Source organism: Uloborus diversus, chromosome 2 (genome assembly GCF_026930045.1).
Source record: "Uloborus diversus isolate 005 chromosome 2, Udiv.v.3.1, whole genome shotgun sequence".
In the NCBI taxonomy this organism is placed as follows: domain Eukaryota; kingdom Metazoa; phylum Arthropoda; class Arachnida; order Araneae; family Uloboridae; genus Uloborus; species Uloborus diversus.
In genome coordinates, this window is record NC_072732.1 from 183863870 (window position 1) to 184120319 (window position 256450).

The 256450-nt window shown below is 33.2% G+C and overlaps 2 protein-coding genes across 4 annotated transcripts; one reads left to right on the top strand and one right to left on the bottom strand.

Moving 5' to 3' along the window:
* The first annotated feature begins 6057 nt into the window (after positions 1-6057).
* On the top strand, positions 6058-189579 carry LOC129216704 (cell adhesion molecule Dscam2-like). The gene is given in 20 exon segments (XM_054850921.1): positions 6058-6073; positions 7867-7962; positions 10547-10837; positions 20878-21159; positions 28372-28566; positions 32906-33202; positions 84858-85139; positions 117707-117835; positions 121806-121964; positions 125168-125321; positions 130340-130488; positions 136037-136171; positions 138527-138691; positions 141340-141410; positions 141955-142186; positions 168180-168284; positions 172630-172815; positions 176332-176493; positions 177369-177562; positions 186450-189579. Coding segments are annotated over 20 exon segments (3393 nt in total). The 3' UTR covers positions 186543-189579.
* An 878-nt stretch (positions 189580-190457) lies between these two features.
* Positions 190458-210348, bottom strand: LOC129217548 (uncharacterized). 3 transcript variants are annotated; one of them, XM_054851872.1, is made up of 3 exons: positions 208861-210348; positions 199378-199450; positions 190458-190745 (listed from the first exon to the last, which is right to left on the bottom strand). In XM_054851872.1, exons 1-3 carry the CDS (start codon positions 210305-210307, stop codon positions 190727-190729), a joined length of 1539 nt encoding a protein of 512 aa, XP_054707847.1. In that variant the 5' UTR covers positions 210308-210348; the 3' UTR covers positions 190458-190726. The 3 variants fall into 3 exon arrangements, with proteins under 3 accessions (XP_054707847.1, XP_054707845.1, XP_054707844.1); XM_054851870.1 differs by having other exon boundaries at positions 199378-199465; XM_054851869.1 differs by having other exon boundaries at positions 199378-199468.
* Positions 210349-256450: the final 46102 nt, after the last annotated feature.

A 256450-nucleotide genomic window follows, 5' to 3' on the forward strand; every position in this document is an offset into this window, starting at 1 on the left:
TTTTTATATTTTTTACTTTTGACTTCTGTTAAAATAGTTTTGTGAAGTTGCAATGCAACTGCTTTTTTTTCCATAAGCTTTAGCTGGAAAATTAAAGTGTCACAAACTCACCACACGTTGCGGAATGACCTTTTGGCAATTATTATTTACTAGTGGTAACCGCACGGCTTTGCCCGTAGTAGAAGGTTATTGGGTTTGCTTGTACGTTTACAAGTAATGGACGATTAATTTCTCGCCAATTTGCTGTGTTAATTTTCTCGACCATGTTATGATAATTTGCTCGGTAAAATGTTCTTCAAATTGCAATAAAAAAGGACAAATCGAATTTTCTAAAAATCGCTTTGAGGTGCGCACCCCCATGCTACAAACTAATTTTGTGCCACATTTTATGAAAATCATACGAACGGTCAAGGCCCTATGTGTGCCACAGACATCCAGACTTTCAGCGTTATTATATTAGTAAAGATAAGCAGGTCATACTTTAATATTTATTTTAGGCTTGCATGTTATTATATAACTAGAGAGTGTAGCTACAAGTAGTAGTAGCTATATCTGACAATGAATCAAATTTACACGAGAAAAAAAAATCAAGTCCCAAAGTCAAACCCACTAACAGTATTCTGAAAGATTACTTCAATTGGAACTTCCTTGTTTACAGTTTAATTCGTACGGATTAAAGGTTTCGCAAATAAATATTTTAGAAATGAATCATTTTCCAGGTCAAAAGGAAACTCCAATTTTGCACCCGTTGTTGATCCCTCATGACCTGAACCTTGGAGATAGCCTGGACATCCAGTGCAGTCTCAAGAGAGGTCGACCTCCCGTATTTTTTGACTGGAAGGTCAACGGACAGGCTCCTCCCACGAGGGCAGGCCTTCAAATAAATACTTCTCAAAAAAGATCCGTCTATGTCATTGAGAGTATCTCCGCGGTAGACGTCGGCAATTACACCTGCACTGTCACCAACCAAGAAGGAACTGATCACGTTAGTGCTGTGCTTCACGTTGAAGGTAACCTTTCAAAAACTTAATTATTTGTGTATCTATAGATCATTTTATATTTGTGATCCTATCCAGCTCAGTTATACCCCGTTCTGATTTTTCCTACTCTGTAAAGATTTGGTAGTGAAGTCAAACTCATTTTTAACAGCGTAAAGGAACAGTGGTATTTTCTCGTTATAACAGAGTGCTCGTACAAAATGGGTTTGTAGAGAAAGCCGAAAGATTAGCACTTATACAGTAAAACCCCTCCTAACGGACACCCCTCTTATGCGGACAATTTTTAATTCCCCGATTCCAAGGCAAATAACATTATTGAAACCCTGTACTGCGGACACCTTTCTATTGTGGACAAAAAAAATTTGTCCCGCTAGTTGCCGGATTAGAGGGGTTTTACTGTACTTGTTTTATTCCTCCCCCCCTTCTGTCAAGATTCATTGAAGTTTGTTTATTTGAACTGTCTTTCAATACTTTATTTAGCACTTTTAACTTGAATTACTATAGCAATATCCTCCAGATTAGTAGACTTCACAAAAAAAAAAAAAAAAAAATTGTCGCCACCTTTTTTCAGTAGTAACTTTCGATTGAATTCAGAATACTAAAAAAAAATTTCTAAAGAAAGGTTAATTGTGCCGAAGAGGTGTAAGTCAATGGAAATTTGAGTAATCACAAATATATTGCTCGCTCTAAGGTTACTCATTTGATTCCCTTAACCAAAAAGTCAAAGCAACAGATAGGCATCCCATGATACTCTGCTCGTGGTGGGCAAAATTTGACGCTCATATTCTAGTAATTTTTTTAAATTATTAGTATTTATATAATGTTTCTTATTTCTATAATTTTAAATTGCTGTTGATTTCTGTAACTGATTGATTATATGTGTTTGCTTAAGCATGTTCTGAAATGCTGAAAATTGTAAACCCTGAAAAACTTTGAAGTAAGTTGCAATGTTATTATCTATTCAAATTAGAAATAAAAACCAGGCTTCGTTCAATAAAATATTAGAGCTTTAAAATAACTAGTTACAGAATGTAACTTTCTCGACAAAAAAGAATGAGCATTTTGTATTTTGTGGCATTTTGTAACTGTGCACCTTCGTTTCAGCAAATCAAAACAAAGAAATTATGGAATAACTGCTTCTCTTTAAAAAAAAATCCTGTGAAAGTCAAGTTTTTAAATTAACAGTTAGTACGTTTGTGGAAAAATAGAAAATACCGTTAACTTTTGTAAAAGAAAGTTATGACGTGCAAAAATACTTAATGCACGTCATAACTAAAAATATTCTACTTAGTTTATTCTACTTTGTAACAGCTAATTCAGATACCAGTTTAAAACTGTTATTTCTACAGGATATTTTTTGGGTGAAGGGGAAACCGCGAACCTCTTAAACTTCTGATTTGTACAGGTGTTTTTTGGTTTTACTTATTTCGAGAGTTGGTTGTCAAAAAACTGTAAATAGTATACAAAAGTAAACTCTTTCAGTTGAAGTTTAAATGTGATTTATAAAAAGATCTGTCGGAAAACATAGCACATTTGGAATTAAGAAAACACCTGAGTTATTGTTGTCGAAAATACTGTCTGTTCTCAAAACCCAAAACCAGCACTCGGTATCGATTCCATTTTAAAAAGAGGTGATAGGTTGACGATGGGCACTTTCCGCTCGCACTTATTTTATTTATTTATTTATTATTTTTTGGCGCTACTTTGGAAGAAATACTGAACACGTTATTTTTCAGTTCCAATTTGCATCCTTTTACTTTCGGGTTTCCATCCCTATTTTGATAAAATCAGAGCAGACCTGACGCATGCGCAAATTTGCTGGAGGTTCCGGTTAAGGAAAACGGCCAGTAGTTTCTGACCTAAGATAGTCTGTATTAATTTTCGAAGAATGCTTGTTCGTAAATGCGTTTGCTTGTCTGACTAAAGCTCTGAATCGTAGAAAAAATGGCGACACATCCACTGTCTTGGGGCTAAACGATGCTTTCTTCCTATGTCTACTATGGTGAAACTGCGTGCTTTGCTTCTTGATTGTGGTTTCTTATGAACTCCATGTTAATCCACGATCAAGATGCACCTCAATCAAACACGCTGCTTCCTTATAACAGACCATGACCCCACTAGATGGCGCTGAAGCTTAACGGGCCCTGACAATTTATGACTTTTTTGTGCTAAACCGATGCAGCTCATGCATTCATTCATCAATTAATGTCAACGTTTAAAAGTTTTTTTTATTTTTGATTGAACGTCGCCCATTTTGGCCGCAAGAGTCTTTGAGCGGAACCCCTGCATCCGCCAATCAATGGCAAGGTAATGGAAACAGGGGTTACCCGTAGCGCCCTCTTTGTTGCAATTAGTTCCAACGATTGTCACGGCCTATAAGAATCAAGTGGGGTCATGAACAAGCATAGGAAGAAATCGGCATTTAGCCCCAAAATGGCGGACGTGTCACTACTAATATCTAGGGCTTTATGTCAGACAACCCTTAATTTGTGTCCGATAATAGACGGCAGGTTGATATGTTAAATGACATACTTACTGAAGTTTGTGACAAGTGGATTACGTTATAAATCCCTATATTTTCAATACAGTCAGACAGAGAAATAACTTAAACTGCATTTTCCTGTTATTTCATTATCTTATGGCTGCTGTATTCTGGTTTTTCATGAGATCATCTAAAGCTTCACTAATGCCAACAACTTATAATGGGTTTTGTGTGAATCTAATGAACAAAATATCTAACTGGTCATAGCTTACAAGTGAAAATATGAAAGAAGGTACAGTCGGACCTCTACATATCGAAGTAGCAAATTGCCGGAAAAAAATTCGATACATAGAAATTTCGATATATGGAAATTATCTTATTTTATCATAAAAATCTCTTAAAACATTAAAATTAAAGCTAATGTTTGTGCATGAAACGCTATTTCTAATTTATACGAGCATCGGATTAAATGAAAATTAATATTTAAAAAATTAACAGAAATTACATTTTTGCGCTTTCATACATTTTCATTACTCGGCAATTTAACTTGATCCGCTACATAAGGGAGATTTTCATTTTGACAATGTAATCGAGAGAAAAGTAAAAAAATCATTTTACCTAACTTGAATGATTTTTACTGAAACTAGAAAGACTAGGAATGATAATCAACAGAGAAAAGGGATAACTTGAAACCGATATTACAGTGTTACTGGTTAAAACTAAGATTTGAAATAAACTTGAGGAAATTGAAGAACTCCAGAACGGAACAACGACCTATATACACACCCCTCAACCCCAGATTCCTTCTGAGTTTCGTAGCAACCTTTGAACATAATTTTCTCCCGTAACCTTCAGTTTTCATGAGACAAACAGTTAAAAGTAGAAAAAAAAATCTACGAATGTCTCGAAAAAAATTTCGATATATAGAGATTTTTTCGATATATAGAAACAATTTTTCTATGTAATGAACATAGAAATTTGCTGGGATTTCGATATATAGAAAATTTCGATATGTGGAAGTTCGATATATGGAGGTTCGACTGTATATTCATAGATTTCGATACCAACTCGCAATACACTACGCATTGCAATCATTTTTTTTTCTTTTTACCATTATGCTTCGAAACCGTTGGATGCTGGTCCAATAGACTCGACGTTAAATCTCGGTTATCACAAATTTGCCATTTCAACTGTGCTTGCGCTCGGACTTAGCTTTTTGGGCTTTCTGTTTTAAGATTGCGTGTTGCTTGTTTATACTGAGGCTGAGCGAGAGTTCCATCAAATTAATGAACGCGATTAGAATATTTTCACAGCGATTTCGTGATATGTTATATGAAACTACGGACATGAATAATTGATAATCTTAAGAGAAAAATGACACTTCAATATTTCTAAGTTTGGAAATATTTATTTAACATAAATGTAAAACACGTAGTGTACTTTAAAAATGATGGGAATATTAGTACAGAAATCCGTCTTTTTCGGATATTTTACATTAGGCGTAAACAACTTAGTATCATACATTTTTATTTAGGATGAATGCTCGGCTTTGTATTAGAAGAAATGCTGCAATTCTAGTACGCTCTTCTGAGGTTAAAAACTTGGTCCTGAAAAAGGACAGACAAATCAGACACCGAATCCATTAATAATTAAACGCAAAATTCAATCTTTACCGAGGCCTAAAAACTAAATCAGAGAAAACTTTGTGATTTCTAATTTTTATATGTTGCCATCTCATATTTATTACCAAATTTAAAATGTTTGTAATAAATTTTAGCAAGATGTTTGAAATCAGCAAAGTTCGTGCGCAAGCACGGTTGAAATGACAAATTTGTGATAACCGGGATTTAACGTCGAGTGTCCAATAGCAACAGTAGATGCGGATTGTAGAATAACTGCCTTGTTGCGCAAAGAAGCATTTTTCCATGCATGAAGCAAAGTGGAAATCAGTTTTTTTTTAAAATAATTTGAAACGCTTGACTGACAAATTTTGAACGCTTGATTAAACCATGAATATTTTAAACTAATCTTATAATGTTATCATTGCAATTGTAGGAAGTAAACATTAACATTGAACATATCAGAACTGTATGAACTGCCCCGAGTAAGCATTAAACTCGGCTCACATAATTTTCTGCCCTGCCATCCAAAGGAAGCTACTGCACATTACTGAAAATGTACACGCAGACCTCTATGAGGATAACTGCACTGAACCGAGGCTGTCTGGACCACCTTCGGTCCAATTTAGACGTTACATGGTCAAGCCAACAAGAACAACATACATTATACCATTGAGAAATTTTTGTTTCTTATCTCCTATGATGCTTTAAAAGATGTGTTTTAGGGACAGTACTGGCATTCTTATGTACTTCGTGCACTATTTATGTAAAAATACATTCAATGGACGTTTTTTAACGGTTTTCTTCTTGGTATTGATATTTTTATTTTTGATAAGTGGTAAAACAGATACTAATCTCATCTCTTGAATAAATGAAGTTATCTTACGTATGATTCTCACTCATTCAATTAAAAGTCTACATTTGAGGGACACTGTACGTAGCTTCTTTATGAGGAAAAATGTCTTGCGAACTGGGTAAGTTATTTGCAATACTGTATGTAACGATGTTGTTAAATGTTGGAGTTAGTTTTTAATGGCTTAACAGTTTGCAAGTTTTCTCTTTAAATGTGTCTATTATGATTGTGTAAATGTATTAAACGTTTAAGCCGTGCTACAGATAGTTTTGACTTGGCTCCGAAAATTAATAAAAGGGTGAATCGTACAGTAACTTCAACCGTATAGTTCAGCACCCAGCTTGTGGCGACACCGGGGGCCGCTTTCGACAACACAGAAACTAACTCTTTTTTTGTTGGATGCTAACGCTAAAGATACAGTTTAAAGGTAAGTTTGAAATCATTTCAGTATCATTTTCTTATTTGCTTAAATTTTGATGACTGTGATACATTGAGTTAAAATACATAGTTTCATTTGCAACTAGATGTAGGAAACGTATTTTAATATTTTTAGATGACTCCAATTATCAGATTTTTAGCGTCTTTTCTGTTTGGGTAAATTTTGACTTAATATTCAATAAAATAAACAATACAGTGTTGAAGCAAGAAGTGTGGCAAATATATCTTTTATATGGATTGTTGCTTAATTTTAAACCAGTGGCATTTACTCAAATTGCTGACATTGTCAGTCTTTGGAATAAAAGTGAGCTCGCATGCCCTCATTTTCATTTTTTTTAGCAGCGAAATACTTATATCTTAAAACTCATAACAGTTATTAAAAGAAAATTATAAATTTCAGCCGAAATTTAGAGCTTAATATTATTTGTGATTGTTGATAGTTTCACTAAACTTGAACATTAAGTTACTTAATGGAATGCAATAAGCATCTTCATAGCTATTGCATATCTCATTATTGTCTCACAAAATGATTTTAAGGAACGCGTGCGAACCACGGTCTACGTAATGAGCAGTAATATCATAAATAAAAATGTCTAGCTGTAGTTTTTAGTTTGCTGAGTTTATTTGCTTCAGTGTACTGAGTTTGTTTTATGATTTAATTTCACATACAAATTTTATTATTCCTTGCATTACTGATTTACCTTTCATGGAATTTTTTGCAACAGCTGCTAACACAGCAGTTGTCACATTAAGTAATAACGCATGTCATTTTTGTGAACTAGTTTAATAATTTAATTGTTGATAGCAATGTTCTAGCTCCAAATAGTCGTATAAACTCGACTCCTCAGGAATTTAGAAAATTTCACTTTTTTTTCAAAGAGTATAATAGTATATTGCAGCGCAAACGGTGTTAGTTTCAGCGATTGCCTGTATTATATATATATAAAAAATATATTAATGCACTACAGAAATTTAATTGTTTTACTTCGTTTTTGTTGTCCAACACTGTTTAAAGTTCTAATATACAGGTGTGATTTCTATTTATTGCTTAAAGCAAAGAAAGTTGAAGTTATTTTACTGAAATTATTTCATTGGATCCTGTTGTTTTGTTGAAAAAAAATCACTCTTCTGCAAAATTAATTGGTTAAAAATATTTGTAATGGTGTTAACTTAGCAGCTGTTTAAATTGTAGCTTTTCCTTCTGGGATGTTTACTTGGTATAAAAAATGAAATGAGTGTATTAGTTAAAGTGTAAAAAAAGAGAGAGATAGATAGAGAGAAAGGAAATAATGATTTCTTTAACCTTTTCAGCATTGTTTTTAAAGGATAGAATCATGCACATGTACATAATGAATATTTCTACATCTTAACTATCATAAAATTTGAGATTTATTATGAACGTAAAACAACCCGAGACTTGAAAACACTTGTTGTTTACCATTTTTCGTTTTCAACAGTTTTGAAAATATTTTACAGGTTACGGAAAAATGAAAAGAGAAGAAATGAAGTTTACTTTTTATGATATTCCACTTTTGAGCTTCTTGTTTTTCTTAGTTTTTACAATTGCTTATGGTAAGTAATTTTGTTTACAAAGTAGAATTCACATTATGAAATATCATTCATTCATTTAAATCCTTTACACCATTTATTTCTCTGATATTACTTTTTTCCTCGGATGCACAACTTAAGAGAGCCTTTTTTTTTTGTGTGTGTGTCTACCGCGTTTTTCCAAAAATAACATGTGATTAAAAAATAACCTCTAGCATAAGGGTTATTCCATACAAAAACGAACTATTTTAGAAAAATTGTTACTCCATATTAAGAGATTTCTTAAAAAAAAATACCACTAAAACTTGAGGTAGTGAAACTTTTATGTATCAATTTGTAAAGCGTTTTGCTCATTATTGACTGAGATATGGACAGTAGAAAAGCGACCAATTTTACCAAATCACTTACCTTACTTTTGGCACTACTGTTAAAAATTGCTATAATTTGAGAAATAATAGTTCAGATTGAGCAATTTTAATATCAATTTTATGCTACATATATGAAGAACATAAATGTAATGTTTAAAAATTGAGGTTAATTACGTTTTATTATATTTTTACGAGGAAAAGGAAAAATCATCTTCAAAATTTAGGCAAAATTAACTGATACGTAGCACAAAACACAAACATAGATTCATTACACTTCAAAAATATCAGAAAGAAAACTAAGATATGCGTCAAAGTATCGGTAATATAAAGCATTCAAAATTTAGCTCTAAATATCGTAATTACGCTTAACAACTTAATCTCTGATATTCTGGGAAAATCCTTGCTTCTTTTTCTCCTTTTTCTTTTACTCAAGAGAAAAAAGTTGCTGAAAATACAACAAATTGAATGATGAGTCAATTTTCATTTGAGATCTGCAGGAATTCCTTTGAGTTCCACATTCCCGATTGCAGTTTATGCGACAAATAACGAGCATTGAAACTTAAGAAATAGTAGACAAGAATAAACTTAGTGGCATTCGTGAGTTCCATTAAATAATTAAGAGGGCATATAACTAAAAACTACATTACACTAAATATTACTTTCAAAACACCTTTAGAAGAAACAACTTTTATATAAAGGTAAAAGTTTAAATTAACGAAATAGTAAAACAGCAAGGATGTAAGAAATCTTTATAAAAACGGCAGACAAATTCCAACCAAAAGCACTTCAAAATCTAATACTTTTAAAGTGATAACTCAAAGAAAATAATTCAGAATAATAGGAAAAAAAGAAATCAAGACCTCCGCCTGTATGTATTTTAAATGACCTTACCGCTTTTTTTGTTTTCAATTTTTTCTCCACAAGGAGGAGACACATCAGCATCTCTTGTGCAATCCACTGAATTTCTTACACTTGCTCTTCGTAGAAAATACGCATCTACTTGCGGGTAATTTATGTCGATTTCTTGTGTTCATTAAATTTTTATTGGAACTCTCAGTTTATTACCAAGATAATCATTTCATTAAGCATTTCTTAAAGGTGTTGTTTTTATGGGAACGCGGCATAATTTTTCAATCTTCCTAAATAAGGTATTTTAAAGGTTCTTCAGCCCGCTTTTGGCGAAAAATAAACAATTCACATTGTGATAGGTTTATCTAAAAAATCAATTTATTTTATTTATTTTTTTTTATTAGGCATTGCTTTAATATATAGCATTTCACGAGAAGGTTATCTCAGATAGTTAGAGTGTCATCATAGGTTCAATTCCCGAATATGTAAGATAATGTAGTTTTGAATGCTTATAAGTTAAGTAGTTTTTTTTTCCTTCATTGAACTCTGATCCAAATTTCAAAAAATCTTTACTCATAATAAAGCTGAAATCTCTCTGTTTGGATCTCTGTCTTTCAGGATCTCTCTCTGTCCGGATCTCTGTCTTTCAGGATCTCTGTGGCACGCATAGCGCCTAGACCGTTCGGCCTATTTTCATGAAATTTGGCACAAAGTTAGTTTGTAGCATGGGGTTATGCACCTCGAAGTGATTTTTCAAAAATTCGATGTGGCTCTTTTTATATTCCAATTTTAAGAACAAAATTATCATAAGATGGACAAGTAAATTACGAAATTATCATAACGTGGAACCGTAACATGGGCACAAGCCAATTGCTGAGATACAAAATTATTATAACGTGGAACCATAACATGGGTACAAGACAATTGGCGAGAAAATTCACCATTCATTATTTGTAACAGGCGAACCGAAAGACCTTTTAATTTTTCTATTACGGGCAAAGCCGTGCGGGTACCACTAGTATAATATAAATAAAGTCATTCCAGGATTCGATACAGCACTTGTGTTATTGCATTAAAATCAGAAAAGAAAATTCTAATTTTAATACGGTAAATTGTGGTATCATAAATAATATTAGTATATGCAAGTAGCTTTTTTTCGAGGCTTCCTTAATGCCTCATAAAACTACAAAAGTGAGAAATCATTTTCACCATCATTGGCGAAAAATAAACATACAATTCGCATTTAAATGTTTTAAAAAAGTTACCTTTAAAAACTCGGATTGTTTTTGTTTCTGCTGTCGAGCGCGAATGCTTCACATGGGTCATCTAGTCCTTTTATTAATACGACTTTAAATTTGTGTTCGTCTTGTGAAAGTTGTTTTTTCTAATAGGTCAGAAGGAAACACCCACTCTGCACCCATTATCAATCCCTCTTGATCTAAATCTTGGAGACAGCTTGGACATCCAGTGTAGTCTTAAGAGAGGACGCCTTCCTGTTTTCTTCGAGTGGAGAGTCAACGGACAGGCTCCTCCTAAGAGGACGGGTCTTCAAATAAACACTTCTCAAAGAAAATCTAATTACTTCATTGAAAACATCTCTGCAGCAGACGTTGGAAATTACACGTGCACGGCCTCTAACCAGGACGGTTTAGATCGTGCTGCGGCGGTGCTCGACGTTGAAGGTAATTTGTAACTAATTAGCACAGTTGATTAATCCACAACTAGCTAAGCGATGAATTTTGTTTCTTTGCAATGATTCTTTTAAGAATGTGTCAATCTCATGAGTCAATTCAAAATGAAAAAGGTACATCCAATAAAAGACACTAAAATGACATAAAAACTGTTTTCAAAAGTTTTTGAATCTTCGGTTTTTTTTGTCAGTTTAAAAATGCCTTTGAATTTACAAATTTGTTCCGGTTCATTTGAAAAACGCACGTTGGAAATCATTCATGTCGTTCTTACTCTCTTTGTCATTAAAAATATACTATAAAAGTTGTTTTTTATTCGATTTCTGTAAGTTTGAATTATTTAATGATGACTTTAAAGGAATAATATCTGAATTTGGCTGACACGCTGTCATGTGTCTTAATTCGTAGATTTTGAGCTTGAATACGCGAAATAGTGGTGATTTGTGAAATTAGCCAAAGAGATAAAATATTTCAGTTTAGTAGAAGACAAGACAGATGTCTGATTGGACAGATCGTATCCTACTTAAGTGGACCATTCTTGATTCAACCACTTTCTCCCGCCATCGCTCAGACTTCAACGCCTTCGATAGTTTTTTGAATTGCGAATCAATGAACTCTTTAGCATACAATTTTGCGTCTGATGCCGGCCCATATATGCTGTTTTTTGAAATGTATATGTTCAATGTTTAAAATAAAGCTCCGGGAGTCCTAAACTGGTTAAATCACTTAGTGATGGGTACAGTGGGCCCCCGGAGGGTGAAGTGAAGGTAATTCACAACAAATAGCAAATTTTACAGATCTGTTTCATGCTGAAAAATAGTTTACACATGTGTCATTCATGTTTATTCTCAGAAATGGCTTTTTAGTTACAAAACTGCTGTATCAATAAATCTTCTCGAACTCTTTCACCGAATTATGTCAGTGACGCAGTGAAGGGGGGTTTGGGGGTGAAAACACCCACCAGAACCATTGGTTTCAACATAAATGCAAATTCTAATACAGTAGTTTATGCATATGAAAAGGCTGTTTCGATACCCCCCCCCCTTTCAGAAGATACATTTGATCAAAAAATCCTCCTCAGAAAGTATATTTGATCAAAAAATCCCCTCCAGAAGTTATTTTTGATCCAAACCCCCCCCCCCCTCCAGAAGGTATTTCTGGCCGCGGTAGTGAATTATGCAATCCATTTTGCGTTAGAACGCGTATCTTGGTACAGATACATAAACATATTACAAGACAATGTAAAAATTACTGTATAATATTTAACAATACTCTGATTATTTTGAAAAGAAATCAAGGAGTTTCAAGAACTCCAGCGAAGTTACCACTAATGGTAGATCACTTACTGTGAAACATACTTCCGATCCACGTGTATATTGTTTATTTACTGCTATCAAAACTTACTACTTTTACTTCCGAGCAGTTCCGAGTGCAATTATTTAATGAACGAAATTTAGATATTTTGCTCCACCCCGTTATCGCATTCTGCCCCGATGTTCCATATCCGGTACGGAAACAAATTTTGGCTTTCGGGAATATTACCAGGAACGAGTAATTTAGAATGTAAAATTTTCTTCTCTGCTGTAAAGCTCTTATGGCGAAGAAAAAACATTTACAGATGAATGTCTCATTGTGCTATTTTCGCATGTACGTTCTTTTTCTTTGCTGCAACATCCCTACAATAAAGAAAACATATTTACAGAGACTTTCATTTTCTCGCAACTCTACGTGTAAGTTTTTCTCTGTTGTACATTCTTGTTTCATTCAGAATCTTGGCGATAAATTGCTACTTGGCGATTCCTCGGGTTATCTTTGATAGCGATTTTTCGATTCGTCGTTCTAAAAGAAAGGAATAGTTGGGATACTTTGTGTTCTGAATGTTCTTTTTCTCTCTACTGCGCTATTAAATACTACGCCTCCGATGAAAAAAAAAGAAGGAAACGAGGGCATATTTTGTACAATTTTTTTTGCCTAAGGGTTATCTTGTTTTTCAAATTATCTATCAAAATGAAATCTTTATTAATAAAGCAAAAAAAAAAAAGTAGCATTATAGAATAAACACATTTCCTTTTGCCTATTTAATAATTTATTTTTAGAGTATGAAATGAAATACATTTACGTTATGGGTTAAAAAAGTTGAGAAATAGTGTATTTGATTATTGGGTGTTATTGTGTAATTTGTTAAAACCACCAAAAGTATGTAAAAAATGGAGAAGACAAAAACCTATTTAACACAAATGGTATCAATGAGATCATTTCATACGGAGATTATTTTCGCAATCTAACTTGAGAGTATTTGGAGACACGTATGTGAAAAATGCAAAAGTTTATCGGACGCATCTTTTTCTTTTATTTGTACCTGAAGCAGACTGATGTAAAGAAAAAAAAAATCCTTAATCGCTTTTACGAAGACTATTAGAAAACACACATTAACTGTGACCGAACATTCCCAACTCCAGTCTGTGGCGCCACTCGTGGAGATTTTCGTCAACACAGAAGCTTACAGATTGTTTGAAAGTCACCACTGAGAGCACAACACACAAGTAAGTTGACGTTTTTGTTAAAATTAAACAATAATTTTTATTCTGTTTTTTTTAAAACAATATTTTAAAGCAAAGATGACAGTTTCTTTATGTAAATAGTTGACGGTTATACGCCACCTGGTTGATAAGCACTGGAAAGGGATCTAACTAAAACCATTAGTATGTGTTTCTCGAACACAATAATTTTATGGTAGTACATATCGGTAGTTATTACCATATCCCGTGAGTAACTAACGATTTTACGTGATACTTACATACCACGAAAACTATACATTCCGATTTTAAATGTCTACGCATTGCTTTTTTATTCTGTTTCTAACCATTATTGCGTAAAAATATAAAGTGAATATAATACGAGACAACGGAATGTATAATTCTGCTTTAATTTACACCACAATATCTAGCTGGGTTTTTAAGGTAATGACTTTTAAATGATTACATTATAAGCATGTAGTTTTTTTTTTGATGATGCTCCGTAATTAGTGAGAAATATTGACTTTTCAATAATAATTCATGAATGGAAAAATATAAAGAACTGAACTTTGTCTTGAATTCTTGTGAGCATAAATATGTTTTTAAGGATTTTTGCGCATAAGAAAAACGTCACCTGATTTGTGCAGAGACTTAGAGAAAATGTTAAAAGTACCAAAAGATATACATTAATACAAGGGTGTAGCGTAAGTTCTTAAATTTTTACAGTTAAAATGGATTACAAATTTATGCAGACCTTAAGTTGTTCGTATTAAATAATATGAGTGTGTATGTAATGAATTCGCGCTTGTGGCCCTTATAGCATGAAAAATCTATTTGAATATCCAATCGACTTCTGTTGCTTCCTTTTTGCTTGAAAAAGTAAAATGCTTATTGAACATTTTCAAATATGAGTCTATGCATTGAAAAATGATGTTATATATATTACTATTCTAAATTAATTATTTTTTTCTCTTAATATTTTATAGGTCTCAATAGACCGCGGACAGAAAGATGCATTCACTAACGCCTCAAAATATACATTTAAGCATTTTTCTTCTTCTAATTCGTACATTTGTATGTGGTAAGTAATTTTATATTTGAAAGTCAATGAACTTTCAGTCATTTAATTCTATTATTTAATTTGTGCCAAATCGTAAAAAATGAGTGAAAAAGGTAACAGACAATTGCTTTAACTATTAATTACCATGTTGAGCAATAGCAATTTTCTCCAACATATGAAAAAGCTAAACATTTATTAGAAAGAAGACTGTGCAAGAAAATATTCAAAGTTGAATAATTGTTTACTTGTCAGTATTTTTGGGAATAATTTAATTTTTGAAAAATGCTCGCTGAGAAGTAATTCTTCCAAAAAACGTGTGTACAGACGTAATATTATACACACGTCCTGCACCGTAACTTAATTAATTAATTACTTAGAAAGTTTAAAAATACATAGGAAAATAGTTGGGAAATGTTCGATGACTTCATCTTTGGGGTAGCCGAAATAATTTACATCAAGACGAGATGGGGCGAGTGTTTTTTTTCTTCTGGAGGTGGGGGGAGGGGGGGGGGCATTATTTTTTTTGTCGTAGCGAAATATTTTTTGGGGAAAACGATTGTTTACCTCAATTTATTTTTCAGGAATTTTGTGGCAAACGAAATGCTCTACATCAAGACGCATAGAGTAGATTAGCCCAGAAAATGATTAATGATACGCACACCAAATATTGGGAAAAAAAAGCAAAGTTTGTAATGTCTTCTAAAACAATTATTAGGGCGTATAACAACATGGAATAAAAAATACAGTCATGGTTAAATTCATAATTTGTAAAATTTGACACTAATTTTCTAAGATTATTCTTCTTAAAGATTGTCTTTTTTTTATATAACTCTTCTAAACATATTGATTATCTCATTTCTATGCTTACGTTAAAATTGAGAACATCAAAAGTCAGTCATCTTCCGTTTCAGGTCAAAAGGAACTGCCTACTTTGCATCCTTTGTTGATTCCTCTGGACCTAAATCTTGGAGATAGCTTGGACATTCAATGTAGTCTTAAGAGAGGCCGCCTTCCCGCCTTTTTTGAATGGAAGATCAACGGACAAGCTCCACCTTCAAGGAACGGACTCCAAATCAACAGCTCACAAAAAAGATCAAATTACGTCATTGAGAGCATATCTGCCATAGATGTTGGGAATTACACATGCATTGTTTCTAACCAAGATGGCACGGATCGAGCTAGCGCTGTTCTTGACGTTGAAGGTAACTTTTCGTATCCTATCGGATTTTCGTTTTAATACGTATCTGGTGTGCTGTTTTGTGTGTACCACTTTTTTAGGTCTCGATCTGTGTACCCGTAGACCCCGCAGTGCGGGGGGGGGCACGTCTTTAAGGGGTCTACGGCTAAAGAAATTGAAAAAAAAAAAAATTGAAAAGACTATCACTGAGACTCATTAACGTTGTAAATATATACTGCTGGCCTGTGGGGAGAGGCTTTACAGATTTTATTGTAGGGATCCTAAATCATACTTATAGATCCGAGTCTGCTTTTGTTAATTGTTTCCACACAAAAAAGGGGAGGGGGAGATTTTTTTCCCCTGCACACCTTCTAAATGAAAATCCTCTAGTTAACCGAAAACTGAATAACGGCATAAAAATAGTCAGTTGACTTTGACTGTACATAGTAAGCTTGAATTATATATTTTCCTGACATATGTGCTGGTTTATATATTTTTTCTGATCTTTACTCAATTTGTTTTTTCTTTTTGTGATTTGTATTTACGTAAATTCTATGAATGCAGCTAAAGCTCTTTTTTTTTAAGCGAAAGCCATCTGAGTAATAACTGTACATATATTTCTTAATCCTGATTATAGGAAACATATACATTGTATGGAACCGATGACACATTTTAAACTTATTTTACTTAGATGCAACTATAGCATCCTGCTCCGTAATACTGAATAAACACCGTATAACGGAACCGTACAATGTGAATAACTTACTAATATTGAACAAAATGAATAAACAAAGTTAATAACCGTAAAATGTTGCAATATTACAGCAAGGAACCTTACCAAGGCTACTGTAGAGTAGTATCGGCTAAAAGAAAGAGGGCCAAATACAGCTTAGAGTTGCATCACGAAGTTTTCCCACAGTACATAACCAAAATTTTACTTTCAGTTTTTCATTTTCTAAACTTTCGTTCAGTTTCATATTTTATGAGTTAGATACACGAGTGAGCTTTTTCTTCTTTGAACAACTTATTTATTGTTGGGAAAAGAAGATTACGGAAATACCACCCGCAAGAAAATTCTGACCAGATCCGTATCTAACAACAACGTAACATTTCAACTGAGATAAGTTTCGTTATTTGATGTAATTATTTCTTTGCCTACAGTTGTAGTAATATTTAGTGCGTATCGATGGAGAGTATTTTTCATAGGAATTGTGTTTGTTTAAAAATTGTTTAAGTAAACTGTATTGCAATTCATTTTTTTTTACTATGATTTTGTCAAAATGAAACAAAACAAGGTTCCGAAATAAAACAATCAAACTCTAATTCACTCGTCTTTTTTCGTTCTACTAAAGTACTAGATTTTATCCTTATTTAAAGAATCCTAACTTAATAGCCTCTATTTCATTATCAGACTGATGCTTTTACGTTTCTCAGCAACAATAATGGATCCAACAAAATATGTGCCGAAATAATATCTTACATCTTAAGCTATTTAATTATTTGTCTTGAGCATGCTAAACTGTTTAGCAGAAGGAAATAAACAACTCATCTCGGTATAACTAAAATCTGAGCAGATGTTAACTACGACCGAATATTACAAACTCCAGCATGTGGCGCCTCTTGTGGCAACTTTGGACAGTACCGAAGCCAACATCTAACAGCTCAGCTGAATGCTCTAAGCGGTAAGTCTTGTCTACAAATTAATTCTTTTTCGGTGTCTAAATATTGGTTACTGTAGCTCAATTAGAAAAAGAAAATCGATGATTTATTAAAAATTATGCTTAAAGCTGTTTTACAAAGGTACTTCAAGTTTTTGAAAGCTTTTCAACTTAGTTAAATATTTGTTTTGGCCTCGGAAATTTGAGTCTCTTGTTATTCTTCGTTAAAATTGTGAGAACAATAGTAGAATGGTAATTATGTTATCATTCATATTAATGGGCTAGAATATCATGAATTAATTGAAAAACATTTGGAAAATTTTTCAGTTAGTATGATCGAATACATTTCATGTTGATAATTTTAACAAATGCTGCTGTCATTGAAATACATAAATAGCTGGGAAGTACGCGTCTGCATCGAAGCTTATGATTTTCTTTAAACAATTTTTTGAAATTTTAAAACATTCATTTCATTTTGTTATCATTACTAATGGAGAGCACACTTTTTATTGTGACAAGATAGGTTATTCTTATATTTCAACATTAATTGTATTAGTTAAGGTTAGGTGGTGTAACCATTTCTTAAACTGATGTGAGAAGTTTTGATGCTTAGTTCATTTGTAATACTAATAAATGATAGCAAAAAAAAAAAAAATCATCTATTTTGTTTCTGTTTGAAGGAATCATGCTTTTCTATAAACTTTTTCTAGGATCTTTTTCTCTCTAAATTTTTACTTGAAATCTACCCAAAGTATTACTTTTTAAAAAAATAAGTTTTATTCTTATTCAGTTGCACACGGACTATTTGAAGATAAATGGCAATTAACCACGAAGAAACTAGATTTTAAAATTCAGCTTGAGGTTTTTTTGTTCACTTTTATAAGTTTATAATTCAGTTCACATTCAGAAATTTTCCTTTATATTTTCATTAGAAAAAGGCATGCTGATTTTATTGAATCAATTATAGCTGCAATTTATGTAAATATGTTGAAAGTGAAAAATCATTCTTTCTCTATGAAAGTTCTTGATGACACTGTTGTCACAATAAATTCAAAACACGTAAAAGGTTTGCAAACATGAAGAAAGCCGTTTCTAATGAAAATATAAAAGAACATTTCTAAATGTGAATTGAATTAATAACTTACAAAAGTGAAAAAAAAAAAAAAAAAAACACAAACTGAATTTTGAAATCTAGTTTCTTTATGGTAAATTGCCATTTATCTTCAAATAGTCCGTGCGCAACTGAATAAGAATAAAACTTATTTTTTAAAAAGTAATACTTTGGATAGATTTCAAGTTGAAATTTAGAGGGATAAGTAATTGCTAAATGCTGGAAATAGATAGTAACCAGTTTTCCTTCATTAAAAGAATAATAATTGAGACGAAATAAAATGTTCCATTGAAATTTCATGGATTGCAAACTGTCCCATCGCAGGAGCGAAGGAAAAATATATTCCATATCAAATGAATGTGAAATACAGAGCGCACAAATCCATATCACGGGGTGATTTCTACACGTAGGTAACTAAAATTTTATACTTCTTCGAGGAAAACTCAACAAATTTTTTCTCGATTTTTGAGGAGTGTAAAGACTTGCTTTAAATCTTATTAAACTATTATCTCTGAATTTTCTTTAATTTGAAATATTTGTCTTCTTTTGAAAGGAAATTTTCGATGAAAGTGCAATTCTTTTTTCCCCCCAAGTTTGCAGTTGCCAACTTGTAGTATTCAGCTAATGATATGTAGAAACATATACTCTTTTGTAAACTGTTAAATAGTAGATAACTTATTGATTAAATAGAATTAAAATATTCATTGAAAATATTTTTACTGTATGATTAATTTATAGAGAGTGTTTTTCTCTGTTTTGTAGATAACAAAAAATGGAAATTGACTGGAGGAAATCTGTTTTCTATCATAAGATCTTCTTACTTTGTTTTTTCTATGTAGCTGCTTATGGTATGATTATCTTTTACTTGAGTACTTGAATTTAATGTTATATGTTTTTTAGCTTTAATTATTTTGGATGTCACCCTTTAACACTTTCTCGCATTCGATAAGTTTTGGGATATAAGATAAACGTTTTCCAGAGTCTTGTTCCAATGCCAACGAAACTAGCAGCATGGAATAGTTTATATTGAACCACAGTATGTAGAGCCACAGTGTATGTATGGACATTGCAGACATAAAGGTGATATTTTTTAACGACGGGAATTTCTAGGTAATGTTAAGTGTGCAACGTAATAAAAGTTATGATGAAAGATATGTTTGAAAAATAAAAATCTCTTTTTGCGTAGCTTATTTATGTAAATTCCTGTAGTTGGTACCAAAATGTGCTGTGCATGCATCTAAAAAACTAGAATTTAAGTTTGGAATTCAATTTTGTCTACAATAGGTTTGTTTGCAATTTGTTTGAGCACGAAATTTGTTTTTAATCATTATCCTACCGTAAAGTTGTTATAAATATAAATTTTAGGGTGCTACAAACTATCAATATTTAAAAAATGTATGATTGTAATGTATCTTAAGTATTCATATCAGTGTGTCACTTATAACGAAAACATTTTGTTCTTATTTTAAACCGTAGTTTCAGAGCTAAAGCTTTAAGAAAGAAGAAAGAAATGTTTTAGCAGATACTTGTCTGTCTTTTCGTAAAATTTATTCTCACTCTTACTAATTAAAAAACAAATAATAATAAACTAGCTTACATAGTTTGGTAGGCCGTTTTGGAACAGAAAGTAGAATCAATTTATTCTTTAATAAAGAAAAAATATGTGTTGAAAATTATGTTTGGGGAGCATTTGATATAAATATTTACAAAAAAATGAAAAGAGGTTAAGAAAAAAACAATATGATTCTTTGCTACTTCTTTTTTTCCAGAGTATTAGCGCGAGAAACATAGCATTTTCTTGCTAATCGGAAAAAGTGTTATCTGACTACAATAAAGAGTTAGCATAAACGAATATCCCTGTTTTAAAAATTTATATTTCATAAAATCGTACACTTAGCACATTAAATGATACATAAAAATAAAGATAAAAAATTTCAAACTCTTTCCACCCACAGATATTCGATGTGTGAGCCTTTTGTAACACGACACACGTCTGACCTGTATTCTAGTTCGTTCCATACATTTTGAAATGTTTCACTGTCAATTTTTCGTAATGCCACACATACGCGATCTTTCAGTTCTTGCAATGTAGTAGGAAATGGTGGTGCATAAAAATTGTCTTTGACGAAAACCCATAAAAAAAATCACATGGGGTTAAGTCTGGATTCCTGACTGGCCAACGCATAAAGGGAAAGTCGTCATCACCTGCACGGCCAACAAAGCACTGCAGAAGGTGCACGTTTAAGTAATCACATACGTTCAAAAATACTTGGAATGTTTATCGTTATTGTTATGTATCATTTATAGTCATAAGTGTAACAGTTTATGAAATATAAATATTAAAACCGAAATGTTCTTTTATTACAACCCTGCATTACATAGAAAGTTTTTCCTTTCAACAAGTGAGTTCTGAAGTGAGGGTATAATTTCATAAATTGAGCATGTTGCATAGTTGCACTACTGTACTGCTAATGCTTTTATTTCAACGTTTTTTCTCTACTCTGTTTCACAGGTCAGAAAGAAGCTCCAATCCTTCATCCTTTATCTATTCCTAGAGATTTGAGCCTTGGAGACAACTTGGACATCTCATGCATTCTGAAGCGGGGTCGTGTGCCCGTCCACTTCGAGTGGACGTTGAATGGACGTCCACCTGCGCGTAGGCCCGTAAACCCCTCCCCCAAGCGTTCAGATTACGTCATCGATAGCCTGACGGCAGACGATGTCGGAAACTACTCTTGCACGGCCTCGAATGCTGATGGAATGGACAGAGTTAGTGACAACCTGCACGTGGAAGGTAAAAAAAGGCATTAATCTCAGGTGTGATATACGTGAAAAAGCTCTAACTTTAGCTGTGAGAATAAGATGGTATTAATCATATTGCTCGCTGCGTAATTATGTATTTTTTATTGTTTCCAATTTCACTGTGATTACTGTGTTTTCAGAAAGTCACATACAACTTAGAAAAAATGTTGATTCTGTTTTGTGTATTAAATTTTAAGTTCTTCCTGCTTAAAACTTCTGCTTGATCTTCAAACCAAATAATACGTAAGTTATTCTCGCAACAATATAATGAGAACAAAACAATGAGACCTGATGATGGAATATGATAAATAAATTTAGTTTCTTCTTTTCATCACTTTTACTTGAAATTATACTTTGGCATCACACCGTAGAGAAACTGACTTGGAAACTGTCCGATTTCATTTTCCTTTGTTTATTACTGTGACATCTATAGTGTTATACTTTAACATAAGTATTGTTTGATGTATTTCACGAACTTTAGAAATATAAAATAAGGGTGCAGTAATGTTTGAAACAAATCAACTTAAGGTCAACTTCTCTCAACTTAGAATATCGACAAATGAAAAAAACTTCGCATTCTAACTGAAAATATGCACAAAGGAAACCTTTCTATAAATCAGGGTTGATGCTGTTTCGTGTTTTGCCGCAAGTACGTGTGTAACAAAAATAATCAGATTATTAAAAAGAATTTTTTGTGTGTGTATTGTTTGTTTATGTGCAATTTGTTTACGATTTTGATCGGAACATTTTTGCTTAAGTAGTATACGATAGTACAATGAAAATGAGGATATTGAAACTTCATAGTATTTTCTCACTTGTACTAGCTTTGTTTTTTCCGCTTAATACAAGCATTAGTACTTTAAAAAAAAAAAAAAAACTATCGTTATAGGAAAAAGATTTGTTATAACAATCCGAAAGCACATTTATACGTACGGTTTCAGAAAGGGGGAGGGCAGTTTATAGAACTAACATTTCTATCCACCTTATTATAAAGCTTTATTATTGTTGTAGTACCTCTAAGTGATCCGTCCGGCGTTGAATATGCGCATACAAAAGTTACCTCTTTCAGAGATTTTGATCCTTCAGAAACACATTATATTTTATGATACTCCAGTTTCCACTGTCAAATGTTTGCTCAAAACATAACACAAGAGCGAAAAATATAATTTTAAAGCTGCTAAATATTTTCCATGAAGGAATTTTTTTTATCTTCCCTAAACAAATATTATTGCATTTATAAGTAATGCAAAGTCGACTATGATATGAAAAAGCATTTTTTTTACGCTCGTTTTCTAGAGGAAAATAAATATTTTACGTTCTTATTACAGTGACCACAGTGAAATTTGTATAATGATGAAAACATCATTTCGAATAAATCCTACAAAAAGAGGTGGTAATAAAATATTGACAAGGAAATTTTGTACATAATTTGCATGCAGCTAATCTTCCCAGTGATGTAAAATTCATTACTTTTATTTTTTAACCGACTTCAAAAAAGGAGGTTATGATTTCGGCTTGCGGCTTTTTATGTGTGTTTTCGTATTACTTCAAGAATACTGGACATATTTGAAATTTTTTTTTTTTTGTTTGGAAGGTTATGCTTCCCAGATGGTCCCATGTTAATTTTGTCTTGATCTGTTGAGGCGTCTCGGAGAAATCTGAGAAACTTTAAATTTCACACGTTGTGGCTACGTAGATCAGCTTTCGTTTATGCGCGATACGTCACAGGAGGTCACATGGTTTTGGCGTGAACGGTGCATTTTTTCGACGGAGGTATCTTGTGTTGAACAATACGTATATAATTCTCTCGCATCGGGGTTTGATTTTCACGGCGCCGCCTGCTAATTTTAATTTTGTCTTACTAATGTATTTCTTCCTCATGTAGCAAATCAGTAAATTAAATGCATTTTGCTACGAAAGTAGTTGAATTAATTAATTTATTATAAATTTTTTTGCCAATAAATAGCTTCATTTAGTCATCAAAGTTTTTTTTTAAATTTCAGTTTTGTAATATATTTAGTGTTAAATTCAAGGGGAATTTAAGACGAAAATCCCCCCGCCGCTTCCTCCAAAGATTAAATTTATGTTCCTTAATAAATATATCGTATCTGGCGTCCGATTTCTGACTAGCATTCTAGATTTAATATTTCATGACGCCATCAGTTTAATTTACAGTTAGGGTAATATTAATTTACAGACTTAGTTAGAATTTTTTACGTACTATGCTCCCCGATTACTAGAAGACTCCTGTACAGATTAGGAAAATTCTTTTTCTGTTTGAAACGGTATACTTCTCCCTGTCGTCTAATGGTCTTCAAGTCTGGATTTAAGGGATCATGGAGAAATCAAGGGAGAGGATGGATTTAAAGACTAATAATTTCGCGTTTAGTTAAATTAGTCTTCAACTCAAGTGGGTTGTCAGTTACGTTATGTAGTAGTTTATAGGAGGCCCCGACTTCAAAAGGTTATAAAAAATTAAGAGATCGTATGTAATTAGTTAGGTATTAAAATAATTCATCGTGAAGTAATTAAAATCAGTGTTTATTTTATAACTGGGTGTTTAGTTTAGTTGTTTTTTGTACTGGAATTATAAAATAAATTTCATACTCGAGTTTATTTGTTTGTAAACTCATAGCGTCTCACTTAAAGAAACGATTTTTATGGGGTTTTTTTTGTTTAATGCATAGAAGGGATCTAACTTAATACCCAAATCTTTGGTTCATCATATTTGTTCTTTAGAAAAAAGTTATGGGCAAAAAACAATAAACTTCATTCAATTTCAATATCAAACGATTAAATATAAAATCCATTGTTAAAGAAAGTGCCCACATAAAACAAAGGTACTTTTTAATTCAGTGTTAAAGAAAGAACCATAAAACATTAATATTAGTCAGGGGTGCCCCCTTATAGGCGAGGGAGGGTGTTTTGAGGGGTATTTTTCCTTTTTAGGGGGACTCTTCCTTTGGGGGAGTACCCTCCTCCCTAACTATTTCCTTTGCATTAACCATTCGTAGTCATATCGCAGTTTTTGAATAAAGACTCATTTGAAGCAAACAGGAAATTCATTTAGTATCATTGTTTCAGTAGTATTTTGATCTTCATATATACAACATCACAGTAGATACTCTTTTTCTAGTGTGGTATTGATCTATAACGGGGCCTAGTAAAGATAAATGTGATTTTTTTTACACGAGTTACGTGTCACGAATTATTGTGAAATATAAAATAGTTAAGAAAATCACTGACTCTTAAATGGCTCTAACTAGATTAACGCACAAATAAATCCTGTAGAGGAACAAAGATCAGTTTTCAGTGCCAATCGTATAAAACGCTACGCGCATTAAGAATTTTTCTTTTTTTAACCGACTTCAGAAAGGACGTTCTCATTTCGTCAGAATCTTTTTATGTATGTCCCCTTTAAACTCAAACACGCATAGATCAATTTGGAAAATTCTTTTTCTTTTCTCGTTTGAAAAGGTATATGCTTCCCAGGTGATCCCATGGTCATCAAATCAGTATCTGAAGCTGGAATCCTTGAAAAATCAAGAAAACTCTTCAAATTCTATGAGCAAAGTCAAAGCGATTAAGGTTGTTTTTTAGTGACTCGTGAATTGTTTTCGGAAAGCATACTTTAATTAAGTCAAACTGATGATGAAGACAATTTTCTTTGTAAATAATTGCGCATTTGAAAAAGCATTTCTTCACAGTCTTCGGAAGTCTCCGAGGCGCTGTGCTCTTTTTCTTTCTCTATTTTGTTCATCTTAGCTGTCTTCAGACTCCTGTACTTTCTCACTCGAGATGTACGTAAAGCGTGAACCACATACTCTACCCTACGTACTTATTTTATATTTACACCACTAAAATGCAAACAATAAATTATTTTCAAACAAAAAAAGAACCGACTTCAAAAAACAAAACGGAACTGAAAAGTAAAAAATAAAGGATCTACTTACATACGATTTTTTACCCAAACGTATAAATCAAATTTATTTTTCAATTCCTGTACAAAAATCAACTAAACTAAACACCCAATTATAAATTAAACACTGATTTTTATTACCGTACGATGAATTATTTTAATACCTAACTAATTATATACGATGTCTTAATTTTTAATAACCTTTTGAAGTCGAGGCCTCCTAACGTGACTGAGTAGGTTTAGGTTTAAAGACCAATTTCGCGTTTAGTTAAATTAGTGTTCAACTCACGTGGGTTGTCTGTTGCGTTAGGTAGTAGTTTATAGGAGGCCCCGACTTCAAAAGTTTATTAAAAATTAAGAGATCGTATATAATTAGTTCGGTATTAAAATAATTCATCGTACGGTAATAAAAATCAGTGTTTAATTTATAATTGGGTGTTTAGTCTAGTTGATTTTTGTACAGGAATTGAAAAATAAATTTGATTTATACGTTTGGGCAAAAAATCGTATGTAAGTATGATCCATTATTTTTTACTTTTCAGTTCCTTTTTGTTTTTTCAAGTCGGTTCTTTTTTTATTTGAAAATAATTTATTATGGAAGATAACATGTTGTTATAAGAAATGAAATTGCATTTGAATGCAATATATTTGTATTTTGACTTGAATATTCGTAGCAAACTTTCTCTACTGTCATTGCAATACAACGTTTAAACGTAGTGCTACAAATTTGTCTTTACAAGTGAATGCATCTCGAACAAATCAGAGGTAGTAAGCTACCTCCGAAATCATTTAATATTTGCAATATATAAAAAATAAAATTTTTTGATAATATAAGAAAATAAATTGAAATATTTTTCTGCGATTGCCTAAAATATATTTTTTTTTTTGACGTTTTAAGCAACAACGTATTTGAAAGCTCTTTTTTTCTTTTTTCAAGTATAACGTTTTGTTCTCCTTTCTTATATTTAAGTTAATGTAAGACTGTAACATAGCCTTACCTGAACGTTAATTTTCGCCCTATGAATCAAAATTTCCTATTAAATGTTCATATGTATAATTGCACTTGTAAAACTCATTTCGATTGCTTTCCAGACTTCAGTTCCCAGTGTCACGTGATTTTCTCCATTACCAGGTCCTCTACCTCCCTCGTTTCTTATTCGGCGTGCTTGAAATAGCATTGATTTTCTATGAAGCTGATAAGTATCTTTGAAATTGCTGGTAATCGATTAATTTCCTTACTGATTTCGATGAAGATCAGCAAAATAGTTTTACTTTCAGTAGAGAAATAACGAAACCAATTTTTTCGTACCTCAGTATAAACGATTGGTTTTTAAGGTTTGGTTTTTAAATCGTACACAAAGTGAAAAAAATATAAACAGCAGATTATGATTTTCATTCATCAATCTTCTGTTCAAATAATCTTTATTAAAAAAAAAGTTTTGGATAAGTTTTCAATTTTTAACCGTGTAAAGAGTAGAATGATGATATTAACTTGTTATGAGCTGTGAAGTAAGAAATTTTCCGTGTAAAATATTTTATAAATATTATGCAATATTTTCAATGCTACAATGGTTTCACATTTGCTTTTACCTTTACAGAAGAACGGTTCCCTAATAATGTAAAATTACAAAGAGATTGTTGAAAGCAGCAATAAACCGTATCTACCACGATGAGCTTCGACTTCTTTTAGAACTCAGTATTAATCTTGCATTTGATTACTAGAGGGCGCCCCTATCACATTGGGTGTCTTTGATTTTAACTGAATTGATTCATTTTTTTCTAAAACGTAGATATAATAGCTTTGGAAAACTTAAACGATGAAATAACTGCTATACATTTGAATAAATATACATAACGCCTTTTTTTTTTCAGGTTTGCACTATTTTATTTGCATTTTCATTTTCGGCGAAATTTTCACTTCAGCATACATGCGCCATCACTGCTATAATGTATTATAAATTACGTTTTAAATATTTTTTAATCAAAAGTCCTAATTCCTAGAATTTATGATATGATGTCAGGAGAGAACACCTGTTCATGAATTGCCGCTGTGTGGCGCTTTCACTGGCATTAGCTTACAACAGAGCGAAAGAACACTGAACTGGTGTCCACACAGTTCTGCTCCTGTTTGAGAAATGCGCTTCATGGACATGATATTAACTATCTGCCAATTTTTAGACAAATAAAGATGTTCGATTTTCTGAAAAGAAGACTTTTACTTGGTTTTGGAGGTCTTTCGCTGATTGTCTGCTTTTCTAAAGGTAATTCAGTGTTTATCTTTTTTATATGCATTTGTAGTTTATTGTAAAATTCGATTATTGTTGCTGTGATTGTTTTATGTGAAGTCGCTTTTACCTTTTCTGCCTGTGGCTTTTTCTTTTAAATAGATTGAAAGGAAAAATTTATTCGTGCTTTCTGACATAAGTCAGCAAGGGTGTTCTTTTCATGTTAAATACTTAGATTTTAACTTAGAACAATATGTGTTATGGCAGCAGAGACACAATGATTCCCTTATTATATTATCTACATCACAACCGTTTTTCAAGAGCGACAGTCAAGCCCTCTTAACTGGTTTTCAATCGTCATTTGTATTTGTTTCACAAATATATAGCAAACACGGTAAACTTTAAAAAAAAAAAAAGTTTAAAACTGATTTAAAACTTTTATGCAAGAGAGTTTTTATGCAAGAAATATTTTTTATACTTTCTCGCAAGTAACTAAAATGATGGCTTAAAAAGACTGTTTTTAGCTGTTCACCATTAGTTTTCATTTTTTTGTCTTGAAATATTAATTCATCTTAGAAAACATTATGATTTATAAAATCACATTTACCAGTTTTACTTAGTGTTATTTTAAATTTGTTTTAATTTACCTCGTCGATTTTTGTGGATAGAAACAGTTGCATTTTTTTGCTTTAATGAGAAAATGAACAATATCGAAACACAAATTTGTAATATAATGCACCCTCATGGTTCGCGGTTAGAATAAACTCATTTTGTAATCCAGCAAAAGGTTTTAGACTACTAAGACTAAACAACATTTTCTTTGTAATTTCAGTAAAAATTTCAATATATCAAGTTAAAGTTTGTAGTTAGAGGTCATTCATTTCAAAGTAAAACTTTATTCACAATTTTATGAATTGTAGATGTCTGTTCATTAATAACAGCACATTTTCTGTACTTCAACGTTTTCTCCTTGACATTACTTGTTGCTGCTTGATGATTACTGGAGAATCAAATCAGGGCAAATATTTCATTTCTGTAAGAGTTAAATTGCTTTCCACAGCTTCTTCGGACATTCCTGTCTTGCACCCTCTTCATATTCCATCTGATCTCGGTCTAGGAGATGGTCTGGATATTATCTGCAGTTTGAAGCGTGGAGATCCTCCGGTCACTTTCGAGTGGGCCCTGAATGGCCGTCCACTCAGAGACAGTACACAAGGCCAGATGAGGATCAACACCTCCGACCGGCGGTCCGTATGTATGATACCGAAGATTGGCCCTGATCACGTGGGGAACTACACTTGTACGGCCAGGAACAACCATGGGATGGCACGCGCGTATGCCTTGCTCAATGTGGAAGGTAAAACCATGCCTTATGGTCAAACGTTGGTGATTACTATTTCGTTTTTTGATGAAATTTAAATCAAATCCCGCTTTTAATCTTTGTTACAGTACGACTTATTAATTATTATTCTTAATCGAGGCAATCGTTTAAATATTTGGTACTACGATTGAAAACATATTTTTGATTTAGAAAACATTTCAAAAATTATTGCAGTGAATTCTACAATGTTTTTTATAGTAAAATAATGTAGCATTGTAATAGCTGACTGAATGAAATTACCGCGCGGACCTCTTAGGTCACGTTTCTAAACTGTAAAGATTAGAGGTGTTTTTTTTTTTTAATCCTGTAATTATTTTTCTCTACACAGCTTCGCACGTAGTAAAGGCTTTTGATAATCATTATTACTATTTATTTCAGTTCATCAGCATTATTGATGCCTATGTTGAGAAAGGTGTCAGTTCATGACAGATAAATAATTTTTTATCTGTGCATAGGTAAATTACTTTATTTGGCATGTCTTTTGGACTGTAGTTGAGGCAAGGATAACCTGACAGAATAGAAAATGGTGAGATCAGACTCTCTGTAGCATTCTCAATGCCACTAAGTTAGCTTTGCCCCAACTATAGTGTCAGTGATTTGTTTTTCAGTGAAAACTATAATTTATTTGAACGTCGCGTTTTAACTCGATTTGTGCGGTACTTCCTCTCTTTGCCTGAAAATGTACTTGTTTCTGTCATTATCAAGCTCCCTGATCTATTTCCTGAAAAAAGAGTGTCTCTTGAACTCATTATGTACAATGCGTGTATAAGGATGACTTTTTTGACTCCGTTTCAAGGAGATGGCTATCTGGAATATCTAAGTTTGAATAGTTCATATAGTGTTTAGATTTTCCCAACAATGCTAGGCAATGTTTCATGCTATTTAACATGGTATAATTTCAGATTGACAATAACGCCAATAAAGGTAACGTGTAGACTAATATAAAAATAGTATACTCCTGAAACAGTTCATTTTCTTGCACCTAGTGAAAATATGTGTTTTTATGCTTATGTAAAAAAATGTACATCCTTATAGTAATAACTTTACTGAACAATTCATTCGGAAAAGAAGATGTTCTTTCGAAAACATCGTGTACAGAAAGAATGCTGAACGGTGATAAAATTTCTCTAGGTACTTTACGGTAATTTCTTGTTCTTTTTTTTTTTTTTTTTGGCATTATTAAAGAGAAAATTAATTTGCAATTTGATGTACTACAGTTATCTCTTTTGATTACACAGTCGTTAAAGCATCGCTATACTGCCTTTATAGCAGCACTTTCAAAGATATTAATGTAATTTTGCGACAACAAATAAACTTCCCTTGTTGTCTTTCAAAATGTTTTTTAAAAGTGCAATGAAGAACAGTTTCTGTATTTTTACTCAATGAAGTATTATTTTCTGCATTGCAAAGACATTTCTCTATGCCCATTTTCAAAGAATATATACAGATATGAACGTTCATTCGCTTCCTAAACATAAAAATGTCTATAACACACTTTCTTATTGCATTTATATAAAGAACTTTTGTAAACCATTTTACATTATTTGGTATTCTTCAATTCTTGTTGACCTGTGAGTAACTTTATAACTAGAGCCTGTTTGAAATAGTTCGACTTTTTGGATACGAAGGACTGAACTTTAAACGGCTTTGATTCTCTATGAAACTGATCAATATCTTCGCAGGAAACGGATAAATCTGTTCATTGGTATCTGAAAAAATCGTAAACTTTTTTTTTTTTTGGATATAAGCATTAAATAACCAGAAAAGTTTTATGCTACACCACAATTTTTTTCTCTGTAACCAGGACAGAGGGTGGAAAAAACGTTAACAGTTGCATTTTGATCTTTGTACATAATTCATCTTCCTTATTTTGGAAGACTTTTTAACTTTCAAAAAATATCTTACTTAAAATCCCCTCCCCCTTTCTTTTTAAAATTCCTACTCTCTGACTATGCAGACAGCATAGTCGAAGGCTTTTATGTTTCTTTACAGCAACTTTACAACGGAGAAGGGTTTATGTGAAAGATTTTAAGAACATTGTGCGATATTTACAATGCAGCAAAAGTTTCACTTTGTTTTTATTTAGCTATCAATGAGGGATTTGTTTTTATGTACGCAAGATAACTGTTCACTGGAATTTTAAATAGCCCAGAAATTTCCTTATTTACAGCTGTAATAAAACGTGACTTATAGTCCTTTTATTTGACGTCAAACGTTGATTTAACCTTGCAATTGATTACTAGAGGGCGCAACTAACGCAATGAGAATATTTGATTCGCTCTAAATATTAGTCTAAGTTTTATATACTGCAAGCATAATGTTAGGATCCCTGATTTTTTTTAAATATAGAAACGTAAAATTCTCTATATGAGTAATATTTTATTCAGAATTTCATCGCAAGCTAAAACTAGGAGTTTTCGTCTGAAATCTTTGTTACAAAGTGCACTCGACATTACTACCGTAATTTTTTACCGTACTTTTCAGGTTGTTTTAGAATTAAAAATCATAACATACTGAATTTCGATTTTTAAATCTGAATTCATGATTCTGAGCGCTGATTAACAATGATGTCAGATGATATCACCCATTTAAGAGTTGCCACTGTGTGGCGCTCTCATTGGCATTTTCCTACGACAGAAAATGAACTATCCTTGACTGGTGTCCATACAGTGCCACTCTTGTTTTAGAAATACACTACATACGTGTGATGCTAACGAGTTTACAGACAAATAAAGATGTTCGGTGTTGTGAAAAGAAAACTTCTTATCTTCTTTGGAAGCCTTTTGCTGGTTGTCTGCTTTTCTAAAGGTAATTCAGTGTTTCTTTCATTTATGTGTTCTTGTAGAATATTGTGAAATTCGGTCATTAACACTGATGTTTTTACGTGAACAAGTCGCTCTTACATTTTTTGTCAGTGTGATTCTAACTTCAATTCACCTCGAGTGCGAATTATCTCAACGTATTACTACATTATGTATTTATTTATTTGTTCTTATTAACACGTTTTCATTAACATCATTAAACATAAAGGCCAAAAAAATTGAGGGAAGTTATTAAAACTGCAAAATGAACTTCAAGTTGGAGAAGTTGATTTTTTTATATGTAGCGTTCAAATCTTATTTTAGAAGATCGATTTGTGCATATTAACTCATGCATGTTATTTAAACTCAAAATTTCATTGGAAAATTCTTTCATAATGATACAAAGGCAAACCCGTCAATTAATAAGCCAAAAAACACAATAACCTGCTTCTCTTAGTTTGGAGGAAAATTATACTATTTATGCGTATATGTGTATGCATTTTGCTTTTTTTTTGTAACTTATTTTGCTTTTAATATGTACCCTTCCCCCCCTCAAAAATCAGATAAGTGGCCTTTACAAAGCGGTTTCTATTAACATCTCCGTTTTTTCTTTACCAAGGCTAAATGATAAAGAAAAAAAAAATCCAAAAAAATTGCTGATTTTAAATCGTTAATTACGTGTTTCATAAAGCAGTAGATAATACAAAAAATTTCTACAAGCAAAAAATTTCTTAAGCTCAAATTGGATAAAAACTTTTAATAACAAAAGCATAATGAATTTCTATGAGTTTATCCAACGAACGCAAACTGCTCGTAAAACCAACAGGTTAACAGTCAAATGACTTCCTCCCACCCCCACCTATTTAAAAACAAATTAATGTCGGTATTTGCATTGAAAAAATCATTGCTTGTAACGCCGAAACACGTGTCTGCAGTAATCTGCAATTTGTGATTTTTGACGTTGTTATTTCTTACTTTACTTTATCTTATCTTAATGTTTATTTGTTTGGCAAATATCATTGACATCTATTGATGGAATTGGTACCATTTAAAGAAATTAAATGAAAAAATGCAAACTGAAATCTAAAAATAAATTGCATACATATATCTCGAAGTTTTAAGAAGTCTCTTTTCCTTGAAGAAAAGTTTTAAATTTCCTCCATTAAGCAAAAGCTTTTTTTTTTTTTTTTTTTTTTTTGTGGCTGCTATAAAATATGTTTCAAAACAGTTTATGTTTGAAATTGAAACGTTAATCACAATTTTTGCATCTGTATTTATAATCATATGTTATGATACTTATAACTGTGCCGTAAAATATTTTCCCCGATATTTTTGATCATAGCTTTAGAATTATGGATGAATTATACCGAGACAGAGATTTTAATTTTTAAGATTTGCATCCTTTATTGCAGCTTCTTCGGGCGTACCTGTCTTGCACCCCCTTCACATTCCATCTGATCTAGGTCTTGGCGACGGCCTGGACATCACTTGCAGCTTAAAGCGGGGTGATTCCCCAGCCACCTTCGAGTGGACCCTGAATGGCCGGCCACTCAGGGATTCCACCCAAGGCCAGGTGAGGATCAACACCTCCGACCGGCGGTCCGTATGCATTATCGCAAAAATTGGACCCGATCACGTTGGGAACTACACTTGCACCGCCAGAAACAACCAGGGCATGGACCGCGTATACGCCATGCTCAATGTGGAAGGTAAAAATTTCCTGTATGCAAGATTTTTTTTCGTAGTTTTTATTACTTTTTAATGAAAGCTCTTGATCATCCAGATACTCATTAAGGATATAGCAAGATGTGTTTGAAAAATGGTACTCTTTTCTTAAATTAGAACCTGTTCCTAGTTATTTAGTGCTTTTAATGAACTCCAAATTTACGCAATCGTACCTTTTGTTGAAGTTGACTGAAAAAAAGCTGTAAATAGTTGTTTTTTATTTATTCTTCTCTATCATTTTATTTACCGTTGTCACTGTTGTTAAAGACGTTTTCATTCATCAAATTCGTTATCACCGTCTATCGCTATATTTGTCATGACTGTTCCTTATTATAAGTTTTCTGTGCCATAAATTAATACTCGTTTTTCTTAATTCTTACTAATCATATTTTAAAAAGTACATTGCATTTTATTTGCTTAAATTCTTAGGTTAATTTATGCAGTATACTAAGTACACCTGATTTCTTGACTTGTATACTTTAAAATCCTTCTTTTTTTCTGTGAAACAAACTGTCGGTATTCGTTACAGACAACTGATTTTCATTGCTTATTAGTTAGTAAATTCGTTACAAGTATGTCATTTCTTACTAGTGCGTCATTACTTTCTAGCACAAATTAAAGGGTTGACCTGAGTTTGCTTTAAAGTGACTTTTAATTTTTTCCACCTGTATATTGTATGCCACACGTATCTGTAAAACAACTAATGTTTTAGTTCTTAAAAAAAAAAAAATCGTACGATTTTGAGTAATCATTAAAATTTCATCTTCGCACCATACGACGCGACTATAACAAGTGAGCGAACGAGAGAAAACTTTGTTGTGAGCAATACGGTAATTATATCATTTGTAGAATACTATAATAGCGTTTCACAGGAAAGTCCTCTCATCTACGTTGTAAATAAAGGAAACTAGTACTTCCAGACTGTGTTGCAAGTTACCGTTATTAATTAAAAATTTCCATCTATCACTACTACAGTATGTTTCAGAGAAAGTTGTTTGTAAGAAGTGGAGTAAAAAACAACAACAAGATAATATTTTCAAAACCGTATCGTTTGTTGAAATTTAATAAAGCAAAGTTGCAAATAGTTGTCTATATTTATTCGTCATCAACATTTTATTTACCAGTATCAATGTCATTGAGGTCGTTATCAGTTATCAATCTCGATGATTTTTGTATTTTTAAGCTGATTTCCTCAAATTTACGTATTTGTCAGAAAATATATTCATACAATATTCTTCTCAACTATCATTACTTTCGTAAAGCAACAAATGTTCCCTATAGATCCCACTAGGATATTTGTGAATTTCAAGATGAAAAACATTATTACAGTATCTGTTTAACTTTTGTTATTGATGTTGTTTATTCGTATGTTGTCACAGTGAGACTAAATTGTCTTTTGAAAAATCATTACATTACATAAAGTGAGAACGAATAGTTTCCAAGCATGTCAACAGATGGCAGATCAATCTCAGCAATATTGGAGACTCTAAATATAAAGGATTTCTAAATAACTCATGTACAGCAGTGATCGTATACTAGAAAGAGAAATTAATAACTTTGAATGTGGCACCTGTTCTTGAAGAGTTTACAATTTCCACCAAAATTTCTTTCTAGTCATTGGTGTATATTTGACATGAATCACCGGCTTCAAAATGTTTTGAATGTATCAGAAAATTCCGATATAGTTTGAAATAATAAAAATAATACGAAAATGGTCTGTAAAAGAAGTGTTTGCCATTAATTTGATAGAGTTGTAAGCGATATTGTCACCAAGACTGTTTTTAAATTTCTGAATATAATAAATGAATCTAGGTGTACACACTGCTTTGTTTTTGGAGTTATGGGACTTCTGTTTTTTGAAAAGACTTTCATAAAACCAGATACATTAGTTCCACTAAATATACTGAAATTACATCTATAGTGGCTGCAATTGTTTCAAAATAAAGTTTTATCTATCTACCTCCTGATTAAGTTCCATCTACTTTTTCGAAAATCATTTTTATTGACGATGTTCTACTGATTAATTGACAAAATTTTGATTGATAAAGTTAAATGCTGCAATTATGCCGTTGGGAAAAGATATACAAAAAATTGTTTTTAATTTATTGCGAACGGGTTTTTCTCGCAGCGGATTTGCAATGATGATCTTGGTTTTGTAAGTTTATTAACTAGAAAATGAATCTTTCTTTTTCAATTTTTGCTATTATTTTCCTGGGTGAGTTTGTGATAAGAGTAAAACATTCAGAAAATTCATTCGTTCTCATGTTATTTGAAACACTCTTCTCATTTCATTTTGCTTCGAGAATACTTTTTTGTTTTTCTTTTGCTCTTTTACTTTTTTGTATTTTTTTTTCTTATTGAATTAACATTTGAATGCTACTACACGAGTAAGAAACTGGTAACAAGTTACTTTGCTACAGTGAAGGAAAACGCTACATGATACGAAAATATGTTGATTAACTGCAACCATGTCTATCTCAACGCAAACGTTAGAGGCAAACCACTGTCATTTTCGGCAACGACAAAGCTTCTCTCAGTAGTCGGGATAATTTCTTCTTTCTTCTTAACAGTAAGTACTTCTGAATTCTTAGTAAATTTTTGTTAAAATGTGTTTGTTTACTGTTCATTTTATCAATTTAAAAATTTTAAAAAACAAAACCATAAGCTTATTGTATTGATTGCAATTAAAATTAGGGAGACACTGTAAAAGCAGTTTTTATTAGTAAGACCACATTTTGAACGTTTATAATAGTCCTCGCAATTCAGCCTTTAAACCTTTGCTTTTTTATTTTACTTAGTATGAAATTTCGAGTACACGTTTTAAACTCCGTTGCAAATCTGTAATAGAATGAAACGCAGTGTTAACCAAATAAATTGTTTATTTACAGTTTGTTTCCTATTTTGTAGATTTTTTTGCCAAAGATCATCAGATATTTGCAGATTTATATTTATGAGCTTAATTTTTAATCTTACATCGTATCATTTTTTATACAGTAGTCTTTAAAAAATCCGGACTACGGCGTGAAGAACTGAATGTTAAACGACGTCGATTTCGTTGAAACATGGAGTGCCAAAGGAACAACTGCATGTCACTTATGCAATGTGGAGCAATCGAGTGGATTTTGTCGATTTTTTATTTATGAAAAATATGTTCTGGGTTATCGGTTTGGAGTTTTGAGAGTGTATTTTTCCGATCCGAATTTGTGAGATTGTCTACTGCACTCTTTGTCTAATGTATTACTAACATTTTAACTATATTTTTGTATTACTCTTTTCTGTTATGCAGAATACGCCAAAATAATATTAATATTGTATAATATTCTTCAGTGGTTTGTCATTGCTAAAGTTCCTACTGACAAAGTATTTCTCACCTTGCAAATTTTATTGTGATCTTGAAGTGCTGTTTCGAACAAATAAATTATAATGTACTTTTTTATGGTGTTTATTTTGTTTTTGATGAGTTAAGAAAAATAATAAATTAGAGTTTTTGTTAGCAAAACACACACGCTTTGCTTATACGTTTGTGATTATTCGTCTAAAACAGCATGTATGAAAACAAGAAGTACACAAATACTTTACCTGTTTTTTGTTGTAGAAACTGCGTCATATCCTCATAAAGGCACAATTTTGTACCTCAGAGCCAGACTGAAGTAAGTCAAAAATTGTGTTTTTTCGTTTTTAGTGCATTGTATGTAGAAGTCGAATCCGCATCGAGCCATGTGAACGTAATTCTTTAAAAAAATCCTTTAAATTTTTTACCAGGATTAAAAGCGCGCGTGTCCAATCCTTTTCATGCGCCAGAATACAAATTTCCTCTCTCTTGTAAAATTACCATAATGTGTCTAAGGTCTATCTGACTCTGAGGTACAGAATTTATTTCCATATGTGTTTGTTTATTTATTAACTAGTGGTACCCGCACGGCTTTGCCCGTAGTAGAAAAATGAAAATGTCATTTGGTTCGCCTCCACATTTACAAATATTGGATGATGATTTTCTCACCGATTTGCTATATTCATTCGCTTGCCCATGTTAGGGCTCCACGTTATGATAATTTCGTAATTTATCATAACATGGAACCGTATACCATGTTGTGATAATTTGCTCATTAAATTTTTTTTAAATTGGAATAGAAAAAGAATGAAATCGAATTTTCGTAAAATCTCTTCGAGATGCACTTTCCCATGCTACAAACTAACTTTGTGCCAAATTTCATGAAAATCGAACGGTTTAGACGCTATGCGCGTCACAGAAATCCAGACAGACTTTCAGCTTCATTATTAATAGAGAAGAGAAGAGGTTTTTGTACACATTCAAAGGAAACGAAATATATCTAGTTGTCATTTTCATTCCAATTTGTATTAATGAAACTTACAACTCCTTTCACTTTATGTATCCTTGATACACATAGAATAGTAGTTTTACTTTTTTTAATTGAACATTATTTGACGGAAAATAACTAAACATGTTTGCAAAATCAGTTTATAATGAGTTCTTTATAGAATATGGTATAAATAATTTATTTCAAACTGCGCAGTAAAAGTCAATTGTACGCGATATTGAGGGATATGTTGAGAAACGTGACTGACGCATCTTCACTAACGATAGTTCAATGTATATGCTTGAAATAAAGAATTTTGTTGCTGATCTTGCAATTATATGTACATATACTATTACCAACTATAAAAAAACTCGTAAGATTTCGGCTATTTCAAGTGTTTTCCACAATCTGAGCAAAATTATGTTTATTTTTCATTTTTTCTCTCACTTCTATTCCGGTCCTAGGATAATATTTAACTACATAAAATATTCTTTGTACAAGTTCAACGTTTGAGCTCACGGAGAAATTCATTAGCATTTGCGATCTGCAGTTCATTCATTTCACCAGCATTTAAATGATCAAATTTTTAAGGTGTATCAAAACTGTTTGAATTAACCGTTTTAACTTACTGATTTACTGGAATCATAAGTAGTGGTCGCTAATAACAAAAAATTTGGACGTCAAATGTGATAATATTAAATTGTTTGTTTAAGTCTGAAATATATGAGCTAAAGTCGATTAATATTTAATACTTTTATCTTTCTTAAATCTCACCATGATACATAATTCTGATAAACAAGAAGTAAAATAATTACTTGGGCGTGGATGTAAAAAAAAAAGTTATTCTTAAAAACGTACCGACCGATGACCGAGGTTCTTTGTTAGCCCTGAAAGTAATTTTGTTATAAGCTATGTGTTTGTAATTTAGATTTTCTTACTTCTATTAACATGGAGGAAAAAATGGTTACTTCCCAGCTTTATTGTTTGCAATGGATATTTAAAATGTTTTGTTACCTTTCCTGAACAGAAGAGGAAATCACTTTAACTAATCAATCACTGTCTCACGGTATTAATCATTAATTACGATCTCGAAAAGTTATATATAATGATTTTGCGAAATCTTTAACCGTATTATTGCGTAAGCAGACGATAAAATCCACCATTAAAGCAATCAATTAAATTTGAGTTAATGTCGGCATTCTTGACACGAATATTTGCAACCTCTTTTACGTTTTACTTAGTTTAATTCTGTGAAGTTTACATTTTGTTAAACCATACTTATCAGTTTTCAGAGGGTCTCAGAATTAAAAAAAATTCCATCTAAAGGACACAGAAGACACCAAAAATAATGAATTTGTATGGAGGACTCTTGTTGCACGGAGAAAGCATAATAATGTTCAACGGAGAACGTTTCGATAATTTCTTTATGAGGAACCAATTATAATACTTAATAGATAATAATATTTCATAATACTAATACTTTATACTAGTAATTTGATATAATACTTTATAGTAAAAAATATTGTTAAGTAATCGCTCTTTCTTCAAACATTTCTAAGTTTTCTAATTATGGTAAAAATAAATAAATAAAACTGCCGTTCTATTTTTTGGTGAAATCTTCTAACAAGTTTCACCTTTCGCAGTTTTCCCAATTTTGATGCACGTCTTGAAATCTTGACTGTTCCTTCTCCTTTTTTCTCTGTTTTTTTATTTTTATTTATTTATTTTTTTATTTTAATTGAAAACAAATAAAATCATCACTTGCAATATCACATGGAGCCGTACAAATATCTACTTTTTGGAGATGATAAGAACTCGTACCAAGTTTTACTCGATCCACTAAAGCCGATAAAGCCAAAAACCATACAAATTCAGATTTATCTATACGGGTGTACGCTGTATATTAAATACATTTATGCAAAATGACGCTAACAATTGCTGAGAATACTTCAAATCCTTTATGTTGCGCAACATTCGTATTAATGAATACCAAATATTTCTTGAAAAATGTGAGGTCCTGATATTATTCCTCTAGGTATCAAGATATGCTTAGAAAACATCACGCCATCATGCTGCTATTGGAGTTGATTCAGAACTTGGTGCTCTGTTCATTCATCATCACAGCTAAAGGTAAGAAGTTCTTGAGTATTGGTGTGACGACATTCGGGTGACGTATCTTGCTTTATGAGCTTAAAATTTAAGTGTGCTGCTGTTGCCTAATATGTTACAGTTATGACTATTGTCCCAATAGAGGCGGCCTCAATATTCCATCTTCGTTATTGCGCAAGCAAGACATTATTGTCGTCCCGATCCTGAACGTCATTTTTAAAACCAGGATAAATTTAGCTTATGTCAAGCGATCGGAAACATGACTATGCAGCTCAATCTCTTTGGTCAAGAGGGACAATTGCGTACGTATACAATTGGCTCTCTGTTTAACGACGCTCTATTTAAAGACGACTTTTCACGGCCTCGGATGCTCCACATTAGTTTTAGAAGCATTCTATTTAAGGACGCATGCTACTTAAGGACGTTTTTTTGTGGTCCCTTGAAAGTCGTTAAACAGAGGGTTGCCCTTTATTTCGGGGAATTTTAAGCCTTAGATTCTAATTTTTACATATTCGAATATAAGGAGAAATTATGTATCATTATATAAAGTGTCAACTTGATAATAAAATATTAAAAAAAAGCATGTATGTGTAGAAAGAGTGCCCATAGAGCCACACCCGCAACACGTACAGATCAATATTCTTCAAGTACAAAAAATCTTAAAAGAACTTAGAAACTGATAAAGTTGTTCCAGGTACTGTATACGAAAACGATTCACTGAGCAAACACTCGAGTCTTAATAGCTAACAGTGTACAGTTTTGTCACTGAAGTAATCAGTATTAAACCAACATTCCTCTTTATTGTACTATACAATGCACTTCACGGCATAATTCCAATTCATCGATGTGTCTTTCAGGTCAATCTGAATCTCCCATTTTACATGCACTCTCAATCCCACGCGACTTGAACCTCGGCGACAACGTTGACATCATATGCAGTCTGAAGCGGGGTCGTCTACCTGTGCACTTCGAATGGATATTGAACGGACGTCCACCAGCCCGGAGATCTGCTAGTCCCTCCCCGAAACGATCCGTCTACGTTATCGACAGTCTGACGGCAGAAGATGTTGGAAACTATACGTGCGTCGTCTCAAACGCTGATGGGACTGACAGAGTCAGCGATACCTTGCATGTGGAAGGTAAATCGTTTGAAAATGACACAATGAAATCGAACGTAAACCGTTTGGAAATTCAATTAAAATTAATATCCCACCATTGATGCAATCGGCTGATACCTTAAAAAAATTGAATAGATGTTAGATTATCAATCACCAATGGTAATTACATAACAACCTGGACTGACAGACGAGCAGTGATATGTTTAATGGTTAAACTATTGGTCAAATAATTTAACCATTATGAGAGTAACCAGTAATTCTTCTCGATAAATGGTAAAACTGACGTCTTGCCTGAAATAGTATTTGAAATGTTAATGTTTTTTTTCTGTGTTCTTGGTGTCATTTGAATTTTTTTCAGTAGAATTTTCCACTTTATCTATCTCGTGAATTTTTCATGTTACATTCTTCCTTCCGCTTGGTTATTCCGGGGGAAAAATCATTCACTTGATTTAATATACAGCGAAATTTTACTCTACCGTACTACCCCGAAATTCTGAAATGCAACAAAGATACATATGAAATCTTAGGAAAACATAAAAACGTCAGCAATCATTTTAACACATGAGTACAAGATTGTTTTTAATAAAGAACGACGAAACTTCTTTTTTTATATTTTGGTGATATTTGACACTGAAATAAATGTTCATTCTTGCTCTCAATGATATCTGTTTCACTAATTGTTCTTGTTAAGGAAAAACACCCTCAATACTCACTTTTCTTATTTTGATTTTAAAATTTCACTCATTAAAGCAATTGAGATAATTCGTAACAGTAGTATGGTAGTACCGAATTTAAAGCACATAATGTTCAAAAGGTTAAGGGAATTTTAAGTTCGTTTTATCACGTCACTCGTATTCTTATTTAATGAATTCAATTAACGATACAGAAACCTGATTTATCTTCAGATGAAATCATTCGTGAGTATCATTTTAAATTTTTGCGTACAGCATTGTACTTTTAACATGACATAAAACATGCTTCAGCCAAAGTAACATACAATTTTCAACGATGTGAAATAAAATGCAGTTGAAAAAAAAAATATTTTCTTAACGCGTTATTGGGTCAGTTCATTCGATTAGGTACTTTATACTTACACTCTAAAAACTAGATTGTAAAAATGAGTGGTTAAAGTTTTCCAGTTTTAGTTAATTGTGTAAGTGAAAAGTGAACTTAACTTAAGTGGAATGCAGAAAACTTTTGTCATTTTGTAGCTGAAAAAGAAGGTGTTGAATGTTAAATTACATTTCAATTTTTATTACTTTGCATATTCAACCAAGCAGTTAGCTTAAAGTTATTCATTTTACTGTTCATGTTTAGATTATATTTTACAATTATTTTAACCACAACATTATGCTTTTTTTCTTTTTCAATGACTTTTTCAATACGAAACTGATCTTTAATATTTTTTGCCAACGTGCTTTTTCTTATAGATGCTCTACTTATATATGTTTGTTAGTTCTTCAGAAATCACCATTATTGAGATTCAAGATTAGTTATTACTGGGAATTTGTCCCTATATCATCGTTTAATATGTAGTATTATAGTTTTTGGCTGAATGGTGTTCTATTAACCCTGTAATAATCACCCCTACGTTGTGGGTTTAGAAACCAGTTCTCATCGGCTCTGCATATTATCGTGGTTGTCTTTTCCTCAAAATACTTTGCTCCGGATGCAAATTGCAGAGCATTTATGGGATAAGAAATTCTTTTCAATATCTCATATACGTAGGACAGTTGCAACTGTGGGAGTCTCTTCCTTCCTCACTCTAAGTAATTTTAAATGTAAGAAAATACCGTTTTTAAAAATAACGCAAACTAACTGCAACCGAATGATCTCCTCTCTATCAAGTGGCGCCGCTCTCGTTCTTTTCCATCAACTACAAAGCTTGTACGAACTAGACTGCATTCATCTGAGTCAACGGTAAGTTAATATCTCTCCTAATGTTTTTGTTTTGCTTAAAAATTCCATTCTTTTATGTGAACGTTCCACGACAAATGTAGTTTTCTCTGTTCATGTAAATGAAACGATCCTTAGTTGCGTGATAGCTCAGCACATGAAGTGTACTGAGGAAATTATTAAAAAAAAATATTTGTTCCTGAATGGTGTGTTATAAGTTTTTGGTCTCATACTCTGACTACCACTTAAAATTAATTGATATGACAATCTCCCTCCCCCCTCGAATAACTTCTATTGAGATCAACAGCTATAAGCTTATCCTTGCAAAAACTACGATGAATGACTTTTGTGACTAGAATTATTTAGCTTATAATGCTGTCTAATTTCTTTCGTAATAATACGTAAGTGTGATGCTACAAAAATATTTTAATGTATCTTATTGTCATTTTTAGACTGAACACTGCTGATTTTGAAGACCTATATTTAGTTCTTTCTTTACCATAATGTTCCTATTCAATATCGTTGATTATCATATTGTCAACTATTTCAAGATTTATCAGCCAAAATCTTAAATTTGGCTGCTTTGGTTGAGAAAACTCATATAAACTGCAAAAGAATTAAAACAAAAAAAAAGAAAAATCTTTTGAAAACCCAAAAGAACTTTTACTTAGTTAAAACCTTTTTATTTCTGCAGTTTATGGTACTTTTTATGGTACTTTCTGTTTTTTTTTTTTTTTTTTTTTTGCAACTCATCCTTGAGCCAGCTCAAAGACCGTTAATTTTATGGGATATGTTTTGAAGTAATAAATACTTGAATATTTTCCGTAGAAATAATGTTTTTGGGATATGATAATTCCGAGAAAAAATATTTATTTCATCGCTTAGGAATCACAGTTGAGCGAGATCTAGTTTTATGTAATCTAGTGTTAAAAGTGGCATTACATTCGAAGAAATGTTTTGTAAAATTACTGATATTAAACTGACAGCACGGTTGTTGTAAAAAAAAAAAAAGCAGAAAGTACACTCTACTGCCATTGTACTACTACTACATACTACGGTTTTGAAGCATAAATGTGTACTAGGGGGCTAGTTGAAAACTGATATAACTATAGAAATGTACAGTATTGTTTCTACGATTTTCCTCTACAACCCCAGTTGCACCCCCACTAAGTTCAGGGGCTTTTTTTAAAGGTTAAATAAGTTTTACTTCGACTTTTTATATGATTTAATTCTTAGTAAATTTTTAACAGGATTAGTTTTTTTCTTTAAGTTCATATCATAATTAAATTTCTTTTGTACGAAAATTATTTCTTCATGCTATTAAAATAATTTCAATTATTTCATAGGTGTCGAAAAGAATCAAGAATGGAACTCATTGATTCGATATGCCTCCTGAGTGTACTGATGTTCTTCGAACTAAGCTTAATCTTCGGGTTAGGAAATGGTAAGAGCTGATAGAAGTCCTTTTACCAAATTTTCTGTCACGTTTGACTAATATGCACGTTTTGGCGCAGAAAAGATTTCCTATTTTACTTCGTAAATTTTCCAATGAGCTTAATGTGTGTGCGTGTGTTTAAATGCGTTTAAGGGGAAAAAAAGGCTTTTTCCATCACGTTTGACTAATACGCATTAACGTTTTGGCGCCAAAAAGATTTCCTTTCTTATTTTAACATTTTTTCCAGCTGAGCTTAATGTGTGTGAGAGTGTGATTAAATATGTTTAAGTTAAAACTAGAGTAAAATCTTAAAAATTATTTTTAATCGTTTCAATTTTTTTCCTCATTATTCGTTAAAAGAAAACGTTTTGAAAAAGATTTCTCACTGTTTTGCCTTCATAACCATGAATTTTAATAGATCTTTTGATATGATGCGAATTAAATCCAATAATATAAGAACTTTCTTACCTGAATATTGTTTTGTAAGACGATAGAAAAAGCAGGAAAATTTAATTTTTATTTAGCTACACAATAAAAATTCGAAGGATCGAGAATCAGGTTACTTAGTGTCGGGTTTCACATTCGGCCTATACCATGCCAGGTCCAAAAGCTAAAGAAACAAAGTTTGGCACGGTCTAATGTAGCACTTGATAGATTATTAACTTGCTCCATGTATTCAATATAATGCAACAAAATTTTACTTTGCACTCATACCCGGTGACTGCGAAAGTTTTAAAATCTTTGGAGCCAGTAAAAGTTTTAGGAACCAGACAAGTTATTTCTCAGAATTTAGAAGAAAATTTATTGTAACATGGCTTTTTAAAGATTCTTGTTATTAAAGAACTAATAACCAAGATGTTTTCTTTTAGTCGCCCGGAATTTTTTGGACCCTGTTTAGACCACTATTCCCTGCCGTTAATGAAACAGTACTGCAGAATATTTATTCAGAAACAAAAATATAAAAAAAAGTAAAATTTTATTTGAATCTTTGTTTGAAAGGTTTTAGGGGGGCCAAGAGCAGTTTTTGTTTTTTTGATAGAAAAGCTGTATTACCTAAAAAGTGTTATATATATATATATATATATATATATATATATATATATATATATAAACCAAATGCATTTCCTTAAATAAATAAATAAAATGAACCGGATTCAATAACAAACGCATAACATTTTTATACAAGGTTCAGGTCATGGTAAGAATGGTTGTTACATCGTACAGTTTTAATATTTGTGAAAAATCTCCATGTCGGGGAAAAAAGCGATTCTCGTTCATGTTTATTTTGTATAGGTCAAATGGAGGCTCCAATCTTGCACCCAATCCTCATTCCGGGAGATTTGGGTCTGGGCGATAGTCTGGACTTTGTCTGCAGTCTCAAGAGAGGGAGGCTTCCCGTCCGATTTGACTGGACACTTAATGGACGCCCGCCTCCCAGAATTTCCGCCAGTCCTTCCCCGAAAAGGTCTGTCTATGCCATTGACGTGCTCTCTGCAGACGATGTCGGCAACTATACCTGCGTTGCTTCCAATGCGGACGGGGTGGACAGAGTCAGTGTCAGCCTACATGTCGAAGGTAACTTATATTGAGCTAAATTCAAACTGCCAGCGACGTTGGAAAGATACCTTGTTGCTGTTGCTACTGTGTATTAGATTCTTGCTACTGTTTTCACAGTACTAACGACATCAATCGAGAACTCAAGCCGTGACTCTGGGGTCTAACAAAATGAATGAAATTATTGCTGAAAATGCAAACACCAGCAAATGAACTAGTGATCAGCAGCATGACGGTCTAATAATTTGTTTACATAACTACTAATAATTTTTTATAGATTTTCATTGGATGTAAGTTGGCGGTAGCGACAGAAGTTTGATTATTTTTAAACCGTAAAAACGTTTCCCAACGCCGACGAAGGTATCTAGCACCCGTGTAGAGTGAGACATTGTGATTTTGTCGCCTTTGATGCCGTTGTGAAGCCAGTGTTAACAACCTTGAGGTCTTCTACAACACCGCATGTTTGTTTTAGTTATTGAGTTTGCTGTTGTGCGTGCTTTTGTACTTGGATTCTCTGCGTGAGTTTAATTGCAAAACTAAATCTTTCAAAGCTGATGATTTTTTTTATCTCATTTCAAGAGAGTATTAGATGTTGTATGTTCCTTGTACGTTGGCAAACTGCAAATATAAACATAACTTTGTAACCGTAGGTGCAAGATCTTTCGTTTGAAGATAGTATCGTACTGAAGAAAATGTTTTTTTTTTCTAGAATTAAAAATTGAAAAGGAAAAGCAAGAACTGAGCTTGGTTAAACTATGTAAAGTAGCGATATTTGTCGTAAACTCTTATAAACCAGCATATAACGCAATCTGCCTACTTGAATACTGCTCTTGTACAACTTGATGAAATCTATGCGCCCTTACTCAACTCTTACCCCGAACCCCATGCGCTCAATCTACTCGCTTTACCTTAATGTTTAAGGTTTTGTGCTTCACCTGAGCGCGCGTGGTGTAAGAAGAAAGAGCTCAAAATATGTTCAATAGTTCGGTCTTACCTCACATTTTGCGTCCATGTTAGTAACTCAATATAAGACCAGATGCTTTACTCATAGGTTTAACCAATAACAACAGGGTTTTGCTTACGATTTTCATTTTCTGATTGTCTTTTTAGTTCTGCTGAAACATGAAATGAGGTACCATGTAATAGGTAAAAATTTTCTACGAAAACAAAAGTTTTTGAATACATTCAACTCTTGTTATCGTGTTTGTGCACAACTTCAGTTTAATCACTTTGCGATCTTGTAAGTTACACTCCATAAGAAACAACTGTTTTATGCGTTGAAAACAATGTGTAAAGTGTTATATTTCCTTAATTTCTGATCTTTATATAAGCTCCTTAATAACACTGGTACTGTGGTAGCTTAGAAAATCGGACTGTTTTCATAACACTTCCCGACTTGTTTGATCATAATTCTCATGCCGTTGTTTTTCAATGTGGGGCCCTCCTTAGTCACATATGATACAACTTAAGTGGTTTTGTGAAAGTTTTTTCGATACTTTTGCAGAAATGGGTTGAAACCATGGTGTAAACATAAGAGCTTCTTATTTATAAACTCTCAAACCATCTTGCAATTTTAAGAGAACTGTTTGCAATTCTAAAAGCATTGCAATGTCACAGTTCACTCGTAATTCCTCCAAGCTCACAAAGCCAATGACATAAGTTTTCAATCTCGTTTCGATGGATAGTTACATTAGAGCTATACTAGCGCATAGTGATGAGTTACTCTTCCTTTTTATGACCTTCATAACTTTTGATCTTGAGCTATATAATGAATAAGAAAAGCATCTTAATCAGAGTCTTTCTAATATTTTTAACCAATATCCTTTTTATAAATAGAATGGAGTGATCACCTCAGGGCTTTTCTTACTCAGTTGATGGTGCAATGGAATTCAGTCCACCTGTTTATTCAATGTGTATCGTGTGTAGACATGATAACGAAAAGCCCGCCTTATCAACCAAGCGTAAACAGCATAGTATAACTTCTTGGTATGTAGCTGATGCCGAAAGTTTCAGTCGTTTTATAATTCAAAATATAAAATTCAGAACAATCACGCACATTGACAGTTAAAATTGGCAGTGAAAAAATGCCGATTTCTCTGATTTAATTGCATTTAATAAATGTAAACATTTGATTTTGTTTTATGATTGTTTTACCAATGTGAATGAGATCCACATGAAAAGCTATATAGTACAGCCTATAATGGATCGCCAAAACACGGATCAAAATAACATTTCTGGAGACACTTTTTTGTAACTGCGACTGTGTGTTCTCTTCTCCAGCAAGTGGCGCCGCTACTGGCAGTTTTTGGAAAAACTGAAGCTGCTCTTAGTTCTGTTTGTGTTCGTCGTCTAATGAAACGGTAAGTCCATAGTGCATTAAACATTGTTTTTTCCTAACGCACTACTAAATTATTCGTTGCTTAAAATAATAAGATGTAAATTAATATTTTATTCGGCTTGGAATATTTGCTTAAAACATTTTTATTTCTGACCGTAGAATAAAAGTTTTTGTGAGCGATTATTTATTGGTTGAATTAGAAATACTGCTTAAGCTTCCGATACATTGATTCACGTGAACGGATACACTGTAGCAAGAGAAGAATAAACCCCTGTTAAATTGAGAAAGAAATGATACATTTTGCAACAAAACGCTAATATTTGCGCACTTTATCCTTCTTTGTTCGATGTTCATAACCACTTTATTACTAGAAGAGTATTTAGTATACTTCTTACAGAGTTGTATACCATAACTGTCATGGAATAATACTGAATAACGAAGCTTGCGGCGTGTCATATAAATTTGCATAACAAAATCGACTCTTCTCGACTTATGCAAAGTGTGACACAACTAACTTATATTCATGAATCAATGTTTAGTTATTCCTGTTTATAATTTCTCAAAACGTAAAAAATTTATTTTACGTTTAGCTTTTTAGAAAGCTTAATAATTTTTTTAGCATCTAAATTTAAACATGCATTGAACTGCAGTGCATTAAAAGCAAAGAACACATCCAATGTATGTGCACAAATGTTCTCAAAATAAGTTCATCTCGTGTGCATTTACTACTTAAATGATTCTAGATGGTTTATAATTATGATTCTAAAAGCCTTACAGATGTTTTAGAAATAGTTAGCAAAACATTAAAAAAAAAAAAAAAGGAAATGCCTTAAGAATCAGTGAATTAAAAAGAAAATAAATGCTAAAGAGAGCTTTCCGTTAAATAAAAATCAAGATTTAACTTTAATATTTACCAATTAAAATTTTCCGTAAATAAATAAATTTTCAGAAATAAAAATGTAAAAAAAAAATAATCTTGCGGTTGCATCACCGTCGCTGAAATAAAATTGCATGAACGTTTGTGTTATTAAAGAACATAAAAAATATATTGAATTTTTTTTTTTTTGTGATTTACTTAAATCTCGGTTAAAGAATGTTTCTTTTTCTCTATCGCTCGGTTAAAGAATGTTTCTTTTTCGATATGGAATAAAAGCTCCCAAATAAAAAAAATATTTTCTTAGACTTACAGTATATGTTATATTCTCTATTATTCTTTAAAACAGTACAATTTTCTCTAACATTTCTTTCTCTCTCTCTGTTTATATATTTTCCTTTCAATTACAAATGTAAATATCTCGTAGATAATCCTGCAATAGCTGCATACGCTTTATCCTGTAAAGTACAGAATGAAATGTCCTCTCATCAGATATTTTCTAGAAATATGTCTGGTTTTCTTCTTAACCCGAATCTTCATGGTAATAAAAGGTAAGAATATTTAAAGTATTTTTCTACATACAGCACAATGGGTGTTTTGCTCGAGAAATAGTACTTTTATAACAATTGTTCTTTCCACACTAGTTTTTTTTTCATGAAGCAAGCTAAATGATTAATACACTAGTATACTGTAAAAATAATTATTTTCGGAGGCTTTAATTGTCGCAATTTTCACGGGTCCGTCATAATCACGATATTTTTTCTCCCAACTTTCGACCCTGTTCATATAAAAATCGTGAAATTTTCAGATCGCAAAATCACCGGTATAATCCTATTTGCGAAAATTACGTCTCGCGAAAATATGTGCTTTTAGAGTAAAACAAATTTAATGTCATATTTGATGTGCGCTACTCAATGCACCGATTCCTGAGAAAAACTATCCGTATCTAAAAGTGAGACATTGATTTAATCGTTCCAAAACTTTCTCATGTTTGTATCAGTATTTTGTTTGACGTATAGTGTACAGAAAAGATTTTGGAAGCAAAAAGAAAATAAATTATTTTAATGGGTAAAAACCGATATACATAAGTTTGAATACATTTTCATACAGAAACTTTAAGTGCGAATTTTTTATCTTGCATTTCTTCTGAATATGACACACACGCACACACACACACATACACAAAGAAAGAAGGAAAGAAAGAAGGCAAGAAAGAAAGAAAGAAAAAAAATAGGTTTTCTAGAATTAAAAAATGTAACGGAAGACCGCCTATATTGGACCCCCGAAGAACAAGAGGCTCGTGTCACTTAATTTGAAGCAAAACAAAAACAAACGAGCTGATGTGTGCATCACATGACTTCCTTTTACTCCAATTTTAATGTCATTTTCCCATTATTGGCAATTTAAATGATATTCAATAGTTTACTCTCTAAATAACACCACCAGTGGCCAAATAGAACCATATTAAGAAAAAGAATCGCCAAATTTGTCGCCAACTTGGCGACCAAAAGCCTGGCGATATATCACCAAGTGTCCGCCAAATTATAACATCACTTGAGTATATATAGAAATTAACAATGATTTCCACCCAAAAAAGGGGCAAAAGGCCCTTTTAAAAACACCCGAATGGAGTCAAAAGGGTAGGTGCAAAACAAGACCCCACTAGTTGTCTACGTACCAAATTTCAATTATCTAGGACATACCGTTCTTGAGTTATGCGACGTACATAAGCACATATGTACATACGGACGTCACGAGAAAAGTCGTTGTAATTAACTCGGGGAATGTCAAAACGGATATTTCAGGTGTTTATACGTTCTTAGGCACTTTTCGGTTGAAAAAAAAACTCCACATTAATTCGGGGGTGAGCAAAATGGAAATTAAGGCCGAATTTTGAGTGAAATTTTTTTTCGCGAATACAATACTTCCTTTTAGTAAAAGGGAGTAAAAATAGGGCATCCGAAGCCAAATTTAATTAGGAACCGCCATAGGTACTTAGGGGAAGACCGCCTATATTGGACCACTGCTTGGACCGGGGGCTTAAAATCTAGCGCAGAGTTCTGTGCTACACTTTACCGGTGGAAATACAAAGATTTGTGTCTGAATCCTATGGGGATGAAGTTTCGTCACATTTTGATCTGCATAGCTTGAGTTACGATGTGATTTGTGTTGAAAACGTGTTCGATCTTATTTTGAGAACTTGTATCTAGTAGAATAATATTTAAATTTGTGAACGGAGAAAATTGCTTTTATAGTATCCTAAACAGTATTTAATGGAGATTACAGCAATGTATTTATATGCACTATTGGGAAACTTAGTGACAAGGTATAAATAAAAGAATAAAAAATGGTGTGTTTTTCTTTATTGGACCGAAAATATTTTCCTATATTGAACCGGTATTTATACTACAATTGCTAAGGAACAATTACGTTTTTTGGAGTAGTTAAGAATAGATAATTATTAAAGAAACAGAACGAAATATATAGTTAGTAGGGAGGATGTGCCTTTATTATAAGTACAAAATAATACAGAATACGCATAAATGAAGTAAAAACTTAAAAATAAAAAAATAATCCTACTTAGATGATTTTCATACAACAACAAAAAAATGATCTAGGTCAGAAAGTTAGAGACATGAGTACTTGAATATGATGTATGACTACCAGGGACACTGATGCACAATTTACATCTGTTTTCCATATTCCCCACTAATTATTGAGGAGTGCGTGGGGGGTGTTTTCTCACTCCTCTTTCAATGCGGATTTAAGTTCTTGTACTGTTCTGGGAAGGACGGTCTTTCGCGCATCACGTCTGCAAAGAGACTCCCAGGCAATTTCAATTGGATTTAAGTCGGAAAAGTAAGCAGGCCACTGCATGCGGAGAATGTTTTCACTTTGCAGTGTGCCTCACACTTCAATGCTCCAGTGTGGTCGTGTATCGTCGTCCGTAAGGAGAAAGTCTGGACCTATAGCCCCCCTAAAAAGACGAACATGGTCCAGCGTAACATCTCTGCAAAACATTTGCGACGTATCGCTTTCTTATTCTAAAATGTGAAGCGGTGTTCTGCCATTGTGCATGATGCCTACCCACACCATGACGCCTGGATCGTACCGATCACGTTCACAAACAAATTTTTGTGCATAAAGTGTTTCACGCTCTCTCCACAGTATTTGTTGACCAGAATCACTTGTCACACTGAAACGAGATTCATCAGAGAACATCACTCTAGATCAATTTTGATGATCCCACCAACATGTTCCTTACACCGGCGTAATCTCTCCCGACGATGGCGTGGTTGAACTTGGATGTAACGTACGGGCTTCCGTGCATACAAACCGACATTATTTACTCGCCGTGAGATGGTTCTTGCAGAAACATGCGTACCGGTAACGGTTGTTAGATTTGCTGCTATCTGTCCAAAAGTGAAATTTCTGTTCCTTTTTGACACGAGGACTACATAGCGATCCTCTGAAGGTGTGGTGCTCCTACCACGACCCCTGGCATGCTTTTTCAAAACATTTCCACCTTCAGCAGCCGTCTTTAATCGGGGAGATGGCACTTTTTATACACCCATTGCAGCAGCCACAGTGGTGACACTTTGACCTGCTTCCAGTCGTCCAACCACGATCGTAGATACTCAAATGATGTCTTGCTGACATTTTACTCTTAAGTATTTCAAGAACCAAACAGAATTTCAGAGAAAAACCATTTTTAACATCCAGCACTCTTTTTGTCAAAAACCAAACAGCGTGAATTTTCGTACGAATCTTGAGCGTGTATGTACTGTCTTTTATACAGATAACGAGTCTTGGTCTACCAAGCCACCTGAACTTGAATTTGTTTCCATTGGCCACGGGGTTGAGGTACAAATTTGCATAAATCAATTGTTCCTTAGCAATTGTCAAGCAGTGTAGTTATTCAATGTAAAATTTAGGCATATGTTTGCAAAGAAATCTAAAGACTAAATTACATTTCACAACTCTTTTACACTGTTAAAAATTTTCCTGAAATTTTACAGTAAAAAGTAATGCACACACACGCGCACGCAGTTAACTGTTTCAATTCGATAAATATTCCTCACAAAAAATCAATGGCATGGATAATATTCATTCACACTTGGTGTTAATTTTCGTGATTCTGAACTGCCGTTTTTCATTACCGTCATTTGCAGGTCAGATGGAACCTCCTATCTTACATCCAATTTTCATCCCGAGTGACTTGGGCCTAGGAGACAACCTGGACATCGTGTGCAATCTGAAACGTGGTCGTTCTCCCGTTCATTTCGAATGGACGTTGAATGGACGTCCACCCCCGCGCACATCAGCCAGTCCATTTCCGAAGCGTTCCATTTATGTCATCGAAAGTCTTACTGCAGACGACGTCGGCAATTACACGTGCACATCTTCCAACGCGGATGGGGTGGACCGAGTCAGTGCTACACTGCACGTGGAAGGTAACATTCCCAATTGCGGGATTATTATATCCTGTGCTTGAGAAATATCTAAGAATCCTTTATTTTATTTTATCTCTTTGTTCGTTTCAACAAAGAGACGAACGAAAGAAGCATAAAAATCACTCGTAATTCTATGCCGATTTGATCATTTTTTTAATATTTGTTTTGAAAAATGCTAAAAACTGAATACATTTTAGCGAAGCAGGATTAAATTATAAGCGTGTGAGAAACAAGCGCAAAGATATTAGCAATCCTTTTTTATTGTGCATTAAATAAATTATCATTATTTATAAATGTGATTTGTTGAAGAGTCTTAAGGGAAGTTGACATTTTAGCAATAAAAACAGTATTACTTTCTGTAGTTATGTCAGTTATTTTTGGGTCCTGCTGTGGGTTCAACACAGTATTTTTGAGATACACACCTCCCTAAGCAGTCCCGAAAACTCCTCAGACTGGTTTTCTGCAGAATAACTGGAATTGCACCGTAAAATACATGATTCTGCGAGTGGATCTTTTTAAAACTTTAAATAAGCTATCACTATTCAGGTAATAAGTTTAAATGTAATGATGGGTTGATGAGCCTTCACTAGGAGCGCAGAGCCCTCGCTCTCTCGCGTTTTGACTAATGCTCATCAAGAATTAAATAACCACTTTCAAGGAGAGCAGATATCTCCTCTCCACCAATTAACACAGACTTCTATGGTTACTTCAGTCGGAAAGCAACGGTGTCCGACATTCCGTTTCCCAGGTTCTGCAATTGCAGATTGTTTGTTCATCACAACCAATATGTCATTTTTTAAATGCTACAAAAATTTTATTGCTGCTGCTTCTAGTTTCTGAATCCAGCATTATATAAAAGAATGATAAGTTTTTTTCCCCCAATGTAAAAGCCTCGACGCAATTTTTCCCCATGTTGCAATCCTAATAATGCTGTTGGTGGAAAAGGAAGACTAAAGATATAATTTTTTACTCACCATATTCAGCCGAGGGGGAAAATTTCCTCACATTAGCTACGCGTAAATCAGCTATTCTCTTTGATTTTAAAGACGTAATGTAACTGAATGATGTTTTCATAATGCTTGTAACTTCATACAGATAAGTAAACGCAACTGAAACTGTGCATTTCAACCATTTATATTTTAATCCAACTAAAAAAAGAGGCTCACGCAATTTTTTGGGACGGATTTCAAGCATTTTGCAGTGGAACATCACATAATCGTAGTATTTTGTTGCATTGAAATAAGGCATATTTTTGACCACATGTAATTTAATATTGATTTAGCTTTACCATGAACTCATAATGATACAAATAAATGCTGAAGTCGTTAAAGGAAAAATTTCTTTCATCGTAATATTATGAGGCTAAAGGAGCTTCACGATTTACTAGTTTTACTCTTAATCTAATTTACCTATACATGCTTGAAAACCTTGCATTTGACCTGCATGAAATAACGATTAACAAAACATATATTTAGTTCAGGTTTTTACAAAATTTGTTACTTTTAAGCGTTTAAACTTTTAAAAGGGAAAATAACACTTGATCAGGCTTCATTTTCTTTTGCCTAATTCATTTCAGATAATCGCTTTTTAACGTTTGCCTCATATGTTTCTGACAGCGTGTTCTGTTGGAAAAAAATGGAATGCTTTCATGCATTTGATCTACCATTGAATTTTGTGACAGTTGTAAATAATTTTGTATTGAAGAATAAAAAGTAAAATTGATGACTGGAAAAACCTTTTATTTCCAAGTGTTCAAAGTATTTTCTACACTAGTTTGGAGTGCTATTTCTTTTTTGTTATAAAATGCTTCAAAAACCTCTGAAATTAATAGTTATATTTAACTCCTTTTTAACTAATAATGCCACTGTAAGATGTTAGCAATGGTTATTTAGCCCTGATATAAATGACATTTTCCGTGATGCTTGATTTCAACTGCAACCGCATACTCTTCTCTCCATCAAGTGGCGCCGCACTCGGCTGTTTTTGATAACAACTGCTCTGGACTCAGCTTGTGTTCGTTCTCTATTAAAACGGTAAGTCCGCTTCGCTTAGCTTACTGTTAATTTTTCAAACTTATTATGGCTTCCTTCATTTCCAACTATATAATTTAATCCAGAATTTTAATATTCTTCTCCATATTTTTGGTCAAATAAAAGATCTTGTTTCTTACAACTGAAAAAAGTAAATATACGTGTCTTATTACACATTTCTACTTTCATTCATATTATATGGTATGCTTTTTATGTTTTTCCACAGTATCAATGAATTCAGTCTAATCGCTTTTTCTCATTTTTATTGCTTTTTACACAAGCTTAACTTTAACTATATTAGGTTTTTTGAGGTATAACCAGTTTATGATTGTATCGAATTAACTCCAGGTAATTACTTAAGAAGGTAAGAAGGAATTCATGTCAAAAGAAACTTTTTATTGACTGTAAAATAATCACTAACAGCTCTCTCTTACGATGGATATATTTCTTTTTAAACTCAAATCTTTCACAAGAATGTTTCAGGCCACTTTCTTAAAAAATAAATTTATCTTACCTCACACTGATGAAAATATACATTGTTTTGATCAAAGTATCATTAGAGAAAAGATAAAATGCGGAAAATTAAAAATAAGATCTGAATTTTAAATAGAGAATAATACATTTTTTTTTACAAACTTTCAATTTTCGGAAAATTTTGTTATTCATAAAAAAATTTAATCTTTGACGCCTTAGAAATTTTTTTCCCTTTTCTATGTACAAAGTAATCGTTGTCTGCAAAGCCTTCACTCTGTCAAAGACAGGTTTATGGTGTTTTAAATTTTTATTTTATTATAGTAACAAATGGTAACTGTTTCATTTGTTCTCTTAGAGAGTGCTGACTAAAACGTTTCAAATTAAGATAGAATAGAGCGGAATGGGATGTCCTTTCCCAAGATATCTTAAAGAAACATGCTTCATTTTCTTCTTTACTTTGATCTTCCCAGCACAAAATGGTAAGAATGGTTTTTCTGTTTAGTGAGATATATTTACAATATGAGATGATGTTTATGTCTTCACAATCAAGATTTTTCGTTATTGGTTAAAAACAGTTTTTGAACGTGTCTAGAAAAAAAATTACATATCAATAAATATTTTTCATTGCAATAATTTTATATTCAATCCCTGTTTTCTTTTCCCACCCAAATGGCATGAAATACAAATACATAAAAAATTAATGTATTTGCTGTATATTTATTTCTTATTTCATTATATTCTACCCATAATTATGTTGAACTCCGGTTTTACAACTCAGTGACTGGACTAATGAAGCAAATTGATAACACATTCTTAATGAAATAAAATTTTTCTTTAAAGGCGTAATGACTGCTTAGTTTACGCACAATGTCGTACTTCTACAATGAAGTGTCTATTTTGAACTGATAAAGGCGTCAATCGTGTTTGTTTAAGTTTAATTAAAGTTAAAACTATTTTCACATTTTTCTTTAGTATTTTTTTTTTTTTTTTTTTTTTGGAGTAGTTCAAACTGAATATGAATAATTTAAATTGTTATTTCTGTTTCATATCAGCAGCTAGAATTAACGTTTTTTGTCTGAATAAATCTCACGTTAAAACATTATGTTTTCACAACTCTGCGAATTGCGCGAATTGTTTTCTAAAAATTAGAATCAATATCATAACCATAAAATTTGATAAAGAGCAGAACCTTTCAAAAAATTTAAAAAAACACTGCACATTAATTTGCCACAAAAATTTATAAATGTTAACAATATTGATTTTTAATACTTTCAGGACTATTTCGTTATTTTGATAATACTGTGTTAAGATTTTCACAACGGAGTTGCACATCACAAATGCTTCCTCATCACAAATAGTTAAAAAAATCAATTGCGGTTTTGAATTACGGCATTCTCCACAGTAATTAACAGGACAAATGTTGTTCATTCTCGATTAAACGGCCTTATTAGCTAGTTAAAAGAGAAATCAGTTTACGCCAGCCTTTACTTCAAGTAGACTCTATTAACAGCTCATAATTCCTTATTTTCCTAAATGTAATAGCATACGATTGGGCAATTCAGTTTAAATAGATTTATCATTTCTTGCATTAGACACCTTACAAAGAGTCCAAAAATGTTGGATTCCTTTTATTGTATGAACTTTATGAAGAGTATAGACTCTACTTCTGGAAAATACAACTACATTTTGAAGGTTTCCAGAAGCATTAACATAATATTTTGGTGACTCAGTAATAAACGTACAGTCTGGACCACGAAATGTATGGAATTGGGCAATCTGCCAAGATAAGACGATTCCATCTGAATAAATCTAGCAGGAGAAAAAGGAAAATAGAAATGGGATATTAATGCACGAGTTTTATAATGTCACTATATTGCCTTATTAATTTAATTATTAATTTTCTCCAAGTTGAAAATAAAAGGCAACAAAAAGAGAAAATAAAATGTTTTCATTTCGTCAGGAAATACAGAAGCAAAATAGTAAGCTCAAAATTATGTTGTAAATGATCGATTATTTAATTTTTATAGTGAGAGAATTCATCAAATATAGCTTAGATTTGAAAAATATTTCCGTAAACAAATTGTCATATGTACAAAACTGCGTCTAAAAATAAGAGGCAAAAGCGCATATCTGTAACGAACAAAACTACCAACCCTGTAAACTAAGCGAAGGCGAACCCATTTTCAGGGGAGTCAAAAGGGATAAATTGCACCCCTGGCTTTTGGAAATAAAACTTTTTATATATATATGGGGATGACTTTGGTAGTTTATCGGTACAATTTGCATTGAATATACACTCTTTGACCGCCCCTCCCCCCCCCCCGAAATATAAATGGCGAACTTAGTTCAAGGACTTATTTAATGGAAGAGAGGAGCCGCCCCTTTCCCCTTCGAAATAAATTAAACACTACGTATTCTGAATAAAATATTTCATGTTTTTAGACATCAGTTCGGAAATTTTCTAAGTGTGTGTGTGGGTGGGGGGGGGGGGGAATTCTATTTCGAAACCTTGTAGGAATCAAAATCTTAAAAACACGATGTAGTCCGTCTTGGGTACCGTTAGAAGATGGAATGAAGTTCATGAACTCTACACTGGAAATTTTTCGGATCGGAATCGTTGAAAACGCGATTTAAAGTGATCTTCGAGGACATTAAATGAAAAGGAGATCAGTAGTTCTCCCGATTTTTTTTTTTTTTTTTTTAAATTGAGAAGTTCTAAAAACGAAATTTTAGACAGTCGGTAGTTGGAACTCACAGTCGCATCCACGGAAGAACTTCCACAAAGAAGATCTGAAAGTAAATGATGTAGGTGATGTCGCTAAAGAAAAGGGTAGGGTTCGGCCCTCCATTAGGAAATTTTAGAACTGAAGTCCTAAAAAGGCAACTGTAAGCTAATTTTTTTTGATGAGATTAGAATAAGGAATGTGGTTCAGGACTCTCCGCAGGACATTTTTCGAAACTCAAGTCCTGAAAACGCAAATATTGACCATCTTGGAAGACTTAAGAGAAATAATGTCGTCCACTGGGCTGACGTGAGAACTTGTCCCTACCCTGGATTTTGTGTCTTCTTTTGACATTGAGGTTCCAAAATACAATTTAACCCTCTTTTTGATGATGTTAGAGAAAGAAATAGTTTTCTGGGCTTTCCCGCTTATCGAAATTGAAGTCCTGTGAAAAAAAAAGTAGCGTAGACCGGGGCACGTTAACGCAGTGCCCTTTTTTCAAAACGAATTCTAACTGGACAGCCAACAGTCATACCAGATTGATGCTGCTCCCTAGCAAATATCCTCACAAGTTTTTGAGAATCAGTCAAACTTCGGTCTAGAATACAGAAAGAATAATCTGTTTTCAACCAAGTCGAGTAAATTTTGAGTTGAACGTTTTGAAGCTTATCGTGAATAAATAATACTTTGTTAAAAAAGAAAAATTATATAAAAATTTGCAGAATTTTATCCTTTTTTGAGAATTGTATTTGTATGAACTGAAATGTTATTAAATATATTTGCACGTTAAAATAACATCCAAACTTCGAGACGGGGCAGGTTAACGCGTTGACGTCTGAACACCAGTGTTGGGCATCAACTAAAAAAATCAACTAAATTTGTAATTGATTGATTAGTTGACTAAAGTAATCTGACTCCCATTTAGTTCAGACTAATATTTTAAAAATTTAATTCAATTGCAGACGAAGATTAACGTTAGTTTAAACTAACTCGTTAGTTGATTAAAAAAACTAATTTAGTTCAGATTGATTTAGTTCAGATTAAATTAATCAAATTGAATTTAGTCAGATTAAAAGTAATCAGATTAAAAGTAATCAAATTGATTTGATTAAATTTTTAATTCAGATTAAATTCGTAACATATAAATGTCACATGAACAGAGGCACATTTGTATTTCTACGTGTATGTACATATTTATGTAAGCATACACGAGTTAATACGTGTATATACGACTATGTGCGTGACAATACGTATATAAACGTGTTATCCCGCGTATGTTCGTGTACGGAGGTATATATGAATTTTTAAGTGAATATACATATTTATGTGTGCATATACGAGTAAATACGTGTATATACGAGTATGTAGGTGTATACAAGAGAATATGCATATGGATACGTGTTACCCCGAGTATACTCGTGTAAAGAGGTACATTTGTATTTCGACGTGTATGTACATATTCTAACATGCATATACGAGAAAGTACGTATACATACAAGTATGTTCGTGTACACACGAGAATATGCGTATAGATATGTGTTATCCCGAGTATACTCGTGTAAAAAAGCTACATTTGTATTTGTACGTGTATATAGATATGTATGCGTGCATAAACGAGAAGGTACGTGTATATAAAAGTATGTTCATGTACACACGAGAATATATGTAAACATACGTGTTACCCCGAGTATACTCGTGCACAGAGGTAAATTTCTATTTAAACGTGTATATACACATTGATGCATGCATATACGAGAAAATACGTGTATATACGAGTAAGTACGTGTACACACGACAATAGGTATATAGATACTTGTTTAACCCGAGTATACTCGTGTACGATGGCACATTTGTATTTCTACGTGTATATGCATATTTATGCGTTCATAAACGAGTAAATACGTGTATATACGAGTATGTACGTGTACACATGAGAATATGCGTATAGATACGTGTTACCCCGAGTATACTCGTGTAAAGAGGTACATTTCTATTTCGACGTGTATATACATATTCAAGCATGCATATACGAGAAAGTACGTGTACATACAAGTTTGTTCGTGTACACACGAGAATATGCGTATAGATATGTGTTACCCGAGTATACTCGTATAAAAAGCTACATTTGTATTTGTACGTGTATATAGATATTTATGCGTGCATAAACGAGAAGGTACGTGTATATACAAGTATGTTCATGTACACACGAGAATATATGTAAACATACGTGTTACCCCGAGTATACTCGTGCGCAGAGGTAAATTTCTATTTAAACGTGTATGTACATACTGATGCATGCATATACGAGAAAATACGTGTATATACGAGTAAGTACGTGTACAAACGACAATAGGTATATAGATACTTGTTTAACCCGAGTATACTCGTGTACGATGGCACATTTGTATTTCTACGTGTATATGCATATTTATGCGTTTATAAACGAGTAAATACGTGTATATACGAGTATGTACGTGTACACATGAGAATATGCGTATAGATACGTGTTACCCCGAGTATACTCGTGTAAAGAGGTACATTTCTATTTCGACGTGTATATACATATTCAAGCATGCATATACGAGAAAGTACGTGTACATACAAGTATGTTCGTGTACACACGAGAATATGCGTATAGATATGTGTTACCCCGAGTATACTCGTATAAAAAGCTACATTTGTATTTGTACGTGTATATAGATATTTATGCGTGCATAAACGAGAAGGTACGTGTACATACAAGTATGTTCATGTACACACGAGAATATATGTAAACATACGTGTTACCACGAGTATACTCGTGCGCAGAGGTAAATGTCTATTTAAACGTGTATGTACATACTGATGCATGCATATACGAGAAAATACGTGTATATACGAGTAAGTACGTGTACAAACGACAATAGGTATATAGATACTTGTTTAACCCGAGTATACTCGTGTACGATGGCACATTTGTATTTATACGTGTATATGCATATTTATGCGTTTATAAACGAGTAAATACGTGTATATACGAGTATGTACGTGTACACATGAGAATATGCGTATAGATACGTGTTACCCCGAGTATACTCGTGTAAAGAGGTACATTTCTATTTCGACGTGTATATACATATTCAAGCATGCATATACGAGAAAGTACGTGTACATACAAGTATGTTCGTGTACACACGAGAATATGCGTATAGATATGTGTTACCCCGAGTATACTCGTATAAAAAACTACATTTGTATTTTTACGTGTATATCGATATTTATGCGTGCATAAACGAGAAGGTACGTGCATATACAAGTATGTTCCTGTACACACGAGAATATATGTAAACATACGTGTTACCACGAGTATACTCGTGCGCAGAGGTAAATTTCTTTTTAAACGTGTATGTACATACTGATGCATGCATATACGAGAAAATACGTGTATATACGAGTAAGTACGTGTACACACGACAACAGGTATATAGATACTTGTTTAGCCCGAGTATACTCGTGTACGATGGAACATTTGTATTTCTTAGTGTATATGCATATTTATGCGTTTATAAACGAGTAAATACGTGTATATACGAGTATGTACGTGTACACACGATAATATGCGTATAGATACGTGTTACCCCGAGTATACTCGTGCAGAGAGGAGAATTTGTATTTAAGATTGTACATACACTTTTATGCGAGCATATACGAGAAAAGACAAGTATGTACGAGTATGTTCGTGTACACAAGAGAATATGCGAATAGATACGTGTAACCCAGTATACTCGTGTACAGAGGTACATTTGTATTTGTACTTTAATACGTTAAAATACATATTTATGCTCGCATACACTCGTTTATACATGTTTTTACTCGTATATACGAGTAAAAACATGTATAAACGAGTAGTTTTGTGCATATCCGTATATATACGTGTTAACCCCGATATTCGTGTTTACTGGAAATTTTGTATTTCTACGTGTATATACCTATAAGTACGTGTAAACACTAGTAAATACGTGTATATACGAGTAGATAAGTGTAAACCCATTTTTTTTTTTTTTTTTGCATTTCTACCTGTTATCCCGAGTATATTCGTGGACGGAGGTATGTGTAATTTCTAAATGTATGTACAAATTTATTTGTGCATGCACGAGTAAATACGGGATTACACGGGAATGTACGTGTACACAAAAAATATGCGTATGGATACGTGTTAATCCGAGTATACTCATGCACAGAGGTAAATTTGTATTTAAACGTGTGTGTGTGTATATATATATATATATATATATATATATATATATATATATATATATATATATATATATATATATATATATATATATATATATATATATGCATGCATATACGAAAAAATACGTGTATATTCGAGTAAGTTCGTGTACACACGAGAATAGACGTATATATTCCTTTTTAGCCCGAGTATACTCATGTACAATGGTACATTTGAATTTCTATGTGTATATGCATATTTATGCGCTTATACATAGGTAAATGCATGCATATACGATTATATATGTGAACACACGAGAGAATATGCGTATAGATACTTGCTACGCCGAGTATACTTGTGCACAGAGAAATTTCCTTTTAAATGTGTATATACATATTTATGTGTGCATATAAGAGAATACGAGTATGTACGTGTTCACACGAGAATATGCGTGTAGATAAATGTTACACCGAGTATACTCGTGTGTAGAGGTACATTTGTATTTAAGATTGTACATACATTTTTATGCGTGCATACATGAGAAAATACAAGTACATACGGTGTAGATTTATTTCAATCTCTCTAGATTTAGTAGAAAGTTTAATCTGACGAAGTTTAATCTGCTTACTTTAGTTGACTAAATCAATCTGATTAAATTAGTTTGACTAAATCAATCTGATTAAATTAGTTTGACTAAATCAATCTGATTAAATTAGTCTGAACTAAATCAATGTGAACTAAATTAGTATTTTTTTCCTACAACTAACCAAGTTAGTTTAAACTAACGTTAATCGTCGTCTGCAATTGAAAAAATCAGATTAAATATAATCTGAACTAAATGTGAGTCAGATTACTTTAGTCGTTTGAGGATTTAGTTGATTAATGCACAACACTGGTTTAAAACGCATATTCTCGTGCGTACACGTACATACTCGTATATACTTGTCTTTTCTCTTACATGCACGCATAAAAGTGTATGTACAATCATAAATACAAATTTTCCTCTGTGCACGAGTATACTCGGGTTAACACGCATCTATACGCATATTCTCATGTGTACACGAACATACTTGTATATACACGTACTTTCTCGTATATGCACGCTTAAATACGTATATACACGTAGAAATACAAATGTAGCTCTTTACACGAGTATACTCGGGATAACACGTATGTTTACATATATTCTCGCGTGTTCATGAACATACTTGTATAAATACGTATCTTCTCTTTTATGCACGCATAAATATCTATATACACATACAAATACAAATGTAGCTCTTTACACGAGTATACTCGGGGTAATACATAGCTTTACGCATATTCTAGTGTGTACACGAACATACTTGCATGTACACATACTTTCTCGTATATACATTCTTGAATATGTTATGTACATACACGTCGAAATACAAATGTACCTCTTTACACGAGTATACTCGGGGTAACGCGTATCTATACGCATACTATCGTATGTACTCGTACATAATCGTATATATATATATATATATATATATATATATATATATGTATTTACTCGTTTATAAACGCATAGATATGCATACACACGTAGAAATACAAATGTGCCTTCGTACACGAGTATACTCGGGTTAAACATTTATTTGTCGTGTGTACACGTACTTACTCGTATATACACTTATTTTCTCTTATATGCGTGCATCTATATGTATATACACGTTTAAATAGAAATTTACCTCTGTACACGAGTATACTCGGGGTAACACGTATGATTACATATATTCTCGTGTGTACATGAACGTACTTGTATATACACGTACCTTCTCCTATATGCACGCTTAAATATGTATATTCACGTACAAATACAAATGTACCTCTTTACACGAGTATATTCGGGGTAGCAAATATCTATACGCATATTCTAGTGTGTACACGAACATACTTGTATGTACACGTACTTTCTCGTATATGCACGCTTAAATATGCATGAACACGTAGAAATTCAAATGTACCTCTTTACACGAGTATATTAGGGGTAAAACGTATCAATGCGCATATTCTCATGTGTACACGTACATACACGTATTTTCGCTTGCGTGCACGCATAAGTATGTGTTTTCACAATTAAAAGCAAATTTACCTCTGTACACGAATATACTCGGTGTAACACGTATCTATACGCATACTATCGTGTGTACTCGTACATAATCGTATATATGTATTTACTCGTTTATAAACTCATAAATATGCTTACACACGTGGAAATACAAATGTGCCTTCGTACACGAGTATACTCGGGTTAAACACTTATTTGTCATGTGTGCATGTACTTACTCGTATATACACGTATTTTCTCTTATATGCATGCATCTATATATTTATACACATTTAAATAGAAATTTTCCTCTGTACACGAGTATACTCGGGGTAACACGTATGTTTACATATATTCTCGTGTGTACATGAACGTACTTGTATATACACGTACCTTCTCCTATATGCACGCACAAATATGTATATACACGTACAAATACAAATGTACCTCTTTACACGAGTATACTCGGGGTAACAAATATCTATACGCATATTATCGTGTGTACACGAACATACTTGTATATACACGTACTTTCTCGTCTATGCTTGCATAAATATGTACATACACGAATAGAAATACAAATGTGCCTCTGTTCATGTGACATTTATATTTTACGAATTTAATCTGAATTAAAAATTTAATCAAATCAATTTGATTACTTTTAATCTGATTACTTTTAATCTGACTAAATTCAATTTGATTAATTTAATCTGAACTAAATCAATCTGAACTAAATTAGTTTTTTTTAATCAACTAACGAGTTAGTTTAAACTAACGTTAATCTTCGTCTGCAATTGAATTAAATTTTTAAAATATTAGTCTGAACTAAATGGGAGTCGGATTACTTTAGTCGATTGAGGATTTAGTTGATTAATGCCCAACACTGCTGAACACCTTTACTCACGTTCTTACTTTATCTTACTTCTAAACGTGCCCTGACGCTTTTTTGCTCCGAACATTCTCAAAACGTTTTAGTATTTTCAGGCTATTTAGTTTTGAAAATCACTGTTTAATTTCTAATTGAGTTACAAACTCGTATCTTATAGGTTACAATCATGTAGTGCAGTCTTCATGCCCGTTCAGCTTTTACTTTATAAAGTATTCAGTCTGTAATAAATTTGCTTTATTTTAACGATGGTTAGACAACAACCAAATATACCAATTTTGACTCCATTAACTGCTTCATAAAACCGCAATGTCTAAAATTTCCTAAGTTAGAACATAAAATTTAGAAAATTCATTGAAAACAAATAGTCGTAAATGTGCCCCGGTCTACCCTAAGCCATCCAGTCAAGATGAGGGACGCGATTTCCGGACTCGGAATTTTTCCAAAAAAAAAAGTGCTATAACAAAATTATTGGTCATCTCTGTTGGATGACGTTAAATTGGAGGTCGGGACTCTCTCCGTGAATTTTTTTGAAAGAAATCGTAAAGACGTAATAGTGATCCATCTTTGTTAACATTACATTTAGAAGAGAAAATGCGATTCGAGATTCTCTCCGAGGAACATTTCAGAATTGAAGTCCAACAAAAGGCAAATCCAAGTCATCTTTGACGTAAGGGAAAGATGACTTACTGACGATGATGACATAAGGGAAAGGGATGTGGTTCGCATTACCGACGTGATGCCACATCAGTTTAGTTTGAAAAGAACCCGGCTTGAAGTGGTATGAGTTTTGTGTTTTAAAGGGGGATGCCCGGCGACCAAGTTGACAACTTGATTGGGCGTTCTTGGTCGTTCGAGACTCTAACCGGGGATATGAAAACAATTTTCAAAATTATAGTTGAAGCCATTTTTTATGACATTAGAGAAAGGCCTCCCCTTTCCCCCCTTTTTCTAACGTCATCGAAAATGTGGATTAAGTCAGTTTTAAGGGGAAAATTCTTTAAATTTTCGAAATTAAAAGCCTAGAAAAGGCAATTGTAAACCATGTATGATGACGTTAAGGGAAAGGATGGAGTTTGCAGATCCTTCCCCAGAACTTTTGAAAGTTTGAGCTCTAAAAATACAACGATAAGCGCCATCTTTGAGAACAATCAGGAAAATGATGCAATTCAGGACTCTCCTCGGAAAAGTTTTCGGCTTTGAAGTTCTAAAACGCGATTCTAGGATATTTTTCCGGACATTAAGGAAAGGGAAGTGGGTCACGGAATTTTTTTTGAAAGTGATATCCTAAATACGAAATTGTAAGTCGTCTTTGATGACGTTAAAGTAAGTGGTGGGGTTCACTTACTATCATCCCAAAGAATTTTTCAGAAACTGAAAAGTGCATCAGCAGGATATTTTTGATAAAGTTGGAAAAATTAATGTGTTTCAGAACTCTCTCCCGGAAATCCTTAGATGTTGAAATCGTAGAAAGACAGCTGTAGCCGATTCTCCATGATGTTTAGAGAAGAGATGTGTTCACAGACTGCCCTAGACTTTCTCCGAAGTTGACATCCTAAAAACGCAATTTTATGCGAAATTTAATCCTCAATTCCTCCTATAAATTTTAAAGTTTTCATTTATTCTCGTGCTTATTTCTTTTATTTTTACTTGCTGATCTTTTTTTTTTTTCAATTATATTTTCATAAACGAATTTTATCGAAGGAAAATAGTTGTGGGATGTTTTGTGAAGCATTTGAATCTTCAGTTACTGTAAAATTTTCCGAGTACTATTTAACCATATGTAAGAATTCTATGTTTTATATGTTTCTGAATCGAAAATTTGAATAGCATTCAACTTATAATTGAAATTTTGTCGGAAACTTCGTTGTTTTTATTTAATTAAACAATCATGCTTCATCAATTTCTCTCTCTCTCTCTCTTTCTTTTTTCTTTTTGTAGGTCAGGTGGAACCTCCCATCTTACATCCAATCCTCATCCCGAATGACTTAGGTCTGGGTGACAACCTAGATATCGTGTGCATTCTGAAGCGGGGTCGTCCCCCAGTTCATTTTGAATGGACGTTGAATGGACGTCCGCCCCCACGCTCTTCAGCTAGTCCATCTCCGAAACGTTCCATTTACGTCATCGACAGTCTTTCTGCAGACGACGTGGGCAATTACACGTGCACTGTTTCCAACGCAGACGGGGTAGACAGAGTCAGTGCTACATTGCACGTAGAAGGTAACTCTTTTAATAGCTGAAGCTTTTCACTTGGCATTTGAAAAATATTTAAAGATCCTTTAATATATTTTTTTTCCGAACCAATGCATCGAGGAAGGAAATAAAGTATGGAAATTAGCTACGTTCTAAAGTTCCTTGTGTTGTTTTCTTTTCCCCTTAAATCGTGAGAGTAAATATATGGATATATTTTCAGTCTTAAAGGATTTTCTGTGGGGTTCTCAGTCGTTCGTAGCAGTGGAAACGAAAAGGTTTTAAATATTGTTATAGTTAAAAACTCTCGCATTGTTCAGAAATGTGTATTTGTTTATGCATGTGTTTTAAAAGAAACTGATACATTAACAACAACGATACTAATGATACTGTATCATTGAACACGTTCACCAGTTCTGAATTTTGTTGTAGGTCTAATGCGTTGCAGTGTTTTAAGGTTGCACCGAAGTCAAAGAAATGCTTAACAAGTCCCCCGGCTTGTTTTCTGCAAAAGAAGTTTCCAGATCAGCGATTCGCAAAGTACTTAATGTTTGAAAGGCGTGTTTTAACCTTGTAAAGACACTTTTAAAAAAGGTATCACTGGTAGAGAAATGCCTTTAAATGTAATTGGGGTCAGATCTTTCGACTTTCTCAAGTTTTCACTTAATACTCTTCATATAATAAATAACCAGTGGCTGGTAGCAGGGAACAGATAGGAAACCATTTGTTTGAGACTACCAGGTTCAGAAACTATTTACTCTACAACGTATACTGTAACAGAAGAGTTTAAGGGTTCCATCGTCCTTGGAACATTTTTTCGATGAGGAAAGTGTTCTTTTGCAAACACTTGATCTACCGTTGAAATATTTGCAAATTTAGAATTTGTTCAACCATAAAAATAAAAATTTTAACCGCTGGAAAAGCTTCGATTTTTAAGAGTGTATTTCGACGTAATTTTTCGGAGTATATAATGGAGTGGTGTAAAATTTGTGCAATAAATGCTTCCAAAATTAATGACTAATTTTACTTTTTTTTAAAACCAAATGATGGTTAAATAAACTGTAACAGTATTTAAGCAACAGTGGATTGCAGTGAACGGCACATATCAGAGTAACATCATCGAAGACACTTGATTCTAACTGCAACCGTATATTCTACCCTCCATCAAGTGGCGCCGCGCTCGGCTGCTTCGGATAGCACCGATGTTGCTCTGGAGTCGGTTGTGTTAGATTTCTGTTGAAAAGGTAAGTACATCACGATTAACAATTTATTCATATTTTTACTTATTATATTATTCTTTTATTTTAAATTCAAGGATTTAGACTGGAATTCAATCTTTTTGTCATATTGAGTTAAATAAAAAAGATATTGTTTCAAGGAACACAAAAAAAGTTCACACGACTTGTATTACATATCCCATTATTTGTAACTTCATTCATATAACATGGTATGGGTGAGATTACCGTAAAATATATTTCTTTCAAACTTCGAATATGCGAGTGCGTTTTTACTAATGCATTGTGTTAGGAAACTTGCTATTTCTTTTTCAATTTGTTAAAGAGTTTATAAACAATGCGAAGATGTTACTAGAATTTACGTAAAGTAGGAAATGCAATATTCACGCTAACATGATATAAACAAAGGGGTTATATCGTCAAATTCGGCGTTTTTCAAGATTGTATGGTTTAAGTGACTCAAAACGATAGCAAACTTCTTCTAAGACTCCAGTTTCTTTATTAACACACCAAACGATATGGTGGAGGATATGATCCTGTGCTGGCATGTGTTACACATATGTGCATGAACTGTACGCAGTAAATTAAAAAAATTTGGATAACGTTTATGAATTTATCAGATGTGATTTAATGTACATTGATATTGACAATAAAGAATTTTTCAATTCTTTTTAGTTCGAAAATACTTTTGGCCGTTTTTCAGAGATGGCCTTATTTTAAACCCGTGTTTTTGATAAAGTCAAATCGCCCTTCTTTGTCTAAACTGCTGAAGAACGTAATTAAAACTTAAGGTATCACATGAATATTTCTTTCGTCTTTTTGTGAGAGATGTGAGGATCGTACAAGTTTTAGAACCGATTGATTATTAAATAAACGAATTACTATACCATGAGCCGTAAGGTGGCCTAATTTACCCTAACTTCATTGAAGAAAATTACAACTAACACGTGGTTTAAGAAAATTTTTTCCACGATTTATTTATAACTTTCAAAAAATAGCCTAACAAGTGTTTTAGTGTCAAATTTTGAAAATTTTAAATTAAATATCTTTCATTTGAAACGCTACAAGCAAGCTTTAGAAGAGAAAATAAGAGCATGTAACAGTTTGATTTAGTCATCAAAGCTTAAGTTGTTTTGCGAACTAAACGTTTTAGATATGATTTGTCACAAGACATCCTTTGATTATCTGCAGCTGCTATGATAGCTTCATAAAAATTCAAATCAAGTCACAGGAAAATTTCAATGCATTTTATTAAAAGATATATTTTTGTTGTTTCACCCTACACACATTTTTGATGATTGACAGAAAAATACCATTAGTGAAGAGACAAAACGTAGACAATTGAAAAAAAAATCGAAATTTATAAAAATATTTATATTGAGTAATCAGAAAAATGTTCGAATCAAATGTTTTTCCTGGAGATTATACTTTAAAAAATGCTTAACAATTAATTTATTGCGAAATTTTTTACCTCCTGTTCTTCATAGAAAGTTGTCTTTGACTAAAAAACGTTTAATCTGTCTCAGAAAAAAATATAGTGTTAAAATTATATTTTACAGTTGTGAGGAATGCAAATATTTCATTTATTTTTTTTCTAGAAAATATTGCCTGAAACGACTGAAAGGGCAGTAAAAGAAGAATAATGCGATGTCCTTTCATCAAATATTTGTTGGAAATATGTTTGGTTTTCTACTTTACTCTGATTTTCACTGTAGAAAATGGTAAGAATGCTTAAAGTCTTTCTTTAGTATAAAAGATTTTAAACGTGAGACGGTATGTTGTAGTGTCACAATTAAACGCTTTAGTAGTTGGTTGGATACCAATTATTAAACGTGTTAGATTTTTTTTTAAAGTTACGTAAAAATCTTATGAATATTTTCCTAATATTATGTTAGATTCCTCGTATCCCTTTCTACTCATGCGATACCAAATGGCGCATGGGGAATGATTATGTGAAATTTTAGTTGCGGCTGCAAACATTTCTGATTTTCAAGGTTAAAACCCTGAAACTCGGAAATGTTCAAGAAATATGAAAGAAAGTGCTTGATTCGTAAAAAAAATCCGGTCTTGACTTTAGATGAACTTATGTTGTTTTAAGGGTACTAATTACATTTGACTGTTTTTAAAACTACCTCCGTGTGTGTATGTGTGTGAACGCGCAGGTGAACATTTTTTTTTTTTTTTGCACAACTCTTTCTAAAAATGTAATGCAAGAAATCGAAAATATTTCGGTGCACAAATATTTGCGATAAGAAATGCTAGTGCTTATTTTTTGGTGACTTTTTCATGAAGGGACTGGTGCAGTCGAACGTTTTCGCGTTTAACGTGACTGTTGCGTCTCAAAAAATATAGGAATTCAAAAAATTCTGGAATTGTTAGTTTTTTTTCGCAGGCAGTAGATAAAATGGGAGCAGTAATCGAATGTCACAACACCATGTGTGATTGCTATACAGGGTGAGTCTAAACTCTAGGGAAAAACTTTAAGGCGTGTTAAAGGGTGGATAAAGAAGAAAGAATCATCATGGAACATATAGGCGCAAACACAATGTTGACGTTCTACATGCCCACAAAGTCAGAAGCTGATGGATGCAAAATAGGTCACAAATTTCTCAAACACAGACGAATTTATACGACATTTTAGTTTTTAAGAAGTGTTTGGAGGAGTTGCAACTGTAATACATGCGTCGCAATGGCAAAGCACTCACTGTCGTAATTAGCTAGTCATTTTGACTAACTTTCTTTTGTCGCTGTGTTGCTTTTATTGCGAGGCGTGTATTAGATTGACTACAGGCCACAACTCCGCTCTAAACCTTTCTTAAAAACTAAAAAGTTGAACGAAATCATCTTTGTGTAATAAATTTGTGGCCATATGTTACAAGATGATTTTTGCTTTTTATCTGTCATATCTAATCCCCTTAAAGTTTTGCCCAAGAGTTTGGACTCACTCTGTATATGAGGAAATAATACAAAGAATGAAGCAGGAGTGAATTACCAACGTTTTAATTCACAAAAATTACAAATTACTTCAGACACGTGTTTCGAGGTTATAAGGCACCCGTTTTTCAATGCAATGAAGTGCGAGTTTTTGGATGAATGTTGGTATGCAGTTTGGTTCCAATAAAATCTGTTGATGTTGAAATAGTTGCTCCAGTCATTGAAAAGGAGCTGAACAATCAAAAGATTTTCTTGTTAATCACTATAACTTCAAAAGTAATGCAAAAAATATCCAATAAAAGTTCACGTACATACAAGTCGCTACAGGAGCTCGCTGTTTTAATCGAAAATTGTGCCAGCATTTTCAAATAAAATGAAAGTTTGAACTTGAAATTTTATTAAAATGTCGTTCTTAATTTACAGTCGAAGTGTCAAGTGCTATCATGCTTTAGTCATTTTCTTCCGATTTCTATTTTGTAGGTCAGGTGGAAGCGCCCATCTTACATCCAATTTTCATCCCTAGTGACCTGGGCCTAGGTGACAACCTGGAATTCATGTGCATTCTGAAGCGAGGTCGCCCTCCCGTCCATTTCGAATGGACGTTGAACGGACGTCCACCCCCGCGCACATCAGCCAGTCCAACCCCGAAGCGTTCCATTTATGTCATTGAAAGCCTTACTGCTGATGACGTAGGAAATTACACGTGCACCGCTTCTAACACGGACGGGGTGGACAGAGTCAGTGCTACCTTGCACGTAGAAGGTAACATTTCAAACCGCTGGATTATTCCACGCTGTACTTGAGAAATACTTTGTAAAGATCCTTTTGGGCCGTGGTAGCCCGAGTGTCGGATTCGGGGCCGGAGGGTCCTGGGTTCAAACCTCGATGGTCGAAGACCCACCGTCGTCATTAAAGGGGACTGGGCGACGTTAAATATGCTCGTGGTCTCAATGTCCTCCAAGTGAAACGATACCTCTGGGGGTGCTAGTACTAGGTAGCTATTAGCTCCTGGGCTAGTTCCAAATTCTCATTAACTGTTCGATCCGGTGATGGTGCTGCCATCTATCGGTATATAAAATAATGGAGGCAAGGCACTTAGTATGCTGTCCTCGACATAAATAGGGGAAACCCGGGTAACGCGAATACCTTAAGCTTTTCTTGATTATTGTCGTTTAGTTATAACTTAAGAAATTGAAACAAATGTTGATAATCAGTCTTCATTTAATGCACTTGCGTAATGCAATAACAGTCGTCCTTAATATTAATTACACTATTAGATATAAGGCCAGTTTTCAACAATGGCATGAATATCCACTTTGCCCAACACCCCGGGTAAAGTGGATTCGTTACTAGGGCAAAGCGAACAGCAATATTATTTGTCTTGAAACTAAACATTAAAAATAAAATATCCATCGAAAATTAAAGGAACATATCCAAAAAACATTTTTTTGCTACAATGCTAATTATTGTAGTTATTGCAAACATAGAAAATAAACTTAAAAATAAAATAAACTTAGAAAATAAAAGGAACATTTTTAAAAACATTTTTTTGTTGCAGTGCTAATTATTATTCTTATTACAAACAAAGAAACTGAACTTAAGAATAAAATAAGCATCGAAAATTAAAGGCTCATATTAAAAAGCATTTTTCTACAATACTAATTATTGCAGTAATTATTGTAACAAGCAAAGAAATTTTTTAAAAGTCAACATCCAAAATTTAGGAGCATATATATATATATATATAAAAAAAAAATCTGCTACAATACTAATCATTGAAGTTATCACAAACAAAATCATTACTATTTTCGAATGCTGAACGCTCTTTATGACACCACTCAGTACAAATATGACGCTGTATCCTGTTTTCCATTGGCTGATCAGCTTCTCCAATGAACATTTCATCGCAGAAAATGCACCTTACATCATCAAATTTCTTTACTTCCTTCTTCTTATCATACTCTTATGCAGTCCTATGTTTTCTCGTAGAGATTTTTGATTAATCTTTTTGGTACGTGGTCTTTTTAATAGTCTTCTGAGAAGCTTTAGTCGAAACATCATCTAATTACTTCATGACAGTCTTTTTTGATTTTTCAAATTTTTGTCTGATTGTCCTTTACTGGAGTACTTATCAGGAGTATAGATATCTGTAGTTTTTATTTACGTGTTGTTATTGGTTTTACAGGCTGAGGAATAGGTAGTAAAACGGAAGGACTGTAGTACTTCGTAGAACTTTCAGGTTTGGGTAAAGCGGCGGGAACATCATTATCTTGGACCTATTCTGTTGTTTCAGATCCCATGGGAGTATAAGGACGATCTTCAATGGTAGTATTGTCTTGAGATCTGAATATTGAAGGACTTCCAGGTTCGGATGAAGTGACGTGTCATGACCAGGCAAAGTGAATATGGTATTCACTTTGCCCAATCCGCTTTGCCCTTCAGGTACATTTTTGAGGTTACTAAAAATTACTATAAAACCAGAGCATCTAAACTCGTCGTCTATGGATAGTTGAAAGCTACATAATCGTACATGAAATCCTACTCATAACAAAGAACATGTCACAAATAGCATTAAAGTTATAAATGAAACACTAACATCTGTAAATTAATATTTTTTTCTCCAAAACATACTTTGTTCGCTCACTGGCGTCGCGTGAGGTGAACTTGTCCCGACGTGTTTGCCGCACATGGAGCGGCAACAGGCGACCGTGGCTATGACAACGCGGCTGCCGGCCAACTAATTATTTGGGGTTTATAGGCAAAATTCGCTTTGCCCAGGGTATCCACTTTAGCCGGGTTTCCCCTACAGTTGTAGTCAGTTGTGACTCTGAATAGGAATAGTAAAGATCCTTTAGTTTACTTTTCTCTTGGTTTATTTTTCATTCTTCTTTCATTCGTCAAATGCTGAAATAAACGTATTGACGATTGATAGAAGAATGAAAATAAGCTATATGAATGAAAGTAGAGAACATTTTTTTTCTTTAAAGCATTATAGTATAAGTGAATCAATGTTAAGCATAAATGAAAACAAGTATATATAAATTCACCGAAACTTTTGAAATTTGTGACTGAACCCTTTTCTTGTGATTGAAGTTTTTAGCATTCCCACGTCATTAAAGTGGACGAATTGTTCAGAAATATCTATTTATTTATATATGTATTAAAAACTCGCCAAATTTACAGTAATGATAGTGTTCCGAAATAGTGTGCATCATTGTGTAAATTCTGTTGCGGTCCAACGCATTGTTCATGGAGTGCACCATACGCTATAAAAAATAATAAACGAATTCACTGTATTATTTGTTGAATTAGAAGTCTCCCTATGAGCGTGAATTGATGAAATATATCGTTTCAAGTTTTTCTTAATCAATTAATTAATTTGTTTTGACTTTTTTCGCTTTTGCTATACCTAAGAAAGAAATATAATGTTGGGTTTTCGTTATGACAAATGGGAAACATTTGCTATATAAAGTAAACACACCAGTAGTGGCCAGTGCTTTGGTAGTGGTCACTTGAAGGTTTACATTTGAAAAAATGGGATTCCAGGTCCCCCAATGGATTCGAAAGTGCATCAAACGTGCTGGAATTCTATTTCTGAAACATTGTGATTTTAGTGTTGAATTTAGTTTTCCGCCATTATATCAAAGAAAGTACATGTTCTCTCATTAATTTTGTAGTTCACAAAGTTCAACTAGGTAGAAAAAGGCCTGGTTTTTATTTCACACATTTTGCACACATTTATGATATTGCGTCATTTGTATTGATTCGATTGTTGAAAATGATGTTTACGTTTTTGCTGCATTTGACTACATGATAATAAAAAAAAAAGATGAATGAAGTTGCACTGTAAAGACTAATTTTTTCTGAACATTTTAATAAATTTTCCTACTTAGTATCGTCAGTCACGGCATGAATCTTATCGACTTCTCTTTTTGTTGTCCGAGCTAAGCAGAAAGGACATGAAAACTTTTTCGCATAAAATAACTTTTAATTTTTAGTGAAATATTTTTACTTTTAAGCGCTAATCTTCCTAATTAACATTTTATGAATAAACAATTGTTCATATTGATCAATAATTTATAAGTTTGAAGGTTTTTGTGCGTTTGTTCATATTCTTCATCTTTTGGACGAGATAATGGCTTGAATTAAGCTGTTTATTGGGCTGACAATAAAACAAAACACAACAATGCATGAATACAGAGATACATTTGGTTTAGGCTTCAGAAAATGTAATGACAAAAATGTCGACATGTTCTTTTTCAGATCTTTATCACATTAAACTCGTTAAAAGAACATAACCTGGAATCAATTTTTTAGCTTTCTCTACTGTTTTCATGAAAAACAACTTCTAATGGTTACCATATGTTTCCACATGCTTGTGTTCTTCTGATCCATGGAAATATTTTGTACAAGTTTTTAAATGATTTTTCTTCTGAAATCGAAATTCATTAATGTCAGCAAATCTGAAATACTAGACGTGTATTTTAACAAACTCGGGCTATTTTGATTATTGTAATTAAATGCTCTGAAAATTGTAATTGCGTTTTTTTTCTGCATTGAATAATATCTCAATAATAAGGTAACAGAATTTAAGTAATAATAAACTGCAGTGAACGGCACACATCGAAGGAGCATTGTCGAATATTCTTGAATTTAACTGAACTGCAACCGCACATTTTTCTCTCCATCAAGTGGCGCCGCACTCGGTTGTTTGTGATAACACTGATGCTGCATTGTATTCAGCTAGTATTCGTTCTCTATTAAAACGGTAAGTTCATTCCTCTTAACTTATTTTTAACGCTTTTACGTATTGAGTTATTTGTACCATTTGAAGTCTAAGGTGTAAATCAGAATTTCAATCTTTTCACATTTGTTTAAAATGAAAGATCTTGCTGCGGACAGAAGTAAAAAATCCTTGTGAACATACATAACACATTGGTTGCCTCACTCGTATTGCTTGCTTCATTAAAAACTTTTTTTTTTTTCAAAACTGAAATGCATTTGTTAACCAATGCATTACATTCAAAAACTGGCTCAATCAATAACAATTTCACAAAAAAACCATCATTGAAAACATATTTCATGTTTGTAGTCCTGAAAAAAAAAAAAAAAAAGATAATTGCTAAAAATTATTTAGCTATAATGCATGCTACAAAAACAGCTTAAATTTAACCAACATTGATTAAAGGATTTTCTTTAAAACTATTAAAGCAACATTTTTGCATTCGCGTTCTTCAGAGTATTTTATTTAGAAATACATTTTTTTATTTTCACTAAAAATAGTAAATGCGATTCCGATAATCGTTGGAAAAATGGTTTTAAAATTGGGAAACATACTTGCGTAACAAGTAACGTCGGTGATCGAAAAAGGAAAAATTAAAACGTTTGAGAATTACTGCTGGCAGGAACCACTTAGATAATTTTGCAAATTCTCAAATCAATCAATAAAAAACTCAGGGAATCTTTGTTTCTTAAAAAACTAATTTCCTAATGATAATATTTACCTCCAATATTTTTCTACAAGTACTCTTTGATTGAGAAACGTTTGATTTGACATTAAAGATTCAGTGCTTTCATTTATTTATTTTAGCTTAAGCACATGTAATTATTTTACTTTTCCTTTTAGAAAAAATCACCTGAAATTTCATTAGCAGCAGTAAGAGAATAGAATGGGATGCCTTTCTATCAGCTTTTTTCTGGAAGCATGTTTGATTTTCTACTATAATCTGATTGTTCCTGTAGAGAATGGTAAGAACATCCAAAATTTCTTTCTTTGATGCTTTAGCTTTAGCGCTGAGCTAATGATGCAATTTTGACTGTGAAACTATGATTTACAACATCGCTGTCAAACGTTTGGTTGGAAAGCGACTTTAAAAACCAGAATAATTGTATCTTAAAAGTGTACAGAGAAAACAATGTTTGTAAATATACATGTATGCATTTCTAACTATTTTTCACAAAGGACAAATTTTATTCCTGTGATTCCCTTTTCCCATGTGAGAGAACAAATCCTTGAAACTTGATTTTCATGTAATTTTTAATCTTTTTGACTCATTGTTTTGAATTTAAGACTTACGTGCGCGTGTTTTTCAATTATTAACTAACTAGAAGCCCAATCCGACCTAGTTCAGGTTGAAAAAAAAAACGATCTATCTTAAATCAATGCTGTAAGCGTACTTTTAAAATTTATAGTAAGCAATATTTTTTGTTTCGCTTTTGTGAGGTTTGAAACAAATTGATTTACCTCATTTGCAGACCAAGAGAGACCAGCATATAACTCCCACTGAACACTACAGTCTTCCCGTTTAATAACGTTGCACAACGCATCGTGTAGTTGACGTTTAATGATGGTGATGGCTTAAGAAATTTTCATTAGATACTGTAATCATTTAAATTTTGGAAAGGGAAATATACAGGGACCATGGGGATGCATAGATTATGAGCCAACTGATCTGCTGCTGTTGCTGCAAGAATCATATTTTTCCACAGTGAATTTCACTGGGGTTGAACTCCATTGAATAGGTTAGACAAATTAAATTTGCGCAATAAAATTATTGGGATATTGCCTTTAATTTTAGAAGAGAAGTCCAGAGGAGTCCCTTATTCAAGAAATTCTCCCAATTGCCTGTTTTTCTTGTTAAACAAATGGAGGCTTTCTGGAGGAGATATTCAAAGTAGTTTAAATGTGGAATGGTCAGTTTTTATGATTCTAAGTAAAGACCCTGCAGTCCCGTAAAAAAAACATTGCAAAAGCCTGTTGATTGATTTTTGATAGTGTTGAATTTATTAATTTTTCCAGTTCCACCGGGTATGCAGATCAACATTAATTTACGTTCCTGGTTTTCATGTACCAATCATGTTGTTGAGTCCAATCCTTCAGGATCTAGCAACAGCTAGATCAAATCCATAATTCCATGCACCCTCGCAAAGTCGAGCACCAGGAGTGGGTTGTCGCGGACATCCTCAAGAGTGAGCCCCAAGCAATCCAGTAGGTGTTGCGGGGAGGCCGGCAGCAGATGGCACTTGGGACACGTTGGGAAGACTTTACGGCCGGATTCAAATGACATGCATTTCAGGTGCCCACTGAAGAGTCTTGAGATGGCCGTTTGGTCCTGTCTGTCGGCCTTGAAACGTAATGCACCCCTGGTTTTGGTCTACTGTACCAAGAATGAGCTGGAGGAGCTAGCCAGACATGCCGGTCTCTATTTTTCGCCGCAGAGAAAATTTCTTCAAAGGTTAGGTCGTAATCAGTCGTGGCCATCTCAGAGCAGCCTCTTTTTGCCAAAGCATCCGCGGTTTCATTTCCCGGAATGTTGACGTGGGAGGGGATCCACTGAAGGTGGACGTCTCTTCGCTTTGAAATAGTTTTAAGCATATTGATGATTTGAATGCTTACTAGGTCATTTACTTGGTTCCAGTCCTGTAGATGTTGAATTGAGCTACGGCTGTCTGTAAGAATCCAGATGTCACTACAGTCTGTGGAGTGGAGAATTTGATTTAAACCCTCCTTAATAGCTATTAATTCGCTTTTAAAGACCGAGCAGTGGTCTGGGTTGCGTCGAGAGAGACGTACTGAAGGATTCTCAATATATATACCACTCCCAGTATGATTTGACTCGTCTTTACTCCCGTCTGTATAAATAAGAGTAGCGTAACTCGGGATACTATTTATGACCTCCAGAGCCAGTTGAAGTAGATATTCAGGGACATCAGAGTTTTTGTTGGTTTGAGACGGTAGTTCAGAGTGGAAGTGAACTCCAAGGAGTCCCTCAGTCGGACTAACACAGGGTGTTAGAGATGAGTACTCCACTGAATGGGATATAATATCATCACCAATCATGTTTTAATAGAATTATTTCGCGGTTTCTCTGCGGTGGTGGCAAATAGAAGTCTCCTGTTGAGGGCCCGCTTCATTCACAAATTTTGCCTTAATTGTTATATCGCTTGACATTGAACGACCATCACAGTATTTCTGCTAACACTGCAATATGTCGTCAAATACACCTTTTTAAAATGCTTGCCATAAGGTAATAGGGTTTCAAAGTTGACATTAAATGTTCATCATAGTTTAGGAGCGGAGTCTGAAATTACATGTATAAACTGAGGTTAGTTTCCAAGATGTCGCCGTCTAGAAGACCGAGTTCTTTATATAATGCTTGATAGGTTGGCAGGATCTTTAACTGTTAATCAACTTTGTAAATATGTAGGACCATGAAAATGTTCCAAATGAATTCTTATTTGACCGAATTTAGATTAGCTATTAGACTGAATATTGTATTTTTTACTAAGACGTGAGTCTTTTTCAATCCCAGTATGCGTTTGGAAAATGTCTGTCTGTCTGTGTGTATGTGTGTGTGTGTATGTGTGTGTGTCACGTCTGTGTGTGACCAATTTTTTGTGGCCGCTCTACAGCAAAAATTACCGCATGAAATCGAGCGAAATTTGGTACACATATGTGCCGCTATGTGAACTTGTGCTCATCTCATTGGTTTTTGGCACGAATTAATCCAAGGGGGTGGAGCAATGGGACGTTTTTTGAGTTACGCGTGCTTGCTATTCCTCAGGAAGTAACTGGCGGAATCAAACAAAATTTGGTCCATATGTTGCCATTAACAGGAACAGGTGCCGATTCAATTTTGGTGTCAATAACTCAAACGGGGGTTGAACTATAGAACGTTTTTTGTCGTCAATTGTGACTGCTGTATCTCAAGAAATAATGACCGGAACGAAAGAAAAATTTATCGGCAAGTAGCCCTTAGTGGGTATAAGAGCTGATTTCATTTTGGTGTCAACAGCTAAAAAGGGGGTAGCGCAATCACCCGTTCTTTTTTTCCATTGTGAGTGCCCTATCTCAAGAAGTAATGCTACGTTCTGGTTGAAATTTGGAATATATGTGAATCCATATGTAAACAGGCTTCGGTTCAATTTTGACGCCAATCGCTCCAAGAGGTGGTGATTTTTTTTCTTTTTTTTTCTTTTTTTTGCGAATAAAAATAGCTTTATTAATGCAACAATAAGAAAGATAAATCGTAATAGATTGTCGTCTGCGTATTTCTCGTGATTTTAATTGTATGGAAATGATCGGAAATATTATCTCAATGATTTAAAATTTTTAACTGTTGCCATCTTATGTTTGTTAACAAATAAAATATTTGTAATTAATTCAAGCAAGGCTTTTAAAATAACTTTCAATTTTCGCTCTTTGCTTTGCTTTTGCAATAATTCAGACATTGGGATGGTCGTAAAGTTTTTGCATGTGTAATTTTGTTTTTGTTGGGAATATTGCTTCCTCATCAAGCATGGGGAGGGATCAGAAAAAAAATATAGAAGAAAGTTTCGTGATGGCCACAACATACTAGTTTTTTCCTAATTGTCAATTTTTTTTCTATCCACTGTTTTTTGTTCGTTGTAGTTTTAACTCTTAATTTTGAAAGTACGGCAGTTGTGTGCAATTACTATTTCAGTTAAGAATTTTCTAAACTAAAACTACTTAATTGAATGCATGCAAAATTACAACTTTCAGAAACACTGATTATTATCCTCTATATACACTACTTGAATTCAAAAACTAATTTTCACGAAGCGAATCGCAGATATATTTCATTTAGTTAAATTTTGAAGTGTACACATTATGTCATTCTATACGTTTTTCAGTGTCCTGGGCTACATACATAGGATGTGTGAAGATAGGGCGAGTGAAAATGCTACATACCCTATCTTCTGCAGCCTGAAACACATGAAAAAAATTTGTCGGTTCTTCTGCTGGCATTGTGATATTTTTACCTTTCACATGTGCCCGTCCCTCAACATTTAGTTCGAAGGAGAACCTTCAACCATTCTGTCATCGCGGATGGGGAGTACTCAGGATTCGTTTTTACGTATCTAAGAACAAAACAGTACGAAACATAAACTGGTAACGAAGAGAACTTATTAGTTTTAAAAAATAGTATAAAGACATATGTGCATAATTTATAGTCTATGTCACTCAATAAGAATGGACCTTTCTTATAGTGAAGGAATTTTTCGAATAAGTGCAGTGGTTCCGGCATTTGCCTCAAACATATAAACACACAAAAATCCGCCCTCTCTTTGTAATATTAGTATAGATTTATTTACTTTAACAATACTGATAGAGAAGTCTGGAAATGTATACAGGCAGAAAGAAATGCTGATACAGAGGCCTAATTAAGAATTAATTACGCATCTGAAGCTCACAGTTTTGCTTTGATAAAGAAATTCTTGAAGATGATGAAATGCATGCATATTACTCAATCTGCGTGCTTGCGCTTTGCAACATTCTTAAAAAACATATTATGTTTCTGTAAAGAGTAAGCATTTTATTTTAAATTAGAGGCTTCTTTTGGTACGTTTTTGAGGCTCAAAAGAGATTCTCCACAATGTTCGCAATCACAAGAAAACTTGCAATCACGGGGGAAAAATCGGGATCGCAAAAATGAAATTATTAGCATTAATTTGTACGAAAATAATCTGCTTATATGTTTAAAATATTTTATTACATCATATTTATTACTTAATTTTTTTCTGTACTTTTAATGTAGTATTTTTCATATTTGCCTTCATTCTGGGTTAATATGTCCTCTATACGCCTTGTGTTGTCTTAATTCATCACTAAAATTCTTGCAAAGAAATGATCAAAAAAATTTATAAATAAATCTTATTTTCAAATTAATAATAAAACATTTACAAAAAAAGAGACCCAGGTAAACATTCTAAAACAGACATCTGACGAGGCAGTTTACATTAAATACTCAAAGTAGATATTTTAGTTTCTAAATAATGAATATGTAATAGAAAACCTCTAAATACTGAACTGCAACTAACTTAGATTTGTTTTGAACATAGAGCGAGATCAGGATAGACCTCCTTTTTTACCTAATCTGGAAGTTGGCTTCTTTGTCACTATAGTATATTAGGAAAAGAAACTCATTTACGGAAAACGTAAAAGCATATTTTCAAGTGGTTCATGCTCACAGCGGAGTTTCTGTTTAGTAAAACAACTTAAGTTCCACGTGGTAAAATGTAATTACTTCTGAAAATTTACTAAAAACATTTATGAAAATTTTTTGTGGTACTATACTTATTTAAATTTCACTAATCTTAAATTAAATGCTTAACAAAAAAAAAATTAATTCCATGTATGGTACAGAAGCCTCTTTTGAAAACGAAGTTACACTATTGAGTTGACACAAGTTATCATCTTTTCGTTTCAATAAATATGACAATGACTAGTATTTAGTGTAATTAAGCAAAAATACTAGTATTTTTGTGTAAAGTAATTGCACTGACATTATATTATGATTTCTGAGGAAAATGTTTCTTATTTAAAATGTATCCATGGATGACTGATTGTTTTCACAAAATAAGTGGGGGAATGTTGGGCAAAGTGGAACGGTTAAACTTTTTGACAGTTTGAAGCACCACCGATCTAGCTATATTTTATCTACAGGTATGTTTTGAAACATATAGTTCACGATTCTAGTCAAAAAATAAATAGTTCTATTGGTAAAGATAGAGGTATATAATAATACAAGTCAAAACATGATACACATATTGTGAGATTTTTGGTTTGTCAAACGTAATTTTTATTGTTATTAAATGATACATTCTTTGTAACTAACGTTTTCAGTATTAACAGATATCTACTGGCGTCCAGTGCAGTACTCATTTAGGTTATATTGGTCATGTTTTGATTTTATATTTTCAACATAGTTTGCCTTGCACACGCAAAAGACGGCATGAAGTAATTCATTTTGTTCACTTATGCATTGTATTAGTAAATCAATTGTGTATTCATTCAATAATTAATTTCTTTGAATTCCTTCATTTATTAATTTCTTTACATTCCTTCATTTATGAATTCACTTATTTATTCACTCTTTTAATGACTCATTTAGTTATTTTCCTTTATTTATTTATCTCTTTAATGTTTCATTATTCACTCGTTCATTATTTCATTACATACTCATTCATTTAATCAAAGTTTTTTTAATAATCAAATAAAAAATATTTTGTGATAAAAACGGTTGATTTTTCACTTTGCTCCATGGAAAAACGAACTGAACGTTGCCCCCCCCCCCTTTTTTTCAGAAGGTACAAATCTATTGCCAAAAATGAAAACAAATGTTTCGATGTAAATTTTATCATAAAATGCAGTGTTTTTTTTTTTTTTTACCTACTGTAGTTTTCAAAAGAAATTTCCAATTCGTTCATATTGAAAAAAGTAATTCAGCTTAAGTATTTCACTTTGCTCCGACTCTACAGAAATGGAAGCTAATTTTAACAAAGTGTTTTCATACTTAGACTTTTAACCGCCTGCTGGAAAGGATTGCAAATAATTTGATTTTTTAATCTATTTTTTGGTTTGAGATATAGTCAGTTTAGTAATAAAGTGAGAAAATATTTAAAGTGCTTGATCAACTGCACAAGTAGCCAGTTCAATGCAAAATCGGTTTAAGCAAGATCACATTAAGTCACGTTTATTTAAAGCAAACTTGATAACAGCACTCGTACCCATATTTCTCTAAATTTTATGGAATGTGCATTTGATCATTTTTAAAACGTACATGAACACTTTCTGTTTGATTCTGATTTAACACTGAAAGTCTCAATTAAACTTACATCTTTAATTTCAATTTCATTAAAAGCCTGTCATTTATCAACTAATTTATGATCCCGTCAGAACGGTTCTGATCAGACCAAATTATGATCTTGTGCCTCATAAATCGAGCATTTTCTTTACTTTTTTTTCTTTTTCAGGTCAAATGGAAGCTCCCATCTTACATCCTATACTTATCCCAAACGACTTAGGTCTCGGTGACAATTTGGACATCTCATGCATTCTAAAGCGGGGTCGAGCGCCCATCCACTTCGAGTGGACGTTGAATGGACGTCCACCTGCGCGTAGGCCCGTAAATCCCTCCCCAAAACGATCAGATTACGTCATCGACAGCTTGACGGCAGACGATGTCGGAAATTACACTTGCACGGCCTCAAATGCTGATGGAGTGGACAGAGTCAGTGCCACCTTGCACGTTGAAGGTTTGAAAATTTGTCACCAAACTCTTTCTTCTCTCAAAAAGGGATAATTTTCGAATGATATGAGTTCAATTAATGCTCGAAAAGTTCCATAAGTTTATGTTGAATTTTTTGTGAGTCCTTTAATTATGAAAATATATGAAGAAATGTGTCCGTCTAAATTGTGTCTTAAGATCTATTTCCGCACTACAAAAAAAAAAAAAAAAAGATGGGAAAGGATGGAAATCTTTTTCGTTAATTCTTTATAGTTTTATCATTTTTCTTTTTACATAGTAAACTAAGTATTGTAATCACGAAATCTCTGTATGTGCGTGTGTATGTACGTATGTACGTATCTCACATAACTCAAAAACGATATGTTGTGGATAGTTGAAATTTGGTAATGATTCTCCTAGTGGATTCTAATCTGCACTTCCCCTTTTGATTGTATTCCGATGTTCCAAAAAGGGTCTTTTACACCTTTTTGGGGGGAAATCAGTATTAATATTAACGGAAACTCTAGTTCCATTATAATTTAGCGAGCACTTGCCAATTATATCGACAAGCTTTTGATCGCCAAGTTGGTGACAAATTTGGCGAAAAAAAAATTTTTTTTTTTCGAATTTGGATTTAATTGGTCGCCATTGGCGAGATATTTAGAGAGTTATTCATTGAATTACATTAAAATTGTCAAAATTGGGAAAATTAATCCCTGCGAAACTCTTTTTTGCATCGATTCGTGGCGAACTAGGGTAAAAATATTTAAAGTGTTTCCTTGCTTACTCCAAAGTACTGTTATCATTAAACTGGTGTAATAGAAAATCATGTGATGCACACATCAGTTCATTTAAATAATTACTTTCGCATATCCTTTTTGTTAAATCTATATATGCCTTGTTTAAACGTAAATATGTTGATTATCAATTACTAACGTGTGATTTATATTTGGATTTCAGATCAAAGCCTATTTACTACTTTTATCACGGCAAGTACTGTTTTACGGCAACAGGGCTACAGTAATTCAATATTGCATTTCGCCGGGTTTTTTAATTTGTGGCTACGTCTTTTTAAACATATTCTTTGAATTTTATGTAAATCAATTTTCGTCTTTGTAAAAGTTGAAATATACCAAAAATATTAGATCACACAAAAGCCATTTTTTGGAAGTACTGTATATTTTATGAAGCACAACTACATTTAATAAGCATATACTTTTAAAAACTTCATTTGTTTCACAATTATTAACTTTTTTTATTAGTAGCGCTAAACTTTTAGTTTCCAACAGCATCACCCAGCTGGGAGTTTCGGAGAACATTTTCAAATAAATGTCGTACTCCAAAAAAAAAAAAAAAAACTCATTGAAATAACGTTTTTAAGCTGCGTAGAGAAAATTACATTCAAGAATCAGTTTTTGACTGAGAACATATCGCATTTAAAGGGTTCAATGTTTATTTTTCTAAAATGGACTGATTTATAAATATCGATAATTAATAACTGCTCTTGCTATAATAATACGCTAACTTTGTTTTTTGAAAGGAAAACTTTTTGTTTAAAAAGGCTTGTTCAAAAATCCATTGCTTTTGAAACAAAGGAGGGAAAGTTTACTGTTCTCAACTAATGTTTCGATATCCCTCTGATGTTTTATGCACAGTTTTGAAACTGAAAGCATATTTTTTTTCTGCTGATAATTCAATAATGGTAAAGCTGCTGCAAACCCCTACATTGATGCGACAAATTATTACATATACCCAAGCGATCAAAACAAACACAATAAGATTTAATCATGAAATTTTGGGTATTGGATAACTAGTGAATGTCTCAGTTAATAAAAATTGAAATTAACGAACAATTTTATTTTCGTCTAATTAATATGCGGCTACTTGTCAATGCCGAAACGTTATTGTTAAAGGTTAGCGTTGAAATAATTGTTGCGTGAGGTATATGTCTTTTGTTCTTGAATGACGTTGCTTGCCCCTTTCCTCTGTCCTTTGAGCGGAATTAATTTACGAATCTTCTTCGCCTGAAACATCAAATTCCTTAAATTTTCTTAAGGTGTAAATGTTTTTCCTAACCATGGTTTTCAGGACCCAAGTTCTTTTATCTGCTTTGAATCTGTTTACCGTAGACTTTATTAAACAACGAATAATAAAGTCCCCCCAGACCCTCCGAATAACCCAGTTACAAATTGGAAAAACATTAAAGTTTATAATTTACAATCAGAGGAACTGCTTTTTTTTTTTTTTTTGCCGTTGCTGGAGAAATTTCTGCAATATTTCGTTCCACAACCGCTGAACTTTCATATAAGATAACAATACTGGTAGAAAACTAGCCAAGATAGGAAGATCAGTTTGTTCAACAAAAACCATTTAACATGAGCAAATAATGTTGACAGATTGAGAAAGAAAGTATTCATTGATTGTGCAATGTGTCCCAAACGGAGTCTAAGTTTTACTTTTCTTCAAATGGTTGCCGGTTATTCTGTTGATTGCACTTACAGATAAATTTCCTGACCTCTCATCCAATATTTCTCCTTTCTATTTCCGAAAATCGTCTTTCTTTACTGTTCTGGCAGTTTAGTTATCAAAATGCATCCATCCGTTTTGAGGTGTGGCTTACATAGTAATCCTACGGCATTGCTGGTTGGGTTGTTTACACAACTCGATGATTGTATCTTTAGTGTTTTTGACGATGTTTTTGTTAATTTTCTCGTAGGTATCTATAAAGTTTCGGGATTGATTTAACATTAATTGGTTTGAATTAAAGAAAAATAGTTTTCTTCACCGCCTTAAGCAGCCGTTTGAACTTTATACAGTTGTTCTACGAAACAACTGAGTGGAGTGACATAAATCTTCATTTGTTCTTATAATCCTAATCGTAAACCTCCCATTTTTTTATTTAGAGATAAACTTTTAAATATAATGTTCACTAAAGTGTTTTTCTACATTGATTTACGAATAATATGGTTTTCATGTTCAACCTTTCAGAGAATTAACGTACTAAGTTACATACTTATTTGAGTTAATGACGTGCATAGAAAACATACTCCTCGTAAAAATTAGAACGAAACGACCTAAGCACGTTTGCTTTATATTCAATAAATTTATGCAACATTTATTGAATAAAAAGTAAACGTGGTTTGGATCGTTTAGATTGTCTGAACATTTGTAGCATTAAAGGTTTATATTTACTGTTAAAGGTCGTTAACTCAAAAAATGATTTAATTTCTTTACTGCACTGAAAACCTCGTATTTTAAACATAGCAATTAACGGTTACTATTTTTAAATTTTTCTTGTTTTTAAAAGCATAAATATGCATACGAACATTTGTATAAACGATTAAGTGTTGATTGTTTGGAAAAATTTAATTGAAAAACATTTATAAATAAACAGCAACCGAATCTTGTGTTCTCCGGAAAGTGGCGCCACCATCGGTCGTTTCATCAGCAGCGAAGCTACTTTTGAAACTGCTTGAACTTTTACACTGTATAAATGGTAAGTTGATTCTTTTAACCTCTAATTTAATTGCTAACTTTACAGACTTTTTATTTGCTGTTTAACATTGCATAAGTTTTACTATTGCATAAATGTGTCATAGTTCAATGTATGATAACATGAATAATTGATGCAAAAACATTATTGTTAATGATTCGGTATGACAGTTCCTATGATCTGTGAATATATTTTGCGTCGTAATTTACACATGTTTTTATTTTCATTGTCATTGACAATTCAATTAATTGCTCCAAAAATAAGTTCATTTTAACTAAATAATTGTACTCTTAATTTGCAATTTAATATATTCCGACCTAATTTTTGTTTTATTTTGTTCAAAAAATATTTTCTTCATCGTTTTTCGAATGAATTGAGTAAGTAAGTTCTAAAGTTATTTTATTTAGCATCAGTATACTGTGATACAAGCATGAAATTCATTCCATGTATAGTGACCAGAAGTGATTTTTATCAAAAAATACAAACATCCATTTCGTGAAAAACTGCTCATGACAGAATTTATTTTTTATTTTTTTGAAAGTTGATCACTTATGAGCAATTACTAAGCAATCTCTTTTTTCTTGAAAATTAAGATGGAATTTCAAGTTATTAGTGATCAGGAATTTCGTCTGGATTGCGGCGTTTCTGATCACTTCCGAGGTAATCAATTATCACCTAGTTTTTTTTTTTTTTTTGAGATAATAAATCTTTAAAATGGTTGTACAGAAGTAACTTATCAAATAAATATCAGATGAAGTAAACTCGCAAGTCATAGTTAATCATATACAAGCTTGTTTTTTTCCGAAAAAAAAAGCTCAATGTTTTAAAATCTGAAAATGATTTAGAATCTTTAGTTTCTTTTTTCCATATTTCTTAGCATTCTTAATGTTTTTATTGTATATATATATATATATACCGTAGACAGCTAACTATCGAAACTCGTTTTTCCTAATTAATCGAGGCGAAACCCCCTGTTTATTGTTTATAGTTTAACATGTGGTGCGTTTAGCCTAGTGTTACTTTGTATTGCATATACTGGAGCTTAAACACTCTCTTTTAGTTTGTAGTTAAAATTTTTTGGTCTTTTGACCATTTTATTGAATCCTCCACGGCTGATGAGCTCTGGATTCAAACTTTGTCTTTTCCTTTTAAATTGCTGCTTGTATTTTCCTTTTTCTCATCATTATTTTTTTGTATAAATTGTTAAAAACTTGTTATTTGGCTCTTATACTTTTTATATTTACTTGACTTTTTAGTTTTTCTGCGTTGCGCATCTATGGGCTTTTGGTGTGGCCTTTTCAATATATATATATATATATATATATATATATATATATATATATATATATATATATATATATATATATATATATATATATATAATCTTTCTCTGATCATATTTACAACAAAAAATGAACATAATCGACAATTATCTCAGTGATCAATATTTGAACCACTTATAAGGAGCAAAAGCTGTTCTATTTCGCTGTTATTAATTTTTATTTACAATAGGTGTAACAGCACTAATCAAACTAAGAAAATAACACAAATAGTGAAATTTTAAGAGAAGGAAGAGGATCTCGGTAACTATATGGATAGTTAGAAACCCATCTTTGAAACAACAAGGTTGGAAAGCAATTTTAAAAATGCTTAATTGTTGTTTTTGGGGGGTCCGTAATAAACTACTATGGAAAGATTGGTGCCATTGCCTCGAAAGGTTGGATTTCTTGATTAATAGACAAGACAAAAAAGATTTACAGCACACAGAGAGGAAATAACACCCAGGGCACCGGCGGGAATCGAACCCGTAATCTCCGGCATATGAAGCGAAGCTTCTACCATAGCACCACGGAGGCCCCAAATGCCTAATGTTAGGGACTAAATAGCGCATTACAATTGAGTTCATGTAGCCATACTAAAAAAAAGTTATTTAGGCTGTTTAGGAAGTATTTTATATTTCATTAATTTCATTTTAAAAAATAAAAATTAGATGAGCAATTTTTACCCCAGAAATGCATTGATCGGGAACTGCCCAGGGTCACTCTAAACATGTTTCAGCAAACTACATCAATTTCAAATCACACATGAAAAAAGGGCAATAATCGGCAAACTTTTTTTTAATGCTGAGAGAAGAGATGCATTTTTTTCTATAGATCTGTTTTCGCAAACATCGCATAAAAGATCGTATGTGAGTTGTCAAGTTAACAAAATATTCAATATGTTGTTAATTGCAATTAAAAAAACTCATGACAGAAATCAGATATCTAGCTGGAAAAAAAATCAATATAGTTTTCTATCGTAAATATTATAGGGTAACAAGAATTTAGAGCATCCAAGAGTTATTTATGGATCGTAGCGGGGGTGCAACGAAAGCAAATAATTTTGAAGGAGTTCTTTGTCTTTTGCACTGTCTTCTTCAAGTACTGAAAATATTTTAATTTTATGATGCATTTTTATCACTTCTAGACATATGAATAAAACTCAGATAATAAGCGATATTGATTTTGTTTGTCTTTATAAAAAAACTATTCATTTTGTTTTTTTTTTAGGTCTCATGTTGATACGGAATGGCATATGCATCGATGAGGTTGATTGTTGTAGAAGTTTGTTTGTTCTTCGAGCTCAGTGTATTTTTCGTTTTCGTTAAAGGTGAGTTGCTTCAATCTCAATTTTCCTATTTGGAAGTGATGTGTTACCCCAAATTCACGTGCTGTTAAATGAATTTCCAAAAATGGTTTTAAGCATGCATTTTTCTATTCTATCTTTCCCAAATGGTTTAATAGCTTATCAGTGATGATAAAAGTCAACAGTGTAAATTGTGGTTGCATTTTTGAATATTTTTCACAAATTCAACCCCATGGCATCGTATTAATTGTAGCCGCGGATTTTCCCCCGTATATCTTTACATGTTCAAGAGATAGTTCTTATTTTTTAGAAATTTTAGACGAGAATTCAAACTCGTGCTAGCCAAAACCAATCCCTGAAACCTGATTTCTATCCGCTTCATTTTCTTTTGATATGTTGTACTGAATAAAAGGGTTATGTACACATCTTTTTCAATTATTCAATTACTATGAAATCGCCCGTCAAGGCATGACAGGTGAAAATTGCTTCTACATTTGATTCAAACGATTGCCTGTTCGGTGACATTTTGATTGTTGAAATTTTGACCTTAACTCCAGTGGATTAACCTTCAACCCCAGTAAATAGCGTTAATAGTTGACCACTTTTTGGTTTCTTCATTCTCCTAAAACTAGTGTTACCAGTAAAACAGTTAAGTTAACGGGTCAAATTCAGCGTTGTCAAAGTTAAGCATTTCCTTGCATGTCTAACATTGCCAAAAATATTATCAAATTACAAATAATTTACTGAATTTTTGGTGCTTCAACAATGACACAGTGCCGTCACGCATGCTATGGCGCGAGTTTCATTGTTGGTGACGTCAGAGCGTTACTCGATAAGTGATTTTGGCTATTGTATGTATGAGGATTTATTTATATTATTTATTGCAACAATAATAATAGAGAAGTCTGGAAAAAGATACAAGCAGAAAGAGATGCAGATAGAGGCCTGATTTAAAAATTAATTACGTATCTGAAACTCACATTTTTACTTTGATAAAGAAATTCTTTGAAACTACAAAAAACATGCATATAACTAAGTCTGTATGTATGTGATTTGCAACGTTTTTTCTACCATATTTTGTTTCTACAAAGAGCAAGCATTTATTTTAAATTAAAGTCTTCTTTTGGTACGTTTTTGAGCCTCAAAACAGATTCTTCACAATGTTCGGAATTACAAGAAAACGTACAACCGCGGAAAAAATCGGGATCGAAAAAATGAAATTTTGACAACATTATTGGCATTAATTTGCACGAAAATAATCTCCTTAGATATGTAAAATATTAAAATATTTTATTACATCATTTTTATTACTTAACTTGATTCTGGACTTTTAATGTGCTATTTTTATTATTTTTCTTCCTTCGTGATTAATATTTCCTCTATACGTCTTATGTTATCCTAATTCAGCGCTAAAATTCTTGCAAACGTTCAAATACAATTTATAAATTTATCTTATTTTCAAATTAATAATAAAATATCTATAAAAAAAAAGACCGACGCAAAAATTCTAAAACATACATCTGTCGAGACATTTTACAAAAAATATTCAAAATGGATATTTTAGTTTCTAAGTGATGAATATGCAATTAGAAAACCCCCAAATGTTATATTTCATTAGTAACCTAGATTTGATTTGAACATCGATGACGCGACGCGACGTTAGGAAATTCCTCCAATTTTCCTTGTCTGGAAATTGGCTTCTTTGTCGCTACAGTATATAGGGGAAAGAAACTCATTTACAGAGAACGTAAACATGTTTTCACGTGACTCAGGCCCACTAAGGAATTTCTGATTTTATTAAACTTAAGTTTCGCGCCGTTTTGCGAAAAACTTAATTACTTCCTAAAATTTACTGAAAACATTTTAATTTATGACTGAATTTTATTATATTTCCGAAATTCAAAAAGAATACATTTTTGACGTTAAAATTATGTTAATCTCAGTCTCCTGTGGTTAGTTGGAATTTACTCGTTAATGTAGTACTGGTTCGGTAGGTGTAAACTCATCTATTAAAATGTTCAGTAAAAACGGTAAATGTTTCGAAATCAATATTTTACCTTCCAAAATTTATCGTATTTTAGCAAAAATAATCTTAAATATGGGATCCGGGCAAGCATTTTTTGGCGAATCTCTGCCGTTGTTCTAAAAATTAAATCGAACAATATCACAGAATATGCCATATAAACACACCGAGCTACCTGTATTGGTATTTAACATGTTTTAAATTTGCTTCGCAAAGTTAATGTTTTAATCTAGCTTTTCGCAACCAGGGTTCTTCGAAACATTAATGGGGCTGTGCGAGAAATAAAAAGTGTTAGTTTGCTTTCTCTAAATTAAAAACTATTGGTGGATAACTGTAACTGAGATGGCAATGTTGTTTTTGTTAATACCAAATGCTATTTATCTTGAATGTTTAGACATTTCGTAGTTATTTACGCGCATTTAGGGAATTTTCTATGAAGTGATCCAATCATTCCGGAAGGAATAAAAGTCTACTTTCAGACAGCTTTAAAAAAATCATTTATTGTATTCATCATCGCTTATTGCACTCCGACAAGAAAAAATGTCACAACTAAAAAAAAAAAAGTTTTACGCGGAATACTACTTTTAAGTGGTTTATTCTCAAATACTACAATGCGAGCAGAGAATTTAAGATGTTATGATTACTGGTGGGTCTTTTAGTCTAAACTAATGGTGTCTACTTAAAGTTCGTAGTATTTTCTTTAAAATTTGGAAGTTTTAATTATGTGTCGCTATTAACCGTATCGTTTATATTCCCCCAAATACCAGTTATGTAAGTGAAAGAAGTTATTACAAGAAAGAGCAATAATTTTACATTTTAAATCAATAGTTAACTGTTCCCCCCCCCCCCCTTCTGTCTTTTTTTTTTCATTTTTTGCGACGTCATTTTTATTGACGAGGTGCGATACGTATTCACTCTAAAAAAAAAGGTTGAACAATGTTAGTATACGGACGTTTGTGTTGTCTGGAGCTTTAACACTGTCCGAAGGGTTTCTAAAAACTGGAAAGGTTGGGAAACGTTCATTATAGTTTAGGTACACTCAAACTGTTTTTCTGCGTTTTTTTCTTCTTTTTTGTGCGGTACATGAAAATTTCAATCAGATTGGGACTCAATTGACGAAGTTATTTATAAAACGAGTGCGAGGTAGTATCTTCAAGTGACTACAGGGGCACTTCGATGGGAAGTTACTGTGAACTCCCAAGTATTTCCTTATTAGGGAAATTTTGTCTAACCGTTCGGAAAAATTATCATCACTTGGTTTATTTTGATTTCGTTTAAAGATGCAATTCCTAGTTAGTTCTTAAGTTTTTTGGGTTTTTTCAGTGTGAGACTTTTTTATGCGATCCCTATCCACCGCACAAAAACAGATTTGAGTGTACTCGTGTTGGTTTCACACCAGAAGCGAGGGCGACGATATTTTTTCTCTTTTCGACAGTTCTACTTGCTCTGTACAATTCAATTAATACTCCCTTGTGTTGCTTTCCTAATTGATTGGCTGTTATTTATTCCTTCCCACGAAAGCTAGTTTTATGTAACTATATGACTACACCCGATTTAAAGCTTATTTTGATTACAAAATGCGCTGTCAGAAAAAATTGCTCACCGCATGAGAACTTTACTGTCATTAAACTAACTATGTGAGATTTACATAGCTGTCACAGCCAATGTGAAGCCGACATAAATTTCCCTTTAATGTGCAAAGTACCCCATGAAAAAAAATTCGAATTCATTTATTTGTCTTTCAGGCCAAGCAGACGCTCCCATTTTGCATGCCCTCTCAATTCCTCGCGACTTGAGCCTCGGCGACAGTGTTGACATCATATGCAGCCTGAAGCGGGGTCGTCTGCCCGTACACTTCGTTTGGACGTTGAATGGACGTCCACCCTCACGCAGGCCAAACAGTCCCTCTCCGAAGCGATCCGATTACGTCATCGACAGCCTGACGGCAGATGATGTCGGGAACTACACTTGCACGGCTTCGAATTCTGACGGAATAGAGATAGTCAGCGCCACCCTACATGTGGAAGGTAACATTTGGCGAATTATGGGGCCTAAGTTATCCCTCACAGAACAAAGAAATGTTTTAAGTCACACTGAATAAATATTTTAAGCGCTTACATAGTTTCTGCTTTCTTTACTTTATCTGTTTAATGTAAATTTCATTTTCAAATCATGGGCTTTGAATCTGAATAACCGCTCAATGTATAGAAATTTCCCATAGTCAAAGCAGTTTATATTGCAATTTCTTTTCCAGGTTTGCGATACGAATAGGTTTATTTGCAAAAGTGTATTCTGTTTTTCAATATTCTTTTAAATAATAACTTCAGTTATCAGTTAAAAACTTTTATTGTTACAAAAAAATTTTCAAGAGTGCAATGTTACTTCATAAATGAACTCGTTTTTGCTATTATTTTTATAAATTGAAATGAACAATTGGTTTCATCTTATAATCGACTATAATGGCTTTCATACCACTTACTTTCACAGTTTGATCAATTTAATTCTTACACAGTTTTCATACAAACAAATGCCGTAATTTTTTTTGTCGCTGCCTTGATAATCTGCCTAATAACTAAAATCGTTCAACTTCATACGCGTATGCTCTGTAGAATTTTTGAACTCCATCAGCTCGTTACAGCACAACTCTACTTCGTAGCTCTAGGTGGCTTGGGAGACCGATGCCAGAATCATTACTACCGCCGATGGTGAGTCTTGTTGGCTCTTCTTTCTGCCTGCCGATTTCATGTTTTCAATGCAATGACTGAAATGTATGAATTCCTTTATTTAGATGTTAGAGGAGCTATCACAGTAATGACCTCTGTCGAAGTAATACTTAGTTTTTGGTGTTTTTGTTTGCTGACATTAAAAATAGGTAAGTATTACTCTTTTTCAATCTTTCAAATGAGAGTTAAGAGATAGTAGAGTTTTAATCTAGAGATTTTAAAAGCATTGTGCATCACGAATGTTTTGCTTCGTTTAAAAACTCGAACTTATGTGTAAAGAAATTAATTTAAACTGCTCCGTTCTTTGATTAACCAATTTAACTGTCGTAAACTATCTATAACGTATTCTTATATCGAAAACAAAAGCATTCACAGTAGATATAAAAGTTCAAATCATGAGTTAAATATTAAGTGGCAGTGATGTTTGTACAGCATTTTTTTCCCAGTGCAGATCGCATTTCTTCATTGAAACATTTGAAAATTTATAAAAACATATAATGAATTACAAAAACTATAGGGTCTGGTGGGGTAAAGTGGTCATAAAATCGTAGGTTTTCAACTTAGGTGGATAATAAATACAATGAATTCTTTAAATACTTCAAATTTTTTTGATGATATTTTACATTGCATTATTAAAGAACACGGTACATTGCATTTCAGAAACAAAAATATTGATTTAAGTAGTTTTATAACACTTTCATTTCCCTTTGTATTTATGACCACTTTACCCCATGGGTTGGGGGAAAGTGGTCATAGCATGGGGTAAAGTAGTCATAGTTAAAAAAAATCTGCAAAACCGTTACAAATAACTCTAATTTTTGTATATTTCGGTTATTTTTATAGTTACAAGTATATGTAGGAGTATATACGGGTATACACGAAAATACTATGCGTGTCGTGTAGACATGAGTAAACATGTTCATATATGAATAGATACATGTATACATCAGATAAATGCATGCACGTGCCTACTCAAGTATATACATGTATACATGAGTATATAAGCATGTATACGTGATTACCTACAGGAGTGTATACGTGTCTACACGAGTATATACGTGTCACGTGTATATGCGAGTATATACGCGTATAAACGAACATCATATGGGCGTTTTGCACTTGTATCTCGAGTATATGCGTGCATACCTGAATATATACGTCGACGTATATACGCATATATAAGTGTACATACATACTTATACGGGTATACACGAGTTAATTCGTGGATATATCCAGTGCGTGTTTGGAACGTGTCTACTCACGTAAATATATATGGAAGCACGAGTATATACGTATGCTTACGTGTGAACACGATTATATATCTGTTAGACGTATATACGTGCATTTACGTGTATACACTAGTACATGTATCCACGTATATCCACGAGTATATCCGCTAATATACATGTATGCTTACAGAATGAATCCAAGATCTTTTGCAAAATCTAAGTGGTGTGAAAGGGGAGGATGAGAAGCAAAGAATCATTAGGAACTTACGGTCGCTGACGCGCTACATGCACAAAAGGTCAGAAACTGATGTTAGCAAAACAGGTCACAAAATTACTACACAAAGATGATTTTACCCGACATTTTAGTATTTAAGAAATATTTAGAGCAGTGACTAATGAAAGTTTTTCAAATGTCTCATAATTGCAACAGAGTGATTGCGATGCATGTATTTCAGCTGCCGGCCTCAAATTTCATAATTAACTTTAAAAATTTCTTAAAACCTAAAATGTTGTGTAAAATTGTCTTTGTGTAATAAATTTGTGACCTGTCTTGCATCCATCAGTTTCTGACTTTGCGTGCATGTAGCGCGTCAGCTTTGAGTTTGATTCCATATGTTTCTTATGATTCTTGCACCTTATCCTCCCGTCTAACACCTTTAATAATTTGCCCAAGAGTTTAGACTCACCCTGTATACATGTATATCATGTGCTTGTAAGCAAGTGTCTACTCGAGTACGTAAGCATATATACGTGTCTCCCTGAGTATATAATTGTTCGTATATATACCAGCATAAGCGGGAATATACTTGTATAGTCGAATGTATATCTGTATAGATAAAAAATACTTATAGATACCCAAATACGTGTTTATTGGTGCATTTATGTGAACACGTATATATGCGTATGCATACGCATATACTCGTATATTTAACCCTGTTTATTGTAAAAACAATACATATTAAGTGAAATTAATATTTAATTCATATATGCCTTATACTTAAAGATTCAGTGACTTTAGAAGAACAATATTCGTTAAGCCTAATATTATGACCACTTTACAACATTTTACTTAAATTGTTCTAACAAATTATTCAAAATAGATTCAGCTCACTGCGAATGAGTAAGAGTTCTTGAGAAATGTAGGAAGCTTCCTGTGCAATCAATCTGTTATAATTCTAGCAAACAAAATTTCCCAAGGAAGTTAAAAAAAGGTGTTTAGATTTCAAGAATTTTCATATTTACACAAAATATTTTCTATTCCAAATAAAATTTTGCCAGCTGTAAAATTTTGTATTCAAAATGTAGTTTCTAAATGCACTACCATAAAATTTTCTTTTACATTCATTCGAACATTAATTTCCAAGCTATAGCGATTTATTTGAATTATGATCACTTTACCCCATTTACCACTTTCCCCCACCAGACCCTAGGTTATTACTTACGCGATAACAAGAATCTTTTTCAATGCAGAAGACGTGACAACTTTGCTATTTTATCCAGCTACTCTTATCTTCTGCGTTCAAAATAAGGTTACTTGTGGACCCAAAACACGAGTATGCATTAACTTACGACTTTTGTGCTTCATTAAAGTTGTTTTTATCAATTTAGTTTCATCTCAAAATATGTTATTTTATTTATTGAAAAATATTTTTTTGGTGCAATTCAAAGAACTGTTAATGATTTTTTTTTCTTTGAAGTAATAAATTTTTATTTTATTGGGATACATATTAGTTTCCTGCAAAAGTAACTTGAGGCTTGATTTAAAATTTTCAAAACTGCATAATTATGTACTTTTGAGACTACACGTATGAGATTTTTTCAGTGGAAATTCGTTTTGCCTAATGTTTAGTACTTTAACTGATGTGCTGTTGAAATGAGTGTCTCTGTAATTATATATTTTAGTGTTACTTTTCAAAAATGACAATGGTTTTTTAATTAATTATTTTTCTTTCGGAATTCAATGAGCAAAATTTAATGAAATTAAAAAAAAAACTGGGGGAAAAAAAAACAGGAGAGAAAAAGCACGTTTACCACAGTTATTTCGTCTGCCGGTTTTTCTTTCGATTGCAGATGAACATAATAAGTGTTACAGGTTTAGCTATTTTTCTTGTGAACTTCAATATCCTGTGCTAAAGAAGGCATACGTGAAAAAAGTATATCAATGCAAATTTGAACCAAATTACGCTGCAGCTCTTAATGAACAGTGTGAAATAACTGGAAATTTTAAACACGCGGTAATAGTTTAGGAAAAATACATAATTTCTTGAATATTATTGAATAATTTTACTCAATTGATGTTTTCTTATCCCAATAGCTATGGGTTCCGAGAGCAGTCCCGTCCTTCACCCCCTCTTCGTTCCGCCTGACCTAGGCCTGGGAGACAGCCTGGACATGTACTGCAGTCTGAAGAGAGGACAAACACCAGTGACCTTCGAATGGAGCCTGAACGGCTACAGTGTCTCCGACGCTAGCCCTGGCCTGAAGATTAACACTTTCGAAAGAAGATCCGTTTGCATCATCCAAAAAATTGGACCAGAGCACATCGGGAACTATAGCTGCAGAGTATCTAACGCGGACGGATACGACCAAGTATATGCCCAACTCAGAGTCGAAGGTAAAATGCGCAGGTTGATGAAATAATTGTATGAGAGGTGCCCTGTCGAATTAAAGTTGCGATATAATCGATGCATGCAAGTCAAACGCGGTGGATAGAATGAGCTTACAAGAAAGAAATAAAGGAGTTTTATTAGGCTGTCGTGTTAAACTGCCGCAAAAATGGTCTTCATTTTCTATTTTCATGCTCTGCGTAGGGTGGTAAAACTTGCACTTTCAGGTTACAGTGAACCTATAAAACACTCTCTGACCAAACACACATTTTTACACCGAAAATGAGTGCTATTAAATAGAACAAACCTTTTAACAACGCATTTAATTCTAAATGAGATGGAATATCCTAGTTCTTATTTTGTTTCAAAGCTGTCTCTTTTTTTCTGATTGAAATTTCAACAAGTACAAAAGTAAGATATGCGGCACAACCTAACGTGAAATGGAATTTTAACACCATATTTATGTAATTATGTGTAGTGTCCATTTTCTATGTCATACTGTATGTGTAAATGAAAATGTTCTATTTTATGTAGAGTAATCGTGATAGTCCACGAGTTACAATAAGTACGATTTTACGTAACCACTCCAATTGCAACTTTAAAACTTATGTTCATGGGACAGGTTAAGGATTAACTCTAGTTTATGATTGGAAATTTCAAGTTATAAGCGAAGGAATGTTCATTAGATTCAACTTTCGCTTATGAAACAAACATCGAGAGTACTTTTCCTTTTTTTCTTTCATTTTTTTCCCAATTTGTTCTGTTAATTAACATGAATTCACAGCAATCTTTGCAAACGACTCTACAGTCTTTCAGTGTTCAGCAAAGAATTAAAAAGCTTTCCATACCAGGGTTTTTTTTTCGTAATACCGTACCGGCGATCGACGAATCACATTCATCTATCACAAAATGTTTCTGTGTATCCCATGTACTCGGAATGTTAGCATAACAATGTTCAAAACAAGTGATGCTATTGTGAAAAGATCTTGAGTTCCAATTTAACAAATGTCTATGAGCTCAATCGAACTTTTTTTTGTCAAAAGGGTACTTTACAAGCAGGTTTTGTGTTGAACTGTCTATATTGTTTGAAATAAAACAACAAACTGTTCAAACCGGCCAAGTATGCTATTGTGCTTAAATGCATTAATTTTCGATGGACTTAACGAATTCCACAAATATTTGCAATTCCCACTTATGATTTTAACCACATCAGTTGCGCAAAACATGGTGATCACTGATATTGTCGGAATCTGAAATATATATTTGCAATGAACCATTTCATGAAAAAATAAAATTAATCGCTTCATCAAAAAATGCAGCCCTTACCAATCCTTTTTTGAGTCGAGTTAAAACCATAAATTACACAAAAAGCATTGTACATGTAAAGAACGATTTGTACTGTGTACATTCTTGAATAAAGGCATTTAGCAAAAAGCACCATGAGAAATCGTAAAATTCTCTTTGCTGACATGCGATGTAAACTTTGCATAATGAATCAGTTTTAAATATTCGTTATTTAGTCACAAAACTTGAAATATAACAAGACCAAAAACTGATTTCAAAAACGGAAGAAAGTTTTCATAGAACTCGAATCAGTATTTTCGTATTCCGTTTCCGATGATGCTATACTGTCTACATCTGGAACGAAGCATCACGGGAAGACGGCATAGATCACGATGCACAGAGAGTTTATGAACTGTTTTAAACTAGGGGTCTCCCCTTTTTAATTCATCCTGGAAAACGACAAAATATCCTCCTGAGCTATTTTATTTATATTTTCTTACATATTCTTGACCCCATAGACTTCCGTAGAAACAAAACAGCTGTGCTCTCGTTTAGTTAATATCCGCTCGGATGCATGGCGTGGTGGTCGCCATGTATCAGTTAAAACTTTACAGCTCAACTCCACTTTCGTCGAAGCTCGACTGCTCCGAGAAGAATGCTTCGGAAACTAGAAGATGTGAGTATACTCAAGTGTCATATTTATGAGCTATGATCCTGAAAATATTGCATAAGCTGTGAATATGTTTCCTTGTCATTTATTGTTTTACAGGAGCAGCCTTCTTGTCTGATGATCTGGAATTTATTTCTTGCATAAATATTTAGTTATGTGGTCTTCAGATGCAGTTTTCTGTTTCGTGTACATTACTATCATGTCCTTCAACGTTGGTGAGTAGTTTTGATTTGTGAGATATTTCTCTAAATTCCACACGACTTAAAACGGTAGCATGTCAATTATTTGAACGGACACAAATTTGTCGGGTGTCTTCTTATGTGCTTTTAATTTAGCTCATTTCTCAGATAAATGATGATTCTTTTTTAATATATTTTTTCACCTTAAAAGGCATGCCGTAGTTTCAATCATAGTACACGTTTTAACTCTCTTTAACCCAAAAACATTGTGAAATCAACTGGGAAAATGATAGATGTTCTGCTTGAAAAAAAATTATATTTTCAAATCACTGAAAAAAAAATGCAATGCTATAGACTAAGATATTTACTAAATTGCAAAAGTTAATTGATTACTAGTGCAAAAAAGACAACTCTTTTCTTCTTTGCTTTACAAAACGCTATTTTCGCAATTAAGTTAAAAATAAAATGACTGCATTACATTTAAAAAAAATCTTAACTTCTATTGATGTAACATAACATTATTTAAAAATACAGTTTTGTATTATTTACGTTGAAAAAGTTTGGGAAATATACGAGGCCGTTTTTAGAAAGTGCCATCTAAAGGAGCATTAAGAATTTATGCAATATTGATTGAAAATTCAATGATTTCAGTTATTTTAATCACATTTGTTTTCGTTGCTACTCATAAATAACTGAATTAAAACCAATTCCTAATCAAAAGAGCTTTTCAAAAATATTATACGAAATACTTAGTGTGATATCATTTACATATGGTTTGATGCAGTTATCAGTAAAAGTTGATCCTTCTTCATGGATCTGCTTAGTTCATCATTAAAAAGATGTACGATAGTGTATCCTCTGTTTGTTGCTTTAAATATTTAGCTTATCAACGCTAAAGAAAGAAGTCAGTTTCACAAAGCTAATAACATCATCAAACGCATATTTAAAAATTCAGAAAAAAAAATCATTTAAGCCTCTCAGTCAAAACTATTTAAGAAATGTCAAATTTACGATTATTTTTCAATAATATTTGCTTTTAAAATATTTTTATGTTTCTGTCTGATTGAACATTTTTGCATAGAGATTTACAATAAAAACTCTCATGCTTCGATGTTTTAACATTTTTAATATTTCGTAGTAAAGAAACTTAATTTGATGTAATATTGTGAGATTGGTAATATCCTTACTAAATACAAAGTGCTGAAATATTTAGTGCATTTCTGAAATTTATTAATTTTGTAAAGTAGACATTTCTGTATTTGTAGAGAAGTTTTACCTTTGCTAGCAGTTGGTACACCTTGTTAGTGATTTCACATGAACTAGTGTGTGTAGTGAAGTTTTATTTGTGCATGGTTTCACATAAATTGAAATTGATTTACATCTTGCGGTAACATTTGCAGTATTTTCCATAATGGCATTGTAATTTGTGTTCTTCATGACAAATAAAAATAATTAGGGGAGGGTGGCCCAAAGCGGGTAGGCCTTTGTATGCCCCCCCCCCCCATGGTGTGTAAGCGGCGATGCATAAATATGTCGTGTTTTCATGAACACCCCCGAGTTTTAATCAGTCCCAGTGAAGCGGCATGGCGCAACCAGGCTGAAAATTAAAAAGAAAATAATACATTTCTTTTAAAAAAATGAAGTTTCGTAACTTGTGATTAGTCGAAGATCAGTTTATTTTTTTATTGACAATAATATTATGTTATTCTAACACCATTCACCTACATACTACGATAGTCATTTCGTTTGTTTCTTTTTCTAAATTTAAGGTTATAATTATTGAAATAAAAACCGTGCCTTCGGGCAAAGCGCCTATAGGATTTCATCATATATTTATTTATAATTTCTTGACTTATGTGCGGACTTAGATTTTCTATTTCAATAAGATAAGTATAACTTTAAAAAGTTATTTTTTAGGATGGCAATTAATTTTTCTATTACTTTAATCAGTTATTAATTTATGTTTTATAAACACATGTACTGACTTTAAATTGGATAAGTACAACTGTTTTATATATTTTTTATAATGGTAGGTAGCTAGTCAACTATTTTAATCATTTATAACTTCATATTTGATTGGAAAATGTGCCAGATCACAATTAGTTAAGCTTACCCGCTTTGGACTTCCTGATAGGGCAAAGCGGGTTTTTAAAATGTTTGTAAAGTTTGATAATAAATAAATATTAGGTTTGAAACAATACCAAAATCACTGTTTACTTTGAAGTTCAAGAACACCTGTTGGGAAATAAAACCGAAACTGTTACGATAAAAATCCAGAAACTACATTTTTCGTGCGTTCTTTGAAAACCTACACGCTTTGGGCCAATCTCCCCTACATTATTCAAAACTGTTTCAAAATCATGCATAAGCATGACGTTGCTGTGTTGCATCAATGACTGTATTTTTATTTTCAGTCCACCCATTATCGGACAGCAGCCCTGTACTGCATCCTCTGCTGCTCCCTCCAGATTTGGGCCTCAGTGACAGCCTGGACATGACCTGCAGCCTGAAGCGCGGACAGACCCCGGTCACTTTCGAGTGGACCCTCAACGGCCGGTTACTTAACGATGCCACCCCGGGCTTGAGAATTAACAACTTAGAGCGACGATCCGTCTGCAGCATCCAGAGAATCGCGCCGGCGCACATTGGAAACTATACCTGCACCGCTTCAAACAAGGAAGGGCACGACCGAGCGTATGCCTATCTTAGGGTGGAAGGTAAATGCTTAGTGGGTGCACGCTGTGTCAGTAAAAATTCTAACTAGTAAATCTTGTAATGGATTTTCAACGTATAACACGGTTATACAAAATGTTATTGCGATGTTAGATAGCGTACTTTTAATTCTAAGTAATTCAATTATTCTTTCTGAAAGAAATGCTTGTTTTTAAAGGCGGTTGACAGAGGAGGCAAGTTTTTCCTTCGTTCCTTAGTCGGAAACAGCTCGAAAGATGTTATCCCCGTGTGTATTACGACAGTGATGTTTATTTTAAGGCAAGAATACATAATTGACCATTCTTTAAACATTATTGAGTTGGTGAGCGAGAGAAGTCCCGAATTGTAAAGATTTTTTTAAAATAAATAATTATTTCTGAAAGCTTTTAATAACTTGATAGATGTTTCTAAAAGTTAACGCTCTAAACTAGTTTCTGATTGTTGAGCTGATAATATCACTTTCATCTTATTCAAATCTTTCTGAGCACGCGTTATATGATGGGAAAAACGTAGTGTCACTTTCTTGAAAGTTTACGGGATCAGCGTTATTTAATGTGGAGCAACATGCGTGAGTAACGCTTTTGTGAGCAACGTGCATCAGTCTTTGCCGACTGTTAATCAAGTGAAAAACCTGTTTTTAAGCACGCTTACCCTTTTGAAGGAACATTTCGAGCTAAAGTACAAGCTATACAGTTTTATTTCTTAAACAGTGGTCATATATGCTTAGCAACCACTAAAAACCTTTTGGCTTGTCTAAATGTCCTTGATTATATTGCACGCATCGCTGACATTTATTTATTTTGTATGAACAAAGACGTAACCTGAACTGAAGATTCTCAACAACTCCCTTGGATTTTGTTCTTCATTTTAAGTCACATTTAAAGTTCTGGTACGCTAATATGTTATTACCTTGATCCTTTTCGAGGAAAAATCTGTTTGCACTGTTGGAATATGTACTTTGAAAAAACATATACCTGTATATTTCGATGTAAAACTTATCTCTTAATTATTTAGCTAGTATTGTTGTACCATGTACTTGACCTCTAGTTTTATAGAGACGTAACAATATTAGTGTGCTTGTATCTGAAATTGAAACGTCTTTATTTATGCAATAAAACCTAATATTGGCTATTTTTTAAAAATAGCATTTTGAGTAGTGCCAGTTTTACTGTAAACTCCAGATTTTGTTTTTCATTACAATAAAATTTCATTCCAAATTCAAATTTAACTATACCTGTTAGCGAACATTTTCATGCCACTATTGTGTGTTCTATTATTTGTTTGTATTAAAAAACGAGCTGTTTTCAAAATCGTTTTCTCTGTATAACATCGTAATCATTTTAACTCGCTTTGTGTTCGATATGTGGCGCTACAGATCCAGAAAACGTTGAAGTAAAGAAGTAGTTGAATACAGCCGCGATGTTTACGAGAAAAATCTCCAGGGCCAGAAAATGATACGGTTTAGCTTACTGCTGTTGATTTTCTACTTTGTGGGTAAGTATGTTTATTTTAATTGCTCTCTATATTGTTCTATCTTTTGTCTGAAAAATATTGTGGCTTTATAGTTTTATTCAGCTTTATTGTGACATAACTGATATTTTCTATGCTGTGTTATATATGCTATTTGAATAATATTTTGCACCACAGTTAAGTGTCAATTGTATATTACCTGGCAGGAAAGAAAATTCAAACACACATGAACATACCACAACAAATTCATAAATTTGATTCAGGAAATTACGCCTTCTTATTTTCATCCAAGATGAAATCGTCAGGAATTTTCTTTTATACTAAATAACTCTCAAAAATCACTTTTGTTTCTCAAAATACATATTAGAGGTGCGCTTAAATGTTATTTTGGGTTGAGAAAGAAACTTTTAACAGTGGCGATAGATGACTGTTTTTTAATTCGCGATTGCTAAAACGAATTTTTTCCACATCTTAATTATGAAAGCAGATATTTCTCAAAGCTCATTATCGTAAAAAGAAGCCTTTCAAGTAAATCTCGATTGAGAGGAGGATAATTTATCCTAGTGTTTGGAATTTATTTGTTTCAATACGTTCCCCATATGTTAAAAAAAAGAAAACCGATGTTTTTACTTTTGTGTTGAAATAATAAATAAGTACTTGTTTCCATTTTTATTTAAAAGCTCGCTTATTTTGCATTAAAATGTGGTACCTTGTTTTCCAAAGCCTATGTGTACAATTCTTATTGATTTTTGGGCATTGAAAATTGGTTCTTTAAAAACCATTCCTCCCTAAATATCTAAAATCTTTAATTATAGCATGCTTATATTACTCACCTTCAACACAGACCAACTCTTCCACTACTTTAATTACTTAATGTTTATCCACATATTTAATGTTCACCCAGCTATCTGCTTTTTTGCAAAGAAAACCCGGAAAAATTACGAAATACATAGAAATTTCGAAAGATTTCCTTGAAAATAACTAAGCATTCATGAACGGAATTCAAGTACAAATAATATAACCGTTGATACAGTAAAATAACAGTAAACAAAAAATGGTCATTGTTTGTTTGGAATTTTCACACGTGGATATTTTGTGGACTTGCCAATAATGTTTATTTTACACTTTTGAATATAACTAACAAAATGCACAAAATAAAACTAAATACATTTGTACAAATTCTTCACTGAAAAAAAAAGAAAACAAATGAGTTTTATTATTACAATTAATTAAACTTGAAAGAGAATAGTGTAGTTTAAATGCAAAAAAAAAGTTTAGTTTCATTTTATGTACTCATGTACATTTTATGTACTCTAATTGAAGCGTAAAAGAATATTTAAACATTGCAGCACCATACTATAATTCTAAAATTTTTCCATGCAAAGATGAGAATTGTATTCTCTTTCTCTCTCATTCGAAAAATCCAACATAGAACTAGATTTTTACCATTAGAAAACAATGATAAAATGATATTCATAAAAATGAGTTACATTTTATTCTTAACTAATACCCAAAAAGCAAAACATCCCGGTAAATATTTCTAGATGAATGACCGTTGAGATGTTATGACTTTTGCAATGAGTATTGATCAAACATATTTTAATTTCAAAATGTATGATTGCTTTGAAAAACGTAACAAAACAAACAAAAATATCACAAAATTTCGTTAGCAAAAATATCACAAACGTTGCGCTGCATCACGCATCAATAACATCGACTTGCTTCCGATGTTCAAACGATGCTTCGGAAGTCTTCCCAACCTTGCCTGACAGTTGGTTTCTTTGCGCGCATACTACATTAGGAAAAGAAACACATTTACAGAAAGCGGGATTTTTCATGTGGCTCTGATGCGAAAAGGAATTTTCTTGTTTTAGTTTAATTAATGATATTGTTTTCCAAAATCTCGGAAAGTAAGTCTCGGTAAAATCTCGTAAAATATTAGAATTTATTTATTGATAGCAGTACCCTCACGGCAATGCCCGTGCTAAGAATTTAAAGGAACTCCGTTGATAAAAAAAAATTACGCCCCTCCCACCTCCCTTCTGATGTTAAATAATCATTTTTTTTTTCAACTAAAATGCGTACACACGTTTTCAAAAAACCTATTAAAGTCGCTTTGGAATTTAAAACTATTCGCAAAACCCATAAAAAGATTAACAGTAGCTTTAAAACTTAAAATAATCCTTCAACTGTATAGTTAATCGCTTAACGCGCCAAGCAACCACGCTACCGTAACCCTGTCCTTTAACGAATGAGGCGGTTTTTTTCCTGCATTTTAAAATATTTCTCCAAAAAAAAAAAAAAACAATATTGTTATAAAACGTTATAAAGAACAATCACAATTGAATAATACGACAAATCAAATTATTTAATGTAGTTAAGTAACTAACTTCAACTATAAGAACAATTAACAAAAGTTGAAGAAATGAGAAAAACAAAACCTAATAGAAAAATCCTAAAAATCAAATTATGTACCTGAATATCAAAAAAAAAAAAAAAAAGCATTCAAAAATCAGTTCGCTGACCACAACAGAGTAGCCGACCACGCGTATTAGCCGCGCGGCATGGCTCCTTGCAGCTATCGACACTGTCGGCCAGCGCTCCCTCGATGAGTTAACTCACACCCCCCCCCCCTCTGTTAGGAATTCATAGAATTAAACATTTAATTTGCAATTACAAGCATTTCGGTCAATCTGATTTAAAAAAAAAAAAATAGCCTATAGCTTTCCTTAGTAAATGGACTGTTCAACACAAAAGGAATTTTTCAATTCGAACCAGTAGTTCCCTAGATTAGCGCGTTCAAACAAAAAAAAAACTCTTCAGTTTTATATTCTTAGCATAGATTTCTTCATCTTTTTGATTTTTAATATGTTGCATAATTTTAATTTTCTTTTTCGTTATTTTTATATTGTTCATCTAGACATTACACAGAATGCTTGTTCGAGCCATAGAACAGGCGTATGTGAAAATACTAGTATAATAGTAATAATAATTAATAATAATCTAATAACTCTGTATTGTCATGCAAATGATATAAAAGACTCTATACCATAGGAAGGTAAAAAGAATACACAACCTATTTCCTTGAAATTAATCAAGATAAAAAAATAATCCATACTTGTAACTTTTGCTAATTTTGAATAGGAATACGAATTGAAATATTTCGCAATTTCAATTTTTGTTGCCCATAAAGATATAATTACTAAAAAAGTATTTTCGTAATTACATTCATGTTTTTAAATATTACTCAAAATTATATTTCAGTGTATTCCTTTGGTTTGTTATTCAAAATTTAAACTTCGTTTATTTGTATACTTTGGCAAATTTTTTCAAAATTCAAGAAGTTTTATGTCCTCTCCTTAAATAATTTCACTTTTTTTGGCACTTTTTTCATCTTCCCACCTACCGTTTGAAGCAGTATGACCCATCAGGGCTCTTGCTTCATAAAATTCAATAAAACCAACCAACCACAATTACATTAAGATGATTTTCAAATTCAAGCAATAAAACCACAGCTATTGTTTAAAATATGAAATGTCTTTAGTATCAATACATAACTTCCGCGTGTTAAATCTACTTTCGATGCATTACTTATAAACTGCTTCTGCATCAGAAATTTTATTCTTTGATTATTTTCTACATATCATGAAATTTCCTTCGTGTGGAGGTACTTAGGTGGTTTGAATCTCCAATGGGGTCGTTTTAATTATCGATGGGTACCACTTGTAAGTAGATAGCATTTGCATTCCAATTCAACGAAAGCAGACAAGCGTGTTGCTTCCTTTTCCAAGTATTTCATCTTTATAGATATTTTTTTATACTACCCTTAAGTAGACAGCAGTGAATTTCCAAAATCAACATCTACTATTTTTTATTTAACCCTCAGAAAGATAATAAATTCAATGCCTGAAATCACAATAATTCAATGCCTGAAACGGTTGAAATAGTTTATTGGCACAGTATCTTTTGCCTTCTCGTCAAGAATTGATCATCTAATGTGTTCATCTTTAAGTCTTAGACTTTTTTTTTTTTTTTGAGAAACCAATCCCGTACTTTTCAAATAAAACTAAAGACAAAAAAGTTCAACATTTGCGTTTTAAAAACCGTTTTCTCCGTTTAAAAATATAACTCGTCACGTTACCTTGTATAATCGAGTCGTAGTGCTGAGATAAAAATTTTGATCATACTTTTTCCAAGCTCATTTAAAGAAGAATTCTGTGATATGCAAAGATTTCGTGATTTTTTAAACAACATTTGCTCTATGTCTAAAAACACTTTGTGTTATTTTATTAGTGCTTAAATATATTTTCTTAGTGACTAAATCCATTCATTTTACAGACATTGTATATATACACTTTTAAATTTCTTTTCAATCGCAAATAAAGTGAGACTTTTAAAAAATTATAGTTATTTGAATCGTTTCCAATTTCTAACTGATTTTTGTTTATTCCAGGGGCTCAATCAGAGAAACCTTCTCTCTACCCCATGATGATTCCTCCCAATGTAGGACTGGGGGACCCCCTGGTCTTGCAATGTACTGTGCGGCGGGGCACGCCACCTTTCGAGTTCAGGTGGTTCCAGGAAGGAAAAGAAATCTTGGGCGATCTCTCATCCTACAAAGTCGCCATAAATGGCCAGCGGAACTCAATGTGCAGTATAGAGTCTCTGTCTCCCGCACACATCGGCAACTACACCTGTCGGGCCAGTAATTCCTTCGGATCCGAAGAGACCAGCGTATTAGTCTACGCAGAAGGTGGGCAAGGCCACGAGTCATGGATGCCGACTATGGGCGGGGGGGGGGGAGATTTTCAGAAGAAGGGCGTCCTTTGTTCAAATGCTTAGCAGTCATGTTGGACACGGGAACTACAGGGATGATTTGGGGAAAAAAACCTGAAATTGTTAATCGATTACATTATACTCGACTACCGTTCTATGCCTCGATGTTACTGTCCTGCTTGGCTAATCCTAAATTCATTTGTAAAAAATGTTTATCCGTTGACAATGTGAGGGGGTGCTTGGTATTCTAAAGATATACTACTCGTTCTAGAGGGCTTGAATGTGATACTTGAGTCATGCACATTTTCTTACTGGAAGGAAATTTAAAAGCAAACCCTCAATGGAAAAATGAGGTTGAATATGAAAATCTAACATGAGTTTCTCGATTTTCACTTTTTTTTTCAAACCTAATTCCGATCTTTAGCTAAAATTTATATTTAACTTTCGTTTTTTGAAACAGATAAACATTTCTGTGTTACTTTCTAAAAATATTTTCGCAGAATAAAAATAAAGTTTGTTTTTCGTATTACTTATTTTTTCATATTCCCTTTACATAATTTCTTTATTCATTCAAGTTTTCTTCGAAAAATATGTGCATATTTTTTTCGGAGAATTTTTTTCTTTTTTAGAACATTAAAATAGACAATATGGCTCGCCATAAAGTTGTTTTTCATCTAATATAAAGCTTTGTTTGCTAAAAATGTTTCTGTTTGGTATTCTATTTTGTCTGCTTAAAATTTGGTGCTCCCTAAATACGAGTTCGTGTTTTCCGAAATTAAATTCCAGCAGCAATGCGCATTATGTACGCCTAAGACCATCTTTTTCATTGTTCAAAGTTAAATTATTCATTATTTGCAATCTTATGACTTTGAAATAGTGCGTCTTGAATGAAAGTAGTACTATTTTCATAAATATCAGAGAGCCGAAAATCATCTGTCATTTTTTCATAATCCAAATTATTGAAAATTATTGTATTTGATTGCATATTGGTGTAATAACGTCATTAACTCGCTCTATCACAAGTCTTTACCCTTTATAAAAGAAATTATTTTCTACGTTTAGCAGAGAATATATTTGTTTCATTATGTGATATATTATTATCTAAAATTTTGATTCTTCTACAACTGACATTCATACGTTTGATTGACAACATTTGATTCAGTATATCCTATGGCACAATTGATTCGGTAGAGCTTTCATTCCGTTGGGTCATTCAACGAATTGCGTTTCTATGAAACTCAGCGATGAAAATTGATGGGTCTTTTTAAATCTTCTTTTGAAATCAATAAGTCATATCAGTTCTCATTTAAATACATAATTTTGAAAACACTTTATTTTCTAAATTTTGTTTCTTTGTGCCGTGTGTGATGAATACATTGTGATCTAAATTTAACCAAATTTTTTTGTGATAGATTTAAATAAATGTGGTAATGTGTCTTAAAGCTAATATTAATTGAAATAGGATGTATTTAGCTCTGTAAAACTTTTGAACAGTCAAACAACTTATCCATAGACTTTTTAACTTCGGGGTTGGGAGTGTTGTTTAGCGTCTGTGACAAAATGGATTTTTCTCTTCGATCATCCTCCGTATTTCCCTATTCTATCACCGAGTGACAATTTTCTGTTCCCTAAACTGAAAACTGCAAGGAAATGAGCTTTTTATGACCATTCAAGCAGCCGTAGCGCAAGTGCTGAGGAACATTACCAAAACTGAATTTAAAATGTCCCTGAATAAATTAATTGACCACTTAAAACGTCTTGTTGAGTTATATGGATCCTATTTTGAAAAAATATTAGCTTTAAAATATTAGCTATTTAATTAAAACATATAAAGTCTACTTGCATACTGTATATTTTGCACTCACAATGGTCATTCGCTCCGCCTTCTTGAACACAGAGTTTAGTATTTCTCGGGGATGTTCGATAAACACAATCTCGTGCTTGTAAATGAGACAACTCTAACTCTGGTGTGCAATTAAATGGGCAAAAACGTATTGCTGTCTTCTGTTCACTTGTCTCCGTAATTCTTAAATTCTAAAAACTGCTACTTTTACGGCAAAATGCTATTACTATACGCCATCTTCCGTAAACAACAAAATAGAATCGTCGTATACCACGAGACGAAGGCGGTGTCAAGTGTATCCTCCTGACAAACGGAGAAAACGTGATGAAGTGTATGAGTAATTATGCAAACGCTCAACAATTGTATTATATGCGCGATGTTCTGAACATAAAACGAATATTTTGTATACAAGTTAAGCACACGTAGTTTTTTTAACACAGAGAATAGGCCCTGCAGATGTTAATTATACTTATCCTCTAATGTCCTACGTTACAGATCAGATATCTACTATACATATTTTCCTGATGTATGACGTAAATAGATTACTAATGGTAAAAAATTACTTTCGACGTAAGTGTTTTCAAAAGAAATGAACAAAATTAATGAAAAAAAAAATATTGTGATCAATAACAATAACAGGGACTTTTATGTATTGAGTTTTGAAACATTATTTCCACGTGTTTTCTAAAAATGTCCCATAAAATTATCCGTTTAAAATGAGATTTTGTGTAAAATCTCCTAATATACAATAACAAAACCCGTCACCAGAACGGTTTGAAGGTCTAAAGTGCAAAGGAGGCTTAAAAAAAAGTACTTGCGCGCAAAGATATAATTTATTTTCTGCGGTTTTACGCAACCAATTATGCAATCAGTTTAAAACTTTTAATTTTACAGGGTGTTTTTTTTTTTTTTTTTTGAAATTCCTCATTGAAGAATATGCTCTTTTACGTACTTTGACTTTAATGGGTTGGTGTCTCCAACTTTTCGCCGACATAAAATTTGTATCCGGACTGCTTTCCAGTTTCAACCTCACTTACATTTTGATATATTTATGGGAGGAGGAGGACATTTTAAACGTCGTCGAAAAGTAAGGTAAATGAATGGTTGAGGTTGATATTGGCTTTTTTTTAATAACAATCAGTGAAATATTGTGATACTCTGCTAACTGTAGTAGATGGCAAACATTTTGCTTTTTGTACAGTGCGTGCCTCACTAATACTTTTTTTGAAACCGTGTTGTTTGTTTCATCAACGGGAATTGAAAATTTTACTCTGTAGTCATTTATCAAGAGCACACATATAAAAATTTCGAATACAAAAATTATCATAAAAAATTGTATAGAATTTGTTTTAAATGCATTTTAAGTACGTGTTTTATAATTGACTTGTGAGACACGGAATTTTTTTAAAACTTAAGTATTAAACTTGATTTTTTCCTTGACATCATATCAGTTAACGTTTTTGTTTTATAACATTTTCATATGCTGTAGAAATAAGTAAATTATGTTTTTCAAAAAATAACTTTAAATTAGTAACTTATTTTTAAAAAATCTTGTTTGAACAGAATTTTGATTAAATTACGTAGACCGTAAAACTAAGGTCCAAATATTTTAATCTAAAATATTTTGAGAAAAAAGAAACTAAGCATTGAATTTTGCTCCAATTTGCTTGTGATACTTGAATTTTGTCCATTTTCCCTCTCTGCGTTATATCTATGTTGTGAATATCAAATGCGATTTTTCTATTTTATACTGGACATTTATTAAAAAACTTAGTTTTTCATATTTGAACTGTGAAAGTTTAAAGTTGAGTTAAAAGTCTCCTAACATTTCATTAAAATTACGCATTAATGAAAATGAATGACATGTTAGGAGAAGCTCAAAATTGTACCACTGATATCAGATTACTGATTATTACGTCACTTTCTGAATGGAAAATCCTACTCTAAAGCAATTACAGTAATTAGAAAGTACTGCAGAGCTGTTCGTAAAATTAAAGTTTGTTATAATGAGTATTTTCCAAATTCATATCGTAATATGAAGAGCATTATGTTCTTGTTCAGTGGTTCTAATTCAGATACATGAATGATCATCGGCGAAATAAAACAAGAATCGATTTATTTCTATTGCCAATTTTTTTCCGGAAATTCAACTTTTCAGACAGAAATTTGCGTATCAAAATTTTGTTTGCTTGAAAATAACATTTATTTTGTTATTCCTTGTCATATGCTACGAGAAAGGTAAATGAGACAAAGGTGGCCATAATTAAGCTTTGATGATTTTTCATAATTTTCTGGTAAGGTGATTGACTGAATTAGTTTAGTTGAATTTTACTTGTCTGTAACGCATATCAAGAATAACGATTTAAAGATAGAATTTGGATATTTTTACAATACAATTTCAAACTTGTAGCTTTGAGCAACCGTTGGAGCATAGTGTTCCAAAGATGGCCCATGTGTTGAAATCATTTGTAAAATGTGAAAACATTATCGGCTAACTATTCTTACTTTTGGAAGAGTAATACAATGTTGAGTCAAAAGAAGAAACTAATTACACAAGTACGCAGGAAAAATAATAATAAATATATTTTTTCGATGCAAAGCAGTCATGGGTATACTAAAATCTTGTAATTAGAAGTAACTAATTACGAGCCAAGTACACAGGAAAAAAATAACAATTTTTTTTTCATCCAACGCTGTACTGGTTTCACTTGTTTTGAAATTTATTTCTCAAAAATGATAGCAGAACAATGTGTAATGTTGGAAACATATATATCATATAGTAACGCACCGAAAATTACTTTCCTGCAATAGTTTACATATTTTATCTTAAGGTGACCACCTTCAGAACATGCATGTTAGGGAGAAGTGTAAAACAGGTTTTTTTTTCGCTTTTGCCCTAGTTTGGAAAAATTGGATACTGGTATATTTCAGGGGGTATAATTTATAGCTGGATACAATATATTTTTTTTTTAATTTCTCTTAAAAGGTCTATTTTTAACTTGTCAGTTGTACTTTAAAATGTTATGACTCAAGTTCTATGTTAGTTAAACAACTAGCACAGCATTTTTTTAAAAGAGAATGGTGTGCCATTTAATTTAACATGTTGCATGAATGTTTTTCGCAAAAACATTCATATAAACAAAATATTGCATAAAAACGTGCCAGCAGTACTTAAAAATGTCATAACTTAAGTTCTGTGTCAGTTAAACAACTAAAATAACTTATTTTAAATATAATTGTGCGCAACTTAATTTGATATGTTACATGAATGCTTTTCTTTAAAAAAGAAATTTCACAAAACTTATAAATTTAACTGTCCAAAAATTTTAAAGGCATTGTTTTACAATAATTTTGAAAAATACATTTATAACATATTTCATTCAATATGTCATTCATATGAAGTATCAAATTAAACTTTACACCATTCTCTTTAAAATAAGCTACTACACTGCTTTTTAGCTCATATAGACCTGGAGTTATAAACTTTTTAAATACTACTGGCAAATAAAAATAGGGCTTTTAAACGAATTTTAAGAATTAGTTAGTCATGAATTAAGCACGATAAGTTTTTTAATGAATTATTTATGAATTCAGGATATCAAAGAGTAAGTATTGTGAAAGTTTAATGAAAATCCGAGATAGTATAGTTGAGAGAAAAAATATTTTTTGTTCGATTTGACATGCAATGACCCAAAATTCATCTGCGATATTTTTGTTTTTTCCAAAATTGTTCACGAGTAACATACCAGTACGTACCAAACGTTTACGCACTACGGCGCAAGCAAAGGCGAAAAAAAAAAATCTTACTTTTCGCTCAAATGCACAACATATAGTCACTATTTGCACGACGTAAAATTATAAATATGTTAGCTTTACTATAGTTGTTATAATCAGTGTGCTTAAAGAGAAAAGTTAAACTTGTAGAAAACGTATCTTAATTCACAGTGCTAAGAATTAAAACACATGTAAAGTCAATACCTGGATATTAGAACTAGTCTTCCTCAAAAGTGAAATCATTGCATAAAATGGCGACCGATCACCGCAATTTCTTCAAATTCAGCACTGCAGATACATGTGATACAATGCGGTACCGCCATTTTGTAATAAAAAATAAATTAATCCTACTTTTTAAGAGTGGTGGTCTTCCTCAGAGAAACTGGATACCTTTGGCTCATCTACCTTTTTTTCTTTCGAAGCAACAACTACTAACGGTTGCTTCTTTTAATACATTTTCTCTTAAAAATTAAATATTATCAGTTGGCTCATACAAAAAAGCCTGGTTTGAATGTTTTTTTTTTAAAACTACGACTAGGTTTAAAGAAATCCATCGGGACAGTGGTCGGTTTCGTAAGTTTTTTTTTTTTTTTTTTGTAATGATGCTTGGTAAAAAGAAAATTTAAAATAACAGTATTCGACACAACGAGTTTTATTGTAAAACTACTAACCACGGTGATATTTTTTCTTTCAATACCACTCAGCAAAATAAGTTTACAGCATCTAGGTTTGACATAATAATGATGACTTTAACAACATAGGCGACATTTTGTATAATGTTACAGATTGTAACAACGTTTAACTGTATAATGTTTATTATGATGGAGTTTAGAATCAATAAACATTGTCACAACGAAAATCGGTGTAACGAGGCTATTTTGTACGTCATGCTAAGAATAAAATATTTCTGTACTGTGTTCACGGAAAAGATGGACTAGATATAAACAAAGAAATGCGTTATTTGGTGACGTCAATTCCTTAGCTTGGAGAAGAACAAATTAGTGCCAGTCAGACGGTGAATGCGAAAAGTATTGACTTAATTTTTTTTTTCTAAAGAAAACCCACAAATGTGGTATAGTGACAAACCTTACAGCATCCTATTTGTTTATTATTGGTCTATCTTTTAAGTGTACAGAGTATATTATCAAATGAAAACTAAAGCCTAACCAAAGTCTTGTTTTCTTCCAGTTCCTCCTCACTGGACGCAAGAACCAGTGGACACCACAGCGGCCAAAGGATCATCCCTAGTTGTGGACTGCGCGGCCACTGGTCATCCACCTCCCAGGATACAGTGGAACAGGCAAAAAGGTAACTAGGGTTGTTAACTTCTAAGTTTAAGCACTCTTTTGTGTTACAAGAAATCAGGTATAATACGTTTCAATAGCTGATTTAAATGAGGAGTTTACTTTCAAAACGGATTATATTCAGTTTTATATTTTTTTGGAAAAATGAAAAAAGTTTTACTTACAAACACTAACTGTTAGCATTTCGAATTTTTCACAATGTTTTGGTAGAATAACAAGTGACTATTGGCATAAGTCTAGGAATTTTTCCACAATTTTATCCAGACCTAAATTGCCAATTTTATTTTGGATATATTCCGTTTCGGTGTAAAACGGAGGATACAATCCCTTTTGCAAAAAAACAAAAATTTTCTTCAGAAATAAACATTTTTAGATTGAAGCAAAATATTCAACATTTTTAAATTTAAACATTTTTTTTTACTCCACATTATTCCTTTTTACTTACTTTATTCTTTTCATTGAACATTTTAAAAAGAAAAAAAAAGGACCTTCGATCGAATTAAGTGTGAACAATAAAACCACCCAAGCCGATTCAAATAACAACGTTAATAGATCGCAATTTTTATCACAATTTTTCAATTAATCACAATTAAATCATTAACTAATCACAATTTAACAGTAATATTAATAATTTAACATTAATTTAGTAATCACAATTTGAGGTCCCGCTTGCCTAATAACTTACAACAGACTTGCACAAGGCGCAAGGTGCTGTGATTTATTAATACGGACGGGTATCACGCTTGGTTGGAAATGCTCAGCCAGTGCTCCGCTCCACTATTTTATTTGTGAACTACTTTTGAGTTAGAAGTGGTAAATTCAAATTTCGATGTGTGCCCTTTTGATAAGAAAGTGAATGAGGGGTTACCGGCAAATAAGGAATAAGTTCCATTTTGCTGTAAAAGACCTGTCGAGAAATAAGGGGATGGATAAACACCGTTTACGTGGTAAAACTAATATTTACGCATTTTTTAATAGTAGATATAAACCACTTCGAGAAGAAAAAAAATTCATGGTTCGATAAGGCTTATACTTGAGATTCTGAAAACGAAAAAAAAAAAAAAAATCCAAAAATGGATACAATCCGTTGTGAAAGTAAACACCTCAAATCCTTTAAACCTAAATGTTATTTTGAAAGTAAAACTCTTTTCTGTAATTTATTTAGTTTATTGCTGTAAAACTACGTTCATTTATTGCATGTATAATGTGTTAATTTCGTATTTTTGAGTATTGCTATGTTTCACCCTTGCTAGTAAACTGTTGAATTGAAAAATGTCTCCTACTTGTTTAAACATACAAATGTTTACAACTTCTGATTTTCAGTTATCTGACATCAAATCCTCATTTCCCCCGACAGTTTTTACAGGCACTTTATAAAGCGTATAATATCACGTTTTAATCCAACACCAAAACAATTCTTCAATAGAGGGAGTCAAGAGGAATGAAACAGCTTTGTATTTATGCCGAAATAAAATGTGAAAAATTATTTCCAGCTGGTCTATTAGAAGAAGCAGCTTTTGGCTCTAATACAATATCAACTGGACCTCCTAGAAATAACTTTTGACATTTTATTTCAGCATAAATGCAAGGCATAACTTATCCTTTCCATTCACCCCAAACAATTACGATACCCAGGGGCGCTCTGAATTTACATTTTTGGAGACTGGAAATTCTCACTTTGCCGAACGAAACTCCGACTTTTACCGAAAACACAAACATGCCTACTTCTAATAAAAAGGTACATTAGGTGCTATTAAAAAAATTAGCATTGCAATTTTCTCCAAATTTAAAGAAACGTCTGACAAAATTTTCCGAATAAGGGAGTTCGGTTCCCTCGACCACCCATCGGGGCAGCCCTGATGATACCATTCTAATACCTCCAATGCTCAAGTTCAATACTTCAAAGCATCGTCTATTGTAATTTCTTCGGGCTACACTATGTATCCAAAAGTTACCATATACTCTTTTGTGTTAAGCAATAGAAAAGCTTTTGTGTTGATCAATAGGAATGCTTTTGTGTTCAGTATTTTTGAATTTCTTGAGAAGATCTAGAATTTCAAAAGACTTTATTCTAGAAGTTATCTAGGATCTGCTTCTAGACAATTTAGAGTGAATTATTCTGTTACTTCCGTCATTTTAAGGAAAACTTGAGCTCAAACGTGACCAATAAAAAGAGAGTCACAACGCATTAAGGTGACCAACAACGATGTGAAAAGGGTAGGATGTCCTTTTTAACATAACTGTCATAAAAAGTTGAAAATGCAAATATGTGTATTTCCCAAAGTAGTTATTCTTATATAAAACTATTCTATGCATTTTTGTAAAAGCAACACTTATCTTTGCGAAAATATAAGCATTACCTTCATAACTCAGGTTTTTTTTATTATTTTTTGTTTTTGTTTTTTGTGTTTTAGATTTTTAACGACTGCTGTGAAAGTTAATCGAAGAGAGAAAACTTTCCAGCATACAAAAGAAGCAATGATTTACAATTTTAAATGAACGTACTTCGTGTTTAATAAAATCTAAGCATTTGAAAAAAAAAATCACGTACACGAAAGATAATATGTGCGTGTGTGTTTTTCATAATTTTGTAGCCAAAGATATGTGGTTTTCCAAAAAAAAAGGAGGGGGGGGGTGTAATTGTGTAAGACACAAATTCAGAAATATATGCACAGTATAATAAGTCGTTTTCCAGTGGTTCTAGGCAAAAGGAAATTGCAAGGAATGCTTCACAAAATGTCATTTTTTTATTACAAATCACTATGTAGCCAAACCGAATAGCAAATGAAATAAGGTTTGGCTTATTCGTGACTAATTCCTTACAATTCATCTAATTTCCAAACAATCATTCAAATACAACTCACTAGATAGCCAATCTTCTTTTCAAACTGTTCAAGTGAGCTATCAATTTTTCTGTAACTTTGTTAAAGAACTCCACGTCAAACTCATGCAAAGAAAAAATTGCTTTATCGAGTTCATTAAAAAATAGAAAAGAACTTATATCATCGTGAATACGTTTAAATGTATTCGAAATGTAAACAAATGTAATAAATACACATTTTTTTGTAAAATTTAATGCATAAAATCTCAGATTTCCCGTTTTTTTGATTACAGAATGAAAGAACATACCTTTTTTTTTTTTTAATCCTCTAAATATACATGCGACTGAATACTTGCTGGAAGAAAGTGTCATCTGAATTGTACTAATACATCTACATAAAAACAAATTGCACTCTAAAGTAAGAAAAACAACGTTATTAATGCAGTTCCATATTTTTCCAACATTTGTCTCCCATATCTGTAATACTGTAGTTTCCCCATTCCCCCTTTTTCCCCCCATTCATTTTTTTCTATCTTCTTTTGTTTATTTTTACCTTTTTGTCTTGTTGACACCCCCCCCCCTCAAATTTCCTTCTAGTTATCTTTATTTTTCCTTTCTTCGAATATTTTTTTGTTTCTGTTTATTTTATTTCGTGGTGTTTTTTTCTTCCATTCAGCTTTTCCGTTCTTGCGGTTCACGGTTACCGACATTTTCTTTTCTTTTTATTTAAGCTTCGGCTTAATCTTTGTCCATTGGAATTCTTTCTTTCTGGGTTCGTTCCTAAGAGAAAGCTCTTGGCCTTTGCTTGCATTGCTATTGGTTCCTGATCGGTTTATAATTTTCTCATTGGTGTTTGGCTAATCCGCTATTTTTACCTTTTAAGCTGCATGCTTATCTGCTCTTGGCTTTTGTCGGATGTCTTTTCATCCATAAGCTGTTCACTTTTTGCATTGAAAAAGGCGTTCCCTGTAACGCCGAAACACGTGTCTGCTGTAATTGGCAAATCTGTGCTTTTTTTAACGTTGTTTTTCTTACTTTACTGTTCAGCACAAAGGTATTTATTTATCTTAAATTGCACTCTGTTCAGATTTCAGATAATCATAACTACGTTTTTAAATCTTACTCTTCAACTCAACATGTCTCTCTTTCTTTCCCCCTCAAGGTCCTGATGTGGTCCGAGCGGAGTCTTCGTGGACGACTGCACCGAACGGCTCTCTGGTGTTTCCGCGGGTGGACGAATCGGACGCAGGGCCCTACATCTGTGAGGCCCACAACGGCATCGGACCTGGTATCACAAAAAGCGTTCGCATCTCAGTGCACTGTAAGTAGTATTTCAACGAGCTGATGTGTGCCTCACATGACTTCCTTTTACTCCAATTTATTGTCATTTTTCTATTATAGGTAATTTTAATGTGATTCAATAGTTTACTCTCTAAATATCACCAACAATGGCCAAATTAAAAGTAGATTTAAAAAAAATTTGATAAAAAAATCGCCAAATTTGTTCCTAAGTTGGCGATAAAACTTGGCGTCCAAAAGACTGGCTATATATCGCCAAGTATCCGCCAAATTATAACACCCCTTGAGTTTACATCGAAATTAACAATGATTTCCCCCCAAAAAGAGGCAAAAGACCCCCTTAGGAACATTCGAATGCAACCAAAAGGGAAGGTGCACAACTAGACCCCACTAGGAGTCTACGTACCAAATTTCAACTTTCTAGGAAATATCATTCTTGAGTTAAGCGACATACATACGCACATCCGCACATACTTACACACAGACGTCACGAGAAAACTCGTTGCAACTAACTCGGGAATCGTCGAAATGGATATTTCGACGATTCCCGACGAATTACGTTTATTATACGTTCTTAGGCACTTATCCACGTGTGGTCGAGTCGAAAAAAACCCCTCAACATTCATTCCGGGGTGAGCAAAATGGAAATTACGGTCGATCTTTGAGTAAAAATTTTTCGCGAATACAATACTTCCTTTTTTATAAAAGGACGTAAAAAGTAGTGGAAACCTGGTTATAGTTTGAGGAATCATCTGAGTGTTTTGGAGGATCATTTCAAAAAGCGTGTGAAATCATGCTTTTGCAAACCCTGAAAATATTAGTTTTCACTAATATATTTAATTTTTTCTTGTTTATATCGATTTCAACTCTACTGCCAGGTGACATAAGCTGGGGGACTGACGGATACTACCTTACTGACCAAGAATTCCCTCTTTTGAATTAGTATAAATTATTTTCAAAATCCGGGGTTTGCACATTTTTAAGCCATGCCTCATTTTGCAAGGGCTCTCCCATCAGAAATCGCATAAAACTTTTCGATGCGATTATGAAACTCCATGGACCCAGGCGTATATGACTTTAAACATCTGAAGGAAAAGGTAAATAATGTGATCCCTCTATCCCTAATTATTTGCTACATTCTGGTCCAACATTTTGCCCCAAATTGGTTGCTACACTTGAATCTTATTTAAAATAAACATCAAAACTGATAATTTTATGATTTTGTTCAAACATTTTTCGGAAATTTCTGGTGTTTTTCTATCAATCACTAATATATAAGGTTGGTGCACAAAAAAGACCAAAGGTCACCCTCTCCCCCCTCCCCCACGTTGTTAAGTAAAATAACGAAAATTCGCTAGGTTTCAATTATATTTTCATAAGAAAGCCTAACTGATGATAAAACGTTAATAACAAGCAGTTTGCTATCAACAAGTAAAAGTGAAGCAAAACGACAAAAAGAGTCTTGTCAAAATTGCATGGTCTTACTTTACAGTAAATTTTGTTTCTTTATGGTTCAATGTAGTTTACTAGTATAAAAAAGCCGGTAATTTTTCTAGAAAGCCTAATTTATGCACTTGATGAATTCAAAAAGAAAAATGTCGATGCGTTTTTTAACTTTTTCCTGTGATTCGATTACCTGTGATCATTCAATAACGGGTTGACTTACCAGAAGATGGTTTTCAGAATTGGGGCTTTCTCAATTAGCTCTATACATAGAAAATATTTTCGAATAATGGGAAACAACCCCACTGAATAAATTACAAAATATACGTAATTAAAGCCCAAAAAATGCAAAACTATTGCAAATGGAATTGCAAAAAAAAAAAATCATGATGAAATATTAATTCACACTGTAACAAAAATATCTGTACAAATTAAAGTGTTTCGAAAATCGAGTAGAGCGAAATGCCAAATTGCGTGTTCTTATATGACAGATTTTGTTCATAATATGAAGTTCTATAACAGAACCGATTATTGTTACTGTTCAAGCTATACTATTGCTAGTTTTTCCAGTATACTTTGAATTTCACGCGCCACAAGTAGAGGATTTTTAATGTATATCGTTGATCTCCTTTATCCAAGTCACATCTAGGTTCAAAAACATCACCCCATTTTCTCCTACTTTTCCCCCTGAGAGAAAGGTATTTATACTTTCAGGTTTGCCTATGGACTGCAAAAATTTCTTCGATTCAACATCTCAATGTATGGTTGTCTACTTCTTTCTGTGAACACGAACTGTGAATACTTTCTGTTCTCTTTTGTAAAGAGAACTTACAAAAGAAATGTAGGCAAAAGGTGTCCCTGCCTAACGAATGTAAGTACAGTAGACCCTCGTTTTACGCGGGTTTATTTTACGTAGTTTCGATTATACGCAGTTTAAGATTTGACACCTTTATTTTTACGCGGATGAATTTCGGTTTTACGCGGATCCGGCGATGCAAACAGATAAAATTTTTCCCTCTTTCAAAATCCAAAGTCCTAAAGATTGCAGATTACGCGTAATCAACTGCATTTTGGCGTGCTAATAATCGAGCTTGGTCCACTGGAGACTTTTTATGCGATTGGTCCCACAGCTCTTTCCAGAAATAAAGTTATTAAACTCACACAGTTCATTACTCACTGAAAGAAGAGCTTTTAAGAGTGACAAAGGAGACCAAAACCAACGAGGATACCGACCGCGGTGACACACAACCAAAAACGTTCACATTGAACATTTTGAGCCATTCCTAGACAATAGAAATGATCTCTCTGACTTGTTAGTGAAAGAAGATTCTATCACGGAAATAACGCAAGTGATCATGGATGCGTTAATGCTCTGCAAAGAATTACAAAGAAAAAATCTTAATGACTGCCAAAAGACTATCATAGCCAGCTCCTCTTTATAAACAGAACATGAATATAATTTATGTTTTCTTTATGCATGTTGTGCATAAAAGTCGATATAAGTACACTTTAAACTTATTATACAATTAGTCATCACTAGAATGAAATATTTTGTTATCTACGGAACCAAACCCCTATTTTAACACTAGTATTAGGTCTCAATTTACGCGGTTTTGATTTACGCGGCATTTTCGTGGAACGTAACCCCCGCGTAAAACGAGGATCTACTATACGTCTTTTCCTTACAGTGTCATATTTTTCATGTATGGTTGTGTATTTCTGTTAAAGTGGATGTCTTTTCTATTGAATCGCACTAATGGTGTGTACTTTCCTTTTCCACAGCACCGCCCGAGCTCAAGGACCGTTTCTCCCGCGTAACTGTGCGTAGGGGCCACACGGCCCGCCTCCCTTGCGAGATCCGGGGTGATCCGCCCCTGCACGTTACCTGGAAGAAGGACCAGCAACAGCAGGCGCTCAACATACAGTTTGGCACCAGGTCAGTCTTATTCGATTGGTTTCTTCATTGAAAAAAAAAACCTTTTGAAACGTTCCTAGAAAACAACTGGCAGCTGGTGTGTCTAGTTTCTGCCAGTAACATATCAGGCAAAAGGCAGGAAAGTTCCCTGCTGAAGGTCAGTAACCTTCCTAAAATTAACCGGAAATTTTTCCAACAAAAGATAATTTCTGGAATAAAGCGAAAACCTCCAGGGAAAACTTGGATATGATTATAGTAATTACTTTTGCACCTTTTTAATTTACCAGGAAAACTTATAGCGCAAATATGACCAAAGCTAAAGCAGAATTGTCAGCAAATATTGGATCGCTTATTTGACTACAGCTTTTGCCAAAGCTACAGCATTCAGAGACTACATTTTGCTCTTGTTTAGGTCTCAGTCAGTTTGAAAGGAATGTGACAGCTGAAGGTCAAACGTCTAATAAAGAAGCTGAATATATTTTCACTGGTAGCTAAAACTATTTTTCGCAACAGTAAGAAGTCTACAGTCATGAAACTTGTAGAGATTCAGATATGTTTTCGCATTATACTAGCTTTTCACAGGAAACTGGCGTAAACCCGTGAAACTCCAGAACGTTGCCCTGAAATAATCTGGCATTTCAAAATTTGCTAGCAATGATCTTCTAAAACCTGTGCTTTGCTTGGGATGACACGACGTTTCCATAAATACACTGCTCGACATTGAAAATGAAACACCAAGAAGGAGTGGTCAGAAAGTGATGAAATTTGAAAAACAGACATAGACAGCAAGGAATAATAAATGATCTTAATTTCAAAATGATAGGCAGAATACAGAGCGTTAACAGCGTCGGCTCAGTAGGATGTAGGACCACCGCGGACAGCGATACACGAAGAAACACGTCTAGGCATAGAGTCACTAAGGGTTCGTATGGTGTCCAGAGGGATGGCTCTCCATTCCCGTTCAACCTTTTGCCACAGTTCGTCTTCTGAACGAGGCAGGGACAGAGTCTGCAAACGACGTCCAAACACATCCCACACATGTTCGATTGGTGACAGGTCAGAAGAGTATGGTGGCCAGGGAAGCATATGTGTGCCTTGGAGAGCATGTTGGCAGTTCGAGCACTGTGTAGTCGAGCGTTATTCTGCTGAAAAATTGCATTAGGTAGCCCTTGAAGGTAAGGGATTGCCACTGGCCGCAGTACATTATCCAAGTATCGTTGGACCGTCAAGAGCCCTGAATACGAGCTAGAGGTAACATGGAATTGTACGCAATTGCGCCCCAAACCATTATGCCACGTTGTCGTGAGGTGGGACGTTCCACAGTTACTGCCGGATTAGATCCGTCTCCACGTCGGCGCCACACCTGTATGCGGCGACTATCATTGAATAAACAGAAGCGGGATTCATCTGAGAACCCGACATTTCTCCATTCTGTCATCCACGTCGCTCTAGTCCGACACCATACTAAACGTTGCTGTCTATGTTGTGGGATCAATGGCAGTCTTCTTAGCGGATGCCATGATTGCAGACCACGTGCGATCAAACCACGGGAAATTGTTCTGGTTGACACGGCAACATTCAGGGTATCTTGTACCTGCTGCAGAATCGAGGAACAAGTGACTTGTGGATCTGCTTCAGCTTGTCGGTGGATGCGTCGATCCACGCGTTCTGACGTCACTCTGGCTGCCCCTGCACCCCTCAATCTTGCCACATTTCGTTGTTCCAACCATTTTCGGCACAGCCGATGCACCGTGCTCGCATCCATGTAGGTATCAACTGCGATTTGACGTACGGACCTTCCCTTCTCAGTCCGATCACCATACCCCTCGTAAAATCGTCTATCTGCTGGAAGTGCCTTCGTTGACGTCGGCCTGGCATTCTCTCGTGTTACACGTATCCTCCAAGACAAAACAAAATTTCTTCGATAATTCTCCAGTCAGAAAAAACGACACGAATATTGCCCATTCTGCAAGTTCCTTCCCTTATATCTTACTTCACGTGCGTCGAAAAGCTGCGCACTTCACATCATTTACATAACTCAGTGATGTACGTCTACTCTAAAATTTGCATAAATTTCTGAACACTCCTTCTTGGTAAAGAATAAATACCTTTGTGCTGAAAAATTAAAATGTCAGTAATCCAACGTTATTAAGCACAAAACTTGCAAATGATTGCAGACACGTGTTTCGGTGTTACAAGGAACACCTTTTTCAATGCAAAGAAGTGTGAGCTTTTGGATGAAAAGTCATCCGAGAAAAGACAATCGGCTTTTCTCGGATGACTTTTCATCCAAAAGCTCACACTTCTTTGCATTGAAAAAGGTGTTCCTTGTAACACCGAAACACGTGTCTGCAATCATTTGCAAGTTTTGTGCTTAATAACGTTGGATTACTGACATTTTAACTCCTTCTTGGTGTTGCATTTTCAATGTCGAGCAGTGTATTTATAACAGGTTGACTGACTTATTTATGATATTTTATCTCTGCTATGCATTAACGTTTCAGAAATGACCTTAGAAATGGTTATTCGAATTATAAGCAAAAAAATCATGTTCACAGTTTTATATATCGTCGCCTCAAAGCAACTGTAGGATATCTTACAGTTATTTCTGGGATTAGATATCTTATACTGTTGCTCTGAGGTGACGATAGGTTGACATTAGCATAATGATTCTACCAAAGACTACGATTAAGGATGCTGTAGCAAGTAGCGCCTGCTAACTACGAGCTACGAAGTCAATAAAAAGACTAATCACATTAACTGTATAGGTTGTATATGATCAAATGCTACAACGGTACAGCATATAAAAATAATTTACACGAATAAGAAAATAGTCGCATGTCTTGACATCCGTGTACTCACATCATTTTGAATTACGAAATGGGTTTTTAACCCCAAAACACATGTCTGCAGTCTCTCTCTCTCTCTCTCTCTCTCTTTTTTTTCAAAATGATTGCTTTTGTAACGTTGATGTTTATATTTTCAGGCGTAGACATTCATTGAATGATATCTGGAAGCATCTTCAAAATAAGTTAATCAAAAGTAATTTTATCATTCTAATGAATTTGCAATTTATATAACTTGAAATTAAAATGCCGTTGCATATGTGTTGTAGACACTACCAAACATAAACAGTCATCACAAAATCTGAAGGTTTATAAGCTTGGACTAGGTGTATATACAACACTCTTACATGATACATAGAAAGAATGAGTTTATTATTGCCAATTGGCAAATGAAGAAGAATTTACTTGAAATCACTCTTGAATGAATTATTGCCAAGCAGAAGTATCAGTTTCAAAATCGGGAGGCTTATAAGTTTGTACTATTTCTCTGTCTGTATTCCTTAAATCTATCATAGCGCTTGAAAAAAAGCAGATTTTCTCATTGACAACAGAAACAGTGTTAACTAGAGTTAAAGATTTAATATGATATTAAAAACACCTTGTAAGCTATTACTTCGAATCTCTCTCTTTCTTACGTGATGCTGAAAAAAGCCTGAACGTCTCACTGTCCATTAAAAGCAGGATATGTGGGTATAACTACTCTATGTATATAATTCAGATATGTAGTTTTTTTTTTTTTTCAAATTTTACTAACAAATAGATTGCAATAAAGAGGTCCTTTTCCTTTTACCTCTCATATTTTTCCGATGATTCAACAGAAGATCTGGTCATTTTTTCACACCGAAAGCAACACTTGAAGTCATATGTAATGGCAATATAATTTAACTCAAATAAAACATCTTTCTCAGGCGGATTCAAGAAAGGATGTACTATTTAATGTATTTTTACCCACTTGAGCATCAAAATTAATCCCTTTCGCACGAAGTTTTTAGTAGTAATTTTTTTACCTTACTATGTGAGTGAACATCAGAGCTTAATGATAAATTAAATTTAGTGTTTGAAACAATTTAGAAGAAATGTATTGATCAGCTCAACATTTTCAGAGCGTTTTGAACTGATTCTAAAATTTGGGGCTTTAAGAAACTTCATACTACCCAATGATATTAGTATTCTCCCTCAAACTAAATACATATCATTTTGTGCAACGCATGCCAAGTTACGCATTCGTTTTTTCCATCCTGAAGTACAAATCCAAGGTCAATTTTTTATCATATATTTTCCACTAGTGATACTCGCATGGCTTTTCTCGTAGTAGAAAATGAAAAGGTCAATTGGTTCGCCTGTATATTAACAAATAATGGATGATGAATTTCTCGCCAATTGGCTATATTCATTTGCTTACCCATGTTACGGTTCCACGTTACGATAACTTGGTAATTTACTCATCCATCTTATGATAATTTTGCTCGGAAAAATGTTCTTAAAATTGGAATAGAAAAAGAACAAAATCGAATTTTCGAAAAACCGCTTCAAGGTGCACACTCCTATGCTACAAACTAATTTTGTGCCAAATTTCATGAAAATCGGCCGAACGGTCTAGGCGCTATGCGCGTCACAGAGATCCAGACAGAGAGACTTTCAGCTTCATTATTAGTAAAGATAAAGAAGAGTGCGTTCTCCGCTTACACAGCTTTATTGGTAGCCAAGTTTAAGTGAAATACCCGATTAGGTTTTTTTCCTGCGCCTTCTGTTATGATAGTTTTCGATAACAGTTCTGCCGTAGGCAGGTAAACGGCAGTATCTGCAAAAATGAATTTTCAAGGTATTTGAAGAAATGTGTGTTGGATTCAATACTAACAAAAGGAAAACGTTGGAATTAGACGTCTTTTTCAGCGGAAATCAAATAAGCCAGCTTGTACGATTAAGCTAACGCACAATAAATGACAAAAATGCAAAAAAAAAAAAAAAAAAAAAAAGAAAAATTTGCAGCTGCTGCTCTTTACCTGCCCACAGCAGAGCTAAATGATTATATCCTTCGCCTTGAATTTTGGTTCTTATTTCACGGTGTAAGATTGTAAGTACTAGTACTTTGTTCACGTTTTTTGCAGCAGTAACATAGATGAAAGAGTGCCCGAAAGTGTTTGTTTGTATAACTTATGAACTTGTTATGAATGTTGATCTCTTTCTGATTAGGTTCGAGGTAGTACGAGAGAACACAGATCACGGCCTAAAGTCTGAGTTACTAATCCAGGACTCGCAGAAGACGGATGCCGGACACTACCTCTGCTACGCCCACAATCAGTTTGGAGAGGATCAGGGCAAAGTCAAGCTAATCGTTCAAGGTGGGTGGTGCAGAACATTGCTGTCTCATGGTCCTTAAATAAGATCCTTAATTTTAATCTTTTTGGTTTCAATTTCATTTTTAAATATTGTAATACCTATACATACAATGCGTTTCAGAGGAGAAATTAATGGAATTCTGAAGTTATTTATTTGGCTTCAGGGACCTTCATCTTTGTTTCAGCCCGATTCTGTTCACTCCGCGTAAATCAGACGTTGGTTCCCTTGGTACAGTCAAGTGTCCATACTTGGGACAGTTTTGAACTTTTACCTTTTGTAGCATATTAATCATATGTTTTCCATTCAAACGAAGTATTCTATTTTTAGGATGTGCCTTAGTACTTCAGCTCAAGACAAGGTATCGATGTGTATCTACCTTTAAAAAAAGTGTTCATTGTCCCAAGTTAAGGTCCTAACTTAGGACACCCTCCCTAACTTGGGACAAAAACTATTTTGACTTTTCTTTCATGTATTCAGCAATTGATAGCAGTTTGGGACACCAACTATCATTTTAAAGAAGTTTATTTTACAACCCAATAAAGAAAAAAATATCATTGAATAGAAATAATAGAATCTTGTAAACTTCTAATGATTTCAGAATGTACACTTGCCCCTGAAAACATTGAATATCTCCCCAGCCTTCTTAATTCCTTTGAATGTAATATTCCTGCTTTCCCCTCTATATGTGGAAGCATAAAAGCAATTGGTGAACCCAAATAATTATTGACACAGCTTATTTTTATCTCTCCATGTTCCTTATTTCACATCTTTTCAAATTCATTTTCATTCCTTCATAATATGTGAAATTCACTACAAATAAATTAGCCGCATCTTATGCTTCGAGACTCATTCTCAATGGTAGAACTAATGTATGTAGTATTTTGGCAAAACGTCTTTTGCTCATCAGTAGATTCAATTTTTTTTCTAACAGCAACAACTGTTCTGTCCTGTGATGGTATGACAATTTATTGTCATCAGAATTGTGCCCAAGTTATAAACTTTTGTATCTATGCGTTTTCGTTAATACAATTATACACTTTATTTCCTCAATATTCCTTATAGACACTTTTTATGCCTTAATTTCCTAACTTAGAACGATGTCCCAAGTTTGGAGCGTATTTGCAATTTCTCAAATTTATGAATAAATAAGTTTAACTGAATTAGTCGGGTGGAAATGAAGTTGCCTTAATAAGGCACAGGTACATAGCCAAGATGAATTGTGAAACTGATTCAAACTACTGCTGCTCAGTTAGCGTAGATAACCAAAGTTATTTCCATACTTATCAATTGCATATTTTTTCAAAATTTTTAAAATCATAAAAATAACCCATAAAGCTGATACATCAAAGTTCAAATCACATAGTCTCATAAGATAACTATTCATTTATTCTTGAACACCATTTATTGCTTACTGGTGAACCAGCCCTCAAAACTAAATTCGGCAAATGTCTCAAGTTAGGATACGGTCCCAAGTATGGCACTTGACTGTAACAATAACTGTATATCCATCCACTTGGAAAATTTGTGAAAAAGCTTTCAACCGATGAACTAGTTCGACAAGTGTACTAAAGTGCTGGTTCACGTGGAGTTAATTGAATCGATCCGGGTAAAATATAATTAGGGAATCAGCGAAACATTTATTGCATTTCAAAGTGATTTCAATCAGGCGTCAGTTGATTCATTGCCTGCAATTATACTTTGAAACATTACTGTGAATGTTTTTTTTTTTTTTTTGGTCAGTGGAAGAAGTGGTTGTCTTGTCATGCAAAGTAGATTTCAATTTTGGTTCGATTTGAACTTGGCTTTAAGTCCTTATTTCAAATCAGTTTTAAAGTATTGCTTACAATGTATTCTTCAGCTCCTGCAAATGTTTTCCTCTATTTTTAAAGAAAGTAGATTTGGTTTTGCAAAGTAGATTTCCGGAGTGTCCCGATTTGAGAATACAATGAAAGTCCTTTTTTCAAAACAAAACAATTAATAATTTTATTTCATTAAAATGTCGATGCAAAAGATGAGGTATTTTAGTGAAAGTAATGTCAGCTAGACAAAGTAGATTTTCAGTGTTTCTTGATTTAAACTCGACTAAATTGAAAGTCCTTACTTCAAAACAATTTCTGTTTAATTTCTTTCAAATGTCACAGTAAATATGTGTGTGTGTGCGCGGTTTTTTTTTTTTTTTTTATTTTAGTGAAAGCAGTGTTTATTAGTTAATTAAAGTTCCAGATTTCCAGTCTGGCTCATTTTGAGCCTAACCTCAATAAAGGTCTATATTTCCAAAAAAAAATCTGTTTTATTTATCTGAAACGTCATTTAAAATGTGATCGATTAGTCAAAGCAGTGCTCGCTAGACGAATTAAGTTTCCAGTATTGTTCAATTTAAACTTGCTTTAAAAGAAACTCTTTGTACCAAAACAATTTCCGATACATTTAAAACTTCACTGTAAATGTTCTTTTTTAGTGTAAGTAGTTCGTGATAGGCAAAGTTGATTTCCAGTATGGTTCGATTTGAGCGTGACTTCGATGAAGGGCCGTATTTCAAAACAACTTCTGTAGTATTTTGTCTGAAAAGTCACTTTAAATGTGATCTTTTAGTGCAAGTAGTGCTTGTTAGGCAATTTGATTTCCAGCGTTGTTCGACTTAAGCTTGAATTCAACGGAAGTCCTTGTTTCGAAACCATTTCAGTTGTTATTCTTTGAAACGTAACTGTCAATGTGCTTTTTTAGTGTAAGTAGTACGTGTTAGGAAAAGTTAACTTCCAGTGTGGTTCGATTTGAACTTGACTTCAATAAAGGCCATTACGTTAAAACAATTTCTTCTGCACTTTGTGTCAACCATCACGGTAAATATGATCTTTTAGTGCAAGTAGTGCTTGTTAGGCGAATCAGACTTCCAGTGTGTTTCGACTCAAGCTTGACTTTGGTGAAAGTCCTTGTTTCCAAACAATATCTGAATTTCTTTGAAATTTCACTGTAAATATGGTTTTATAGTGAAAGTATTGCATGTTTGGTAAAGTTAATTTCCAGTGTAGTTGAATTTGAACGTAACGTCAATGAAGGTACGTATTTCAAAATAATTTCTTTTGTATTTTGTGCGAACGTTATAGTAAATGTGATCCTTTAGTGATAGTAGTATCTGTTCGGCAAATTAGATTTTCATTGTTGTTCGAAATTAATTTGGTTGCACTTCTTTGAAACGTTACTGTAAATGTGCTTTTTTGTGTAAGTAGTTCGTGTTAGGCAAAGTTAATTTCCAGTGTGGTTGGATTTGAGCTAAACTTCGATGAAGGTCCGTATTTCAAAATAATTTCTTTTGTATTTCACTGAAACGCCACTATAGATCTGATCTTTTGGTGAAAGTATCTCTTGGTAGGCAAATTATATTTCCAATGTTGTTCCATTTAAGCTTGACCCTTGTGAAAGTCCTTATTTCAGAACAATTTCTGTTGAGTTTCTTTGAAACGATCACCCTTTCTCTTCGTGTTTAACTTATTATATAAACTTATAATTATTTTTAAAGTGATTTTTGTTTCTTTTTGATATTTTGAATTTGTGTAAATGAATTGTTTAGTTCAGGACAATAGAAAAAAACTGTGATGAATTTTTTCACTAACACATCAACTAATTTGAATTATTAAATAGCTTTAAAATTGAGCTGTAGTTTGGTGTGACTGTTGCGTCTGTCTGACTTATCCAGCTGTCTGTCAGATTAGCTGACTAATCTGCAATATTCGGCAAAGAAGCGACGGAAACTTGGATGAAACACAGAATGACTCGCAGCACTATAAGCGGCTCGAGTTTTTAATGTTTCTTTTAAGTGAGAGGTAAAATGAGCGAAGTTATATGAAAACTTTTACTGAGACTATGACTTGGTGAAACCAATCAGCGGTCACTCCTTGCTGTAATGAATCAAATACACTGATACAATGACCAACGTTAATGTAGTTAAATAGGATACATCAGCACACAAATCAAAGACATCGTATTTGTCCGAAACTTGCAGTTCTTGAGCAAAAGTCAAGCATGACTTCCATAAGAAAAAAAATATTAGAAAAATTATTAGAAGGTCATAAGGTTTGTGGAGATCTTTTGCAAAATGTCCACAGTTATTTAAACTCTGTAAAACCAACTGTTGTCGAGCCATAGCCTGCGTTTTCATTAATCACATTACTTTTTGGGCAAAAATCTCTTCCCATCCCATAAGAAGCGAAGAGCCCACTTTTGTGTACCAAACGATGCTTATTGTTGTGTGACTTTGCAGTACTCTACAAATGGTGTAGCCTCCAACAAAACTCACGTATCCTTTTAGAGCTGTTGAAAAACATTAGTATGGAAAAAGCTTGATACAATATGATAACACACATAATATTTTACACATGTTTTGGGTTTAGTTTTTTGTACTTAATTCTTGTAATAATATACTTCTATGTAATAAAATGAAAACGATGTTTGCAAGATTATTTTATAACCTTTATTTTTTTATTTTTTTTTAACTTTACAAAACGAATCTTACAATATAATCAGAAAATAAATTCAAATAATTTTTATCTTTTAAACATAAATAAATGCTTCAAAATTTTTTTATTAGCAAAGAAATTTTTAAACCAACATTTGAAAAAAAAATCAAAACAAATACATTTCTATTGAAAATTCTGACTTGAACTTTTTAAAAAATCCTTATTTTTGGGTACTATGCGGGAATCTAAATGGGGAATGAGAGCAGAAACTTTTATTTGACCATAATTCCCGGCTTTATTACTCACAATTTGCTATTTAAAAAGTGTTAAAAAAATTTCTGTTATTCAAAAAATTTTTTGAAAAAATAGTTTGTGAAGAAAATTATAAACTTCAGGCCTCGTGCGGACACCTAAATATTTTTTGATCCGGATAAATTTTTTTATGTAAAATCTGGATCGGTAGGGCAACTTTTTATCAACTTGACAAATTTAATTTCATAAAAAAGTTTGTTTCGATACACCTTAGTGTCCATTCATATCTTCCACGTGGGTTACCTCTTTCCCCTGAAAATTTGTAGTTTCATTGATTATTTTTAGATACCACACACACATGTGAATAGAAAGAGAGAGAAAGAGAGAAATTATATGAACGATGTTTTGTTCTATAGTATGTGATGAAAAAACATTATGAAGTATTCAAACTAGTGGAAAACATGGTTTAACAATATATAAAAAAAAACTGAATGCAGGTTTAAGCATAGTTGTAAATAGTGCAATAAGCCATTAACTCTAAATTAAGAATAACCAGTTTTGTAACATAAAAAAATGTTCATTGTTTAGATTTTAGATTAAATTCAAGAGTATAAAAGAGTATAATTTGTATTGGTGCTGACAAAGACAAATGTAACCAAGGCCCCTTTTATGCTTTATAAAATTTTATATACCAATGGTTTGTTTTGTAATAATTTCTTCTAGTTTCCAATTAATGTACACTTTGCATTGACATGAACTGTTATGCTTGTGTGTGACACTGAAAAGTAACTAATACATGAAATTTCATCAAAGTTCATGATCTTCATTCATTTCTCCCTTCCAGAGCCTCCTCCTCCCCCGGGGGGCCTTCGAGCCTCAGAAGTACAAGTGCGCTCCATCCGGCTGTCATGGCAACCGTCGTCTTCTGATGAGAATGGTTTGGTTGAGAACTATGTCGTCCGCTACTGGAGAAACGACGGTGCGTTAACACACAGAAACGCTTACTTTGAATCATTTTTCCTGTTTAATTTAGGTTTTGTTTAAATTTCATTTCCTATGACATTATACACTCAGAAATGAATCGCTAAAGTGCGAGGGTTCTTCAATCGTGTAAGAAAAATTTCGTCGTTTGCGTCTATTTTTTTTCTAGCAAAATCAGAAACTCGTACTAAAATCCCACGAAATGTTCATTAATTTGACCAAAAATTAATTGTGGAAATTTATCCCGACACTATTTTGTTAAATTCGGCAACATTTAGTAAGATTTGAGCATGCGTTTTTAATAGTGCAGGAAGTGAAACCACTGAACTAGTTCCCGAAACCTTAATAATAATTATTATTGCTATAAGTAAAAGCAATTTCCATAAAATGCAACCATTTTCATTATTTACTAACAATATCTGCACAGCGTTGCCTATGACATAATCCTTAACAACGTAGCAAAGTTTTGAAACTTTTGAAAATTGAAATGTAAGTTTGGAAAAACATGGTAAAAACCGGTTTTAGCAGCATGTGATTTTTTTATACTTCTATAAGTTTCGAATCATGTACGAGTTTTGCATTTTGAATAAGGGGCTTTGGAAGTTTAACAAAGCCCCTTATTCAGTATAGGGAAGTTTTGGAACTTTCTTGCTACTGTTTGTTAAACTTCCAAAACCACAAGCAGTTCCATTCAGATCGATTCGTGATCAGAGCTGGCTGCATTCGCGGTCCAGCTATGCTTCAGTTTAGTCTCACAGTTATGGTCTAAATTTTATGTTTTATCTTGTCCAGGTTGTCTGACTTTGACTCAACCAACACGCAAACTACAAACTTCAATTTCTTTGAAAATAAAATTATCATGCATTGAGAGTTGGGATGTACTAATTAATCGTCACTAATCAGTAATCGGATATTTTGTGAATTATTTATGAATATAATTTATACAAAGGCGAAGTAATTGGTTCAACCAGTTCTACTCGTCATTTGGAAATTGACTAAAAGTATCTATTTATGGATTTCACCTTTCCAGCTGTTTTGATGTGCAAGTTAGGTGTTTCTATTAACTCCATAAATGCTGTGCTCTAGGGGTAAATGAAAATAACTAAGTTTCTTTCTACTTTTTTGAAGATTACATTTCGATGTAAGTAACACTTTTGTTTATGTTTTACATAAATTCCATTTATAATGTTTTTTTTTTTGTTTTTTTGTTTTTTTTTTTTTTTTTTTTTGCATGCTTTTTTTTTTAAATAGTTTTCGATTACATTTGGAGGATTCAGCGAGTTGCATGCGATCTATGGGCCACATATTTAGTATTGCTACTGTAGAACTTCTTTAGCTTATAAACTAATTGTGTACAGTGCGATTATCTACCTGCATGGACCTCAATGTGTAATTTTTAAAAAAATGAGTTTTCCATCTACTACCTAACCTGTAGGGTAAAAGGAAGCATGGTTTCATTCACTGGCAAATAACAATAAAATATAATTTTCCACATTCAGTTACACCACATACAATACACCATACGCAGTCAAATGCAACTCAAAACATTTTATTCACAGCTTTCATCCTAAAGAAAGAGAAGGGCATAAAGTTGAAATATTGATAGTTTTCTTCTTTTATCCCAGTTGACCAGGCATACATAGAAGGCAGCAAGTAAAGACATAACTATTCAATTTTTCGAATGACCTTCCCCTTTGCATTTTCATACACACCATTCCATAAAATACTTTTTCTTTGTCAATTAAATACTTTTTGATTCCCTTTCCATTAGCCGCAAACGCAACGTTTTTAGGCCAAATTCGCTTCTATAACTGTACAGATATTTCAATTAGGTTTAATGAAATCCTTTAGAGAAACTTCAACTAATAATACAATTAATAAAATTATTTATTATATAATTTATAAAATTATTTGCAGCATAATTTTATAAATTGCTACAGATATTCCTCAGGTATTGAATGAAAATATAGATAAAAATATTAGTTTTCTATTGTTTGCTAATGACACAAAGTACAAAATGTATCCTATATTGATATCGGTTGACATGTATTCTCTTGTGATACTATGTAAGGTAAACACATTAGTAGTGGCCAGTATTTCAGTAGTGGCCACTTTAAGGTTTATAATTGAAGAAATAGGATTCCAGGTTTCCCAGTGGATTCAAAAGTGCATCAAACGTAGTCCATTGGGAAACCTGGAGTCCTATTTTTTCAAATATGAACCTTGAAGTGGCCACAACTGAAGCACTATAGCACTGGCCACTACTGATGCACTATAGCACTGGCCACTACTGATGTGTTTACCTTAACACCTCATTCGATGTGTTGATGTAATTGTTTGTTCCTCTTTTCAGAAAAGCGTGGTCAGCTTCACCAGGTATCTCTTCCTGCGGTTCAGACATCTGTTGGTCTCTCAGGCTTGCATCCGGGCACCTCCTACAGTGTACAAGTGTTCGCGCAGAATGATGTCGGTCAGGGAGATCCTTCGCAGCCTCTCACCTTTCGGACGTTAGAAGAGGGTAAGTAGCCCTCCTAGAAGGCATAATCTCTCGTTCTGAATGCGGTGGGTGGTTGTTTTGTACCTCAGATTCTAGTTGTTCGCCCTGATGTGTAAATAAGTACATAGTATTTAAAATTTTATTCAAGTTTTTCAAAGTAAGAACTCAATTTATGACCGAGGTACCTAATATGGGAAACCTATGGTAAACATATAATATTGACGTCATAATCAAAAGTAACTGTCTTATTTTCTTAACTTTACCTACTATACGGCGGATTTTCAGAATTAGCCCTGATGCTTATAATGTGGAAAAATAAATAGCCTTAAAATTGCACTTAGTATAGAGTACTGTAAACTGAAAGTAAGTATCTTACCCGAAGTAATGTTAAGTGTAATTTCAAAATACCAAAAACTGTTGCTTCAATTTTCTTTTTTGAGCCCATCCATAGAGCTTAAAGATTGAGTATCATGAGCTACTCTTGAAACTGCATTTAGTTTGGTGACTAATTTAAGTTTGAGGCCCTAAACCGCACTGAATTTACTACTTAAAAGAAAGATTAGGAGCGTTTCCTTTGATACTTCCTAACACTTTGATTAGTTAATCTAAATTACTATACAATTTAAGCAAAGTTGAAACTCAAAACGAGAAGTAGAAGTACGCACAAGTCGGTGTGGAAACTAAACTGCAGACCAGAAACCTTTTTGAGTGAAAAGGTCAGTCAATGAAACCACAGGAAAATATTAAAAATTAACCCCTTGAGGCACAGAACATAAAACTAAACTGAGACAGACTGGGAGCAGGTGAATTCTGTTGAGGGTCGTGTCACTGTGTCAGTCGACTGAAAAAAGTACTCAAGCAGGTGGAATCAAATGAAGCCAATATGCCTCGCAAAGGGATAACTGCAACGATAAGAAACACTTCCTTCAATACAGAACATGGCAAGATTCCTTCAATGCAGACTTCCAAACGCTCCAAGCAATTGTCCCAGTTTTTCATTGCATTTGGAAACTTCCAGTGTGTGCATTGCACGCTTGGATGAATCCAGCGTAGAAATATGTGAAAACTTTCAATAAAAATTCTGTGCACATGATTTGGAATTTCAAACAATCGCCTTCTTCAGCACAAGTAAATGGAGGTATTCAATATTTCTATTTTTCTAACAAAACATATTTTTCCTGTACAGTAGAACTCCAATTATCCGAATCAATTGAGACTGTACCCCGTTCGAATAATTCAAAAGTTCAGTTAGTTGGATTTTGTCCGAAACAAGGGTCTGTTTTAATTAATTATAGTATGCATGTTAAAAATGGGAGAAAGAAACTATTTTTAAAGAAAGAAAGCTTTTATTTAATCAAATGAAAAGGCAAAAAGTTTCACTTGTTAAGCTTACTCACAAGTGCTGTACATTAGTGCAGTATGTACACATCATACGTTTAATGAAAATGTTTTCTTTCTGAATATCTCTGTGAAAGTAAACTGTTTAACTATTAGGGCTGTTCAAATGAAAAGGTATCAAATGTCACAAAAACTTAAGCGTTAACATATTTGCTTATGTCGCTATGGGAGAACATAGCGAGACATCTAGGGATGGGATTGGAGTATCCGACGTGGATCGGAGCCTGCACGGTCTCCCTCATGCGATCATAGATCAGAAGCTCTTACAAAGAGCGCCGTCCAATTGATGGGGCAGTGCTTGAGAGAGAGCACTTCTTGAATTTCCTTGTTGATACCACTACTTATTGAATTTCTTGAGCACAGGAGAACCATTAACTCCGATGTGTACTGTGAGACACCCCAAAGCCTACGCAGGTTCATCAAGAAGAAAAGACCAGGACTGCTCACGATGAGTTGTTCTGCTCTGTGAGCGCGTCCACACGTTTGCAGGGGGGGGGGGGCAATGGTCAAATTCAAGTGGAAGCAGCTTGACCATCCGCCCTACTCCCCAGACATGTTGTCCTGCGATTTCCGTGTGTTTAATTCTTTGAAAAAGCATTTGAAAGGGAAGCGCTTCAACTCGGACGACGAACTCGATGATACTCTGAAGGACTGTGCCGTCACGGCGACAGAAATTCCGGGAGCAAGGAATTCTTTGGTTAGTAAATCAATGGGATCGTGATGCTTAGGCCTATGGTGCTTACATTGAATTAAGTCTTCATTTATACCCACAGTAGCGTTTGGTACCTTTACATTTGAACACCTCTTATAGTTTTGCGGAGGGAATTGTATTTAGACAGAATCATTATTTTGCGAATCGCAGTTCTGAAAGCGATTCGGATCATAGGAGTTCAGATAATTCGAGTTCTACTGTATATAAGGCATTTTGATCGCAACCCATTCACAATTATGCATTTAAATTTAGCTAAACAGTCCGAGCACTAAGAACGTGATTTGATCGATAGATGGACTTGCATTTCAAAATGAATTCCGAAGTAATAGAGCATGATCGGAAGAAGTGCTATACCGCTCAATAAGATATTTTCCCAGTATTTGTGTTTCTGCTTATAGCGACGTGCCCTACCAATAATGCCACTGTACGCTTTCGTGCGTTCGTCGAAACCTCAAAACGTTTTTAATGAAGTTTATATTCATTTCATTCTTCTGTCTCATTATCTAAATTGTTTTGCAGAGTAGGTAGTGATACTTTCCTTTTATTATTTGCTCATTAGCTCCGGACGGAGCGCCCCTGGATCTGAGGGTGGAAGCAGTCAGTTCCAAGTCCATCCGAGTTACGTGGAAGGTAAGTCAGCACTTAGAGCCGCTTTTATTTTAAAATGACTAATATTTATATCTGTAAGAGACTGGATTTTTTTTTTCTCGAGAAGCAGCTCAAGCAAATCGATTTTGGCAAAAGAAAAAAAAAAGTCGCCTATTTATAACTAAAAACTCGCCCCTTCTTGGAGATACACTGAGTGACCCGATTTCTGAAGTTTCGATTAACTTTTTCCAACATAGCGATGGGTATGTTCGTGATTTCTCGGCTAATGTTGTCCCAGAACTCCGGAATATGTTAATCCACGTCACAATTGATTGCCTACCAAGAACACGAGCTCGAGGGGCAATCTTGAAGTGTGTGCGGAAGGTTTGCTGCGTCGCTACTATCGAGCGACCATTTGAAAAGTAAGCCTTTACGGCCAACGTATTTGTCCAACGTTTTCTCGGCAATAAACGGCGCGGTGATGAGAATAAACTTCTTAAAAGTGCAGGTGACTATGTGATGCGTATAATTATGCTTGCGTAGAGTACAGGCCACCCAGTGTTTAACTTTTGCTTTCTTTTCTCAGCCCCCTCAGCGTCATCACTGGAATGGACCCCTCCGCGGATATTATGTGGGGCACCGGGTGCCCCCAGGACCCTTTACGTACCAGACGGTGGAGGGCGCAGACAGAAGAGGTGGTTCACTCCTTCTACAGGGGTTGCAGAGGGGCACCTCTTATGCCGTGGCGGTTAAGGCTTTTAATGCTGCAGGCTCGGGACCGCCCTCGCATGAGCAGCTCGTGGCCACACTGGAAGAAGGTGAGTCCAATAAGCCCATTAATTCACAGGTTGTTTATTTATTTATTTAAAACCCACCAATCACCATCGTACCAACTCTGGTGAGGGTTTGACCGGATGTGGTGATTTGGGGGAACAGAACAGTTTAAGAGCGACCAAGCACTCACTGGAACAATTTTGCTATGTTCAGAAATGCATACAAAAGCATAAAAACATTAAAATAAACAAAGTATACGAGTGAAAATCAAGTTCAATGAAACTGAGATGGCTGATAAATACTATACAGGGTGTTCCGTTTTAACCTGCAAGACCTTTATTTCTCAACCGTTAGTCCTAGATGCATACTTCCAATTGCAAAAATGTTCAAAATCAGAAGCAGAGTTAAGATATTGAAAGTTTGAAGTAAGAATTTTAATTAGTCAAAAAATAAAAAAAATTATCTTTTTATACGGGCCCCATATCCCCTAACTTATATTTAGGAAAATATTCTCCACTGAAAAGTAATTCCAACACACAAAAGTTTGAGATTAGTACGACCAATATTCAGCGAGATATGAAACGCAGCGTTTTGTGACTTACACCACTTTTCACTCGCTGTCAATTACACCTTTTTGGGGGAAAATATAGCTGTTAACAAGTGTTTAAAATTACATGTGTGCATCGAGTGTAGTTTTTCAAATTGTTCCAGGTTTTGTAGTGCATTTTTGCGTATCACGGCATAACATTTGCATTTATTTTTGAATAGCAATGAAAAATGTAAGTACCTTGTTTTTCTTACTTAGACGATCTGTCATTCTTCTGAAAGGGCGATAAGTTCCAATCTGATCTTCATTATGGTCCCTTAAAACTTTGAAATGGAATATCTCTTTGAGTTTTGGTCGCACAAATGTCAAGTTTTTGTGTCAGTAATAGTTTTCAATGGAGATTATTTCCCTAAATATAAGTTAGGGGACCTGGGGCCCATATAAAAAGTTAAATTTTGTATTTTTGACTAACTTTTATTTTTACTTCAAACTTTCGCTATCTTAACTCTGCATCTGATTTTGAACATTTTTGCAACTGGAAGTATACATCTAGGAATAACGGTTGTGAAAATAGAGGTTCTGCAGGTTTAAAACGGAACACCCTATATAAACGGCAGTAAAAGTTCCTTGAAAGTTATTGCTCCGGATATTTAAAGTCCTCTGCTTGTGATATGAGCAGGGACATTATTTTATTGATATTCTAGTGTGAAACTCGATGAGATAGAGTAAGTGTAATACTTTTGGAAAAAGAAAGGTTGGAATTGTAAGAGCTGGAAAGAGCTGGTTAGATATGTAATGTTCAGGAGTTCCGGGTTAACTGCATACACATAATGGTGAGCTAATTATCATAAATCGGTGTAGATACGAAGGAAATAATCCGTGTGAACTGAGACATTGTACTTGTACCGAATGTTTGGAGTGTGGTTTTAGCTTAACTTTTAGCTGGAAATCATGAACTCTCCGACCAGTTTCTGCAGTGTCCCAGAGTTCCTGCCAATTTTGAATCACAGGGTATTTGTGAAGTCTTGCAGTGATAAAGGAAATCCCTTTAAAAATACAACGTCACATTTAAACTTAAGGTAACAGCACCAGTAACAGACAGTCGTAAGTTTGATTTAAATAATAAGAATTTTAGGCGGGTAAAACTGATGTTGCTGAGACCTATGAATACGGTGCAACCATCTCGTGCTATCAGAATGAATTTCATGAGCCAGTTGGTATTTACAAGGCAGTAGTGGAAGATTATGAACAGCTACCACGAGGTCACCTGCCGTTTCATGTTTGTTTGAATTTAATAATGCTTTAGTTCTAAAAAAAAAAAAAAAGAATTTTTGCAAAGTTGAAGTGAAAAGGGGAATTTCGTTTATCACTCATCCTTTCCTCATCTTGTCTGTTACTGTATATCATCAGATCGGTGTCTGATCTCCATTTGATTTTACGGTGTCTGTTACTGGGTGATCGGACCTTTTTTCGAAACTGAGTAAATAAAAATAGAATTAACTAATTCAGGGAATCCAGAAGCAGCAAAACATTAGATGAGATGCAGTTTTATGAGAAAAAAATAGTTTAAAAATTCTAAGTACATTAAAAGGCTCAGAAAATTGAGTTAACCTGAGAGCGATGTCTTGAGCATGTCTGTGACTGATGCTGTTACCCTAATTCTTTTTTAAAATTTCACTGCGCTGCAGACGCTAAAGAAACTAGAATTCACATTCTTGTAGGGGAGTTAGTTAAAACAGTTCAGATATGGATTTAAACTGTCGTCTTATCTGGAGTGTCGATATGTGTTTAAAACAATGGTTCTGGGGATTTTACCCTCAAAACCCCTCTTTGCGGCGCCCCTGGGGTGTTTTGTTTCATAGACGACATTTTCAGTTTTCAATGTTAGAGCCACCCACATGCCTTTATTTAGTCGGTATCTTTCTCTAATTTTGTGGTTCATAACTCATCACATACAAGAAATAAAATTCACTTTACATTAGAGCCTCAAATCTTGTTTATGTCCCGAAAAAATTCCTTTGAGTATGTGTTATATAGTGTTTATTTAGTACTGCATTCATAAAAGAATCTCATTAAAAATAACTATTGCCATATTAGGATGGGCAATATAAGTTGAAATCAAAGCCCCGGAAGGCGTTGACCCTAAAAAAAAAAACCTCGGTACTCCCCTGGCGACAGGTGATATTAGCATGTTTGTTGTAACGCATCCATTATTATTTCCTTGAATGTCCTTGAATGTCAATATTGACTTGTGTGTAAACACATTGTCAATGACAAAACCTCAAAGGTAAAAGAATGCACTGAGTTTCATCTTTCACAGACACCATTTTTAGTTTCCAATGTTAGGGTCAACTACATCACTTTGAGTCAATATTGTATCAACGGGAACGACGGAGAGGGGGGGAGCGGGGGGAACTTGATAGGTAAAGGATCAAAATAAAAATTATATTCTACGTATAAATCTTCAACAGTTTTTTTTTTTTAAATACATTTTCTTTATCAGTGCAAGACTTTATAAACACACTATATAACCACAAACGGGAAATACACTGTAATATATATATATATATATATATATATATATATATATATATATATATATATATATATATATATATATATATATATATATATATATATATATATATATATACATATATATATATATATATATACATATATATATATATATATATATATATAGATAGAGAGAGAGAGAGAGAGAGAGAGAGAGAGAGACGTTCACTGCGTTTCGAAGCCACGGAGAAGTTCACCGCTTATTGAAGCCAGTTTTAAACGGCTTCAGAACGCGGTGAACTTCTCTAGTTTTTTTTATGTACGAAGACGTACACCGCGTTTCGAAGCCAGTTTTAAACGATCGCGCTGTATAAAGCGTTCACAAACCAAATGCGTGAAATAATTCTAAATTATTGTTTTATAGTCAGGAGGAAATATCGTTACATTTACGCTGTTAATTTTGTTAAAATTACTGACTCTGCGGAATCAAAATACTACAAACGATTACATTAACCGATGCGCCTCGTTATACATATAAAATTATACTCAGGCGCATCGGTTAATGTGATCGTTTTAATATAAAGACACATCGTTTATACGACCAACAGAATGGATTATACGTTGGCTTTTGATTTTTTAGTTGAGGAGGAATAGAATTAGTCCGAAAAACCAGGAGACGTGAAATATTTGATGAGGTTACAGTGAAATAAAATCCCGTCATAAATTGATATGAACCATCCTTTAATAAAATCGCTTTAACATAAAATCAAATCGTTTATACGACACCTCAGAAGAGTATTTGATTAAAATGGTGGCCAAAAATATTTTCGCGCGTTTTAAGCTTGAATCTTTTTTTTTTTTTAGTTTTCGCTCGCTTTACATATCTTATTACTTTTGATTTACTATATCAGTAAATAAATAAGTATATTTTTAATCTATACTCATTATACAAAAGTTATTTTTCGTATTAGTGAATGCAAGAAAAAGATAAGTGATGTACGTAAGATTGCGTGCAAGTGTAAAATTTTGACGAAGTATTTTTGAGTTACTTTTTGAGGACCTGTGTCAGGTGAAGAGAGGGGAACACTTTACTTGTTACCTATCAACAAAAGACATTGTACTGTAAAAATCTCTTCGTTGTCTTCTATGCCGAAATCCGTGCGTTTTTGAACTAATGTTGAAAATGTTTTAGTGAAGTGTTGAGTAAGTTTCCCTCAGCATCCGGACACTTGGTTATACTAGCAACTTAAATCTCCATAACTTAAAGCTTTTATCGATTGAATATTTCAGCAATTCGTACAATTTTAATCTCATGAATTCTTCCTCCATTTTGACGAATACTGAGATAGATCCATTTGTTTTGAGCAGCTCTCTTTTCTGACAGAACTGCGTCTGAATGAATATCTCCCCCGATCCTCGATGTTTGACCTGGTGTACTTATTTATTTGTGGATATCATAAAAAAAGTTTTTTTTAAACATTGACATGCACAATTAGGGTGCAAAATTATTAGGGTGCAATTTATTTCGGGTGCTATGTATATGCACCCGAAAAATTCATTTCTAGGATTATTTTTGAAAAATGTTAAGGTTCAGCTAACAGGAACGAGCTTAAAAGTTTGAAAAGAAGGTAAAACATGCCAATTTCCAAAAAAATTTTCAGAGTACAAATGTTTGAAACTCTTGTTTTAAAACCATTCAAATGCTTCATTTTAACTCTTTTCAGATGTCTGTATGATTAACTACTCCTTTACAAGTTGAAGTGCGCGAATAAACCGTATCTTTTCGTGAAATTAACCAAAAAATTGATTTTTAACCTTTTTTTGTACATTGCAATATTTCAACTTTTATAGTAATATATTTTCGCAATAAATGTGCACTATGCATCTCTTTGTTGGAAATGCAAATATATTTTATTGCATTAACAACTGAGAATCCACTACAAGTGACTGCACTTCATGCACCTTCCCATTAGGGGCGGATCCAAACAGAATTCTAGTAGGGGGCCATTTTGGAAAATACGATGCTTTGGAAAATTTTTGGTGACGCTCCCCTGTCTATTTTTCGAAATACGAAGTAGCTCTAAGAATGCAGTTTTAGACGATCTTTGATGATGTTAAAGGGAGTTAGAGGATTTGAGGGCCCATCTAAATAAATTTTTCGTATTTGTAATCTTAGAAATATCATTTGACTGTCTTTCGTTATATTAAGGGTTCGGGTGCCCCCCCCCCCCCCACCCCGACCATTTTTCGAAATTGTAACGTTAAAAACGCAAACATTATCTCCAATAATGTTAAGAAGAGGGGGAGATCCCGGGTTTCTCCGGCGGATGTTTTTTTTTTTTTGCCATTGTAGAGTCAAAAACGCAATTTAATACGATCCTTTCGTGATGATGCATGGAGGCGAAATTCGCGGGCCCACACCAAGAAAATTTTCTTATTTGCAGTCTTAAAGATGTATTCTAATTATCTTTGGTAATGGTAGGGAGAAAAGGTTTGGAGCGCTCCCCTCGAAATTGTAGCTCTAAAAAAGACTGCTTTAGACGATTTTTTGGTGATGTTAAGAGGAGGAGAGATTAAAAGGCCAACCCCATGAAATTTTATCAATTTATAGACTTAAAAACGCATTCTAGATAATCTTGGGTAAGGTTAAGAGTTAAAGAGATTCTGAGGTCCACTCCCAAAATTTTTTTCAAAATTTAACTCTTTAAATTGCAAATGTAGGCAATCCATGATTCGTGAGAAACTTTTAGAGGACCAGCAATTTTTCGAAATTGAAGCTCCTGAAACGTAATTCTTGAAGACTTTCAATGAATTTAGGGACAGAGAAGTTCTGCCCCCGGAAACATTTTGAAACTGAAGCGCTTAAAACAAAATTTAGGCCGATCTTGAACGACGTTGGCGAAAAGGAGAGGTGAGGGACCCTTCCATGGAAACTGTTACAAGTTATTTTTTAAAGCGTGGTTTGTAGACGATCTCTGGTAATATTAAAAAGAAAAAGTGGCGTGGTTTGGAGGGTCCCATATTAAAAAGGGAATGAAGAATAATTACATAGCACTGCATCATAAAGCCAGGTTAAAACTTAAATTGAACTTGAACTTAATGCGCAATCATTAAATGTATAACTTTTTATCGGACACTTACTAATACATATCCCTTTTCTTTCCCTCATGGGGAGAGTAAACGCATCTAATGAGACGAGCTCATTATGCTAAATGAACCTAAATATTTGGTTTATACTTGATATTTTTGAAATTTCCGTTGGGGGTGACCATGCTCTTCTCTTGCATTGTTTCCATTCTTGTTAGACTTTACATGAATTACAAGTTTTTTTTTTTTTTTTTTTTTTTTCAATTTAAGCTTGTCAAGAGGTTTAAAAACTATATTTTAAACTTCCAACTTCCTCAGTGTGGTTTTATGGCTCCCCGGCGTTGTTTTTATATTCTTGTTAAACTTCGAGGAATAATAAGGATTTTTTTATATTTAGTTCTAAAAAAGGTTTTTAACTATCTTCGAAACCTTTTCAGTGTGACCATGGCCCCTCTCATTGTTTTCCTTATTGTTAGACTTTGTATGTATTATAAGGGAAATGTTTTGTATTTTTGCTCAAAAAAAGGGTATTTTAACTACTTTAGAAATTTTCTCGGTGGGGGCCATGGCCCCTATGGCCTCCTCCCTGAATCTGCCCATGCTTCCCATACACCCAACGAAGAAGGATAGTCATTACAGGACTTCAATTTACCCTTACTATATGATTTTAAACTAATTTCAATTTTTGGATAAGGGTTTGAAGTTAGACTTATGATTCAAATTGGTTATGATATTTGTAAGAATAAAGTACTACATGCAAATCACCTCCACCAGCTCAGTCATTCCATCCGAGAACTGCAGTTTCTCTCTTATTAGCACTTCCATATGCCGGGCTGATGAGTGCTAATAAGCACGAAATTGCAGTCCTCGAATGGAATGACTGAGCTGGCGGTGTATTTCATGTCTTTCTGCCATATCTCTGGTTATAGGGCGGTAACTTACTGAATAATAAAGCACTAGTTCTTATAAATCTATCTTTTGTGCATATTGCCTCTAATGCCTTTCTCTAAATTAACTCCTTTATATTTTGACTGTCATAGGGTTTGTCATACAGAGGCATGTAAATTTTCGATTCGGAACGTCCATTATCCTATGTATTTACCCATTTTTGATAGGTGCAAAAAACAAAAACAAAAAAAAAAAAAAATTGGGGGAATGCAATTTCAGCTACTGTAAAAACGTAATTTACATATAATTCCGAGTTTTTTTATACACAAATACATAAAATACAAATGCTTAAAACTTTTATTCTAATACTACTCAAATGCTTCCTTATAAAATTCCATTCGCATGTCATGATTATTAACATTCCATTACAGTTTTTAGTTCGCTCGTAACTCGTAAAGTTTCGTAAAATTATCCAAAAATGGCTTTTTTTTAGCTTTTTCTGCACATTGCAATATTTTTTTATGGTCCAGTTATGATTTTTTCGCAATATATGTCTATTATGCAGCTCGTTGTTGAAAAGATTTATATTACAAGTGCAGTAACAACCCCGAAATCCCAACAAGGAGGTGGCTGCATTTCGTGTTCTATACCCTGCTCTTCCCATCCACCCAGCCAAGTTATTTACATATTTACAATTACTGTATGACTTTAAACACGTTTCTACTTTTGAACACAGGTTTTAAGTTGGACTTAGAGTCAGATTTTGCATTGATGATCACGAGTATAATGTTTTTCTTATAAATCCACTTGTGTTTTCCTGAGTTCTACAACGAAACTTTTCCAGAGACAGCCCCTGGACTTTCCCCATCCCCTTAATGTCATCTCAGATAGCATAAAATTTTCTTCTTTTTTTTTCAACTTTCATTTGTGCAAATTTCTGGAGGAGCATTCGATTCTTAAATATCGCTTGAAATTGATTACAGTTCAAACGACTCAGGAAGGAACCTCAACCCCACATCACCAAAGATTACCTCCAAAACGTTTCGAAAATTGCGCTGTTGACCACAATTTTGCAAGTTTCTACCGGAGGGTCCTGACCCCCTCACCATTATCCGAATGTATTTTTTCCTACCAATGGGATAATCTACTTAGCTTTATATGAGGTTCTTTGTCTCAGTATGGTTTTGGCTACTCCAGACTAAGGAGCACAAAGCTTTAGCGCAGTCTGCAATCTCTGGATACTGTAACTGAGCTTTTCGGTGTTTGCTTGCTGTTCCGCATTAGCTCCACCTATGGGGTGGTAAATTTGTAGCTTTATATCCTTTCGGGGTGCTTATGGTCATTCCATCACGTCCAACTCAATATTTCCACTAACATTTTGTTATAGATCTTAATATTTTAATTAATCAGGAGTAAGCACATTTTTTAAATCTTTACATGTGATATAAAGATACTCCTGACACGGTATTATTTTTATTAAATGACTTTGTTGTTTAAATTTTAGTTTATTTGCATGCGTCACATGCGGGACATCCAAAGTCAACCTCTTGTAGTATGGTATGTGTATTTCTTAACTTTTTGTGCTATTAATACTAGAAAGTCTCCCGTCAAGGTACGACGGATGAAAATTGAGTCTACTCTTCTACATTTGAACAAAGCAATTGCCTGTTTGATGATATTTTGATAGTTGAAATTTTAACCCTAACTCCAGTGGATTAACCCTAAACTCCAGTAGATAGCGTAATTTTCAACCATTTTTTTAATTCTTCATTCCCTTAAAATGACTACCTTGCCAGTAAATCAGTTAAGTTACCGGATCAAATTCAGCCTTGTCACAATAAAGCCTTTTCCTACATGTTAAACATTACCAAAAACATATTATCAAATTATCACGCCGTGGTACTAGTTTCATTGTTGAAACTTGCGGGTTACATCGATCATTGGCTATTATTTATATGAGGATACAATGGCGAAAAAAATTATACGTTTTGAAAGCTAAGGTTCTAATGTAAAGGAAACATACCTTATTTGTTGAGAAATAATAATTTTAACCGTAGAGAAAAAAAATGTATATGGCCTGTCCATTCCACTGAAAACTCAATTTGTCCCGCGTGGGATAATTCCTATATTTCTTTAAAAAAATAATTTTTATAGTGTAATGACAAAATTTTTTGCTTAAGAAGTCACACGTTTGTGATTCCTTGAGAAACAAAATTTTGTTCATTTTCCTTTTAAATTATTATTTTTAATGAAATGTATGAAGCGTGATGTGCAGGAAAAAATTGCCGTTTTTCCGTGGAATGGCCCCTATAGTGTTTTCAGACCTTTAAATTTTATTTGCGAAAAAGTATATATATTCTTCAGCTTACTACATTAGTTTTCTTCATAAGTAAAAAGCCTAATACGCATTTAAAATCTTAAATTCTTTAAGGAAAAGGATGAGAGACCCCTTGCAGAGAAACTTTCATATTGTTTAAATATGGGTGTCTACCCCTTTCAGAGTGATGCCTCCCCCCCCCTCTCCAAAAATCGAGAGTGCCCGCAAAAACGAAGAAAAAGACCCTCCAAAACAGTAGCTCCCCCATTTGGACCTAGGTTACCCCTCCCCCTTGCTGGAATTCTAGATCCGACACTGCATGCATGATATCCCAATTGCTATTTTCAGCGACTTTTGCAACTTCCTTTCAACAGATTACAAAAAACATTAATTGTGTTTCTAATTTACGCCTCCAATAATGAAAGTCCTACACAAATACGACTAGACTGAACTCGCAAAGTATTAGGAGCTGCAGTCTCTGGCCTAAGGCAGCTGAAAAGTAAAGTCTACACCAGTGGTGCCCAACCTCTTTTTTCAAACCCGCGTGCGATACCTCACATTAGTGGGAATGTTGCGGGCCAGAAAAGTATAAAATTTCTAGATAGCATCATAAAACAAGGGAAATTAAGGACAATAACAAACAAAAGTTTTTGTCATCGTTGCTACATGCTCAGTTTATTGATACGAACTTTGCATCTGTATTTTAGAAAACAATATATGACTATACTTGGCTTAAAACATAGGTTTCGTAACACCAAAGGAAAATGATTAGTTTTTTTTTTTGGAACGTCCCAGAAAATATTTTTCGTTTTGTAACACTAAACACAAGGACGGGACACATGGATCAGCTTCCACATAGGACCGCGGACCGTAGGTTGGGTCCCACTGCCTGACAGATCCACTAGCGTAGGATATGATTTGTCCAATGAAACATCTGTCATGATCTTTCGGAAATATCATATCAAAGTATGAAAGATATTTTGATTCATATTTTCATCTTCAAAATTTTCATCTTTTTCCATTTGTCTGTATGAGAAAGACCGAATATTTAAGTGAATCATCGGTGAAATTCAACACTCTCCAATTTTGTTTTGTTTTTTACGGTAACAAATATCTACAAGTAATACTTATTTATATCTTTCTTTGTTTACTGCATTGCTGGTTCAGATGAATAAAGGCAAGAAGTTTCTTGGTGCTAGCTGCTCCTTTTTTGTGGGGCTAATTGTTCCTCGGAACAACTTGACCCCACAAGAAAGTAACAACTAGACCCACACGCACATATTCTCAAAAAGTCGAATTTTAAGTTAGATAACGAAACGTGAATCGTTTCAGCGAAGTATATTAGGATGCACAATCTACCATTTCATAAAAACACCTACCTAAGAACTAAATACTAGCGATTAAAATTCGTGAGAAAGACCAAAAAGTTAAAAAACGAAAATATTTACAAAAGTAGATCAGGGGTGCACGTACTCAGCTTTTAACATGCTGGACGCTCACTAGCCGGACTAATATGGCCGCCATCGGTGCGCTGCAGCATCGCATTTCACCAGGTATTGACTAAACATACTTATCTTATTTTCTTCATTGAGCTATTTCAAAGGGAACAATTTACCCGCAGAACGTTTAGCCCCGCTTTCCCCTACTTGGTTTGGTTTATTGACAACATACATTTCGGGTTCGTGTACTCGGTCACACAGGACCCGTTTATGAACTCACGTCCAATATGACAGATAGCACAATACAGGGACATAGTGTAGGACAAAATTAACAGCACAGAGAAGGAAGTTACAGCCAGGGCAACGGGCGGGAATCGAACCCACCACCTCGGGATTACAACAATGACGCACCAACCAACTGCGCTACCGAGGCCCCTTCCCGGACTTATTGGATCTAGTTCAGCCTTGTCAAAACAAAGCACTTCTCTGCTTCTCAAACATTGCCAAAAATTGTTATCAAATTAATAAATAAAATTACTGAATTTTAAGTGCTCAAACAATGAATAATGCCGTCTCGCATGCCATGGGGCGATTCTCATTCTCTGTTACGTCAGAGTACAACCCGATTACTGATTTTGGTAGAGCCCCCTTTCTTCTTTACTAATAATAAAGCTGAAAGTCTCTCTGTCCGGATCTCTGTCTGTCAGGATCTATGTGACGCGCATAGCGACTAGACCAAAGCGCCGATTTTCATGAAATTTGGCACAAAGTTAGTTTGTAGAATGGGGGTGTGCACCTCGAAGCGATTTTTCGAAAATTCGATGTGGTTCTTTTTCCATTCCAATTTTAAGAACAAAATTATCATAAGATTGACGAGCAAATTACGAAATTATCATAACGTGGAACCGTAACATGGGCACAAGCCAATTGGCGAAAATAATTCACCATACATTATTTGTAAATATGCAGGTGAATCAAAAGACCTTTTAATTTTCTATTAAGGGCAAAGCCGTGCGGTTACCACTAGTATGTATATATAGTAGCCTTAGTCTATATAGTGGCCTCAGAATTTGGTTATTATATATTTACTAGAAAGTCGCCCGTCAAGGTATGATGGTTGAAAATTGCTTCTACATTTAAACGAAAGCATTGCCAGTTTGGTGATATTTTGATCGTTCAAATTTTAACCCTAACTAATGTGGATTAAACTCTACTCCACTAGGTAGCGTTCACTGTTGACCCTTTTTTCGTTTCTTCATTCCCCGAAATGACAGTCTTACCAGTAAAACAGTTAAGTTACCGGATAGAGTTCAGCCTTGTCACAATAAAGCCTTTCCTTGCATGTTAAACATTACCAAAACATATTATCAAATTATCATTCCGTGGCGCGAGTTTCATTGTTGAAACACGCGTGTTACCTCGATCATCGGCTATTATTTATTTGAGGATGATAATTCTTCCAGTTCCAGGGCTCAATACGCAATAGGGTGGTTTCGAAAAATTTGAAATTCTGCAGAGTACTTTGCAATAGTGCGAAAAAATTTGTGACTCCCTAACACTAATTAATGTGCAAAAATTCGTGACTCTGAGTTAATGCATTCTGCTCTGCCCAAAGGCTAAAATTTTTGAGATTTTTAGAAAAAAAAATCAAATAAAGAGAAAATTTACAAATTATTTTTAACTCCGCAGAACTTTAAACTTTGGTGCAGGAATTTAGTAACTTTCTAACACAAACTACTACGTAAAATTTCAAGCTTGTGAGTTAATTATTTCTGCTCCGGCAAAAGGCCTGCATTTTTAGATTAAAAAAAAAAAAATCCTAAAATACGAGTGACACATTACAAAGTAGTACATACCTAATACGCTATATAATACTTCAAATTTTAGATCAGACAATAATTAGCCAGAGACATTTATTATTTGCCAATCTCGTCGAAAAAACGTTACTTCAAGATTTGACTTCAGAAAAGCCTTGAACATTCACACAAACACATAGAGTAAAGAAATTGTATAGAGAGGCCTCGATTCACTAAGAAATTGAAGTCACCAGTTGTTGCACCGCTGTATCCCAAGATCCTTAGCTTCTTGCTAAATATCTTAAGATGCATTTTTATTCAAAACATTCCATTACTGAATCTCATCGTTTTTTTGAGATTGCATTAAAATATGAATTAAAATGCAAAACCAATCCGGCAGTTACTTTATTTGGTCCCTACGCGAGATTGGAGAAAACCATTCTCGCAAAGCGACCATTGTTATCATAACCTTGCTAATCATTGCACCGCTGTATCCCAAAATTCCGACTTCAGCTTAATCTGATTTTTACCATAGACAGCCCCTCTGTGTAAATTTATTTACTCTATGCACAAAAAGCAGAAATGATACGCAATTGTAGCTATAGACAAGTTGAAATGATGCTCTAAATACCTAATTGGGTTGAGAAAAGCCTTCGAACAGGGAATTAAAAATTTATTACTTGTGTTTTGTTCAACTTGGAAACTTTGAACCGATTCCATCTTCAGCAGAACAATCAGCACTTTCGACGGAGATATAATGTTAATATGTGCAAGTATTTTTTCATCCCCATATTAGGGAATTTATGTGAAAATTGTGTCTTAACCCCCCTCTAAGGGGTGTTTTGCCCCCATAGAGGGGCAAAAACTACCCTATGTGAATTTCTGAGCTCCAAAGGACCTCTGTGCAAAATTTGGTGCAAAATCCGACGTAAACTGTTGATTTGTATAAGTATAAGAAGCATGCAAACACACACACAAACAAATCTCCATTTTTATACTCTTAAATAGATAGATTACGTATCCAATATACTACGCTGAAAACATTTACGCTTCGTTACCAAACCTCTACAATTTGCTTTTTAAAAGACATGTGCTTTTGAGACTAGTTGTTTCCCTTTCCTCTAGGATCAGTTGTTCCGAGGAACAAATTTCCCCAGAAAAAAGGAGCAATTTGTCCCATTATAGCGCGAATCATTAACAATAAACATCGAACATAAATAGTACCAGTGACAGAAAATTTAAATTCATATCGCACAAAGGGTGAGGTCTATTGATTTATTTGCATTGTATTTGAGCTATTAATTCAACGACAAACATGCAAGCAGGGGCGTGCACAGAAATTTTGGGGGCCGTCACAAATGACTTTTCCGGACCCTCTCCTTATTGTTTACCCCAATATTTCATTCCTAGTTTTAATAATATTGGGCCCCCCCTCAAGCTTGGGCCCGGACCAACATGTTCCCCCCCCCTTCCCCCCGTACGCTGTGCACGCCCTTGCATGCTTGGGTGTATATCTGGAAACATATGTCGATTCTACCCATTACAACAGCTTTAAATGTTGGACATGGACTTTTTGCCCTCGGTATAGAGTCTATGTAGGGGAGAAATGGTTACAGTGAGACAACAGTGATATATTTTATGCTTAGATATTTTTAGTCAGGTAAAATTTTTGAAAAGTCAATTCGACGTACTGTGAACAATAATACACTACTGTTAGTGAAAATTGCAACACCATGAAGGACGTATCATAGTTGAATGATATTTAATACACAGATGAGTGGTAATGGTACAAATAAATGATTACATTTTCAAACCAAACAAACAATAAAATAGACAGAAATTTGGTGGCCACACGAAATAGTATTTCGTGTGGCCACCATGCGCCGCAATAAAGTTTTAATATCTGCCTGAGGAAGAGTATTCCATATTGTTTGTATGCGCAACCAAAGTTCGTCTGTCGAAGCAACAGGACGAGGATCACGAGCGAGACGTCGCCCAACGAAATCCCACACATGTTCAATCGGTGATATATCCGGGGAATATGCAGGCCAAGGAAGAAGCTGTACCTGCTGCGAATCAAGGTAGGATTTGACAGTCCTGGCGACATGTGGGTGGGCATTATCCTGCTGGAATACAGCCCCTGGCAATCTTTGCAGGAACGGAATAACTTGGGGCTGTAAAACTTCGTTTATGTATCGGGTACTGTTCAAATTGCCCACAATTCGTAGCAATTGGGATCGTCCATGATGTGCTATGGCACCCCAGGCCATAACTCCGGGTGTTTGTGTACTGTGGCGTTCGATAATGCACTGCGGAATGTGCCGTTCACGGCATAGCGCCTGACACGAATTCGGTCATCATGGTGCCACAAATTGAAGCGGGATTCATCAGAAAAGACGACCTGCTGCCAATCAGCACGCCAGCTCATATGCACATTGGCCCATTGTAGCCGCAGCGGCGATGGTTTTGCGTGAGAGGAATCTTGTATGAAAGAATCCTTGCGCGCACCCCACGTTGCAGCAGACGTCTTCGAATTGATGAAGCACACAATGAAACACTTGTAGCTGTTGACCACTGTGCTGCCAATTGTCTAGAAGAAGCTGTGCGCCATACGCACCAGGTGTCTGTCATCGCGAGCTGACGTCACATTTCGGGGTCTACTCCCGGATTTTCGAGCTGTCCGACCCTTGTCCGTCCACTGCTTCCAAGTACGCATGATTGTGCAGCTGTTACGCTGCACACGAGCGGCTACTGCACGACGGACGACGATTCTGCCCCGTTCAAACTCAAAAATTTGCTCAAATTTCGCTTTCTTTCGTCAAAGAGGCATAGTAAAGGTTCACTTAACGCTTACTCTAGCATATAAACACCGATAATCATACACGCCTCGCTACAGCCGTCTATTTATATTCGGTTCGATCCGCCGTTCAGAGGGCGCTGCTCAGCATACGCATGCGCTACCGGTCTGCAATTCTAATCATTTGCATATGAGCTCTACTTTACATTTCCTGCAAGTTTCAGCTCACTCGCGTAAATCCTTCGTGGTTTTGCAATTTTCACAAACAGGAGTGTATTTAAAAAGTTTTCGTTTCAAGTATCATGTAAGAAAAATAACTATGCCATCATATTCAGTAAGGTACCGTCCTATAGCCAGGGCTAAGGCAGAAATACATGAAATACACCGCCAGCTTAGTCAATTCCAGCTGAGGACTGCAGTTTCGTGCTTATTAGCACTCATCAGCCCGGCATAGGAGTGACTGAGCTGGAGGTGGAAAACCTCTTAAGGAAGCCAAGAGTGCCAAACAAACTGGTAGCTAATGCAGAATTAGCACTGACCAGACGAGTGACCGAAACATTTCGGTCACTCGTAATATATAATATCGATAATATATAATATCGTCGATACATAAATTATTTAATATCCTCATTAGTTGCATTGCTCTCTCTCTGCGCTGCCCAAAAATGGCAGTTTTTGTATCGAAAAATGCGAAAAAGTGCAGGTTTTATGGGTCTTTATCTTAGTGCACCGATGGTCAGTGTAAAACTGGATACCTGCATTTCAAACTAGAATATGTGTATTTTCACAAACAAGTGTCAGAACTATGGGCAAATTCTTTTCAAGAACACGTATTTCAAAAGAGTAAAATGAACTATTCAGTTTTTAGTTTAGTCAACATATCCGGGTTTAAACTTTCCTCCAGGGACTTCCAGATACTGGTTAAAAAACTAGTATGATCAAAAACTGACCATAAAAGAGTTATAAACTTGCAAATAGACTGAATATGCTTATTCGCATACTTCATAATATGATAACTAGAAGCAAAGTGAAAGAAAAACTTCAAAATATGATAAAAAATGTACTTTTTAGGGGCTTGTATATCATAACACTGAGGGTTAGTATCGAACTTGATGCCTACATTTCAAACTAAAGTACATGTCCTTTCACAAACAAGTGACATAGCTATGGGCAATGGTTCTGCACGCTCCTGAAATGCACTTCAAGATGAGGAAACTGCATAAGAGTAATATCGCATCTAGTTAGTTGTACTCAAGCTACAATGCTTTGTTTTGCAATTTTTTACTGTCCCACTAGCCAGTTAGGCAACTATACCCTTGTTTTATAATGTTATAGTACTGCTTTTATCATAAGTAATAAAATATGACTTAGTAATTGTTTTCTATCATTGTAGTTTAGTACAGAGAAGATATTTTTTTTCACTATAATATACAGCCTCAACGAATGTCCACGAACTATAATGTACAGTATAAAAGAAATAAAGCTACCTTAATGAAAAAGTAATTAAAAAATATACCTGAAACACATTAAAAAAAGTGTTACAAATAACTTCCGTTTTTACCGCAATTTATTTATTTATTTAGAAGCTAAACAGCTTCACATGCATAGAGGACTGCGTGCCAAGCGCCTTGCCTCCGGACATACACGAGAAAGATGTACAATACAACAGAAGGAAATAACACCCGGGGCACCGGCGGGAATCGAACCCACAACCTCCGGTTTAGAAGACGAAGCTTCCACCTCAGAGCCACGGCGGCCTCTTTTTACCGCAATAATAACCTTTTTTTTTTCCACTTTGCTTCCAGTTATCATATTATAAAGTTAACTCTTATGCAATTTCCTCATCTTGAAGTGCATTTTACGAGCCTGCAGAACCATTGCTCATAGTTATGTCACTTGTTTGTGAAAGGACATACACTCTAGTTTGAAATGTAGGCATCAAGTTCGATACTAACCCTCAGTGCTATGAGATACAGGCCCCTAAAAAGTAATTTTTTTCTCACATTTTGTGTTTTTCTTTCACTTTGCTTCTAGTTACAGTTTAGCTACCTCTGCCAGGGTCCACTGAAGGTCAGCCATAAAATTTCCAATACATTTCATTTGAGGCACTAAATATCGTGTTGTAATCACAAAGATTACATTTGCTGATGCTCAACGCGCAGAGATAATTGAATATTAAAAAATGTCGATTTGAGAAAAACCCTAAGTTTGAAGCAACTTTCAGAATTTTTGTGGGGCACAAAAAATTATTTTGGGAAGGGGAGAATTCTCAATATACCGAAAGAAATCCCAATTTTACCGAATGATAAAATTCGATTATGCACACATATACATACATAACATCTACCGCGAAGAAAAATTGGGCATCACTGAAAATAATTTAAAAATAGAAAATAAGAATATTAAAGTTCAATATTGTCTCCTAATTTGTCAAATAAATTAATTAAATCCCCCCCCCCAAAAAATGGAATTGTGAACTTCGGTGACTTTTCATTTGGACAACGCTGGGGGGGGGGCAAATTTCTAAAGTTCACCAGCGGCGCCAGACCCCCTAGTTACGCTACTGCCAGTAGAAGGAACTGAAGGAAAAGCTTGTTGAGCAAAACATGTTAGTCCCTAAAACGGGGCAAAAGGAAAACTAAATGCAATATACCGACAGCCCGTTTGTCACATCCTGAGATTGCACTTTCGTCCCTCTTTGGACTCATCATTCAGAAATAGGCAATAACTGAGCTAGAGGCAGATGTCCTCTAATTGAAGCTGAGATTACCAATAAACTGGTAGATGAAGTAAATTAATTTCATTAGCGAGAATCTGTAGACCTGGCGCGTAAACTGAAGGTAAAGCTTGGGGTTTTAGCATATTATAAACTACAACTGAACATAACTTCAGTGACAATATTTTCTACAGCAATAAGGAAACATTGTCTTTTTTGTTATGCTCAGTTGTAGTTTATAATAAAACAAAGTGGATTGTTTGTTTAATTTAAAAAAAAAAATCTGTAGAACTCCCTCCTGAAACGTACCTGCCTCGTTTCCATTTCCTTCTAGAACGATAAAAAGTTCTTTATCATCTCCCTCTGCAAACCATGAAATGTTCTCTTTTAGAGAAAAATGTTTTCCTTCCAGCAACGTTCTCTTACTCCCCCTTTTATACTGTCACAACTTCTTAATTGAATAATACTATCTGATTATGAAAATTTATCTGAATGAAAAAAATTGCTTCACTATTAATTTCATATGTGATTAATTCAAAAAATGTAAAATCATTGTGACAGTTTCAAATGTTTTGCTCCGGAATTCCAGCGCTCTTCCTCTCGTGCATGTAAAGCACCCATCTTTATGATTTCATTACTTTTTTTTTAATTTTACGGCCTATTCGCATGTATGCATGGAAATGTACCTATGCAATCCTGTGTAAAGAAGAAGCGATCCCAGCAGGTGTGCAGCTCGTGCTCCGAAATCGAGCGACCGAAAGTAAGGGACGGCCGCAGGCCACATTTAGTTTCATTAAGGAAGCAAAATTCCTGGAGAATTTTTACTATATAACTTATTTTAAGTCGAATAAACATGCTGAATTTTAAACGTTTATTCAAAAACCAGAGTAAGTACAGATTTCCCCATAGCACAGCACACTTTAAGAATAATAGAACGTTAGTGCACATCATGTTGCTCTATTGTCTATTAATATCTATTCTTTACATACAATTTTCATTTGATTGCAAAATTTGTGACAGATTCGGCAATGAGGCATGGATACCGAGGAGGAACAGTGAGGGCAATGGATCTCTCCTGAAGCATTAAAGGGCGCCTTGTAAAAGGAGCGCCGAGGGCGGTCTCTAATGCTTCCCCCTAAGCTCCTACAGACCCTACACTATGAACACATATTGTAGTAAAAAAAGAAACTATACTGATAAAATACATTCGCAAGGCGGATACAGGGGGAGACAATAGACAATTGCGACTTCCGTGAGAGTCAAGTTTAATATATGAATAACGAACTAACTTTTTTGTAGTTTCCCCAATTAACAGCAGTTTTTTCTGGAGAAAATTGAAATAACTAATGAGCTGCCCGAATACAGATCAGGTAAGAGGGCGAATTCCCGTATCTCAGGTAGCAAATTCAAGTTTGGCAGATCCAAAAGAAGGCCATTATCTCCTTGACGAGACTCAAGAAAGCTTAAAATTGTGTTTTTAAAACTTAATCTCGGGAAATATCTCTCGTAGAACCACCGATCTTAAGTCTCTTACAAACCCCTTCTGCCATAACTTGACCAAATATGGCCTGAAATAGATTTTTTTTACAATTTCTAGCAGTTTACAGCCCCCCATGTCTCAAGTCCTTAAAGATGGCTTCTAAGTGTATTCTGTCCTCAAACCCTGACCCTTCTCCTTGTGACATTAAAAATGGTTTAGAGGAATTTTTAGGACTTAAATTTCAAAAATTTTGCGGAGGAGGGACCTAAACCCCATTTTCTATTACCATAACTACCAAAGATAATCCGAACTAGAGTCGTTAGAGAGGTCCTACATCATTTTCTCTCACCTAACGTCTTCCAAAACAGACTAAAATTGCGTTTCTCAAACATCAGTTTCGAAGAAGTTTCGGGAAAGTGTGCCCGGATCCCCCCTTTCTGTTAACGTAATCACGGAAAGCTTAAATTTTCGTTTTCAGACGGACAGAACCTCCCGCGTTATCAAATAATGCCTAAAGTTCGCTTTTGGGACTTCAATTTCTAAAAATTTCAGGAGAAGAACCGAATGGCTTATGTAACTTTCATCGAAGTTAGGGGACCCCCCTAACGTCGCCAAATAATGTGTTTCTAAAACTACTGCTGTACTACAGCGCCGAGGAATTCGATTCCGAGTCACAACTGACTGCAACTGTATTTATGTCGAGGACTGCATACTAAGTGCCTTGCCTCCATTATTTTTTTATACCGATAGATGGCAGCACCGTCACCGGATCGAACAGTTAATGAGAATTTAGAACTAGACCAGGAGCTAATAGTTACCTGGTGCTAGCACCCCCAGAGGTATCATTTCACTTGGAGGACATTTTGACCACGAGCATATTTAACGTCGCCCAGTCCCCTTTAATGACGACGGTGGGTCTTTGACCATCGAGGTTCGAACTCAGGACCCTCCGGCCCCGAATCCGACACTCTACCGATCGGGCTACCGCGGCCCCCGCCGAGAAATTTCCGGAGGAAAGCCGCTAGTTTTCCTACCGTTGCCAAAGACATCCTAAATTTGCGTCTTAGACTTTAATTTGGACAACTTTTGATAAAAGGTGAGCTTATCTCCATCTCTCTCGTAACATCAACAAAAATATCCCAAAATTGCGTGTTTAAAACTTTAGCTTCGGAAAAATTTTGGGGAGAACTACGATACTTCCTAAGCTAAGGTCCCAAAAAATAGCCTCAAATTAACTTCAACTTTAATAGAATTTCATAATGAAACCCCAACATTACTTTCCCCTAAAAGTTTCAAAAAAGTTCCTACAACTGCAATTTTTTAAAAGTCAAGTTTGAACATTTCTCCTTGGACCTTGAGTAACCTCGACTCTCTTCTCCTCGCAGCCTAACACAACCAAAGATTTTTTTTTTTTGCCTATGATAATTTCGAAAATTTTGTGAGGTATCCCAGCCCCCCCCCCCCTTCCAACTGCCCCGATGACAGACTTAAATACGTTCTTACGACTAGTAAATCTTGGTATCTATAATTTTTTTCAAAGGTATAAGGTGTACCCAAGACTAATATTTTCTATAAAACGCTTTTACTTTTTATAAATTCATTTTTCTGTTTTTTTTTTTTTTTTAAATTAGAACTTGATAGTGAAATAAGAAGGAAGATGGTCAGACGTTAAGTATTAGTCAAAACGCTTTAGAGGGGCGGCATTGCACACGGGCAACCGACATCCTAGGATCGGCCCTGAGCGTTGGAAAAAAATAGCAATCAAATCAAGTTTTTAATTCTAGGAAAAATTGAAAAGTTTTGCAACGAATTTAGAAATAACCATCCTAAAAAGGAAAAATAATGAATGCAATAATTATTTTGATAACAAGCAATTCCATAGTCGTGCATTTTAAATCACCAATACACAGTTAGATCGTTTTTACACTTTTTTTCTTCTAAGTGCTGCATTGATTCTAAATTAATACCAGTAAAATTGTAACTATAAGCAGCGTAATTTTGTTTATCCGTTAGTTTTTGTTTTTTGACAAACTGCTCTTTTTAAGCTATCTACGACCTAGCGATATTTCGAGAAACCTAAATTTGGCGATTCCGCAACATAGTGGATATATGATCAAACCGAAATTTAATAGTTCAGATGGAACAAGAATGTGATTAGAAAAAAAAAATAGTACTGTCGTACAATTTTAATTAGTAAAAGTATTTTTTCAAAGAAGCTTCTTTTAAAATGTTTCTCATTTTATTTATTCTGAAATAAACAGGAAAATATGAAACCAAAAATCTATTTGAAAACCATTTTATTTATTTTTTTTTCTTCAAAAATTTACTGTAAAGATTACTTTCACTAGCTATGTCTTCATAAGTAGCTGTGGTTAACTATACAACATTTTCTCTTTCATTGAAATCCTAATTTAAAATGTTCCAAAGAATTTTCTTTTGTGATATTTTCTGCACAAGAATTTTAGTCATTTTTTAGAAAAATTTATAAAACATTGGCAAGAAAAACTGAATAATGAACTTAGTTTCAAATATGTACATCAATTTAAAACGGCACAAAATAAATTATAAAAGATTAATAGAGCATAAAACAAAATATCTTTCATTGAATCTTTTTTTAAGGCTATTGGGCTTAAAACGCTGCAACTTTCACCATGGCTTCAAAGCGCGGTGTATACCTCTAAAAAACCTACCGTTTGAAGTCACGATAAATGGCTCCAAAACGCGGTGAACTCAATTGTATATATATATATATATATATATATATATATATATATATATATATATATATCTTATGGCACAATTACAAACATTGTGCCACAACGCAAATAGCACGTAACGTTCAGTTTGTCAGTCTTGTTAAATGTTAGAAATAAATGCAGGAAGCACACGCTGCCAAAGCCAGAGGCAGACCTTATCCCCTCTTCTCAACGAAGGTCGTCGGGAACAAAAGGATCTCCCCCTCCCTCAGATCGATGGCCGTTTATCGATTAATAACGGCACATGGGAGCAGAGCACATGGTACAGAGAACCGTTGCGTGAGCCGACTCGGGCGAGTATTTCAACCAATTTTTGCCTCTTATTTGCGGTTTTATTCAGAGTTACATCTTTGATAGGAAGGATGAAATGGAAGATGGCAGGGAAAGAGGAATTGTATGTGTGTGTTCTGTTTTGGCGTTTAACATTTAGGAATACATTTCTCTTATTTAAAAATAAAATAACAAAGCTTTGAAATGTTAGTTTTTATTAAAATACGTAGCATAAAAATACGTTTGACGACATTTTCGAGACGCATTTCTATTTTTCAATGCGTGAAATACACTTTTAGAAGCGATAAAATTTTCTCTGTATGTATATCTTTATATGATGCATTCAGAGCTAAAGTGGATCAAGGCCACATTGACTTAATCCACTTTAGCTCTGAACACCTTATTTATGAAAGTGACATTTTATTGCTGAAATCTTTTAGGTTCAGAACTAAAATGAATCAAGTCGAAAGTGGCTCAAAAAACGTCTTGATCTTGATCTACTATTGCTCTCATATACACACAGAAATTTTCTGGAGCGGCACAGAAAAATCTTCTTCGGTAAATAAATAAGAATGAAAAGGAATAATTTGGAAATATGTAAAAAAAAAAAGATATTTTTCAAATTTAATAGTTGGTTAAAGATCTTTAATATGATAAAAAAATTTTGAAAAAAAAATAGAACCGACTTCAAAATTGCTCTAAAAAGTGAAAAATAATTTTATTCTTTAAACACCATCGATAATACTTTTAAACATAATTTTAGAAGTTGGCGCAAAAGCTATCGATAAAATCATTCACAACCATAACTCAACTACAAGTATAAATTTAACCAGGTCCAGTTTCTTCACTACCACATGCATTACGCATTGATGACAGCATATTTGAGTAACGATATAAATGTTTCGTTCCTAACTTTGGATGATTTTTTGATAAAAATATGAACAAAGCATGGATGCAATGGATTTTACTTTTTGTTTTTGCGCCAACTTCAAAAATTATGTTTAAAAGTATTATCGATGGTGTTTAAAGAATAAAATTATTTTTCACTTTTTAGAGCAATTTTGAAGTCGGTTCTATTTTTTTTTTTTCAAATTTTTTTTATTTCATTCTTTTTAGTGTAAATGTAGATATTTGAGTAAAAGTAAGAAGTTACCTAGTAAGAATTTCGGCTCTATATCACTGTATTGCTTTAGAAAAGCCTTTATTCAAAATTATCATTTCAATTACTATTAATGTTACTGTTATATGGCACCAAACTTTTATAACAATGAGTTTCATATTGTCGCGTAGATGAAGATAGCGAAGACAATGTAAAAGCCAAATGAAGCGAATACTCGTTAGTCTCAACTCGAGATCTTTATTCAGAACCACGAATGAACGTTACATCTCCTTATATACAACTTGAGAAAGTGCTGGAACTTTCCAGACTTGGAAAGATACAGAAATTAATAGAACATTCGAGAAAATACCTGAAACAGTAGAAACGAAATTTTAGTAAAATTCACTTTGTCCTAGTCGGGATTTGAACCCGGGTCGCTCGTGTGGGAGGCGACAATTCTACCACTGAGCCACCGTTATCCACGGATGATAAGTGCGAACTTTGCTACAGTATCATTTTAATCATTTAATAGGGAAATTGCATAAAATTTTCGTTTTTTTGCCCATAACTTTTTTTTAAAAGAACAAATATGGTCAAACAAAGTAATGGGACCTAAGTTGAGCCATCCCCTATCCATTGCAAAAGGAATCATCAAAATCGGTTCACTAGGTGAGACGCTATGAGTGGACAACGGTATGAACTGATAACCGCCTCCTTTTTGAAGTCGGTTAAAAACTAATAACTACTAGGATTAATTAGGTAGCAAAATTAACTACGCTTCTTTTGTTCAACTTCTTATTTTTTCTGAGATTAAAAGAAACATTTTGAAATTATTTCATCATGTTCATCATCACCGTGGATTAGACGTTTTGAAAATTTTCATGAAACATTTCTATGGATTTTGAATTTTTTTTTTAAATTCGTCCGTAAGAGAAAATGAAAAAATTCAATTTGTACGGTACACTAGAAAACCTTTAACAACACCACACGCGCAAAAGCAAAGAGGGAAAATTACAGCTAAAATGGCAAGTTTGTATTTGATTCATTGATAAATCCGAAGTGATTTGTCGTAAATTTGCAAAGCTACACGTATAAATCTTCACGCGCTCGGAAAATTGCTCTGAAGCCTATGTGAGAAACAACTTTTGTTTATTGCTATTTTAATTTTTAACCATTATTGAATTTGGGGGGAGGGCTGCTGCAAGCGATTGAGGCTTTCACGCATCGAATCACCTAGAAATGAATGTAAGGCCCAGTAACCATTGACTAACTGAAAATATTCTTATCCGTCATTAGAACCGCCATCTTGTCACCTTTTCTATGATAAAGACACAAGTGGGAACATAAAACAGATTTTTTAGGAGCACAACTGAAATATAATCTTTTGAGTTGTGGGGAGAAATTTCAAAAGAATTGAAACTGAAGTTTTCGGGGCAAAGTAACATAATAGTAATGGAATAAGATTAAGATAAGGGAAAAATACTTTTATTGAGCGGGAAAACTTCTTAAACGGGAACATCTGAAGCTAGTTTTACAGCTTATATATATTTTATACGTAAAGTAAAATTTCTCTGAGCAGTCACCCCTCCGTTCCGAAAAATTTCGACCGTTCAGAGGAGGTGGCCGCTTTAAAGGGTTTCGTTACAGTTCCAAAGTAATTTCTATAATAAATAATCTAAGCAAGTCTAGCACAAAAAATGAAGTTTGAGACTTTTCTAAAGGAGAAATAATATTTGATTTAGTTATTGTTTACATTTTTTAAAAAAAGGCTACAATTTGGGACTCAATATTTAACTCTTCTCCAACAATTGTTATCAAATTCATATTTGATTTGATTGAAAAACGCTAATTTTCGCAAAATCGTTAACCAGGAGGCGTTTTCTTTCAGTCGACACTGTAATTATCAAAACTTGATGTGTACGTTGTTCGAGATTCATAAAAATGATCTTCGGCAGTGTTGTTTACAACCCAGATCACGCACACACTGACCAACTAGAAAAATAAGTGTGAGGGACATTTTTACTCCAAAATTATCGGAACTCATTAATAGCCAGCTAGACATCTCCTATTAGAACTGAAAGGCTGCCGATTAGAAATGGGAATTTTTCTGAAAAATGGGATGGACGCATCCACCGGGCCGCCGTTCAGAAGGGTTGTGTGGCCGTTGCTAGGGGTGTTTTTTAAATTAAGGCTATGGGCTAAAAAATCCGCGCCACAAAAAATTGGCTGTTAAGATGGGTGGCCGCTTAAGACGGGTGACCGCTCGAAAATTTTTTCACTGTATATGAATGATAAGTTTATTGATAAACATTGTTTCTTCTCTTCTAGATCCTCCCAATCCTCCGGTTGTGGGCGTGTCGGACGTGACAGCAACTAGTGTGAGTATTCACTGGAACAGCGGGCATCCTGTTTCTGAAGCCTCCGCTGTCGTCCGTAAGTAGATTGATCCTTTTTCTTCTCAATTCAGCCATCAATATAGCTACTGGGGCATTCCAAGGTATTTTTAAAATTATGTAGAGTCCGTAACGTGACCTTTTTTTGCCATAACTTTTTAATTTACCGTTTGATTTGCAAATTATTTTAATTTGAGCTGGTGTGTTGGTAGGAAAAGATCAAAATAAAATAATATGCTAATCAAACAGTAAACTAAAAAGTTATGGCAAGAAAGGTCACGTTACCTACTCTACATAAATGTCAAAAATACCTTGGAATGCCCCTACTAATAACTATTCTGCGGCACAATCAGAATTTTTGTGAGTCTGGAGAGGGGGGGGGGGGAGCCTTATATAGATTGACAATGTGACTCAAAGCCAAAGTTTCTGGGGCACAGACCTCCCTTAGAACCTTACGTTGCACCCCTGACAACAGCAGTCGACGGTTGTAGTATAATTCCGAAAAAGTAACTAATGGGGTCGTTTCTGAAATTTTAAAAGCATTTTTTTTTCTGAAAGACTATACTTAAAAACATAGGATTTGACCATTTTTTAAATAATTTGACAAAGTTTAATACTTAAAAAAAATTATTTTAATCGGTGCGCAGATACAAATTTCCTTTTTAAGCTTCTGCACATGACATCACAGGTGACGAAATGATATTCACTGATGCTATTAGCGCAGAGCGCAATATTTAATTCGCTTCTTTACTCACATGTACTAGCAATGATATGGTTGATAGCAAGCGTAGAGCTCAATATTTAATTCACTTCTGAATTATCATAACCTGCAAACGCGGTAGACAGCAAGCGTAAACATTCAGTGCGCCATTGGAGTAGCGCCAAATCACTTGTCACGTCATAAAGACCACGCCTTATTTGAAAAATCGGACTTTTTAAAAAATTAATTAAAAATTAAACATTTTGGAAAATAAAAGGTTTTCCTCTCTTCATGCTATTTTAATTTTGCTTATTCTATCAACTTCAGTGACTAAAAGTAGTACTTTTGACTGATGGAAACAGACCCATTGTAAGTTAAATTTTTTTTAACTTGTTTTGAAAAATTGTTAAATTTATATTTATAGGTAATTATTACGTATATTTTTAAATCTTAAACCTGATTTTATACCTTAAAAAGGAGTAAATCTGAAATCACGAGGGTACCTCAACTTTAAAGGAAAAGAAAAACGCTATGCTATCAGGATCTGAACTAAAATTTTTAAAAAAAAAGGGATAATGTAAATTTTCCAAAAAAATTCAAGTGTAAATATGAAATTTATAGACATAGGTAAATTGAAAAAAATAGTTTCAGCAAGTTGTTCGTATTTTCTTCCAGCAGTCAAAATTTTGTTAAAAATTGGGCACGAGAATGATCAGAAATTTTCTATGCGCCAAAATATAAAAAAATAGGAGAAAGTTTGAAAATTGTGTCAAAGAATAAGAGATTTGACGTTTGACTGTTGGCTTGGGTTAATTTATTCTGATTTATTGATTTTGATTTCGTTATTATTTTTTTTCTATATCTAATGTGTAGAATAAAGTTATTGCATTCATGAAATTTTATCGAATTTCGACAGATTTACACGTTTAGGGGTGTAATAAATTAATTCCTCATTATTAGTTATACGACGGAGCCGAGAAGCATTAATAAGATATCAAAGAAAGTTTTGCAATGTCCTTAACATACTAGTTGAGTATATGTTACACAAACCGGGAACATGCAGCAATTTGGAATCGAATTTTTTATACTACTACTGTTTGATCACGGATTGTATGTAATTTGGCAACCTGCCAAGTAAAGACGATTCCATCTAAATTAATCTAGCAGGGGAGAAGGGAAAATAACGATAGGATTTTTTGATGCACGCGTTTTATAATATCACTAGTGCCTTATTCATTTATTGCAGTCTCAACATTAAAATAAGGGAAAACAAAAATAGCTACCATGGAAACAACAAAAAGAAAAGAAAATATTTTCATTTCGTTCAGAAACGTAAGAGCAAAATGGTAAGCTCAAAACTATGTTGTGAATAAATGAATCAATTAATTTTTGTAGTGAAAATGTAGATCGTATACACTTTAAATGAAAAAAATATTACACTGTTAAAAATTCAGGAAGATTTTCTGGTAATTGTTACTGAAAAATGGCGGACTTACAGCATCGCTGATTTTTACGGTAATTTATACCGGAGAAATAAGCGATCCCAGCTCCAATTGGTTTCTGTTGCCCACCGAGGAAAGCGTAAAATTTTACAGTAATATTTGATTTTTACGGTAATAGTTACTGGCAACATGGATGCCAGTAACAACTACCGTAAATTTTCCGGAAAACTTTTAACAGTGTACAGGGAGCAAATTTTCATTTTTACAAAACTGGGGCTAAATAATAGAGAGGGATAAGCGCACATCTCAAACAAACCAACTAACTTCCCTATAAACTAATAGATACTTCTGTTTCCGCCTCTAAATCGGATATTAGCCTTTCCATGTAATCGATGGTCAGACACTACTTTGCGACGTCACTTGAGGTCGCGCTTTGTTCTAAAAAATTGACAATTAAAAGGTTATAATCAAAAGCTAAATACTGGGAAAATGAAAATATTTTTTGACTCCAAGCTATTATTATTATTATCATGATTGTTTCTTTTTGCTAATGGAGTCGTTTTCGACATTTTGAATGTATTTTTCTGAAATTGCACGCTTAAAAACATAGGATTTGACCATTTTTTAAATAATTTGACAAAAAGTTTAATATTTTTTAAAAATTTATTTAATCGGTTGCACAAATTCAAATTTATTTTTTCCTCTTCATGACATCACAAGTGATGAAATGCCATTCACTGATGCAATTAGCGCAGAGCGCTATATTTAATTCGCTTCTTTACTTACATGTACTGGCAACGATATGGTTGGTGGCAAGCGTAGATTTCAATATTTAATTCGCTTCTTAATTATCATGTCGTAGAAGTGCGGTAGACAGCAAGCGTAAGCATTCAGCGACATAGTAGAGTAGCGTGCCAAAATTTATCACTTGCGACTTCATAAAAACCAAGCATTATTTGAAAAATTAGACATTTAAAAAAAAACAATGGGTTGTTTCTTTCAGTCAAAAGTACTACTTTTAGTCACTGAAATGGATAGAATTAGCAAAAATAATAACATGGGCCCAGAAAATACTTTCATTTTCCCAACAGTTATTTTTTTAAATGTCCAATTTTTCAAACAAGGCGTGGTCTTGGTGACGTCACAAATGATGCATTTTGTGGCGTATCTTTCTACAGCGTTTCCATGTTATAATCATCAAGAAGTGAATTAAAATTGCGCTCTACGCTTGCTATCAACCATATCGTTGCCAATACACGTGAGTAAAGATGCGAATTAAATATTTTGTTCTGTGAATGGCAACACAGAATGGCATTTTATCATTTGTGATGTCATCGGCAGAAGTATAAACAATGAAAGCATACCGATTTAAGTATTTTTTTAAAAATATTAAACTTAAACAAATTATTTTAAAATGATCAGATCCTATGTTTTTAAGCATGCTCTTTCAGAAAAAAAAATACTTTAAAAATTTTGGAAACGACCCCATTAAAAATTGAATGTTTTGAAAATGAAAGATATTCCTCTCTAAGGGTTTTTTTTTTTTTTGCTCATTCTATTAACGTCAGTGACTAAAAGTAGTACTTTTGACTGATGACTGACAACCCCATTTTAACAAAAGGACAGAAAATAGAACCATTAACTGAAGGTTCGATTAACTTTATAATTTGTTTTCTCTTCATGTTTTTTTTTTTTTTTTTTTTTTTTTTTTTTTTTGAGCAATCACGATTGCTTATTGTTCTCATTTGACTGTTTTTGACGTTCCTTTGATTTTTCCCACCGCCATCCTCCGCACCATCACCGTCGACGGGCTCCTCACGATGCTGCACCTATAGCGAAAGCCGTCTCCAGGTTGCATCCATGTCCTACACACACGCGCATACATACACAACTACACACACAAACACGTACACACACATACACTTACACATACCTACACATGCACATACAAACACATACACACACGCATACATACAGACACCCACACATACACACACAAAAACACACACACACATCTATCCACACATTTATGCCTGCACACAGACACAAACACATATGCCTACATACACATACCCCCCAGACACAAACACACATGCCTACACACACATACACATAACCCGTACACACAAACACATAACCCCACACACAAACACACACGCCTACATTCACACACTCGTGATTGCGAAAAACATAATTTAAATTCAAGATGTCAAAATTCAAATTATTTTTTTTTGCGTTCGTAGAGTACTTGCTGGAGTTCCGTGAGGAGGGCGAAGAGTGGGAGCGTGTTCACCTTCCCGGCGAGCGGCAATCTTTCCACCTGCCCGGCCTGAAAGGCTCGACCCGCTACGAGCTGCGACTTGCTGCCTACAACCTCTACGGGCGGGGAGAGTTCTCGCCCACCCTGGACTTCACCACGGCCCTGGCAGGTAAGGGAAATTATGCGGCACAAAGGGTGAAATATAGAAAGAAAAATAAGAAACAGCTGCTGGGATCAAAATAGAATTAAATGCGTTAAGGCATTAGAAAATTAATGCTGAAATATCTTCGAACCATGTTTCATTTTCTCAATGTCCGATTATTTCATCTGGTCAGCTCGCTAGTCTTTTTACAAGTCAGATAAATTTGTGGGCATGTTTCTTAAAAGAAAAAAAAAAAAAAAACTATCAAGTCTCTTGTTTTCGATTTCTGATCCTCTAGACTCTATGTACATGTGGCGCTCTGATACAAAATGTATTTATATTTTCATTAACATCCATTTTATACTGATATTCTCAAGTTAGTTTTTTCCAATTTTTAATTTAGGTTAGATATAAGCCTTAGAAAAAAGCATTTATTTTTGGTGAAATATTCTGTTTTGTAAATTTAGTTATTAAAAATTGAAAGCTATTTGATGTGTAAAATTGCATTCTGTAAATATATATTTCAATGGAATTTGGTTGGATGGCATTTTATTAGGCATTTATTAAGTCTACTTAGCCTTTTTTAAAGCAGTGTGAGAAAACTTTTATTCTATTACTTTAAACGCTCATATCTCTTTTACGCATTGGAATAACATTTTTGTTCCATTTTAAAGGGCAACATGACAACTTCGTACCCTAACGTTTTCAAATTTTTGTCCTCAAACACACAGGCTGTTTTGCGGGAGTGAAAAAACACATTTTTTAAAAAAAATAAGTTTAAACAATTTTTTTTATAGTAAAAGACGGCCAATATCAGCTTATTTTTTCTGTATTCAATTTTAGTATGCAGATCTAACTTAAACAAGAAAAAAAATAGCTTCTTACTGTAAGTCTTTCTGCGCCTAATTTATGCTCAAAAGAACGATAACGACTTAATTCGGAATTTTCCAGGTCCAAACCGTGGTTCAAAAAGTGCGGTTTTCATAATTTTGAGAATAAAAAAATCATAGAGGGACATACAGTAGGATATTACGGGAGATTATTTTTTCCCCTGTTGAAGTTAGTTCTGCATACTAAAAGTACAGAAAAATTAAACAGGTGCAGGCAGTCCTTTTTATGAAAAAACTCCTTAAGTTTAAGAAAAAACGAAAAAAAGTTTTTTTTTTTTTCTCGCCTCAAAAACAGCCTGTGGGCTTAAGGATAAAAATTTGGAAACGAGATATGAGGGTGTAAAGTAATAGAAAAAAAAATTGTTCGCACACTACTTATAAAAGGCTAAGTAGACTGGATAAATACCTAATAAAATTCCATCCAACCAAATTGCAATGAAATATATTTACAAAATACAATTTTACACCTCAAATATGAGGTACGTTTTTAAAGTAAGTACCATTTTGAAATTAAAAAAAGGCAATTACAGATAGAGCAAAGAAATTAATTGGACAAAAATTTGTCATCCTTACGCTATTTATCGACATTGCTCCTGTGATTTTCCAAGCATTTTTCATAGCCTGGTGCAGGTTTTTGTATACCTATTCGTAGAAAGTTGCCGCCTGTGTAGTCAACCATGAGGACTCTTACAGGGCTTTGGGTGGGACTTTTTTGAACATCATCCGGACTGCACCGACCTCGCTCGCAGCAACTTTCATTTGTTTCGGCACCTGAAGTCTTTCCTTGGCGGTCGATGGCACAACATCAATGAAGAGCTCAGAGACTATGTTACAATTTGGTTAACTACACAGGCGGCAACTACAGGCACGAAAACCTGTACCACGCTATGACAAATGCTTGTAAAATCACGGAGGCAATGTCGAAAAATAGCGTAAGGGTGTCCTCTGTCTGTACTTGTTCTTTTTTTGTTTCAAAACGGTACTTACTTTAAAAACATGCCTCGTAGCTTACAATTTTTATTAACTAAATTTACAAAACATAGTTTTTTACCAAAAACAAAGGTTTTTTTTTCCAAAATCTGCTACAAAACGTTATAATTAGAGTTTTATATTGCTTGGAAATACCAAACAAATTCCATCAGATGCATGGAAATTTGTTCTTTCGATTACTACTAACAATTTAGATGTACGAGTTAGTTTGCACTACCACAATTGCGAAACCATTTTGCGTCTATTCATCAATATCATCGGTAATTAAAGTCCTACTTAGATGAGACCTAGATAAGAACACTCTCGATTGAATCAACAAAAAAAAAAAAAAAAAAGAATTATCAAAATCGGTCCAAAAGTTTAGGAGCATCGGTGACACATACAGATACAAAGGTAAATCTAACTTATAATCCCCCTTTTTTTTGCGTCAGGGGTTCAAAATAAATGAATTCCGTAAAAGTTGTTTTTCTGTCACTATATTGCTATTGCAGGAAAAACAACCAACACTGCTACTCTACTTAACTACGGTTACCATATTTTACTTAGGCATAAAGTGGTTCTACTAGTATATAGTGAGTGTTTCGGCGAATTAATTTAAAGAATAAAAATTTGGCTTGTTTTACATTTCATACAATTATGCATGAAACTGTATGAAATGATTTGTAAGCAACACATTTACTTTTTTCAAAATGTAGAATGAATTCTGTTTATTAAAAAATAATTTATCTAAAAATTTTAAAACGATTGAATATTTTAATAACAATTCATCAACTTTTTGTGGTACAATAGGACTATTCACGAAGTAAATTTTCAATTTGAAAACCAGTTCTTTTCAACCGCGAAGCATTTTACAGGGTACAACTTAGTGACTAAAAGAGTAAGATCTGAAAATGGAATCAGCATGCATTAATTAAAATGTTGTCCCATAAAATTTCGTTATTCTGGAGCAATAAAAAGATTTTATAATTAAGCTAATGTATAATTAAAACATGAAGCTGTGTGCGACTACAAATGCTCATATAACTTGAACAAGACCAACGTGGTAATGGTTTAACTTGATAATGAAAAGTATACTGTGTGAACTTGTTACGGAGTTAAAATGAGTTCTTTAGTATTAAGGGAAAAAATTGCTCTGTGGTTTTTTTAGATGTAAATTGTATGTCAGTAAAGAGAACCTTACTGTTTAGAATCTATGCAAATAACTAGTGGACGCATGTAAATACTATATGAAAGGTATGGAAAATGTTGCATGCTGGTCTGCCATAACTAGAAAAGCTACCCAAAAATAAAAGGGGGATAGAAAGAAAAGCCTTACATACGTTGGTTTCATTTAAGCACGCAGTCATACTAAAGCTAATCAATTTCATACAAGTAAACATTATTATTTTCAGAGTCCAAATTATTCCTCTTTAATTTTTTGCGAAATGTAAAATTATTCTCCAGAAGATTAACGTTCTTAATTCTACTGAGCATTTCCACGTTTAAATTAAGTCACTGAAAGAACTAAGCGGACAAACATTTTTACCTCTTCTAAACATCCTGGGATGTTTGAAAAGGTGGTAAGTCTCCAAGCTTCTTCATCCAATCTTTCGGAGGAATTTTTAAAAACTTTTGGAGTGTTGACATTGTTTATTTTCCTAAATGTTTTGTACTTCATTTACAGAGATATCGGTGCCTTTCTCTGGGACACAGGGCCACACTCCCTTCTACTTCCGGCCATACTTCGTGATACCGGTGGCGGCCTCGGTCGTTGTTATCGTAACGACCGTGGTCATCGCCTGGGTGTGCTACAAGCGAATGACGTTGCGGCAAGACAGGCTGCTAGGTGAGTTGACAAACCCAGAACTCTAACATTTGAAAGCGATTCTAAGCGGTTCTCACAACGGAAAACTTTTGAGGCAGCTGTTGTTCAACTTTTTTTTAAATCCGCACATTGTATTGATATATTCTATCGACAGTCTCTCAAAGGTATGTTAGCAACTCAAGCAAAACTTTCTGAACACGTGGTTCTGGTTTCATCTTCAAAAAACTGAAATAGTCCCAGTGGCAATAATTATGTAAGAGTACATTTCGTCGTTCTCGCGGTTTCAAAATAACAACTTTTCTTGGAAGTTCATCAAACTACGGATGAAATAAGTGCTCAAAGTGTCAAGCCGAAAACTAAATGAAAGTAGTTTTGTTGACATGTGAATGGCCCAGCACCCTTCTTATACGCATTGAGACGAATATTCCCGGAACATAGCTAATCCTACTGGTCGGTCTCGGCAATGTGATGGATCTGATTTATCAAAAGGCTCATGAGGTTCAACCTAGGGGGTATAGCCCCAAAATTGTAGGCTATGCAGAAAATTAAAACAAAATATGGTTTTAATGTGTTCAATATCTTTTTCAAAGGAAAATACATGTATAAAGTATCAAGAAATTTAGATTTTATCATCAGAACAACTCTTATTTGCTAGCTATTGCTTCAGCTTAGGTAGTTTGCATGCACCCTTGCTGTATCTTATCCTGAAGCATATGCAATGACATAAAAGGTGGGGATCTGACCCTACAGATGCATCTAGCTTACTGTACTAAAATTTCTTCGTCGGGCCCTGGTAAAGTGGTTACCCGAAGTGCTAGTCCAAAAGTTGTCTTAAAAGTTCATATGAGCAAGTCCGTAAGAATACCTCAGATCTAAACTTTTTCTGTCTCTTCCAGCTGCTTGTGCACCACTTATGCCCAGGGGCGTTGCTCTGACTGGCAACCGCCCAGAATACTGCGATCCAGTGGCCCGGCCCCCTTCTTATACCCCGCCCATGGGGGCGAGGCATCCGGTGGGCGTGCCTGACGACGACGACGCATATGACGCACCTTGGGACATGGCAAATCCTTCTGGCGGACAACCCGGAAATGTAAGTGCCAACATTCAGTAAGGTAGTAGTTCTTCCCATATGGGCTGGGGCGGGAGTACTGTACAGCAATGAGTAGCGAACAATAACTTGCGCAAAAAAATCCTGACATAAAATTCATTTTGTTGTCTGTTCAAATGTCGTATGGTAAGTTCATTGTTTCGTAGGTATGTTTTGTTGTATGTTTTATTTTGAAGGGGGGGGGGAGGGGGTAAAAATTAAGATGTTGGCTAAACACTGCAAAAGAATTATTCAATGAATGCTGCAATTTGAGCAGACTAGAGATTATGGTTTGGAAAGCACTTGGTTCCGCCTCCGTCTCATAGTATCCGAAGATTCTACTGGGTATGATTTAGAAGTTTCAAGACTTTTTTTTTTTTTTTTTTGAGAAGAGAAGCGAGCGTGGATGGGCTGGGGAAGTAGTGGGGGGGGGGGGTCGGTGAACGAATGGAAGCAGCGGCAGTTGGATGTGGAGTGGAACACTGGAAAGTGCGCATTGTTTGCTGCGTCAAAGCATGTCATTGACCTCGGTCGAAAAGTGGGAGGTACAAAAATGGAGCAGCCCTTAGAGCAGGTGACTTTTACGCTGAAGTGTTCCACTGCTTGAGGGATCGAGTCCGCCCGGAGATAAAGGGCGATTGGATTATCCACCACAACAGCAGGTTCGCGCACACGTCGCGCTACGCCGACGAAGTTTTGGCCAAGTTCAACGTGACAACACTGCCGCAGCCACCCTACAGCCCCGACTTGACTCCAAGTGGCTTTTTCCTCTTCCCACAAATCAAGACAGGTCTAAAAGGGAAGCAATTTGACTCCATCGACGCCATCCAGCAGGCTTCGACGAGAGCCCTTGACAGCATGTCGCCCGATGACTTCCAGAACGGCTACGAAAAATAGAAGGTGCGCTGGCAGCGCTGTGTTGGTACTGAAGGATAATATTTTGAAAAATTTTGGTACTGTACATAAATGTCCAGTAAATTTCTCGTTCAGAGATCAGTTTTGAAACTTTTGAATCATACCCTGTATTTTGCTGCTTCCGAAAGAAGGTTAATGCCGGAAAACATATGGCATTATATTTATTTGCTGTAAATCTAGTAGTTTACAAAATTTAAGAATACCGAAAGCGAAAGTAACAGCAGACATGCGAAGAAAGTAACATAGAGGACACTAACAAAAGTTTTTTGCAGATTTAAAGGCCTGCCAAAGTTAAGATTGTCTCTACGTTCGAGTAGGCGGGGCGATGTGTCATTTCATTGCACAAAACTTCGACTACAAGCATATAATGAGAGGAATGTTTATTGCATTCTTGTATGCCCTTATGTATTTACCAGCTTATGCTTCTATTATTTGGATATTAAGAAAAAGAGCATGTGGAGTAGCAGAAAAGTTAACATGAAACCTTTGATAAGATGTAGGGGAGGTGAAACAAAAAGTAGCTTTAGTTTTGCAGTTTGTCGGTTATTCACGTTGGTGTTCACAATCTTCTCATAAATATACGGTAGCAGTGATAACCATTGATTAACTCTTTAAGACCGAGCCGGGGGGAAATTTTGCCACAGTTAAGTCCTGACTTTTTCGCCTAAGCTATTTTAGAAATGGAACCGTCCATTCTGAAGACCCCTCGTCCGCTCTTCTTCAGTTCTTCTGTTTGCTAATTGCAATAGGCGTGGTTAGCTGTCACCTTAATCACTCACGCTTCGGGCGCGTGGAGCTCTTCACCATTGCCCTAATGCCTTTATCGTTTCTTCGATAGCTTTTGAACTTATGTCGAGATGCATAACAGTCATCTTGTTTTCTTTATTTTTAGAGTAGGTAAACAAAGAAAAAAAAATTAATTATAAATAAGAAAATTCCTGTTCAAGCACAAGCTTAAGATTTATCATGCAATAATTTAACTTATAAAACTAATGATAATTGATGTTCTTTTCAAATTGGAAACACGTTTCCGATTTAAATCAATTTGCACAAACTGAGAGGGAAATAGAACAAGTCGCGTGAAGGAAAAAGGTAGAATGAATAAAAAGCAACGATCTAAGTTTCCTCATTTCCCGTTCTTCCCGAAAAGCGGACATCTTCACAAGTTATGCGCTATCAATCCTTGTTATAGCATTGCCAGAGGGGACAAGTCCATCACTGTCACTTGTCCGGTGGTCTCGCAGATGAGTTTCCTTTCATTCCTACCCATAATATTACTAATCACTTTCTTTTTTGGGATATCATATTCAGCCTGCGCCACAAAATACCTAACTTTTCTAGTAGCTTACAGTTTTGGAAGAATTTCCCACGATTTCGATTGACTAATTAAGTTTGAGCATAGCCATTATTCTTCTCCAGAAGAAATAAATTATAAAACATGGAGTTATTTTAATTACTTATCAAATTATTTAAATACTACTTATTTATTTAGATATTAGCAACCGAAACATTTACAAAACTCCTAACTGATCTTTTCAATTTTTCTCTTTTATTTGGTGATTGAAATAAGGCTATAATGCTCTGACTAATCATAAAGCATTTTTATTTTAAGAAACAAAAACATTTTAATATTACTAACCGCCTTCAGCAAGTAGTTTTTTCGCTTTTTATGCCATTCACCTTCTTACTCCAAGAATGCATCCTTCGCTGGCTGCTCAAATAATTTTGATGGCAGTATAAAAATAATTTCAATCAACATCTATATCTCTGGAGACATTTATCAGCATATTTAAATCTATCTACCAACTGTCTGTCTATCTCTATAGGGTAAAAGTGGGAAAGACGCCATACTTTTTGTACAAATTAAATAAAAAATTAAAGATGCAATATAACTGAACCCTTTGTTTTATTTTGAAGTTACACTATTATTAGGTATTAAAATTATTATTAACGAGCTTTAGACTTAAATAAAAAAGAAATAACAAATAAAATTGTAGATTGACAACAGGCCATCTCTCCCATAACGTGTGGGAGAGACGCCTTATATAGTGTGGGGGGAAATGCCATCTATGTTATTATTTATTGTTTTTGATCTTTTTGCGGATTATTTCCATACCAGAATTATTACAGTACATTGTACATGACTCATGCAGCCATTTTTAGCATAAGGAACATTCAATCCAGTCAGTTTTTCTTTCTTTCTTTTCTTTTTTAATAGTAATTTTTCCAACATTCCGTGCACACACAAGCAACGTATTTTCGCTTCACTGTCGAGCTAGGTAGTTTAGGGATTAGATAAGACTTCTCAAGAATATTTGTAGGCGTTTCTTTACTAAGTGAACGTTTGTCTGAAAGTTGATGTGGAAACAGAGCTGGACAGGCAGTACTTTCAGGAGGAATTTCAAAAGTAGCTACTTGAATTAAACCAGAAATAGCAAGGACATGATCAGAAAAGCATTAGGATTGAGTGGTATTATTCCACAAGCTTTAAAACCTGATGTAGCATTTCCCACGGCGTTCCATAAAGTTATAATTCTTCATTTTTCGATAGTTCTCCTTTTTTTACTTTTTCATCTGCCAGAATTAAGGTCTCTTCACTCCACTGCCCCCTGATTACCGTATGCTTCCTTGCTAATTTTCTCGGCATTCAAAAAACAAAAACATTTCTAAACAAAACATCTCTTTATTTACAGTTTTGAAAAGTTTGGCATCTCTTCTCATAATGTGGGAGAGATGCCACATAAGTATGAAGTACCTAAGTATTAACATATATATTGCAAAATGTAGTTGAAAAAAGTTAATAACAAGCTAAATCAATCGTTAAAACTTTTACGGTGTCTTTGTTTTACATGTAACAATCATTGAAACCAAAGCGACTCAAAATTTTCTTGTTGAACTTATGATCCCCAAAAGAAGTAATTATTGTACTCAGATTGCACAGTCAAAAGATTTTTGACTGTGCACCCTTATGACAAAAATAATAATGATAAACTTTAAAACTGTACCTACCAATTTTATACATTATTTATTATCATTAGCGCAACTAGAATTACATTCTTTAGTTTTTTTTTTTTTTTTTAATTTCTTTAACACATCAGTCTTTGCCTAAAGAAAAACTTTGAGTTAACACTTTAGCGGCTGAAATAATATGCAACTTGCTCAATTACTTAGTAGAAATTTGCCAAGATTGATTCTTGCAATAAAACTCAATGATCTGGTTCTAATCTTAATTTATTTCTGTATTGTGCTTGAATTATTGCCTTTGAAGGAAATGCTAGTTCCCTCAAAGCACCTGAATCCAAATGACATGATTTCAAAGTCAAGTAGCCCTTAGAAATTTCTGTTTATCCCACTTCAGACAGCTGTTTCTGAAGATTTAAGTAGATTTCACCTTTTTTTAAATCATGGTTCTAAACTTACATGTTGACAAAATGACTGAATTTTCCTAATTAATAAATAACATGTTGTTCAGAAGAAAATTAGAAAATGCTATTTTGAGATTGAGTTTTTAGAAGTGCAAATATATATTACTAGTGCTACCCACGCGGCTTTGCCCGTAGTAGAAAATTAAAAGGTCATTTGGTTCGCTTGTATATTTACAAATAATGGATGATGAATTTCTCGCCCATTTGCTATGTTCATTTTCTCGCCAATGTTACTGTTCCACGTTATGATAACTTCGTAATTTTCGCTTCCACTTTACGATAATTTGCTGAGTAAAATGTTCTTAAAATTTGAATAGAAGTATTTTCGAATGAAACAAAACAAACTCGAATTTTTGAAAAATCGCTTCGAGGTGCACACCCTTATGCTATAAACTTTGTGCCAAATTTAATGACAATTGGCCGAACAGTATAGGCGCTATGCGCGTCACAGAGATCCAGACATCCAGACAAAGATCCAAATATCCAGGCAGACTTTCAGCTTTATTATTAGTAATGATATTGCTAGTAATTATCACTTTACTCAAAATTTGTAACTCTAAAGGCAAAGTGATAATACGCTAGATTAAAAATTGTATAATATCGTAACGAAATTCTTTTCTCTCGCCCATTCTGAGAGAACTAGTAGCAAAGGCATTTTCTTTAGTCACCTGTTCGACCTGATTACTGCAGTTGATCGAACCATGCATACATTTTTACATATTATGTGTGTTTATGTAGTTTTATGTTCTTGTAGAATTATAACCTCCTCTATCACTCTTTGTGGGGCGCTACTGTTTGGGCAACAGTTGTGTGGTGGGGCGCAGTATATTTTCACATGCTCGTTAAAGCTCTAGGCAGATTTGTTTAGCTGCTTTCCAAACTCTGATTTGCGAAGTGTTACTTTTAAATTTCTAAAACTGGAAAGAAATAAGTACATTTCGGTTGAGAATAAAAATAATGAAAAAAAAAGGTTAATAGATGGCGAAATATTGTAAGAAGTAATTGCACACCCGTGTTTCGAGGTTCCTTGTAATGTTGTTTTGTATCAATTTTATGATACTTCGTACATAAATTTATAAACCCTAGAATAGCATTCGTTTTTAAAGAGTGGTATGAAAAAGTGAGAGTTAAAAGTGCAGGAAATTGAAACGAAATCGTAGAGCAGATTCGTCTTTTCTTATTTTTTTGAGGAAGTCAAGCAACCTCAAGTCATTAGCAGATCCCCATTCAATGCAATTGTCGCTAGCACTTGCTAAATAGCTATCGGCAAGAAGAAAGAATCTTCTTCAGGGAGGTCTCACAGTAGGGGTCTTCTTCTACCCATCACCCCTGCATTCCCACAACTCGGCCGGGTACGGCCGGTCTCGGATCTAACCTACAAAGCCGTATAGGGCCGGCCTCGGTCTTAAGGAGTTAAAATTGTCTCGTCCGCCACGGCGAATTCTTCGTACATTCTGATTGTCGTTTACTTAAGAATTCAATTTTTATGAACATTTATTAGGAATTAAAAAGAATCAGTGAAAGTCGTTTTGGTTTAGAAGTTAATGAGTCAAACATATTTCACTTGAAGGAAACATAAACCTAAGACACATATTTATTAACCAAAGGACAGGCATCACACAATTTATGACGAGGCTGAATGTTGAAGTAAAGGTCTATAATAGTTTCTAAAAAGTTCAGCAGTTTTCACTTCAGCAGTGTATTAATTGTTCATCTTCTCAGATGAGTATCTCTCTGGCCTTACATCGTAATATCCTGAACCCTTTTCATTAGTTTAAATTCGTAAATAAAGCTTTTTAAAAACATATTTTACTTTATGAACAAAAACTAAATGAAAGCATTAATTAATGATTTGGTGTTATCTCGAAATATTGTAATGCGGCAAATCGGAAAATTTTTTAAAGTAATATTAGAGACCAATCACTTAGTGATTAACGATTGTATATTGTTTTGTATATGGATGACGTTTATTTTTACTCGAACGGTTTTCGAAGATTTCAACAGGAAAACAGGCATTGGAACTTTGAAACAACTTTCAATACCTTTAAATGTTTTGAAACAGATTGAATAAAACACAAAGCTTATTTTACCATAGTTACAGATCAGGCAAAAGCAAAGACTTGTCGCTTGAATGTGTAAATTGGTTCATTGCACTGTAGAAATATTTCAATTTTCCAAAAAATATTTCTTGTAAACTTACTGTAGTATGCTTCACCAAGACAGTAGCCGATCCACAGGGGGGGGGGGGGTCGCCCCAAAAGGTTTGTATATTCAAAAAAATTCCGGGAAAAGACCACCAAACCTCTCTCTCCCCCCTCTCTCCATAAAATATAACAAAAAATCACCTACAACTGCATTTTTAAGACTTTAATTCCAAAAATTTTCCAGGAGAGAGTCCCTGAACCAATGTCATCGAACGTCGAAATTTTTGGAGCTTCAATTTTGAAAAAATCGTCAAGGAAGATTCCTTGAATCCTATCCCTTTGTATAAATGTTACCAAAGTCATCCTACAACTATGACTCTGACTCCAGATCCAAAAAATTTTCGCAGGAAGACTACAAAACCTCACCTCTTTATAGCATCACAAAAAAATTTAAACTTTATTTTTGAAACTTTAATACCAACGTATTTTCGGGGGAGAGTTTTAAACCTCATGCCTTCGCTTAATGTCTTTAGAGGACCTTCAATTGCGTTTTTAGGACTTCAATTCTGAAAAAAAAAAACCCTCCCCCGAGTCTGGACGTTCACCCTAACATCAATGAAAATCCTCTAACATTGTGTTTTTGAAGCTTCCATACCGAAAAGCTGAAGGATATATAGCTCCAGGTCCCATTCCTTCCTAAGGTTACCAAAGATGGCCAACAATCGCATTTTCAAGACTCCAATTTCGAATATCCGGGTGGAAAGTTTCAAACCCTGTTTCTTCTTCCAATGTCATAAAAGATGGACTGAAACTGCGTTTTGAGGACTTCAATTTCGAAAATTTTCCAGAGAGGATCCCCCAAGTCCTTTTTTCCTTATCTTTCAACATCAAACATCATTCAAAGATCGCCCCCCCCCCCTTCCAAATCCACAACTGTAGTCGTGTCCTTGTAAACAGCGATTATCGTCTCGACAGGAAAAAGATTTTCTTCTCGAGCGAGAAACAAAATTTTGCTGCTGTGTGCTGTTAACTGAAATTGTATCGTAAATCACACACACACACACACACACACAAAAAAAAAAGATGGAGCATGCTAACACTGCTTTTATGAATAAATAAACAAATAAATAAAATCAGTGGAAGAGGAAAACATTTTCGGAAGAAGCCAGTGGCACACTGAAGTCAAACCGATTTTTTTATGTCCAGCTTACCTGTAGTGGCATAGTGAGAACGTTTTCAGGAGGGGGGAGAATGCATAGTCATAAAGCATGTATACATATATACGTTTGGTTTTATTGCTTTATATTATGGAAGAGTAGGGGTGGATCCAGAATTTTTTTATAAGGGAGTCAAGTTAAAGTGGCCAACGTTATACCTCCTATCAGGATCTATATACGTTATACGCCTATTCCTCTTCCTCTAACGGTAATGAGATGACTATTCTTTTGAAAACGAACAAAAAATGGCAATAGCACAGAAAACAAACCCAGTCAAATCCTTTGAATTATGATGCGCTGAGAAGAAACACGTCACATAACCAAGCAAAAAAAAAAGGTTAACATTTATTCTATGTACAATGTTTTCAAATTTAAAAAATATCATGATAAAGTTCTTGTCACAGGGGGGTCAGCTGAGCATTTGACCATCCCCTGAATCTGCCCTTCAGATAAGGTGAAGTGTGACATAGAGGGGAGGAAGGTCAAAAGTTTGGGAAAAAGTGACATCATTTATGGACAGCCTCTTATGTCACTTGCATTTATTTAAAAATAATTTATTGGGCAGTGAAAGAAACCTTCTTTGATGATTTTCAATTTTCGAAAGAAAAAAATTTGATTATTCGAACATAAATTTATAACTAGCAATTTTTTTTTGTCGTGATTTGAAGCCTTATTTTACTGTAGTATGCCAGAGTTACCGGCTTAATGGTATTAAGATCAATTACGCAGTTTTGACCCAATGCAAAACTGGTTTAGATCAGTTTTATACCAATTATTTTATGTTTCACTGGGTATTTCATTTTTATATTTAAAAAAAAATCAAAATCAGAATGAGATATTTTGGGGGCATTAGTCTATTTATTACATGTAAGAATTTATTTATAACGTAACTAACCAATGGTAAAATCGGGACAAACATGTAAAAAGCAGTTAAAATGTGTAAGTTTTATACTGAATCCGTAAAATGTCATAAGTGCATATGTTCCAGAACCATAACTCAAAATCCATGACTGCAAGGGCAATTTCCATGAATTTTGCTGAAAATCATGACTTTTCATGACCAAATTCAATTATGGTTGAAATCCATGTGCGCCGACACCCTGTTAATACTGTTTCATCCCAAGGTGGTGCACAAAAAGCATTTTGATCTCAAAAGTTAGGACTCAAAGCTTTGTTTCCTCTTTTACAGGCTCAAGCTGGAAGTTACACCAGGCTAAAAAGCCAACTGCCCAATCCGGGGGGCGCCATCGTCATTGGCCACCAAAGCAGTTCTGGACGCTAGTCGAGCGGTGCCGTTAGTCAGCAGCATCAGTTCAAGTTTTTGTACTTATTGGACTAAGTCAGACTCTTTAATTGGTACCCGATTTTCTCGCGTGAAAACATTTTCGACAACAGGAATGATGTTTCCATCAGAGCTATTGCGCTTAGATAATGTTTTCATGTTAAAGATCGCAAAAAATCTTCACCTTGGCAAAGTGGTAGTGATTCATGGGTCTTGACCATCTCTAATGTTCTTGAGAGCAATTCTTATAATGTTAACAAAGGTAATTTCTCTCTTTTCAAATGTATATATCACCAATAGAGTACTTTGTTTCTGAAAGTCCAGAGATGTAAACAGAGAGGCGTTAGAATCAACTGCCAAACCCCTAACCTCGAGTAATTTTTTGTTGCATTACTTTCTCAAAGTAAATAAGATTCTTATTATTAAACAAGGACATTCATTTTCATGCATATAATATTGTTTTGAAATATGCAACTACAGTAGCACTTTCTTTAAGGGACACCTCTATTTAAGAGATTTTTTTTTTAAGTCCCAGCCCATTTTGGTTTAAGGAAAGTCAGAAAAAATTCCAAAAAAAAAAAAAAAAAAAAAGATGAAAGTTTGACATTAACATGGAAACAAGTATGTATTGTAAATTCCTTGCTGAAATTTACATGCAGGCTTTCCCATCTCCAGTAATTTATTCAAGTAGGCTGAGCACAGAGGGACATGACAAACTTTGTGTAGGAAACTTTGACTGTGAACACTAGTTGTAATTTACATTATATTGCATTGATGTTAATTACATGACATCAAACAAATCCATGTGACAAATTACTTCAAAAATAATTTCTGTATGATACAAAACTTTGCCATTACTAACTTTGATTAAATTTAATTGCAAAAAGAATACATTTCGAAATTTTAATAATTACTTGGTTAATTATTGTAATTACTTCACCTACTTAATTATTGACTTTTACTTTGTCAAAACATTTTCATTATTGAATCTTAAATGGTAATAGTTTACATTTATCATAAAATTATCCAAATCAATATACTGTACACATTAAATGAAATACGTATCTTTAAACAAGAGACACCTCTATTTAAGTGGGAAAATGTCCAGTCCCCTTATTGTCCATTATTGAGAGGATCTACTGCATTATTTTGAAGCAAGGAAGTCAAAATAGAAGTTTTTAAAGGAGTGAGGGCACACACTACTTGATTAACTACGTCAATACGTAAAAGGGATAATGTAAGGTTACCAGATGTTTGAAAAAGTCTTGACAAGTGAAAATTTTGAGTGCTTCTTGGAATTTCCCCAAGAATTAAAAATATCCAAATTTTCATGGAAAAATGGAAAAGTTTTTGAAAAAGTGTGCTGATACTTAGTTTGCACATTTAAAAAAAGAATTAATGATGACTGCAATGTATCTCTTTGAGCCATTTAGAAACTTGTATTACATAAGTCAGCTGTTTTTCATAAGTAAAACACTACTCAAACTCCTTTCTTATACTTTTGTACATACCTTGAATAGTATGCTTATCCACTATTAAGGCAGAAAATACCTTGAAAAAAATGTTTTATATTTGGGACATTTGTAAAAATTTTCAAAGCTGCCAGAAGGAATCGATACTTTGCTTCTTTAGACTCGACAGTGTGATAAGAACATAGCAGTAAAAAATGCAACAAAGAAGTTTTTGCATATTTTACTACAATATTGTAACGGATCCGGTGCGGCTTCAAACTTTCTTGAAAGGACGACACAGTTCTTGATGAAAAATACAGGAAATTTATTTACACTATGTACAAGAAAGATAGTCAACAACTGCTAAATTATTCATCAGCAATTAAGCAATTATCACACAACACCGTAAACTCAACTTTTACACACGTATTTACTTCCAAATACGAAAACACAGCGAAATGCCTCGCAATAAACAGAGCTAATACACTCTCAGAACAAATTCTCAATCGAAACTGAACTTTTTATCCAGTGGGATGCTTTTATAAACATCGAAAGAAATCTCTCAAATATTCTACAAATTTCCAAATGCTTCTCGAAATGCGTAGACTGTTATCAAATTTTATCAATGAAAAAAAGGAAATAGGGGGGATCGTATACTTTAGCCGAATGTAAAGGGGTTGTATATTCATTACGGGAAACTATTTGCAGGTTACGTTACTACAATAATTACTCTTTACAGAATTTGTAACAATACCTTATTTGCCATATTGTTCAAATTAAATCTAGCAATGCCTTTCTTATTTGCTTTTTGGCTGCAGTTGACCTCTCATTTCTAACAAGATTTCTTAAGACTCTCTCTGCTCCAGAATTTTTACACGTCAAGTTGTCACTTTTCTCTATAGGATACAGAGCAGGACACATTCCTTGGACATAACTTGACAGAGGACACTATTTAAGCATTCAGCATACATTCATAACTTTTTTCTTTCTGTTCAATTTTATTTAAAAAGGCATAAACGAAAAGTCAACTTATGCACTTTGAGTGAACACTGAATATCTTTTGAGCCCCCCTTCTATGCATGCCTAATATTATAGGCACACACGATTGCTTTTGTCTATGTGTGTAAGTGTGTTTTTTCGACTAAAGCACTTATTTTAAGTGTAGGATGAGAGAATATAAAATGATGCTGGGAAGCCAACATTCTATAACAGTTTGATTCAATATTGTAAATATTCTCAGTTTTACTTGTAAATATACAGATCATATCTATCGATGTCTACATCAACGAACATGCATGCTTTGTTAATTTTTTTAAAGGTAGTGAAGTATTGATATGTGTCTCAATAACGTTCTGAATACAATTACTACATATCCATTCCCACAAGTGGAACTTCTTGAGGGAAAAAGAAAAACAGCTGCTTAAAATTCATTATAATATTGTACAATAAAAGACATTTACAGATACAATTAAAACTTCTTTTCAACTGGATATATGTTTGTACCAGTCTCTTAGCAGTTTTGTACAGAATATCTACAATACTGCCACAATGCCTATAAAGTTTGTAAATAGTTTCAATGTAAACTAATTGAATAAATATATAACTCATTTGATGTGGCCTAAGTTTTTTATAGTCTATTGTACACTGTTAAAAAATGTTGTAATTTGTATAGCAACATTTGCTGTATTTTTTCTCATCGCTTCAGCTGATGTGAAACCTGAAAACATAATTTTTTTAAAATTATTTTCCCATATTTAGGATGGCAATACAACTTTTTTTTTTTACTATTTGTAGTTTTTTATAAAAAAATTCTTTTTCAGCCTACTCAAATATTTGTCCATTTGAAGTTGAGTGATTATGAAACAAAACAAGTTTTATTTCAAAACTTTAGCACTTATTAACATTGAATAGGCAATCTGCATCAATAAAATTGATGTTACTTTGTGCAGGGATGTTCATGAGGGGGAGGATGGCACAAAGTGCACCACTGAAATTTTTAAGGGGAGCGGGGAGTAATTTATGAGAGTTTCAGATGTTATTACATTATTTTACTGCACATAAATTAGAATGGCATTATGTTACTGTTATGAAGAATTTTGCATTGCACCCTTGCATTTTTGAAACGTTTTACCTCTGAGGTCAGACTTAGAACTAGATTTTTCCTTTCAAATTTTCTACTAGTCTCAGTTAAATGAAAGGGGCTTGCTTGATAAGCTACTTATGATTGCGTAAGTTTACCTGCCAGTCAAAATACAACACATTGTTATGTCTGGTTTTCAGTTTAAGGATTTATTTATTGATCAATCAAGTTAGATTTCCTCGAAAAAAGTAAGTTTTTTTTTTTTTGGGGGGGGGGGGGGGGGAGCAACCTCGAAAATTTTAGGAATGAACTTGGGACATGCTTCAGAATAGAAATAAACGAAAACGAAATTAAAACTTTCTAAGCTTTTATTTCCATAAAAAACAATTTTCATAAAATAAAACATATAAAATGTATGTAGCACATTTTATATGTTACATTTTGAATATGCAAGCACAAATACTTATTTACAAAACTCAGTACTCCATAGTCACACAACAGTATTTATACGAACATCTCATTTCAAACTTCATACTGTTCCATTTTAGGCATGAATGGAAGGTTTCTTTGTTCACAATATATCACAAAGAGTGAATATAGCCGTAATAAACACTACTAAACTGTTTTGATAAAGATTTTCTTTACAAAAGGCTTCAAGTTCTTCGAAGCTTTCTAAAAGAAAAAAAAAAATTTTTTTTTTAAGAACCAAATATCACACAATGAAATGATTCAAACTGAGACCATTAACATAAAAAACAATTAGAAAACGGGTATTGGGAAATTATTCTCAGATAATTTTCACTACAATTAATTTTTTTTTTCTATATGCAGAGGTAGAAGCAGTTTTGAATCTTCAAAACTGAAACTTAGCTTCTCAAAAACTCAAATAGTCAGGGTTTGTTAAATTATATCACAATTTAAATCAGATGATGAAAAAAATATGAGTGAAAATCATTTGCCAACAATTAAATTCCGAGAAAGTTGCAGAAAATATTTTAATACATTTTCACATTGTTGTATTAAGTTATTTTTATTCGAGTAAATGATGGCAAATATCAGCCCTTGTAGCAATTAATGCCAAAATTGAATCAGGTCCTGTTTCCGTGTCGTTGCACTTTCATTTTGAATTTCATCTAAAATGTTGCATTTTTTCTTAAGATATATTTCTCCCAATGAACAAGAAGGAATGTTCGATTGCACCATCTCCTTTTGAGCTATCAGTGCCATGGTTTGAAAATATCCGATTTTTTGAAATATATATCAGATATTTTGATATATATATCTGATATATATATCAGATATATCTGATCTGATATATATATCTGATATTTTAATTAGCACAAATTCAAGTCTTCAAAATAGTAAATGCAGCCTCAAATCACTCTTTATTTTCTTACACATTTATTACAATATGTAGACTTAAAATTAAGGTTTCGAATATTACTTATATCTAATATTTCATTTAATATTTTTATCGATTTTAATGGTGTTAATCTAGCATTAGCTGTTTTACTCATTTTTTCTTCTGTTAGCTACTTTTACAGTTTTTGATTCAGTAATAAAAAATATTCATTAGCCGGTGCACAGTCATTTCTTTTTTTTTCTGATCAATGTTTAATATTTAACAAGGCACTTTTAGTATGAATTAAAACTGTTATATTACTAATAATTTTATAAATATAAAACAAAAAAGGAATATATCACTTTGTTGCATTAATGATGCATTAATACATCATAAAAATATAGTACATAACATTTTGGTTACTTTTAATAACGGATATATATCATGAAATATATCCGCAAACCCTGATCTGTGCCAAAATAGAATCGGCTTTTGTATCCTCTAAGGTCTACCTGTTGATAAATTTCTGTTGGATTCTTTTCATTACCTCTCGGCAGCAAAATTTAACCAACACCTGTACCTTTCAGGATAAACATATGGATCAAATTTTGTTTGATTCTGCCAGTTACTTTTAGAGATATAGCATACACGCATAACAGAAGAAACATTTAATTGCTCCATCTCCCTTGGAGGAATTGACACCAAAAACTAATTGGCACCAGTCCACATACTTCTTGGTAGCCAAAAACACTTATCCATACCTGCCAACATGTCTACTTGGAAAACCTTACAATCTCCCGTTCAAAACCTTACAATGATTCAAAATTACAATAACACTCTAATTTCCTTTACATTTTTATTACATTACAAGCAACATAACTGTACTAGAAAACATAGAAGGCCATTGAAAACTAAAAATAGAAATGTTCAAAAAATTACAATATCTTGATGAGGTACTGGGGTACCTAATTTTGGTCCAACCTCATACTGCAAATTAAAAAAAAAATTACTCTGCCTCTATACTTTTTAAATGTTTATACGTAGCAGATTTAGCCTTAGCCAAAAACTCTTTATTAAAATTCTGTTGATAGCAGAATTGTTTCTGCATGTTTTTGGCTAGTAAAACATTTTCTAAGTTCTCGTTTGATAAAGAACTTCGGGTTTCAGTTCTTGTTTTCCGCACACAGCTGAATACTCTTTCACATTCACAGTTACTGTGTGGTATTGTTAAAATGCACAACATGAATCTAGCTATTCTACTATATTTAAGTGATCCATCCGCTGCTTTAAGTTTCCCCAAAACAAATCACTTTTTATCCACTGTTTCTTCATTTATTACCTCAAGTGGTAAGTCATCAATTTGTAGAGCACAAAATTCTGCTTGGAGTTGATCTTTGGCCTCATCTTCAGTTTCGTTAGAATTTTTGAAACTAATAGCTGGAAAGATATCTAAAAAATAATGCACATCCATGAAAGACTTTTGGGAAATTTTGTCAATGTACGCAACTTCAGCATGCATTAATATATCGCTATTAATCGGAAACTTGAGTCTGATATAATTGCAGCATGCAGAAAAGTACTGTCTAACATCAGAATAAAATTGCTGTTTTTCCTTACTTTCTAATTTATTAACTGCTTTTAAGGTAGCACTACCAATCAACAAATCTTGGTCATTTTTCTGGTTGCATCTCTCAGCATACTTCACATCAGTTATACATACACAACTTTTGAGAACAAATGGCTGAACAAATTTGCATAAAATATCTTTGAACATTTCTAACAATAAAGAATTCAAAATATGAATTTTCGGTTCTGCAGACTGCAATATTACATTTGTTTTTTCAAAAATTGGTATCATGAAGTTCAAAAATAAACAATAAGCTTTGTTCAGATCAGAAGTTAAAAACATAAGTAATCGTTCCTCTCTTGTCAAATAACTCTGAGTACATACAGTGCTTTTCTTACTTGAACTTGGCATATTCATAGCACAACTTGAATTTGTCTTCAATTTTTTGGTTGGCTGCTCACTGCTGCATGAAGAGCTTTTCTTAGATGTTTTCAAGGGAATTCGGTATGATTCAAGTGAAGAATTTTTCTTAGAATTATCCGCTTGTACGATCTGATTTTTTAAAAAAACTACAAAGTACATCCCATTGTTCTAATAACCGTTTTAAACTCCTGCCTAGAGACAGCCACCTAGTACACACGTGTTTAAGAATTTTGTGGTTTTCCACATCAAATTGGTCTTGCAAATCTTTTAACTCTTCTTTTCTCTTTGCGCTTTTCTCCAAATAATAAAATATGTCGACTAAAATGTCATCCACTGATACAGAAAGGGAGTTGGCTGCCTTCTCAGCAGCTAAGTGAATAAGGTGACAAACACAGCCCATGACAATGATATTTTCATTTCTGCTTTTAAGATGAGCAGCAACACCCTTCTTATCGCCAATCATTACATGTGCATTGTCTGCACTATAAGCTATGCAGTTCTCTACACTAATGTTTACCTGCAAGGTATCAAGTAATAATTTCCCAATGTTTTCTCCAGTACAGCGCCCAGATAGCACAGGAAGAGCTAGTAGAGAATTTATTTTGCCCTCTTCAGTGTTGAAATAAACTACCACAATAGGATAAATTTGTGCATTCGAATCATTGCTACCATCAACAGAGATTGTAAACACTGTTTTTTGTAGAATGTCCCTTAATGAGTTTTTACCTTCTAACGCCATCTCCTTAATTATGGCGCTCGTTTTAGTCCGACCACATGCAAATTTTTTAGCAATTTCACATTTAGGAAACATTTTTTTAAAGAGTTGCCCTGCATGATCAGCTATTGCTATAGGCAGATTATGCTCTAATATGAAACTGGTGAAGAGGCACTCCGCGCGTATGACATCACTTCCCGCAGCGTCGTCCACACGATTAAAGAATGTCCCGAGTCTCTGAGATTTTTCTTAAATTGCCATATAATCTTGGTGCTTTTTAGTTGCAACATGGTCCTTAATATCACTTTTGCCACCATGCGCAATTTTTATATCGCAACTGCAAATGGTACAGAGCGCAAATGAGGGCCCTTTCCTTGACTGTTTTATGCAGGGGATTTCTTGTGCATAGGATTCCAGAAACACTTGATTATAACTTTTTCCTTTTTTCTTTTCCATTTCACGGCAGTGACAATTATTCAATCCAGAAAGAAAGAACACTGTTACGGAAGCAAAATCCAAAAATAAATTCACACGAGGCGAGCAACGCCGATTATGCTATTGCTGCACGTCTTTCTAGCCGGCAGGAGTGGATGCTCAACGAGTTGCTAAAAATCACGATCGACGCATGGAGGCGGGCTTAACAACTTCCCTCGTTTATAAATAAATAGCGCATGCGTAGAGGCTAGGAGAAAAGTGTTGGATGGTACGTTGAAATTGCGCATTTCTTCTTCGCGTAAAGGCTTGGGTTTGAAAGCTCAGTGATCACGTGATCACCATGCCTAAAAGCATTGCGCGGTGGCTCCGGTCGATTGTAGATAGATGGGCTTGAGCGCGTTCGATTGTTTGAACGAAAGTTTTGATAGACATCGGTAAACGATATTTATCCGCGTTCTCATTCCTAATGTAATGTAATATAAAATTAACTTTATTCAAATTAGAATAACTTCTCAACTCTTTCGGCACGTGTAAAGTTTCAGTTTTAGGTTGGCATCCTTTGATGCCCAATCATATGTAAATGAGGCAAGTATAAATAGTGAACGATTCCAATCGTTCTCTCTCTCTTCTTTTGTGTTCGTCAGCCTCTTGTGAGTTAGGTCCGATAGGTGTTGGGGAGTTGCGAACTCCGCCTCCACTTATGGCCGGGTTTTATTCTTAAGAACTTATTTTTGTTAGTTATATTTATTTTAGTTACTATGGACCAATAAATTTTTGGTAAGATTTTAACAAGTTTCCAATGTTCATTTCTTCACATTAATATTTGATTCTGCACCTTCCACTGTGTGATATTATCTCTGCTTGTATAAGCATGTAACATTGTTGACTGACTTACGAAATTTAGCCCTTTGGCTTTTCGTTTAAACATCGTAAGTTATCAAGTTTTGCATTTTTAGGTTTTGGGGGAAATTTTACGCGAAACCGTACAATTTTAGTACAGAACCTTACAACCGTACAATTTGTTCCAAAACCGTACAATGTACAGCCAAACCGTACAAGTTGGCAGGTATGCTTATCCCTCTCCCTCTCTCTCTCTCTCTCTATATATATATATATATAGATAGATAGATATACACACACGTGTGAGTTAAAAATCTTAACCTAATAAAAGTACTTGACGTTAAATCCCGGTTATTTAAATTTGCCATTTCAACTGCACTTGCATGCGGACTTAGCTTTTCGTGTTGCTAGTTTATATTTAGGCTGAGCTAGAGTCTGAACAAATTAATGAATGCCATTAGAATATTTTCACATAGATTTCGTGATATATTATATGAAACTACGGATATGAATAACTGATAATCTTTATAATGTAAAGAGAAAATGACACTTCAATACTTATTGGTTTAGAAATATTTATTTAGCTTAAACGTAAAACACGTTGTGTACTTCAAAAATGATTGGAATATGAGTACAGATATCCGGTTTTCGTAGATATTTTACGTTAGGCGTAAACAGCTTAGTATTATACATTTTTTTTAGGTTGAGGGTTCGGCTTTGTATTAGAAGTGATGCTGCAATTCTAGTACGCTCTTGTGAGATTAAAAATCTGGCCCTGAAAAGGGTCTTTGTTTGATGAAAAAATCAGACACCGAATCCATTAATAATTAAGACGCAAAACTCAGTCCATGGCCCAGCGCCATTAATTGAGTGGGGCCATGCTGTCTTCACCGAGGCCTAAAAACTATATCAGAGAAAGCTTTGTGATTTCTTTTTTTTTCTGTTGCCATCTCATATTTATTAACAAATTTCAAATGTTTGTAATTAATTTTAGCAAGATTTTTGAAATCAGCAAAGTTCGCGCGCAAGCGCGGTTGAAATGGCAAATTTGTGATAATCGGGATTAAACGTCGAGTAATAAAGTCAGTACCAGTCATATTATTTTATTTTTCTCATTGAATGAATTAAAGTTTGATTTGGATTGAAATAGGATATCGCTAATGTCAATGCTAATTAAAACTTCAGCAAGCAATCTATTCAATATAAAACATGATATATTAGTGCAGTATACAGATGTAAATCTACTTGCTAATCTTTTGAAATATATTCTGCAGTAATTAGTCACAGCTTGTAATATGAAAATATATACATGTGTAACACTATTGTCACATTACACAGTTTGGATGTAGAGAAATAATTGCGCTTTATAAATACCTATTATTTTTGCAGAAAAAATTGGCACTGGAACTTGTAATACATACTTTAAATCAAAAATTGAGTCAAAGTTTAAAAGACTGATAAATGAACTCGTTTAGGTTCTTCAAAAAGAATAAATGATTGAAAGTTCTGATGGCGGGACACTTCACTGTGGATATTAATATATTTTGTTAAATGTGATTTCAACAAAATAAGCAATTTTCTTTGATAGTTACTTTTGATTATTTTTTTAAAGCATAGATTTATTGGATTTTATAGTGGTGTTTTTAAAATGGCATTGTATGGGTCTTTTCAGCTCCCTCCATTCTGAAAAAGCTGCTTCACTCGGCAGTCCAAATATTTTGCATGTATTTTTTATTGTTGAGTTGCCATAATCAGCTGGCAAATTAGGTTCAGCTAGCATTGAACTCAAATCCATCACCTGAAGCAATTTTAACCAGAATGTCGGAAGAGTGGGACACTTTAACTTCAATAACTCTTCTGGCAAAAAATTTTGACAAAACTGTCAAAAAAAAGTGTAGTCATCCCATGCATCTTGAATATTAGAGGGATCGCATAAATCATGATGCCTAAATTTTAATTTATTGTCCTCTAAATCTTTGCTTTCCACGAGGCACTCCATTAAATTATGAGTTAATGATTAAATTATGAGATAAGCTAAACTACTACGATAAGCTAAAAGAAATTAAAATAAAGCTTGCAAAAATAAATAAATATATAAACTGAATTTATTAATTTTTAGTCATTTATATATAGTTTTCAAGCGTCAAAAATCTTGAAATATTCAAAAGACGCAAAAGGATTGAAATCTTGAACACTGGAAGTAGTTTTTTGCCAATCCCGTGTGCGATGTTGGCACGTCTCCCGAAAATAAGAGTATTTATTATTTCTTAAATTGAAACTTAAAATAAGCTATTTTAAGTAACTTGTGCCAAAACAACTTCCGATTGTCAAATATATTTAAATATGTACAAGGTGCCATAGGATTGAAATCTCAACCACGAGATGCAATTCCCCGCAAATCATGATTACAAAGAAAGCATGGGTCCGAAAATAAATCCATTCATTAAAATTTAACTTAAAATAAGCTAATCTAAAGTAGCCTGTCATAAAATAACTTCCGATTGTCGAAAGTATTGAAATATTTACACGATACAAGAGGATTGAAATATCAAGCACTAGAAGCAATTCTCCGCGAAGTACAATCAAGTTAGCATTTCTCCAAAAGTAAATTCATTTATTAAAATTGAATATAAAACTAGCTGATCTAAAGTAGCATATGTCAAAACAACTTTCGTTTTTCAAAAATATCAAAATATGTACAAGATCCAAAAAATTGAAATCTCAACCAGGAGGTGCAGTTCCCTGCGATGTACGATTACAAAGGATGCATGGGTCCGAAAATAAATCCATTCATTAAAAGTTGACTTAAAATAAGCTTATCTAAAGTAGCCTGTCATAAAATATCTTCCGATGGTCAAAAATATTGAAATATTTACACGATGCAATAAGATTGAAATATCAACCATGAGATGCAATTTTCTGCGAAGTACTATAAAGTTAGCATTTCTCCAAAGTAAGAAGAAACAACAAAAATAAATCCTTATCTGCACCTCTACCGATCAACCAAAAAAATAGGTCACACATACAGACAGACATTTTCCAAAAATGGTCTAAATGGACTCAGCACATCTCAAAACTTGCAAATGCAAATTCGTCAACATTTGAAAATTTTCAAAACCAATAAATTCTTCTATAAATTAGATATAGAAAGAAAAAAAAAAGTAAAAATAAGAAACATGTCAAAATAAATATATTCTAGCAAAATAAATAAATTAATCAAACAAAACATATTGCTTGTTGCTCTTAATTTTGGGTAAAAATAAAGTGTCTGACTTTATTTTTTCACTGTTGCCAAAAATTTAAAGAAAAAAAAAAGATACTTTGGAAATTAAATCACTAATTAATAAAATGAACTCTTAAATAATTTGCACAAAAAAAATAAATAAATAAATAAAAAAAATAAAGTGTCTGTACAGCTTTTTCTTTCTGTTAAAAAATAAAGCACTCTAAATTTTCTTTAATTTTTTGTTACAAGAAATATAATAAATAAATTAAAACTTTAGAATGAAATTAAAAGTAAATTATTTTAACAATCATCATTTCACAGTAAAAATCAGGGCTAAAAATCTCGAGTCAAAGTTCAACTTGGCAGCCTTGGTAAAAATATTAGCACTTTGAATTGATTTTGTTTCAATTCAGTCACATTTATCTCCAACTGGTGCAAATGTTAAGTTTTTGAGAGACGGTATTTTGATTTTTATTAATATTTTCTCTCCTATTTTTTAAAGCGAAGAACATTTAGAACCTGCACAACTTTTTCAGTATTTTAGTATCTTTTTACGCAGAAGTCAATGCTAAAATTTTTTGAAATGTTCAAAAAATACTTTTAAAATACCTAAATCAAAAAAATATTAACTAACTGTTAGATATAGATGGGTATTATAACAAAGGCTACTAGACTATTTAAACTTTTTTATTCTTTGGCACACAAAAAAAGATTATAATGGGGAGGAGGAGTTTATAGAAACAACGGAGTACTTACAAATGAACTGATGGTTCTTTATAATTAACAGGTTTCCTGGTCCTACGAGAGGGAATACCTCTGGGTTCTACTGCTGAATACAGAAATTCTGCTATTAGTAAAAAAAGAACATTCAGTAAAAAAGTATTAAAAACAAACATTTTAAATAAATCTTGAAGAAATCCATAAAAATAACACATAATAGTCCCTGTTATTGCTCAGAGTGGACAAAATTCTATCTCCTCTCAATTCAACACATCTTTTACAACCTGATTTCTTCAATAAGTACAATGCTTATTTTATTCCAGATTATTTTGTTTTTAAAAATAATAATCACAAACAAATATTTTGTATGGAATAACAAGTTTAAAACTAACAAAGTGCCGAGATTTATTAGTGATAAATCTAGGCTTCTTTGGTCTTGTTGCTTTGTAAAGCACCCTGCAGCCATATTTTTTCGTGCAGTGGTTTGAAATGAAAGTATTGGTTTACACAACCTTTAGAGAATTCATATCCATAAAAGCAATAAAATGGAAAAGAAAAATTGTTGGACTGAAAATAACACTAAAATATATTTGTTTGCACAAAGAGAAGAACATTTAAATCTTTAAAGTAGCAGTGCAAAAGAAAGGAAACTTTTCGCCTTAGATTTTAAAAAAAATGGAATTTTTTTCTTTCTTCTCTAAAAATTTAAATTTTTTCAAAAAAATATTTTGTTGAAAATTGATTTCATTTGCTTACTACTTGTTGAAGATTAAGTACTTTCAACTTATTTTAGGGTTTCTCGTAAATGATCTGGTCATGCGTAATATTCGAGTTTTCCTATAATTGGGCAACAATCTTTTAGTATCCGCTTTTTGTTTACAATACTTCTTTTTATTCTTTTATTAGTAAATAACACAAAACATATTGTGCAAAATACAAAGCTATTTTTTAGTATAATTATGATTAATTTGTTGCATCGATCGATATACCGTATTATGCATAACAAAAATCAATGTCCGCCGATTATAGGCCGATGCTATTAACAGACATGTGATCCAAACAGGATGAAAAATACTGAAATGGCATGGTTGTGTGAGCTAACACAACACTGTTAATAGATTGCACTACACCTGAAAGCTATCCCATGTATTTTTGTACCTATATAGCAGACTACTTTAATTGGATGCATGAAACTAACTGGAAGATGTTGAATTTAGCTTCCAATGTCCCTTCTTTTTTTCTGCACAGTATTTTGCTCTCAAAAAATACTGAATTCAGTAGAAATACTGAAAAATCACATGTCTCTAATGATTATCAGTTTGTTTTTCTTTCATATTAAAGAGCACTTACATTAAAATTATTCTTTTCCAAAAAATAATTAATTTTAAAAATTCATAATTAATTGCACATTTTAGATTAGTTTCAATAGTTTGCATTGAGATAAATATCCAATTCTTTTTGGAAATTTACATCTATTTCCATAAATCATTAAAAACTATAAGATAAAATAGACAGTTTTTAGCACATAAGCATCTAAAACCATTAGAATAAAAAAAATGTTTTTAAGATAAAATTTTCTATTTTTCCAGAAAATAAGTAAATTATCCACCAAAAATAAAAGAGGCATATTTTGTGTTGTTTCAATAGTTTGCATTGCAACAAACATCCACTGCCATTTTCAGAAACCCTTTAAAGTATTGTGTACTTTCCATCTTGGGAATGACCAAATATGGCGGCTGCGCCAAGTGATAACTTTTTGAATTTGTTGCATGAAAACAATTCAAAAATAATAAATCTTCATGAAACTACAATTCAGTTGAAAAGTTTTTAGCACATATGCGTCCAAGACAATGAAGATAAGTTTTAAGAATAAAATTAAAATGGGTTTAAAGTAATAGAAAACTTGTATTTTCTGCAAAACAAACTTTATTTCTTTGTTTCAAAACAGCAAAAAACACCCTTCTACTTTTTTCTACATAGCAAGAGAATGATTTAAATATGCTACAAAAAAAATCGATGCAGATTGTAGTAGGTACTCTGGAGATATAACTTATTTAATCTCCCAATTGGAAAAACATAAAAACAGACTTTAATAAAGAGTGGCAACACCCAACTATTCATAGAATACTTTCTGCCATTCACACTGAAAGAGAAAGATATTAGCTTGAAATTGATACCAAAATCAGCTTAATTGGTTGAAAAATAAAGAAATAAGAGAGATTTTCTGAATTCATGCCAAAACAGTGACTCTGAAAAATGATCAAAAATCGAATTTGAAAAAATTCTCCAAAGCGTTTCATCATCATTCAAAAAATCTAAAAAATTTTTTAATAATTTAGGGTTTTCTTATAGATATATATTTGTAAAAAAATAATGGACAAAATTGGAGACATGACGGCACTGTCGACTATTTAATTTAAGCGATTTGACGTGGAATGATCTAGCAGTGACTCAGTTTAGCTTTTACCGTCCAGCCGACAGCTGCTTATATGTCTGAAGGTGTGACAAAAAATATTAAACATTAACCTAAGAAAACATTTGGATTCCAGTTCTAAACACCATCCAATGCCTTGGCATTAAAAATTATCGTCCTTAAGCATGTTGATGTATAAAAATTTGTCATCAAAGTTATATTTTATTAAAGCTTTAGGTTATTAAAATTATTTTTATGACATTACAGAAGGAATGAGGTTCATCGACACTCCACTAGAATGTTTCTGAAATTGTCCTAAAAATAGTCATAAGCAGGCCGAGGACTGCTGATGGCCTTTAAAAAAAGTGAGAAAGGTGACAAATTTGAAAACAAAGGTGACTAAAAGGTGACAAAAAAGTAACTAAAAGGTGACCAAAAGCAATTTGTTAAAAATTCAAAAAACAGAAAAGGATTATCCCTTTTTACTGACTTTTACCAAAATAGCCTATATATTTCTTGTAAAGATTTCTTTACAATTTTGGAAGTAGTAAAATAAAAATTTTAAGCCATTTTCAAAAAAACTTTCAGTGTAAACTCTATGTAACCTTATTATATATATATATATATATATATATATATATATATATATATATATATATATATATATATATATATATATATATATATATATTTAATCAACATAATAAAGCTTGAAATTGTGAAGTAAAGAGCAAAATGATGCATTTCTTGAATATATAATTTATGTTATTCAATCACATTTTTAGTATTGTTTTTCCTCTTTTTTTAGCTTGTTGAAAAATTATCAGCATTCTTTCTTTTTTTCTTAGTAAATACAAAGCATAAAAATTAAATCGAAAGTCTTGACAGTAGAGAATAAGTGAGAAAACCAATTTGAAAAATCAGACTTTAACAAAATGATAATTGTACTTACAATGCAAAAATAAAATGATGTTGAAGTATGAAACTGAAAATATCATTTCATATGCCTGAAAATGTTCATGATTTTTTCTTTCTTGTTTATTTTTTTAGCAAGCTCTTAAAATATTCTATGACATGTCCATGGGAGGTAAAAAAATGTAGTGTTAAATCAAGTTATTAATAATTACAAATACAAATACAAAAGTGACGACCAGCAACAGGTTCTGGGCTCAGCTAGACTGGTCCTAGTCAATTTACAATCCCCAACTTATCAGGCTTAAGAATAAAAAATAATGCCGAATAAGCAGGAATACTGTCATGGTCTCTTGGGATTTGATAAAAATAGGGTGATAAAGATAACAATGTGAGGGTACTTTTGTTTTTTTTTTCAATCGGGACTCATTTGTTAGATGGGTTGGTTGAGTGTTTTTTTTTATTTCATTTCTTTTTTTTTTTAACATAAATTTATTCCTTATTGAATCTAGGAAAATATCACATTTATCAAAAATACTGTCGTAGTGCATTTTGTTTCAAATAGGTTTACAGCAGTTTTTTGTTCCAATTCAATAAATAAATAAACACTAACCGCCACTTGAACCAAATCATTACATTATCAAACCATGTTAAACCGTACTTTAATAAAATCAATCTCGCCGTTACATAAAATAAAGCTTTTAGTTAGCATCTGCTTCTAAAAGCTTTATTTTTACTGGAACTAGCCATATAAAGCATTGAATCCTAATAAAAAAAATTTCGGAGATTCTCTGAGACACACCAAAAAAGGAAATGTTAAGAAATGTTTACACAGACCAAGTTCACTTCGCACTTGCGCAGCAAAAATAAAACCCGAACTAACAATTTCTGTGCAAACACAAAGTGAAACTATAAACACAAACCAAAACTTTTCACTATTCCGAGCTCAAAGAAGACAGCTCAAAAATGACATTGAGGCATGCCTCCTTAAACCATCACCCCTTTTTCAAATCGATCCGCTTGTGGCTGCTTAGTCGCGACTTTCGAAGTCAGTAAAAGTAAAACAAGCAAGTAACACGTCTGGCTAGACATGAGCGTGAGATTCAGACTTCCGATGACGTCATTTGATAAACACGGAAGACAACTTGCATTCGATGACTGCTCACTCAACAAAGTGTGTAGAAACAAATTGCACAGCTGAACTTTAGTCGAACAACACTCTATGGCCAGAAACACGATAGGAAACAAAATGGCGTTTAGACGAGACTTGCGGAAAATGCGTCTGACGGTCGAAGGGGGATAGAAAGACTGGTTCTGCTCATAGGGTGCAATTGCAAGCAATAAAAAAAAAAAAATCCTGGATTTTCCGGTAGCATAGCTATTTTTCTTAAACAACAACAAGGTGGGGGGGGGGGCATATTTAATGCTACTTTAATTAATTACACTGTTAAAGCTATCATTCAGATACTTTTCAAGGATTTAATTATTTGAAAAAAAGAAAATCCTAAGACATTTCAAGAAAGGTGAGAAAGGTGACAAAAGTTGCAAAAGGTGACTAAAAGTAACCAAATTTTCAAAAGGTGACTAAAGGTGAGAAAGGTGACTGACTCCTCGGCCTGCATAAGCCATCTTTGAGAACAATCAAGAAAGGAATTCGGGATGGGATTCGCCTCCCTCGGAATTTTTTTGAAGTTCAAAAACGCAGTAAGTGGGCAATTTTTTGCAAATTGAACCATGCAGGCAAGTATCTTCTAAAAAGAGAAAAAACTGACCGGAAGCAATATATCTTATAATTGCCTTATAAGTTGAAATTTTGTATGATAAAGTTTAAAATTAAAAAATAAATAAAAATAAGTACACATAGTTAGACCTGTAAACATTTTCATTCAAATTAGACGTTCTAGATAGATAAATTATAATTAAAGTCTTTATTGCACCTAAATAAAATTTAAATTTCTAAGCTACTTACCGACTCACTTAAAAAGACTTCATTATAAAATAAATATAGAAACATTTTGGCTAAAGCTTATTTACAAACAATATCACATATGCTTCATTAGGGTGATACTAACCTAAGATAGAAATATTCAAATATTAGAACAATAGTACAGTAAAACCGCTCTTAACGGACACCCCTCCTATGCGGACAATATTAATTCCCCTGTTCTAAGGCAAATAATATTATTAAACCCGTCCTGCGGACACCCCTCTATTGCGGACAAAAAAATTTGTCCTGTTGGTGTCCACATTAGAGGGGTTTTACTGTACTTTAAAATTAGTAGTATTCCAAAAGCTATAAATTAATTATATAGTTTTTCTGTTTGAATGTTAAGATTTTTAACATAATATTATAAACATAAAACTGTTATAATAATGTATCAAAAACAATTACTTGCTATTTTTCTTGGAAAACTTTAAAAAAACATTTCCTGTTTAAAGTTTGTAGCAACTGTTTTTTTTATTATTATTATTTTTAAAACTTTTTGCTACATGTGTTATATACAGTGATGAACAAAATTATTAAGTCACTTGAAAATACCTCCGAAACATGGGTGCAAGTTTGGTGATGTGTTCAAGACGGAAAATATTTTCAGCCCCCCCCCCTCCCCCCCCCCCCCCCCGCATGTGGGCTTAAGGAAAAATTTGCATGTATAAATGTTGCAGATTTTAACAATGCCAGTTTTGGGATCTGTTTGATTTAAATTTTAAGCCTTAAAATTGTAATATTTAAGTGTTTTGACATCATAATTCCAAAAAATCTAAAATCTGGCAATAAGGGGGGGGGGGAGGTCTGGGGGCTCTCCCCCAGAAATTTTTTTCAAATTGAAGTCCAAAAAACACTGTGGTAGGCCATTTTGGTAAAGTTCAGGGAAAGGAGGGGTTCAGGGACTCTTACATCAATTATTTCAAACTGATAGTCTCAAAATCACAATATTGGGCAACCTTCAAAAAATATTAAAGAAAGAGGGGAGGAGGAGAAGCTATGGGCTTTCCTGAAGTCGAAAATTTAAAAACGAAATTGTAATTTAAATTTCATAACGTTTATACGCTTTTTGAATGCACTATTGAAGGGATGGAGTTCAGGAATCCTCCTTCGGCAATATTTCGGAATTGAAGTTTCAAAAACGCAATTTTAGACGATGTTGGATAATGTAAGGGGTAAAAGCGTTTGCAGCACCCCACCATTAGTTTTTTGCCGATCCTTAACATTTTTGTTGTAGCAATAAAATCGCTTAGGACATAAGATTTTCACTTTTGCAACATAAATCAGTTGATTCGAATGTCTACCCAAGGTAGCACCAACAAACTAGAAAAGAAGGAAAGGTGGGGGAAGAAGGGTAAGGCAGACTAATGACAATGAACTGTGACCATTCCCCCACAGTCTTCATTTGAAAAAGAATTCTTTTATAAGATAGCAGGTGGTGAAATTAGCAATAAAAAATCGCTTCAGTGAAGTAGATATATTTTTTAAACAAGACACCCTTTCCAACATTCATTGATTAAAAAAAGAAATAGGGGAACTGAATCCTAACTCCAGGCAGGGTTCCCGAATCACATCCCTCTTGAGGCACTCAAATATAGCCTAAAGGGGCGCTTTAAATATTTCAGCATCAAAGAATTTTCGGAAGAGAACTCCCGAACCCCTTCCTGTGAGTTCACCACAAATGTCCTAAATTTCAATTTTTAAGGCTTCAGTTTCTAAATTGTTTTGTAGGAATAATACCTCTCTTACCTATAAACATGACTTATGACCACCTAAAAATTTTAATACTTTAATTTTGGAAACTTTTTAAAAAAATCTTCCTACACCCTTCCCCCTTAAGTCATCCAAAGATAATCCAAAATAAAGCTCTTAAAATTTCAGAAACAAAAATATTTCGGGCTGGGGGTGTGGAATACCCCCCCCCCCTCTCATTGTGTTTACTAAACGCAGTGTAAGTTTTTGTTTATGATTTATTTTTCTATTGAAAGAGCAATTCCCTTCCACACATCGACAAAGACAACGCGAAGTTTTAAGATTTCAATTTCGAAAATGTTTCGAGAAAGACCCTTGAATTCCCCGACTCTTAACTCACTCAAAAATAGCCAAAATAGTATTTCAATACTTCGGGGAGAGAGACCCCTCCCCCCAAACTCTTTCCTCTAAGTTCACTAAATTTTACTTAAATTTGCGGTTTCCCCTTTTCATCACTGAGGATTTAAGAATTTAAATTCTAAAACGTATTGAGAGAAAGCCTTCGAATTCCCTCTTCTTAAGTCTTCCAAAGATTACCTAAAGCTGAGTTCTGAATACTTCAGCTTTGAATATTTTTTGGGAAAGGAGAACCCCGAACCCCAAGACGGTCCAAAGTTGCGCTTTTAAGACTCCAGTTTCGGAATTTCGCCTAATGAGAGCCCCCTCCCTCCCTCTTGACATTGCCAAAGACAGCCTAAAAGATTTAAGACTTCAATTACAAACACTTTTCGGGAGAGGGTCGCAAATGCCCTTTAACTTAAGCCATTTAAGTATAGCCTCAAATAGTTTAATACATCAGCTACAAAACATTTTCATGTTAGAACACCAAAATCATCTCTCATAAATTCACCAAAGATTGCCTAAGTTAGTGTTTTTAAGACTCCAGTCTTCGATTTTTTTCTAAACCCACTTTTACATCATGAGAGACAGCCTAAAACTTTTTGACTTTTAAATTTTTAAGGGTTTGCAGTGGAGAAATATCGAACCACTCCTAGCTTCAAAAATATTTTCAATTCAGTTTTTCGATATTTTATACTGTAACCCGTGAGTAAGACCCCCCCCCCCCCCTCCTTAGATTGTCCAATATATAAACGTTTTCAGACCTCAGTATCGTGGGTTAATTTGCGGACAGACGCAAGCCTTTCGGCTAGAGTGTTTTCCTCTGTACAATCCACAAATATTGAGAAAATCAGACGTGACAGGACTTAGTCAAGATAATTTGAGTTATTTATTGACCAGTTAAAGAAAAAAGTTAAATAAATTTTTTTTTAAATCTTAGAAGTATTTTTTTAATGCTGTTAAGAGTGAAGAAATACTATTAAAGTTCAAAATTCATTTTTTATGTTCATTGGCTGTGGTGAAGAACAAATAAAAAAAGAAGTTTAAATTATGAAAGTAATTAAATTATTTTTTTTAAAAACTTCTTGGAAAATTTGAAAAAACCCAAAAGTGGGCTAAATAATGGGTTTTCAAAAAAACCCCATTGGGTTCAATCCGGTCAACCCTGCGGAAAACCGAGAGAATGTCGATGTAAATTTGTGGTTATGGAACGATCCAGTAATATTAAAGCATATTTTTCAAACACTCAATTTTTCTTTTTTCATTAAAAATTAAAAGAAAGTCATTGAATTTCTTTCCGTCCCGACCTCCGTTTCGGAAAATTTGTCAAGACGGAAATCCGTCCTGAGACGGAAGGTCTTGCACCCATGCTCCGAAACAATTTTAACACAAGGTAACAAGTCTATGCAAGTAACATTTAGTGTTTTTTTAAAAACTATTCAGCAGAGTTTGTGTAAGGCTTTTGTCGCTTCAGAATATTAATCTCATGATTTTTCAAAAGATAAATTACATAAGAAAAATAAAGTTACAAATACATTTGTATTTTTGCTCTGTAGGCTTTGTACTAAGTACACTTAAAGAAACATTCAGAAAAAAAAAGATTGCTGGACAATTATTCGTGACGCGACAAACATATCTAAGCTTTCCAAACAAGAAAATATCGCATTCATATGCTGTTTGTATTTGTCAGTAAAACATACTCTTTTCTGAGTAAATTTTGTTTTAAGCTGAGCAATAATTTCCATTTTTGTAAAGGTGCGATTTTTAAGGCATTTTTGTGAATGTTTTGATTTTGCTTTTTGAAGGTAGTATTGATAAATGGCAGTAAAATCGTCCACTAATTCAACTTGAAATTGTAAAGTTGAATGTCAATTAGTAAATATTTTGTAAATCAAAAAAGATCCCCCCCCCCTTTTTTTTAAAGAACTGGTTGCAGGTCAAATCAACAGGTTTTGCAAATCACTTTTGGACCACGGACAATAAGTTGTGTATCTCTGCAGTAAGCTAAAAGGGCCTACTAGCCACAGGCAAGTGAATGAAATTTGAATGTTTTAAATTAACTCTGAAGGACTATTCAAATCCAACATTACATAAAAAAATAAAACTTATTTTTAAGTACCTTCATGCAGAATTTTCCTCCTTGAATTCTTTTCATTCAATGGGACAGGAAGTTCATGTGATGGTGAAATTTTCCGATTTTCATTTAGACCTTTTTTGAGCATTGAAAACTGGCTGCCCCCCAAGATGTCGTTAAGGACAACAGAGGGCTGCATGTTGGCCAATGCATTTTTTTCACAGTTTATATTCTCATCTGGAGGTTCATGTACATCTGCAATAGTCAAAATTTTATCCTTCTCTAAAGTTTTTATAGACTGTGGCTTCACATTTTCTTTAATAATGTTTGAATATCTATTATTTTTTTTGTGTTTAACACTTTTCTTTTTCACAGGCATGCTGTCTTTCTTATTACACTGCTTTGGATCAACATCACATTCCACAATTTCTTCCACTAAGTGAACAACACATGGAGAGAGGCTTTGATTCGCTATGAAAGAATTATGGTTTGTTTCGCGGCTTGGAGTTGGATGATTTTCATTTTTAGTTTGAGATTGGGGCATCATTGCGTTTTGCTCAATGGCGAGTCTGTTACCAACTTTAGGGCTAACTTTTTTAGAATTACAGTTGATTTCACAGTCAACTTTGGAAACATTTTTGACAGAATGAAAAAGTTTTAAATTATTGGAAATTAAAACATCATTCGGCACAACAGTTTCCATCGTTTCACGAAATATTTCAAAATTCCGTGGCACATTGAGTTCTTTTAAAGCACCAAGTTTTCTCGCAGGGGTAGTAGATTTTCCGGCATTCTTGAATTTCAACTCACTTCCCACTTTTTTTGATCTTGGGGCCCTTACAACAGATGAAGTCCTACGTTTCTTTTCCTTAATTCCTTTTGGTCTAGTAGAATTATTTTTAATCATGGGATTATGTTCTTTATTGTTCACAGCGTCACCTATTGGAATTTTACAAGATTGAATTTCACTCAATTCTGGTAAACATACACTATCTTGCTGGCAAATTTGCATACGTATTGAATGTTTGTTGTCGTTCTCAAGGGGTTTATCTTCTTTGTCATCAAGCTGAATACTTTTAGAAATTAATGCGTTGGCTCCATGAGGGGCTTGAGTTTCTACACTTTCTGGTTGTTCAGTTTTAACCACAGTTTGCATCAGATAATCTAGTGTATCATTTTCAATATTTTCTGTAGGTACTTTCACTTTTCTTTTCCTCTCCTTTTCAGGTGCCATTTTTTCCCTGGTCAAACAGGAATTTCTTTCGAGAGACTGCATTGAGAAATGGTGAATGCTAGAAGGACTATCATTCCCATTAGACTGAACCTTCTCACCTCCAATCTGATTTTCAAGGTTTTGAGGAGAATTACTGTCAGTTTGATTTCTGTCATTTATTTTAGTTGCCTTAACTTGTGCAGTTTTATGACAGCTCTTTGATGCAACTCTTTCATGAGCATTCTGCATATTATTCTCTTCAGTAGAATAAATCTGCATTTTTTCATTTTTTTCCAAAGTTCCTTCCTGTAGAAACAAAGTACTGTTATCTAACTCTGTATTTTGTACTTCAACACTTTTCACAAAATTCATTTCTGTTCTTGCACTTGATACTGTACATTCGGCAGAGAGAATGTTTTTAGAACTGATTGAGTTCCTGTTAGTTTTTTTATTCTGTTTTCTAGCAAATGACATTTTAGAGCTGAAGTTGTACCTGTTTTTTTCTGGTTTGACTTTGATCTGACCTCTGAACGGTGGAGTGACTGTTGCAGGCTTACTCAAAAGAATGTCCAGCTCTTGGTTAATTTTCTTCAATTTTTCAGATACCTCTTCCTTCTGATCTTCTTCAGATCCTTTCTCAGTGTTCTTTTGATGACATTCATTCCAATTTCCCAAAGTCTTTACCATACAAATCGGAGATTTCTTTATTTCTAGCATTTGCATATTTTTCTCTGAGATGTCAGCGTCTTGTTGCTGCATTACAACTTCTTGAATTATTTGATCATATCTGCATCTGCGGTGATGCATTTGCTCTGCACTCTCTGTCATGAGAGATCTTTTGCTTTGTCGTGGAGAATAACCAACGTTTTTCTTTGCCCCAACATCGGTTTTTCTACGCCGCAGAGATTGTCTGGTTTTGCTAAGTTTCTTAAAATCTACATTTTCCTTAAATTCAAGAAAGCAATCAACAGGCAGCAAACCTTCAACAAGCAATTGGTCAGACCTATGTTTTGCGGCATATTCAGAGGTTTGAGTTTTTTCAAGGGGTAGATTTGCTTTGCAACATTTTGTATCAACAAGGTTTAGCACCAAAGAAGCTGCAGAGGGAGAAATAACATGGCTCATTACCACTACTTTTGACTCACTTTCAATACTCTGCTTTGCAGATGAATTAGTATTTTCTTGTTTGATGCTTGGATGATCTGCAATTATTTGTTCTACTGAGTCATTACAAGTAAATGTTTTTTTAAACTCTGAACCTGTTTTCAGTTTACCAGAGCAAGGTGCTTTGAATCCTAGGTCTACTTCTTGGAAAGTAGCTTGCAATGATTCAGAAGTACAGGAAGCCTTTTGATTCTGTTTCTCATTCAAATGCAATACCTCTTCTCCAGATTCTCCCTTAATGTTTTCTTTATGATCTTCATTAGGAAAAGGATACTGTTCCAGAGCCTTTACCATACAGATAGGAGATTTAATTTTTGGGTTTGGTACATCTTTCTCTGAGATGTCTGCGTCTTGTTGCTGCATTGTAACGTTGTGAATTATTTGACTAGAACTGCATTGGTGGTGATGTATTTGCTCTGTGCTCTTTACCATGAGAGATCTTCTTTTGCTTCGCCCTGGAAAAAAGTCATCATTTTTCTTTGCTGCAACATCAGTTCCTTTTGGTTGGAGAGATTGCCTGGTTTTTCTCAGTTTTTTGGAATCTACCTTTTTCTGAAATTCAGGAAAGCAATCAACAGGTTGCAAATCTTCAACAAGCAATGGGTCAGATCTTTGTTTTGGGGAACATTCGGAAGGGACATTTTGAACACTATGTTGAGTCTTTTTAAATGGTAGATTTGTTGTGCAACGTTTTGTATCAACAGGCTCTTGTACTGAAGAAGCAGCTGCAGAGGGAGAAATAACATTGCTTGCTACTACTCCAGACTCATGTTGAATACTCTGCTTTTCAGACAAATTAGACTTTTCTTGCTTGATGTTTGGATGATCTACAACTAATCTTTTTTCTGAGTCATTACTAGTAACATTTTCTTTTAACTCTGAATCTGCTTTAAGTTCACCAGAGGTTGGTGTTCCGGATCCTAGCTCTATTTCTTGGAAAGTAGTTAGCAAAAATTCAGAAGCACAGGAAGACTTTTGATTCTGCTTCTCATTAAAATGCAATTCAGGAGCCTCTCTAACAACCGAACTGACAGCAAAAGTTCTTCTTTTATTGTTATGAGAGGAAATCTGGCATCCATCAATTTCATTCAAAACTTTACCTTGGTCAGCGGGATTGTCTAATACCATCTCCGAGACATTTTCTGGTTCTGAGTCACTCTGAATGTCAATCTTACAATCACTTTTAGCAGCACTTTTAATCACAAATGTTTTTCGCCTGCTCATATTGAAAGCTTTGGCTTTTGTATTATTTTTTTTCAGTTTTAAGGAATCATTCTTTGAAATCCCCTTGCAATGATATTCTTCTGCTGTTAATGTCTCGGTATTCTTTCGTTTGAGAGTTGACTTTTGTGAAGGTGCATTCAATGTGGGAATTTTAGACAGCATGACTTTTGGAGCCTTTGGAAAAAAGTCCACCTTTTCCGGACTTTCGGAAATGGTGCCAATGAAGCGTAAATTACCTTTTGACCAATTGCTATTACGTGCTGCAATGTCTAGTACGTCTTGCACTTTTGCATTTTTTGGGAATGTAGGTACATTGTGCACATTCAACAACATTTTCTTAGATGTGTCAGTGGATGGAGGCTCCTCTTCTGCTGTTTTGTTGACATGCAGTCCATGTCCAGTGTCATCATTTGCAGAATGCCTAGACCCTGCAATAAAGAAAAGATCAATAAATATAGACACAAATTATGCAAAAAAAAAAAAATCATCAAGAAAGAAGTCTGGGATGAAAATTTTACATTACCAATTTGTGCTGAATATGAAATTTATCTTATAACCACTGCAAAGGTTCGAAGATATATCCTAAATTTTACAAATAACTCTTCATGAAAAAAAACTAAGCATGTTATATTTTCTTAAATTAAACATTAAACAACCAAATTATCTGTTGGTATATTTCTGATACCCAGACTAACCTATCTTATTTACAGCTCTGCAATTTGATACAGGGGTAGACAGTCTCAAAAAGGTGATATTGCACCTTAAACACAAAATTTATAAAAATCTATAAAGAAATTTTTTTATTGAATGTTTTGTTCCATCTTTAAATAAAGAAAACTTCCCCCAATGCATGCTATACTGAACGAGCACAGCCCAAAACTTTGCTGAAATTCATAACAATAATGGTAGGACATTTAAACCAGAGTTACAATTTTTAGAGAAATGGTTAGAGAAGATCTGTAGTAATTTTGAGGAGAAATTCATAATTTTACAGAACAGTTCAATTCTGTGCGTTAAAATTATAAAAAGAACTCAAACTTATTCCGTAAGTCTTACTTTATTTTGGTATAATACTAGCTAAAGAACTTAAATACTAAGTATATACATTTTTTTAATTAACAAAGCATTTTTTAAAAACTAAGTCACAATAAATAACCTTAGTTTTTCATATCCACATGTCATTGTAATAATAAAAAAACAAAAAAACAGTTGCAAGTCTCGTAATTTGACATTTCTCTATTGGTTGGCCCAATGCCCATTTTGTCCCATAAAAAATTGTTCAAACTTGACAGATTTACGAAAACCATGTAAGTCAGGGGTCCTAAAGAGAGGGGCAAGGAGAGGAGATGGGTGCCGGGAAGCATCCGGAGTATCAACATGTATTAATTCTATAACAGAGAGACTAAGGTGTTGCGAAAAAATCCTAATTCTTCAAAGAGTGCTGTGAATCGAAAAAGTTTGGGAACCCCTGCTATATATAAGCTAATTTCCACTAGCTACTCCAGTCCACTTTTACTTCTGCCTTTTTTTTTTCGGAACTAACATATTTTGAGAGTTAAACATAACTTTCTTGGTTTCTTGGCCAATCAATCAATTCTTTTCTGAAAAGAGTTCTTAGACAAGGTTCTTTCATGTACCTTGAGGATTTGGCCTAAACACGATTCTTAAAGTTAGGGCAATCCCATACCCGCCAATCTCTTTGCATAAGTGCAGAATTTTTTTTTTTATTTTAAGTAAGTACAAGAAATAGGTAATAATGCAAATGGCTCTACTGACATTATATGGTAATAAACAAGGTAAACCAGTTCCTTGTCTAATAACAATTGAACAAATAGACACTACTGATACTTACTACCATAACATCATTATATAAAAGTTAATGAATCAAAATAAATCTTTCATAAATAAGTCACTAGCCATTTCTTAGATTATGATTAGTGTGCAAAATAAAGTTACATTGCCAATGTATATGGATCTACTGGATTTATGGCTAACGGAAAGTAACAACAATTTCCCAATTCGCAACATCCTACAACTGTACGCCAACCCTAGTATTTGCCATCATGTTTGATTTAAATGTGAAAGCTATTCACTTCACAATGTCACACATTGACATTGTTTTGTATTTTTAAGATCCTCTTAAACAAGTCATGGGGAAAGAGTAAAAAGTCTATTATTTATTGCCACTATAGGCTGAAAATGAGCCCAGTGCATGACAGAAAAATACAAGAAAGCACCTACTATCATAAGTTTCTTTCAATGCATCTTTTAAGTCCGATAGCGCCTTCTCAATGACTGAGATAGACAATTCCACTTGAGTGCCAAGACGCTGCAAAAGAAAGTGACAGATTAATTTTCACCTCACTTTCAAAAAAAAAAAAAAATTGCTTACATTCATTTCCTCATACAAAAATTTAAAACCTAAAATTGGTTTTGCAAGTTTCATATAAAATAAATTAATAGAACTTGGTATAATCAAAAACAGGTTTATACAAAAATATACATTTTGGAAAATTTAAGTTAAAGTGGATTTTTGATTTTTTTCCCCAAAAAATAAATAAGTGAAAAATTGGAAAGAAACACTGCATTTTAGATGAAATAGTTCTAGTTCATATCAGAGTATTCAAAGCAATAAGGATGATACAACTTTTCAGATAAATTTTCACACTTTCCATGAAAATGGTTATGGCACATTTTATGTTACTTTCAATAGTTAGCATTGCAATAAACATCCAATTTTATTTCAGGAAGCTTCTGCGAATCACCAAAAATGCTGCTGCACGAAAAATTAAAAATAAGAAAGTTTTTTTTTACGTCTATTGCATTAATATTAGTACATTTTTAAAAATCTCCAAGAAACTACAATTTAGATGAAATAGTCAGTTTGTAGCACATTAACATCTGAAACAATAATAAATTATTTTTCTGAAGATATAATTTTGTTTTTCAAAAAGAAAAAAACCCTGGCACATTTTGTATTATTTTCAATAATTGCATTGCAAGACATCTCTACTACCATCGTTCAAATAACCAAGTATGCCGACTACCACAAAAAATAAGGTAGGTTTATGAATTTGTCGCGTAAAAATAACTAAAAAGTAAAAAATCCTGATAAAAATACAATTTATTCGAAACATTAGCTTTTGGAGAATTAATGTCCAAAGGAATCAGGATAAGAGGATGAGACAAGATAGTAGTCCTTTTCTCAAGAAAATTATTTAAACTAGTAAAGAGGATTCCCAGCACATCTTGCATTACTTTCATTACTTCTCAGTTTTAGAATCAATCCATTCTGCTTTGTTTTTGGAAATTTAGGCACTAATCATCTTGTCTAGTTCCATCTTGCAAACGATCAAACTAGGTGACTACATTTCACAATTATCCAAAAGTCCATTCGACTTTCCAGTCAAAAAAGAGTCTTCCCGGATCTCCGATCGACCCCCCCCCCCCTTCCCATGTTTACCCCCAGAAGTGGTTCCAATACCTGTATACCAAATGCCAGTAAATTAACTATCTACTTTTGTTTTAAAGGTACATTTCTTTTTCGATGAGACAGTACCAAAATCAATTTATTGATGCGAAACATTTTGCTTCACACACACAATATCAAAAGTTAAATAACAGGGTTGCCACGGAAGTTCAAGAATAAAATTCCCTGACATTTCCATGTGGTTTTGAGAAAAATTCCAGGTTATTCAATGTTCATCTTCATTTTGCAACATTAATATATACATCTCAAATTTTGATAAAACTTACTTCATTTCTAACTTTACAAACAATGGTTACACAATTTAATTTACTCGAGCTGAAATAATCAAAAATATGTACTTTATACTAAGAAAAGTAAAACAAATCACTGTAATACAGAATTAAGAAATAACGTAAATGTAGCATATCTTCTTTTCAATCCCAAGAAGCCACTGACTTACATCAAGTGAAAGAACGGCCAAATAAACAATTGTAACATCAGTATCACAAAAAAAGTTAATTCCTAATAGTCTGAGCTAAAAACTTATAAAACCTAAACTTTTCAATTATTGCCTTCCACCCCTCCAGTCCAGCACATTCACTGCGCTTTTCGACTTTGGCCTGCAAAAAAAACCATGCATCTCTTAGCTCCACATATTTCCCCTATTTGTTGCTCATAAAGCAAGGGTGCCCCCCCCCCTAAATATTTTTGAACGCCTTTGCGCTTTATTTTTAATCCTCTTTTATTTATTTATTTTTAATTATTATTGTTTTAAAAGAATAATTCTGTCCTCCGCCAATGAAATACACACACACAAAGAATAAACAAAGTTAAATAAAAATGGCACAACTTGTGCCATAATCCCCCCTGTAGGCATCCCTGTCATAAAGTAAAACTTTAAGCAATGATCACAAAATTCTCAGATGTGCAGACTTTTTTTAATTGTATTACCTTTATTTTGAAAGAAAGAAACGCTTTGAAACAGTTTACAGGGTTCGTACTCAATTTCAGAAATGAAATCAGGCATGACATCACTTGTGGATGTGGATGACCCTTTTTTCACTATCATAACTGAGAAATTACTAAAAAATGTTTTTTTTTTTTAAAAACCATCACTTATTACAGTACATCTACTAACGTATTTTTAAATAATAATTGGACAAACTGACTTTTGGTGCTGAGAGTGGTGGAGGAAAAAGCAATAATTATAAAACTTGAAAACATAGCCAAGCACCATTTAAGCATGTTTTACTTCATTTATAAATTGTCTTAGTCATCTAATAGTATTTTCACCTTCAACTTTTACGACTTCTATGATCAATTTGTAAATCACATCTTTATAAATATATATATATATATATATATATATATATACTAGCTTTTACCCGCGGCTTCGCTAACGGTGATGTAGTTTTTTTTAATCGATTCAAGTTAATGGTCAACACAGGAAGTTCATATAGTTATTCACAGGGGGGGGGGGGGTCATATAGTTACCAAAAAAAGGTTTCTCTACAGTTTTGCCGGCATTTAAAACGGCCTCCCCCTTTAATATATCAAAAGATATGATGAAAACTGAAAATCAAAAAGGGGGGGGGGGTAAATGAAATGTCATCGAAACTGGGAAGACACCCAAAAAATCACACAACATAAAGCAGGAAAACGTTCAGGAGTTGTAAAGAAGTTAGTTTGGGTAATTCTCAAAAATTCCAATTCGAGTGAGGTCAACAATTCTTAAATAGAATCAACCATTTCCCTTATAATCCCCATCCCCGTCAAATGGTATCCAGCGCTACACCTGCTATCTAAATTATTGTATAGCTTCTTACCGGAGAAATCGCCTCAAAATAGGGTCAACAGTCACTACAAATCCAGATTCTAATGAAGTCCCTTTAGAGTGAGAACCAAATCTTTAAAATCCCCCACGTAAAGGAAATCAACTGTTTCTTAACAACGTAAACAGTCCTGACTAAAATACCAAAAAAGTTCAGAGTAAAAATACCATTAAAATCAGAGTAAGCACAACAGTTTTTCTTTTTTTTTTTTAAGTTCCCATTTAAATGAGGACAATTACAAAAACTTCTCATTTCGGAAAGAGAAACCTTCCTTAAAGTCTATTAGAATGGTGATATCAGCGTTTTCAAATAACATCTCCCTCTGAAGATCTCCTTCATGAGTGATTTCAAAAATCTTTATCAGTACAGGTCCGATAGCGTAAAAAAACAAATTTAAAAAAAAAAAAGAAAGAAAGAAAGAACAATACTCTTGTCGCTATTACAGTAGGTATATTAATTCCACAAAATCCTAATTAGTACCATTAATTCTTAAAAACACACACACAAAAAAAAAGAAAAGAGAAAATTAAAAGTTTCATTAAAATTTAAAAAAATTCGCCAATGCGCTAACTTAGTCGCCTGGTGATATAAAATGAACTTGGTGGATTAATTTACATTTTAATATCAGTTTTAATGTTATTTGAGCGTATTGTTTCACCAATTTGGGGGATTCATTTTAACTGCAATACCCTATACATAATATTTAATGATATTTTTACCAAAATTAGTTTGGTGAAGTTTTTACATTTTAATGCAAATTTTGTAATGGCTGTAGCGCTAAGATTTTTGAACATCCGTCGCGACCGCATTATCATAACTCTGTCTATCGGATACGTTTTTAAAATGTCAATTTTTTTTGCAATTAAATTCATTTTCTTCAACGAATGCAATCTAATTCATTATCTATTTTTGCAAATTAAAAGCAGCGTAAAAATGTAAAATAATCCAAATCTATTATTTATCGGAAAAAGGACCACAGTGCCATACATTCGCCAGAGACTTGCTAAGTTTATAAAACTGCGTAAAATGTTTGCTTAATCTACATTCATAAAATATGAATTTTAATTCCGAACAGAAAATGCTACAAAGAAAATGTTTTGCATGTATTTGGTCTTTCCTGGTAAAAAAATAAATAGTGTTTCGACGGTAACTGGGGGGGGTAGGGGGGTAGACTATTTAATAACTTCCTTTATTTAGTTACCAGATTGTTATACATAGCAAAAATACCCGGTGCTACCTGGGTGTGTAATAATTGTGAGAGAAACTATATATATACGTGTATATATGTGTGTGTGTGTATATATATATATATATATATATACACACACACACACAGGGTGTACCAAAAAAATATGCTGGAGATGCTGGAGAATTATCTTTTCCCCCAACTGGAGACGGATTCGAATGATTACATTTACCAACAGGATGGGGCACCGCCACACTGGCATTTGGCAGTCCGCGAATTTTTAAATGAAACGATTCGTGATCGGTGGATCGGCCGCACTGGACAAAATGAGAAATCCTTACATTTCTGGTCTCCAAGGTCACCGGACCTTACTGTATGTGATTTTTTCTTGTGGGGATTTATCAAAAGGACTCTGTATATATGCCTCCTCTACCAACAACAATGGATGATCTAAGGAAGCGCATAACAACAGCAGTGGAATCCGTAACTCAGGACATGCTCGCTGCAGTGTGGGACGAGTTTCAATACCGTTTAGACATGTGCCGTATATCTAAAGGTGGACATATGGAAACTTTTTCCGTTTCCCTTTCATCCAAAAAAATTTGCAATTGCATATGTTTAATACTGTTCGAAATATAGACATGCCAAATCAGATGATCCTTTTTGATACACCCTGTATATATATATATATATATATAGTTACTTTTATTCGTTTTCTTCTGTAACTGAAATAACTCAAAACACACCGGTTTGACGTGATTAAAAATCATTCTAAAATCGTCTCTCTATATTGCTATTGAAGTACAAACTTTTAAAAAATGTAGCCGTCCATAACCCCTTACTGCGATTTAAAATGTTACGAAATCTGCGGTAATCATTTTGGGATACCTTGGATACGTCTCCCCCTCCCTACTTTGTAAAACTGTGTGTTACTAATTTTATCGAAGAGATAGTGTGCCAAATACTGAGATGCTTCTGGTGACCATGAAATGATGCTATCTGAAATGTTTCCAAAATAAGTAGTAAAGTTTGGCAATTGTGTTTGCAATTGTGCGCAAACTTGTGCTGTTTATGGATTTGATTAATTTAGTTTCCTTTTACATGTTAACAAATGATATAAAGAAAGAAGTATTAAAGAAATGGTGATATTTTGGTTACATGGGGAATAAACTGAGAAACAGTATTTGCGTAGTTTTTAGCTTCAAAAGCAGTGACAATTGAAAAAATTGCCACATGCCTTTAGCTATAGAAATGATTCCGCAAAAAAAGTTTATTCCTGCTGGTCGATCAAGCGCCCAGTCAACACAAATAAATAATAAAAAAAGATATTAATTTGCATTCTTAAGTTTTGAATTCAAATTATGTGTTTCACAATCACGAGTTGCGACAGCACCCTACTCATTGGGGTTATAGATTCTAGAAACAGCCCACCTGGGCGGTTACGTGTGTATAGTTGTGTATGTAGGCTTGTGTGTATGCACGTAGGCTTGTGTGTATGTGTGAAAAGATGCGTGCGTGTGTGTATGGCATGGACACCACCGCCCAGAAGCGGATTCGGGGGAAAGTGCTCAGGACCAGAGGATGCAGAGGCCGGCGGGCGGCAGTGGTGCTGCAGAGGCCCCTGGTCCAAGCTGAAAAAGGGACCGAACATCAAAGACGGTCAAGTGAATTGCCTCAAAGCTGCGTAAAACTGGAAAGTTATCAGCCAAATCCATGTATTATTTGCCTATCTTGTGCAAAAAATCTTACTTTAAAATTTCACTCGTGAAAAGCCTTGAAGAGTCACACGAAAAGCAAAAATAGTCAACAATACAACAATTGTCGCTATCGACAGGGAGTTGAGATGATACCCTAAATACAATATTGTGTTGAGGAAAGACTTCGAACATGGAACTAAAAAGCTCATAACTCGTTTTTTATTCTACTTAAAAATTTGGAACAGGTGCCGTTTTCAGCAGAAAAATCAGAACTTTCGATGGACATATAATGTTAATAAGTGCAAGTATTTTTTCATTTTCATATTAGAGAATTTATACGAAAATTGGGTTTTATCGCCCCCTAGGGGGGTTTCTCCCCCCATAACGGGATGAAAACTACCCTATGTGTTATTCTGATGCATAAACTATGTTATTGTAAAGTTTCATCAAAATCCATTCAGTAGTTTTTGCGTGAAAGAGTAACAAACATCCATACATCCATTCAAACTTCCGCATGTATAATAGTAGTAAGATATACGAAATTACTACATCAAAATCGTCCTTATACCTTTGTTCTTGTGACGACGTTAAGTTGTCGATCAAAGTATTTTTAATTTATGTCATAGAGGAAAATTATGTAGTCTTGAACTAAAATAGAAGGAATTAAAACCAAAATTTTCCCTTAAATCAGTTATGTTAAAAATAATTGGGCAGCAACTAATTAAACTAATGTTTGAAACAAATGTTCATGAACATAATGTTCTTAAAGCATAGTATACATTTCTGAAAAATCAGCTTAAAAAAGATCAGGTAAATGGGATTTACTGTAGTTAGAAAAGTAGTTGTTCATTAAAAGCTGTTACAAATTGGGGTAGGATGAAAATTGAAAGAAAAGAATTATTTATATATTTAAATTTTAAAAAAGAGGCAGCAATTTCTAAACCTTGAGTCCCCGAACAAAAGGTTAAGGGAGCCATAGTTCTTAGCTGCATCATTTAATAACGGCAAATTTTCATATTTTTTGAGAAAAATATCTTTTTTAATAAAAAATATTAGAACTAATGCATTGAAACTCAAAATTTGATTTAAAAAACTCCATAATACTATTTCAAGATCAAAAGATCAGCTTGCAGTTGCCTCATTTAATCATGAAATCCCAAAAAATTTAACTGATTATAATGCCTAAACCATTTGAGATTCACCATAAATATTTTGTACACTTTCTTAAATACGTAAAAAAAATTAACCATGCCAAGTTTCAATAAAATCCGAGACTGTGGGAGTCAGACCATATTTTTTTGACTGACTTCTGCATTTTTTTCTAAAATAAATTAAGAAATAAAAACATTATTGAAATAGTGAATAAAATACGCAGCTATAAGGTAGCGTATGGTAAAAAACTTTCCAACATTAAAAAAATTGCAATATTTGCAGGATGCAGAAAGATTGAAATTTCAAACAAGGCATGCCGTTTTCGGTGAGCCATGTGTTTGACATGACTGGCATATTTCCCTACCATAAGGAAAGGTTTTAAAAGTCAATAGAGAAAGCCTTAATTTCGGCAAAATATCATCCCTGTTAAAAGGAAAAATATGGGGCGGAAGCAACAGACAATTAATGAATTTATAATTTAAGTAACAGTTTTATCGCTCTGCAAATAGTTTAAACTGAGATTAAGTTTTTTCCATGATTACATTTCTCTACACTTATAGTCATATATTGTATGAGCAACTTAACAAGGGCATTTATATGATCCTTTGAGGGTCTGTGAGAACCCTTATGTAGTAACAGATTTGAGAAAGAACATTACCTGAAAGTTGGTGATCTGGTCATTCTTGCGTGCAAGCTCTATACGAGCGTCCTGGAGAGCCAAGGCAAGGGAACGATTATTATCACTCAGGTCACAAAGAGTTGGCTTGCTCCTGCCTATTAAGAAACTTTCGTTTTACACAACGCAAACACTTACAGGGGTCATAGCATATTTTGGTTGTCAACAAGAATAAATATTAACTTAAAAATCCTTTTGAAAACTTGACCTTGAGGGCCGACCTAATATTAAGACGAGTTTTGCAGGTCAAAATACATATAAAATTTGATTGATGAAAATTTTCTCTGCATGACATGGGAAAATGTGGAAAAGGAAAAATCATCACAGTTAAGTTTTGTTTGTCACAAAAACAGAATCAAGGAAAATTGAAAATCTTTAAAAAGCCTTGCGTACTAAAATCAACAAAAATAATTTCCAGCACACTGAAATAGAATATTTAGAATTTACACAGGGTGGCGACAGGAACTGAAAAAAAGTTCCCTGACTTTTCCCTGATTAAGTTCACCAAATTTCCCTGATTTACGTTACCAAAGATAATGGTTTCCTTTCTTTGCTCTACTTGAAATCCATTGTATGTTTGTATAAAATGCAGTATTTTAAACGTTTTAAGTTGCATAAAGTTGTTGAACTAAAGATATATTTTTAAAAAATGCTATTTTCTTTTAACAAATTGGTAAAAAAAAAAAAACATATCAAGTCGATTTTTTTTGGAAAAAAAACTGAAAAACAGTATTTTAATTTTTCTACATGGAAAGATTACAGAAAATTTATGAAAAAGACTCTTTACTTCCAGAAACCACTTAGCATAAGAATTTTAAGAAACTATTAAAATCACACTTAAAAACATATGTGTATATATGATACAGCTAAAAAGTAATTGAAATTATTTTGAACTAAATTTTCAAACAGTATAATAATTGTTGCAAGAATAACAAGTAATAGTGAAACAATAGAAGTAATGTAATTATTCTTACATAACTAATTGACATATTTATACAAAACAGATGAATTCTTTTGACATCAATTCATAGGGAGCTTTTCTCTAATCAAGAATATAGGTTTCAATGAATGAATACAGCATTTTAACAATAAAAAAAAATAAAGATATTTACTTAAGTACACAAGTTCTATTTCAAATAATTTCAGTACGTAACGAAAAAAATCTTAGATTGCTTTTGTAACAAACAACTTTGAAATGCAAGAAAAAAAAGAGAAACAAAAAAGCAATTAGTTACTTTCAAAATATATAAAAGAAGAATACAACTTGGTTATAAAATAAAAGAATCATTCAAGTCTGAAGAAAAGAAAACCTTTATGATCTGCGGCGACAGCAAATAGAATAACGGCAAAAAAACAAAGTTTTTTTGATTGAAAGTTCAATTTTAGCAATTAAATTAAAAACGCGAAGAAGTAATAATTTTTAAGCTTTTATCAGTATTAATTCAAAAACCAAAGATTTCTTCTTGAAATTGTGATTACAGTACACTAATCACGACTTCGAGACAATGGAAGTACACTTCGAGACATTGGAATAAAGGCAAAGGAGCTAAGGCATTAATGAAGGCTTCTTCTTAGCCTGTATGGTTGTTTATTTTACGTTGCATTGAAAACGTGAAATGAAAATTCAAGCTAGGTAAAATAAACAACCTAACAGACACAGAGCAATCTTAGGAAATTCATCCTGTGGTTAATAAGTAAGATTCAATACTTTGACGTTGAGGAAAAGAGATGCACAAATATGCTGCAGTGTATAATCGCACCTCATTAATTTTATTTTCTTTAACAGATATTTGGCAGAAAATGTGTAGGGAATTAGGATACTCAATTTTGTAAGGCAAAAAAAAAAAAAAAAAACTTCATAAAATCAATTTTCCCTGATTTTTTTGTTATTTTTTCGAAATTCCCTGACCTCCCTGATCTGTCGCCACCCAGTTACAGTATATACTCGCAACTAAAAAAACCAATCCTACGGTTAAGTCAGTCCGATATTTGGAGAAAAACTGGTACATCCAGCTGTGCTTTTTGAAAACTAACTCTTTAAAAAGAAAGAGAATTCAGAATGAGCAAAAATTAAATTTTGGTGTAAAAAAAGGTAGTTTTTACGATTTTTTTTTAATGTTTTGTTAAATACAATTTCTGTTATCTGCTGCTTTTGCTCTGAACTCCTAAAGCAGAATATTACTAAATTTGCGATGTACATCACAGAACAGATGCCTGAGCTGCAGAACAATTCTGTTCAAACGTGAGAGGATAACTCAGACAAATTTTTCTGCAGAAATTCTTCAGTTTTAATTTTTAATTGACTCAATTGTTAAAACGTGTAAATTACAGTTGAATACATGAAATATATTGCCAGCTCAGTCACTCCAGCCGAGGACTGCAATTTGGTGCTTATTAGCACTCATCAGCCCGGCATAGGAAGTGACTGAGCTGGAGGTGAAAAACCTCTTAAAGAAGCCAAGAGTACTTTTAGCGAATGATGAAATCTTATGTTTTAAGAATGTCAATTATGAAGACTGTTTCAGCTTCAAAAACCAAACCCTGATTTGATTGTAGTAAAAAAAGAAAGATAACTCACCTGAATTCCTGTGTGACTGATTCAGGGAGTTTTTCTTTTGATAATGGAGAGGAATGACTCTCTTACGCCGTCCTCTTTGTGATGTCTGAGGGGAACTCATCACTTTTGCCGGGAGAGGTAGCACATGAAACCTCACAAAGTGTGGATGAAATAGGCTAAAGAGAAAGTTACTATGAAAACATTTCTTATGAATATAAATATAGTCAGAGCTGGCCGGACTGGACCCAATTTGTGATGAGTATGCTGCCATGTTGAGTACAAAAGTGAGAAGTCCGCATCTGCACTTTTTATGAAAATTGAGCTATGATCACCAGGTGGATCTTCATCACTTATTTTACCTGATTACCATGTTTTCTCGTTATTTGTCAATAGCAAGTATAATTAAAAAAAAAAACTGAAAAAATTGCATTTGAACCAAATATATAGAGGCGTAAAAATTTAAATGGCAATTACTCATTTTGAACTCATCTGCAGGTTAAACATTTTTGCTTAGAAAGGCGGTTATGGTTCAAAAACACTCGTTTTTTTTGGAGGGGGGGGGGGAGTTTTTTTTACAAATATGTTGATTTCCATGCTGAAAAATTTGAAATTTTGAGGACAAAGAAATTCTGTTTTTTTTTCTTTAAATATTATTTTAATGTTGAATATCTCACATATTAAAAATTAAACATCATGTCTAATGTTGCTTAACCAACTTTGATAAAGCAGGATGCAAAAAGAACCTTTAGTTTCACTCTACATTAAGAGTTGCTACATTTGCAATACCTACCGAATTACATCAATAATAATATTAGTTATGTCAAATTGATCAATGTTTTGCCATTTTGAACATTTATGAGTTATTCCGATGAACAGGGTACATTTCAGTTTTCAAAACTTTTTTTTTTCAAAGTCATCTAATCCAACAAAAATTAATGTCAAATAATTGCAAAAGAGTTTAATTTATCTGAACTATAAAAATTAATTAGCACAACTTGGTATAAATATCCAATTTTCTCAGTTCTTTTATCAGAAATGAAAGATTTTGTCCACTCTGTTTCTGTTACACATTTAAAAACGACGAATTCAAAATTTTCAATTATTTTTTGAATTTTTTTTTTTGTTTAATATAAACAAATGGAACTTATCTTTCATACAAATTTTTGGAATTTTCAAAATTTTAATAAGTTTTAAATAATATAAATTAAGCAAAATATTTTTACTAGTTTAACTCATTGTTTAATTCCACATAAATTAGTTATAAGAGAAAAATGATTTTAGAAAAATAATTAAGATATCATAAAACCGACTACTTCCATGATTGGAAGACAACATTTCACTGAAAGTTTAACAAAAAAACAGCTTGGGTTGAAAAGACAACAGGTTGACATCAGGATGTTAAAAGATTTTTGCGTTTTGCTCTTGTTCAAGTTTCAAACTAGTTGGAGTTTTTGCACTATTCTATGGTAGCGAAGAAATGCTGTTTTTCACAGGCTTTTGGTAGGTAAGTTCCTGTTTTGTTTTAATTGTGGTTTGTGATTGCATTAAGGCCTAAGACCGAGACCTGCGAGGGAAGCTACGGGTTCTATGGGCTGGTACAAAGAAGACTGTGGTTGACCTGGCTCACCTGTTTAGTCGACGGTTTATAATGTGTCGAAGGTCAGAATTGCAGGGAATAATGGAACACAACAAACAGGTTCCCAATATTTTTCACAACAGTAGGGACAGGAGAATCTGCCACACATAGTGATGTGGATCGGGTAAATACCCAGTGGGTAGGTAAATATTTTTGGGATATTTACCCAAGGCCTGGGTAAATACCCAAAAACTGGGTATTTTACAAAAAAATGCAAAAAGTGAATGAGATTTTTTTTTTAAAATCTAAATTTGAAATAATTGGTAAAACTGATACATACATATGTATAACACAGTTTATAATATTTTTTATTGAAAGATTTGATGAAATTATGTAAGAAACCTATCGTGAACAAAAGAATCTTTCTTTTCAATGTCATGATTGGAGAAATATAAGTAATTCAAAGATGAACTTCAGGATTTCAAAATCACAATCTAGGTTAGTCATATCCAAAAGGGAAAAAAAGGAAGCATGAGAGATGTTTGAAAGAATAAACTGAGAAGTTATTAAGACTATGATGTTATTTATTTTATTGCTGTTTAAGTGATAACCAGGCAAATATAGAAACAGTTTTCACATTAATAAGCAAAAAAAAAAAATCAAAATATTGTTTTCTGTTGCCTTGCTCATTTGCATTTTCTCCTTGGTACTTCATGATGAAAATTTATTCAAACTATTTTTAATACACCCAAATAGTGATGTAGGGTGGGAAGGTTAATATTTTTTTGAGTATTTATCCAAAGGCAGGGTAAATTCCCTAGTAACTGGGCATTTTGCAAAAAGAAAATTAGGTGATATCAAAAGGTGATGATTTTCTTTTTAAAAAACATAAACCGTAAAACATCTTTAAACACATTTTACTGAAAAAGGAACAATCAAGTATTTTTATGCTAACATTTATGTTGTACTGCATTTTTTTTTTTAAATTATTTTGCTCTTTAAATTAAAGCATATTAGCTGTAACGTCTCTATTTTTTCTCACACTCAATACATATGCTTGAAATACAATATGAAGTGAAAGTCAAAATATAAAAATGAATTAAGCGAACTAAGGATTGATACGTTATCTGCAGAATACACCTAAACACTTGAACTAGGTTTGGAGCAAATTTCTGCATATAGGATATAAGTAAATAAAGAAAAATAAAAAATTGAGTGGCATCTCGTTACATTTTGATGTCATGCAGGGATATATTACTGGGTTATAAAAGACTAAGACCTTAAAAAATTCATGTTTACATTTTTTGTAATCAGTTAAGCTTTTTACTTTTTGTAGAATGGCTTTTTATATCTGAAATTTGGCTATCAACATTGATTAAGCATATCCAAAACATTTAATGTGAATATCATATTAGATTGCTAAGTTGTTTCACACTCTTTGAATATGTGATCGAAATACAATTTTTGGGCAAAAATTTATTGTTTTGTATATGGTTGGTTATATATATATATATATATATATATATATATATATATATATATATACACATAGTGGAATACATACAGAAAAGTATTTTCGTTGTGTAAATATAAAAATAGCCGAAATATACAAGTATTAGGGTTATTTATAATGTGGTTTTGCATCTATTTTTAATTATGACCACTTTACCCCATGCTATGACCACTTTCCCCACCCCATGGGGTAAAGCGATCATAAAAACATAGGGAAAAGAAAGTGCTATAAAACTACTAAAATCAATATTTTTCTTCCTAAAATTCAATGCACCGTGTTATTTAATAATGCAATGTAAAATAACAACACAAAAAGTTGAAGTGTTTAAAGAATTTATTGTATTTATTATCCACCTAAGTTGAAAACCTACGATTTTATGACCACTTTACCCCACCAGACCCTACAGAAGAAAAAAAATCTCGCTTCAAATGTCAATCTAGATAAAAATTAGGTCCGTTCACAAAATTCGGACCCCTAAAAATGGACCCTTCTCAAATTTCCAACCCCTAAAAACGAACCTTTCACAAAACTCCCAGACTAGCAATCACTGAAAGTTGTTTTATCCTCAGACCACTCCGAGCAGAATGAGGTGCGCGCATGCGCGTTAGAATCGGAGCGGAGTGTTACCGTCCATGGGATCGGTGGAAGGATGACGTTTCCCTCTTACTGATCGGATATCGAGGGCGCAGCATTGCTACCGAGTAGAAATTGTTGGCGGATGCTTTGTTGGACAGGGTTGGCAAAAACCTTGGGGTTTTTTTTAAAAAAAGCCCATGGACCCAGGGTTTTTTTTGAAAAAAAGCTTATGAATCCAGGGCTTTTTTAAATAAAACCCAACTAAAGCTGTGGTTTTTTTCTTTTTTTTAGGGAAAATGTGGGGTACTTGTAGCATATTGTAGCGTAAGTACATGGACAAAGCAAAAAAATCGTCTTGGGGTAAAAAAAACTGGGAAATTCAGAGTTTTCTGAAAAAAAGTAAAAAAGACAATGGAACCCAAGAATGGTGAAGTTTCAGATTTTTTAGTTTCCATGATTGCCAACAGTTAAGAAAAAGTTACTTCTGGAGTTATAAAATCTATTGTTCGTTTGTAATTACTACATTTTTTTTTTTTTTTTGCATTTTATTGTATTTCATTTTGTTACGCAAAACTACTGTAGAACCTCAAATAGTTTAAATCCCTTTTTACTGAATTCCAGCTTAATCAAAACATTTCTTGTTGCCTGTTTTTCTATATCTGAGCACAGAGTAAGAAATATTAAACTTTTTCGTAAGATAATGAAAATACTGTACATCCTATTCTGTTTTCTGTCCGACCGTTTGTGAAACCTGTTAATTTCTAAAAAATATACCTTGTTTATTCGAGATTTGTGACTTGTTGGTTTGCAGAAAATTGGTTTGCTTTAATTCACATGAAAGCCTTTTAGCTAGAGTAGTTTCCTCTGTACAATCTACAAATATTGAGAAAATCAGACATGACAGGACTTAGTCAAGATAATTTGAGTTATTTATTGACCAGTTAAAGAAATAAGTTAAATATATTTATTTAAAATCTTTGAAGTCTTTTTTAATGCTGTTAAGAGTTAAAAAATACTATTAAAGTTCAAAATTCATTTTTTATGTCCATTGGCTGTGGTGAAGAACAAATAAAAAAGAAGTTTAAATTATTAAAGTATTTAAATTAATTAATTTTTTTAAAAACATCTCAAAAAATTTAAAAAACCCAAAAGTGGGCTAAATAATGGGTTTTTTCAAAAAACCCATTGGGTCCAACCCAATTGGGTTCAATCCGGCCAACCCTGTTGTTGGATGGCGCGTTAGTTTTATTGTGTTCGATGTCTGAAACAACGGAGTAAGAAAGGAATGGAGTCTTTACTTTATTAAGAGCTTTTATTTTTACTCTCAAATATTTTTTAGAATTATAAATATCACTTTAAGTTGTTTTTAGCCATTTTTCCTTTGAAAAATTACATATGATTTGTGGAAAAACTGTACTTAATTTGCATTTTTTTTTCTCACAAAATTCCAAAAACGGACAAAAAGTCCTGGATATACCCGTCCTTATCCTCAAAAAATTGTCAAAAATTAAGTTATACTTCACTCTCTGATTAAATCTTTCTGCAGACAAAAATACATTAAAATGAGAAAAGTTAGTCTTGGACTAAGACTTTGGAAATTTGGCTAATTTACTGGCGAACAATTTGAAATCCTTAGCGCGATCCCTGCTTTCCGATACGAGATTTGAAACAAGCGTCCTTTAAAGGGACAAGATTAACTGCTTATTCATTAATAAAGAAAAATAAGTGAGTAAAAACTGTTACATCTAGTTTACACTTAGCTTTTAAAATGAATTGGTGAGAATATCTCTCAAATAGACGTTTTGTGGCTATCAAAAATGAACCCAACGCAAAAATCGCTAAAAACTAACTACTCTCCGTCACAAGTCTGAAAATTCCATATTCGCAATCTTAAATTGATTTATTGCACTTCTGATGAATTTCAAGAAAGAGTACAAGGTAAAGAAAATATATTTTAAAACAATTGCAAGCAAAGGGCTAAATAATATGTAATTGGAAATCTTCAAAACTAGGTCTTAATTTTTTTTTGTTTCAAATGAATCTGAGCTGAACTATAAAATGATAAAAGTGTGGATTGTACACAACCACACATAATTTTGTTACAAGGCACTTTTTTTGTTGTGTAATAAAAGTTATGTCTGCCTATTTAAGAATTTATTTTCCTTATTTTCCATACTACCTGAATTATCCATTTTTTTTTAAATTTTTTTTTCAGACTGCTTTTAGTCTGAGTTAGTCCGAATCAAGAAATTATCTGAGGTTAGGGGTCGGCCTAACCTCAGATGGGTTGATTTGACTTGATAAGAATTTTTCTATCATAAAAATAAGCGAAGAATTTACAAGCCATGTCCTAAAAAAGAGAGGCCTGGGAAAAAATTGTTGAGAAGGCCAGGGCTGTCGTGTGATTGAGAAAGAAAAGTCTGAATAAAGAGATTCTACTGCACAGTAAAAAGAAATCAAACCATATGAAACTTTTTTGCGACAGACAAAGGGTTTGCCAATGTATATCATGATATATATCACAATATCAGGGGTCAGAGTGGTGATTTCAAAAATTTTAGGACATAATTTTTTTTGGTAAAATTTTAGGACATTTTTAAACAACAAATATCAAGTTTCGATAACTTAAATTTAATTCATAAGCTTGATTTTTGTAGTGGGTGATCCAAACATTTCAAATTCAATCTTGAAAACTACATTTGAATGCATTCAACCTTTTATTCTTTGACAGTGACTCATTACGAAGTAGAAATATTTTATCTTACGATTTGAATCTAGATTTATCTAAACAGGCAATTTAAAGTAAAACCTTTGAATGAATTTGACTTTATAATAAGTACACAATAAACATTTTATTATAGAAAGAGACTTTTTTGTCTCCCTCTACTTTAGATTTCATGAACTTTAAAAATAAGCTTCTTCTAATAAGTTTGCTCAATTTTAGGTAGAAAAAATGAACTGGGCTTTCGTTCTGTAAAAGTAGTAAGTAGATATTTTTTGCGCAGGTCAGAGAGAATAGAGACGAAATGTAAGTGTACGAGTGTAAATGGATCTTTCAATGAACTACCAGTTCTATATTCTACTGTGTCTACCTAAATTTCAACATTCATATTGAACAGATATATATTTTAAGAAATAATGTTCAATAACTAAATACTGCTCAATCAGTCTATCACACACAGGCTCAAGAGTTAACCACTTTGTTTCAACATGTCGTAAAATGACATGATCAGCCAAAGTTTTATCAAGCAATTCAACTTGTTAGGAATGAAAATCTTCCATCCTTGATGGTGATAATTTAAACCATTGATGAATGTATAATGCAAAACTATCTATGTTGAGCAAAAGTTCTTCAACTCCCTTGCTCATAGCATTATGCACAATATGCAAACAATAAGTTTCTACGTTAACCAGATTAGGGAACAACATGTCAGCTAACAAGGTTTACATATTTTTCATTTATTTTCAAGGGGGAGAATCTGTTGCAAAGCTGTTTTCACTTTATTAGTTTATTTCTATAAATTTTTTACAGAAGAGGAATGACTGCATGAGTTGTAAAGCGTAGATAAAACAAACTGCTTTTTATTGAGCATATGTTATGATTAAATGCATAACCCCTTCCCTCTTCTCAAAAAAAAAAAGAAGAAGAAGAAGAAGAAGCAGCAGAATAGGTTTTTCTTTCCTTTTTTTTAAAAAAAATTTCTTAGGGTCTAGAAAGTTTATTTTATTATAAAATACAGGCATATCATCATAAAAAGTTTAACTTTTAGGTTGAATTTTCTTTTTCTGTGCAAATATGGAATAAAAAAATGAAAATGTTAGGAATTTGAGCACAAAAGTTTAAGAATTTTAGGAATATTAAGACAACTCCTACAGTTGCAATATATACCCAATATTTATTTTGAAAATGTCATAATATTTTCAATATTTTTTTTCAATAATTATAGTAATATTGTTCATTTATTATTATATAACAAAGTGATTAATATTTCTTTTTTACTTGTATTTTACACTCATTAAATTATTAGTAATGTAACAATTTTAATTCATATTAAAAGTGCCTAATTAAATATTAAACATTGCCCAGAAAAAAAGAAAATGTCTCACGACTGTCCCCGACTAATGCATATTATTTATCTCTGAATCATAACTGTAAAAGTAGCTAACAGAAGAAAAATGAATAAAACAGTCACTGCTAAATTAACTCCATTAAAATTGATACAAATGAAAAATGAAATATTAGATATAAATAATGCAAGAAACATTAATAGTAAGTCTACAGATTGTAATTATAATAGAAGAAAATAAAGAGTGATTGAGGTTGCATTTACTATTTTGAAGAGTTTAGTTTGTGCTAATTGAAAATATCTGATACATATCAAAATATTGGATATACGTAGTGATGTGGATCGGGTAAATACTCAGCGAGTAGATAAATATTTTTTGGGTATTTACCCAAGGCCTGAGTTAAATACCCAAAAACTAAGTATTTTACAAAAAAAAAGCAAGAAGTGAATGGGATTTTTTTAAAAAGCTAAATATGAAATAATTGGTAAAACTGATACATACATATGTATTACACACAGTTTATAATACTTTTTGTAGAAAGCAGGGGTCTGTCCAGGATTTTTCACAGGGTCCGTTTTTTGTGGAAAATAAAATAATTTTGTGAAAAATCAAATAATTTTGCAAAAAAAAAAAATTGTTAAATCGAAATTTTAGAATTTAGAGCGGGAACAAACTGCATCATTTAAACTTAAAGTCGAGTGTTTTCTTCTTCTATGTTGAGAATATCATTCTGGGGTGTTTTTCTAATATTTGGCAGGGGGGTGGCATTGCTCCCTCAAGTAGCAATATTTATCTACCATTCTACATTATGTTAAATTATACTAAAAATTTTTCTGCACAGCATTTAAAATAATTGTAACAAAATAAATAAAATTCAGACGAGGGTTCAGCATTTAACTTTTTGACCCAAGACTCTTAAAAAGCACAGAATTTTGTTTAAAACTTATAAATTCCGTGATTTTAACAAAAATAAAAAGAAATTGTTTGTTTACTTCTTAACAAAGCGTATTAAACATCAAACAAAATTCAGAAAATCGGATTCTCATAGCGGACGCAAAGAGATCGCAATTCTCAAAGTGAAGGCATCAAAGGTATAAAAACAGTTTGTAAAAGAAATATTTTTGAATTATTTTTTATTTTTAAATTACATTTTAGAGTTCTATGATAAACATATCATTAATATCTGTGGACACAGTTGAAGCAAAAATAAAATTAAACCATCGCTTCAGCATTTTAATTTTTGACTCATAAAGAAAATGGAATTTTGCTTTAAAAACTTGAAATGCATGTTCTAACAAAAATAGAGACTTTTCATTTATTTGCATCAAAATAAAGTGAAGTTACTTGAAAAAAGAACAAAATTCTTATATCGGACATTAAAAGATTGTATTTTTCAAAATGTAGACATTTAAAGAAAAAAAACGACAAGTAAAAGTTTATTTAAAGTAAATCATCCTTGTTAGCATCGAAAAATCAAACCCATATAATTTTCTTCTAAAATAACAGTTAAACATTGCACAGCAACATAAAAATGGAAGTATTGACAAGCTGGTAAAATGATGAGAATATTTTCTAATCAAGTCATTATAAAGGTTTAACACCAGGCGCTAAATGGGGATAATTTTGAAGTTGGCAACCCTATCTGAAACAATCATATTTTTTCCCAACCCTTACTATCACTTTGCAGTTCTAAGTTCATTTTGCAGATATATATTACTATTATTATTGTTCATTAAATCATGAGCAGGGATAAAAGTGCTTACCACGGCATTTTCAGAAAAGTTTACAACACCGCTGCTAATTAGCTGTGATAAAACAAACAAAATTAGTTAAGACTGAACTTATTTTCAGCTGTTGATTTCTTTCGAAGAAACAAACAGCAAGCATTATATTTATTCGGCAGTAGCAATTATTTATTGCTTGCAGGAGCATCGCAAGAATGACTTTTTTTTTTTTGCAAAATTAGCAGATTTTGTATAAGCTGATCCTTTTAATTTGACTTCGAAAAAGGTTCCAAACATTATCCCTATTATCCACGGAAATATGCCTTATTTTGCTTTCAGAATTGCTCTTTCAATAAACTACTCGTGAAAGATCCGTTCTTGTTGATCAGAATTTTGTGAAGGGTCCGTTTTGGTCGATCAGAATTTTGTGAAAGGTCCGTTTTGTTTGATCGGGATTTTGTGAAAGGTCTGTTTTGGTTGATTGGATTTTTGTGAAGGGTCTGTTAACGGACCCAAATATCCTCTGGTCAGACCCCTGGAAAGAATTGATGAAATTATGAAAGAAACATATTGTGAACCAAAGAATCTCTTTTCAGTGTCATAATTGAAGAAGTATAAGCAATTCAATGATGAACTTCAGGATTTCAAAATCTAGGTTAGTCATATCGAAAATGGGGGGGGAAAAAACGAAGCATGAGGGATGTTCGAAAGGACAAACGGAGAAGTTATTAAGACCATGATGTTATCTATTTATTTTATTGCTGTTTAAGTGATAACATGGCAAATATAGAAACAGTTGTCACATTAACATTTTGCAAAAGATATAGGTAAATAAATAGTAATAAATTGAGTGACATTTTGATGTCATGCAGGGGCATATTACTGGGTTATAAAAGATTAGGACCTTAAAAAAATTGATGTTTGCTTCTTTTTTGGAACCAGTTAAAAGCTTTTTGCTTTTTGTAGAATGGTTTTTTATATCTGAAATTTGGCTATCAACATTGATTAGGCATATCCAACACATTTAATGTGAATATCATATTAGATTGCCAAGTTGTTTCACACAAGAGTTCTTTAAATGTGTGATCTAAATACAATTTTTAAGCAAAAATTTATTGTTTTGTATATGGTTGGTTATATACATAGTGGAAATACATACAGAAAAGTATTTTAGTTGAATATAAATTTTTGAAATAAATACCTGGGTAAATACCCATTTTGGGTATTTACCCGGGCATTTTACGACATTAGATATACATTCAAATATCGGATATTTTCGAAAACATATTTTCAATCCCTGACAATCACGCTATCTCATCTCTGAGGTGACCTTTATTGAAAAAGAGGCATAGCATCTATGTTTCGAAAGGTGTATATGACAAAAGTATTGCTACTGCATTTCTTTTCAGGTAAATAAATTTTAACTTGACTTCCAAAATTATAAAAATCTCCCAAATATTTTTAAGGCACATTTTGTGCTATGATCCCGCAGTGGGCACCACTGTACCTAACAAATTAAAAAGTGTAGGATTTATTCAATTCAGCAAATTTCTCAAAGGGCAGAAGGATAAGACTGGGTCATTCCATGTCAAATCAACTAAAAAAAATATATATATATATTTTCAAATTTACCATCTCAAATTTTCATGAAAATTTCAGGGATTATACTTTTTGACACTCTAAATTCAGATCTGCTTTTAAAAAAATCTATCTTTTTTGGTTAATGAGTTATTAATTTTTTAAATGTGTAAAAACTCACGTTTTTTTGCTCATCTGTTGTGCTTAAAAATGCTACAATTTTAGTTCTATAGGGTCAATACAGTTGGTTAACAGCTCATTTTAAAGATAATTGCATGAGCTTTAATTTGACATGCAACTTGCATATTTCTCTTGAATTTAATATATTTTTTAAATTTTAAAATTTAATTTTTTTTAAAGTTAGTGTTTTTTAAAACTTTTGAAAAAAATATATGTTTTTTAATATGTTTTAATAAATACATCCTAAAAATTTCAGAGAGGGAACATGATGGGATCAGCAGTTACAGAAAATAATGCAATGGTGCTACTTAGCATTTTTGTTTAAAAATTAAAAAAACAATAAATCAATAAAAAATACTTTTTTAAATGCACAAAACTATTTTTAACAATTTAAATTTATTTCAAAATATACATGTTTTAGTTTTTTTTAAATAATATTATAAACATTTTGTAGTGAAACTATGAATAGTTCAATTACTTAAAAAACCTTTAAATTTCAAAAAAATCTTAAATTTTGGTTATCTTTTATTCTTTTGAAGTTCAGTAAACAGAAGTAGCACAGAAACTTCGAGAATGTAATTTTGAAATGTATAAACAAAGTAGAATTTGATACATAAAAATACCTTGTGGCAGATAAGTCCTTCATCTCCTCAGTTTGGAAAGTATCTTTTTACTCTCCTTTGAACTTTCAGATTCTGAGAGATTATAAACCCTTCCAGTTTGTGTTGTAGGGTCAACTTTGGTTAGTATTTCCGTTTTATTTACAACCAATACATCAGGAATATGAGGGTACTTAAAGGATGAAGAAGGTCCATGAGGTTGTAAAAAACCAGGGTCGGTAAAAAAAGTTTTTTTTTTCAAAAAAAAAAAAAACGTTTTTTTTTTTGGATTAAACCAGGTGTTTTTGGTTTTAAACCGGTTTTTTTTCGGTATAAATACTATTTGCGAGAAAAACAATTAATTTTCAAAAGGTAATTAAGGTTCCATGTAATTAACAGTTATTCAATAGTCACATTATACCTAATTTCTTGATTAATTAAAGAGATAAGAACAAAATCTTGTAACTAAATTAAATAATTAAAATAACTTTCTGCGGGGAAATATTGATTGAAATGTTTGACTTGATTAACATATTAGTATGCATGTATATATAGACCCTTTATGATACGAAATACTTCAAGAAGTGGTTGTGATGCAGGTTAAGATAAAATATAATGAAGATCCAAGGAAAAAACTTTATAAAACCAACATAATATGAATAATTATCGAATAAAGGTAAAAGTTATATTTTTAAGCATAATCTTTTCAAAAGAACAATTTTCATATTTTTTCTTTCTGATCTTACATAATGCTGATTTTTATATACACAATGTCGCAAATATTGAAGTAAAGCAAAATGTACAACAGTACATGATTGAACAGTCAAAAAATCAATTGCTGTTGTACTGACAAAGTTTTAAAAAAAAGTGCTGCTCTATATTCGACTCCGTTCTTATTTTGGAAAGACTTGGAAAGGATAGACTATCGCTAAAATAAAGAACCAAATCAAAAATACAAAAATTGGTGTAACATGGCTTAAATTACAGCTTATTTACTGGCATACATGTTGCATAAAGCATTGAAGTTTAAAAAATATTAAATGCAAACTCTTTAGAACAAATAAATGTGTAGCAAATTCTATTTCAAGAAATTTTTTTTGCCAAAAATATTATATCTTCTGCAACAGTGACTGAGTGGTGGAAAAGCCAGGAAAAAGAATTTGAAAAATGCAATGCAACCGACTTTAAAAGTCTTCAACATTACTAAAACCAGCTTCAGAAAAGTGCAGTGCATATATTTTCGTCATTTAGATATCATAACTCAAAAATTGATTTGGCTCTGGAAAAGCTTCAAAACTCGCTTTTTGTTCAAAATACTAAATAACATAAAAATACTATTAATTTATAACGTAAAAGTTGCTATGTATTTATGCATATGTTATTGTGGTGTCAAGTTGATTTTATGTAATTGTAAAAAGATTTATACACATACGTATTTCTGAAATGAGTTGAATACATTTCATATACAGGGTGTTCGAAAAGTCCTCGACACATAACAATGATATTTTAGGTTAAATGTGTCAAGGACTTTTCGGACACCCTGTATATTTATTTATAAATGTAATTTTACAGTTTTTGTTTGTAACAGATTAAAAATATTTTGCTTTAAATCAAAAGAACTGTTGTTTTCTCCAACAGTCTTTAGAAAAAAATTCATTTAGTTGAAAGCCTTGAACAAAAAGACTAGCTTTGAAGCTTTTTCCAATCCTAATTTGTTTCTTATTCAATATGTGTGAGAAAAACAATGAGAAACCTGTAAAATGGATTTTCTTTTTTGGCTTTAAAAAAAAAAAAACATTTTTTAAAAAACCGCAAGGTTTAAAAAAAAAACAAATGGCTTAAACCATAACCAAACAACCCTGTAAAAAACTTACTTTAACCTCCTCATTTTCAATTCCTAAAACACAACCTAGCCACCATTCATTATTATACAGTCGACGCTCGATATAACGACCATCTCCGTCCCAGAGAAAAAGGTCTTTATAACGAGTGGTCGTTATAAGAGGTATAAATTTAAAAAATGTACACCGTCATCATGCATGCCCAAGTAAATGCCTAAATGTTTTTTATCATAGGAATTTTTAGAAAAGTAGTGTGCAAAATATTATGACAGAATATTAAACAAGTTTTAAAGTAGAAAATATAGGGCGGAAAATGTTGCACACTTTCAGATCTGCTACTACTACTACTACCACAACAATTTCTGAAGATAAAACCAGAAACAGAGGTCTTACTAGATTCAAACACCAAACTACCAATACATCTGTCAAATCCCTTTTTTTAGGAATCTGGAATTTTCTCGATTTTTCCTCCCATTATTTTTTCTGTGCTAGCTGTGGTGAATGGTAATCCCCCCCCCACCCCTCTTAAAGTTGGATTTGACATTGAAAACTTCAGGCAGATGTCTGTAACCAATAATCAATGTCATTTTAAGCTACAAATTTGTTTTATTGGAAAGAACACAAGAAATAGCGTCCGCTGATTCGGTCGCTGTATTGGATTAGACGATACAGAACGGTCGTTATAACGAAAGCAAATTAACATAGAGATTATAGAGACAAAGTTGGGACTCCTACCACAGGTCGTTATAATGGGACGGTCTTTATAATGTGTGGTCGTTATAATGAGCGTCGACTGTATACACATGTTACAAAACCAACTATATCATTCAAGTCCAAATCATCAGCATCATCATGTTTGCTTACTATCTCTTCTTTTGTGTGGTGTGAAAAAGAGTAATATTTAACGAAAACTGCTTTTGTTTTTTGGTCTGTAATTGTGGAACTGTTGAGTTCCTTTCACTGTTATGGCTTCTTCAAACCTTGTTTTCAGAAATGCTAATTCTTTTTTGTAATCTTTTTCTGTTGAATACATGAAATTGATATTTCTAATATTGTCTTTAGACCATTCATATAATTGACGGGGGCTCATAATCTGTTCATTATAGACCATACGAAGACTTGCTTGTGCAGCTAATCGCTTTAACTGTGCCGCCTATACCATCACAAGCATTTTTTTCATGGTATGATGCAAAAAAATTCCATTCTGCTTCAATAGAAAAATCTGCAGTATGGTGACAGAGGTTTACAAAATTCGATTTATTTTTGTACTGGGATGTAGCACCATCTGAGAAATAATGAATTTTGTCTACTCTTAGCAACAATTTTTGCTTTAAGTATGCTATCATAAGCCTCCGGAACAAATGCACAGCAACTGTATCATGGGACATGCAATCAGAGATAATAGCTGAATTCAGGTGCTGTAACATCGCATTTTCCATGTAGTATACAACAAAAGGATGTATCGTTGCTTGTGCATTGTGCCAGTGGAATCCTTGTGCAGCATCTTGTAGAATGAAAGAGTAGTTCTCAGCAAAATCACATAATACAATATATTGATTTTCAACCAGATTTTTTTTCATATATCTAAGATAAGCAGATTGTTTGCTAGCAATAAAAGAATGTTTCAGCAGTTTGGGTAAGCTATCAAACAAACAATTTAAGAAATCATCAGTTTGTTTTGTTTTTGCTTCAAGTGCAGTCCTATTATCAATTTGCATCTACTGCTAGTATGTTACAGTATCAATGCTGTTTTGCTCAAACGAATCTTCAAAAAGATATTTCAAATTATTAGTATCTGGACAGTTGTTACATTGACGGAAATAACACTTGTCTGTAGGAATTTCGCAAATCATTAAACTAAGTAAGTCTTTATAAGTTTTGATTGGTTTGTCCCTGTTAATCAATTCTGGTAACTTACCTATCATCAATTTTGCATTCTGGTGAATAGCGCATACACAAACTGAATGTGTTCCAGCTGATCCAGCAAAAACACAATTTTTTGTACAAAATTCACAAAATTTGGAGAATTTTTTTTTTTTTTTTTTTTTTATATCAGGATAATGTTTTTTGAATACCACATAATATTCTTTTAAGGTATTTAAAATTAAAAACTTTTGGAGATGAATTGCTCTTCCATCCACTTTAATAGAAACAAAGTCTTTCTTACCAGGCATCGGACGACTGATTTCATCACATTCATAAAATTGTTTCAGTAGATTCACTGTCTCTGGGATTAATGTCTTTCCGGGTTTTAGATCAGGAGCAGACATTATTCCTTTGTCCTTCATGAGTTTTTTTAGCTTTTCTAGCAATGAAATTTGTCACTTTAAATTCGCTTTCTATTTGCTTTAAGGTTCAACTTTCTGGAAGTGTTGTTAAAATTTGCAGTTTTAAGCTTTTGTCAGTTGTACTGGAGAATTTCTCTTTAAGTCGGCTAATTATTTCACTATCATAATCGAACTTTATGAGATCATCTGATTTTTTTTGAGCTTAAACCAAACAGTTGAGTTCCTAAAATTTCAGTGATCTTAGTTAATTTTGTCTGGGGGTACTTCTTTTCACTAAGACGAATTTTTTTTTTTTTATGGAAGTTTCATCAATTACTCCAAGACTTTCATTTAAAATTTCAATAGTTTTAGACTTTTCTGGAGTTGAAATTTCAATCTCATGATCTGTTTCACTCAGAGCTTCATCTGAACTTTCTTTATAATCTGAGGTAACTAAAGGTAATTTTTGAACAGTTTTGCGGCAAGTATCATATTTTATAGCCTTCAATTACTTCCTTATGATGCTTTGATACATTATTACCAGGGTTGGCAAAAACCCGGGTTTTTTTAAAAAAGCCCATGGACCCAGGGTTTTTTGGGTTTTTTTTAAATAAAACCCAAAAAAACCCAACTAAAGCTGGGTTTTTTAAAAGAAATGTGGGTTTTTTTTGTCTTTTTTTAGGGGAAAGGTGGGGTACTCGTAGCATATTGTAGCATAAGTATATGGACAAAGCACAAAAATTGTCTTGATAAAAAAAGCTGGAAAATTCAGCGTTTTCTGAAGAAAGGTATAAAAGACGACAAAATTCAAGAATGGTGAAGTTTCAGATTTTTTTAGTTTCCATGATTACTAACATTTAAAGCAAAGTTACTTCTTGAGTGATAAAACCTATTGTTTATTTGTTCGTTTTTAATTTCGACATTTTTTTTTTGTATTTTACTTTATTGTATTTCATTTTGTTATGCAAAACTACTGTAGAACCTCAAGTAGTTTAAATCCCTTTTTACTGAATTCCAGCTTAATCAAGACATTTCTTTGAATTTTATGTTGCCTGTTTTTCTATTTCTGTGTACGGAGTAAGAAATATTAAACTTTTTCGTAAGATAATGAAAATACTGTACATGTTATTCCCGTTTTCTGTCCGACCATTTGTAAAACCTGTTAATTTCTAAAAAATATACCTTGTTTATTCGAGTTTTGTGACGTGTTGGTTTGCAGAAAATAATTCACATAAGAGCCTTTTAGCTAAAGTAGTAAGTATCCTTTGTACAATCTGCAAATATTGAGAAAATCTGACGTGACAGGACTTAGTCAAGATAATTTGAGTACCTTATTGACCAGTTGAAGGAAAAAAGTTAAATATATTTATTTAAAATCTTTGAAGCATTTTTTAATGCCCTTAAGAGTTAAGAAAACTATTAAAGTTCAAAATTCATTCTTTATGTCCATTGCCTATTGTGAAGAAGAAATAAAAAAGAAGTTTAAATTGTAAAAGTATTTAAATTAATTATTTTTTTTAAAAAAATTCTCAGAAAATTTTAAAAAACCCAAAAGTGGGCTAAATAATGGGTTTTTTTAAATGGGTTTTTTCAAAAAAAACCCATTGGGTCCAACCCAATTGGGTCCAATCCGGCCAACCCTGATTATTACTCACAGTTCTTAAATTTTTCTTGTAATAGTCATGTCCAGGCTTCTTAAATGGATTGCAGCAGTACAAAGAAATAATTTTTGAATTCCCTGCTTCAGTCATGTTTTTTTTTCTTTAAAGCTTGGTTAAAAGGTCATTATTAAATTCCAATAAGCACTCTTGAAAATTTGCACAAAAATATTTTTAAATAATCAACTTTTATAACTATTAAAATATGAGAACATCTATTGAAAAACAAACAATTAAGCAAAATTTGAAAAAGCACAATTATCAATACATCAAACACAACCTACTTTACTATTTGAAAGCCAGAATAAGAATGAAAAGCTTCCTTCAGCTATTGGACTTAATGCGTCACACACCTGTTTGAACATGTCGGGGAGTGTTTCAACCAGGGTGTCAATGATTTAAATCAATTGATTTTTTTCAAAAAAATTATTGATTTAAATCATTATTTTTTAAAATTCAATTCCAAAAAATGTATTTGAAAAATCTCGATTTCATTGTTTTTGAACCTTAGCTAGCATTAGAGCTCTTATTTCTCTCTATAAAAAAAACAATCCTACTCAACCTCCCCCCCCCCCAGATGGTGGAGAGTGCAGTTCAAATAACATATTTATATGCACAACTAGAGCTATATGTTTTCAGGGTTCATACCCTTAAGGCAGAAAAAAATTCAAGCACATTTCAAGTACTTTTCAAGGTAAAAAATTTTGTTTTCAAGGCAATATCATAAATTTGTACTAAAAATATTGTATGCAGATTTCATTTACTACAAACACATAGAAAATAAGGCAATAATACAAAAAAGTATAGGAAAACAAAATTGCTTTTTCTACAACGAGAGACGTTTTGATGAAAGATCTACTGCGTTGAAAGTTTTTCTGAAAATGTTTGAAAAGTTTGGTCATAAAGAGAAGCAGATACCAAGAGGTTTAATTTTGAGGTTTGCAAAGGTTGCAGCAGTCAGAGGTTTGCATATTTTCTAGAATCAGCAAATTAATACTTTAAAAAAAAAAACTTTCATAAGTGCTTTTAACTTTTATGGGAAGAAACTTAAATACCTAAGCTCAATGGCATTGCCAGAGAGCAGTTTTTGAAGTAACCCCCCCCCCCCCCCCGGTTTCAACATTTATTTCCAATATCTATACAGTGGTTTATTACACTATAAGGGCAGTTAGGACAAAAACACTACCCAGAAAGTTATTTCAGTTTGCACTATTAAGTTCTGAAAATATCAGGTTTGCAAATCATTTATAAGTGTGCAAATCAATTATTCGTATGTATTTATTTGCTGTTCAGCCAATAAGGCATTTCAACTGTCCTCGAGTAAATTTAAAAATTAGGAAGCAAGAAAAGTTTATGAACGTCCACAGTCCAGTCTCTACACCTCAAAATATACAAAAGCAGCTTAAGCAGTGATAAATTACTCTGAATGCAAACTTGAGCCTATTCAGCTTTCATTGATTAAACTTGCAATAGACAATGAATGTGCAAGTTCAGATTTATAGAGCCATATTTCGAAATTGAAAAGATTCACAAGAAGTTGATATATATTATGACAAAAGTAGTTTTATTTTTAGAAAAAATGGGTTATTGTTGAAATTAGAATTTAAATTTAGAAAGGCAATAATATTCAGGTGTAATTGTGATTTGCGAGTTCATAAAAAATTACCTGAAAGTTTCAAAGAGCAAAATGGGGCGAGGGGGGGGGGAGAATAATTTTTAAAACTAAGCCCCCTATTACTTGAATATACATATGTACAACAATAACTTTTGCTATGCATACAATTCATAAAATAGTTTATTAAGTCAAAATATTCTGCATAGAAATACCATGCCCAGTGCCTGTTGATAACCAGCAACAGGCACTGGGCCTAGCTAGGCTGGTACTGGTCAATTTATTAGATCCAAATGAAGATGAATGACCCTCCTTAAGCTATCTACCCCTTTGCTGATTAAAGCCTCTTTCAGTAAGCTCCAAGTACCCACAACGTTAATAAAGTAGTAATTTTGAACTTTTGAGGAAAAGGGGAAAATTGGAGATATAGGGAGGTGTAAAAGTATAAAAACGAACACTACACGATTTCAAGTGAATAATCATAACACAACCACCCCTGTTATACACCTTATTTATTTTAGCAGACATAAAAAATAATGTACTTATAAATAAAATTATATAAATCAACTTTATATTTAAAATACAAACTTTAAGTTAATTTGTTAGGTGCTCAACTGCTGAAATTTAAAATTTTTTTTTAAAAATCTGTTATGACCAAAAATTAGGTAAAGATAATCATTCAAAATTGCAAAAATAAATAAGCAAATAATTAAACAAGACCAAGGTAATAAATTCTTTAACTCTTTAGTTATTAAAATAAAAAATAAAATAAGCTAATCTGATGTAGCAGTCAAAATAACTACTAATTGCCAAAAATATAAAAAATATTTACAAATACAAAAGGAATGAAATCTCAAACAAGGGAAGCAAATTTTCGCGAATTAAGTTTAATGTTGTCATGTTTCCCATAAAATAAACTTATATTTTACTGAAATTAAACATAAAATATGCTAATCTACGGTAGCAAATATGAAAATAACATCCGATTAGATAATATATTTAAATATTTGCAAGATGCAAAAAGATTGAAATTTCAAACACGAGAAGCAATTTTTCGCAAAGTCTGAGTTCGTTCAAGCTGGCATGTTTCCCATGAAATAAATTTATTTGTTTTTTATTAAAATTAAACAAAAAATATACTAATCTAAGGTAGCATATGCGAAACTAACATTTGATTAGCCAAAATATTTAAATATTTGCAGGATGCAAAAAGATTGAAATTTCAAACACAAGAGCAATTTTCCGCGAAACCCGAGTAAGTTCAATGTTGTCATGGTTTCCAAATTAATACCTTTGTTAATTAATGAAATTAAACAAAAAAATAAACTAATCTAAGGTACCATATGTCAAAATATCTTTCGGTTGTAAAAAACATCAAAATATTTACAAGATGCAAAAGGGTTGAAATCCCAAACACGGAAGCAATTTTTCGCGATGTTGCATACTGAACACATGTTCAGAAAATTGCATTGGTGAAATACTTTAAAACTTCTAAGCACAATTCGTTGATTTTTGAGAGAATTTAAGCACTAAGAAACTTTTTCAAGGTTTTAAAACTTTTTCAAGGTTTTCAAGCACTTGAAAATGAACTTTTTTTTTCAAGCACTTTTCAAGGTTTTTCAAGGGCGTACGAACCCTGGTTTTGTCAATTACATGAAATGAAAAAAATAAAGGCAGCTGCAATGCAGGTGTTAGGTAGACAGAATTGAAAGGTGGGTGTGAAGACATGATAGGATGTGTGTGGATATCTTTTTAAGTAAAAAAAAAAGCAAAAACAACCCATATGAATTTGCTATGCTCTGCACTAATAAGCTTAGGATCATTCCTTATCAGTTAATGAAATGGAATACAGTTCCAAAAAAAAAAGAGGTGGAGGGAATCCATTCTAGCGTGTGCGACGCCTAATAGAAGGAAATAATAGCAAACAGCTTTTGAAGTAGAGACTAGAAAGGATTATTTTCAGCTCTGCTCCTGACAAACTTTTTTTTGTTCCTTGCTGGAGAAAAGCATTCTGCATTTTAAAAGTATGACTTCCTTTCCCATCCTTCACGAATACGTAAAGTGGACATATCTGTAGCAATTACTTTTTAACATTTGATATCTGTTAAATATAAATACTCGAATTGTTGCAAAAGCAATTATTTCTTAATTAAGTATTAATTTCTAACTATAAAAATGTCAGTTGGAAGGAAAAAAGATCCAATTTGGTTGTACTTTAATGATAAATCTGAAGTAGGTAAAAAAGGAAGCAGAGCAACTTGTAAAAAATGTGGTAAAGAAATGCAAGGTCTGGTTGCAAGATTAAAAAATCACTTTATTACTTGTGCAAATGAAGATAAAGAAGTAGATGATCCACAACAACTGCCTTCTGGGGGTAAGTGTTAATGTTTAATTATTACAATATTGCAAAAAATTAAATTGTAAACAAGAATGTTTCGAGAAAGTAGTTTGTTGTCAAATGTAAATTATTGCACCCGTATGGAAAAAAATCAGGAATGTTTTACCGTGTTTTTTAAAAGGCAAGAAAACAAATTGTTATATTGCCACAATAAGGTAAATGGAAGCAACTGCAAATCTTTCATTTTATGAATTTTTGCCATCTATTGTACTTAAGCTTTATTGTACGAGCTTGCTTACTTGGTTTCAACTGAAAATAAAGCATAAGAAGAAAAGTTGATTCTCTCTCTTGATTATGGAATCCCTCAAAACATATTTCTTCAAATATTTCAAACTCTACATTAAGTTCTGCAGATAAATACCCTTTATCTTCTCACAATAGTATAAATATATTTAGGGTTAGAAATGTGCGAATTTCATTCATGTACAAGAAAGTTTTGTTTTTACATTGGTATTTTTTACAAATCAAAAAAAAAAAAAGGGCAGAATAAGGTATGTTTAATATTTATTTGCTATAAACTTTTAAAGTTAAATTAAAATCGAAAGAATGGTCAGGTTTTCTCCTGTTTTTTTACCACTCTCAGAATACAGTGAGGTACTTAATAACTTGTAACATTCATTTTATTCAATATTATGATAGGTAATAATCATAGTTTAAGCAAGGACACTCTCACACACACACAAAAAAGAAAGAACAATTTTAAAAATCAGTATACGTTCCAAAGGTCTTTTAAACATCATCTATTGATGTAAACAGAAGAAAGAATTTATTCACAATAATGAGAATACATTTAAAAAAAAGTTTTTATTCCAGACAGTCATTGTAAGTGTCAACGTTACCAAAACACAAAATTTGAAGTGTCTTTAAACTTTTAAAATATTTTTTATTGAGACAAATTTAACTTAGATCGGAATGTCTGCTAGAAATTTGACTGAACTCGTGAATATATTTTTTTTTAGGTACTCAAGAAGAAGTTAGCCTTTTAAGTATTACTAATATAACAACCAATATACCGTATATACTCGCGTATAAGTCGAGAAATTTTGTCCAAAAAATGAGATCAAAGGAAGGGGAGTCGACTTATACGCGGGTCAAATTTTCCGAAATTTTTTTTCCGATCAACGAGAGCTGGGAAGCTACGAGAAATGCCGATGTGCGGTTACAGGTAGTTGCTGATAAGTTGATTGTGTGAAATAGTAAACTTATTCAAAAATAATAACTTAAAAAACCTAAATAATACACATAAATAAAGATAATTTTATTCTTCTTTATTAAGGATCAAATCAGCAATTAAAAAATATCGTGAAATATATGAAAATATTTATCGTCAACAGTCACGCCATTCAGACTGAGAGTGCGTTCGACGAGCACGACCGGGAGCGACCGGTTAGTGAATCACGTGACAGCTAATGATCACGTGCTCAAATCAACCAATCAACTGCTTAGAATGGTAACCGCTGCGGTAACCGGTTGATCATAGAACGCCGCGGTTAGTAACTGGTTACTTATCGGTTTACCGGTGAGGTTCGTCGAACGCAACCTCTGATATCATTGACGATTCTGCAGCCGCCGAGGTGTACGATGACGCGGTGATGACAGAAGCGGACTTTAATGAACTTTTTTTTGGCGTCCGACTCGGAATCCGAGTTTGAAGGCTTTTAGAAATGTTTTCCTATTTAATTCCTATTTTATTTGTAAATAAATGTGTTCATTATTTTGAAATTTCTTTGAAAATAATTCGCGATGTTTTTGGAAAGTATGGGAGTCGACTTATACGCGGGTTTTAGATTTTTTCTGGATTTTTTCTCTGAAAAAGGGGGGGTCGACTTATACGCGAGATCGACCTATACGCGAGTATATACGGTAAGTGGTAATACAAATGTTGCTGGCACATCAAATTTGAAACGCAGTACTTCTTCCCTCCCCCTTCTATCTGCAAAAGACAAAAAATTAAAAACTCGAGATTTATCTTCCTTCGTTGTAAAGACTTCACCCGGTCAGAAGGAAATAATTGACCATCATATTGCAAAGTACTTTTTTGCAACAAACACATCTTTTCGTTGTGTAGAAAATCCACATTTTGAAAACTTGTGATCGAGACCTTGCCCTGGATATATTCCACCTAGAAAAACTGATTTAGGGGGTACTTTACTAAATAAAATTTATCAGTCAGAAATGGAAAAGTGCCATGATGATTTAAAGAATAAATCTGTATGTATGTGTTTAGATGGGTGGTCTAACATACATAATCAACCCATTGTTTGCATTTGTGTGACTACTATGGAAGGAACTGTACATTTGGTAGACACACTCTACACTTCTGGAGTCCCCCATACTGGTAATAACTTAGAGGGTTTCGCAGTTACTGTCATAAAAAATGCACAGGACAAATTCAACTGCCGTATTCGCAGTTTTGTAAGTGACAACGCTGCTAATATGGTAAGCATGAGGCAAATATTAGCAGCGGAATCAGATGACTCCATAGATGTAGTGTGCTATGGTTGCTCAGTGCATATTTTGAATTTACTAGCAAAGGATTTAAATCTTCCTTGTGTCACGGAACATGTAATGAAAATAATCAAACATTTCCGTAATAACCACTTTGCAAGAGCAAAATTTAATGAAAGCAAAGGAGGAAAAGGGGTTGGGCTACAGTTGCCCTCAGAAGTACGTTGGAACTCTATGTGTGATTCTTTAGAGAGTTACATTAAGAACTGGCCTATTTTTATGCAAATTATCGAAGAAAACAGAGATGCTTTTGATGAAGACATAAAATCCAAGCTCATAAATATGAGAATCAAAAGAAATGCAGAGGAATTATTGCTTCGACTTAAACCTATTTCAGCTGCATTAAATCGAATGCAGAGTGATAGCTGCAGATGCAGTAAATATCTGGAAAAATTTAGAAACAGATCTGAAAGAAAACAAAGTATTGAACTCTAAGAAATCAGATGTATATAGATCTTTCAAAAAAAGATATGACCTAGCATTAACACCGGCACATTTCTTGGCATATTTGTTAACCCCATCATTCCAGTAAGAAAAACTATCTGTTGAAGAAAAAGACAAGGCAATTGAATTTGTCAAAGATAATTACAATGACACATCTTTAATGGCTATTCTTTTGAAATTTATTGTTCGTGCAGAGCTATTTAATGGACCATTATTTGAAGATGATGTTCTAAAAATATCAGTGCGTTAGATTGGTGGAAGTCTTGATCAGCTGTAAAAAATGATTGTATTTCTACAAAAGAACTGTTAGTGATTGAACAGCTCATCACTGCAAAGGCTACATCTGCAGGGGGTGAAAAGAATGTTTTCCACCTTAGGCTTTGTGCACAGCAAGTTAAGAAACCAGCTGGGGGTGGAGAAAGCTTCCAAACTAGCCAGGGTGGCGACAGGAACTGTGAAAAAAAGTTCCCTGACTTTTCCCTGATTTAGTTCACCAAATTTCCCTGATTTACGTTACCAATGATAATGGTCTTCTTTCTTTGCTCTACTTGAAATCCATTGTATGTTTGTACAAGATGCAGTATTTTAAACGTTTTAAGTTGTGTAAAGTTGTTGAACTAAAGATATATTTTAAAAAGATGCTACTTTTTTAATAAAATGATTACAAAAAACGTATCAAGTCAATTTTGGGGGGGGGGGGGGAACGACAAAACAGTATATTAAATTTTTCTACATGGAAAGATTATAAAAATTTTTTAAAAAAAACTTTACTTCCAAAAACCACTTAACATAAGAATTTTAAGAAACTATTAAAATCACTCTTAAAAACGTACTATGTGTATTTATGATAGAACTAAAAAGTAATTGAAATTATTTAGAACTAAGTTTTTAAACAGTGTAATAACTGTTGCAAGAATAGCAAGTAATAGTGAAAGAATAGAAGTAATGTAGTTATTCTTATATAACTAATTGAAATATTTATGCAAAACAGATGAAACCATTTGACGTCCATTCATAGGGAACTTTTCCCTAATCAAGAACATAGGTTTTAATGAATGAATACAGCATTTTAACAATAAAAAATAAAGATATTTACTTAAGTACACAAGTTAACTCTATTTCAAACGATTTCAGTATGTAACGAAAAAAAAATCTTAGATTGCTTTTGTAACAAACAATTTTGAAATGCAAGAAGAAAAAAAAGCAATTAGTTAATTTTAAAATATTTAAAAGAAGAATACAACTTGGTTATAAAACTAAAGAATCACTTAAATCTGAAGAAAAATCCTTTATGATCTGCGGTGACAACAAATAGTATAACGGCAAAAAACAAAGTTTTTTTAATTGAAAGTTCAATTTTAGCAATTAAATTAAAAATGCGAAGAAGTAATAACTTTTAAGCTTTTATAGTATTAATTCAAAAACCAAAGATTTTTTTCTTGAAATCGTGATTACAGTACGCTATTTACTTCGAGACAATGGAATAAAGGCAAAGGAGCTAAGGCATAATTGAAAGCTTCCGCTTTGCCTGTATGGTTGTTTATTTTACGTAGCATTGAAAGCATTCAAGGAAATTTCAACCTAGGTAAAATAAACAACTTAACAGACACAAAAGCAATCTTAGGAAGTTCATCCTGTGGATAATAAGTAAGATTCAATACTTTAAAGTTGAGAAAAAAGATGCAAATATGCGGCAGTGTATAATCGCACCTCATTAATTTTACTTTTTTTTTGAACAGATAATTGGCGAAAAATGCGTAGGGAATTAGAGTACTTAATTTTGTAAAGCAAAAAAAAAAATTCTCATAAAATCAATTTTCCCTGATTTTTTGTTATTTTTTCAAAATTCCCTGATATTTCCCTGACTTTTCCCTGATTAATAAAGTTCCCTGACTTTTCCCTGATCTCCCTGATCAGTCGCCACCCTGCTAGCATTCATGTTCAGATCTTTAAACAGATAAATAATGCGTCAAAAAAAAATCTATATCAACTTACCAGATCCATCTGCAAAAAGTTGTTGAATATATTTCTTTTTCAATTTCACTTGGGTTGAAAAAATCATTTAATTTCAAAAACTTTTACTTATAAATTTTTCATGTACATTGCGTAATACTAAATTTCTTTACTTTCTCTATTTTTTTTCTATATGTTTCAATTATGTTTTTGATATTAAAAGCCACTTTGCCAATTAAAAGTGAAATGAACAAAATGTATTTGCATTTAATTTAGTTTACATCATAGTGTTTTGGTGAAGCGTTACTTGAAAAGTATTTTTGTATTTAAAAAGAAAAGGAAGGTAAGTTGTTCATAAATGTATATCAATTAAAATCAGAACTTTCTAACTTTTATTTTCAAAAAAAAAAAAAATCAAAAAAATCTGATTTAAATCAAAAAAATCCAATTTTTTTGAACCCTGGTTTCAACACGTGTGTAAACAAGCTGCTGCATGATCTGCCTGTTCTTTAAATGGTTTTAATGCATTTCATTTTCAATTATATTTTAATTTATATCATAATTTTGAAATAAAATGTTGCCAAATTAAAAACTGCTTAGTTAAAAATAAAAAATAATTTTACAGAAAATTTAAAAAAGTAATTTTAAAAAGTAACAGATTAATTTAAAAAATATGATTTTAAAAAAGTAAAAGAAAATAATCTAAAAAAATGTCTAATAAAAAAACATATATATATATATAAATATATATATTTTACAAAAAAAATGTCATTGCATTATTTGCTATAACTGCTGATCCTATCATGTCCTCACTCTGAAATTCTTAGTATGTATTTATTAAAACATATTAAAAAACATACATTTTTTTTCAAAAATTTTAAAGGACACTAACTTTAAAAAAGTTTAAATTTTAAAATTAAAAAAATCTATTAAAAATTTAAGAGAAATATGCAAGTTGCAAGTCAAATTAAAGCTCATGCAATTCTCTTTAAAATTAGCTGTTAACTAACTGTATTGACCCCATAGAACTAAAACTAGCATTTTTAAGCACAACAGATGAGTAAAAAAATGTGACTTTTTACACATTTAAAAAATAAATAATTCATTAACCAAACAAGTATGTTGTGGCCATCACGAAACTTTCTTCTATATTTTTCTTTTTTTCTGATTCCTCCCCATGCTTGACGAGGAAGCAATATTCCCAACAAAAACAAAATTAAACATGCAAAAACTTGACGACCATCCCAATGTCTGAATTATTGCAAAAGCAAAGCAAAGAGCGAAAATTGTAAATTATTTTAAAAGCCTTACTTGAATTAATTACAAATATTTTATTTGTTAACAAACATAAGATGGCAACAGTTAAAAATTTTAAATCATTGAGATAATATTTCCGATCATTTCCATACAATTAAAATCACGAGAAATACGCAGACGACAATCTATTACGATTTATCTTTCTTATTGTTGCATTAAATAAAGCTATTTTTATTCGCAAAAAAAAAATTAAAAAAAATCAACACCTCTTGGAGCGATTGGCGTCAAAATTGAGCCAAAGCCTGTTTACATATGGATTCATATATTCCAAATTTCAACCAGAACGTAGCATTACTTCTAGAGATAGGGCACTCACAATGGAAAAAAAGAACGGGCGATTGCGCTACCCCCTTTTTAGCTGTTGACACCAAAATAAAATCAGCTCTTATACCCACTAAGGGCTACTTGCCGATAAATTTTTCTTTCATTCCGTTCATTCTATTTCTTGAGACACAGCAGTCACAATTGACGACAAAAAAACGTTCTATAGCTCAACCCCCGTTGGAGTTATTGACACCAAGATGGAATCAGCACCTGTTCCTGTTAATGGCAACATATGGACCAAATTTTGTTTGATTCCGCCAGTTTCTTCCTGAGGAATAGCAAGCACGCGTAACTCAAAAAACGTCCCATTGCTCCACCCCCCTTGGAGGAATTCGCGCCAAAAACCGATGGGCACAAGTTCACATAGGGGCACATATGTGTACCGAATTTCGTTCGATTTTTATGCGGTAGTTTTTGTTGTAGAGCGGCCACAAAAAACTGGTCACACACAGACGTGACACACACACACACATACAGACAGACATTTTCCAAAAATAGTCGAAATGAACTCGGCACACCTCAAAACGTTCGAATCCGTCGAAATTCGAAAATTTGCACGAATCCAATACTTTCTTCTATATTATTAGATATAGAAGAAAGTAAAAAGATAGATTTTTTTAAAAGTAGATCTGAATTTAGAATGTCAAACAATATAATCCCTGAAAGTTTCATGAAAATCTGAGATGGTCATTCTGAGTGATTGGTTGATTTGACATGGAATGACCCGACTGAGTTAGGGTCAGGTGGGGTGAAATGGGGTGGATTTTGTCTATTTTTTAAAATGATGTCATTTGCAAACCCATAAACTTTTTTTTGTACTTTTTTTTTAAAAAATTTTTTTACATTTGATTCTTCTCCTTTAATTTAAGCTGCTTCTCATTGAAATCTGTTGTCATTGACAATCTGAAAATTGCAATTAAAGTATCTGACCCATTTCACCCCACGGTGGGGTGAAATGAGTTTTAATGGGTCATAGCTAGAGACGTACCGAGTAGCACTTTGGCCGAGTAGCCGAGTACTCGGCCTTTCACTACTCGGCCGAGTTTCCCAGTACTAATTATGTTGAAAGAAGGACCACCGACACACATGTGATGAATTTTGAACTTATTGAAATAGCAGTATAAACCTCCTTGTCCATATAATAGTTTTTAAAACTAAATTCCTGCTGAAATTTAATTACGCATTATATATATACAATTTTGTTTGTGTCAAAAATTTTACAAAAAAAAAAATTTAAATTAAAAATAAATAAATAAAAGGTATGATTAATCAAGTTGGAATTAAAACAAATTACAGTAAAATCCCTCTAATGCGGACACTAACAGGACAAATTTTTTTTTTCTGCAATATAGAGGTGTCCGCAGGACAGGGGTTTAATAATGTTATTTGCATTGGAACTGGGGAATTAAAAATTGTCCGCATAAGAGGGGTGTCCGTTAGGAGGGGTTTCACTGTATACCAATCAATTATAGTTCTAATCTGCCAAACATAAATAATTTTTAAAAGCAGATAAAACAAATGTGCAGGAACACTCCAGACACGTGTTTCTGCCCCCCCCCCCCCCCCCGTTACAAGGAACGTCTTTTTCAGTGCATAACATGTGAGCTAAAGAATGTAAAGACATTCAACAAAAAAATACGACTTTTGTCGGATGCCTTTAAATCTACGGGCCCCCATTTTGTGCATTGAAAAAGGAATTCCTTGTAATGCCAAAACACGTGTCTGCGGAGTTCCTGCATTGTGCTTTTAAGGTTGTTTTTTTAAGCAACAGTATTTTTACATTTTTAATTTTTGTTTGTAGCAAAAATCCATTTTTAATATAAAAATTCCATATTTTCTATACTTACATTTTTTGCGTAATTTTTAATAAATAAGTTTTATTAACTTTGGGGACATTAAAATAAAGATTTATTCCATTGAAGCATTACAAACTTCATTATTCTCAAAATTTAAATTTGACTTATAAATTTTAATTGTAAATGATTGCAGAATATAATGCTTGCTCTTCTTTTATAAATTTTAGTATCTGTCTTGGACAATATTCAATTTTTTACAACTACTCGGCATTGGCCGAGTACCGAGTACTCGGCAAATTGGCCGAGTACCGAGTAGTTACCGAGTACTCGGTACGTCTCTAGTCATAGCAATAAAAACATACAATAACTAAGAAATTATTACCAAAACACGTACAATAGCTGAAAGAAATTGTTTGCAATGAACCATTTATTTATTTTAACTCATTCAACCCCAAAATATTTTGAACTAAAACTCAAAAATATAATGTCCACAACAAGCGAATTCTGCTCGTTCACAACGTCTTCAGAATTTGACATCTAGAAACAATGTAAGTATCTTCCTACTCAGGGAAGATGTAGTATTTGCATGAGTTGGCTTTTCGTAGAAAATTTATGTTGTTGTAATCCTGGTCATCGACTTCTGTCAAGTAATCAACAAATTCTTTTGATGATTTCTCGCCCTTGTATTAGACTAGAGCTCACTTCCCAAGTGTTGTTCTTGCATAAGTAACTCAGACATTTCTTAATCCAAGAGTTGGCTTTCATTCGGTTGCTGCTTCTTAAAAGATGTCCTGGCTCTTGCTTTCGTGAGCAATTCTGGCTTCCTCTTACATAAGTGGTATGCCAACCTTTTTTCAAAATTTCTGGCCCACTCTATGCCAAGAGTGCCACAATTGCATTTTTCAGGATTGTTCTTTATGAAATCCTTAGCAACAATGATTGTATCTTTCTATCAAATGGGAAACCACACTTTGTAGAGCTGAAGCAATACATCTTTCTTCTTCTTCACTTAGCGTTGTAAGTCCACCTGAACCTTTTCGACTTGGTGTGTCGGAGACCCATCTCCTCGGTGTTTCTCTTGGCATATTATATTTCCTTGCAGCTGCAGGATTTGCTAAATAACCTTCAACTTCAATTAGTGCAGCCTCTAAATCAGAGTATGAATATTTTTTTCTCCTTTTTCTTATATACACCCAAGGCATTTTCATTGACTAAATAAAAAATTTGAAGTAGGAAAGAGTAGGTACGTAATAGGTTGTAAATATGGATGGCAAGTTTAGCTTTTGAAATCAACACATTAATAATACATACTTTATTTTTGTTACATTTAAAAATCTTCTAAATTTCAGTTTAAGACCAACTTATGGATTTTAAAAGTCAATTTACTCTCATTATGAATTAAAATTCGCTAAGCCTAACTATGCCCCATTTCACCCCACCACATGAAAATAGCAACAAAAGAAGAAAGAATTGATATTTTTCCTACCTGTTTTTTGTGAATTGTAGATGAAAGTCTGTTCTAACTGATAACAC

What these genes read in the sequence shown, in the direction of transcription:
- LOC129217548 (XM_054851869.1), bottom strand. Translation starts at nt 210,307, where the DNA reads ATGCAGATTTATTCTACTGAAGAGAATAATATGCAGAATGCTCATGAA. An exon ending in GAGGAAAATTCTGCATGAAG is followed by an intron (nt 199,469 to 208,860) that starts GTACTTAAAAAT and finishes TTTTACTAATAG; the next exon opens with CAGAATTTCTGTATTCAGCA.